At 43.7% G+C, this 271,964-nt stretch overlaps 12 protein-coding genes and 1 pseudogene across 25 annotated transcripts; 10 read left to right on the top strand and 3 right to left on the bottom strand.

Annotated features, from left to right (window-relative positions):
• Window positions 1-8,590: 8,590 nt before the first annotated feature.
• Window positions 8,591-16,697, top strand: LOC120059467 (eukaryotic translation initiation factor 2 subunit 2-like). The gene is made up of 9 exons (XM_039008538.1): window positions 8,591-8,698; window positions 9,173-9,353; window positions 9,601-9,701; window positions 14,065-14,197; window positions 14,413-14,513; window positions 14,681-14,829; window positions 15,005-15,061; window positions 15,178-15,263; window positions 15,427-16,697. The coding sequence occupies exons 1-9, from the start codon at window positions 8,684-8,686 to the stop codon at window positions 15,600-15,602; spliced, it is 999 nt and encodes a 332-aa protein (XP_038864466.1). The 5' UTR covers window positions 8,591-8,683; the 3' UTR covers window positions 15,603-16,697.
• Window positions 16,698-16,903: 206 nt separating this feature from the next.
• On the top strand, window positions 16,904-21,435 carry LOC120058976 (mRNA export factor-like). 2 transcript variants are annotated; one of them, XM_039007731.1, is made up of 13 exons: window positions 16,904-17,031; window positions 17,331-17,444; window positions 17,566-17,670; window positions 17,786-17,878; window positions 17,964-18,050; window positions 18,217-18,303; window positions 18,701-18,772; window positions 18,978-19,106; window positions 19,331-19,437; window positions 19,537-19,612; window positions 19,731-19,925; window positions 20,048-20,133; window positions 20,310-21,435. In XM_039007731.1, coding segments are annotated over exons 2-13 (1,119 nt in total). In that variant the 5' UTR covers window positions 16,904-17,031; window positions 17,331-17,363; the 3' UTR covers window positions 20,311-21,435. The 2 variants fall into 2 exon arrangements, with proteins under 2 accessions (XP_038863659.1, XP_038863660.1); XM_039007732.1 differs by lacking the exon at window positions 20,310-21,435 and having other exon boundaries at window positions 16,906-17,031; window positions 18,978-19,085; window positions 20,048-20,137.
• A 4,518-nt stretch (window positions 21,436-25,953) lies between these two features.
• LOC120059466 (serine/arginine-rich splicing factor 6-like) lies at window positions 25,954-29,932 on the top strand. Its single transcript, XM_039008536.1, has 6 exons — window positions 25,954-26,173; window positions 26,776-26,930; window positions 28,182-28,306; window positions 28,449-28,651; window positions 28,775-28,837; window positions 28,926-29,932. Exons 1-6 carry the CDS (start codon window positions 26,067-26,069, stop codon window positions 29,278-29,280), a joined length of 1,008 nt encoding a protein of 335 aa, XP_038864464.1. The 5' UTR covers window positions 25,954-26,066; the 3' UTR covers window positions 29,281-29,932.
• A 1,209-nt stretch (window positions 29,933-31,141) lies between these two features.
• Window positions 31,142-38,699, top strand: LOC120058733 (lethal(3)malignant brain tumor-like protein 1). The gene is made up of 21 exons (XM_039007475.1): window positions 31,142-31,280; window positions 31,501-31,688; window positions 31,799-31,922; window positions 32,092-32,257; window positions 32,522-32,654; window positions 32,851-32,887; window positions 32,997-33,088; window positions 33,513-33,617; window positions 33,846-33,981; window positions 34,187-34,278; window positions 34,387-34,538; window positions 34,663-34,739; window positions 34,857-34,942; window positions 35,161-35,271; window positions 35,646-35,760; window positions 35,894-35,993; window positions 36,127-36,327; window positions 36,452-36,501; window positions 36,680-36,837; window positions 36,934-36,996; window positions 38,156-38,699. The coding sequence occupies exons 1-21, from the start codon at window positions 31,142-31,144 to the stop codon at window positions 38,288-38,290; spliced, it is 2,460 nt and encodes an 819-aa protein (XP_038863403.1). The 3' UTR covers window positions 38,291-38,699.
• Window positions 38,700-50,502: 11,803 nt separating this feature from the next.
• On the top strand, window positions 50,503-64,159 carry LOC120059465 (serine/threonine-protein kinase Sgk2-like). Of its 2 annotated transcripts, none has more exons than XM_039008534.1 (13): window positions 50,503-50,691; window positions 55,772-55,842; window positions 55,965-56,020; window positions 56,538-56,595; window positions 56,978-57,061; window positions 57,691-57,822; window positions 59,481-59,593; window positions 59,700-59,736; window positions 59,911-59,997; window positions 60,126-60,221; window positions 61,580-61,735; window positions 61,929-62,018; window positions 62,552-64,159. In XM_039008534.1, the coding sequence occupies exons 2-13, from the start codon at window positions 55,825-55,827 to the stop codon at window positions 62,708-62,710; spliced, it is 1,086 nt and encodes a 361-aa protein (XP_038864462.1). In that variant the 5' UTR covers window positions 50,503-50,691; window positions 55,772-55,824; the 3' UTR covers window positions 62,711-64,159. The 2 variants fall into 2 exon arrangements, with proteins under 2 accessions (XP_038864462.1, XP_038864463.1); XM_039008535.1 differs by lacking the exon at window positions 50,503-50,691 and adding an exon at window positions 51,662-51,745.
• A 9,699-nt stretch (window positions 64,160-73,858) lies between these two features.
• On the top strand, window positions 73,859-82,330 carry mybl2a (v-myb avian myeloblastosis viral oncogene homolog-like 2a). 3 transcript variants are annotated; one of them, XM_039008531.1, is made up of 8 exons: window positions 73,859-74,147; window positions 75,649-75,754; window positions 75,963-76,034; window positions 76,191-76,283; window positions 76,401-76,621; window positions 79,307-79,427; window positions 79,669-79,722; window positions 79,937-82,330. In XM_039008531.1, the coding sequence occupies exons 1-8, from the start codon at window positions 74,128-74,130 to the stop codon at window positions 81,830-81,832; spliced, it is 2,583 nt and encodes an 860-aa protein (XP_038864459.1). In that variant the 5' UTR covers window positions 73,859-74,127; the 3' UTR covers window positions 81,833-82,330. The 3 variants fall into 3 exon arrangements, with proteins under 3 accessions (XP_038864459.1, XP_038864461.1, XP_038864460.1); XM_039008533.1 differs by having other exon boundaries at window positions 73,859-74,501; XM_039008532.1 differs by having other exon boundaries at window positions 73,859-75,173.
• A 7,806-nt stretch (window positions 82,331-90,136) lies between these two features.
• Window positions 90,137-99,679, top strand: LOC120058732. Its single transcript, XM_039007474.1, has 5 exons — window positions 90,137-90,209; window positions 90,414-90,698; window positions 90,947-91,069; window positions 91,560-91,612; window positions 99,521-99,679. Exons 1-5 carry the CDS (start codon window positions 90,137-90,139, stop codon window positions 99,677-99,679), a joined length of 693 nt encoding a protein of 230 aa, XP_038863402.1.
• Window positions 99,680-99,898: 219 nt separating this feature from the next.
• LOC120058731 lies at window positions 99,899-103,895 on the top strand (annotated as a pseudogene).
• Window positions 103,896-107,265: 3,370 nt separating this feature from the next.
• LOC120058975 (transketolase-like) lies at window positions 107,266-127,137 on the bottom strand. The gene is made up of 14 exons (XM_039007730.1): window positions 126,824-127,137; window positions 124,747-124,864; window positions 123,619-123,732; window positions 122,737-122,834; window positions 116,004-116,195; window positions 115,770-115,888; window positions 114,823-115,019; window positions 114,520-114,684; window positions 112,875-113,031; window positions 112,148-112,278; window positions 111,838-111,921; window positions 111,576-111,669; window positions 109,132-109,254; window positions 107,266-107,787 (listed from the first exon to the last, which is right to left on the bottom strand). The coding sequence occupies exons 1-14, from the start codon at window positions 126,928-126,930 to the stop codon at window positions 107,600-107,602; spliced, it is 1,887 nt and encodes a 628-aa protein (XP_038863658.1). The 5' UTR covers window positions 126,931-127,137; the 3' UTR covers window positions 107,266-107,599.
• A 9,516-nt stretch (window positions 127,138-136,653) lies between these two features.
• dcp1a (decapping mRNA 1A) lies at window positions 136,654-148,935 on the bottom strand. Its single transcript, XM_039007729.1, has 10 exons — window positions 148,823-148,935; window positions 144,442-144,482; window positions 144,005-144,132; window positions 141,421-141,487; window positions 141,097-141,238; window positions 139,910-140,026; window positions 139,170-139,745; window positions 139,018-139,077; window positions 138,657-138,893; window positions 136,654-138,357 (listed from the first exon to the last, which is right to left on the bottom strand). Exons 1-10 carry the CDS (start codon window positions 148,925-148,927, stop codon window positions 138,277-138,279), a joined length of 1,554 nt encoding a protein of 517 aa, XP_038863657.1. The 5' UTR covers window positions 148,928-148,935; the 3' UTR covers window positions 136,654-138,276.
• A 3,978-nt stretch (window positions 148,936-152,913) lies between these two features.
• On the top strand, window positions 152,914-241,034 carry LOC120059461 (voltage-dependent L-type calcium channel subunit alpha-1D-like). Of its 10 annotated transcripts, none has more exons than XM_039008520.1 (49): window positions 152,914-153,220; window positions 154,385-154,745; window positions 155,539-155,644; window positions 193,359-193,498; window positions 193,858-193,997; window positions 194,285-194,437; window positions 196,196-196,392; window positions 204,306-204,409; window positions 204,999-205,171; window positions 209,533-209,620; window positions 210,161-210,321; window positions 210,641-210,866; window positions 211,101-211,308; window positions 211,531-211,651; window positions 211,968-212,082; window positions 212,203-212,260; window positions 212,487-212,547; window positions 212,628-212,778; window positions 214,953-215,082; window positions 215,682-215,741; window positions 215,826-215,885; window positions 217,207-217,313; window positions 217,390-217,477; window positions 217,687-217,794; window positions 219,500-219,552; window positions 219,715-219,861; window positions 220,015-220,216; window positions 220,392-220,550; window positions 221,509-221,619; window positions 221,837-221,914; window positions 222,927-223,010; window positions 225,182-225,310; window positions 225,452-225,517; window positions 225,616-225,707; window positions 225,860-226,019; window positions 226,303-226,430; window positions 227,307-227,403; window positions 227,560-227,662; window positions 228,130-228,231; window positions 230,373-230,509; window positions 232,783-232,899; window positions 234,043-234,419; window positions 235,766-235,792; window positions 237,486-237,626; window positions 237,709-237,869; window positions 237,978-238,102; window positions 238,275-238,409; window positions 238,521-238,706; window positions 238,801-241,034. In XM_039008520.1, exons 1-49 carry the CDS (start codon window positions 153,193-153,195, stop codon window positions 239,086-239,088), a joined length of 6,549 nt encoding a protein of 2,182 aa, XP_038864448.1. In that variant the 5' UTR covers window positions 152,914-153,192; the 3' UTR covers window positions 239,089-241,034. The 10 variants fall into 10 exon arrangements, with proteins under 10 accessions (XP_038864448.1, XP_038864447.1, XP_038864450.1 ...); XM_039008519.1 differs by having other exon boundaries at window positions 221,837-221,920; XM_039008522.1 differs by lacking the exon at window positions 215,826-215,885 and having other exon boundaries at window positions 221,837-221,920.
• Window positions 241,035-242,568: 1,534 nt separating this feature from the next.
• On the bottom strand, window positions 242,569-250,503 carry chdh (choline dehydrogenase). The gene is made up of 8 exons (XM_039008530.1): window positions 250,390-250,503; window positions 248,987-249,747; window positions 248,145-248,296; window positions 247,944-248,073; window positions 244,875-245,009; window positions 244,555-244,697; window positions 243,726-243,828; window positions 242,569-243,504 (listed from the first exon to the last, which is right to left on the bottom strand). Exons 2-8 carry the CDS (start codon window positions 249,723-249,725, stop codon window positions 243,086-243,088), a joined length of 1,821 nt encoding a protein of 606 aa, XP_038864458.1. The 5' UTR covers window positions 249,726-249,747; window positions 250,390-250,503; the 3' UTR covers window positions 242,569-243,085.
• A 15,095-nt stretch (window positions 250,504-265,598) lies between these two features.
• On the top strand, window positions 265,599-269,870 carry LOC120058730 (gastrula zinc finger protein XlCGF57.1-like). The gene is made up of 2 exons (XM_039007472.1): window positions 265,599-265,632; window positions 268,098-269,870. The coding sequence occupies exons 1-2, from the start codon at window positions 265,599-265,601 to the stop codon at window positions 269,345-269,347; spliced, it is 1,284 nt and encodes a 427-aa protein (XP_038863400.1). The 3' UTR covers window positions 269,348-269,870.
• The last annotated feature ends 2,094 nt before the right edge of the window (window positions 269,871-271,964 follow it).

Raw genomic sequence — 271,964 nt, 5'->3', positions numbered from 1 at the left:
GACAGTGTATTACAATGTAAAATATGTATATATCCGATAGCACCACGTGTGTATATTTTCATTTAGAATTCATCCACATCAAATGACGTTATTATTGTACACTAGCCTACTCCCCTATCGACACAGTAAATATTATTGCCTATGTGCTGTCAACAATACGTTATCAACTCAACAAAAAGTAATTATTTTCAAATAAACCAAAATTTCCTTATCAACACAGTAGGCCTAAATATTTCCTAACGATAACCCAATTTAAATATAATTAATCCTCAATCAGATTAAAGACATCTTGGTCATTCTAGAAAATCGCTTCTAACGCTTGTAAAAAAATAAAAATAATAATTCATGTCTGTGTCGCCGCCAAGCTCTCAAATACCATGCCCCTCTCTCACTCTTATGAATGCTCACTGCTATCTGGATTCCTTTGGACGTCCCTACCCTAAACCCTAAACCATAACCTCACACTAAACTTAACCCTTTTACATTTTTACTTGATTGAGGTAGAGACAGCCCAAGGATTCTGCATAACATGGACCCCCTGGGAAATCCTATGAACTTGTCTATTCCACTGAAAGTCACAGAAACAACTACTATTAGTTGCTTGAAGTAGGCTACTGGGAACTGGTAACAACACAGTCTGTGATTGGCTAACAATGTTTAGATCTGTATACAGCGAGATAAGATACCATCCCATGAGGTGTTGAGGGAAAGCCAGATTGCCTATAGATTGGACATCATCTTTTTTTTTCCTTTAACCTTTATTTAACTAGGCAAGTCAGTTAAGAACAAATTCTTATTTACAATGACGGCATAAACCGGCCAAATCCGGATGACGCTGGGCCAATTGTGCGTCGCCCTATGGGACTCCCAATCACAGCCGGTTGTGATACAGCCTGGATTCAAACCAGGGTGTCTGTAGTGACGCCTCTAGCACTGAGATGCAGTGCTTTAGACCGCTGCGCCACTCAGGAGCCTTTTTTAGGTTGTGGTTGTGATAACAGGAAATACGCATAGCTCAATGTGACTACATCAGAACGTTGGCTTTCACGGGAAACACTGTATGTTTCCAACATTTATGGTTGAGGTTGAATTAATATAAATATAAACTATGCACCTTATGACCTGTTAGACATGTTAGTTTCACGTTCAATGGTAGGAGACAGCATCCTTTTATTAACACGCAGGCGTCCCTCTGACGTTAGCAAGGCATTGGTATCACGTCATGTCAGTCAGACGTTCAATGGTAGGCAACAGCCACATGGTGGTATTGTTACCTAGGCTGAATTTTGGCCTGGATCACTCCCCATAGGTGTGTGTGTTGCGATAACACTGCAGCAGGCGGCATAAGTCCACTATTGGCTGAGTCACTTGAGTGAGAGGAGCAGTGGAGATGTGTCATTCAGCTCTGCCCCACCTGTTTTGAGCCCCACATTTTTAGCTAAAAAGTTTGGCATTAATTAATATGTGTCATATATTCGTTTGCAAAACAGTGTAAAAATAAATAATTGATTTAATAAGGCCGCATACAAACATGGTCTATTTTTTGCTTTCTTGAGTAAGGCTGCTCCAAAATGCAAGGGTTTCAGCCTAGCTTAGTGCTTTCTGTGATGGTGAGGGAGCCAGCGGAAAATACAGAGCGTAGGGGTTGGTAATGTCTCTAGTTGCGCCGTGATTGGCTCAGTGTTCTGTCACTCATGGGGACACTACGTCACCACCAAATCTAATGGTAGAGCAAAAAAAATCAAGCCCCTTGCTTGCTGCCATATAGTTACATTAGAAATTCCCATCCAAGAAGGCTCAAGGTCACTGGCCATAGATACAATTATGTCAAATCACGTTATATGTACAGTAGCTTTGATTGGACTCATGTCAACATCATACTTTGAAAATCTTAGCTAGAAGTCATCATCATGAATCAAATCGACAATCTACTGGCAAATCCTTTTTAATCCTTGTCAAATGAAGAGAAATTATAGATAAAATGTATGGACATAAACATTACACAACAAGTTGGAAATCGCAAATTCAACAATGAGTGGTTGAATCAGTGGCTAACTGCAAGCATTGCAGAGCAATCACTAACCTGCTATTCAGTGGAGTGGCTGTGTGGTCCCAAGTCTGTGTTTAAGGGTCTCTTTTCCAAGCTTAAAATGATAAACATTCAACATTGGCCATGCTGTCAATCCAGCATGATTTCTGCCACGCTCAAAACAACTGTTAATTAGGAACTGGGAAATCTGACTTCAGTTAGTTTAATTAAGACAACTGGGAAGTTCAGGAAAAAACTAGCTCCGACTGGGAAAATACGTTTTGAACGGTCATCCAACTCGGAATAGTAAGTCGGGAACTCGGGCCTCTTTCTAGAGCTACAAAATGAAGATCACTGACGTCATCATGATTCGGCCTTGTTTTTTCAGAGTTCCCAGTTGTCTTGAAAGCACCTTAAATCCAGAGAATGCCAGACTTTGATGACAAAGTTTGATGACATCTTCCTGTTCAAGTGAGTACAACACAACAAGGTGAGTCCAAAAATGTATTGTATGCTGCTGCATAAATGATGTAATATGCCAGGGAGATGTCACGTTCTGACCATAGTTCTTGTGTGTTTTATTTGTTTAACTTGTTGTTTCTCCCCGCACTAGCCTTGAGGTGCGTAGCTACAGCCCGGTACCACCAGTTCCGGCACCATGCACCAGGCCTATAGTGCGCCTTGAGAGTCCAGTGTGCCCTGTTCCTGCTCCCCGCACTCGCCTAGTGGTGCGTGTCTCCAGTCCGGTACCACCAGTTCCGGCACCACGCACCAGGCCTACTGTGCGCCTCAGCAGGTCAGAGTCAGCCATCTGCCCAGCGCTGCCCATCTGCCCAGCGCCGCCTGCACTGCCCGTCTGCCCAGCGCCGCCTGCGCTGCCCGTCTGCCCAGCGCCGCCTGCGCTGCCCGCCTGCCCAGTGCCGTCTGAGCTGCCCGCCTGCCCAGCGCCATCTGAGCTGCCCGCCTGCCCAGCGCCGTCTGAGCTGCCGGCCTGCCCAGCGCCATCTGAGCTGCCCGTCTGCCCAGCGCCGTCTGAGCTGCCCGCCTGCCCAGCGCCATCTGAGCTGCCCTCCAGTCATGAGCTGCCCTCCAGTCATGAGCTGCCCCCCAGTCATGAGCTGCCCTCCAGTCATGAGCTACCTCTCTGTCATGAGCTGTCCCTCAGTCCGGAGGAGTTTCCTCAGTCTAGTGGGGACCTTGGTGAAGGTTCCTAGGCCAAGGTCGGCGGCGAGGGTCGCCACTCAAAGGACGCTAAGGAGGGGGACAAAGACAATGGTGGAGTGGGATCCTCGTCCAGCGCCGGAGCCGCCACCGCGGACAGATGCCCACCCAGACCCTCCCCTAGAGTTTTAGGTGGTGCGTTCGGAGTCCGCACCTCAGGAGGGGGGTACTGTCACGTTCTGACCATAGTTCTTGTGTGTTTTACTTGTTTTAGTGTTGGTCAGGATGTGAGCTGGGTGGGCATTCTATGTTGTGTGTCTAGTTTGTCTATTTCTATGTATGCCTGATATGGTTCTCAATCAGAGGCAGGTGTTTGTCATTGTCTCTGATTGGGAACCATATTTAGGTGGCTTGTTTTGTGTTTGGGTTTGTGGGTGGTTGTTTCCTGTCTTTGTGTTCATTTTCACCAGAGAGGACTGTTTCGGTTTGCCACGTTTGTTATTTTTGTATTGTTGTAAGTGTTCACAGTTTCGTTGATTAAACATGTTGAGCACTGGCTACGCTGCGTGTTGGTCCGATCCCTGCTACACCTTCTCTTCTTGTGAAGAGGAGGAAGGCTGCCGTTACAGGAGATATGTATACTGTAGCTGAGATACTATGTGTATGTTATGTAGTAAGCTTTTAGTAGCCCATGTGCCTCAGCCTAATAATTTTGTATTTTTCCCCTCTTAATTTTGCTTACTGTTCTGACTTGCTGGTGCACATGTAGCCTATAACCTGTTTTAGAGAAATGTAATCATTGAATATTGTAAGAGCTTTCATTGTCTGCTTATACAGTATGCCCCCTTTTTTCATCCCACAGTTCTGACTTGGTGACAGGGATAATACTGTTCTGAATTCTGTCCCTGTACATTTCAAAAGTGCTGAACAAATAGCTATATTGACTATGGCCGTCCTACCTCGCTCATTAATGTCCTAATCGATATTACGGATTGCCTCTTATCTGCTTGTCGTCCCCTTATGCCATAGTTAGTACATCTCAATTGTTGGTAGAAACCACATTTGTTTAAGCAAGTCAGCCATATCAGCTATGTTTTTTTTAAAGGCAGTAAATTAAGCTGAATTAACTGTTTCGCTGTCAGACAAGGCTCCGCTGATAGCCAGGTGTAGCAGTGGTAAGGTGTTGGGACCGCTGTTAGGTCCTAACAGTTTGTGGGCACCGTTTGTCACTGTTATAGTGAAATTAATGTATTGTTTAGTGTTGTGTTGTGTAGTGACTTTGCTGGCATGCATCCCAGATTTTGGGGGGGGTTTGTCCCACCAAGATTTACATGCTAAAATTGCCACCGGAGAGGAGACAGAGTAGCAAGTGCACATGTTGTGATAACTTTTTGTCAGTTGTAGGTAGGCTATTTGTCATTATGGAGACAACTATTTTATTCTCCAAGCCTTTTTCCATAAAGCATATTAGCATGCTAGAAGTAGCCTATTAATTTATATGCCATTTCAGGCTACTATAGTCATTGCAAATCAATTTGTGCCACTTGTGTAGCCTACCTGGAGATGGCAAACTGATTTAATAAATCGTGTATCATTTCAGTTTATTGTTGTTATAGCCTTGTGTTATTATGAAATTATTAATGGCCGTGTTTAGTTAATTAAATTGGAAGTTAATTAACAAAGCTCTATCGTAATTGCCGATCATTTGTTAGTGTCACGATTGTGTGGAGAGACGGACCAAGGCGCGCATGCTCTGAGTTCCACATATTTTATTAAGTGAAACTTTGAACAAAAACAAATAAAGAAACAACAAACCGTGACAACAGAGGTGCAACATGCACTAATTCAAAACAAGATCCCACAAAACACAGTGGGGAAATGGCTGCCTAAATATGATCCCCAATCAGAGACAACGATAAACAGCTGCCTCTGATTGGGAACCATACCAGGCCAACATAAAAATAAAACAACCTAGATTACCCACCCTAGTCACACCCCGACCTAACCAACATAGAGAATAAAAGGCTCTCTATGGTTAAGGCGTGACAGTACCCCCCCCCCCAAAGGTGCGGACTCCGGTCGCAAAACATGACTATAGGGGAGGGTCCGGGTGGGCATCTAGCATCGGTGGCGGCTCCGGTGTGGGGCGAAGTACCCACTCCGCTCGCGGATCCGCCAGCATCGGTGGCGGCTCTGGTGTGGGACTTTGCCCCCGCCCAGACCACGGGTCCGGCCATGGAGCCAGTTAGAACGTGTTGCCTGGACTGGGCCTCGGCGCAGAAGAGGGCCCCGGCCATGGAGCTGGGTTGTACGCCGCACCTGGACTGGGCACCGGCGCCGAGGAAGGCTCCGGCCATGGAGCTGAGTTGGCCGCCATGCCTGGACTGGGCACTGGCGCAGAGGAAGGCTCTGGCCATGGAGCTGAGTTGGTCGCCGTGCCTGGACTGGGCACTGGCACAGAGGAAGGCTCCGGCCTTGGAGTTGGACTGGGCTGGACATCGGTGCAGAGGAAGGCTCCTGCCATGGAGCGGGACTGGACGCCGTGCCTGGACTGGGCACCAGCACAGAGGAAGGCTCCGGCCTTGGAGCTGGACTGGACACTGTGCCTGGACTGGGCACCGGCGCAGAGGGAGGCTCCTGCCCTGGAGCGGGACTGGACGCCGTGCCTGGACGCCGTGCCTGGACTGGGCACCGGCGCAGAGGGAGGCTCCTGCCCTGGAGCAGGACTGGACGCCTTGCCTGGAAGCTCCGGACCGTTGACCCTCGCTGGAGGCTCCGGAACGTTGACCGTCGCAGGAGGTTCCGGACTGTGGACCGTCGCAGGAGGTTCCGGACTGTGGACCGTCGCAGGAGGTTCCGGACTGTGGACCGTCGCAGGAAGCTCCGGACTGTGAACCGTCGCCGGACGCTCCGGACTGTGAACCGTCGCCGGAAGCTACGGACTGGGGACCGTCGCCGGAAGCTCTGGACTGGGGACCGTCGTCGGAAGCTCTGGACTGGTGACACGCACCTCAGGGCAAGTGCGAGGAGCAGGCACAGGACGTACCGGACTGGGAAGGCGCACTGGAGGCCTAGTGCGTGGAGCCGGTACAGGTGGCACCGGACTGGTGACACGCACTTCACGGCGAGTGCGGGGAGCTGGCACAGGACGTACTGGGCTGTGGAGGCGTACTGGAGACCTGGTGCATGGAGCCGGCACACATGGTACCGGACAGATAACACGCTCCTCAAGACGAGTGTGGAGAGCTGGCACAGGACGTACAGGGCTGGGGAGGCGTACTGGAGACCTGGTGCGTGGAGCCGGCACAGATTTTACCAGACTGATAGCACGCTCCTCAGGACGAGTACGGAGAGCTGACTCAGGTGGCATCAGACTGATAACACGCTCCTTAGAGTGAATGTCGTGCATAATACACCAACACAACAACTCTCTCATTTCTCTCTCCTCCAATTTCTCCATCAACTCACTGACGGTCTCTGACTCTCTCCGTTCACTCTCCTCCAGTTTTTCCATCTTCTCCCAGACTGGCTCTGGTTCACCCCCCTGCTCCGCCGACCACCCCGTGTTCCCCACCCCAAAAAATTGGGCTGTTTTTTGGGCTTTCTATGTGGCCGTGAACCCCGGCGTCGTCGCTGTCCTCCCTTCTCTCCTTGCGTCTGCCGCCAAGGAAGGCGATCCTGTCCTGCCAGGATTTCCTCCCAAGTCCAGGATCTCCTCCCAAATCCAGGATACCTTCTCCTCCTGGGCACGCTACTTGGTCCTGTTGTGGTGGGATCTTCTGTCACGATTGTGTGGCGAGACGGACCAAGGTGCAGCATGCTCTGAGTTCCACATATTTTATTAAGTGAAACTTTGAACAAATAAAAAAACAACAAACCGTGACAACAGAGGTGCAACATGCACTAACTCAAAAAAATGGCTGCCTAAATATGATCCCCAATCAGAGACAACGATAAACAGCTGCCTCTGATTGGGAACCATACCAGGCCAACATAAAAATAAAACAACCTAGATTACCCACCCTAGTCACACCCCGACCTAACCAACATAGAGAATAAAAGGCTCTCTATGGTCAGGGCGTGACAGTTAGAACACATTAGATTGATGGTAACAATCAGTCAGATTAGGCTACAGGTTAAAAAAATACACTGGCTGTTGTTGACTATTGTTGTAGAATATTAAGTTCATATAGCCAACACATTATTAATATTTAATTCAGTGATGGAAATTACGACCCCATCCTCAGTAGCCTAGTTCAGCAGGCTATTGGAAACACAAGCACTTCATGAAATCTCCTTGCTATTCATGTTGAATAAATAAGTCTGTCAATTTGAACTAATCAAGTTGCTAAATCGTTCAGTTTACATCTTGCCTACATCTTGCCTAGGCTACTGTAAGCTATCTGAAATTAGACGTAGGCCTATCAGGGGCTTTAGGCTCCATCTAGCTAAGCAAACCATGGCAAAGTCGAATTGCAATCATAAACCCAGCTTTTAGTCTGTAGCCTATGCCTATTGAAATGACAAGTCAATCTCTCGCAAATGGGCCATTATAACTGTTTGTAGTCTTAACATCTGGCACATAAAAAGTCACAATTGCCAGAAAATAGCCCAACATTCGTTTTTTTAAGTTCATCCAAGTGTTTCTTGCTCAGAGATTTCGAAATCCTCTGTCCAACTTTTATCACTCAAACTCTCCTGTCGGGTGTATCTATCAAAAGGGATTTCTTTACAATTATAAACTAGGTTGTTCAAGCCGTGGTATATCAGACGTTTGTGGTATATCAGACTGCATACCATGGGTATGACAAAACATTTATTGTTACTGTTCTAATGATGTTGGTAACCAGTTTATAATAGCAATAAGGTACCCCAAGGGTTTTTGGTATTTGCCAAAATACCACGGCTAATGGCTGTATCCCTTTGCCTCATGCTTAAGAACAGCCATTAGCTGTGGTATATTGGCTATATACCATACCCCCTTGTGCCATATTGCTTAATCATTATTAATCATAGCAGTCACACGAGTTAAATCGACATCAATTGATGGAAAATGATCTGGCGAGTTTAATAAGGGTGAATTATCTTTTATCTTAAGACATATTCAAATTCCTTTATAATCATAGATCTAATTATTATTTTGATGAAAACCGAATTTTGATTCTAGCGTTGTTACAAGTTATGTTGATATTCCTTCTTAATTGGCTCGATAACGTTATGGGAAAAGGTTTATTGTATAAATGTGGCAAATCAGCACTTGCTGTGTAAAAAAAATTGTTGGGCTAGTATTCAGGCGTTTTGAGTGGGTTATTTGTATGATCATTCAGCTAGAAATCTAAACTGAACCTGGCAACCCTGAATATCGACCTCATTACGTTAGTCCACGATTGCGCATTGGTAATCTACCGCTGATGCAAGAAGTGTCGGCAGGTTGAATTGAGACTGATCGGGGGATAAAAAAACTTCCTAGATCGTTCTTGTTCTTTCGCAAACATGTCAGGAGACGAAGTAAGCTATCACTTTTTTATCATGGTGTATATACTATTATCAGTATTGGTCGGGTAGAAGAAGATAAGCCAGTAACGTTAACGTTAGTGGCGATCGTTGTTGAATGACTTTGGCCTCAGCCTACAGTACAAGCCTTTCCCACCAGTATATCAGACAGCAGACCACTCACACATGTTGAACGCTTGGCTAGTGGGATAACTAACTAATAAAAAAAATGAATCACATACTAAATTTAGTGACCAAATGTCAGCTATGCTAGGTAGCTAGCTGCAAGTATATTCCTGTAGTTATTAAAGCTAATCATTATTTAGAATTGGGAAACTTATGTTAGCTGTGTGTGTATGTCAATGTTTGTACACATTGTACCAGAACTAGTCTTAAACTGGAAATATAATGTAATGTATCAACATACAGCTATTTTTCTTCAATCACACTGGGTCTAAGCTAATCATCATGGTCTAATTCTCCCATCAGATGATATTCGACCCCAACATGACCAAGAAGAAGAAGAAGAAAAAGAAGCCTTTCATGCTGGAAGAAGAAAGTGGAGACGGAGTGGCAGAGGACACACAGCAGGTAGAGGCCAAGGAGGTGGAACCTGACGGTGGGGAGGACAGAGAGTTCGACCTGGACGAGGACGAGGGAAGGAAGAAAGGTAGGAAGGCTCACACCAGACAAAGATCTCCAAGGTCTTTCCTCAAATTCTTTGGTCCTCTCCTTCCATCCTTCACTCACTTCCTACTCAAAATGTCAGATGGAAGTGAGGAGAGGAAACAAGGAACAGAGGAAATGTAATGTCCCGGTAGTGAATTCCTGCTCTTCTAGACCACTAATCTGTCATGACTGGAACGGAAGAGTAACGCACTAAGACCAATATCAGAAGTGTTTGTTCAAATCTTTAGAGCAATCCGACGATCTTGATGACCTGAACTTTTTCAACCAGAAGAAAAAGAAGAAGAAGCCCAAGAAAGTGTTTGATAATGACATTGAGGAGGGGATAAAGGTATGATATATACTGTGCATTCGGAAAGTATTCAGACCCCATTCTTTTTTCCACATTTTGTTTACGTTACAGCCTTACTATAAAATTGATTAAATATTTTTTTCCCCTCATCAATCTACAAACAATACCCCATAATGACAAAGCGAAAACAGGTTTTAAGAAATGTTTGAATATGTATAAAATAAAATAGAAATACCTTATTTACATAAGTATTCAGACCCTTTGGTATGAGACTCGATATTGAGCTTAGGTGCATCCTGTTTCCATTGATCAACCTTGAGATGTTTCAATAACTTGGAGTCCACCTGGGGTAAATTCAATTGATTGGACATGATTTGGAAAGGCACACACCTGTCTATATAAGGTCCCACAGTTGACAGGGCATGTCAGAGCGAAAACCAAGCCATGAGGTCAAAGGAATTGTCTGGAAAGCTCCGAGACAGGATTGTGTCGAGGCACAGATCAGGGGTAGGGTACCAAAACATTTCTGCAGCATTGAAGGTCCCCAAGAACACAGTGGCCTCCATAATTCTTAAATGGAAGAAGTTTGGAACCATCAAGACTCTTCCTAGAGTTGGCCGCCCAACTAAACTTGGGCAATCGTGGGAGAATGGCCTTGGTCAGGGAGGTGACTAAGAACCCGATGGTCACTCTGACGGAGCTCCAGAGTTCCTCTGTGGAGATGGGAAAACATTCCAGAAGAACAACCATCTCTGCAGCACTCCACCAATCAGGCCTTTATGGTAGTGGCCAGACGGAAGCCACTCCTCACAGCCCGCTTGGGAGTTTGCCAAAAGGACCTAAAGGACTCAGACCATGAGAAACAAGATTTTCTGGTCTGATGAAACCAAGATGGAACTTTTTGGCCTGAATGCCAAGCGTCACGTCTGGAGGAAACCTGGCACCATCCCTACGGTGAAGAATGGAGGTGGCAGTATCATGCTGTGGGAATGTTTTTCTGCGGCAGGGACTGGGAGACTAGTCAGGATTGAGGGAAAGATGAACAGAGCAAAGTACTGAGAGATCCTTGATGAAAACCTGCTCCAGAGCGCACAGGACCTCAGACTGAGGCGAAGGTTCACCTTCCAACAAGAAAACGACCCTAAGCACACAGCCAAGACAACACAGTAGCGGCTTTAGGACAAGTCTCTAAATGTCCTTGAGTGGCACAGCCAGAGCCCGGACTTGAACCCAACGAACATCTCTGGAGAGACCTGAAAATAGCTGTGCAGCGACGCTCCCCATCCAACCTGACAAAGCTTGAGAGGATCTGCAGAGAAGAATGGGAGATACTCCCCAAATACAGGTGTGCCAAGCTTGTAGCGTCATATGAGCCTGTAATCGCTGCCAAAGGTGCTTCAACAAACTACTGAGTAAAGGGTCTGAATACTTATGTAAATGTGATATTATTTGTAATTTTTTTATACATTCCCCCCAAAAAATTAAAAAATATATATTTTTCATTATGGGGTATTGTGTGTAGATTGATGAGGGGAAAAAAACAATTTAATCAATTTTAGAATAAGACTGTAACGTAACAAAATGTGGAAAAAGTCAAGGGGTCTAAATACTTTCCGAATGCACTGTAATTTACGCTGTGTGTGTACCTGGAGTGGAGCCATGTCTATGGGAGCCATATTGACGTGATATTGAAGTTAACTGCCTTGTGTTTATTTCCAAGGCTTTGTTGCGCCACATTTATTTCTGAATCTCTACTTTGAGCTGAGTCTTGTCTAAGGTTGCACATTTTGGGGAATATTCAGAGGTGGAAACTTTCCGTGGGAATATATGTGAATTAACGGGAATATATAGGAATTAAGGGAAATATATGCAAATTAATATTAATACCATTTAAATGTAGATGTTTTTTGCATTGGATATATTTACCATATCATATGGAGACAGAAACCTAAACATTTTAACTTATTATAAGTATAAATAATTGCAAACGATTAAATCCTTCCAATAGAAATAAAAAAAACTATTTAGTTACTAATTTAACTTTAATTAAATGAGTTGACTCTTCACATGGGATGATTTCACTGAACAACAAAAGAAAGGGAATATTGAATAATCCCCAATGATCCATCGCATCGCCCAAAAACGTTTTAAACAAACATCTGTAAAATGATAGTCTAGAAACTAAAGATTTGGTTGTCTTCCTCTCAGGCTTCCATGTCTTCTTCCTGGACCTCCTCAATGTCCACCTCTTGAACATCAGACTCTGAGGCCTCATCTTCACTGTCACTTTCCAACCTTGTTGAGGATGGCTCGTTGTCAGGCTCAAAAAGCATCAAATTTGCCCGGGTGGCCACCAATTTTTCAACCCTTGTTTTGGTCAGCCTGTTAAGTGCTTTGGTGTGTGTGTTCCCAAACAAGGACCAGTTGCGCTCTGAGGCGGCTGATGTTGGTGGGATTTGAAGGATGATGAAGGCAACAGGGGAAAGAGCCTCAGATCCACAAAGTCCCTTCCACCAGGTGGCTGATGAGATACAGTGGCTTGCGAAAGTATTCATCCCCCCTTGGCATTTTTCCTATTTTGTTGCCTTACAACCTGGAATTAAAATATATTTTTTGGGGGGGTTTGTATCATTTGATTTACACAACATGCCTACCACTTTGAAGATGCTAAATATTTTTTATTGTGAAACAAACAAGAAATAAGACAAAAAAACGGAAAACTTGAGCATGCATAACTATTCACCCCCCCAAAGGCAATACTTTGTAGAGCCACCTTTTGCAGAAATTACAGCTGCAAGTCTCTTGGGGTATGTTTCTATAAACTTGGCACATCTAGCCACTGGGATTTTTGCCCATTCTTCAAGGCAAAACTGCTCCAGCTCCTTCAAGTTGGATGGGTTCCGCTGGTGTACAGCAATATTTAAGTCATACCACAGATTCTCAATTGGATTGAGGTCTGGGCTTTCACTAGGCCATTCCAAGACATTTAAATGTTTCCCCTTAAACCACTCAAGTGTTGCTTTAGCAGTCATTGTCCTACTGGAAGGTGAACCTCCATCCCAGTATCAAATCTCTGGAAGACTGAAACAGGTTTCCCTCAAGAATTTCCCTGTATTTAGCGCCATCCATCATTCCTTCAATTCTGACCAGTTTCCCAGTTCCTGCCAATGAAAAACATCCCCACAGCATGATGCTGCCACCACCATGCTTCACTGTGGGGATGTTGTTCTCGGGGTGATGTGAGGTGTTGGGTTTGCGCCAGACATAGCATTTTCCTTGATGGCAAAAAAGCAAAATTTTGGTCTCATCTGACTAGAGTACCTTCTTCCATATGTTTGGGGAGTCTCCCACATGCCTTTTGGCGAACACCAAGCGTGTTTGCTTATTTTTTTCTTTAAGCAATAGCTTTTTTTCTGGCCACTCTTCCGTAAAGCCCAGCTCTGTGGAGTTTATAGCTTAGAATGGTCCTATGGACATATACTCTAATCTCCGCAGTGGAGCTTTGCAACTCCTTCAGGGTTATCTTTGGTCTCTTTGTTGCCTCTCTGATTTATGCCCTCCTTGCCTGGTCCGTGAGTTTTGGTGGGCGGCCCTCTCTTGGCAGGTTTGTTGTGGTGCCATATTCATTCCATTTTTTAATAATGCATTTTTTTTATTTTATTACAATTCCATTTACAGATAAATAGTTAAGCAGTAAGATTTAAAAAAAACTCCTTTGTAAGATAAATGTTTTAAAATGAAACATGTATGGAAACAGGTGAATTAACACTCCTCAGTTAGCAGGCTCAAGCAAGCTAAAACCCACATGGTAGAAAAAACTAACTAGCAGAAATTGTTAACAAGTTAGAAATGATTTAAACACACTTTGCTGTAGGCTACTATTTACTAGTTAACAAAAAAGAATGTATGTCATATAAAATATATCCACCCCACCCAGTATTGTAATCAAAACTTACCAGAAAGCATGTAGTCCTTGGCTCAGATAGTGTAGTAGTGTGGGCTCAATAGCATCTCATTAGTGTGCAAGATCTTGAGAATCAGTTGTACATGTGAGGGCTCAATAGCATCTCATTAGTGTGCAAGATCTTGAGAATCAGCTATACATGTGATAGAAGAATGCACTGTGCATGCAGAGGGTTGCAATTTCATTGAATTGGGGATAGTTTAACCAAAATATGCCACAAGACCTAGAATTGCCTTATGTGTATCCCACAAAAAAGGTTCACTGTTATCAGCTAACTTTTTTGATGAATTTAAGCTAAATTCCCGGGCTTAACTTCCCATGGCAAATGTCCGGGAAAATTCTGGAAATTTACCTGAAAGTTTCCGACCCTTTGCAACCCTAGTCTTGTCACATCTAATTAAGTTTTGCTGACAGGTTCTCCCAATCTATTAAAAACAGGAGCTGAAAATTGAAGGAGAGCAGAGCGAGGCAGCGGAAGAGGACGACCTGGATCTTCAGTTGCCTGCAAAGAAAAAAAAGTCCAAGAAGGTTGACTTCCAGGAGGAAGGAGAGATACTTGAGAAGGACGATAGTATGGGATGGCATTTGACCTTGTAGTAATTATTCACTTAAGTGACTGACATTGTCTTGAGCGTTGTTGAGATTCTTGGGTAATGAAATGCGCTATACAAATTAAATCTATTATTAATATTATTATTATTGAATGCTGATATCTGTCTTATACTTTCCTTTCAATGAGTGTAATTGTATCCGTTAAAACATGATCATGTGGTGTTTTTGCTTGAGCTCCCGAGGACGATGAGGGGAAAAACAATGATGGCATCTCATTCAGCTCCCAGTCTGGTACGGCGTGGTTAGGGACAGACAGAGACTACACATATGACGAGGTAGGCCTACTTACTTCAATTCAGTTCAGATTATTTTAAATAATATTGCAAAGGGCATTTGGTTATATTGATTCAAGGCATGCGCCAGCCTCAGGCTCTTGGTGCCTTCAATTCTAGTTGCGCCAGTTTGAGAGAGTCTGATGATCATATTGTGATGTCCTCCTCAGCTGCTGAGCCGTGTCTTCAACATCATGCGGGAGAAGAACCCTGACATGGTGGCCGGAGAGAAGAGAAAGTTTGTTATGAAGCCTCCTCAGGTGGTCCGAGTGGGCACCAAGAAGACCTCGTTTGTCAACTTCACTGATATCTGTAAACTGTGAGTCAAACATGTCTACTTCATACATTCTACAGACTTTAGGGACTTGAGTTTCTACATCCTACAGGAGAGCTACAGTATATGATGATTGAAGTGTGGTAGTGTTTCTTAGTTACGGTAGTGTTGCTTAGTAGTACATTTGACTGTGCATTTAACTGTCATTTATTCTCTGTAGGTTGCATCGTCAGCCAAAACATCTTCTAGCATTTTTGTTGGCTGAGCTGGGGACAAGGTAAAGTGACCTAGTATTATTGTTATTGCAGATTTTGCAGTAGAATTCTTAATATCCAGACATCTGTTATTAAGTCCTGTTTTTATGAATGACTATTACATTTATTTTCTTTGCAGTGGCTCCATAGATGGAAATAATCAGCTTGTGATCAAAGGAAGATTTCAACAGAAACAGATTGAAAATGTCTTGAGAAGATATATTAGTAAGTAGGAATATACAGGAATCCATATTACATTGGTATTTTGGTGACCTAGAGCAAAATGTGTAAAGAATAGTTGTAGAGGCATATAATTTAGTTATCCTTCACTTGTAGCTACTATAGACATATTTGCGTGCCTCATCTTGGCTTTGTGTTTGACTTGCAGAAGAATATGTGACGTGTCACACGTGTCGCTCCCCTGACACCATCCTACAAAAGGACACCCGTCTCTACTTCCTCCAGTGTGAGACCTGCCACTCACGCTGCTCCGTGGCCAGCATCAAGACTGGCTTCCAGGCTGTCACGGGCAAGAGGGCACAGCTTCGTGCCAAAGCCAACTAAGGCCAACCCAACCCTGGCTTCTCCCTCTCTGACCCGCCGGAGCTTTGGATGCCCTTGATAACTGGACTTTTGTTTGGAGTCTGAGAGGGTTTGTTGTTGTCGCTGCATTATATGCCCAGGGTGTGAGAGAAAAAAGCTACAAGCTCTGAGGCGCGAAGGTCTTGCAGGTCATAAGGAGCAGTGCGCAGATGCATAGGTTTTGCAGGCAAACCCCCAGTTTTCTGTTTTCTCAGCTGTGGCAGATTCTTTCAGAGCTTCTCTATTCCCTCCAAATGAGTCTTCTTCCCACATTTCTTCAATCGTATTTAGCCCACATATCGGATCATAAAGACAAAGCTGTTATGACAAAGTAATTGATATTGGCTTTCCTTTGGTTGAAGCATAGTGGTGTGTAAACAAACATTTTAAAGATGCATTCCAAGAGCTAGGTTTCAGTATCATGTATGTACCCTTTTGCACTGCTGAGCCATACTGTACGGGCCTGGTTACGCATCCACCATAGCTGCATGAACTGTGCTTGCTTCAAGCCAGTAGAGTTTCAGCAGGATATTGTGAAAGGGTTATGGAGAGTCCGTTTTTCAGCTTGTATACCCTCCTCTACTACTTTTACAGGCTTATCTGAGATCTGAATGCTATCATAGCAGACTGTCAGTGGGTGGAAATAGCTGGGTGTCCTCTAGTAAGAGTACATGAATTACTTTCAAACTGAGACTACAGAATATGTGGGACAAACCACAATGACATCTATTTATTGTGTGTGTGTGTGTGTGTGTGTGTGTGTGTGTGTGTGTGTGTGTGTGTGTGTGTGTGTGTGTGTGTGTGTGTGTGTGTGTGTGCTTTTATGGCAATTACAAGATTTTAACTTTGACTTCCGTTCCTCTACACTTAGGAAACACATTCTTCTGCGTGGTCACCTGGTATTAAGAAGGTTGTTGATTTCAAATAGCAAACAAGAATCTTACAAGGTATTCACATGGTATCAAAGATACTCCGGATTTGTTCAGAAAGCATATACAAAGTCTCTTTCAAATTGTTTTAAACCTGATTTTTACGAAAATAAAATATTTAACATTCTCCCATCACTTTTATTTAAGACAGTTTGTTGTCGGTTGCCTTATTGATTTATTGACACCCAGAGAAATGTTTATACTGCAACTTATCATTGAAAGGGAGCAAAACTTGTTTTTATATGAAAACGGGTGGAATTAGAACAAATTCATTCTAGGTAATCATAGGATTTAGATCAAAATACGTTTTACATGTAAACATTTTTTCATAGTGAGATGTGATTATCTGAACAGCGCGACTGCAATGAAGACTACCTGGAACGCAACCTAAATTGCCGACGCATGTGCAGTGAATGCACTTCCTATTCTGCTCACCGCGCTGCGTTTTCTTTAACCAAGCTTCTTTTCAACGTAAAAAAAAGGTGAACAAACTCGATATGTACACATTTGAAACTACTGCATTTCCCTGCGATAAAAGTAAGCTGTTTAGTATCACAGTGGCGCTTGATATGAGGCTTGGGTGCAGATCTATTGCTAGCTAAGTGAACAACATGATGGTTTGTGAGCAACCTCCATTCATTTAGCTAGCCACTGAAGTCCAATAGCTAACTGTCCTCTTTCATTATTATAATTTATGCATACTATCACTAATGCATGTAAAGGTTAATCGAATAACTTCACATTATTGTAATGCTGTTTATTGTGTACCATTTCATATTAGTAACCGCGTGTTGGCTCAAGACAATCCGACGTCATGAGCTTGTTTGGGGCCAGCACTGGGTTTGGCGCAGGGGGATTCGGAGCGGCAACCACGGACACACACAACCCAATGAAGGTAACTAGCTAAAAAAAATAGCATTCCCTTTCAGTAACCTGCTTAACGATACATCTATTTGACTATTAGAAATTGTTCTGAGAGGTATAATTCAATTTGAATGATGTGTGATCTCATATAGGATGTGGAAGTAACATCACCCCCAGATGACAGCATCAGTTGCTTGGCGTTTAGTCCCCCTGCCATGCCAGGGAACTTCTTGATAGGGGGGTCCTGGGCCAATGACGTGAGTCAAGTCATTAAATTCCCCTTGAAGTGTTCACTTCAGACTTATGCCTTTTTGTTATGAGTCTAAAACCATTCACTTCGTAACACATGACTGTTTTCTTAAATGTTTCCAGGTGAGGTGTTGGGAGGTACAGGACAATGGGCAGACAGTCCCCAAAGCCCAGCAGATGCACACAGGTCCAGTCCTTGATGTCTGCTGGAGCGAAGTAGGCCCTATCACATCACATATCTTTACGAACCATATGAGGTCCTTGAATGAAACTTTACTTATTCGTTCCCATGCTCTCTCAGGATGGAAGCAAGGTTTTCACTGCATCTTGTGATAAGACTGCCAAAATGTGGGATCTCAACAGCAACCAGGCAATACAGATCGCACAGGTAAATATTTCAGGCTATGAACACTGTTTTAAGTGTTATTTTTGAATTGGTTGTTTCATCACCTCTTTGTGCAACTGAGGGGAATTGCTTCCCCTGACTACATTATGAGAAGTTATGTTGAACCTAGATCAGATTAGAAGTGGTATTGATTTGTGTTTCCTCTTAGCATGATGCTCCTATCAGAACAGTCCACTGGATCAAAGCCCCCAACTACAACTGCATCATGACAGGTAGCTGGGACAAAACTCTGAAGGTAAGAAAATGTATTGTGATTTGAAACAATTCTTGTTCCAAAATGACTATCTATTTTATATCATAGTTATTATGTAGTGATACAGGGCATAAAATGAACAGTCCTTTATCCCAGTGGCAGTAAGGCTCCTGAATGACGGTAAGGCCTACAGTTGACATTGATGTTGACGTTGTACTGATGTGTATATTGTGTACAGTTGAATCATTATGAAACATGAATTGCACTTTTTCTATTCTCATTGTACTTATTGTCTGTATTTATGTCCATTGTATGCTTGATGATATGTTTTAAAGTACACAGTGCCACAAACAAAATGTCCCTGTGGGGATAATAATGTAATTATCTTACTCACTATAATGGTTAATTTGCTCACCTGTGTTTTAATTTGCTCTTGTAGTTCTGGGACACCCGTTCGCCCAACCCAATGATGTCCCTGCAGCTGCCGGAGAGGTGCTACTGTGCAGATGTGGTGAGGACCTAGTGCTAAAGCTCCAGTGATTTAATATTCTTTAAGTGGTTTTCCGTAATAACTGAATAGCGAGGACCGACTAGTGATTTTGAATTGTGTTCAGCAGTTAAATGTTCAAAACATTTTAGATAAAAGTCTGCTGTGTCCTGGTTTTATACACCATGTGTTGTCTGCTGATTGGTGAGCTGGCTGCTGTTGTTTTCAGGTGTATCCCATGGCAGTGGTAGCATCGGCAGAGCGAGGCTTGATTGTATATCAGCTTGAGAACCAGCCGTCCGAGTTCAGGAGGATAGACTCACCACTCAAACACCAGGTGACTGGTTTCACATACCAGGTGACTTACAGGTCTCCCTAAAATAAGTCTTCCTGGATAAATCAAGGTTAAATAAAAAAAGACCAATACATTTACAGGACTGTCTACTACACACTTTTTCTGCCTCGCACATATTACACTCACCTTTTCACAGTGTGCAGTTTCCATTAATTATCAGTTATTATTGAGTAGTTAATGCCTGTGATGTACACCCTAACACCACCTCTTCTGTCTCCCTGTATCAGCACCGCTGCATAGCCATCTTTAAGGACAAACAGAACAAGCCTGCTGGATTTGCTCTTGGGAGCATTGAAGGGCGGGTCGCCATTCACTACATCAACCCTCCTAACCCGTGAGTGCCACAAAACGTGCTTTTCCTTACAAACTGTGAGAAAGACCTTAGCTATCACCCAGGGCACCGTACTCGCCACACTGTGTTTTTGTGTTGTAGAGCCAAGGATAACTTCACCTTCAAGTGCCACAGGTCGAATGGAACCAACACAACCACACCACAAGATATCTATGCTGTGAGTGCAGCTTGTGCTCTCCACCCCGCTTTCATATTAGTTTGGCTACAGTCAGTAGGAAGCGAAAGATGTTGGGGTGTTTTTTAATGCAAAAAGCTTGCTGTTTCTGATCAAACAGGTGAATGCCATCTCCTTCCACCCTGTCCACGGTACACTGTCAACTGTTGGGTCTGACGGTCGCTTCAGCTTCTGGGATAAAGACGCCCGTACCAAGCTGAAGACCTCGGAGCAGCTGGACCAGCCAATCACAGCTTGCTCGTTCAACAACAACGGCAACATCTTTGCCTACGCCTCTAGCTATGACTGGTCAAAGGTAACATTTCGTCTCGTACCTCATGTTATGATTGGTTGATTTTAAGACTCATTCTATTCCTTCAAAATGGCCAGGCATTATTTTGAATAAGTTCAATTGATACATTTTGTGTTAAACCTCAGGGGCACGAGTACTACAACCCTCAGAAAAAGAACTACATCTTTCTGCGTAATGCTACTGAGGAGCTGAAACCTCGGAATAAGAAATGGTGAGTCAGACTGCCTGTGATTTTCAACACATCAATCGCCTTTGGGCACCTCTATGGTGACCTTTACAAGACATTCTATGCTTAAGAAATCTAGAACCACATGTGTATTGGCGGACAAGGAAAGACTTGAAAGCAACAGACTTAATGACTTTTTGTACATTTCCTCATGTCTCTAGATCTGTCCTGTCTATCCTGTTGTTTGCAAAATGGAGGTTTGTCAAACGCACACGTCATGCCTGCATGACTCTGTTCCTATCCTGTGCCAACACCAGTGGTGGAGCTGCTGCTTGCAAAAAGACCAATCACTGGAGGTCTTTCATCTACTTGGCATTGGCCTGGCTCTCTGTCCCAGCCACATGCATCCAAATAGGGGTTGGAGAGTGAGGAGATGATATTGTTTTGTAATATCTGATATTTTATTTTCTATTGTCAGTAGCTAGGTTTCCATCGAATTGGTGACAGATTTTTCATGTGAATATTCTTAAATCTGCTCAAACAAAATCTGAAAACAATATGTGCATTTTTCCACCAGAGATGTTTCCATCCAATTGATTGGTTGTGGGTAGAAAGAAGACTGTGCTTGATGACATAGTGCACATACAAATAACTTTTGTCGTTAAATTCCCATGTACTAAATAAAAATTTCAAATGAAATGGGTTTCCATCAAATTTTCAACTCTTTATGGTTTTGTCACAAAAATGTTTGTTATATAGCGAATGTGGCCCTAGGCACGTGCGCTCCAGCTAACAGCTCACAGATACAGTGTTGGTTTAGCCTACTACATAATAAGATTATTATGGTCAAAAGAGCAAGATTATTTGTATTTATCAAACGGCAGCCAAGCATAGATCATGTCACCTCATAAGACCCTCAACATTTATTGGAAAGTAGCATCAAAGCTCATCACTGTGCACAGCCCCGCCCTGTGAAGTTTATCATAACTTATTTCATCGCATGACTCCAAGTTTACTTAGATATGATGGTTATTATATCAAAATTTGCGCATAAAGCATTTCCACCGCCATTACTCGCATAATTACGTTTACAAACAAAATATGCCACGTCTAGCATATTGTTTTGTCGACATTTTAAAAGTTTACCGACAAAGTTGCTGTTTCCATCAGGCCTGTCATTAAATGTTTTATCCAACGTACTTTACTCACATATCAAGGTTGGATGGAAACCTGGTAACTGATGCCATGATTGCATGGTAATGTTTTTTTCTGCTCTGTTACGTTGTTGTACAATTTAATGACATTGAAGAATTAAATAAATTAGTAAATAAAGACAAGTTAAACTGTTCTGTCCGACTGGTTTTTGCAACACATTTTTTCATGCTCATCTATTTTACACTTGCACATACCCAGTGCAATGGGGCACAATGTTTAGAACACTAAGCAGGAATGCATAGAACCGGGGTTGGGTAAGTTACTTTTTAAATGTAATCTGTTGCCGTTACTACTTACCTGTCCAAAATTGTAATCAGTAACGTAACTTGTGGATTACCCAAATTTAGTAACAATCTGGTTACTTTTAGATTACTTTCCCCTTAAGAGGTATTAGAAGAAGACAAAAATGTATGTTACCAATTGAACGACATCTATTGCAGGATAAATCATAGAACCGAGGTTGGGTAAGTTACTTTTTAAATGTAATCTGTTGCCGTTACTACTTACCTGTCCAAAATTGTAATCAGTAACGTAACTTGTGGATTACCCAAATTTAGTAACAATCTGGTTACTTTTAGATTACTTTCCCCTTAAGAGGTATTAGAAGAAGACAAAAATGTATGTTACCAATTGAATGACATCTATTGCAGGATAAATCAATGTTAAAGTTTACATAGCTATATGGATGTTACATTTTACTTTATGGGTTGGTTATGTAGGCTTCTAACCAATCACCTTCTACTACATACAATAATACGATTAAGTTATAAATTATATCTTTACATTAAAAACCAGTCTATCAGAATTCCAGTCATTCCAATAAATGTTACCCCCCTTGATCTTCAAGAATAGGACTTGGAAATATGGAAGTATAGATTAGACAAATTGTTTTACCTGAGCATAACCCAAAAACAAAGGACTTATTAGCCAGCCCTACTCTGTTGTCTAGGATTTTGTAGTCATGGAGGACTGATTGGGCTCATTGATTTGAGTTGAAAAATAAATGCTGCGCTCTTGGATTGGCATGCTTTGAGCAGTAATGAAAATTGCTATTTACTAGTAAAAAATGAATGCAATATGCTGCATTTGCTATAGGCCTATTGTTTAACTTTTTGTTGGTGACACTTTGATATCTTGATAATATGCAGCTGTTTAAAGGGCAAATCCACAGATGAAACAGTAACAAAACGGTCGCCCCGCCTCTGTTTTGGTAAAAAGCTGAGGGATGGGCCTGGAGAAATGCAACCACTTTCAGATTAATAGACAGAGCTGTGGATGCCAGGACTGACCATCCATGATATAAAAATTATTGATTTAAACATGTTATGAGGCTATACAGTGTCGTTTACATTTACAATGTTTACAAACATTGGACAAAAACAAGCTTATATTTTGAGTTCTTATGGAGTGTGACAGTTGTACTAAGCTCATAAGGCATTTATAAGTTATATTATTTAGGAAACAATGGATACAGTGGCAAGAAAAAGTATGGGAACTTTGGAATTACCTGAATTTCTGCATAAATTTTGATAATAAAATTTGATCTGATCTTGATCTAAGTCACAACAATGGACAAACGCAGTGTGCTTGAACTAATAACACACACATTATTGTATCTTTCTTGTCTATATTGAATACATCATTTAAACACAGTGTAAGTTGAAAAAGTATGTGAACCCCTAGGCTGACTTCTCCAAAAGCTAATTGGAGTCAGGAGTCAGCTAACCTGGAGTCCAATCAATGAGATTGGAGATGTTGGTTAGAGATGCCCTGCCCTATAGAAAACACTCACAAATTTTGAGTTTGCTATTCACAAGAAGCATTGCCTGATGTGAACCATGCCTCGAACAAAAGAGATCTCAGAAGACCTAAGATTAAGAATTGTTGACTTGCATAAAGTGTTATGCTGGTGAATGAGGACCCAAAAGCGACGTAATAGAAACAGAGTCTTTATTCCAGTATTAAACAAACAATGATTCTCCTGGATATTATCAAAGGTAAATCCAAAACAGGAAACTGAAATCCTCTCGTCAGTAGAGAGGAACGACTGGAGACGCGACCACAGACTGCAGGTCGCTTCAGGAAGGCACAGGCCGTAGCTGACATAGACACCTGCTCACACGCAGCATCTGAAGAAGGCAAAAACACGACAGGGCGGAACAAGGACACAGAACAGCAAACATCAAACAAGAATCCGACAAGGACAGAAGCGGAAAACAGAGGAAGAAATAGGGACTCTAATCAGAGGGCAAAATAGGGGACAGGTGTGAAAGAGTAAATGAGGTCGTTAGGAGAATGAGAAACAGCTGGGAGCAGGAACGGAACGATAGAGAGAGAGCGAGAGAGGGAGAGAGGGAGGGGGAGAGAGAGGGATAGAAAGAGGGAAAGAACCTAATAAGACCAGCAGAGGGAAGCACAGGGACAAGACATGATGATCAAAGACAAAACATGACATAAAGGTGGAAACTATCTCTAAAAGCCTTGATGTTCATCAGTCCACGGTAAGACAAATTGTCTATTAATGGAGAAAGTCCAGCAATGTTGCTACTCTCCCTATGAGTGGCCGTCCTGAAAAGATGACTGCAAGAGCACAGCGCAGAATGCTCAATTAGGTTAAGAAGAATCCTAGAAAGAATGCTAACATCTGTTAACAAGTCTACGATACGTAAAACACTAAACAAGAATGGTGTTCATGGGAGGACACCACGGAAGAACCCATTGCTGTCCAAAAAACCCATTGCTGCACGTCTGAAGTTCGCAAAAGAGTACCTGGATGTTCCACAGCGCTACTGGCAAAAATATGGACAGATGAAACTACAGTTGAGTTGTTTGGAAGGAACACACAACACTATGTGTGGAGAAAAAAAAAGGCACAGCACACCAATATTAAAACCTCATCCCAACTGTAAATTATGGTGGAGGGAGAGTCCTGGTTTGGGACTGATTTGCTGCCTCAGGGCCTGGACAGCTTGCTATCATAAACTTGGGAATTCATTTTTCTGTTGATCATGACATTTTGCAGGAGAATGTAAGGCTGTCTGTGTATTGAAGCTCAACAGAAGTTGAGTGATGCAACAGGACAACGACCCAAAACACCAATGTAAATCAACAACAGAATGGCTTCAACAGAAGAAAATACGCCTTCTGGAGTGGCCCAGTTAGAGTCCTGACCTCAAAGCCGAATGAGATGCTGTGGCATGACCTCAAGAGCGGTTCACACCAGACATCCCAAGAATATTGCTGAACTGAAACAGTTTTGTAAAGATGAATGGTCCAAAATACCTCCTGACCGTTGTGCAGGTCTGATCCACAACTACAGAAAACCTTGGTTGAGTTTATTGCTGTCAAAGGAGGGTCAATCAATTATTAAATCCAAGGGTTCACATACATTTTCCAACCTACACTGTGAATGTTTACACGTGTGTTCAATAAAGACAAACTATAATTGTTTGGGTGTTATTAGTATAAGCAGACTATGTTTGTCTATTGTTGTGACTTAGATGAAGATCAGATCAAGTTTTTATGACCAATTTATGCAGAAATCCAAGTAATTCTAAAGGGTTCACATTTTTCTTGCCACTGTCTATATGTAATTAATTTATAAGTCCAAAAATGCACATCAATGCGCTTTGTATATATCAATAATACGTGATATCCGTAGACTACACCACTGCTGTCGTCCTGACCTCCAAGCGTTTATTCAAGTTGGATAATCTTTGGATGCCGACAGCAGTCGCACCATCGGAAGACATAGCTTGGACTGTAGCCAAACCTATTCCTGCTCTTTCCACGTGATCCATCAAACACATTTGGGTGTCATCATAGCGGTCTGACTTGTGGTCAGACATGCTCAGATGGAACAAATTGAATCTTGTGTCTTTTTTCAATGTTGATTTGAATATCATTGAGAAAACAGTGTCACATCCTTTCTGAATTTAAAAGTAATCCTCGAAATAATCATCCAGTTTTTTTTTAAGTATCTAATCTGATTACAATATTTTTAGCTGGTAACGTATATGTACATGGTATACTGTGCTCCTGTAACTAATCTAAAGATATTCATTATTGTTGAACATGTTGCATTTTTACCCTGTTTTACCCATTCTATTAAAGGGATTTCTATTAAAGGGTCACGTATTTGGCATCAATGTGTGCAAGTCCCAATATCTCAATTCTCCTTGTCTTTAGTAGGCTACTAGAATACAGAACTAAACTGCTCTGTACGATAGATTGAAAAATACTGGTGGAAATTCAGTTTAGTTCTATGTTCTAGTAGCCTACTACTACAGACTACTAGGGATCCTGAGAGTTTGGCCGGGGTAGGCCGTCATTGTAAATAAGAATTTGTTCTTAATTAACTGACTTGCCTAGTTAAATAAAGTTTTTTTTTTAAACAAGGATAATTTAGAGATACTGGGACATGCAGACCTACTGACAGGTTTAGATGATACCATTTTCACAGTCTATTGCAGCGTTGAGATGTTGGTTGGTACTAGGAAACTCGGAAATTTGCGACGTGCTAAATGGTTATTGTTATACACATGCCACATTCAACGAATCGGCAACTCGGACATTTCCGAGTTTCCTAGTTCCGACTAGGATTTGAACGCGGCATATGACAGACTCTGGAGTGTGAATTCGTGTATTCTCGCGACGATGATTCTTGACGTCAAGGTCTACATAAAACAACCGAAGTCAGCGACTTCTCTTTTGTTAACGGTATTTTGTTATCAGTTGGAGAAGCCATCCGAGGATAAATAGTCATGCCCCGCGTCTATGTTGGAAAACTAAGTTATCATGCTCGAGAAAAAGACATTCATCGGTTTTTCAATGGCTACGGAAAGCTCATGGAAATTGATCTGAAAAATGGGTAAGTTCAAGTTGAGCATATGAGAGTCAGTTGAACAACACAGGGCTGAAAAAGCTAACGTTAGCTAGCGAACGTTAGCTTCATAAGTACTTGATTTCGGTCGCTAGCTCTCCCAAAAATATACGTGAAATAACTAGCTACATTCACATTTGACTTTCAATTATGTTGCTATTCGTGCATGTAATAGCAACTAGGTAACGTTAGTGGTTATTAGATTCACATTGGCTTTACTAAAGCGTTTAATGTTTTGTAAAAAACTTGCCTAGTTAGGTAGCTAACGTTAGTGTGTTCAAAATGGCTGCTTGTTTGGCTTCACTGCAGACCGTTCTTTTTTTTGTACGCCATGTAACCGTTAGCTACCCAAAAGTTAGATAGTTAGCCAATTAGCTTGTTGCCTGAAAGACCCTTTCATGCACAGGCAACGAGCCCACTAATTTATTTATTTTACCAGGTTTGTGGTATAACGCTATGTTTAAATGAGTAGGGGTTAACACATACCACGTCTTCTGTCTGAAATTAGTATCACCGTCTTCATACTCATTAGTTTTGCAGTCATTGCTACCCGAAGACAAGCTTATTAACTTTAAAAATATATATTTTAGATATGGCTTTGTAGAGTTTGAGGACAATCGCGATGCGGATGACGCTGTGTATGAACTGAATGGCAAGGAGTTGTGCGGGGAGCGTGTGACCGTGGAACATGCAAGAGGACCGCGGCGCGACCGAGATGGATATAGTGGTGGCGGGGGTGGTCGCAGTAAGTACAATCTATTTCAATGTTCCTTCTGCCCTTTCCCAGTGGATCAAGGAAATGTGAATGTGGACCCTATACACGCAGACCTGTGATCCTAAAGTGGAGTTTGACCTAGCTCGCCAATACTCAATGGTTTCACCATTGCCATATAGTATGTCATGTTAGTATAAGAGTGTCACCATTGAGTATGGTCCAAGTTTGACCCAACTTGGCGCAGACAACTACTGTTTTATTTAGCTGTAATGAAACCATGTTTCTAGTGTTTTCTTTCCTGGTGGAATTGTAAACACATATATAAAACTGTATTTAGCTAATATGAAGTCACGGCTTTGTCACCATGTAGCCTAGCTGTATCATTAAATACCATTACATGTGAATTGTATTTTACGTTTGATTTCAGTATTAACAAAGTCCTTGATGTTTCAATTTGAAAGAGTCCAGCTGCGGGCTGAGGCTGAGTCCGAGTCCATAGAGGCTAAGATGACTGGCTAAGATGAGACTGCCTGTCCCGTTTGGCCTTGGCTTTCACCTTACAATGTGTGTGTGACCTATGCCCCTTGACCCTTGGCTGACCTAACCGGAAGCCATGATGACAGCATCCTTTTGCCAATAGACCAGGGGTGATGGTGAGGATTCCCATTGGTTTCTATGTTGCAAGAATAAGTGGGGCGGCTAAGTCAAAAACATGTTACCGCTCGCTGCAAGTGGGCAAACCAACTGAATTGCCCCCAGTTTGACAACCGGTTAGGCAAAGTCACGGGGAAAACTTAGGTAGCGTTATGTCAGTTGGCACTCACTAAATGTGATACCATTTTTTGACAGTGACTTTGTGGGAGCCTCTATTTGTCTTTCAGGATTCAAGGGTTTGTAAGAAGAAGAACATCAATGTCGATTTGTTTGTACGGCTAAAGAATTGCACTTATTAAACATTTGTCAGACTGGCTGTATGTTGCTGGTAACAGATGCAGTGGTGGTCTTTGCAACAGCAGGGAACTACTTCAGAGGCGGTACAATGAGGAGAATATAAACTGACATCCACTAAGACAACAAATGCCACGGCTTTAAGACCTCAGTCACTTATTAAGAGGTTTGTCTTGAATGGGTCCAGATGGACATCTTACAGGACCTAGGTTAAACATTACCACACCATTTATCCTGGTAGCTGCATTCTCTGTTTATGGTCTGATCCACTGAGTGAAATGCCTATATGCCACTCTGTTTTGCTGACTATTTGTATAACCTGTCATTTTAAAGGTAGTAGTGGTTACAGCAGCAGCAGAAGCCGCACTGGCAGGGATAAGTACGGGCCACCTGTCCGTACGGAGTACCGGCTGATCGTTGAGAATCTGTCCAGCCGCTGCAGCTGGCAGGATCTGAAGGTGAGTTGTTGAAACAGTTTTATATTTGTAGGTGAGGGCCAGGCACTAAAGATAAACTGCCAGTTGCTATCCATGGCAGGCCATTTGTTTCTGAAAAATGTGGGAAATATTCTGCGGGGTGACACTGCATCGGCCTCTACAGGATTTCATGCGCCAGGCTGGAGAGGTCACGTACGCTGATGCCCACAAGGAGCGTACCAACGAGGGTGTCATCGAGTTCGGCTCGCGTTCGGACATGAGGAGGGCCCTGGACAAGCTGGACGGCACGGACATCAACGGGAGGAAGATCCGCCTGGTGGAGGAAAAGTCTCGCCGCCGCCGCTCCTACTCTGGCAGCTGCTCCAGGTGAGGCTCTACACACCGCCCTGCTCTTTATGAGTAGGTTAATTTCTCATCCAACCTTCTGCTTCCCATGTGTTGTCTCTTTCAAGGGATGAGTGACATTTGTATTCTTGTTCCCCTCTGCAGGTCTCGCAGCAGACGTCGCTCTCGTAGCAGGAGCAGCCGCTCCAGGAGTATCTCCAGGTCCCGGTAAGAATGCCCACCTGTCTACAGTGACGGTTTAGATTGGTCAATATGAGTACAACAACGATTGTAAACAATTTTCCACTCCCTGTAGATCCCATTCTCGCAGCAAGAGACGTCGCTCTAGATCTGGAAGGAAGTCACGTTCCCGCAAGTCTCGTTCCCGCTCTCGCACCAGCAAATCCAGATCCCGCTCTGACAAAAGCAAGTCCCGTTCCAAGAGCCGTTCCAAGGTGAAATCCGAGCGGGATTCCAGCAGCCCCTCCAAGGAGAAGTTGGCCAGCAAGAAGTCCCGTAGCCGCTCGGCGTCCCCCATAGGGAATGGGAAGAAGGAGCCGTCCTCTCGCTCCCCGTCCCCAGCAGCTGACCGTCGCTCCAAGTCTCCGGACAAGCGATCTGTCTCCCGCTCCCCATCTCGCTCCAGGTCTCGATCAGCTTCCCGAGATTAAAGGCATTGCCCAGTTTGTTTCATCCACATGTTCCCCATTAGAGCCATCTGGATGTATAGGAGCAGCTTCTATTTGATTTAGCAGATCTATCGCAGCACCAGGTTAATCAAGGCTTGCTCAGTTAATTGGTGCTATCTTTGGCACTTAGAAATCTAAACCATGATCTTGACGTTGTATTATACATGGCTTGAGAATGATTTAGTCATTATTGTGTGGGGGGGGGGTGGCACATCGTAGATTATAGCTATGTTTTGTACATGGAGGAGCTTGTCTGAATGGCTTTGTATTTAAAATAAGGCAGGACTTTTTTTCTTTTATTTCCTTAATTCTTATTTGTATTCCTCCCTCCGGTCTGCTTTTGTTTACCTCGGGGTTGTGTTTGACATTATTTTTCATGATTTGATTCATTTCACCTATTGAGCCCAAGGTTTGTTTTTGACACCCCACAATGTATGTGCTGTACATCTTGTGGACTTACACTTTTTTGGCATTGAGATTTAACCAAGGGATCGTGGTACAGATTCCAGCCTCCCACATGAGAAGCCGGTCTGATTACTTGTAACCATGTCAATTTTTTTATTGCCGGTCTGATTACTTGTAACCATGTCAATTTTTTTTATTGTACATTTAATAAAAGTTGTTATGAAAATTGCTGGGTTGTGATTTATATTGCTGCCATGACACAAAGCGCTGCTTTTATCGTATTGGGGCCTAAAACGACAGAAACTGAGTTCTATATGAAAATTGAGTCTTCCTTACGTTGAAATGGTGTACAGTGTTCATATAATAAATTGTATTAATGTGAAAAGCGGTGGGGGGAAAATTGTGACCAAGTAATTCCCGAAACATTTTGGTGCTGTCATTGAGTTGGCGCTATACATTCTTCTGATTAAATGAACATGTGTCTGCGCATGCGTACAATTCTGATCCGCAAGAGAAACCTCTGGTAAGCGAAATTGAGTCATTTCAATTTTCAAATTGATCAGATGATAAACATTTATAATGCTTTGACATGCATGCAATAGGGCGCTCCAGAATCTTGAAGTTATAACTTGCAGATGGTAAGATGCCAATTGTCATATTATTGTGGTTGGTATCCAGCATGCATATAATTAGCCATAAAGCTATTTCTTATCGCAAATTTTAATCAATATATTCTGTCATATTTGATAGTTCTCAGCAAACCTATAATGGGCTAACGGTCCGCAACATAAACGGGATTGTATTATTGTTGTCGCTGCATGTCATGAAGCGATGCCGTTCATTAGACATTTTGCCAGGATTGGTTGCTTTGTACATTTTCACAAATTGTGAGTTACTATTTTTTTCTCTCATAGCTTCAAGGATTTATGATCTTCCGCCATTTTACAGAGGAATTGCTGTGTTTTTGGTAAATTAATAATATAAATCGATTTTGCTTTCTCTACTTTCTCTTGCTATTCTAAGAACAGCGTTGTCAAAAAGCATCGACATAAATGTCCTAAAAACAAATTGTTTTTAAATAAACCTTAATCCGAATGTACTTTATCTCCAATGCTGTGAAGTGATACTAAAAGTGATTCATAAAATTGGGAAGGTTTCTTAAAAATCCCCCCAGCATTTTTTTGTCTTAAAATTAGAAAAATGGCAGCATATCTGTATAGGGAATTGTCCCCTATATTCTGATGTTTAATAGTAATAGAGAACATAATACTGTGGGTGCAGGGGATGGATAATATGGGGAATACATCTGAAGCCTGTAACCCTTCTGACATTCAGGCCCCTTACCACTGAATTCCAACGTTACCTCACCCTGTCACTATAATCCTAAGAAATATGTGAAATTCTGATCTTTTTTCAGAGGCAGTAAGTGAGGTCTGAAATGAATGCCAAAGTTGAGCTGGATTTTTCAGCCAAAAAAGCAGATCCCACTCCCCTCACTGACTCCAGTGATTCCCTCTCCAATGACAGCCTGTCGAAGAAGACACGCCCACAGACCACAACAGCACTCATCCTGCCAGGTGAGATTTGGCCACAATGACACTTATGGAATTATGACACTCAATGGCGTACTGTTATGAATTACACCCTGAACATGTTTAAACTCAGAGTTATGCTGCACAATGTCCTAAATGTTGACAAACCAGAAGGGGCACATACTACCCTCCAACTAGTCTCATGTAGCTACATCATATCTTCACATTCGCTCAGAACTCAGAAGCCTGCATTTTCTCTCCCAAGCCCCAGCCCCTGCTCCTAGTACCCAGAAGGTGGAGGTCTCTCTGGGTGTTGCTGAGACAGGTAATGGAGCCATAGCTGGACAGGTGGAGACCCCCACTCTAGCCCCCCAGGTTGGGGGGACCTGTAGTATCGTCCATGTGCTGGAGTGGAAAGAAGGGATGGCCATCTTACCCAGCAGCAACCTAAAGGTGAACGACCATTATATTTTATTATAAGCATAGGGTTCTCTAATAGTAAGCATTGTTGGAGTAAAGACGTACCATGTGGGCACGTTGTTGAAATATGTTTATTTTTTCAGTTCTGTGTGAGTGACTGTGGAACACTGGAGATGATCAGCCAAGGGAATATCACCAGCGCTGAACCAATAGTAGTGGTGTCTGGAAAAATACCTGACTCTGAAAACAGGCCAATGAACAAAACAGGTAGGCTACTGAAAGTTAGTCATACTGTGTGTTGTCTGCAGCTTAACAGTCTCTTAACTAAATTGTAATGGAAATGAACTAGCATGCTCAAACATATCATCAAAAACAATTTGCAACCCTGTATGCAGTCCTTTCCTAATCCTAACCTGACATAATGCCTCCATTGTAGATGTGGCGCGTCCTCTCAGCACTGTGGGTGGTGTAGCTGTGGATCAGGAGAGGCCCATCAAGACTGTGCCTAAGACCCAGGGAGGGCCAGGCCAACAGGAGAGCTGTTATCCAGTGGCACAGAGAACCTACCCAGAGCAACTACGCAGGGAACCCATGACTGACAAGTAAGTACTGAAGCGTGAAGCCTATCCACATCAAATTCATGTATGAAAACATCCTTTTACCATAAAAAGCATTTTATCATAGCCTTTTATGCTAAATTAAAATCAAGGATGTATCATAGGCATACAGTGGATGCTCAGACACAAAACAAACAAACTACAAGAAGATATTTACCACCATGCATAAGATGTAACGTAGGTCATAGGTAGCCTAAGGCGAAGCTTTGTGTAGTGGACTCAACTGTTCTCTTATCTGTTCCTTAGTAGGGTGGGAGGTGCCGAGAAGATTCCCGGTGGCAGGGTAGCGTCTCTGGACCCTGAGCTGCTGAAACCCATGAAGAAGAGGAAGAGGAAGGACTACCTGAGTCCATCGGAGGAAGAGTCTGAGCTGGATGGCATGGTGGGAAAGGCTTGAGTGTCACTCTATCCCACATAAAGCATTCACAATTTAGTAGTATTTTTTTTGTAATAAGTAAATGACCTCACATGCATGTGATGGCCATATGCATCAATCAATTATTTTGTTCAATACTATTCATGGTGTAGGTACTATTTCTTTGTTGCAGTAAATCCATGTGTTGTATTCGTGGTTCTAGGATTATTTGAAGACAGAAAGCGGACACAACAGAGCGGGTGAGAATCAGCAAAAATGTAAACCCATTTGAACCATATATTCAAGTCAAGTTTCTGTCGTATCAGATTTCCAATATGCTTTGTGTTGTTTTCTGTCTGTGTACAACAGGTACTGGTGAAGTTAAGATGGAGCTGTGGACATGGGAACAGTATCTGGAGGAGACCAAATCAGTGGCAGCTCCAGCCAAACTCTTTCAAAAGGTGGGTTTTATTAACTTTCGATACATACTAAATGATAGGGCCGGGACAATACCAGTATCGCTATACTCGTTAGTATGGTGGCAAGGAAACAAAACACGAAGCGGACTAAACTTCTTTAGGAAAATTAGCGCTAATGTTGGAAACAAACATCATTATGTTATCATCCAGAGTCACATTTATTTATTTTCCAGTCTATAGCACACAATACGTTACATACTACAGGTTTATAAAGGGCTAAAGAGTTTGGTCTGCTTTGTGTTTTCATTTTTGCCATAGAAAAACAATTGCGATACTGGTATTGTCACAGCCCTAGTAAATTAGAGAACAAAAGTTAATATTCTTTGCAAATTAAACTGTGAGTGTGCATGTGTGCGTGGATGAATGTGTCTATGGCTTTTCTCACTATAACCCCCTGTATTTTCAGTCTCAGAGGGTCCCACAGTGCAAAAGCAGCTTCCGCCAGGGCATGAAGTTAGAGGGCATCGACCCGCAGCACCCCTCCATGTACTTTGTTCTGACTGTGGCTGAGGTACTGTGTGCAGCGCTGCTCAACCTACAGTCGCATGCTCTTTGAGGTTTGCTTCTACCTCTCTCCCTGTCCTGACTGTTTTGTTTCGTACACACTATACACACCCTGACTGTACACACTGATTAATCCTCAGAGAGAGAGACGGATCCACATAACTGAGGGAAAGACACGGAGAGAGAGATTTGGGGAGACACAGTTTGACTTCTGTCTGTCTTGTCCTGTTTGTAGATTTGTGGCTACAGGCTGCGTCTCCATTTTGACGGCTACTCAGACTGTCATGACTTCTGGGTAAACGCCAATTGCCCCGACATCCACCCGGCGGGATGGTGTGAGGGCACTGGACACAAACTGTACACCCCCAAAGGTCAGAATATACTAGGCTTTGGTTTGTGGTTGGGCTGCAATTTGGATTCGGGATTTGTTTCCTGTTCACATTTGGATTATGGCGCAGATCATTTGCCCAAGCACCTAAGGATCTGAGTCATAAAGTCATTAATGAGATTTCCTTTATTAGAGTAGTGGTCCAGGGACATGTCCATATCACATGTTTGTGTCTGTGTGTGCCACAGGCTGCAAAGAGGAGGAGTTCTCCTGGGCCAGCTACCTGAGAATGAGTAAAGCCCAAGTTGCCCCCAAAGAGGTGTTTTCCAGCCCTGGAAGAGTAAGTCTAAGCACGACTCTTATCCTCAATCAGTGGCATGCATCTACCTGAAGTAATTAACTGTAAGCAGCTAATGTGGTGTGTTTGTGTTGGTGGCCCACTGGTCAGACTGATACGGAGGGTGATTTCGAGGTGGGCATGAAGCTGGAGGCTGTCGACCGCATGAACCCCTCTCTCATCTGCGTGGCGACCGTGACCGACGTGGTGGACGACCGCTTCCTGGTTCACTTTGATAATTGGGATGACACGTATGACTACTGGTGAGGCCGTTTTCCATGTTTTGTTTTTCACGACTTCTCTAAATCATAAACTGGGCTGTTTTAGTAGCCGTTAGGCCATGACTTAAATTCCAGTCTGATTAGTCGATGTTGAATCCCCATCCAGGTGTGACGCCAGCAGTCCATACATCCATCCTATTGGCTGGTGCCAAGAGAAGAGCCTCCCCCTCACGCCACCTCAAGGTGACTGACAAAGTTGTAAGAAATTAATATAGTTCTAAGAAGTAAACAATAGGGAATACGGTGGCATTTCACACACACCTTTGAACTGCATCCCATGTGCCCTGTCTGTCCTGCCAGGTTACCCAGACCCGGGCAGGTTCTCCTGGCCAAGATACCTGGACGAGAATGGCTCTACCGCGGTGTCTGCTGAGGCCTTTAAAGTAGTGAGTACATCACTGAAGATTTGTTGCAATGAAAACCACCATACACTGCTGTCATTTTAGACATTGATGAATATGATTGACTTGACTTGAATCCTTTTGTGGTGGTGTAAAGTGGACTTGTGAACATAATGACTGTTTTGAGATCAACTATAGGGACTGATTTGAGGTCAGGTGTTAAGTGCCGTTGTGTGATGACAATGTGACCCTCCCATCCGCAGCGTCCTGCTCATGGCTTCCAGGCTCAGATGAAGCTGGAGGCAGTGGACAAAAGGAGCCCCGGCCTGATTCGGGTGGCCACAGTGGAGGAGGTCGACACACACCGCATTAAGGTCAACCAGCAGTGTGCATGTCTCATGGTTGTATGTGCCAGTACCACTACTACACTCCCATAACTATGCCATATTATACACTGGGTGGTTTGAACCCTGAATGCTGATTGGCTGACTGCTGTGGTATATCAGACCGTATACCACGGGTATGACAAAACATTTGTTTTTCCTGCTCTAATTACGTTGGTAACCAGTTTATAATAGTAATAAGGCACCTTGGGGGTTTGTGGTATATGGCCAATATACCACGGCTAAGGGCTGTGTACAGGCACTCCGCTTTGCGTCTTGCCTAAGAACAGCCCTTAGCCATGGTATATTGGCCATATACCTCACCCCCTCGGGCCTTATTACCTAAATATACCATACTCCCGCAGGTCCATTTTGATGGCTGGAGTCATATGTATGATGATTGGATGGACTCGGACCACCCTGACATCCACCCGGTCGGCTGGTGTGAGAGTACCGGTCACCCGCTAAAAGTGCCCCCCGGTGAGTCAAACAAAACCCAACACCTTGGTAACAGCAACCATACTCCACTGACTCTACTTCACCTTGATATGAGTGCTTACATGTTCTGTTTGGCTTGTGTGTGCTTGGGTGCGTGTGTGTGTTTTCTTATAAGGCCCCAGGAAACCTGCAACCACAGGCCAGTCCAGTTTCTCCTCCATGCCTTGCAAAGGAATCAGCCACTCCAGATCCACCAAGTACAGCTTCCATCACAGGTCAGTAACCCCCAGAAATAGGTATTTGAATTGCCTATGAAGCAGTTAATGGAAGTGGATATGTGTTCCACACCAATGCTATGATTATGTTATAATGATGTTATAATGGAGTCAACCCTACTGTTTGAAACAGGAAGTGTCCGACACCCGGATGTGATGGCTCGGGTCATGTGACTGGGCGGTTCACCGCACATCACTGTCTATCAGGCTGCCCACTGGCTGAGCGAAACCAGGGCAGACTCAAGACCGACCTATCAGATACAGAGGGGAGCGGAGCAAAGCGGAGCATCTTAGTCTTTGGCCAAAGGACCAAAAAGTCCCGGTACCATGGCAGGTAAGCCTCATGTCAACAGTGGCTAAGGCTGTTGTATGACGTCAGACTCAGGAGTCATAGTGGTGTATTGATCGGCCGCTGTAGCTCCCCCGTCTCACCAGTGTCTCTCGTTCTCTATTGTCAGGATTGGCCGTCCCCCTAAGTACAGAAAAATCCAGCAGAGAACATACCAGAGTGAGTCTCACAGCTTTAAGCTTTGTACACAGTACAGATATCTATTTATGTCTATGACCGCACTCTGATTCTCTATGGCAGCTACGAGTTTACGGCATCCATACAGTATTCTGTGTGTATGTGTAGGTACCATATGTTTACATGCATTAATATGTGCGTGTGTTTTCCTGTGTTGCAGCGATGGCCACAGAGGGTATGTGCCCGTCTCTGTTCATGTCTGCTTTGTCAGCCCACCCGGACCGAACCCTGTCTCTGTGCTGGGAGCAACACTGCAAACTGCTGCCTGGCGTCCAGGGCATCAGCGCTACACAGGTGGCAGCGTGGACCGTGGAGGAGGTGAGAGCTGTACTACTCAACCCTATTTATCTTTGGCTGCGACAAACGGTGGAGCAGAGTACTATCAGTCACTCTTCTTCGTGTTCTGTGCAACAGGTCTTTGGATTTGTCCAGAATCTGACTGGTTGTGAAGAGCAAGCCTGTGTCTTCAAAGAGGAAGTGAGTACAATGTTAATTGATAAAATTGTTAAAAGTCCAATGCAGCTGTTTTTATCTCAATATCAAATCGTATCTGGATAAGAATGAAGTATCTTACTGTGCATGTTTTCAATTAAAATGGTCAAAAAGAAACAAAAATAGCTTCTTAGACAAATACAATTTCTCAAGCAAGAATTTTGCTTGGACTGTCAGATGGGCCTAATTGGAGGAGCCTAATGGGAGGGATGTGTAACCAGAAAACTAGCTGTTATTGGCAGAGAGGAGGGCAAACTCTCTTTGTTATTGGTCTATCAACTTATATCGCATGGTGATGTCACTAGGCGGTCCAAAAACCCAACTCTGCCAAACAAGTGCTTTATCATCATTTTCACAATTTCAAAGTATCATTCCAACCTCATAGTGTAGAAATTGATATAAAACACAGGAAATTACTTTTTTGACTACACTACCCTTTTAAGTTTGAAGTATTGAAACAAACTGAAGCACATTGAAAACAACTAAGTTAAGTAATTTAAGCAGGGCCAGTTCCAGGCATAAGCGGTAAGCGTTTTCTTTTTTTTAGGAACTCTGTCTGGGTCCCAATTTACTATTGAGAGTAAGAATAGTAGAATACACCAGGTGCATTGTTTGGTTGTGCAACAGCAGTTTTTCTCTTATGTCAATCACTCAATTAGCCATGTCAGCTAACAATTTTTAGATTGGTAGTTAGTCTAGCCAGCTATCTAAACTTGTAATAATCATGGCCGAATACCGACCGGCACATTCCCAGGAGCCCTGACCTCCAGGGGGCAGCCATTGATTTTGTTAGTCATTTTCACTCAGATATCATATTAATATGGCATAAGTCATTATAAAAGGTGTAGAATTGCAGAAAATTAGCTTTAAAACTGCAACATTTTCTCTACGCCCCATGGCAGAATGTGTAGAATTGCAGGAAATTAACTTTTAAACTTTTACATTTTCTCTCCACCATCAAGTGGGGGGCCACACAAAAAATGTACGAGGTGGGGGGGGGGGGGGGGGCAACCAAATATCGCTTAGGGCCCCCAAACGGCTAGAGCCGGTCTTGCATTTAAGTTGTATTCTGTTGTCCTCTATTGTTTTTTTGTTTGTATGATAAAAATGTTTATATACCTGCTTCTTGTATATTTCTTCTCAGATGATTGACGGGGAGGCCCTTCTATTACTGAAACAGACTGACATCGTCAAAATCATGAGCATCAAGCTCGGTCCCGCCCTCAAGATCTCCAACGCCATTTTAATGTTCAAGAGTACTGACGAAGGCCTCAAGTGATCCCGCCCCCACTCGGCCAGAGATTCAGTGACCAGTCATCATGTGCCAAATTCATCCAGAATCCTACCCGTTATGTGTTTGGTGTTCAGTACCCATCAGAGAGAGAGAGAACAGTAGTGGGGGAAAGAGATGAAGAAAACAGGGAAGAGGTATAATTGAAGTTTTCTGTACGGTTGCTTCACTGCTCATGCAATAACAGGAGTCAAATCAGATTCTTACCTGAAAGTGTAAGGAGCGTCGAAAGATATACTTATTTTGATTTATGCAAAATATATGGAATTATTTATGTGGGATTTAGTTAGATAAAAATGTGGATATTTTACTGCCATTATTTTTCCCAGATTTGAAATCCAGGGTGATTTTATGCTGCTGTTCTTATAGTTGGTCACTAGATAGAGCAAATGGTCCGTTTTGAATGCCAGAAACGGTTTCTCAAGCACTTACAAATCTTATGTGACATAGTCAAAATAATGTTTCAAAATATGAACTTTGTTTGGAACATTTCAAAAAGGAAATATCAAGATATCTGGGGATTTATTGTTTTATATCAGTTTTATTTTTTATGTCGGCTTATACACTGTATTTAAATAGAATGTTACAAGGGCTTCAGGATTCTTAGAACTATATTTCTCTCTGGTGGGCAAACTGTGTCAAGATATTCTTGGGTCAAAATCATTCATTCCATATGAACAAATAAATGTCCAGTTCAATCTCTTGTCTTAACTTCAGTTGACTGGTAATGAAGTAAATTGAATTCAAAATACTTGATCATTATAAAATCTATTGTGCTTGTGAAAAGAAAGGTATAAACCATTGGTATCAATGTGCTGGTATCATTTTACCTATGGATGGCCCCAGGAATCAAACCCACAACCCTGGCAGTGCAAGCGCCATGCTCTACCAACTGAGCCATACACCGACTTAATGTTGCATGGTATACCAGGTAATATCATGGTATCAAAATGTCATGATAGGCTACTTATGATACAAACATTTTTGAATAATGTACAGTTTCATATGATACAATGACATTTTTTCCGCCCTGCAGATCGAAAGAATCTGCTGGCGCCTGCTATAAAATGTTTATAAAGTCAGTTGTGTTCTTGACCCTCTAAAAGGCTAAGCCTTGGTGGCATAAAACACATTGTATAACACATTCATAAATGGCAAAAAAGACAGTCAAAAAATGTATCATGAGGACAAAGGTTTTGAAGTGTCTGTCCTATATCTACATAGGAGATATAAGAAAGTTCGTGAACTTTTTTTGGACACATATTTAAGGCCTTGTTTGTTGGCACAAAACGACCTCCATACTTCCATTCATTTGTATGTGTTACCGTCAGACGAGTCCCGTGACAAGGAGAACACCATCTTGTTCGTGAGAGTCCCCCCTTTCCATGGTGGGGTCATATTAGTTTGTAGCCCAAACGGTTCGGACTAGTGATGAGCGGTTTGAATCAGAACCACACAGTATCTGCGGTCATATCTACGGTACAGGCGGGTTTTGGGTCATTAAATATTGTGTGGAGGAAGGGCGGACGGGTTGAATAATATGGAAGAGTATTAGGGCCAAGTGAAGAGAGAAACGAGATAAACAGCGATGAGTGGTGTTACTTGGATTTATTTTAATTTTTTCATGATAGTACTTTAAGAAAGTGGCAATATTTCTAGAATAAAGTGGCAATATTTTGAAAATAAAGTAGAAATCCTTTTGAGAATGAAGTCAATGTGTAGAATGAAGTCTCAGTTATATTTCTAGATTAATGTAGGGGATTTGGTTAACTGCATATCTCCCTGGCTCTCTGTTGCTGTTCGCGCCACAGTTGAAATGCCTGCAGTTAGATGACCTGGTGAAAATATACTTTAGAATTAGCTTTAGTAACAAGTAAATCCTTTCTCTTTTAGCACATAATTACTATATTATTATAAGTAGGCCTATTGGGAAGAGGTTATGCCACATATTCTTTTTAGGATTTACCACACGGACTCGGATGAGATATTTCATCCAAGTCCGTATTGCTATACAGTCGTGGCCAAAAGTTTTGAGAATGACACAAATATACATTTTCACAAAGTCTGCTGCCTCAGTTTGTATGATTGCAATTTGCATATACTGCAGAATGTTATGAAGAGTGATCAAATTAATTGCAAAATCCCTCTGTGCCATGCAAATGAAATTAATCCCCAAAAAACATTTCCACTGCATTTCAGCCCTGCCACAAAAGGACCAGCTGACATCATGTCAGTGATTCTCTCGTTAACACAGGTGTGAGTGTTGACTAGGACAAGGCTGGAGATCACTCTGTCATGCTGATTGAGTTCGAATAACAGACTGGAAGCTTCAAAAGGAGGGTGGTGGTTGGAATAATTGTCCTTCCTCTGTCAAACGTGTTACCTGCAAGGAAACACGTGCCGTCATCATTGCTTTGCACAAAAAGGGCTTCACGGGCAAGGATATTGCTGCCAGTAAGATTGCACCTAAATCAACCATTTATCGGATCATCAAGAACTTCAAGGAGAGCGGTTAAATTGTTGTGAAGAAGGCTTCAGGGTGCCCAAGAAAGTACAGCAAGCGCCAGGACCGTCTCCTAAAGTTGATTCAGCTGCGGGATCGGGGCACCACCAGTACAGAGCTTGCTCAGGAATGGCAGCAGGCAGGTGTGAGTGCATCTGCACGCACAGTGAGGCAAAGACTTTTGGAGGATGGCCTGGTGTCAAGAAGGGCAGCAAAGAAGCCACTTCTCTCCAGGAAAAACACCAGGGACCGACTAATATTCTGCAAAAGGTACAGGGATTGGACTGCTGAGGACTGGGGTAAAGTAATTTTCTCTGATGAATCCCCTTTCCGAATGTTTGGGGCATCTGGAAAAAAGCTTGTCCGGAGAAGACAAGGTGAGCGCTACCATCAGTACTGTGTCATGCCAATAGTAAAGCATCCTGAGACCATTCATGTCTGGGGTTGCTTCTCAGCCAAGGGAGTGGGCTCACTCACAATTTTGCCTAAGAACACAGCCATGAATAAAGAATGGTACCAACACATCCTCCGAGAGCAACTTCTCCCAACCATCCAGGAACAGTTTGGTGACGAACAATGCCTTTTCCAGCATGATGGGGCACCTTGCCATAAGGCAAAAGTGATAACTAAGTGGCTTGGGGAAAAAAACATAGATATTTTGGGTCCATGGCCAGGAAACTCACCAGACCTTAATCCCATTGAGAATTTATGGTCAATCCTCAAGAGGTGGGTGGACAAACAAAAACCCATAAATTCTGACAAACTCCAAGCATTGATTATGCAAGAATGGGCTGCCATCAGTCAGGACGTGGCCCAGAAGTTAATTGACAGCATGCCAGGGCAGATTGCAGAGGTATTGAAAAAGAAGGGTCAACACTGCAAATATCGACTCTCTGCATCAACTTCATGTAATTGTCAATAAAAGACTTTGACACTTATGAAATGCTTGTAATTATACTTCAGTATTCCATAGTAACATCTGACAAAAATATCTAAAGACACTGAAGCAGCAAACTTTGTGGAAATTAATATTTGTGTCATTCTCAAAACTTTTGGACACGACTATACATAGTAGAGATAGGTGGGTTGTCTGTGTATGCAGGTGTGTGTGTTTGGGTGGGGGGGGGGGTATAACACACTCGTTCAAACAAGCGTCTCACACACACACGTTATCTCCAAAGCAATACCATTCTGCCATGGTGCGTTGTCAGACTGCTAAGAGACATGGAGTTGTGTGTATCAGTCCCCATCACGGTGGTCCTCGAATTCGCTACAATCCCCTGCTTATGCCAACACCATGCACAGTATATTTTAGAGAGTAACAGCTAGGCCAGCAGCCTATATGTAGAAACAAAAGGTTACATGACAAATTTGTGCGTAATGGCAGGGTGTTTTATCTAGTCCACACTTCCAATGAAGTGGCCTCATAGGCCTATGCTTATTATTTTGTGAATGTAAGTCACGGATCGCGTGGAGTAGTATTGCGAGTCCCTGTCGGGCCCCCAAACCCCTGTCACGGACCTTGTATAGCCACGGGGCAGGGGTTTGGCTAAAGCCCCGTCTGAGACAGTAATTTTACGTTCCATTATAACCTAACAGCCAACAGGTCTAGCCACTTGCCTCTAAGGTGAGCAAGTGGTAGTCTATGTTAGCGGTACAGCGGAGAGAAATAGCCTATAATGGAGACGATACCACTGTTTTGGGATAAGTTATGCATCCTTCATTCCTCCCATCCTTGAAGACATCACCGATAGATGGATAGTAAAGGAGATATTATGCCAGGCTACCAACCAAGTAATGTCAGATCAGTGATTATTTCTTTATTGCCTATCATCATTTATTTAATAGGCCTATATTTGGATCAATGATTATTTCAAGAAATCAAATCAAAGTTTATTTGTCACGTGCGCCGAATACAACAGGTGTAGACCTCACAGTGAAATGGCTTACTTACAGGCTCTAACCAACAGTGTAAAAAAGGTATTAGGTGAACAATAGGTAAGTAAAGAAATAAAAACAACAGTAGCGAGGCTACATACATCCACCAGTTAGTTGTGCTGATTGAGGTAGTATGTACATGTAGATATGGTTAAAGTGACTATGCATATATGATGAACAGAGAGTAGCAGTAGCGTAAAAGAGGGGTTGGCGGGTGGTGGGTGGCGGGACACAATGCAGATAGCCCGGTTAGCCAATGTGCAGGGGCACTGGTTGGTCGGGCCAATAGAGGTAGTATGTACATGAATGTATAGTTAAAGTGACTATGCATATATGATAAACAGAGAGTAGCAGCAGCGTAAAAATAAGGGTTGGGGGGGACACACAATGCAAATAGTCCGGGTAGCTATTTGATTGCCTGTTCAGGAGTCTTATGGCTTGGGGGTAAAAACTGTTGAGAAGCCTTTTTGTCCTAGACTTGGCACTCCGATACCGCTTGCCATGTGGTAGTAGAGAGAACAGAATATGACTGGGTTGGCTGGGGTCTTTGCCAATTTTTAGGGCCTTCCTCTGACACCGCCTGGTGTAGAGGTCCTGGATGGCAGGCAACTTAGCCTCAGTGATGTACTGGGCCGTACGCACTACCCTCTGTAATGCCTTGCGGTCGGAGGCTGAGCAATTGCCGTACCAGTCAGGATGCTCTCGATGTTGCAGCTGTAGAACCTTTTGAGGATCTCAGGACCCATGCCAAATCTTTTTAGTTTCCTGAGGGGGAATAGGCTTTGTCGTGCCATCTTCACGACTGTCTTGGTGTGTTTGGACCATTCTAGTTTGTTGATGATGTGGACACCAAGGAACTTAAAGCTCTCAACCTGCTCCACTACAGCCCTGTCGATGAGAATGGGGGCATGCTCAGTCCTCCTTTTCCTGTAGTCCACAATCATCTCCTTAGTCTTGGTTACGTTGAGGGATAGGTTGTTATTCTGGCACCACCCGGCCAGGTCTCTGACCTCCTCCCTATAGGCTGTCTCGTCGTTGTCGGTGATCAGGCCTACCACTGTTGTCATCTGCAAACTTAATGATGGTGTTGGAGTTGTTCCTGGCCATGCAGTCGTGGGTGAACAGGGAGTACAGGAGGGGACTGAGCACGCACCCCTGGGGGGTTCCAGTGTTGAGGATCAGCTTAGCAGATGTGTTGCTACCTACCCTCACCACCTGGGGGGCGGCCCGTCAGGAAGTCCAGGAAAGGGAGAATCCATCCATGACCATGAATATATTCAAACAGCGCCTCAGATTAGCTGGTTTGCGCATGCAGGCGTAGTCCTTGAGTTGCATCTACTCCCACAGTCACTTGCGTAAAACCCCATGCTTCATTGTTAATTCCTCCCCGCCATTGCATAGGCCTATAATTTACTTTCACTTGCCTGCTGTAATGTAGGATTAGCCTAGGTTAGGGTACTCAATCTAGTGGGACCCTATAGGTTTATATGGGCTGTAAAATAGTGGTGTTTTAGCGAACTTGGAAGCAGCTTGACATGGGACACATACACTGAGTGTACAAAACATTAAGGACACCTTCCTAATATTGAGTTCCACCTCCCACTCAGGACAGCCTCAATTCATCTGAGCATGGACTCTACAAGGTGTCGAAAAGTTCCAAAGGGATGCTGGCCCATGTTGACTCCAATGCTTCCTGCAGTTGTGTCAAGTTGGCTGGATGTCCTTTGGGTGGTGGGTAGGGATGCACCAATATGACATTTTTTTCCTTGCCAAAAAGAAACGACACCGGCTCTTCTTACTATCCAGTCTTGACTGTATGGAGAAACGTAAAAATGCATGGAAAGAAATATTGGTTTAAACTAAAATGCAGTTAATCATTTTAGCTTTAACTGCTTGAAAAAATGACTGTCTCTAGGCTGTCATGAACTGCTATAAATGGCACAACTTAAACTTTTCAAATGTGCTCAACTGACTTGACTAGTAAAATGCGAGCAAATTTACAACACATCATCTCATCTGTCATGTAAAAAAAATAAACAAAAGAACACAACTGCTTTGTTTTAAATTAAATGAAAATCTTGACCTATACCACCCATGAATAAACAACAGAAAAGCCATAGGGATTAGTAAAACAAAATCCAGTGACTCTAGATGTCTGGGTTACAATATGACTGCCCATTTACAATTTAAACATTTGGGGGAGGTTTTTCTTCACAAAGAGGACTTTGTCAAGAGAGAGCCTGTTTCTTTTTTCGTCTACAATGTGTGAAGCTGCACTGAAAATATGCTCACTGTTCAAACTAGTACAGGGAGCACCAAGATACTTGCTCAGAGCTTTAGCTAGGATGGGGAAACCGTGCTTGTTACTTCTCCAGTATCCAAGTGCATCTTCATTACTGGGAATGGTAGGTTCTGTCAGGTATCCAAGTATCTGCAAATAATGGGAAAGGAGGGGTTAGTACATTTAATACAACATATTGCATTATTCTTGCATTCCATAGGATCATTAGGCATAGATCAACATTGGCAAATGTTGGCCGATGTAGTAACAGAAAATGAAAATACAACGCATCTCTCTCTCTCACAGATACACACACACACACTGACCAAAAAGTTATTTTGTTGGCATTTACATATGTCCCCATTACCGGTAAAACATAATCGAAACCTATTTCTTTCACTTACTTGCTGTGCTGTTTCGTTGTTCATTTGTTCAGTCGTTTCATTCTCAAAGAGGATTTAATCGTACATGTCAAGCAGTGAAGTTTCAGCTCTGTCTGTCCTTGGCCTCTTCTGTCGTGGGTCCTCTTCTTCGGTGCGCACTGTCACTGTGTCAGTTTCCATCTTGTCCAGCTGTGTCTAACATTTTACGTAAACCCTGTTTCTTGTCTGCATCGAAGTAGCGGCCCTTGTACCTAGCATCGAGCATGGTGGCGACACAGTAAAGAGGCTCAGAGAGAATGCCACCGAATCACTTGTTCACAGCCTCTAGTAGAGTACTTCTGTAAGTTTTAACCCCACGGTCTGTTTTGGAAGTTTTGTTGAGCAGGTGTTTCAATGCCATGACAGAGGTATCACGTCTGCTGCAGACGCAGTTGAAGAGCTTATTTCTCGAGTCAGTTGTTTGAATGGAGCTAGGCGTGTGTTCATGTTTTCAATGAGAGTCCACTGGTTTGTACTGATTGTTGCAGGTAACTCATAGTCGGCTGCGTACACGCCAAGCGCTCGTTTCTGTTCCAGCAGGATCTCCATCATGTAAAAAGTGCTGTTCCATCTGGTGGAAACGTCTTGCTTAAGCCTTTTCGTTTTCACTCCAAGCTGCTTCTGTATTGCTTGCAGGCGGCTGTATGCTAGCTGTGAGTGTTTAAAATGATCCACTATGACTCACTTCCTACCTGTTGCCACTGTGTCAGATATACTGCGTTGGGCTAAAACACCTTAGTTCACAGCCAGTTGCAGTGTGTGTGCCATGCATGGCAAACTGGCGACTCTGCATTCTTCCAAAGCCTTTGTCATGTTACGTGCAATATGTTTATTAGTAACTTTTCATGTTCAAAATTATGCACTCTCCTCAAACAATAGCATGGTATTCTTTCACTGTAATAGCTACTGTAAATTGGACAGTACAGTTAGACTAACAAGAATTTAAGCTTTCTGATCATATCAGATATGTCTATGTCCTGGGAAATGTTCTTGTTACTGACAACCTCATGCTAATCGCATTAGCCTAAGTTAGCTCAACCGTCCCGTGGAAGGGACACCGATCCCGAAGAAGTTTTAAGAGGTTTTAATGGATTTTGCCGTTGAGTTGTCTCACTGAAATGTTCTTACTCTTTCAAATGATTGCTCAACTTGAACTTGTTTAGTTGATGGAAGTGTGCGCTTAGTTTTTTTCTGATTTTATTCTAAGTAGTCGCTGAACGTCTGGGGGTGATGCACGTTCAAATGAGTAATTAGGTTTGTGGTATTGAAAGATTTCACTTTCTCCTCTCCTCTGGAAATAATAGCAGCACAAACATTGCATATGGCCTATTTGTTATCTTCCTTTGAAACTTCTAAATATATCCAGGAGTGTGAAGGTGAATGGAAAGGCACTGGAGCAACGAACCGCCCTTGCTGTCTCTGCCTGGCCGGTTCCGCTCTCTTGTGGCGGATGAATCAGAATTAGTTGGGTAACATAGATAAATAAGATGTTTTATTTACATAATATGCTTATGTGAGATACTTGTCATTAGAATGTATCCTTTTGGACTATAGTGTTGGCAGTTGCACTTTTCCCTCTGCTAGGGCTCAGTCACTTGGGGCCCAGAGAGGGGAGAGGTCAGGCTTGTCTTTCACATGTCCCTGATGCTATGCAGAATATCAGAAAGGGAAGAGGACAGAATGGAACATTGTCTTCATATGTGAATGTGTCTTTACCTATTCTTAAACCATGTGAAGGGATGGTGTGATTAATGGGGAACCAATTACTTGTCTTCACAATGTCTGTGTGCCAGTCACTCCCTCCTTTTCCCATTGGAGGGAGGTGTATGGCAGTGTCTGGAAACATTGTAGGTCCTCTCTCATTTTACACTTTTAGAGTGTATGACCTAGAGGCTCACTCCCCTCAGTGAGCTTGTCCATGAGTGGGGTCAAGAGGGGGTTTACTTGAGATGGGAGTATCTAGAGTTGAAAATTGAGTTATGCCTTGGATGAGGTAATGTTTTTGTACTATGAAGTACCAGGAACGAGATTAGAACCTCGTTTTAGAGACCAAACTGAGCGATAATTTATAGCGAATGCTATCTGGCTAAGGGATACTCCTTTCTCAAAGTCCCTTTGTGAAGAGTTCCTAAGATCTGTGGTTCGTCATGTAAGTTGAGAGGGGTGTATCTTGGCTATCAGTCTTCCCAGCCTGGTGCAGGTCTACAATTTTGTTTCTGGTGTCCTTTGACAGCTCTTTGGTCTTGGCCATAGTGGAGTTTGGAGTGTGACTGTTTGAGGTTGTGGACAGGTGTCTTTTATACTGATAACAAGTTCAAACAGGTGCCATTAATACAGGTAACGAGTGGAGGACAGAGGAGCCTCTTAAAGAAGAAGTTACAGGTCTGTGAGAGCCAGAAATCTTGCTTGTTTGTAGGTGACCAAATACTTATTTTCCACCATAATTTGCAAATAAATTCATTAAAAATCCTACAATGTGATTTTCTGGATTTTTTTTCTCATTTTGTCTGTCATAGTTGAAGTGTACCTATGATGAAAATTACAGGCCTCTCTCATCTTTTTAAGTGGGAGAACTTGCACAATTGGTGGCTGACTAAATACTTTTTTGCCCCACTGTATATACAGTACCAGTCCAAAGTTTGGACACAGCGACTCTTTCAAGGGTTTTTCAATATTTTTACTATTTTCTACATTGGAGAATAATAGTGAAGACATCAAAACTATGAAATAACACATGGAATCATGTAGTAAATAAAAGTGTTAAACAAATGAAAATATGTTTTATATTTGAGATTCTTCAAAGTAGCCAACCTTTGCCTCGATGACAGCTTTGCACACTCTTGACATTCTCTCATCCAGTATCATGAGGTAGTCACCTGGGCCCGGATTCACAAAACTTTCTTAAGAATAAATGTCTTAACTGCCATTTTGTCCTTAACTATAGATTTAAGAAGAAAGTTAAGCAAAGTTGCTATTCCTCTTACATTTTTCCTAAGAAAAAAGTTAAGAAGAAATAATAATGTTTTAGGATTTCTTCTTGGAAATTTACTTAACCTTAGGACAGCTAAAATCTTGTCTTGTGAAGAATGGATACTTTTGTAACCATGAACGTTTTCTTGCCCCACTGCCACACAGACACATTTGGCTACTGGACATTTAAATACAGCAAGAAAACAAATTAAACGCGCATTATCTAGCTAACTAGTAATTAACAATATATAACAATATTCTAGAAGTGTTAAATAGCTAGCGTTAGCTCGTCAATTTGCTAAAAAGAACTTGGCTAACTTAGCTAACGTTAACGTCGTTACACGGAACCCAAACAGGCTGAGCGCGTGCGCCATCGTGCGCTATCGTGCGCTATCGTGCATAAATTTATTTTGTTCCCCCACACCAAACGCGATCACGACACGCAGGTTAAAATATCAAAACAAACTCTGAACCAATTACATTAATTTGGGGACAGGTCGAAAAGCATTAAACATGTATGGCAATTTAGCTAGTTAGCTTGCACTTGCTAGCTAATTTGTCCTATTTAGCTAGCTTGCTGTTGCTAGCTAATTTGTCCTGGGATATAAACATTGAGTTGTTATTTTACCTGAAATGCACAAGGTCCTCTACTCCCACAATTAATCCACACATAAAACGGTCAACCGAATCGTTTCTAGTCATCTCTCCTCCTTCCAGGCTTTTTAATCTTTGAATTTATATGGTGATTGGCATGAATGGTCGATACCCCCCGCCCTCCCCAGCTGGTCCACATGAATGGTCGATACCCCCCCCCCCCCTCCAGTCTTCTTCTACTCCCTGCTTCTCTCAGCTTCCTTCTTGGCAGCCGACTTTATTTTTCTTACGGCATCACTGTCCCTTGCCATACCCTGGACGGCAGAGTCAGACTCGGCAATCCTCTCTTTTTGGTCTCTGCAGTCACCCCGCAGTTATTGAGTCTCCCCAACAGCATCCTTTTCCTCCAACATCACTTCAAGCTCTTGTTTGCTGAAGTATTATTGCGCTTTCCTTGGTTATCCATTTTTGTTTTTGATATAGCTAGTCTGATGGCTATTATGTGAGAAAAATTACTTTTATTTTTGTGTACAAAGGGTTCGCGATGTAGAAAATAGTAAAAATAAAGAAAAACCCTCAATAAAAACCCTTGAATGAAAAAACTGCATCCCTGCCCAGCGAGGCAAGAGTGGTCAAAAGGGTGTTCAGCATCCCCAGTTGCTCTGCGAGCACAGGGAGGATATTTATTCTCCGCTGCTGGCCTGCTCCCCAGTCACCATCACTAGAGGCTGATGCCACAGACTTTTCTAAAAATTCATTCAAAGGCACTGTAGACTGAGCCTAATAAGCCATTTTTCATTTAATTTGGATTTAATTCTAAGTAAGTCACATCCAAAATGCACAATTTATAGACTATGATGATTTAATACAACTAAATGTTGCTTAAATTCTGAGTGCTTAATGTCCCTGACTCCATACAAGCCTAGTGTGTCACACTCACAAATGATTCACAATGTATTTATTTGTAGGCTATAGCCTTGAAATAATTGAAATAATACAGCCTAAATAATTATGCTATGTTCCTTCTTAGGCTCCCTGTCTGACTCCTGACCTATTTAGAGTGTTTATATGCTGTTTAATATGACATGTATCCTATTTGAAATGATGAGAACTTCTTACATTCACTTTTTCATGTTTATTAAAATATTTTTCACTCAAATCATATGGTTTGATTTCAATACCTCAAAACCAAATGGTAGGTCCAAGTAGTCACAAAAATAGATGGATGTTGTTTCAATTGGGGATTTTAATGAATGGACAGAATTTGTAAAGGCAGTTTTTTTTTCTTCTGTGAGTGCTGAGGGGTTTTTAGTGGAGCACTTGGAAAGGACGTGAGCGCCGGAGCAGTGAGCAAGCACCGCTCTATGAGCGATGAGCGGGATATGCGACCGCTCAACTCTGCTCAAACACTCTGCTCCCCATAGCTCCGAATTGACATGATTGGTTGACGTCAGGTGGGGGCGGTAGCCGACGTCCTGTATAAATACAAAATCACTTCCTTAACAAGTTCCTTCGCTATAGTTCTGGTCTTCTCCGTTTAGCGCAAGAAGTATGAAAGCTCTGAAGTCTGCGGAGGCTGTAAATGCTGTACGGCCACTTCAGACGGCGGATTGACCAAGCAGAGCCTATAACTAGGCTTTGCACGTTCGCTGTCACGCAGCAGTGTCAGAGAGGAAAAAAGGTTCGTGACAGGCATGCTTGCAGATTTGCAGAAAATAAAACGGCTTCTTTAGCTCAAACGGTTAAAATATTATCCATAGTAACAGAGCTAACTTTTTATCTTCCTGCGCAATTTCACATGCATTTGATAGAATTTCATGTCGCGGGCCGTTTTAAACTAATCCCGGGCGCTAAAATTCAGCCCTGGCGTTTCACCCCCCCCCCCCCCCCCCCCCCTTTCAGGGTAAAATTTCAGCTGAACTTTGAGAGGACTGTTGCCTAACTACTTTTAAAAAAGCGTGTTTCTATCGAAGACCTACAAAACTAAAGTAATTACCCGTTTTAGACTGAAAGATATAAATACATTTTGTCAAACCTGAGAGGCTCTCCATGCTCATTAGTTGCTTATTCAACATATTTTCTGCCACTTCACTCAATCCAGTTTTAAAAGTATCCCCTTCCTAGCTGTTTTACTAAAACCAACCTGAAATGTTCCCTTGGCGAAATATTCCCAGATTGTCATAAAACAGCCATACATGTGGTCTCGTTTCTGCATCTCCAAATGTTGCAAGAGGTAAAAGAGTATGCGCTTAAATTAGCTCATTCGGTGCAGCGGGAGTAGGGGTGTAGCGCTGCTGGAGCTCACCTAAGCGTTGCTCACAAGAGCTCCGCTACTTCTCACAAAGGTGGTAGGTGCTCGTTTAGTAAAGTTAGAGCAAAGCTGAATTAATGTCTTAGAAGATCCGATAACGATTCATTAGTATTCTACATAACACATTCCAATATAATAGCATAGTATAACGTTATTATTACACCAAAAACACCAATTTATTTATTTATTATGAGATTTTTGGATGGTTAGTTGAGCAATCAAGCCCCGACGATAGTGGATATCCATAAGGCTAGTTCATTATGTGACCCCCAACTAGCCCTAAAATGCAGGACAACAATAGCGCTGTGCTCTGAGCTGCGACAACAGCGCTGTGCTCTGAGCTTCGACACTTGACTCGAGCCAAGGGACTTCGGTCAGTCAGTCGATTAGACAGCACTCCACCGACCGCACGCACCTGCGACAGGTAGGCTTGAACTCAGTTTTAACATTTACTGCAGGTAGGTTGAGAATGTAGACAATGTACGGTAAAATGTAGCCTTTTATCTGTTTCTGGTTAGTGGTGACTGCAGGTCTGGTCCTTGCCATTCTGCCGCCATAGGGGAGACCAAAAAATGTCGCCCCCACAAAATTAGAATAGTCCCAGTCCAAATGAGGTTGAAAAGACATCTAAAATACTATTTTCCAGATAAGTTAGGTTCAATTTAAAATCTGAATGAAAGGTGAAAATGTATTTTCCATATGTTTAAACTGTTTCATATGTTCCATGTTTTCCATATATTTTCCATATGTTCCAGATGTACCTATTTTCCAGGACATTGAAAAATAAGTATTTTCCGGACGTTGAAATCAGGTTAATTTTTGGTTCTGAATGAAAGTTTAAAATACTTATTTTCCTGATGTTGAAAATATGTATTTTACAGATGTTGAAAATGTGTATTTTCCGAATATTGAAATCAGGATCAGTTTTGGTTCTGAATGAAAGTTGAAAATAAGTAATTTATAGATGTCTATGTTTGGGCCAAATCAAGGCTGGTCTAGAGCGGATAAAGTATGAACCAAACATATGATTGGTTCAGATTTGGTCCGGACCGAACCAAAAATCTATCTCCATGAATGTTGAAATCAAGGCCGGTCTGGACCGCACAAAATCTGAACCAAACATAGAAGTCTATGATTGGTTCAGATTTGGTCTGAACCCGATCAAAATCCAATGTCCGTGGATGTGGAAATCAAGGCCGGTTCGGAACTGCACCAAAAAAAGACACCCAAAAGGCTTTGATGTCGGTCTGTGCTTACTGAGAAGTAGCCTACAGTGCTGTCTGAAATTACATTTTATGAATGCCCATCTGTGGTAAGCCTACTGTTTGTAAAACACAAAAAGACGACGGATCGTGCTTACTGGGGTGTAGCCTACCATGTCAGCTACAATGCAATTTTATGAATGCCCATCCATGTGGTAGGTGCACCGTTTGTAAAACAGGCCATTACATTGGCTTTATGAGTCCTGATTCTTGTGACTAATCAACTTGGCTATTTAAGCTCTGAATATCAACTACCAAACTTTATCAGGAGTTATCGTGAGCCTATTTGCAATGTGTTTACACAGCGGGAAATGCAGAAGTATTTTCTTTTTCGCTATGATCAGCTTGTCAATAATTGATGGATACAAACTTGAAACCACTGATCATGACAATTGGGGTGAAACTCCTGGACAACAGTTGTGAATGCCGTTCCATATTGTCCATTTTACTTTGACCTGTCCTATTTTTAGGATATGTTGTTTGTTATCATGACATCTCATTTTTATTTGATTGAGTGCCATTTAGGCTAGGCCATTTGACCAGAGAAACCTGCACGATGTAAAAAGGTCATTACATTGTCATACATTTTATCTCCAGCCTGTAGGCTACAGAAAAGACCACATACTATTTCTACCATATCCTATATCTGCTACATTTATTGATGTTCGAGAAAAAAAAATGACAGCGCTGCAGGAATGCATTTCTTCAAACAGCACCCTGGAGAGGCGTGCTGGGAATGGACAAGCAAAATATTTAGCGCCTTTGACAATGTGGCCAATGCTTATCAAAGGGGCGTCATCAGCGCACACCTAAAAAAAGCGATATGCCACTGGTTGAGAGAAATTGTCATTGTTTCTTGGCGCAGAATTAAGTGAGGTTTTATGTGTTGTTGTTTGGAGGTGCGTCTTGGTGCGTTTATCTCAGAAAATGCCGCCCTCGTCAACCTTCCGCCATAGGTGGCCGCCTAATCCTGCCTAATGAGCGGGCCAGCCGTGGGTGAATGTTTGAAATATGGTTTTATCAAGTTGGAAAATGTTCTCCAAATACTCGAAATAGCCTTGTAATCACTCGAGGAATACAATGGTAAACCGTAATAGGCTAGTCTATTTAAGACCTTTGATACAGTGCATTCGGGAAGTATTCAGACCCCTTGACTTTTTCCACATTTTGTTACGTTACAGCCTTAATCTAAAATGGATTAAATAAAACAATTTCCTCATCAATCTACACCAAATATCCGATAATGACAAAGCGAAAACCGTTTTTTAGATTTTTTTTTGCAAAAAAAACGAATAAATATCAGAAATACCTTTTTTCTATAAGTATTCAGACCCTTTGCTGTGAGACTCAAAATTGAGCTCAGGTGCATCCTGTTTCCATTGATCATCCTTGATATTTCTACAACTTGATTGGAGTCCACCTGTGGTAAATTCAATTGATTGGACATGATTTGGAAAGGCACACACCTGTCTATATAAGGTCCCACAGTAGACAGCGCATGTCAGAGCAAAAACCAAGCCATGATGTCGAAGGAATTGTCCATAGAGCTATGAGACAGGATTGTGTCGAGGCACAGATCTGGGGAAGAGTACCAAAACATTTCTGCAGCTTTGAAGGTCCCCAAGAACGCAATGGCCTCCATCATTCTTAAATGGAAGAAGTTTGGAACCACCAAGACTCTTCCTAGAGCTGGCCGCCCTGCAATACGGAGCAATTGGGGGAGAAGGGCCTTGGTCGAGAAGGGCCTTGGTCAGGTAGGTGACCAATAACCCGATGGTCACTCTGACAGAGCTCCAAAGTTCCTCTGTGGAGATGGGAGAACATTCCAGAAGAACAACCATCTCTGCAGGACTCCACCAATCAGGCCTTTATGGTAGAGTGGCCAGACCGAAGCCACTCCTCAGTAAAAGGCACACGACAGCCCGCTTCGAGTTTGCCAAAAGGCACCTAAAGGACTCTCAGACCCTGAGAAACAAGATTCTCTGGTCTGATGAAACCAAGATTGAACACTTTGGCCTGAATGCCAAGCGTCACGTCTGTAGGAAACTTGGCACCATCCCTACGGTGAAGCATGGTGGTGGCAGCAGCATGCTGTGGGAATGTTTTTCAGTGGCAGGAACTGGGAGATTAGTCAGGATCAAGGGAAAGATGAATGGAGTAAAATACAGATCCTTGATGAAAACCTGCTCCAGAACGCTCAAGACCTCAGACTGGGGGCGAAGGTTCGCCTTCCAACAGGACAACGACCCTAAGCACACAGCCAAGACAACGCAGGAGTGGCTTTGGGACAAGTCTTTAAATGTCATTGAGTGGCCCAGCCAGAGCCCAGACTTGAACCCGATCTAACATCTCTGGAGAGACCTGAAAATAGCTGTGCAGCGACGCTCCCCATCCAACCTGACAGAGCTTGAGAGGATGCTAATTTCTAAGAACATGTTTTTGCTTTGTCATTATTGGGTATTGTGTGTAGATTGATGGGGGAAAAATAATGTAATCCATTTTAGAATAAGGCTGTAATGTAACAAAATGTCTAAAAAGTCAAGGGGTCTGAATACTTCCCAAATGCACTGTATGTGTGTATTTTTTATGCTGACAGAATAGGTCTGTTGAATGTTTTCATAGTTTGTGAACACCCTATTTGTAATTTGTGCTTGTATTTACACAATGGTATAATTTGAGAATATAAAGCCTATAATAATCCCAAAGCCCTAATTAGAGGGTAATACACATGACTGTAGACATAGATATCAACCTTCAAATGGGTTTCTAACTTTCCACACATCTACTGTAGCACATTACAATCTACTCTTGAGGACATATGGCTGTTTATTCAGTAGGCCTAAAGGTTAAACATTTCTTAAGACCATGGAAGGAACATTTCAAAACATTCAGACATTCTTGGCAAGTGACCGTGTGTGGGGGAGATTGAAATTGGTTTGAATAATGACCGAAGCAGTCCCGCACACATTTGTGGACATGGGAAAGTAATATTTGCCATGTAAAACTGTCCACTGATATGAACTCTCCAAAACAACTAATATCCTTTGTTGTGTCTGCCTGTGTTGGGTTTCAAACCAGAACTACCAGTTTGTCATTGTCAAGCTGGCATAGGGGGACCAGCAGCAGAGTCACACTGTGGGGTGCTATCATGTCATTATGTTCCTATTGTGTCCTCTTTGTAATGACAGGTCTGTGAAGCACTGATGTAGGCTCCCCGGTGGGCAAGGAATGGACCAAGGCCATGGCGAATTGTAATCCAGTGAGTGTTTCAGTCTGTAGTGTGCTGTGCTATAGTCAATCAAGGATGTCATCCTATTTTTGCTACTGGTTGTTTACACTGCTTTGCTCTATCATTCATCATTTTGTCTACTTGTCTTCTAGCTTAGATCACCGTCCACCCTCAGTGAGGTCAACCTGGGACCCTCGGCAAACCCACAGTATGTACAGTATTAAGAGTAATGGGTTTCAGTGATTTGTAATGCCCTGTAGAACTGACATCTGGTAACCCTTTACCAACAGAATTGTGATCCTGGTGCATTCATTAACAAAACTATTTTCTCCTCGATATGATGCCATACATCCGCTGCAACCACTAACGTACACTGCTGTACTTTGCTATTGAGACTTGGGTCTCTTTTCAATCCGCATGGTGGAAATTCAGCTTTAACGCGTGATTGAAATTTAAAGGCATTGTTCCCGCTTTAGCGGAGACTGTATTCGCGATAAACACTGCATGCATCGGCTCAATCTGAAATGACCTTTACATTTCTATTGCGGAATCTGTAACGCTTCAGCTTCACCTATTGAATAGAGCCCTTGATCGAACATGCTATTTCATGCATCATACCAGAGTCATGTTGCGAGACGGTTGTCTCTGCCATAACCTGTCATGATACGTGTAATGTCAATCCGTATGACACAGATATCTGTATCATTATTCCTGTCTTGTTTCAGTGCCAAGCCCACTGACTTTGACTTCTTGGCTGTTATTGGAAAAGGGACCTATGGGAAGGTAAGACAGACTACACTGCTGTCTGTCTGATAAAAGGCTGCATGCCTTCATCAATGATTAACTCTGTCTATGCAGGACTGTTAAGGTTACCTTGATGAAAAGGCAAAAACAAACCAATGAATGAGGATAAGGTTGTTGACAAATTGTACTCCGGATGAGTAGCCATTTTTAATTTGTCCAGTTAATTTGCAGTCCCTTTTCATTGTGTCTATGACTACTTTCTTTCTATGTTTTGTGTGACTGTTAATCAAATATGTTATTTGTGTGTATTTCATTGACCTTCTAGATTGATTTAAGATATGTTTATGATAAGAGTGTCATATTAGTAGGTGAAGTTTTGAGTAAACAACCAGAGATTTATTGGCAACCACCCTGCATCCAGGTCCTGCTCGCCAAGCTCAAAGCTGACAACAAATTCTATGCGGTCAAAGTTTTACAGAAGAAAGTCATCCTGAAGAAAAAGGAGGTTGGTCTATAAACATTTTATTTAGTTATTCATTCTCCCAAACAACTCACATATAGGTTATTTATTTTCTGTGGTAAAGGTCCATTAAATTACACCAATAAAACCCTTTTTGTCAGTATATATTCAACGTGTGTATGAATTTTACTGTGTAGCAGAACTGGTTGAGCCTAAGTCTGTTGTGTGTTTCTAAGAAAGATAATATCTAATCTAATCTGAAGTGTGTTCTGTCCTTTGTACTCTGACAGACTGATTATACAGCCCCCGGTCTCTGTGTTTCTTACAAACTGTACATTCCCATAATCAGAACTGTTTCTTCCCCTTGGTTTTGTATCACTTGATACTTATAAGCAAGTCTTGGACTTTATGAGCTACTTACAGACACACGTCATAGCTGTCTGACAGACCTAGTCAGATGTGTGTAGACGGCTGCACTTGTGACTTAAAGCAGCATAAATAACACTGTGGACCTTTTAGGAAAGAGGTGTCTCGCTCTCTCCCCACTCTTTCTGTGTATTGTCTCTTGTCTCGCGCTTGGGGCTGAAGCAGTGGTGCTGACAGGGGCCTGTATTCGGCTGTGTCCTGCTCTCTGCCTCGTGTCTGCTGGTTCAATGCTGCTTTGTGTCCTCTAGCAAAAGAACATCATGGCAGAGAGAAACGTGCTGCTGAAGAGCCTGAAGCACCCTTTCCTGGTGGGCCTCCACTACTCCTTCCAGACCCCAGAGAAGCTCTACTTTGTCCTGGACTATGTCAACGGGGGAGAGGTAGCTGGCTAATGGCCCTGGGTTTCCTGAAAGGTTGCATATGATATGCAAATGACAAAAGGAATGGACTGTAGCAATGTTCCTAATAAGCCATCCTTTATTTACAGTACCAGTCAACAGTTTTGACACACCTACTCATTCAAGGGTTCTTCATTATTTTTATTCTATTCTACATTGTAGAATAATAGTGAAGACATCAAAACTATGAAATAGCACATATGGAATCGTGTAGTAACCAAAAAAGTGTTAAACAAATCAAAATATAGTTTAGATTCTTCAAAGTAGCCACCCTTTGCCTTGATGACAGCTTTGCACATGCTTGGCATTCTCTCAATCAGCTTCACCTGGAATGCTTTTCCAACATTCTTGAAGGAGTTCGCATATATGCTGAGCACTTGTTGGCTGCTTTTCCCACACTCTGCGGTCCAACTCATCCCAAACCATCTCAATTGGGTTGAGGTTGGGTGATTGTGGAGGCCAGGTCATCTGATGCAGCATTCCATCACTCTCCTTCTTGGTCAAATATCCCTTACACAGCCTGGAAATGTGTGTTGGGTCATTGTCCTGTTGAAGAACAATTGATAGTCCCACTAAGCGCAATCCAAATGGGATGGCGTGTCGCTGCAGAAAGCTGTGGTAGCCAGGCTGGTTAAGTGTGCCTTGAATTCTAAATAAATCACAGAGTGTCACCAGCAAAGCACCCCCACACCATCACACCTCCTCTTCCATGCTTCACGGTGGGAACCACACATGCGGAGATCCTCCGTTCACCTACTCTGCGTCTCACAAAGACACGGCGGTTGGAACCAAAAATCTCAAATTTGGACTCATAAGACCAAAGGACAGATTTCCACCGGTCTAATGTCCATTGCTCATGTTTCTTGGTTACAGATTGACTGACCTTCACGTCTTAAAGTAATAATGGACTGTCATTTATCTTTGCTTATTTGAGCTGTTCTTGCCATAAGATGGACTTGGTCTTTCACCAAATAGGGCTATCTTCGGTATATCACCCCTACCTTGTCACAACACAACTGATTGGCTCAAACGTATTAAGAAGGAAATAAATTCCACAAATTAACTTTTAACAAGGCACACATGTTAATTGAAATGCATTCCAGGTGACTACCTCATGAAGCTGGTTGAGAGAATGCCAAGAGTGTGCAAAGCTGTAATCAAGGCAAAGGGAGGTTACTTTGAAGAATCTCAAATATAAAATATATTTCGATTTGTTTAACACTTTTTTGCTTACTACATGATTCCATATGTGTTATTTCATAGTTTTGATGTATTCTCTATTATTCTACAATGTAGAAAATAGTAAAAATAAAGAACAACCCTTGAATGAGTAGGTGTGTCAACTTTTGACTGGTACTGTATATTAAAGCTGCCAAGCTATTGACAGCACAGAAACAGCAGAGCAGTGTGTCATAGCCCTGGGCTTAGTCACACTTTACTCCCATTTAATCATCGGCTCAGTCCAAAGTCTCTGTGTCACAGTATTATGATGAGTTAATCATGTAGTGGTAGTAATATGACATGCTTTGTCAGAGCCCAGGAGACTGACAGTTAAAACAACAAGACAGAACTGTTTTCTTTCTCCCTCTTATCGCTAACCTCTTCTTCTCCCTCTCATTCTCTCTCTCTCTGTCTTGAAGATCTTCTTCCACCTGCAGAGGGAGCGGTGCTTCTTGGAGCCGAGGGCTCGGTTCTATGCTGCTGAGGTTGCCAGTGCCATCGGCTACCTTCACTCCCTCAACATCGTTTACAGGTCAGACAGTTTTGCAAAGGCACATTCACGTAGAAGCGACACGTTATTATGTACACTATTGAGGGTCAGTGAAATCAAATATCTTTGTTTGTTTGTTCTTTTGTAGAGATCTGAAGCCAGAGAATATTCTCTTAGACTCTCAGGTCAGTGCTGACTCATAAGTGGATGTAACGTTATTGGATTGTTTTCAATATCTCAACTCACTTCCTTCTCATCTTAGAGAAGATGGTTCAAGATTTCGCAAAACAGTATCATACGCAGTCCGTAAGTTCTTGTAAGATTGATTGGGAAAGTGCTTAAAACGATGTGTGTTCCAGGGCCACGTGGTGCTTACGGACTTTGGGCTGTGTAAAGAGGGAGTGGAGCCGGAGACCACCACGTCCACTTTCTGTGGAACCCCTGAGGTGAGGGATAGCCCTGAGATTGTGTCTGTGCTCAATGATATGTTAATGATAACATATGTCTAATAGTCACTTATAGCTCTATATATCCATCTGTGTATTTCTCTCTCTCTCTCTCTCTCTCTCTGTAGTATTTGGCCCCTGAGATTCTGCGTAAGGAGCCCTATGACCGCACTGTGGACTGGTGGTGTCTGGGAGCTGTGCTCTATGAGATGATCTATAGTCTTGTACGTTTTTGAATCTCAGCCACCCAATGCGTTTACTTGCGGCGTATAGTTAAATGTACTAAAGAGGAACAATGGAGATGCACATGTTAATCCACAGAATCTTTTCATGTGTTTATTTTCAAAGGATAAAGCTAAGAACGTTAACAACTTTAAAGTTAAGAACACTAATAACAACATGGAATAAAATGAAATGTGTTCTACAAGATCAAATATCACTCCCTAAAAACACAATCGTTGGATAGCTTTTTAAGAATTCACTGATACATTGGTGCACATGGAAAACTAAAGGCAAATAAATCATAAATGACTTGGTAATAGGAAATACATTTATTTCCATGACAGGATTAAAAAGCAATTTTGGATTGACCAATGTAGATATTTTCAAATACATGCAACTTAAAAGTTTTATATCACAAAATTTTGATTAGGAATCAAAGCAATCTTGAGGGAATCCTATTTGAGTCAGAAAACTATATTCATATGGTAGGTAAACTATACAAAACCTTGCAGAGAGCATATTAACTGACAATATCTTAGAAAAAATATAAACTATTGGAACCAAGACTTAACTGATATTGGCACAAGATGGAGGAAATGTTGGAACATAACTAATGAAATTACAGTTAAACGAAAAAATACGCTTAATCCAATATAAACTAATGTATAGAATTTATTATACAAAATTCACATTCTACAGCACAACGGCAGTCATGTCTTAAGTGTAAAACTAACAAAGACTCAATAATCCAGGCCTTCTGGGAATTTGATGAAGTCCAAAAGTTATGGGCAGAGTTAGAAAGTTGGCTGTCAGAAGTATTAGAATATAAATGTACTTTTAATCCGTCTGTCTACATATTATAAGACGTGGCATATGAGGGTGCAGTGAGGTACCCGACGGGTCGGACGATACTTTTCTCGTCAATCATCTTGAAAAAACGTATACTTCAAAACTGGAAATCAACACAATGGAAAGGTCAAATGCTTTATTATCTTAATTTTTAACGTGCGTGGGCGACGGAGAGAATCAAAATGGCGCAGTTTGAGACCATGTGGCAGAGAGTGATGCGGGTGCTAGAGATGGAGGTGTGAGCTTGAGGGTCAGGGCAGGTGTGATGTAGTTGTTTGTGTGATGTATAGTCGTTTGTATGTGTATGTTTTGTATTTTTAAAGAAAAGTAGTACTAAAATAAAATCGTTTTTGAATCTTATATAGCTACTGTACTTAGTGCAATCTAAGGCCAATCCAAATATTATTTCCTTGTGCAGCAAATGTCCAAGACAATTGTTACCAACTTCAGGAAAGGTTTCTGGAGTAGCTGGTGGCTACAGTGTCTCTTCTCCGTTCTACTTCGTTTCTAGCCTCCTTTTTACAGCCGGGACATGTCTGAGCTGTATGATGGTATCCTGCACAAGCCTCTGCCTCTGCCCCCAGGGAAGTCAGACGCTGTCTGTAGTCTGCTCCAGAGCCTCCTGCAGAAGGACCAGCACTGCAGGCTGGGAGCCATCGATGACTTTGTGAGTGGCTGACTAGACCCACACCATGGACCATGGGTTGCATCTGAAATGGCACCCTATACCCAATATAGTGCACTACTTTTGTGCCATTTCGGAAGCAACCCCATGCCTTTGCCGGTTACTGTGTTTCACTAATGTTCACTCAGTTATACATCGCTTATATCTTGTATATGATTCTTGTTTTACTTTGCAGTTAGAAATCAAGAACCATGTGTTCTTCTCCCCGATTAACTGGGATGACCTGTACCACAAGCGGATCACTCCTCCATACTACCCCAATGTGGTGAGTTGTTGGCACAGTCTATAACATTGGTGGGCAATTAGATCCAGCCGCGGGCCAATTTTTGTTGGAGTGGATGGTCGGGGGGGAGGGGCAGAACATAATCATTTGTACACTGCAAATTGACCACAACTAAGCCCCCCAAAAAAGATTGTATTTGAAAAGAACACTCATTTCATACCTTGATTACATTGAGACACGATCGCATATCTTTTTTATTTTTTTGGTGGGAATACTTGGGAACAGATTTCCAACATAATTCTTTTTTGGGGCTGATTTGCTGGAGATTTTACTGTCTTTTTTGACCAAAAACTACCCCCCCCCCCCCACACTTTTGGGGGCCAAAATAAATTGCCTGTTGCCGACCCCTGGCCTATAACATGCCGGTTGTTTCTTACCATATTCTCTAACCTTGACAGCTCTTTCTCTAAAACTTTCTCTCACTACCTTTCTTTCCTCGTTTTAGCCTTCACACTCTCGGTCTCTTTTCTCTATCACTTTGCTCAATTCCCTAACATGTCTCCTCTCTCCTCCAGAAAGGGCCAGCGGACACCCAGCACATAGACCCAGAGTTCACCAGAGAGATGGTGCCTAACTCGGTGGGCCGCACCCCTGAGTTGAACGCCAGCACCAGCAGCAACAACGCCTTCAATGGCTTCTCCTACGTCTGTGGTGAAGAAGACAGCTTCCTCTAAGACAGGGAAGAAGGGCCCTCACAGCACCACCACTGCCTGAGCTCGAGGTTGAAGTTACCCCTAACCACATATCTAGGATTCAATTCCTCAACCCCAAATCCTAACCTTAACCTCTAAGTCAGGAGGTGAAAAAGATATTTGGCCCTTGATCAGTTAGTGGCAACCTCTATCAACTTCATTGGCCACAGCCATAAAAATAGAGCACATTGAACAGAATGCACTTTTTGTGTAGGCTATGCACAGTGGCTGCCACGTCTGTTCATCTAGACGTCATTAGAACAGGCAGATGCAGCAGGCTCTAATGATATGTGTGAAAATCTAGTCCAAACCATTTCTGCTCTTTTATTGCTGTTTTTAATACAAACACGGTGGACCTTCCAAACATTTGTTATTTTAAATGAAATGTGATGATTGTCCAACAATATATTATTGATTTGAAAACATGCTGTTTCTGTTATCACTGATTTTTTTGTAGATTAGATTAGAGGCTCGACTCTATTTGTTGCATCTAGGCATGCTTAAAGGGATAGCTCACCCAAATTACAAATGTACTTATTGGTTTCCTTTCCCTGTCAGCAGTCTATAGAAAAGGTTTGACGGCAATTATAGAAGATTTGAACATGCGTGGAAAATGTGCGTATCAGTACCATGACTTAAATGGGATTTGTGCCACAAATGCCACAGTCATGGTACCGATATAAGCAATCTATGGACAAGGTATGACAGCAATCGATGCTTTGGCTTCCCTGGCACTGTTTCTAAATGTACAAAAGCTGAAGAACATTCGCACATACAGGTACTTTTTTTGCCGGTGCTGGAGTTATTGGGAAACTCATGAAAAATGTAAACACTGCACACTGCTGTTCATGCTCCCAGGTGATTTTATTGAAACAAAGTCTAGACCCTTAGGTCTTCATCAGGCATCCAACGTTTTAGCATTTGTGGAACAAATCCTGGTACCGATATTAGCACTTTTTCACACACAGGTTCAAGTCATGTATAAGTGACTTTGTTGAGCTTCACAATCAGTTTGAGATACTTTCTCGTGATTTGAACATGTCGGAAAATGCTAATATTGGTACAAGGACTTGGCTGGATTTGTTCCACAAATGCTAAAACCTTAGCATTTGGAAACATTTCAAGGGGAAATAAAACCAAAGCATAGATTGCTGTTATACCATAGACTTCTTACAGGGTAAGGAAACCAACGTGTTATTTTGTAATGTGGGTGAGCTATGCCTTTAACAGCAACATAAACCTACGCCATCTTCTTACAACTGTAAAGGTGCGTGCCATGGTGTTCTTAACCTTGTGAAACAAGCCATATGATTGTGTCAACACGACGGGTGACATTAAAGACTGACTTATGCCAGCACTGTGTTAAAGGCGACTGATGCTCAATGAAGTATGTGTACATAAAAACGTAAAAATAAATAACTATCCATATGTTTACCGTGTCTTGCATTGACAGAGCTTCCATCTGATTGAAGTGTGAAACGAAAACCACCATTATGAAGAAATAATTACTATATACTCTTTATTTCTCTAAGCATTTTATTTTCTTCAAGCAAAACATACAAAGGTAGCACTAAAAGGGCTTTATGCAAATGTTTTATTTCCAATATCAACAGATTTCAGATCAACTAAATGTGTTCCTAAAACTGAAAACAGTTTCTAAATCAATTAAAAACAAGACAAAAAGGCAAGACGGGGATCGGTTACTGACAGAGTACATGCTGAACAGCTCATCACATTTATTTCACGCTGCTCAGAGGACATGCGTGTTTTTTTCCTGTTTTGGGATGTATTGTGCGTGTGTTTGACAAAAAACATCTGAATGTGTTACGCTTTGTGTGTAAAATGTGTGTCCATCCTATTTTTTTGGTGAGCGCGCTGGCTGAGGAGAAAGCCGATGAGCAGCGGGACCACAAAGATGGCCGGGAAGATGCCCAGTGCCACACCAGATGGCAGAGGGCGAGGAAGGAATGCCCTGTGCACACTGAATGTAGTGGTCAGCATATAGTAGCTGCAGAAACACAGAGACAGTAAATATCATCATAAATATTACAATATCAATGACAATCCAGTTTTAATGTTTACTATAGAATATGGCATATAAATAGTATACTAACTATGAACATTTCTTATGTCTTACTCCACTTGATATGAAAATATTCCACTAGCGTTTTCAACCTTCAGTTGATGTATTACAGAGTACAGCCTGGTAACTAAGTGCGCTCGTAAAATAAAATAAAGGCCAGGTACAAAGCAAGCAGAGGGATGAATGTATGAGATATTAATGAGGACAAGGACGATGTATCTGCATTTTATAAGTTGAATACGTTGGATGAATATCCAATTCAAATGTGGGAAATTAGGAAAGATCCTGCCTCAGGATGCAGGCTATATGACTCTGCTTACAGTGCATGGGGGCCTCTAGTCTACAGTGCTGTGTCAACAAATTCCTATCGACCATTATTGATTGGTGATAAAGTATGAATTCAATTGAGTTGCTATAGAATGTGTACATATATTCCTGGTCCGGGCTGTGTTGGGGTTTGGTTTATTTTGCTGTTGGCTCAGCAGAGAGGTCCAGTTCTTGGGCTGGGAGACACACTTGGCCTCCTGGCCCGACTGATGGTACTGGTTGTTATGCATGCCGTTCGCCTGCTCCACAAGCTCATTACCGTTCCAGCTGCAATGGAACAGGGCGGGTTTGATGTTGGCTCAGGATCAAAACGGAGTGCCATGCTTGTTCTAATGGTCTTTGTGTGTGTGCCAAGTAGTTTTATCAAGGGTCTGTCTGAACTCCACTTCACACAGAGATGACAGGTTTTCTTACACTGAACGATGTACAGTGAGTGTATTTTGAGGTCAGAGAAAAGGGTTGCCAGGGTTACTCACAGCTCCATGGAGGGTATCCAGGGGATATCGTGGTAGACCAGCTGGGGGCAGAAGTAGTCTGTGATGCTGTAGTAGTAGATATGCAGGTCACTGGAGGCAGAGCTAGGCCGGAACAGGTGCAGAGGGTCATACATACTTCTTAGTGGAGGAGGGGAAGGTGGTGGAAGAGGAGGATAATGGATGAAATACTAGTGGTTATAACTGCACATGACATGACAAAAATATATATTTACGGCAATAACCTTCTTATAACTCTGTAATACCTTTCTTTGTGGAAGCCTTATGTTCCGCGAATGAAAAAGTTAAAAACCCCACTTTGGCATCACAAGCATTTGACGAGACAGTCTGCAGGGAGGAGGTGAGTGCCCTCGGAGTGTGGTGTCAGGAAAATAACCTCTCACTCAATGTCAGCAAAACAAAAGAGATGATAGTGGACTTCAGGAAACAGCAGAGAGCACCCCCCTATCCACATCGATGGGACAGCAGTGGAGAAGGTGGAACATTTTAAGCTCCTCTGTGTACATATCACCGACAAACTGAAATGGTCCACGCACACAGACAGTGTGGTGAAGAAGGCGCAACAGCGCCTCTTCAACCTCAGGAGGCTGAAAAAATGTGGCTCACTAATTTTTACAGGTGCACAATTGAGAGCATCCTGTCGGGCTGTATCACTGCCTGGTACGGCAACCGCACCGCCCACAACCACAGGGCTCTCCAGAGGGTGGTGCGGTCTGCACAACGCATCACCGGGGGAAAACTACCTGCCCTCCAGGATGCCTACAACACCCGATGTCACAGGAAGACAAAAAAGATCATCAAGGACAATAACCTCCCGAGCCACTGCCTGTTCACCCCGCTTCCATCCAGAAGGCGAGGTCAGTATAGGTGCATCAAAGCTGGGACAGAGAGATTGAAAAACAACTTCTATCTCAAAGCCATCAGATTGTTAAACAGCCATCTCAGAGAGGCAGCTGTCTACCTTCAGACTTGATATCACTGACCACTTTAATAAATGGAACACTAGTCACTTTAATAATGCCACTTCAAGAATGTTTACATATCTCGCATTACTTATCTCATATGTATATACTGTATACTGTATCCTACACTATCTTTTCTATACTATCTATCGCATCTCAGCCGCTCATCTGTCACACCCTGACCATAGATTGCTTTGCATGTTTCTATGTTTTGTTTGGTCAGGGTGTGATGTGGGTGGGCATTCTATGTTGTATGTCTAGGTTGTCTATTTCTGTGTTTGGCCTGGTGTGGTTCCCAATCAGAGGCAGCTGTCTATCGTTGTCTCTGATTGGGAGCTATACTTAGGTAGCCTATTTTCCATTGTGTGTTGTGGGTGGTTGTTTTCTGTTTAGTGTATGTTCACCTGGCAGAACTGTTCGTTTATCATTTTTGTTGTTTTGTTCGTATTCATTAAAAGTAATTATGAGTACTTACCACGCTGCACCTTGGTCTTCTCCTTCTCCTCGATACGACGATCGTTACATCATCCATATATCTTATATTTATATATTCTTATCCCATTCCTTTACTAGATGGTGTGTATTAGGTTTTGTTGTGGAATTTGTTAGATATTACCTGTTCGATACTGCTGCACTTTATGAATCTTCACAGGGGGAAGAATGTGCAGAGAGGTGGACGTTGCTGGCCATGCCGATGTAGGAAAACTCCCCTGCAAACATGCTGTGGAACTGCTCCACCTGGTGCGGGAAGAGAAGCATGGCTATATCTCAAATGACACCTTATTCTCTGTTTACTGTTGGGGAATGGGATGTCATTATAAGATTTTAGACTTAGAGAATGTGATGCGTCACCTTCACTTACTGGACAGGACTGGACAGGTGGTGTGGTACGTGTTAGCCTTATGGTCAAAGTCCACCCCTCTGAGCAACAGGTCCTCCCGGGCTTGGATAAGCATCAGTTTCTCCTTGGACATGTCAATGACAGACGCAAACTGAAACAGGCAGGCAGACACAAGACAGTACAAAACATTATAATACAGGACAGCTCTGTTACTGACAGTACATTTATTTACCCAGTCAGGTCCCTAGACATCATTCTGTATAATAATACATGTGTAACATACAGGTCTACAGTGTATATTTATGACAACACTGGCCAGGGCTGAGGACATCTCATTATCACTGAAGGGATTTCAGGACTGGCAGTTGAAGCAGTTGCAATTGAGCTGCACAATATGAAAACAGTTGCACAATATTTCTGGGGGCGGCAGCTTGCCTAACGGTTAGAAAAGCAGGCCAGCAACCAGAGGGTTACAAGTTCAAATCTCAGATGGGTAAATCCTCCTAGATAACATTACTTGCCATTGTGCCCTTGAGCAAGGCACTGAATCCCCTTCAATTGCTCCACCTGCACTGTGGCTGACCCATTGCTTCCAGCCCCTTGGTGTGTGTGTGTGTGTGTGTGTGTGTGTGTGTGTGTGTGTGTGTGTGTGTGTGTCTTGGGGGGTTGGGTTGAGAGCAGAAATACACATTTCCATACTCTGCAAGCTTGGAGAAACAGGAAAAAGTCTTCTCACACTTCCAGTCAGATGCAAATGTATTTTAATTATAGCTGAGCTTTCTGAGTCTTTTCCTGTTTCTCCAGTTTTGCCTTTTGCCTCAGGCACCTTCACAAATCAGCTTTGGGGGTGCAGTAGATTCTGCCTTTTACATACTCTGCAAGTAAAAAAAAAGTTAATCTTATTATAATATGAAAATGACATGTTAATGACATACTGTATGTTTAGTATGTAAACTCATCAAAAAAAGAAACGTCCTCTCACTGTCAACTGCGTTTATTTTCTGCAAACTTAACATGTGTACATATTTGTATGAACATAACAAGATTCAACAACTGAGACATAAACTGAACAAGTTCCAAAGACATATGACTAACATAAATTGTCTGGTGAGGACCTGCCTTACAACAGGCCAATAAGATGTCAGTCCAGCCTCTCTCAGCCTATTACGGACAGTCTGAGCACTGATGGAGGGATTGTGTGTTCCTGGTGTAACTCGGGCAGTTGTTGTTTCCATCCTGTACCTGTCCCGCAGGTGTGATGTTCGGATTTACCGATCCTGTGCAGGTGTTGTTACACGTGGTCTGCCACTGCGAGGACGATCAGCTGTCCATCCTATCTCCCTGTAGCGCTGTCTTAGGCCTCTCACATTGCAATTTATTGCCCTGGCCACATCTGCAGTCCTCACACTTCCTTGCAGCATGCCTAAGGCACGTTCACGCAGATGAGCAGGGACCCTGGGCATCTTTCTTTTGGTGTTTTTCCGAGCCAGTAAAAAGGCCTCTTTAGTGTCCTAAGTTTTCATAACTGTGGCCTTAATTGCCTACCGTCTGTAAGCTGTTAGTGTCTTCCGTTCCACGACCGTTTCACAGGTGCATGTTCATTAATTGTTTATGGTTCATTGAACAAGCATGGGAAACAGTTTTTAAATCCTTTACAATGAAGATATGTGAAGTTATTTGGATTTTTACGAATTATCTTTGAAAGACAGGGTCCTGAAAAAGGGCCGTTTCTTTTTTTACTGAGTTTATATATGCATATACATCCTGAATGCTTCCCCTTACTGTATTTGCCTCCAGGCCAGCCCTGCCATAATACAGCACCCCATCGCTGGCGAGAACAGCTATCACACCATTGTCGTCTAACCATACACAAGATATTAGTTTAGCATAATTTACAACACACAAACACACACATGTGATTCACACAGTGGGGACATTGTTTGAGTCTAATTTATGACACATGAACACTCACAGACACACGCATAGTTGTCAAGTAGAGATGACCTGTTGCTTGCCACCTGCACAATTGTGACATTAGGTGGGAGGGTGGCATTCTCTTCTCCCATCACGTACACTGGCACAATCACAACACCTGAAAACCAAAATCGGCATTAAGTTATGTCAGAACTGTGAGACGAAAGGATATTCTTTGGTCACCCGCTGTTATTCTTTAAATAGACTAATATCACGAAGAGAATCCAGCATCCGGCTGAGCCGCCTCATGCATGGGGACCCTTTAGTTGCTGATTGTGTAGTACCATGGTTGGGTGAGTAGAGCAGCATGTGTGGAGGACAGATTAGGTGGCCTCTCGTGCCTGCTAGCTAGATCACATGGATGCTGGACGGTGGGTCTCGCGTGGGTTGCTCGTCTTTCCGCAGCGAGTGACTTGCGGAAATGTTCCAGGAACAAAACTGCATGCCTGTGACTGTTTGGTGACTTCAGGCAGGACCATGGTCAATCTCTCACCTTCGGCTGTTCATTATGATAGCCATAATGCTTGATACAGTGGGCAGGTTGAATAACCCTCTGATAAATTCCTGTGAAATGAGAGTGAGAGTTGGCTATAGGGTGCTGATTACTTTTTTAAAGCTTAGACCTGAGGACCTATGACCTTGAATGCTTTTGCAAAAGTTTGATTGCTACTGTTAACTTCAAAGAAGAACTTTGAGGTGACATTGACTGACAGAATATCAAAGCTCATCGTTGCCTTGAGGGCCATGTGGAACTGCTGGTCCTCAAGAGCATGGTTCCCAAACTCGGTCCTGGGGTCCGCCCTGGGTGCACGTTTTGGTTTATGCAGGACCGAGTTTGGAAAACCCTGCTCATGAGGACTCCCCAGATTGTACAGCAGAACACAAGAGCTCACTTCCTGTTGACAAAAAAAAACTATGCACAACACATCACATCACATAGCCATTTCCAGCAGTCTGGAAACATCTAGGAGCAGCAACGGCTCAGCTGCGAAGTGGTAGGCCACACAAGCTCACAGAACGGGACCACCGAGTTCTGAAGAGCGTAAAAATCGCCTGTCCTCGGTTGCAACACTCACTACCGAGTTCCAAACTGCCTCTGGAAGCAACGTCAGCACAAGAACTGTTCGTCAGGAGCGTCATGAAATGGGTTTCCATGGCCGGGCAGCCGCACAGAAGCCTAAGATTACCATGCGCAAATCCAAGCGCCGGCTGGAGTGGTGTAAAGCTCGCCGCCATTGGACTCTGGAGCAGTGGAAATGCGTTCTCTGGAGTGATGAATCACGCTTCACCATCTGGCAGTCTGACGGACTAATCTGGGTTTGGCGGATGCCAGGAGAACACTACCTGTCCGAATGCATAGTGCCAGCTGTAATATTTGGTGGAGGAGGAATAATGGTCTGGGGCTATTTTTCAGGTTTCAGGCTAGGCCCCTTAGTTCCAGTGAAGGGAAATCTTAACACTACAGCATACAATGAAATTCTAGACGTTTCTGTGCTTCCAACTTTGTGGCAACAGTTTGGGGAAGGCCCATTCTTGTTTCAGCATGACAATGCCCCCATGCACAAAGCCAGGTCCACACAGAAATTGTTTGTCAAGATCAGTGTGGAAGAACTTGACTAGCCTGCACAGAGCCCTGACCTCAACCCCATCAAACACCTTTGGGATGAATTGGAACGCTGACTGCGAGCCAGGCCTAATCACCCAACATCAGTGCCCGACCTCACTAATGCTCTTGTGGCAGAAGGGAAGCAAGTTCCCGAAGCAATGTTCCAACGTCTAATGGAAAGCCTTCCCAGAAGAGTGGAGGCTGTTATAGCAGCAAAGGGTGGACCAACTTCATATTAATGCCCATGATTTTGGAATGATATGTTCAACGAGCAGGTGTCCACATACTTTTGGTCATCTAGTGTATGTGTTTGATGAGAGCAGAGATTTAGCTGTGTAGTTTAACATGTCTGTCTTTGCTAAAGCAGCACTGTGGATATAGTAGACACAGTGGATTTTACTCCTGAAACAAGAGATATGTGATGATCACTGCTGGACAATGGCTTTGGTGAGCAGAAAGTAAATGATAGGAAGGCATTAGGAAAACATAGCAATTTATTTGCTTCATAAAAAAAACGACACCTTGGTATTTGAGTTGCATGAACATGGTTATATGCTCCAAATCTTGAGCAGGAGTCCATGTCCCTTCACTTTTTATTTTATTTTATTTAACCTTTATTTAACTAGGCAAATCAGTTAAGAACAAATTCTTATTTACAATGACACTTAGAGAGTGTAAGTACAACTTCCGGTCAATCACAATTGCAAAGTTGTCCAACACAAAAGCTGCAGAACTTACTGAAGTTCCTACAAACATGAGAATTGGTTATGAATTTCAATACACATTAATACGGCATGACAATGTCATTAATAGGCATCTGGAGTACAGTCAAATACAAGTTATATATTTCATATCAATCCCACTTGTCATTATTCTCCAAAGGATGTGCTAGCCTACATTTCATTTGTTGGAGGTAAATGTTGGAGGTAGCTAAAGATGCTATTGGAAAGTGGGAGTGGAATCTTGCTGTATAATCCTGACTTGAACAAATTATAGAGAGGAATTACAGATTTTGGGTTGAGGGGAATTCTGCAGACTTTATGTAAATCTGTGTACAGCAGGCCTCACAACATCGGTTTTGTCTAGGTGGTATACAATTATGTGACTTTTTATCAGCAGGTTAGGAGAACTTATGCAGCAGGTTAAGATAATTAACGTGGCAGGTTAGGAGAATTAGGTTAAGGTTAGGAAAGGGGTTAGGGTTGGCTAATATGCTGCTACAAAAAGTCACTTCCGGTCATAGCTGTGCTTCATCTAGTAAAACCCACTCACATCAGCCCCTTCGTAGTGGAGTGGTTGATTCCTCAAAGAATGTCCTGGTAATGAGGATCCACTTCCTGTCATTAGAAATAATCAAATGAGGCGGAAACATTCTCAAGAGAGTGCCACTGCAAGATTGGTAGAAGTTGCTAAATGTTTCACCCCATGTACAAGTGACTCCTTTATTTAACTAGGCAAGTCAGTTGAGAACAAATTCTTATTTACAATGATAACCCAGCCAATGCTAGGCCAATTGTGCACTGCCCAATCACAGCCAGATGTGACGCAGCCTGGATTTGAACCAGGTACTGCAGTGATGCCTCGTGCACGGAAATGCAGTGCCTTAGACCGCTGCACCACTCAGAAGCCTCAGAAACCATCACCGCCTCTGGTTGTTTCTCCTCATTATACAAGAATGTCTGATGAGAAACATTGTTTTGTATTTATTTTATTTTTTTATGGATAGGGGCAAGCTCACCATGTTCAAAATTGTATGACCAAATTAACTCAAAGACTTGGTTTGAAAAACTTTGAGGTGATTGTGCCACAACTTTTGACCATGGTTAGCTTGCCCCATCAATCCCATTGTTGGTTATTGTTGCCTACAGTTAGCTCAAGTTGGCAGTGGCTTTCGAAAACAAATCTTAACCATGGATGACAGTCTCTCCTGGTCCCATAAATTACTTTCTGGGTAAATGACACTGCATCTGAAAAAGTGAAGATATCCTTTAACTATAGAAACTTGTAATATTGTCTGACTAATTAAGTTTGCTGTCATTTGATATAGAAGAAGTCTTCATATAGAAAATCAAAAGTTAAGCATTTGTATTTCGAGTTCTTTATTTGTTAGACTTTTTCGTTCAATGTGCAACACAATATTGATTATTGAATTACCTTTACTATTGTTAGGTCTTTTATCAATCACTGAAAGAGATAGTTTATTCAAATGACACATTGGTTTCCTTACCTGCAAGCAGTCTATGTACAAGATATGACAGTAATCCATGCTTTGGTTTAGTTGCCTTGGCAGTGGCTGTTTTAGCATTTGTTACACAAATCCCATTCAAGTCACACGAACAATATTAGCGTTTTTTGCACATCATGTTACATTTTTTACAAGTGACTTTGGACAGCTTCACAATCAATTTGAGATACTTTCGGGTGATTTGGACAGGATGCGCGAAAAATGCTAATATTGTTCCCATGACTTGAATGGAATGTTTGCCACAAATTCTAAAATGTTAGCATTTGGAAACAGTGCCAGGGAAACTAAACTAAAGCATGGATTGATGTCATACCTTGTCCATAGACTGCTTACTAAGGAAACCAATATGCCATTTTGTAATTTGGGTGAACTATCCCTTTAAGCATGTTTAATAATGATCTCTTACCTAGCTTGATGAGTGTCTGGTGACATTTTTGCCGTTCTAAAAAGACCTAGTTAAAAGGGCCTGTGTCATGTTAAAACTGCGTAGAAATTCAGGAAATTAGCTTTAGGTGGGGGGAAAAAAGTTGCGCCTCTGCTTTTCGGTATTATATAACGTTACGAGTCCAACAAATGCGTTGTTTCCGGAGAGCGTTGATGGTCTTGAACATACCCTTCCTCCTTACCCCTGTTCCCGGGAAAAAAATCTGTTACTAAAAAACCCTAGGCGCGAGATAGAAATTGAAACGCATGAGTCTGGTTGATTCGTTTTCTACAGTTTAGCTACTTTACTTGCAAAAGTATTGTAACTTAAAGTTGTTTGTTACGGTTAGAGTTCCGTGTCGGTTGAACAGACGGTACTGTGAGGCAAGGCCGCGACAGTTGGGTTTTGGGAGGTTTGCTGGACCCTCCTAGAAGCTGGGGGAAATGTCCGGTTGGTCGCGCGGGTAAGCCAATGCAATGGGTTATACGGTTTATCTTATTCAGTAGTGAAAAGGAGCCACGTGCATCAACTTATTCCACGAGAACCTGGAACTGTGACTGTAGCACAGAGAGCGAAAATGCCGTGTTAAATTGTGACGTTATACTTCCAGTGGTCTTCGTGTTCATTTTGGTTGTGATCCGGAAGCTAGCTCGCTAGCTAACTGTTCAGTAACAGTCCATTGCCCGTTTAGAAGCCGTTGTTGTTATCGTGGCCAGCAGTCGGCTAGTAGTTGTTTGCTAGCAGACTGGACACGGTAGCTAACGTTACCGGCATCTTCACCACCAGTTTCAGTCAAGAATACGTTTTTTTCTGTCATGTAAGAATGCAACAATTTGCTAATCACAGTTTTAGTTATCCACTTTTAAGTAGCACGGTGCATATTGTGGCATTGATTGGTGAAGATATTACTAAATGTATTTGCCTAAATTAAAGGTTGTATCGCTCGCAGCAGTAACATGTAGTTTGTTGATTAGCTAGCTAACTAACGTTACATTGTTTCCAAGACTGGTGGAGTGGGCCTCATGAATTTGTTACATTCATTGTATGTGAAAACCAACTTGTTACAATGTTGCGCAGTTTGAAGCACATGTATTGGAATTGTATATTTCACGTTGCCACTTTTTGTTGCAATCCACAGACATGAGGTACTAGAGCTGCAGTACTGTAGTTTGTTCGACTTTTTTTGTCGAAATAGCTTTGTTAAAGGGTGCACTTTTAACGATAGGGACCGGGTTACTTTTCACTTTTTGCCGAAGGACTTGGAGCATTGTAATAAGTAGGACAATTTATGTCATAATCAGCTGGCCTGCATTTGTTGTCGGAAAACCAGGCGTTACAACCATGTGTGGTGATAATTTTGTCCCGAGCGACTGAGAGATACCACAAGTGGAAGGCTCGTTTCGTTGACAGGCTCAGGCTGAATTTCGGCGCTGTACCAACCGTCATTGGGTACAGCACCGTATGGGACATCACCACGTGTAAGAGACAGGTAATATTAGCGTTCTAAATGGCCAAACTGGCTTATCAACCTTGTGGTAGAGAGGATACTGTCATAAGTCAAGACTTCTCTAACAGCTCAAGTGAACAGTGCTCACATGTAATAGGTTCAGGTCAATAAAGCAGCTGGTATGAGTAGACTAAGTGATGGCAGCTGTGTAGGAACTTTGTAATTGAGGGGGCACATCCATGCCTCACACAAACATCAAATTCCATAAAATCCAGGTGTGCCAGGATTTTATGCCTGCCTCTGTTCTCTTCTTGGCCGCGTTCCCCTGCTCAGCCGTTCTAATGCATCAACTAATGGTTGCTTGCCACGTTATCGACTGCTGTCAGGCACCAGATTGCTATAACATAGATAAGTAAAAAACCTACCTATCCAGGTGTTGTAAGATCTGGCATGCGTCAGCAACGCCTGGGCAGAGGAACGCGCCCCTTCTCATAGTTTTCTACCTGTTTATTTGCAGCATGCAGAGTGAAGATGGAGATGAAATGCTGTGTGTTGACACAGACTCTGATGTGGCGGAACAGCGGGAGAGTTATAAAGTTAAAGTGAAATGGACGCATGAGGAGGTGAGTGATTGATCTGGACTGAACTCTGAGCCTTGTGTCATAACTCTAAGATGGCCTTTTTTACTTGTATACTGTCCTCTGTAACCTTAACACTAACCGGAAGCTCTCAGCCCTGACCTAAAAGTGCTATGAAGGAAGAAGAGAATAATTGCTGCTCTAAGTAGTGTAGTGGTATGTTCTCTAAGTTGTTTCTCTCTTGTACTTGCAGGATGAGAATCTAAAGATCCTGGTGCACAACTTTGGAAATAGTGACTGGACAACTATCGCCAGCTTCCTACCAGTGAGTGTTGGGGACAGATTTGGGGATAGATATAGCACAGGCTATATGGCAGAATTGTAGAAGAGAATTCTAGTCCTATTTTTTTCTATTAGGATTGATACTATTAATAAGAGCCTGCTTATCTGTGAAAACCTTACAAAAGTAGATTTCTTATAGGGACGCACAGAGTATCAATGTATGCACCGCTATATGAAGGCTCTAGATCCAGATTTAATCAAGGGGACTTGGACCAAGGAGGAGGATGACAAGGTGAGCAATGAAAAACATATTCCATTATACAGACATATATAGATATATTATTTATCCTTCCCTTTCTAAGGACAATAATCTCTCATCCCCTTCTCTCATCATTGTTCCTCTCTGTAGGTCATTGAGCTGGTGAGTAAATATGGGACCAAGCAGTGGGCGATGGTGGCCAGGCACCTGAAGGGTCGCCAGGGGAAGCAGTGCAGGGAGCGATGGCACAACCACCTCAACCCGGATGTGAAGAAGTCCTCGTGGACCCCAGAGGAGGACCTGATCATCTACAAAGCCCACTGTGTCCTTGGGAACCGCTGGGCGGAGATCGCCAAGCTTCTACCTGGAAGGTAACTGACCACAGCAAAGGTTCCACATTAACTTTTTTTCCTCACTGGCCTGGCCTGACCAGTTGACCCAGAATCTCCTGTCCCAAACTAAATTTATACTGGCCTCGACCTGGGGTAGTTTAAATACATTAGAGTCATGCAGGGCCCAAAGGTTAGCGTGCTGTCTCTCTGTTATTCAACTACAAATAGGCAACATTTTAATATGATATGTATTAAAAGCTGCGTAATATAATTTGTTAATGCAAATCATTGCTTTATTCTTTGAAGCTGAGATCTACTGTGCCATCGGAAAGTATTCAGACCCTTTGACTTTTTCCACATTTTGTTACGTTACAGGCTTATTCTAAAATGGATTAAATAACTACAAATCCTCAGCAATCTACACAGAATTTCCCATAATGACAAAGCAAACTTTTTGGGGGGGGGGGACATTTTTGCCAATGTATTAAAATTTAAAAACAGAAAACTTGTTTAAATAAGTATTCAGACCCTTTGCTATGAGACTCGAAATTGAGCTCAGGTGGATCCTGTTTCCGGTGATCATCCTTGAGATGTTTCTACAACTTGATTGGAGTCCACCTGGGGTAAATTCAATTGATTGGACATGATTTGGAAAGGCACATACCTGTCTATATCAGGTCCCACAGTTGACAGTGCATGTCAGAGCAAAAACCAAGCCATGAGGTCGAAGGGATTATCCGTAGAACTCCGAGACAGGATTGTGTCGAGGCACAGATCTGGGGAAAGGTACCAAAAAATGTCTGCAGCATTGAAGGTCCCCAAGAACGCAGTGGCCTCCATCATTCTTAAATGGAAGAAGTTTGGAACCACCAACTCTTCCTAGAGCTGGCTGCCTGACCAAACTGAGCAATCGGGGGAGATGACCAAGAACCAGATGGTCTCTCTGACAGAGCTCCAGAGTTCCTTTGTGGAGATGAGAGAACCTTCCAGAAGGATAACCGTCTCTGCAGCACTCCACCAATCAGGCCTTTATGGTAGAGTGGCCAGGCAGAAGCCACTCCTCAGTAAAAGGCACATGACAGCTCGCTTGGAGTTTGCCAAAAGGCACCTAAAGGACTCTGACCATGAGAATCAAGATTCTCTGGTCTGATGAAACCAAGATTGAACTCTTTGGCCTGAATGCCAAGCCCCACGTCTGGAGGAAACCTGGCACCATCCCTACGGTGAAGCATGGTGATGGCAGCATAATGCTTTTGGGATGTTTTTCAGTGGCATGCACTGGAAGACTAGTCAGTATTGAGGCAAAGATGAACGGAGCAAAGTACAGAGAGATCCTTGATGAAAACCTGCTCCAGAGCGCTCAGGACCTCGGACTGGGACGAAGATTCACCTTCTAACAGGACAACGACCCTAAGCACACAGTCAAGACAACGCAGGAGTGGCTTCTGGGACAAGTCTCTGAATGTCCTTGAGTGGCCCAGCCAGAGTCCGGACTTGAACCCGATCGAACATCTCTGGAGAGACATGAAAATAGCTGTGCAGCAACGCTCCCCATCCAACCTGACAGAGCTTGAGAGGATCTGCAGAGAAGAATGGGAGAAACCCCCCAAATACAGATGTGCCAGGCTTGTAGCATCATACCCAAGAAGACTTGATGCTGTAATCGCTGCCAAAGGTGCTTCAAAAAAGTACTGAGTAAAGGGTCTGAATACTTATGTAAATATGATATTATTATTATTTTTTAAATAAATTAGCAAAACATTTTTTTTTTGCTTTGTCATTATGGGGTATTGTGTGTAGATTGAGGGGGGGAATCAATTTTAGACCTAATACTTTCCCGAAGGCACTGTACATTAGGGAAAAGGTGCCACTGTCTTCCTATGTTTGTAAACAATATAAGTATAAACAAACACTGTATAGCCTCAAAATATGTTTAAAACTATAATTTTGATATCATGAATGGTCAGTCCTTGCATCCATACCTCTGTCTTGAGTGGTTACATTTCTCCAGGCCCATCCCTCCGCTTTTTACCAACTTAGAGGCGGGGTGTCCGCTTTGTCATTGTTTCAATTAAGGATTCTCGCTTTAAGATGCCGTTGCCCCTTTAAGAACTGTTTTTTGCTCTGCACAGCTAGCGTTTGAACACATCAACTCACTTCGCTAGAAAATAACCCGCAAGTTGTTTCTGAATGTAAGTCACTCTTATTATTATTATTATTATTATTATTATTATTATTATAACCCAAATCTACCAACATGTAGTTCATAATTTTAGCTAAGTCTAGTAATATTTAACTAGTTATTCGTGCTCTGATTTCAAGAAGTTGGTGTGGCTCTTGGTGGTGCTCGGATGAACGGCTAATCATATTGCTCCAATCGTGCCGTGCTGAATGCGATGTGGCCATACTAGTTTTCAATGGAAGACCACAGCAGCGCACGGAAATCTCGAACTGAAACACGCTGAAAAGTTTTGGGCCTGATTGAGCCAGTGACTGTGAGAGATCTACTGGCCCAGACGTGTTTTTACTGGCCTGGGTGACATTGTTAATCATAATTTATGTGGAACCCTGCCAAATGCTATGAAACACAGGTCGCATTCAGATCCTAACAGGATTTGATTATTCAAACAGTGACATCTCCAATTTACTAGTCAATTTCAATAGAAAGTCATAGTGTAGTTTTGCTCTCCAGGAATGACACACCGCTTTTCTACCTCTTCATAGGACGGACAATGCTGTGAAAAACCACTGGAACTCAACCATCAAACGTAAAGCCGAGATGGGAGCATATGTTATGGATGATGACGGGAGTCCGCCACCACCCACTTCTCTGGAGCAGGGCGAGGTCGGCCCTTTGTATTCTTCACATACTAACAAGCACTATGTTTCACCTAACCCACCACCTACTAATCTGTTACAGGGCGAGGTCCGCCCTTTGTATTCCTCAAATACAAACAGTCACCCTGTCACTTCCAACACTTTTAGCTAATTTAATTTACTTGAACAACAACAAAAGAGGTAGTTGCTGTTAGTGTAAACAAGGTAAATTGCGGTTGTTTGCTAACTTAGGTTATCTTGGCTTACAGGTAGATTTTCGTTGTGACGTTGTTTTGGACACGGAGCCTGAACCTCCAGAGGTGGTAAGAATGCCATATCCTCTCTATTTGCGCATACTCACCTATGTCTGTGTGAGACCAAACAGCAGTGAGGTGTAATGTGTTCTGTTATCCTCCAATCAGGCATAATGTATTACTGTCACTAACCAAATGAAGCCTGTTGAGCGTTTTTTTTTCTCCCCACAGTATAATCTTGAAACGTTCAACCCTTTTCACCCATTCTCTTTGTTCTCTATAGATGAGGCAATATAGAGAGGCTATATCCCCCATGCAAAAAATTAGGCCAAAAAAGGACTCTCACCCAGTCAGGTCAAAGACGGTGGTGTTCCCGGCTGTCTTAGCCAAGAGGGACTCCAACAGCCCCTACTCTAGCTCCGGTCCTAGCAGCGTCCCCACTCTCCACCAGTCTCGCCAGAAGAGCATCACAGAGGCCGTGTTGCGGATGATAGCGGAGGACATGCTGCCCCTCAGCTTCGTGGAGGGCTCAGGCTTCAGGAGCTTCATGTCTGTGATCGGCCCCCAATATCAGAGGCTGTCCCAGCGTGCCGTGGGCCTCCGGTTGTACGACGACGTGGAGAAGGCAATCAAGCCCCATCTGATCCGCGACCTGAAGACCTGCTTGGCTGCCAGCGCGGGCGATGCCGTTGTCCACGCCACCCTGGACCTCTGGGCCAGCCCCTACGCCGACCCTGTTGTCGCCGTGCAGCTGCACTTCCTGGATGACGACTGGCACATCCACCGGCCCACCGTGGCCTTCCGCCACATCGGCCACAAGAACATGAACGTGGCCATGGCCCGGGAGCTGGAAGCCGTGCTGCTGAGCTACGGCCTGTTCCCCAACAACCTGGGTTACATCATCACCAACGAGGCCAAGCACACCATCGCTGCCTACGACCTCTTCTGCGACTATAGGATCATGTGCTCGTCTCAGAGGGGCGACCCGGACGAGGAGGAGATGCTAGCCTTCCTGGGCGACCAGATGCCCACGGAGGACTTCTCAGAGATCCAGTTTGGCACGCGCTTGGGCTGCGTCGCCAACATGCTGCAGCTGGTGATCAAAGAGGCTCTGAAGAACTCTCGCGTGGTGGAGAACCTGCTGTCCCAGGTGCACAACGTGGTGGCCTTCTTCCGCCGCAGTGCCTACTGGAATGAGGTGCTCCTGAAGGAGTGTGGCCTGTCACTGGCCCCCTCACCCGGCAGCTGCCGCTGGAATTCCACCTTTGTATCGATGCGGCGGATGGTACAGGAGGCGGTGTGGGGCTCAGTCATGATCCTGCTTGCCCAGGCCCGCATTGAGGCCAAGGACTCGTCCAGCTCCCCGCCCATGGTGAGGGCCAAGCGGGAGCAGGTGGTGGACATCATCGGCCTGCTGGAGCCGTTTGAGGAGGCCATCCAGGTGCTTCAGAGCGATGCCGTCACCTTCTCCCTCATCATCCCCTCCCTGATCGGCCTGGACAAGACCCTGGAGACCCGCTCCACCAATTACAGCCACTTCTCCAAGGGGCTCCGCTCCGGCCTGCACACACACTTCCAGCCCCTCATCCTGCAGAGGGACCTGATCCTGGTCACGGTGCTGGACCCCCGCATTAAGCTCCAGCCCTTCGATGACACGAAGCAGGAGGGGGACACCGCCTCCCTGGCCGCCCCCTCCAAGTTCCAGGTCCAAATGCTGGTCAAGTCGTTGGTCAGTGACATGGATTCCTGGAACCCGGTGAAGCAGGAGGAGAGTGAAGAGATCCAGGAGAACTCTGAGGCCTCCAGCTCTAACAGTGGCAGCGGCAACCTCAAGCGCAAGTCCATCTTCAGTTTCCTCCAGTCTGCGGCCAAGAGCATGAAGCTGTCTGAGCTGGACCAGTACTTGTCAGAGCCTGTGCTGGATGGGGACGGCTCCACCCAGGTTTTCTGGAGAGACGCCTCACGGTTTCCCCAGCTGCAGAGGGCGGCCAGGAAGCTGCTGGCTGTGCCTGCCACCTCAGGCGGGTTTGACCGACTCTTCCCCATGGCGTCCTGCATCGTCAGGGCCAAGAGGAGCCGGCTGCCCCCTCACACCACCGAGAGGCTGCTGATCTACAGGGAGTTCCTGAGGGGGAAAGACGGGAGGTCCAATTCGAATGGCGCAACTAAACCGTCATAGACATGCTGAACACAGTGCCTGCTACTGCCCTACATATCTCATTATCAGTCCTGTGTGTGCAGGGTTCTCTTACCCTAATCTGTTACTCGATTGTCATCCAAGTTTACATGATTGAACAATGAGCCGGGACAAAAACCTGCACACCAAGGATTGAGCTTTGAGGGCTGAGTGATGTCATGTCAACAAATGTAACACAACAGAAATAATACCTCTAAATAATATTTTTGTAATTATGAAGTTAATACATTTTAGTTATGTAAAAAAATTGGAAAGAACATGCTTCTATGAGTGTATCCTGGAAACTTTTCTTTACTTTTTGTGTTTGGAGTTTGAATCTGCAAACAGATATCGGAAATGTAATTTTCTACATAAGCATTTTTTTTCATTACCTGCTGTAGTTTTTTCTTTAAAGGGGCAATCAGCAGTTGCTACAGCCATTTTTGGACTTATCATTAATTTATATGTACCCATTGATTCATGAAGAATATAACTTATAAATGCCTCATGAGCTTAACTCAACTGCCATACCCTATCAGAACCCAAAATATAAGTTTGTTTTACTCTAAAACTATAATTTTGATATCATGGATGGTCAGTCCTTGCATCCAATGGCTCTGTCTATGAATTTGAGAGTGGTTACTTTTCTCTAGCCCCATCCCTCAGTTTTTTACTGGATGGGGAGGAAGCTTTGTTATTGTTTCTACTGCCGATTGCTGCTTTAAGGATCAAGTAGCATACAGGGAACCTGTGTTATACAGTGACAATTGAGGTCATTGAATGGTGAGTGTTTTTTCTGATTTGTTTGGTCATACACAACTTTCAATCAATGGACATTGTTTGCATATAATTACTGTAAACAGGTCTTCATCTTGTTGACATATTTCACCAATAGAAAGTGCACTTTTCTCTCTACCTCTTCATATCTCTACAACTTTGAGGCTTCAGTTGCATTTCACTGTGGACTCTTGTTTGGGGACTAATCGCATAGCAAGTAGTGTTGGAATAGTAGATTGATATACTGCTTTTCTTTTGAAGCTGCACAAATGTTCATTTGAATCGGCTTGGAATGAGTGATCATTTCTAAGTGTACTTATTTAAATAAAACAATTCCTTAAGAAATTCATTTGAATGTGCAGTACAGAATTTGAATGTACAGATAGCTTGTAGGGGCAGTTTTTGTTAACTAATGATGAATAATGACAGAGTAAGATGCCTTTATACTGTATGCAACTGGGTCGAGCAGTTAAGTGTTTTCCTTGCCCAAGCCTATAGTATTGGCAGTATTTTTCCTCCCTGAGATTGTCTGGAAATGTCACTTTTACATTCTTTATTCTTATTAATTTTGTGAATAAATAATTTTCTCATTTTCTAAGACTAAAATGTATCAGGATATCCAAACAACTGTAATTTCTCCATGTATTTATTCTATTCGCTTGAAACTAACAATGCCTTGAATGTATGCAATTTTCTCCGATCATGTAATTTGATGGATTTCGATTTTTTTTTTTTTAATTGGTCTTATTTTGGGGGAGATTTGTGTTAAACAAATGCAACCCCCTCAATATTTCATGAACTACTGGTAATGCTTTCTGAACCTTCATATAGTACTGTGTCCAATTGCCCTTTCTCTCACGAAACAACTATCTTTAGTTGGGCTGAAATGTATGGAAAATAAAGACATTCAATTTTATAGTATTTTTTTTCAGTTTCAGGTTCTCATTTTTGTTTTGTCTGCATAATAATTATGTACAAATGCCTACTGAAGAATACACATCTAAAGGTTGTATCCACATAGTAGAGTACGCTATTATTGACAGCAGGTTACTATAAACCTCTAGAGGGCAGTCAATCGCGCGCGCTCTGAACGTTCCTGGGGGTAGTAGCCAGAGAGGAAGAGGCGAAGCGAGAGGTTTCACTCGGCAAAATCTGTCCAAAATAAGCCATTGCGTTTATATGGCCTTATTTTGGACCTAAACTCAAGTATGATGTTTTTGAGTTGAAACATTAACATCATATACCGTTTACAATAAGCCGAAAAAGCTTGAATCCAGGTAATGAGAAACTCTGGTAAAATGCCTGCCCGTTTGTTGTTTTTCCAGTTACACAGGCTCGGTTTCGCATATCATGGGTATTGTGTGATGACGTTTCCATCTGATTGTCAAACAAATCACTTAAGGGCAGGCTATACCTGGGCTGTTCAATCCACCATAATAATTCCATAATTTATTTTGCTGATAGCCTACTGGTTAGGCTGCTTTGACTCATAATTTATATAGATACATTTCTGCTTATTTCCGACATTTGGTAGGCCATTTGTTTGTCATTAGCTAAATTACATGTAGTTTCTCTCTGTCATAACGTGTTGCCCCAGAAGACTAAGTAAAGTAGTGCTCACCAGAATAATGTTTTACATCGATAGAATGAATGCATTAGTAATCTAGTTAACACCGGTAAAGTTGTCTGTCTTGTTTAGAGACCCGGTAGAAAACGCAATAACTCCAAAACAGTGGAAAGATTGTTCGCATGCAAAATGGCATCAGTTTGACCGGTTTCAAGGAACTTAAAAGCTGAGAAAACGATTAAACACGTTTCTGATAAGACTTCAGTTTGTCTTTGGTCCATATTTTATGTGGTTGAAATACTGTCTACTTGCACAACAGTGTCAAAGATAAGTTACATTTGCATTTTTTCAAGAGATTCTGAAAAATATATATATATATATATTTCTCCACTTCAGTTCCCTAGACAAAATAAAACATTTGTTGTATAATTCTAGGCCAACTGCAAGAAATGTAAAATTCTGCAGGAGGTAATATTATATTACGCTACATGTGAAAGGTTATAGGCCTACAGTCAGTGTCCATATTTCAGTTAATATTCCATTTAACCCATATTAACCTAAATGAGGAATATTCTGTTTATTCGTGGATACAGGGATACTCGTCAGCGGGATATCAAATGTGCATGTAAACAGTTTATCCCGAATTAGAGTTTACTATCCGGACTGTGCGCATGTAAACGTGGTACTTGTCGCCTGCCTTCGCGCAATTGGGACAACGACTCCCATTGTTAGGGCGGAGACATTGGCATCTCGTCATTATATTCAGATCTCTGTTGAAGACAACCATCAGTCTTGCGTAAACTGCGAAAAATGTTTTGTAAAGTTTTATTTATTACAGTTAGTGGTAGCAAAGATTTAGCATACGGACTACACATGAATGAGTTCGAAAAGAAACGTACATGACACGTAGAGTCCAAAATGTTGCATATACCTGTTATAAAAAAACAGAAATACCTTATTTATGTAAGTATTCAGACCCTTTGCTATGAGACTCGAAAATGAGGTCAGGTGCATCCTGTTTTCATTGATCATCCCTGAGATGTTTTTACAACTTGATTGGAGTCCACCTGGGGTAAATTCAATTGATTGGACATGATTTTTTAAAGACACATACCTGTCTATATATAAGGTCCCACAGTTGACAGTGCAAGTCAGAGCAAAAACCAAGCCATGATGTCGAAGGAATTGTCTGTAGAGCTCCAAGACAGCATTGTGTCGAGGCACAGATCTGGGGGAGCGTACCAAAACATGTCTGCAGCATTGAAGGTTCCCAAGAACACAGTGGCCTCCATCATTCTTAAATGGAAGAAGTTTGGAACCACCAAGACTCTTCCTAGAGCTGGCCCGCCCAGCCAAACTGAAGAAATCGGGGGAGAAGGGCCTTGGTCAGAGAGGTGACCAAGAAGCTGATGGTCATTCTAACAGAGCTCCAGAGTTCCTCTGTGGAGATGGGAGAACCTTCCAGAAGGACAACCATCTCTGCAGCACTCCACCAATCAGGCCTTTATAGTAGAGTGGCCAGACAGAAGCCAATCCTCAGTAAAAGGCACATGACAGCCCGCTTGGAGTTTGCTGAAATGCACCTAAAGAACTCTCAGACCATGAGAAACGAGATTCTCTGGCCTGAATGCCAAGCGTCACGTCTGAAGGAAACCTTGCACCATCCCTACGGTGAAGCATGGTGGTGGCAGCATCAAATAAAGGTTAAATTTTAAAAACAAAATGCTGTGGGAATGTTTTCCAGGGACTGGGAGACTAGTCAGGATCGAGGGAAAGATGAACGGAGCTAAGCACAGAGAGATCCTTGATGAAAACCTGATCCAGAGTGCTCAGGACCTCAGACTGGGGTGAAAGTTCACTTTCCAACAGGACAACAACCTTAAGCACACAACCAAGACAACGCAGGAGTGGCTTCTGGACATGTCTCTGAATGTCCTTGAGTGGCCCAGCCAGAGCTCGGACTTGAACCCGATTGAACATCTCTGGAAACACCTGAAATAGCTGTGCAGCGACGCTCCCCATCCAACCTGACAGAGCTTGAAAGGATCTGCAGAGAAGAAATGGGAGAAACTCCCCATATACAGGTGTGCCGAGCTTGTAGCGTCATACCCAAGAAGACTCGAGGCTGTAATTGCTGCCAAAGGTGCTTCAACAAAGTACTGAGTAAAGGGTCTGAATACTTATGTAAATGTGATATTTATGTAAACTTCTGACGTCAACTGTAACTGTATATATATATATATATATATATACACTGCTCAAAAAAATAAAGGGAACACTTAAACAACACAATGTAACTCCAAGTCAATCACACTTCTGTGAAATCAAACTGTCCACTTAGGAAGCAACACTGATTGACAATAAATTTCACATGCTGTTGTGCAAATGGAATAGACAAAAGGTGGAAATTATAGGCAATTAGCAAGACACCCCCAATAAAGGAGTGGTTCTGCAGGTGGTGACCACAGACCACTTCTCAGTTCCTATGCTTCCTGGCTGATGTTTTGGTCACTTTTGAATGCTGGCGGTGCTTTCACTCTAGTGGTAGCATGAGACGGAGTCTACAACCCACACAAGTGGCTCAGGTAGTGCAGCTCATCCAGGATGGCACATCAATGCGAGCTGTGGCAAGAAGGTTTGCTGTGTCTGTCAGCGTAGTGTCCAGAGCATGGAGGCGCTACCAGGAGACAGGCCAGTACATCAGGAGACGTGGAGGAGGCCGTAGGAGGGCAACAACCCAGCAGCAGGACCGCTACCTCCGCCTTTGAGCAGGAGGAGCACTGCCAGAGCCTTGCAAAATGACCTCCAGCAGGCCACAAATGTGCATGTGTCTGCTCAAACGGTCAGAAACAGACTCCATGAGGGTGGTATGAGGGCCCGACGTCCACAGGTGGGGGTTGTGCTTACAGCCCAACACCGTGCAGGACGTTTGGCATTTGCCAGAGAACACCAAGATTGGCAAATTCGCCACTGGCGCCCTGTGCTCTTCACAGATGAAAGCAGGTTCACACTGAGCACATGAGCACATGTGACAGACGTGACAGAGTCTGGAGACGCCGTGGAGAACGTTCTGCTGCCTGCAACATCCTCCAGCATGACTGGTTTGGCGGTGGGTCAGTCATGGTGTGGGGTGGCATTTCTTTGTGGGGCCGCACAGCCCTCCATGTGCTCGCCAGAGGTAGCCTGACTGCCATTAGGTACCGAGATGAGACCCTCAGAGCCCTTGTGAGACCATATGCTGACACATGCACATTTGTTGCATGGACTGTGTGCAATAATAATGTGTTCAGCATTTTTTTTTAATGATTACCTCATCTCTGTACCCCACACACAATTATCTGTAAGCTCCCTCAGTCGCAGTGAATTTCAAACACAGATTAAATTCCAAAGACCCGGGAGTTTTCCAATGCCTCGCAAAGAAGGGCATTTATTGGTAGATTTAAAATATATATATTTTTTTAAAGCAGACATTTAATATTTCTTTGAGCATGGTGAAGTTATTAATTACACTTTGGGTGGTGTATCAATACACACAGTCATTACAAATATACAGGCTTCCTTCTTAACTTAGTTGCCGGAGAGGAAAGAAACCACTCAGGGATTTCACCATGAGGCCAATAGTGTTCAATGGCTGTGTTGGGAGAGAACTGAGGATGGATCAACAACATTGTAGTTACTCCACAATACTAACCTAATTGACAGAGTGAAAAGAAGGAAGCCTGTACAGAATACGGCCATTTCTGAGATATTGGATGTGGTGCTGCCCGGCACCGACGATCATACCACACTCAAAGTTGCTAAGTCACTCGTTTTGTCCATTCTAACGTTCAATCAAACAGTAACTGAATGCCTTGATGCCACGTGTTTAACCTATGTCACTTTTCCAGAACCAATGCAATCGCTTTTCACCCGGTGCAAACTCCGCCCACGCGACGCCCTGTCCAGATGAATCTAATCCCATCAATAGCACTGCGGCTAACTAATGCTTGGAGCTAACCACAAGGCTGTTTTACTCTAGGGTAGGCTAGGAGCTAGCACCGTGGCTAACTGCTTGTCACAGACTGGTGCTTGTATTTAGGGTATGTTTATTTAAAAAAAAAATGTGTACAATCAGTTCTTTCATCAAATATTTGTACTTTTATGTACTTTTTTTACTCCTGTGCTTACTTTATTGGCTGTCTTACTTTATTGGCTGTCTTACTTTATTGGCTGTCTTAGTTCAGATAGACAGCCAATAAAGTGTCTGACATCTCTCTCTCTCTCTTTCCTAGCTGTCTTCGTGTGCTCTGTCTGTCTATATCTCTGTCTGTCTTGTGTGGTGAGACTCTGGTTCATACACTGGCTCTTCCTCAAACACAAGTAAGACTATACTATAATACTACTATCTTTCTATGTACACTATAGTGTATGTCTGTCATCTGTCTTCATGGGCTGTCTGACAGCTTTCTCTGTCTCGCTCTCTTTCTCTTTAATGGGGATTTCATGGGAAACGTACGTTTACATTGTCAAAGTAAAATAAATATAGACTTCAAATGTTATATTATTGGCTATGTGCAGTAACAATGTGTGAATGGCAAGCCAAAGTGGGTATGGTCAAACATTGGTCAGGAGGATAGAAAGTGCAGCCCAGTTTCCACCTCATTTTGTGGGCAGTGGACGCATAGCAGGTCTGCACAACCGCTCTCAATAGCAAGGCTACGCTCACCGAGTCTATGCATAGTCAAAGCTTTTCTTAATTTGGGGTATTCTGCCACTGTGTATTCTCCGTGTAGGGCCAGATAGCGTTCCAGTTTGCATAGTTTTTTGGTTCATTCTTTCCCATGTGTAAAAAATAATTGTATTTCACATTATTTGGTTGGGTCTAATTAGTTGTCTCTCTCCCCTCTTCTCTGCTGTCTTCAGTCTTTGTGCTGTAGCAATTTGTCTGAAATAAATGACAATATTTGAACAATAATGTAATGTTTATACACATTACACAAGTAAAAAAACACAACATGGAATTGATAACTAGTTAAAGATGTATTCCAGATGGTTTGTTTACCTTTTAGCCAGTAACGGTAGTTCTGAAAGGAGAACTCACGAGCCAAAAAGGGTCCCCGAAAATTGTTCACAATTGTGAATTTCAATTGTACAATATGTTACGAATTTGAATTTGTGCTATCTCTTTAATTCGCCCAATATTATTATTCCTCTGGTGGACACCTCTCTATATGCTCTCTCCTGTCTGTCTGACTGTCTGCTTGTCTGTCTAGCTGTGCTCTCTCCTGTCTGTCTGACTGTCTGCTTGTCTGTCTAGCTGTGCTCTCTTCTGTCTGTCTGGATGCATGCATCCATGTTCCTGAAATAACTAATAAAACAGTTGTTTTCCTATATAGACCTACCTCCTTTTTTCTGTTACAGTTCTTGTTGTTGGTTCAACGGACCCTGTTCGTGGCATAGTTGGCGGGGATGTCATCTTGCCTTGTTTCTTGAGACCTACCAGGAGTGCTGTTGAAGAGTCAGTAGAGTGGCAGAGACCAGTCCTGGAGCCAAAAGAGGTGCATTTGTACCGAGACCGTGGTGATGACAATGTGCTCCAGAATCCATCCTACAGTGGAAGGACGTCACTGTTCAGTGAAGAACTGAAGAACGGCAACATCTCACTAAAGCTGACCAATGTGAAACTGATGCTGGAAATTACACTTGTTACATACCGACGTTAGGCCACCAGAAAACCACCATTGAACTCTATGTCGGCGGTGAGTCATTTGATTACCAAACGCATCGTTCAGATTTCTTTGTCAGTCTATCAAATGCCAACTTGAATGATCAGCATGTTTATCCTACCTCTCATTTATTGATTAATGGTGTTATGTTTTTATATGATACATTGGATGTCAAGAAAGGTGCCTGGCCCCAAAAAGTGTTATGACATCAAAGCACATTGAGTACAGAGGTCTGAAATCTGTTCTTCTATCTCTACAATGTATAGAGGACGGGACTCCTTCATCCTCCCTCCCACCCACCCAACCGCCCCTAAAAGACCAATCAGGGGAAGTCAGGAGTGAGTTTCCAAAACCTAATCGATTCATATTAGAAATATCAACCTCTGTACAAACAAAGTGATATTTGATGTCATAATTACAATTATTTAATCAAATATACTTCGACATGATGTTATCCATCACAAGTTCCATCTTACTCTTAAAGGTCCATCGATATCAGGATGATAAATCCTATAAACCTTTTGTGTCTGTGTAGGTGCAGCCCCTCGGCCATGGCTCTCCATTGTGGAAACCAAAGACAAGGAAGTGGTCCTGAAGTGTGAGGCTGAAGGGTTAGTCTATAAGCCTGAGTTGGTGTTGCTGAACAGTAAGGGAACCATCCTCCCTGCTGATGAAGCTACAGAGAGACCCATGGACTCAGAGGGCTTGTACACAGTGACACGCTATTTCACTGTCCAGAAGACTGCCACCAACGTGTTCACCTGTCGAGTTCAACAGCTGGAGATCAAACACATGAGGGAGACACAGATTCGTGTTCCAGGTGAGGTGGTTTTTAATACAGGACTGAATTGACTAGGAATTTAAAAACCTCATGGTTGAGGGTTGGAATGATGGCCTGAATCTCTGTGTGGGGTTATTTACTGTTGCTGTTTTCAATTGAATTGATGAACTATTACATTTTTTATTCAATTCCAACATACAGGTAATTCACAGTTATGGGCTATTTTGAGGTAATCTTTCACACTTTAGGTACTAATGTCTTATGGTTTCACGTTACTTGTTTTTCAGACAAAATGTTTCAGGAGGAATACCCCTTGGAACGGAAAGTTGGAATTGGATTTCTAGGAGCTGTTGTAGGCAGTGTTGTAGGAGCTGTTGTAGTTTTTCTGTTCATGCGGAGAAACGCGGAAGGTAAGTCATAGATTTGTGACCTGAACTTCTTGGTTTTAGCCCTGTTCCAATACTTAAGTCGTTTTCACCTCATTTATCACCGGATGACATCATAGGGCACCATCAGACCAACACCTTGAATGGCATACTCCTTGTTACCAAAAAAAACGATTTTGGTGAACATTACTGTATTTATACATGGGATATTTTCTTTCAACAGGAAAAGTTTGTTTTTTTAAATAAAAAAATGGAATGCGTCTTTAAAATGCATCCTTCCTTCTCTCCTCCCTTATTTGCAGTATTCACTGATCTAATAACACATGAAGGGCTCCACTACATAGTAGCTTTCACCAGTCCAGTGATGATACCAATGAATGTTTCAAATGATAGTCATAGTTATTTTACCCAAAGTAATAAGTGTTTAAATGTGTCACTTAGTTGACTGTGTTCATGTGGTGTGTTATTAGTCCGTTCTGTAAGAGTAAATCCTGTCTCTCATCCATTTACACAGAAACCAATGGCGGGTGTGCAGATAATGGGATTGCCCTCCTCGAGAACAGCAATGTAAATGGCCATCCTAATGGTGTGCATGTGTCACAACCTGGAGAACGGGGACAGCCAACATTACATTTACATTTACATTTAAGTCATTTAGCAGACGCTCTTATCCAGAGCGACTTACAAGTAAATACATTCATACTTTTTTTTGTACTGGCCCCCCGTGGGAACCCACAACCCTGGCGTTGCAAGCGCCATGCTCTACCAACTGAGCCACACGGGGCCCGTGTAGCCTTGATTGTTTCCACCAGCCACCCTCGGTGATGTAATGAGATAGACATTCATCACCTGCAGTGAAGCCGCTCAACATTTACCTTACAAGACAGTCGTGAAGAGGTATGGTGTGGCAACTGCTTGGCATCCGACCGCAAGGCGCTACAGAGGGTAGTGCGTACGGCCCGGTACACCACTGGGGCCAAGCTTCCTGCCATCCAGGACCTCTATACCAGGCGGTGTCGGAGGAAGGCCCTAAAAATTGCCATAGACTCCAAACACCCTAGTCATGGATTGTTCTCTCTGCTACTGCACGGCAAGCGGTACCGGAGCACCAAGTCTAGGTCCAAGAGGCTTCTAAACAGCTTCTACCCCCAAGCCATAAGACTAATCACAGTAGGAATGGTGCCAGGTTTCCTCCAGACATGATGCTTGGCATTCAGGCCAAAGAGTTCAATCTTGGTTTCATCAGACCAGAGAATCTTGTTTCTCATGGTCTAAGAGTCTTTAGGTGCCTTTTGGCAAACTCCAAGCGGGCTGTCGTTCCTTTTTACTGAGGAGTGGCTTTCGTCTGGCCACTCTACCACAAAGGCCTGATTGGTGGAGTGCTGCAGAGATGAGTTGTCCTTCTGGAAGGTTCTCCCATCTCCACAGAGGAACTCTGGAGCTCTGTCAGAGTGACCATCGGGTTCTTGGTCTGCTCCCTGACCAAGGCCCTTCTCCCCCATTTGCTCAGTTTGGCCAGGCAGCCAGCTCTAGGAAGAGTCTTGGTGGTTCCAAACTTCTTCCATTTAAGAACGATGGAGGCCACTGTGTTCTTGGGGACCTTTTTGGTACACTTCCCCAGATCTGTGCCTCAACACTTTTCTGCTTTTCTGCTCTTTTGCACACCAGTATCACTACTTGCACATCATCATCTGCTCATCTATCACTTCAGTATTAACCTGTCTAGGACTGGGGTTCCCCCCCCCACATTCCACTGAAAAGGCAGCGCGCGAAATTCAAAAAATATTTTTTAGAAATATTTAACTTTCACACATTAACAAGTCCAATACAGAAAATGAAAGATAAACATCTTGTGAATCCAGCCAACATGTCCGATGTTTTAAAATGTTTTACAGCGAAAACACCACGTATATTTATGTTAGCTCACCACCAAATACAAAAAAATCTCAAGACATCAGTCAGGAAGTTAAAGCTTGGTTGCAAATGGGACTTCCAAATGGACAATGACCCGAAGCATACTTCCAAAGTTGTGACAAAATGGCTTAAGGACAACAAAGTCAAGGTATTGGAGAGGCCATCACAAAGCCCTGACCTCAATCCTATAGAAGATTTGTGGGCAGAACTGAAAAAGCGTGTGCGAGCAAGGAGGACTACAAACCCAACTCAGTTACACCAGCTCTGTCAGGAGGAATGGGACAAAATTCACCCAACTTAGTGTGGGAAGCTTGTGGAAGGCTACCCGAAACGTTTGACCCAAGTTAAACAATTTAAAGGCAATGCTACCAAATACTAATTGAGTGTTTGTAAACTTCTGACCCACTGGGAATGTGATGAAAGAAATTAAAGCTGAAATAAATCACTCTCTACTATTATTCTGACATTTCACATTCTTAAAATAAAGTGGTGATCCTAACTGACCTAAGACAGGGAATTTTTACTAGGATTAAATGTAAGGAATTGTGAAAAACTGAGTTTAAATGTATTTGGCTAAGGTGTATTGAAACTTCCAACTTCAACTGGTAACACATACAGTACCAGTCAAAAGTTTGGACAAACCCACTCATTCAAGGGTTTTTCTTTATTTTTGCTATTTTCTACGTTGTTGATTAATAGTGAAGACATCAAAACTATGAAATAACACATATGGAATCATTTAGTAACCAAAAAAGTGTTTAAACAAATCAAAATATATTTTATATTTAGATTCTTTAAAGATTCTTTAAAGTAGCCACCCTTTGCCTTGATGACAGCTTTGCACACTCTTGGCACACTCTTGGCATTCTCTCAACCAGCTTCATGAGGAATGCTTTTCCAACAGTCTTGAAGGAGTTCCCACATATGCTGAGCACTTGTTGGCTGCTTTTCAATCACTCTGCGGTCCAAACCATCTCAATTGGGTTGAGGTCGGGTGATTGTGAAGGCCAGGTCATCTGATGTAGCACTCCATCACTCTCCATCTTTGTCAAATAGCCCTTACACAGCCTGGAGGTGTGTTTTGGGTCATTGTCCTGTTGAAAAACAAACGATTGTCCCACTAAGCGCAAACCAGATGGGATGGCGTATCGCTGCAGAATGCTGTGGTAGCCATGCTGGTTAAGTGTGCATTGAGTTCTAAATAAATCACAGACAGTGTCACCAGCGAAGCACCCCCACACCATCACACCTCCTCCTCCATGCTTCATGGTGGGAACCACACATGTGGTGATCATCCGTTCACCTACTCTGCATCTCACAAAGACATGGCGGTTGGAACCAAAAATCTCAAATTTGGACTCATCAGACAAATGGACAGATTTCCACCAGTCTAATATCCATTGCTCGTGTTTCTTGGCCCAAGCACGTCTTTTCTTCTTATTGGTGTCCTTTAGTAGTGTTTTCTTTGCAGCAATTCGACCATGAAGGCCTGATTCACGCAGTCTCCTCTGAACAGTAGATGTTGAGATGTGTCTGTAACTTGAACTCTGTGAAGCATTTATTTGGGTTGCAATTTCTGAGGCTGGTAACTCTAATGAACTTATCCCCTGCATTAGAGGAAACTCTGGGTCTTCCTTTCCTGTGGCGGTCCTCATGAGAGCCAGTTTCATCATAGCGCTTGATGGTTTTTGCGACTGCACTTGAAGAAACTTTCAAAGTTTTAGAAATGTTCCGTTTTGACTGACATTCATGTCTTGAAGTAATGATGGTCTGTCGTTTCTCTTTGCTTATTTGAGCTGTTCTTGACATAATATGGACGTGGTCTTTTACCAAATAGGTCTGTATACCACCCCTACCTTGTCACAACACAACTGATTGGCTCAAACGCACTAAGAAGGAAAGAAATTCCAAAAATGAACTTTTAACAAGGCACACCTGTTAATTGAAATGCATTCCAGGTGACTACCTCATGAAGCTGGTTGTGAGAATGCCAAGAGTGAGCAAAGCTGTCATCATGGCAGAGGGTGACTACATTGAAAAATCTCAAATATAAAATATACTTTGATTTTCTAAACACTTTTTTTGGTTACTACATGGTTCGATATGTGTTATTTCATAGTTCTGATATCTTAACTATTATTCTACAATGTAGAAAATAGTAAAAATAAAGAAAAACCCTTGAATGAGTAGGTGTGTACAAACTTTTGACTGGTACTGTATTCATCACCCCAAATTTTTTTTGTTTGTTGATGCTGCCTAATTATTTGCCTTATTTTACTCTACTTGTTTTTCTGGAGTAGTTCTTATCAAAAACCCTTTTCCTATTTCAGTGCAGGCGACGCAAGCCTATGTTTATGCCGGCCTGACAACATTTGACATGGCAGATATCTATGGACCAGCAGAGGAGATTTTTGTTTGGACACTTCAACAGCCAGGTATGAGTTAGAATCATTGTTATTGTAAGCCGACACCACATAAACTCCAGGTTGTGAACCTATTGGATTGAAAGTGAATGTGAAGTTAAAAAAAAAACAAGATCTTATGAACATTGATCATAGATCTGTGTGCAAGGGGAGCAGCACCCCTGAATGGGCACAGGAGGGAGCTAATGTAGCACAGTTGGTATTGAGTGGTGGGGCCGCTCAGTCTCGCTCTCAAATCAGTGGAGAGATGGCGTATGGAAAATCAGTAAATTCTCTCTCACTCATAGACACACATGAATAAGCCCACACACATGAATAAGCCCTTACACACGGAGCCTTAGTCATACACACATGGACCGATACACAACTACCATTGGTTTCAATACTATATTTTATTTTGCATTGCCCAGGCAGGCTGCATCTTGCACAGTTTTGACAGCCTAATGGCATAGACAGACCCCTGAGTCAATCATCTAGAATAATGTCCTCTGAGGACGCTTCCCAACAAAACCTCTCTCTGAGGAATCACCTTCATTATCACGCTGTATAACTGGACAGATGGTTCCTAACGTCTGACTGAAAAGTGTCTGAGATCTTTGAGGGGATTATGTGGATTGAAGATGTTATTCTACATAGTGTTGTACACCCAGACAACAAGTAAATGTAGTGAATACCGGAGGGTATGAATTTAGTGAATACATTTCAAAGTGTCTAGTCACAGATGGCACAGATTCTAATTGTAGCATTCTGTTTTCTAGGTGAAATCGAAACCCAGTGGTGTAACCCTTCATGGTTTGACTAAATGGGTGCCTCGACCTGGACCAATGGACCGCAAGGTGAGTCTTAAATAGACACTAGTGTGGGCAAAATCATGCTACAAGTTCCCCACCATCCAGTAAAATCTGAAAGCTACATGCTCATAGGTGCCTGAGTAATGGAGCAAATGGAGCAGCTGCATCACCACTTTCAAAATAGGGGTGCAAACTAATGTTTTTGCACCCCCACTTTTTTACCAGTAAAGTATCATGATCCATTGGGTAATTTGTCATTTTCAAGGATTAGTAATAATTTGAGCTAGTCCGTATTAAAATCGATATGGCCATTTTATATATTATATACTGAGCAAAAATATAAACGCAACATGTAAAGTGTTGGTCCCATTTTTCATGTGCTGAAATTAAAGATCTCAGAAATGTTCCATATGGACAAAAACCTTATTTCTCTCAAATTTTGTGCATCCCTGTTAGTGAGCATTTCTCCTTTGCCTAGATAATCTATCCTCTTGACAGGTGTGGCATATCAAGAAGCTGATTAAACAGCATGATCATTACACAGGTGCACATTGTGCTGGGGACAATAAAAGGCCACTCTAAAATGTGCAGTTTTGTCACACAACACAATGCCACAGATGTCTCAAGTTTTGAGAGAGCATGCAATTGGCATGTTGACTGCAGGAATGTCCAACAGAGCTGTTGCCAGAGAATCTAATGTTAATTTCTCTACCATAAGCTGCCTCAAGCGTCTTTTTAGAGAATTTGGCAGTACGTCCAACCAACCTCACACCCGCAGACCCCGTGTAACCACGTCAGCTCAGGACCTCCACATCCAGCTTGTTCACCTGCAGGATCGTTTGAGGAGGGTGCTGAAGAGTATACCTGTCTGTAATAAAGCCCTTTTGTGGAAAAAAAACCTCATTCTGATTGGCTGAGCCTGGCTCCCCAGTGGGTGGACCTGGCTCCCAAGTGGTTGGGCTATGCCCTCCCAGGGCCACCCATGTTGCGCCCCTGCCCAGTCATGTGAAATCCATAGATTAGGGCCTAATGAATTTATTTCAGTTGACTGATTTTCTTCTATGAACTGTAACTCAGTAAAATCTTTGAAATTGTTGCATTTTATATTTTTGTTCAGTATATATAATAACTAACAGATTGCATTTTGCAGCCTCTCCCCCTTCGCCAAAATGAATGGTTTTGCCCACTCGAAAGTGTTGCTTCGCTCCCGCGCGCCACTGTTTTGGTTCAGTGCCGTTAGAAAGCAGTTTTACCACTTGTTTTTAAAATGAAAAGGCACCTGCAAAATCTTTTTTTGTATCTATTTTGTTGTGCTCTTCTTACATTAGTATTTTGTTTTATGGTGTTACATATAATTTGAGCTACGGGCACCACAAGCATATTTTGTCATTTCACTTTGCCTGTAAGAACCATGATGAACACGGGCATGTCGGATTAAGCCCAATTGCTCGCATCCTCTCCTCCTCAGAACCCATTGGCGAAGAAGATCAGAGGGGCGGGACCTCTGGCTTTCTCATCCAATGTGTTTTGAGAAGGAGGCGAGGAGAGAGGACGCGAGGAGTAATGCAATTGAGATTCTCCCACTGGTTACACCTTTGCAGAAAACTGCATGTCCAGTAGCACGCGGGCTGTCAATTGACTAGCTTGTAAGTAGATACGGAGAAATAATCAGTAGGCCTAATATTGCATGATTAAATCTGTGAAAATGTTTTCTCTCCAAGCTGTTTAGAGGCATTTATTGCTCATACTTTTCATGATTATTCTCTTTCTTCACAATTTGTTGTAAAATATGTAGCCTACTCACTGTGGTGTGTTGTTTAAGGCCATGCACCACAGGCTGAAATTACATTTTTGCATCTACCTATCATTTTTGAGATTTGTTGGTATTTTGGTCGATGTAATATTATTATTTTCAAAAAGTAAACAAAAAATGTCAAACTTGATGAAAATGTATGTTTTCTTTAGTTTATCATACTACCGTCATCAACATTTTTATGAATTTGTACTTTAAAATGGACACATCAATCATTTCAATGCTCTCTACATTGAATTACACATTTCAAAGCTCATTTCATAGAGAATGTTACAAACTGGACTACATTTAGTAACTTACTTTGAAGAGATGGTGATTGGGTCTAAATAGGCTTTTGTCATTTGGTAGTCTTAATTCAGTGTACTTTAACTGGTATTTCCCAAAAGTCAGACTCTTCCCACATGCCAACTCCTTTTTCTCAGCTTCAGAAGCATCTGCATTCACCAAACGTCACGGCACGCACCTCCCCTCTATCACCAACCCTCGGGGTAGACCTCCTGGGATACCACAAGGTGAACATAATCTATGACCAAATTTAAATGCAAAACTCCAGTTTGCATTTTCAAGTTGACAGTTCTTGTTCAATGCCCCAGGGGCGTAGGCATGGGTGTGCCTGGGTTGACACAAGATGGCCCCCACCCCTGTGTCAGACACATCTGTCTGGACCAGGAGGGGTTTTGAGAAGTGCGGGGTGACGAGTACCAGGTGCGAACATAGCGCGTCATTCAGGGCCTGGAACGCCGCCTCTGTGTCCTCCATCCATCGCACCATCTGGGGTAGGCGTGCCTTCGTTAGGTCTGTGAGGGGAGAAGCTATTGCGGCAAAGTTGGGTACAAATCGACTGTAGAAGACTGCTAACCCCAGGAACTACTTTACCTGCCTCTTGGTTCGGAGGACCGGCCATTCCCTAATGGCTGCAATTTTTCTTGGGGCTTCACATTTCCCCACCTGATTCGATAGCCCAGGTACTCCACCTCAGCGTAGCCCAGCTTGCAATTGTAGGGGTTCGCGGTCAGCCCTGCTTCCCTTAGCGCATCCATCACTGCCTGTAACCCACAGAGATGGGACTCCCAACTGTCACTGTGCACGATTATGTCATCCAAATAAGCAGCAGTGTACTCACAGTGCGGGCGCAGGACGCGGTCCATGAGTCGCTGAAAGGTCGCTGGGGCCCCTTGGAGCCCGAAAGGAAGAACCCGGTAGTGGTATAGCCCCCCCGGGGTGGAGAAGGCCGTCTTCTCCCGGGAGGCCGCTGCCAGGTCCAGGATAACCCTTCGTCAGATCCAGGGTCCTGTCGTATCTTGCCTTCCCCAAGCGGTCGATCAGTTCATCCACCCGGGGCATGGGGTAAGCGTTGAATTTACTGACCTCAGGTCCCAGAAGTCATTGCAGAAGCAGAAGCAGAAGCGGACTCCTCCAGTGCCTCCATCTCTAGCATTGTCGTCACTTCCCGCTGGACCGCAGCCCTCCGGGCTTCTGGTATTTGGTAGGGCCGTTTATACACTTTTTCTCCTGGACGTGTGTTGATATGAAGTTCCACGAGATCCGTATTCTGCTGGACCAACTCTCTGAGCTCTTGTCATTGGGTCCGGCTGAGGTCTTCCCCCATGGCAACTTCGACAGAGGGCGGGGTCTGCTGTCGCCGGGTCCACGTTATGCACAGCGCCTCTTGTCCATGCCACCTCTTCAGTAAGTTCACATGGTAAAGTTGGAGGGGTTTCTCCGCCCCAACTGGCGGACCTTATGATTGACGTCGCCTACCAGCTCAACGATATCGTAGGGCCCATGCCATGTAGCCAGGAATCTGCTCTCCATTGTGGGGATCAGCACCAAGACCTTCTCACCCGGGTGGAACTCTCGTGGTTGGGCCCCCCAGTTGTATACACGCTCCTGGGTGCGTTGCGCCTGGGCCATGTGCTTCCTCACCACTGGCCATATCGCCATCATCCTCTCCCTCATCTCTTCCACGTGTTCCACCACGCTGCGCAGGCGGGTCGGTTGCTTCTCCCAGACCTCCTTGGCTACATTTGAAGTCGGAACTTTACATACACTTTAGCCAAATACATTTAAACTCAGTTTTTCACAATTCCTGACATTTAATCCTAGTAAAAATTCCCTGTCTTAGGTCAGTTAGGATCACCACTTTATTTTAATAATATGAAATGTCAGAATAATAGTAGAGAGAATGATTTATTTCAGCTTTTATTTCTTTCATCACATTCCCAGTGGGTCAGAAGTTTACATACACTCAATTAGTATTTGGTAGCATTGCCTTTAAATTGTTTAACTTGGGTCAAACGTTTCGGGTAGCCTTCCACACGCTTCCCACAATAAGTTGGGTGAATTTTGGCCCATTCCTCCTGACAGAGCTGGTGTAACTGAGTCAGGTTTGTAGTTCTCCTTGCTCGCACACGCTTTTTCAGTTCTGCCCACAAATCTTCTATAGGATTGAGGTCAAGGCTTTGTGATGGCCACTCCAATACCTTGACTTTGTTGTCTTTAAGCCATTTTGCCACAACTTTGGAAGTATGCTTGGGGTTATTGTCCATTTGGAAGACCCATTTGCGACCAAACTTTAACTTCCTGACTGATGTCTTGAAATGTTGCTTCAATATATCCACAACATTTTCCTGCCTCATGATTCCATCTATTTAGTGAAGTGCACCAGTCCCTCCTGCAGCAAAGCACCCCCACAACATGATGCTGCCACCTCCGTGCTTCACGGTTGGGAGGGTGTTCTTCGGCTTGCAAGCGTCCCTTTTTCCTCCAAACATAACGATGTCTTTATCTGCCTCATGATTTCATCTATTTAGTGAAGTGCACCAGTCCCTCCTGCAGCAAAGCACCCCCACAACATGATGCTGCCACCTCCGTGCTTCACGGTTGGGAGGGTGTTCTTCGGCTTGCAAGCGTCCCTTTTTCCTCCAAACATAACGATGGTCTTTATGGCCAAACAGTTCTATTTTTGTTTCATCAGACCAGAGGACTTTTCTCCAAAATGTACGATCTTTGTCCCCATGTGCAGTTGCAAACCGCAGTCTGTCTTTTTTATGGCGGTTTTGGAGCAGTGGTATCTTCCTTGCTGAGCGACCTTTCAGGTTATGTCGATATAGGACTTGTTTTACTGTGGATATAGATACTTTTGTACCTGTTTCCTCCAGCATCTTCACAAGGTCCTTTGCTGTTGTTCTGGGATTGATTTGCACTTTTCGAATCAAAGTACGTTCATCTCTAGGAGATAGAATGCGTCTCCTTCCTGAGCGGTATGACGGCTGCGTGGTCCCATGGTGTTTATACTTGCGTACTATTGTTTGTACAGATGAATGTGGTACTTCCAGTCGTTTGGAAATTGCTCCCAAGGATGAACCAGACCTGTGGAGTTCTACAATTTTTTTTCTGAGGTCTTGGCTGATTTCTTTTGATTTTCCCATGATGTCAAGCAAAGAGGCACTGAGTTTGAAGGTAGGCCTTGAAATACATCCACAGGTACACCTCCAATTGACTCAAATGATGTCAATTAGCCTATCAGAACCTTCTAGAGCCATGACATAATTTTCTGGAATTTTCCAAGCTGTTTAAAGGCACAGTCAACTTAATGTATGTACATTTCTGACCGACTGGAATTGTGATACAGTGAATTATAAGTGAAATAATTTGTCTGTAAACAATTGTTGGAAAAATTACTTGTGTCATGCACAAAGTAGATGTCCTAACCGACTTGCCAAAACTATAGTTTGTTAACAAGAAATTTGTGGAGTGGTTGAAAAATGAATTTTATTGACTCCAACTTAAGTGTATGTAAACTTACTTCAACTGCATATATTTTGATTTGTTTTTACACTTTTTTGGTTACTACATGATTCCATATGTGTTATTTCATAGTTTTGATGTCTTCACTATTCTTCTACAATGTTGAAAATAGTAAAAAATAAAGAAAAACCCTTGAATTTGTAGGTGTGTCCAAACTTTTTACTGGTACTGTATATTTTTCTATTCTAAATTATTTTATGTACATACTGTATTAACACACCCACCAATTAAAAAAATGTGTCTCAGGACAACTCTCAGCTCTGTGAGAAACACCCAATACAACTGGGAACTACATTTTTTAAAATGTATTGGTGACATGCACATATTTAGCAGATGTTATAGCGAAATGCTTGTGTTCCTACTGTAGCTCCAACAGTGCAGTAGTATCTAACAATTCACAACAATATACACATCTAAAAGTTAAAGAATGGAATTTAGAAATATGTAAATATTTGGACGAGCAATACAGTAGAATACAGTATTTACATATGAAATGAGTAAAGCAGTATTTGAACATTATTAAAGTAACTAGTGTTCCATTATTAAAGTGACCATTGATTCGACCAGTGAACGAGATCCGACTGGGAAAAACTCTGGCATCTTTCTAGAGCTCCGACTTTCCGACCTAAAGTTCACTGACGTCATGATTTGACCTCGTTTTTTCAGTTCACAGTTGTCATGAAAGCACCATGACCATCAGATGCAGGTACCATCAGTCCAGTAAAATAAAAAAGCTAATTATTTACAAATTATTTCAATTTATGCTCAGCTGTGCCTCGCAAGTGCTACACCAACTGATCTATTTTGTTATCAAAGCTCGAGTCTGAGAAGAACAATATTGGCAGGCCTTGCATATAGCCAATATGCTGTGATAATGTATTAGGCCTACTAACTGCACAAACCTCATTCCTACATAACTGTTTTAATTAGGTTAATGTTTTTTTTAAGTCAAGTTGCAAAAAAAAATCTGAGCGGTAGACGTCTGCTTGCTTTTTGAAAGCGAAAGTGATATTGACTCCGAAAAAGTTGGTGACCACTGGTCTACATCAACGTCCAGTAATGTTTCCTTCCAGGTGCAGTACTCTCTGATCGACCAGCGGCCCACTGCTAAGATGGAGGCTGTCAGCCTGTCTCACGGCATCCAGCTACTGACCTACGGAACTCTGGGTGAGGACAGGTCAGAGGTCATGGGGGATTAGGTCATCACAGCCACTCCTACTGGAGCTACTTGGTTGCTCTAGATCATCAGGGTTGAGCCACTGCACTGAGAGTCAGTGGTGAAGGGTTGGGTTAGGTCCCAGTTAGCCTGGTCCAGGTCTGTATGGGGTTTAGCCAACCCTTCTGATCTATAGACCAGGCTAGGTCACAGTTACTGTTGCAACCTCATTGACCGGTTACTGTCAGTTTCTTAGTGTCAGCGATTTGAGAAATACTTTCCATATTGACTCTCTTGCCATGTGGGGTGTAGTGATATAAAATGGTGGAGTTCTAAGATGGAGACCAGACTGACAAAGCAGTTTCTCTGCCCCCCCGTTCACCCTATTCTATGTATTTCCCGCTGTTCCTCTTTCCTGATCTTTACAATTTTTCTCTTTCTGTATCCAGCCCCTCCCCCTCCATATTTTTAAACCTCCATCTCTCTGTCCCCCCTCTATCTCTCAGCCGGGGGTCTACTCTCAGAGCGCTATCTAGGGAAGGCAGAGCCTACAAGCAGGTCAGAGCTCAACACCGCCTCCCTCAGTAAGTACAAGAACGTGATTGACAGCTGTGGAGGATGGGGGCTGTTCCAGGAGCTGCTGGTTGCCTTGGAGACGGTCGCCAGGGGCCACGGCTGCTCCATCGCCAACGTGGCTACCCACTACGTCCTGGACCGACCTGCTGTGGGTGGAGTCATCGTGGGCTGTCATCTCGGTGTTGCTGGGGCAGAACACATCGAGGACAGCCTCCGCGGCTGCAGCACATAATTGGAACTCACGGCGCAAGACCTGCGCACCATCGATGATGTGGTGCAGCACTCGCGTGACCTCATGAGCCTCATCGGAGACGAGTACAGGAATCAGAGGAGAATGGAGAGGATGGACCAGATCTCACCCATCTACACACAATACGCCATAATGACAAATTGAAAACATGTTTTTAGAAATGTTAGCAAATTTATTGAAAATGAAATACAAATATCCAATTTACATAAGTATTCACACCCCTGAGTCAATAAATGGTAGAATTTTTTTACCTTCATTTAACTAGGCAAGTCGGTTAAGAACAAATTCTTATTTACAATGATGCCTACCCTGGCCAAATCTTTGGCAGTGATTACAGCTGTGATTCTTCTGGGTAAGTCTCTAAGACATTTGCACACCTGGATTGTACAATATTTGCACAATATTCTTTGTAAAATTCGTCAAGCTCTGTCAAGTTGGTTGTTGACCATTCCAAGACAGCCATTTAAGTCTTGCCATAGATTTCCACGGCCATTTTAAGTCAAAACTGTACCTAGGCCTCTCAGGAAAATTCTATGTAATCTTGTTAAGTGTATATTTGGCATTGTGTTTTAGGCTATTGTCCAGATGAAAGTAAATTTTTTTGTTTTTTAGGATATAAATAAATGGAATAAAACTCCCTAGTCCTTGTCGATGACAGGCATACCCATAACATGATGCAGCCAGCATGCGTGAAAATATGAAGAGTGGTACTCAGTGATTTGCCCCAAACATATAACTTTAGTGCCTTATTGCAAACAGGATGCATGTTTTGGAATATTTGTATTCTGTACGGGCTTCCTTCTTTTCACTGTCATTTAGGTTAGTATTGTGGAGTAACTACAATGTTGTTGATCCATCCTCAGTTTCTCATATCACAGCCATTAAAATCTGAAACTGTATTAAAGTCACCATTGGCCTCCAGGTGAAATCCCTGAGCAGTTTCCTTCCTCTCCGGCAACTGAGTAAGGAAGGACACCTGTATCTTTGTAGTGACTGGGTGTATTGATACACCATCCAAAGTGTAATTAATAACTTCACCATGCTCAAAGGGATATTCAATGTCTGCTTATTTAATTACATTCTTTAGCAATAGGTACCTCTCTTTGCGAGGCATTGGAAAACCTCCCTGGTCTTTGTGGTTGAATCTGTGTTTGAAATTCACTGCTCGACTGATTACCTTAAATACAGTATAATTGTATGTGTGGGATACAGAGATGAGGTAGTCATTCAAAAATCATGTTAAACACTATTATTGCAACTTATTATGTGACTTGTTAAGCTTGCCATAAAATGGTTGACTACTTATTGACTCAAGACATTTCAGCTTTTCATTTTTTATTAATTTCTAAAAACATCATTCCACTTTGACATAATGGGGCATTGTGTGTAGGCCAGTGACACAAAATCTCAATTGAATCCATTTTAAATTCAGGCTGTAACACAACAAAATGTGGAAAAAGTCAAGGGGTGTGAATACTTTCTGAAGCTCTATTTGTGATATTTTACCTTTCCTCGCTGGCTTGCTAGGTTAACAATACTCTTCTGCGATGTTGTAATGTAGACGATAACCATCCGATTATGTGTTTAACTTACACAAGCTGCATTTTAAGTTGCATGTGATTTTATCCGCTGCTATGTAAGTAAGCAGAGGTTTCTGATGACAAATTGCGCATGCAACTTTCCGTGATGCAGAAGGAAAGTTGGTCTATAGATGATGGTGGGAAGAGGATGGCAGGAGTAGAGGGAAATGTGGCGGAAACAGAAGGCGTGAAGGGCAGGAGCTGGAACTGGAAATGGCAGATATGAGAGGGAGTGACAGCATGAACTATAACAGGCCACATCAGATATACAGTCTTTTACGTTTATTTTGTTAAAATTTAAATGTTATCTAGTACTCGTACAATAAAGAGTAATGTATATTAGGGCTTTTAATTAAATATAAGATAACGGGGGTGGTGGATGGTCCAATTAAAAAAAGATACTGACCTAAAGCAGCTTGTTTAATTTACAATACGCATAAAGTTATAGATTTATTTTTTTTGTAAAATTGTTCCTCTTCGTGTATTCTATTCATGACATCCCTTCAAAAAAAATAGGTATTCATTTTACACTACTCAAAAGATGGAAATGTCTCTGTTTGAGGTGGTCTGTGGTGGACATTTGAGTGCAGTAGGCTGGTTTTGTGTGTGTGTTTGAGGGTTACTAAGGGTGGAAGATGTGGGCAGATCTGTCTGGGGAACAGTTACAGTAGGGAAGGAGGCCATGGTAGAGTGCTCTGATGTTCCTTGACAGAGCTAGCGGACTAGCTGTTCACTCAAGGGTGTGGATATACATGAACAGGGAGGGTCAGAGACATATTTGGGGTAGGGGTAGCACTGAGGGGCAATTAGATGGCAGACTGGAAGATTGGGGGTGGGTGTCAGCTGGTGGGTAGGAGTGGGGGTATTTCAGAGCGGGTCTGTCTCCATCTCTAGCAGCCGTGTTTTGGACTGGGAGGCGTTGATAATGTACGGCAGACAGACGGTCTGACTACCAGGAACCCCCCCCAGACTGCCACTATCACAGCTGCTCCGACTCACAGAGGTCAAAGGTCAGTTACAGCAGGGGTTCACAAACTTTTTCACAGACCCCTCTTCCAGCATTTGGGAACATCTTGCGCCCCCCTGCGCGCCACCTCTATTTCTATGGGCTAAAAAAACTAGTTAAAAAACGTTAGCTGACGTGGGCTAGTTGATCTGGACATTTCTGACCATGCAATGACTGACACGAGAGGATTCTACTAGTGCATTCTATTATTACAACTTTCAAGAGTAAATTGAAAGCCGGACTGAGTAAAAAAAAAAATCTTTGGGAACCACTGAGTTACGGTATCACATGCACTAACCTATGGGGGAAACCCACCCTAGGCTTGAATACAGTGAGTACCATGGAATATGATCTCCTGTAAAACTACACTGTCTCTCACCAAGGGACAGAGATTAGCCTGCTTCAGCATCTCAAAATGCTTTAGCCTATATTCTCCCGCTCAGATGTCTTCAGGCTAGAGGGAAAGCAGTTGTATATGCAGTTTGTATCATATTTCTGTGGTGGGTTTCTGTGCATCATTAGTCTACCGTCTCTCATCTTGATGGATGACCCCGATGTTTAAAGAGTATCTCTGTCAGCACACAATGCAGTGGTCTTGAATCTTTCAATAGGCTTTTTAATTATTAAACACACATGAAATATGCACAGCACATGGTGGTTATGTGCTTGTATGTTCAGCTCTCAATGCAGCATGCAGACAGGGCCCCATGGTCCAAACTCTTAGCAGTCACACTGCACCAGAATTAATCAGGTGTGGCTCAAGTCAACGTGTGTGTTGCTCTGTAGGTGTGTGTGTGAATGTGCATGACGGTATTTGATTATGGACATGACATCCTGCAAGAACAAGACATGTTAAAAACAGACAAGGGATGTGAAGAAATCATTCCTTTATTGGTGTGAAGTCCCAGTCAGGAGGGGCTAAAAACAGTGCTCTACACCAGACCCATGTCCACACACACACGTGGGGTGTGTCGAATGTGGAATTTTTGGGGGGGACAAAAATTACTCAAAAAAACATTCACTGCTTACTTAGACTACAGCAGTACTCATTACTTTCTCTGGGATGGGGTGGAGTGGGGGTACTGAACTTAAAAGGGGTCAAGGTTCAAAACCACATTGACAGTTATAATTATTTGATTCATACTTCTTATTCTCAGAGAGGGAGAGTGGGTGTGGCCAGAAGTGCTTCCCTGTTGATGTTTCCATGACAATGGTGCCGTGGCACCGGTAGTGGTCTACTTGGCGTTGGCGGAGCTGCTAAGCATCTTGCGGACGGCCTGCACGATGGCGTCGCGGTCGATGCCGAAGATCTTGAGGAGCTCGGTGGGTTTGCCGCTGCGGGGAACGTGGGCCACGGCCATACGGTGCACATTGAAGCCCGTCTCATTTACCACAGCTGAACACACGGCCTCTCCCAGGCCCCCTAAATAATTACAACCACATGTCAGTCAATCACATTTATATGGTAGCCCTTTTTATAACATTTGTCACAAAGTGAAGACTAGGGAGCACTATTTTCTGGGTCTTCATAGGACAAACGTGTTAAGTGCTAAGACTACATCTCCCATCCTTCTCTAACTCCTTCGTGTCCATCTTGCTGAGTGGTCTGTCTTTGTGCAGTGAAACCCTGCTTTGCTGTACAGCATGTACAGTAGCTGGCCAGTCAGTCCAAACTATGCATCGATTTTGTCTTCTAATCAACTGACCCTGTATCACTGACACCTCAACGGCCCACTGAGCACCACTGGGACCTGAGCCTCCCTGACAGGCCTGCCACCACCCACTCATTGACTGACAATCAGGCCGGGGTGGTGAAGGGGGGCCGGGGCCAAGAGAGGGTGTTCCACCACTTTACTGTAGTAGCCATCTGCACTATGGGGGTTCTTGAGGCCTGGGTCTCTCCATACAGCCCCTCTAACACCCCAACCACAGCCTCCCCTTCCTCTCCCTCACACATGGTCCTCCCACCCCCTGTGGCTCTGAGTGGACGCCCACCCCTGTCCCCCCACCTCGCCCTTGCACGCTCACCTGTCATAATACACTATTCATGCTCATGTATAGATGGGGGTGGGGATTGGGGGTTGTCACAGCATGGATTCTCTCATAAAAAATAAAAAAAAGCGAATTTAACTAGGCAAGTCAGTTAAGAACTGACTTGCCTAGTTAGGGTTTGTAAGGTTTGGCCTACATCGGCCAAACCCGGAGGACGCTGGGCCTTCCAATCACGGCCAGTTGTGATACAGCCTGGAATCGAACCAGGGTGTCTGTAGTGGCTGTGATGCAGTGCTTTAGACCGCTGCACCACTCGGGAGGTTAGGAGGTTAGTTAATGTTAAGATGCTGACTGTGGCATGGCTGTGCTCATTCCTTTCTTTGTTTAGTTCCATCAACGGACTGTATACATCCCAAGGGACAAATAAGGCAACTGTGCCAAAATAAAACCACACACACTTTTGGACTTGTGTTTTTCCCCCCCTTCCTGTTTTCTAGGTCAGTCGAAGCCCAAAGGCCAGATCAGAGCTGAAGTGGAAAAACACTGAGGGACGCTAGTCTCTTCTCCTCCTCCTCCTCCTCCTGCACATTCACAAATACTGCAGCCATGCCACTTCTCAATATGAAAGAGTGTTAACCACAAATCATAGGAATGCCTGGCAACTCCATAATGTTATATCTATTACTACATACCTCAGAGGCACTCCACCACATACGCCACTGGAATAAGATAACCTGAGTTCAGAAGGCAGCCTGTGTGCGCGCAGAGTACCCACCCTCGTAGTAGTGGTCCTCCACTGTGATGATGCGTCCCCTGGTGGCCTTGGCGTGCTCGACGATGGTCTTGGAGTCCAGAGGCTTGATGGTGAAAGGGTCAATCACTCGAATGTTGATCCTCTCTGATAAACACAAGATCATACAATGAGCCACAGGAAAGGACTAATTCCTCTTAACCAATACAAGAGAGAGAGAGTAGAGAGATATCCAGACATTTGTCAATTCCGGAGCACTCCGACTCTGATGTTGGGGTGTAAATGCTTATTAAAAGAGTGCCACTATCAGTCACTACAGTTGGCATATACACCAGATCAGGGATGGACAACTTTCATGGGGGTGGCAGACATAAAACATCTGAACTCATCATGAGGGGCAACAGTTGCTTGCAGGTCTGCGTACCCACATCCATATACCCCCCCCCCCCCCCCCCCCATTGAAAGCAAAACATTTTATGGACCCCGCTCTTGACAGTGGAGAGAACTTTTAAAAAAGTTTTAGAGTTAATTTTGTGCAATTCTACACATTTTGCCATGGGGTGGAGAAGAAAATGTTGCAGTTTTACAGCTAATTTCCTGCAATTCTACACATTTTGCCATAGGGTGGAGAGAAATATTAGCAATTTTTAATATTATATCTGAGTGAGTCTAACAAAATCAAATGGGGGGCTCCCAGCAGGTAAATTGACCATGATAACAAATTTAGATGGCTTAAAAAGTATTCAGACCACTTGACTTATTCCACATTTTGTTACGTTACAGCCGTATTCTAAAATGGATTAAATAAATAAAAAATCCTCATCAATCTACCACGCAATACCCCATAATGACAAAGCGAAAACAGGTTTAGAAATGTTTACAAATGTATAAAAAACCCAAAAAAGCCTTATTTTCACAAATATTCAGACCCCTTGCTATGATACTCGAAATTGAGCTCAGGTGCACCCTGTTTCCATTGATCATCGTGCATGTCAGAGCAAAAACCAAGCCATGAGGTCGAAGGAATTGTCCGTAGAGCTCTGAAACAGCATTGTGTCGAGGCACAGATCTGGGGAAGGGTACCAAAAAATGCCTGCAGCATTGAAGGTCCCCAAGAACACAGTGGCCTCCATTGTTTTTAAATGGAAGGAGTTTGGAACCACCAAGACTTCTTAGAGCTTGCCGCCCAGCCAAACTGAGCAATCGGGGGAGAAGGGCCTTGGTCAGACCAAGAACCCAGTGGTCACTAAGAGAGATCCAGGGTTCCTCTGTGGAGATGGAGAACCTTCCAGAAGGACAACCATCTCTGTAGCACTCCACCAATCAGGCCTTTATGGTAGAGTGGCCAGACGGAAGCCACTCCTCAGTAAAAGGCACATGACAGCCTGCTTGGAGTTTGCCAAAAGGTACCTAAAGACTCTCAGACCATGAGAAACCAAGATTGAAATCTTTTGGCCTGAATGCCAAGCGTTACATCTGGAGGAAACCTGGCACCATCTCTACTGTGAAGCATGGTGGTGGCAGCATCATGCTGTGGGGCTGTTTTTCAGCGGCAGGGACTGGGAGACTAGTCAGGATCAAAGGAAAGATGAACGGAGCAAAGTACAGAGAGATCCTTGACGAAAACCTGCTCTAGAGAGCTCAGGACCTCAGACTGGGGCGAAGGTTCACCTTCCAACAGGACAAAGACCCTAAGCACACAGCCAAGACAACGCAGGAGTGGCTTCGGGACAAGTCTCTGAATGTCCTTGAGTGGCCCAGCCAGAGCCCGGACTTGAACCTGATCAAACAAGCATTTTCGCTACACCCGCAATAACATCTGCTAAACACGCGTATGTGACGATAACATTTGATTTGAATTTGACATCTCTGGAGAGACCTGCAAATAGTTATGCAGCAACGCTCCCCCTCCAACCTGACAGAGCTTGAGAGGATCTGCAGAAAAGAATGGGAGAATCTCCCCAAATACAGGTGTGCCAAGCTTGTAGCGTCCTACCCAAGAAGACTCGAGGCTGTAATCGCTGCCAAAGGTGCTTCCACAAAGTACTGAGTAAAGGGTCTGAATACTTACGTAAATGTGATATTTCAGTTTTAAAATGCGCAAAAAATTCTAAAAACCTGTTTTTGCTTTGTCATTATGGGGTATTGTGTGTAGAATAAGGCTCTAACGTAACACAATGTGGAAAAAGTCAAGGGGTCTGAATACTTTCTGAATGCACTGTATTTATACAGTATATATCTCCATCCGAGGGCCTGCTCCAGATCATGATGAACGGTCCAATGCCTTAATGGGACAAATCTCACAACAAAGGGTCAGTATGTTTGTGTGTGTGCGTGCATATGTCACTCAGAAGACGTTGATGCCATCAGTGCCTGGGTAAAGAGCACATTTACTGACAGCAAATGTAGAATATAGACCGAGTTACTGTGACGGATCTATGTAACTTTCCAAAATAACGGTTCTGTACCCTTCTTTAGCATTTCAGCAGCTGCCAGTGCCTCGTGAAGGGTCACGCCCGCTCCGATCACCGTCACATGATCATCGTTGGTCTTGTACACAACCTGGTGGACAAGAGATGGAGGTTTCTATTATCTAGGCATATTTCAATTAAAATATAAAAATATGTATTTCAATTAAAATATATATGTAGCAAGCATGTAAGTACTTTAAGACAGTTGTAAGTCTTTAAAGGGGCAGTGCAGTAAAAAAAACATCATTGGTCTCCATACCTTCGCCTGTCCCACATGAAAGTCCTCGTTGCTGTTGTAGAGAACAGTGTTCTCTGGGCGACTGGTTCTGATGAAACACACACCCTGAAGCATAGATGGAACATGTCAAATCAGCCTTTGGACTTTCATTATCTTGTCATTTATCAGACCGGTTTATTAAAACAGAGTCATACTCAGCAGCTGTGTGAACACAATATATTTAGTTTTTTTAACCTTTATTTAACTAGGCAGTTTACAATGACGGCCTACCACCATATTGCAGAGTGAGCGCAAAGCAAGAGGCAGATGTGATAGAGAGGGTTCTGAGTACCTTTGTGTTGGCGGCCAGCTCCACAGCTTTCTCAGTGGACACGCCGTCGCTAGGGTAGAAAACGGTTGCCGTGGGAATGGCTCTGAACATGGCAATGTCTTCGAGGCCCATCTGAGAAGGACCATCCTCTCCTAGAACACACACACACGCACGTACACACACACGCACAAGTCAGACAGAACAACACTTGGAGTGTTTGGGGCTGCTGAAAGTGAAAGCTACAGGGCAGGCATGCGTTCAGTGGGGCAAGTCGGCGTGGGCATGCAATGTACCTGAGGAACCAAAAGGAAGCCTGGCCGCCACCACCACTTCCGTGACACAGAGAGAGAGAGGGGGAGGGAGGGAACGAGTGCTGGCCGGTGCCACACTGATACATTAATAGATGGAAGGAAGATATGAAGAAACAAAAGCAAAGTTCAGGAGTCAGGAAATAATACAGGAGTATACGACGCGAGGTTAACGAGGGAACGATTCAACCCACTGCAGGAGTGTTACCAAAATGTTAGATCAAAACCAACTGAAGCCAAAGGCCCTCTCCACCTAAACAGTTTTAGGGGAAGCACTGTGTTAGCACTGTGTGACAGTAAGCCAAGTCTTCTGCAGTGGGCTGAATCATTCCCAGAGGAACAAGTGCTGAGAGCTACGTCAGGGTCACAGTGAGGAAGTCACAGGGGTCACCACACAGACAGTTCACTAGGCTGGGTCAAAGGTCAGTGGGCGGACTGACCGATGGACACACCGCAGTGGGAGCCACACAGGTTGATGTTGCTCTCGGAGATGGCGGCCATGCGAAGCTGGTCGTAGGCACGCGTGAAGAAGGTGGCGAAGGTGCTGGCGAACACCACGTTGCGGTCCCGCGTGGCACAGCCCACCGCAATGCTCACCTGACAGAGGAGGAGAGGGAGGAAAGCGGTGTTCGTGATTACAAAGACCAGATAGAAGCCTGAGCAACTTGTGTTCTCACAGTCTGCCCAACGTGCGTCACGTCAATCCTTAGACACATACGGAGGGAGCCAGCATCTTTCAATTCATACGGGGGAAATGTTCTGTTTGTCCCATTTCCTTTCCCGTTAGCCCTGAGAAATGCCATTCCCCTGTTCCCCATGAGGCCTTGCTAAGGGAATGGGGCCTGTGTGAGACATTGTCAGTGAGAGCTTTTACTCACGAAAACACAGTGCATTGGTGGTTTAAACAAATGCCATGTACATTAGGTACAGCAAAGCAAAGTGTCATTAGCTAGCATAGAGTATTATCGTTGTCAGGGACAAACAACAAGATACATAGAAATCCAACAAAGCATTCAAATGTTCCAATCCCTTAATAATATTTAATGTGACAGCACGGCGAGGGTAAATCATTCATCGAAATAACATCTGATCTATATTTTACTTCTCTTTTTTTTTTATTTTTTTTTTAAATTTTATCCCCTTTTCTCCCCAATTTTCGTGGTATCCAATCGCTAGTAATTACTATCTTGTCTCATCGCTACAACTCCCGTACGGGCTCGGGAGAGACGAAGGTCGAAAGCCATGCGTCCTCCGAAGCACAACCCAACCTAGCCGCACTGCTTCTTTAACACAGCGCGCCTCCAACCCGGAAGCCAGCCGCACCAATGTGTCGGAGGAAACACCGTGCACCTGGCCCCCTTGGTTAGCGCGCACTGCGCCCGGCCCGCCACAGGAGTCGCTGGAGCGCGATGAGACAAGGATATCCCTACCGGCCAAACCCACCCTAACCCGGACGACGCTAGCCCAATTGTGCGTCGCCCCACGGACCTCCTGGTCGCGGCCGGCTGCGACAGAGCCTGGGCGCGAACCCAGAGACTCTGGTGGCGCAGTTAGCACTGCGATGCAGTGCCCTAGACCACTGCGCCACCCGGGAGGCCCTATATTTTACTTCTCTATTGTGTGTGGGAGTCACAACGAGTCACAGGCCACAACACAGATCCACTAAACCTGCTAATGACGCCTCTGAAGGAACTGCCACTGAAATCATGCCGAGACATTGCCGAGACATTACGACATTATGGATCCTTCAACCAGGTAGAAGGATCCAGGCCCTGGAAGTGGGGGTGTGGCACTGTATGTCAGAGGTGAATAATTCACATATGAGGGGGGAAAGAAGCAGAAGAGGCCGGGTTTCTACAGCCGTTCAAATACAAAGACATGCAGGCCTACAGTACGAATGGTCTGGATGGAACTTTGATGGTCATTTTGAGTTGACGTCACATAGTGCTTACAGCTTATCATTGTCTTTTTTGGGAGAGACGTTAACTATCTCTTATGAAGATTTTGTGAGCAGTACACTTCAGTTCAGCCTACTAGACCTCGACTCAGGTCAGATATGTGGCATTGGGTGTCAGCTAAGCTTACCATGTTCTGCTCGGCAATGTAGCACTCGACGTAGCGTTCGGGGTGCTCGTTCTTAAAGAGCTCAGAGAAGGTGGAGTTCTTGGTGTCTCCATCCAGAGCCACCACATGCTCGTTGTAGCGGCCTAGCTTAGCCAGAGCCATGCCATAGGCCTTCCGCGTGGCAATCTGGAGCCAAACACAACCAATGGGTTAATTCATTAAACCATTCGTGTAAGTCAAGATAGTGCCTGTGCCTTGTTCCAGGACTTAAAGCGTCTCTCTCTCAAACGCTCTTGCTCCCTCTCTCTACTCAAGTACACGCACCTTCTCTCCGAGTTTGTAGCTGGGTGCGCTGGGCATGCGAACGTTGCGCAGGCTGACGGGCGGGGCGTCCTCAGTGGGCGTAGCGGGGTACAGGCGCTTATTACTGTTCATGATGCGCGCCTGGATGTCCTTCAGCACCCCCTCAGCCATCTCCTTGGGCAGGGGCTTCCCATGCCAGCCCATCTTGTCCTCCACAGCTATAACACACACAGAGAACATGAAATACACACACACACACACGCACAGCAAATACGGCTTTAGTATGTATATAAGCAGTGCATCGATTGGTGGGCAATCTGCTTATTTTATATATCTGTTTGATAATATCAGCATCGAATGGTCGTAAAAGAGATATTCCTCAACGCCCCCCCCCTCTCATCACAAAGTCTTACACGAGTGGACATCAAAATACAATTCCATAGGTCAGGGCTCCACATCAAAAGTCCTATTCTCATGACAACAGCCAGACAAAGGCCAGTGATCTGAGTATGTCCTACACATGCGGAGGGATTAACAGGCTGCTGCAGTTAAATCTCTAAAGCACTGCCCAGATTACCACAGGTTTAGGTGCCCCTCAGAGAAGACAGGGAGGGCTGATTCAGGTCCTTCGGACATAACTTTGTCTTTTACGGGACAGGCACAGATTATACCTTTTTGATTTTAGGATTAGTGGGGTTTGATAGTAGGTATTGATTACAAAGCAGCAGCTGAGCACTACGGATATTTTGGAATGTGAATGGGTAGAGGGGAGTCGGTCAGTATCCCAATCAAGCAGTGTTAGTATATTTCAGGAAACGGTAGTGCTGCTAGCAGGATTTCCATCTCATCCCCCCTGGTATAGCATTAGGGTTTGGTTAGTCTCTGGGTGAACCCGTCTGTACTAGTACCTATACGGGCGCATGTGATACGGTTTCTGGTGAACTGTATTACTGTTGGGGAGTGTGTACCTGGGATTCCCTTGCCCTTGATGGTTTTGGCTACGATGGCGGTGGGCTGGTGACGGGGTTGGCTCAGAACCTTAGTCAGCTCGTCCACACTGTGCCCGTCCACAATGATGGCATTCCACCTACAAACACAAACGCACACCAGGGAAAAATTGGTGGGAGTCATTTACATTCTCAGGCCCACTTTCACGGTCTCTAGGCCACACATTCGAGGACAGACTTCCTCCCAGCACTCACCCGAAGGCTTCGCAGCGCTTCTGGTACTTCTCCACGTGGTGCTGCAGTGGAGCCGGGTCACTCTGGCCCAGACGGTTGATGTCCAGGATGGCGACCAGGTTGTCCAGCTGGTAGTAAGAGGCGAAGGCCATGGCCTCCCACACCGAGCCCTCAGACATCTCCCCATCACCCAGCAGGCAGTACACACTGTAGCTACGGAGAGACAGACACAGACAGACAGAATTAGACGCAAGATCACAGCAGTAAAGCTTTTGTAATAAACAAGATCACAGCAGTAAAGCTTTTGTAATAAACAAGATCACAGCAGTAAAGCTTTTGTAATAAACAAACACGTAGAGTTATATGACTAATCCACAATTTTCAATTGATTACCACTTGATTGACTAAGGGATGACATGCATCACAAAAGGTGCAGAACTATAACACTCTCCCTCAACATCTCCTCCCCTTCCGGCATACATTTTTCCACGCAACCCCCACCCTTCATCTTCGAAATGAGGCCCCCCCTCAACCGCCCTCCCCGATACAGAGCGAACAGGAACAGTTGAAACCCTCTCAGATCTCCCATCACCCTGCATGGTTAACAGGGCCTGACAGCTTTCCAGTCAAATAGACACATTCTCATTAAAGCGAGAAGATAGGCTGAGACACAACGCATTAGGCACGCATTCCGAACCGGACAACATTCCGGAGCCCAGAGAGGGAGCCACAGACACCTGGACCAGTTACCGTTTAACATCCTCCCTCCCGGTTACTCTCAGTTAGTCTCGCCTCAGGGGAGCAGCACCTCTCACTGACAGACAGAAAGCCCTTCCCTGCACCAACACACTGGTTAAACTTAAGAGCTGCAATGCAATTTAAATCAAATCAACACAATCTAATAGGCTTACATCATGGTACACTACATGACCAAAAGTATGTGGACACTTGCTCGTCGAACATCTATTTCCAAAATCATGGGCATTAATACGGAGTTGGTCTCCTCATTTGCTACTATAAACAACCTCCACTCTTCAGGGAAGGAACTGATGTTGGGCAACTAGGCCTGGCTCGTAGTCGGCATTCCAATTCATCCCAAAGGTGTTCGATGGGGTTGAGGTCAGGACTCAGTGCAGGCCAGTCAAGTTCTTCCACAGCAATCTCGACAAACCATTTCTGTATGGACCTCGCTTTGTGCATGGGTGCATCGTCAGGCTGAAACAGGAAAGGGACTTCCCCAAACAGTTGCCACAAATTTGGAAGCACAGAATGGTCTAGTGTATGCTGTAGCTTTAAGATTTCCCTTCACTGGAACGAAGGGGCCTAGCCTGAACCATGAAAAACAGTCCCAGACCATTATTCCACCTCCACCAAACTTTACAGTTGACACTACGCATTCGGGCAGGTAGTGTTCTCCTGATATCTGCCAAACCCAGATTTATCAGTTGGACTGCCAGGTGGTGAAGCATGATTCATCACTCCAGAGAACACGTTTCCACTGCTCCAGAGTCCAATGGCGGCGAGCTTTACACCACTCAAGCCAACGCTTGGATTTGCGCATGGTGATCTTAGACTTGTGTGCAGCTGCTCAGCCATGGAAACCCATTTCATGAAGCTCCTGTCGGTTCTTGTGTCGACATTGCTTCCAGAGGCAGTTGGGAACTCGGTATTGAGTGTTGCAACTGAGGACAGACGATTCTTACGAGCTACGCGCTTCAACACTCGAGGTTCCCGTTCTGTGAGCTTGTGTGACCTACCACTTTGCGGCTGAGCATTTGATGCTCCTAGACGTTTCCACTTCACAATAACATCACTTACAGTTGACTGGGGCAGCTCTAGCACTGCAGAAATTTGAGGAACGGGTGTGGCTGAAATAGCCGAATCACACATTTGAAGGGGTGTCCACATACTTTTGTAAATATAGTGTATATGATACATTAGCAGTGTGTTGACTGATTGGTTGTTATAACATATGAGTTGATGATAATGGTGATTATGTAGCTCGTTAATTCCATGGACAAAAGTAAATATCCGAATATGAATGGATAAATGACTATTCTATTGTTTTGGAGGAATGACACTGTATGAAGAGAGCTATTTACACAAAGTCAAAAGCTTTTCACAGATTAACGTTTTGCCATCCCTAATAAATCGCTGGCTGTCAAAGGCTATGCCAACAGGGCATTAGGTCGGGGCAAAAGCCATACTCTTAAGACAACCGTCACACACACACACAATGGTAACCCAACTGAGGTAACCCTTCAAATGTGCATAACGGCGTGTGTGTGTGTGTAAGTATGTGCTTAAGACAACACACACACATACACACAGGAGAGTTTATCCTACACATTCTGAGGGATTACTGGGCTTCTGCAGCTCTAAACTCTAAAGCACTGCCTGGATTAGGTAGGAGTTTGGGTGCCCCTCGTAGCACAGAGATCGAGACCTTGTTCAAACACACAAAGCCTTTGAAAGACAATATGTAATAATCACATTTAAAATACACCTCCATGCGTGTAACAGGATAACTACGCAGTCTAACCTTTAATTTAACCTTCTATTTAGACAGGTAATGGATCAACCAATATTGTATTTTACCATAATGCATTGGTTGAGGCGAGTAGTCTAAGCTTTAGACTAGACTACATCTCTTCAGACAGAGATGCTCTCTCTCTCATATAATGCCACAGCATTGCCCCAGGGAGAGTACAAGGTGAGAGTATTAGAGGGGTGAGAACAGAACACATCAAACTGACAGCTCACAGTCCAAACCTGTACTGAGAGCCCTCAGGGTGTTCTGTCAAACATAGACCCAACGACAGGGAAACGTCGTCTCCACGCACACCCTTGTGAACCTGCGCCAAATTGTTTTACGGTGCACTTTGATCAGCTAAGCATGGATAATCATATTCAAACTCCATTTGCCGAATCAATTAAACAGGGTACTGTCAGTGAGGTTTTAAAGCTGTAATGTGACATTTTGACTCACTAATCCTCACCCTCCTGCTAAGTGTATTTGACACATTCAGTCATTTGATTCATAGATCACTCCCTTTATCCGTGACACTGGCCTAGGCATGTAGGGCTGTATGTTTTCGGGGTCACAGACTATAAGAGGAAGATTTTGTAACAAAAGCAGTCATACATTACAGACAAGTCAGAGTTGAGGCTGGATGCTGCAGTAGCTCCCGAGAAAGAGAGAGCGAGCGAGAGGCGAGGGAAAAAGCACGCTCTTTTGTTGTTGTTGATTTCATTAGGATCCCCATGAGCCGAGGTCACATGGGGGAGAGGCGTTGTGCCGTGAGGTGTTGCTTTATTGTTTTTTTTAAACCTCGTTCGCTGTTCACTTGCGCTGTATGAGATGGAAGGGAGTTCCATAAACTCATGGCTCTGTATAATACTGTATGTTTTCTTGAATTTGTTTGGGACCTGGCGGCTGTGAAAAGACCCCTGGAGGCATGTCTTTTAAGTGTGTGTGTCAGTGCTGTGTGTAAGTTAACTATGCAAACAATTCTCTTAGCCAAGAGACTGGCATGCATAGTATTGATATTAGCCCTTTGATTACAATGAAGAGCAAAACGTGCAGCTCTGTTTTGGGCCAGATGCAGCTTAACTAGGTCATTATTTGCAGCACATGACCAGATGACTGGACAGTAATCAAGACTTGCCTTGTGGGGTGTGGTGCAGAGCATCACGGACAGATCTCTCCCAATCTTTACAACCATTGAGTCAATATGTTTTGAACATGACCGTTTACAACCTAAGATAAACGCCAAGTAATTTAGTCACCTCAATTTGCTCAACAGCCACAGGTCTAGAACTTAGGGAATGATTTGTATCAGATACAATGCAATTCGTTTTAGAGATGTTCTGGACCGGTTTATTACTGGCCACCTATTCTAAAACTGACTGCAATTCTTTGTTTAGGGTTGCAGGGACTTCACTAGCTGTAGTTGCTGACGCATGCGTATAGGGTTGAATCATCAGCATACATGGACAAACAGGCTTTGTTAATTGCCAGTGGCAGGTCATTGATAAAAATAGAAAAGAGTAGAGGGCCAAGAGAGCTGCCCTGCGATACACCACACTTTATATGTTTAACATCAGAGATGCTTCCAATAAAGAAAAGTCTGTGTTCTATTAGATAGATAGCTCTGATTCCACAATATGGGAGAGGTTTTTCAGCAGGTTATGGTCAATAATATCAAAGATGTTACTGAAATCTAACAGCACAGCTCCCACAACATTTATTTCAACCAATCAGTCATTTGTGTCAGTGCAGTACATGTTGCGTGCCCTTCTCTATAAGCATGCTGAAAGTCTTATTCATTTGTTTACAGAAAAATAGCATTGTATTTGGTCAAACACTATTTTTTCCAACAATTTGCTCAGAGCTGGCAGCAAGCTGATAGGTTGGCTGTTAGAAACAATAAAGGCCGCTTTACCATTCTTGACTTTGGCTTCCCTCCAGGCCTGAGGACAACCCTTTCCTCTAGGCTCAGAGGAAAGATATGACATATAGGAGTGGCTATAGAGTCAGCTACCTTTCTCAGTAGTTTTCCATCTAATTTGTCAATGCCAGGAGGTTTGGCATTATTGATCGATAACAATAAATATTTCCACCTCTCCCACACTAACTTTACAAGATTCAAACGTTTTTTTCATTATTTGTTTAATGCATGAGAACGATGGCTCACTGCTTGTCGTTGGCATTTCCTGCCTAAGTTTGCCCACTTTGGCAATGAAATAATCATTAAAATAATTGACAATATCAAATGGATTTGTGATGAATAAGTCATCTGATTTGATGAAAAATGTAGTTGAATTTGTCTTTCCATAATTCTTTAAATCATTGATCTTGGCTTCATAATACAGTTTCTTCTTTTTGTTAAGTTTAGTCACAAAATATCTCAATTTGCAGTAAGACAGACTTATTAGCCACTCCTTTTGACCCATCTCTTTCAACCATACAGTTTTTCAATTCCTCATCAATCCATGGAGCCTTAACAGTTCTAACAGTCAGTTTCTTAACAGGTGCATGTTTATCAATGATTGGAAGAAGCAATGTCATAAATTCGTCAAGTGCAGCGTCTGGATGCTCCTCATTGTTTACATCAAATATTGTTTACATCATCCACATAAGAGTCACAGCAAAATCTTTTGTATGATTTCTTATACACTATTTTAGGCCCAGCTTTAGGAACTTTGGCTTTCCTGGATATAGTCACTATATTGTGATCGCTGCATCCAATGGGTACGGATACAGCTTCAGAACAAAGTTCTACAGTATTAGTAAACATGTGATCAATACATGATATAGTTGATAGTTCCTGTCGTGTTTGTAAACACCCTGGTAGGTTGATTAATAACCTAAACCAGATTATAGGCACTGGTTACAGTGAGAAGCTTCCTCTTGAGCGGACAGCTTGATGAAAACCAGACAATATGCAGGTCCCCAAGAAAATAGACCTCTCTGTTTACATCAAATACACCATCTAGCATTTCACACACATTATCTAGATACAATAAGAGGTTTTAGAGGAGGCAGGTGAACCTGCAACCACAACACATCAATAACACTTGACATGAGATCTTCTATAAGCATTACAGTGATATGGCCCTGAGTATATACAGCAACACCTCGCCATAGGCATTCCCGTCTCTTCAGTAGATGTTATATGCTTGTATTGCAACTGCTGTATCAAAGGAATCATCTAAGTGAGTCTCGGAAATGCCTAATATATGAATGTTATCTGATGTTAGCAAGTTATTGAATTCATGACCCTTATTTTTAAGGCTATTATATTAATATGGGCTATTTTCAGGTCTTTCTTGGGTAGCTGATCAGAGATAGACATAATAAGGAGAACAACTAACAAAGGGAGGGTTAGTAGTGAGAGAGCTAAGGGAGTGAGAAGAGCAAAAGAAGGAGAAGAGGGAGGCTCTCTCGTAGCCCTGATTATTAGAGCAGAAGAATTGACTGAACAAAATGCAGAGAAAGCGCATCTAACCCATCCCGCGTATACATTCTACAGCAGACTGCTCTGTTATACGGTTCCCAAAATGAAACCAGAAAATAGCAACAAAAAAATCCTATTTCAAAGTCTATCCCTAACCCCAAAGTACAGCTCAGCTGTCCTCTACTGTTCTAGTTTTTTCTATGGATTCAGATATAAAAGGGGAATCTGCTTTTGTCATATACAGACAGTGGAGCCTGGAACGCTGTCTATGGCTGTCTGCCAGTGTTCACATGGCCGTTCTAGAACTCGTCTCGCACAATAAAGAAGCTGGCTTCCAAACCATGTTCAGCAGTGAAACGGCCAGCCTCTCTCCACGCCCCTACATACAAGACCAGCTATGGCTGTCAGCTTGCATCTACTCTCCGTAGCGGTGGTGAAATGTCAGAGAGTGCGCACCATGACTGTAGGTGTGTTTGTTGTGTCCATGCATGCCTTTGTCTATGAACGGGCCGGCTTTATGCCTATGTGTGGGGGAGTATCACCGTATACGTTCATCGTGGGTGCTTCTGATTGATTTAATTGCACATATTTCCTTGCGCTCACTTCCCTTTCTCTATGCTATGTATCTGATTATTTGTGTGTTGGTCTGTCTGTCTCTGTGGGTTCTTGTATAGCCAGACAACGTATGACCGCGCATCTAAAGAATGACCTTAGAGGGGTGTCGAGCATGTCACTGAGTCCTATGCAGAAGTCCATATGTGCAGAGGTGTGTATGTGGGAGAATGGTCTCTCACCTGGCCTTGTCAAAGTATTTCCCAGTGTAGGCCATCCCGCAGGCAGCCCCCAGACCCTGTCCAAGAGAGCCAGTGGCCACATCCACAAACTGCTGCTTCTGTCAACACACACACACACACACACACGCACAAATGTTAGACAATACACAAACACATCACAGCACATAATAAACATGCATTACACCAACAAACACACATTACACATTAAACAAAGTCTTCAAACATTATATCAACTACGCCGTTAAATTGCACCGACACAAACTAATCCCACACAAAGACTACCTACTCAGTCATAACACACCCACATTCAGGTCACATTACCATCAAAATCACATACTGTCCACAAAACACACACTTCCTCTCAAACACACTTCCTAAATATACACATTCATTCAGTGGTCATAGTAACAGCTCAACAGGGTAAATCAATGTGTAAGCATTAGATGAAGAGACACCCAATCTTAATTGAGGGAATCAGTGGCTTACTCACGCATGTGTGAACAGGGCATGGCATTACTAGGAAGTTACTGTGCGTGCACACAAAAGGGGCCTTGGACAGCCTGTCTGTCACACAAGCACATACAGTCTACACGGCAGTATATAGTGTATGTTGTGGGCTCAGACTTCCTCTCTTTAACAAGGGAACACCAGTGCTCTGAAAAAAGGGACACGTAGGGCTTCGGAGGATAAATTTGACTGTTTAACAAACAGGTAAAAAACAGTCATGGGTGAACGGGTCTGTGAGCGAGAAAGGGCTAAAAGGTAAGCCAGGCTTTTAAAAAGGCTAACTCTCACTGTGTTAGTGGAGCGCAGAGGTTATTTGTGGGCCAAACAAGGTCGTGTCGTGTGGATCGACAGGTCACTTCCTGCTCCTATTCTCACCGGCACAGGGTGTCCCTCCAGGATGGAGTCGACCTTACGGAGGTTGAGCAGTTCGCTCTCCTTCAGGTAGCCTGTCTCGGCCCACACCGCGTAAAGCACCGGGGCTGCATGGCCCTGGAGGAGACAGAGAAAGAGAGGGAGGGACAGAGTTAGAGAGAGAGAGAGAGAGAGAGAACAGTCTCGCAGATACAAGTTACGACTTTGTTACCATCGCACACAGACATGACCTCATGCAGACAGAACACGCACAACGGACCCTAGTTAATGTATAAACAAACTTCAACTATTCACTACAGCCATCTTTTACAGCCGAGCTGTTATTCCCCTATGTTAGACTCACACATACAGTATCACACTCGGTGCCTGGACCACTTGCATTTCTTGGATTGAGAAACTCATCCCAAACGTTCTTCCTTCCACACCTTCTAAATTAATGATATTCCAGTAGTCCCAACAGGATTACATTCCCGCCTCCCGGTCGGTCTCCTAAAGGGCCCAGGTCCCTGCACCAGATTACATGCTTACTCTACAAATTGGGCCTTTAAAAACTCTCAAATCATATGGCTGGCTCTTCCCAGCACAGACTGGCCAATGCAATCTGACTGGTTAAAAATCCTATGAACATACAGCTTTCCATCAATTCATCAGGTCGATTTTTGGAAATGGAATGAGTTTGATACAGAGCCCTTGAGCTGGCTAAGGGTTCTAACCACTCCGCCAATCTACTCTGACAAACTTGATTAAACGGAGTCTGATGCCCAGGCGGGTGACTGAAAGACAGATCGGGTGTCCCACATCTGTCCAATGAGGCTAATGGGGTCATTACAGAAGGGGAGGAGCTTAGCTACTACAGTAGGCCTTACCTTAGAGGTGAACATGGAGGCACTGCTTTAGAATGGACTTGGCAGACGTCATACTTTATCACAGACTCAATAACATCGAATTTAGACAGGTTGAGCACAGAGGCATTAAGGTTAAATCACTTCAAATGAATAAGGGAAAGTGTACCTTTGAAAGCCTTCACACTGTGCATGTAAACGTTTCACCACCATCTGGGCCTGGGATGCCTGTATTTCCCCGGAGGGAGGTTAAGGGGTTAGGGATGTCTAGACGGGGTGAGAGTGGTACCTTGGAGAGGACGAAGCGGTCGCTGTTGATGTTCCGGGGTTCCTCAGGGCGGTACTTCATGGTATGGAAGAAGAGCACAGACATGATCTCTGCCACACTGCAGCATGATGTGGGGTGACTGGAGGCCAGAGAGGACAGGACAACGGGTCAGACCAGGGCTCCGACTGACACATGCACACACAAATAAAACACACACACCTCCACGTGCTCAGCTCACACTGAAGTGTATAGCTGGAAAGTGTCTCACACACACACACTAAATGACCTACAATCAGTATAGACTACTACATCGCCCTCCAATGTTTCCACTAGACACACACATGCAGACACATTGACAGTCAGAGCCAAGACTTCACAACACGCACACACTGTTGGAGGATCAAACGAAACAAAGGCCTCTTCAGCTGCATTTGGTCACCTAGACTTAAACTCTGGTATTCATTCTTCATTGAGTGCTGGGGTAAGCCTATATTAGTCTGTGTACCAACTGCAACTGTCATCTTGTAATAAAGCGTTAACACTCATTCAACACAATCAATCCACTATTTGCCTGTAACATAAGGCTGACCCTCTTCAATACATTCAGTCAGGGTTAGACAGTTACCCAACACTTCAAACAGTTTTATTACAGCTGACCACAAAAACACTTATTTTGTTTGTTGACAAAACTCCATGCTTGAAGCAAAATGCAAAAGCCATCAATATAAAAACGTTATTTGAAAGCATCTATAACATACGAGATTCCAAACAGAGCATGGCCATTTATAATACTTCACCATAGCACAGGTGCCAGGTAGCCACCAGAATTTTTATTTTTATCAACCTGAAACGGAAAGGTGGTCAAAACAGACAAACAATGAATAAAATAAATATGTATTGAAGTAAATCATCAATGAAAAGACAAATAAATGAACCCCCAAAAAAGAAGTATAATTCTGCCTTGGCGTTATTTGTCGAAGTGGAATTAGAAACATTTACTAAAAGGTTGTGTCCCTGGTTATAATGCCTCTAATAGTATATTTTATGTGAGCTGTTTACTATACTGTAATAAGTAGGCCTAGGGAAATAAGAACATCGAATGAATGAATGTCTCAAAATATAAATAACACGTGTTCTAACAACATTCACCGCTATCTGGCTTAACCCCAATATCGTGTGCCCCCCAAAATATACAAAAGGACAAGCCTGAAAAATAATTATAGAAAGCGAGGGCATTGGTTGGAGATTGCCCAGGTCGCGGTTGTCCGACGAGCATCAAAATCAGCCCGTCACCAATCGTTTCGCTTCGCGAAGAGGATGGGAGGTGAAGGGCTGAATTTACGCAGGCGCGTTGGAGCGCCAGGCACGAACGCGGTCCCTTTAGTTGCGGCGGACGAACCCAACGTCGCCACCACGTGTAACGACCCATTCATTATTGAATCACATTGAATGGGTTTTCGCTCACATTTTACATTAACAGAAAAAATAAGAATTCAAAGTTAAACATTATTTTCGAATGTGCAGTAGCGTGTCAATGCACCTGCAAAGAGTAGTCTATTATTTATATATATATATATATATATTTTTTTAAATTTAACCTTTATTTAACTAGGAAAGTCAGTTAAGAACAAATTCTTATTTACAACGACTGCGGCCAAACACGGACGACGCTGGGCCAATTGTGCGCAGCCCTATGAGATACAGACTGGATTCGAACCAGATACAGACTGGATTCGAATCCCTCTTGCAGGGAGGCGCCAGGGACGCCTCTTGCACTGAGATGCAGTGACTTACACCGCTGCGCCACCTGGGATCGCTATTACAACATAATAAGACATAACACAATTGCTACATATTTTATCTACATCTATATGTATTAGCACGGTTTAAAAACCCAATTTCATCCATGTCAAATGTTAATGCCAAATGGACAACTAAAATTAAGAACGGTAGCCTTTTCTGGAGCGATGCGTAATATACGCACACAATGTCCGAGCCATGGCCATTACGCATGTAAACCTATCACATAGGCTGCATGGACACCTCATATTGCACATTTATTTTTCTGTTGAAGCATTAATTAAAACATGGTGCTTACCCACTGCCTGCAGCAGTTGTAGCCTTGATAGAATTGATCCTGAGCCGGTTGGCGATGTTCCTAAGCGTCTGCAGGGTCTGCTGGTCGGGTTTGTGATAGTCCTCCATCTGTGCGCACTTCTGTCAAAAATACACTTTAACTGTGTAAAATACTGTCCGGGATAAAAAACACTAACGACGTCAGGGTAAAGACTAGGAAAATCGCCTTGAATTTGTGCGGGGGATAGAGTCAGAGAGAATTACAGAGAGAGGGGTGTTGGTAAACCTATGAAAATGGCTAATCTAGAGCTAAAAGGAGAGATAGACCGCACACTGGCTCAACGACCACAGAGTGCGTGTGGTGGTGGCGGAGTTGCCAAGGCCAAGTGCAATGGACTTACTGTCACGCCCCCCGTCCCCACACCGCGTCAACACTGTCGCTCGTACTGCAGGGCCAAACAACAGGGGTGGCGTCGGCATAATGAGCTGTCGTAGGCTACTCTCTGCTACTTCTGTCAAAGATCAGGGAAAAGTGCAAGATTGCAATTGCATAAACTGTAGGTAGTTAGCTATATGAGCCATTTCGTCTCCATTGGTACATTAGTACAGGGGTTCCCAAACTTTTTCACTCGTGCCCCCCTTCCAGCATTGGGGAACATCCCGCGCATGCGCTGTGGGTTGTTGAGGATAGATGTTCAGTTAGTTCAGAAATGACACTGAACTAACTAACCTAGGCTAATGATAATCTATGCTCCCAATGTTGACCTGACTCACTCAAACATACTACACTGCACAATTGCACCCACCATAACAAAATCTGCCAACTCTCATCACATATGTCCATGCTGCTCACTACAGTCGTGTCGCTATGTAAAAATGGGGCAGAATATGTGAACAAAAGCGGCACCATGATTTGATTGAAAAGATGGCCACTGGTGCGCAGCATCCAAGGCACTGCATCACAGTGCTTGAGGCGTCACTGCAGACCCGGGTTCGATCCCAGGCTGTGTCACAACCGTCCGTGACCGGGAGTCCCATAGCGCGGCGCACAATTGGCCTAGCATCGTCCGGGTTAGGTGAGGGTTTGGCCAGGGTTGAATTATTATTATTTTTTTAAGGGGTGGATCAGCTTAATATTGCGGAAAGAATGTTGCTTCCATCAATGTAATTGTCTGCATAATTTCCAATCCCCCATATTTTTTGGGTAAATATATATATCCATACACGCATGCATACATATACACATATATACATACACATACCTATATAGACATACATACTTTTTAAAAGAATATACCTTTATTATTATTCCCCGCAAATCCTACCACCGATCCCCCAATTGGAGTAAACTAATAAACACGCTTTTACCTTCAATTTATACATCTTATACACATTTTACAGACACAGTCTACTTTACAATAGTTCTCTCTTGTTTGTTCTTAGTCCTTCCTCTATTTCTGATGTCCATCCAGTTTGATTTCTATTTGTAACTGTGCTATTTCACAAAAGTTCCGAACCTATATACATTTTACAGATCCGGTATGTTTTACATTGTTTATCTTGTTATTAGTCCCACCCTTCAGGTCCATTCAACCAATCCCATCTATCGCTCAACATCCTCCATTTCGGATTTCTATTTGCCATATATTTTTCAACTGTGCTGTGATGCTTCACAAAATAATTGAACCTTCCTTTTCTCATAGCTTCTACAGATTGTAAATTAAAAATAAACATTTTTGCTAAAATAATAATTATATTATTGATTGATTGACTATGGCTTTTCAAATCACCCAGTATAGCGTTAGTTCTAGGCAAATGTTGCAATTCTTCAGCCATTCCTGGACCTGTGACCAAAAACGAGCTACATATGGACAATACCAAAATAAATGATCTAATGACTCTGCCTCCTCACAGCAGAATCTGCAGAGCTGGGAAGATTGTATCCCCCATATATATAACATTCTATTAGTTGCAAGAATTTTGTATAGTAATTTAAATTGAAAATTCGAAGTTTTGAATCCGGCGTTGTTTTGCGTATCAATTCATAAACCATGTGCCATGGAATGGGTACATCGAAAATCTCTTCCCAACTATTTTGGAATTTATATGGCACAGCTGTCAGTTTTTTGGTCCTTAAATGAAATTGGTATATGTTTTTATTTATCACACTTTTCTTTAACCATTTATGTTCTTTAATACAGGGCCGACATACAAGTTCCTTACTTTTTTCCCCTTCTACTTGCCTCTTCCATTTTTGTGGTAATGCTGCAATTAATTGGTTGTAATTTTGGGTAGAGCAGACATTTCCATATGTCTGTGTTAGCTGCATGTGGGACATAACTCCACCAGTCCTATTTATGATATCATTTACTAAAATGATACCTTTTTTTTATTTTTTTTATTCTTCGATAAATACATTTTTTTTTAATCAATTAGTATATTTGAATTTAACCACAATATTTGTTGTACTATTTGTTCCGTCCTTTCAGGTGGATTAAACTAAAATTGCAACCAACTTTCTAAGGCTTGTTTAAAAAAGAAATATATTTTGGAGATGATTTCCTTTTCAAACAACCGAAAGTGAGCAGGTGTAATCTGAATAAAGGCCCTTCTTGAACATAGGATGAGACATTCGTACCAATTTACTAGAGAACCAGTTTGGATTTAAGTATAACTTTTGTATGACTGTTGCCTTTAGTGAGAGGTCTAATGCTTTAACATTTAATAATTTCTGCCCTCCAAATTCATATTCGTTATATAAATAGGCCCTTTTAATTTTATCTGGCTTGCCGTTCCAAATAAAATTGAATATTTTTTGTTCATATAATTTAAAAAGCAGGTCACTAGGTGTAGGCAAAAGCATAAGCAAATAGGTAAACTGTGATATGACTAAAGAGTTAATCAGGGTGATTTTTCCACAAATAGACAGGTATTTTCCTTTCCATGGTAGCAAGATCTTATCTATGTTTGCTAACTTTCTATAAAAACTTATTGGAGTTAGATAATTTCTTTCTTTTGGGATTTGTATATATCAGACCATTTAATTGTGTAACGGCAGCCTTCCCTCTCTTCACTATAAGAGAGGGTGAAACAGGGATCGGACCAACACGCAGCGTAGCCAGTGCTCAACATGTTTAATTAAACAAAAACAGTGAACACTTACAACGAACAAAATAACAAAATGTGGCAAACCGAAACAGTCCTATCTGGTGCAGAATACAAACACAGAGACAGGAAACAACCACCCACAATCCCCAACACAAAACAAGCCACCTATATATGATTCTCAATCAGGGACAACGATTGACAGCTGTCTCTGATTGAGAACCATATTAGGCTGGACACAGAAACAGACGAACTAGACACACAACATAGAATTCCCACCCAGCTCACGTCCTGACCAACACTAAACAAGCAAAACACATAAGAACTATGGTCAGGACGTGACAGTACCCCCCCCCCCCCCCCTGAGGTGCGGACTCCGAACGCACCCCTAAAACTCAAGGGGAGGGTCTGGAGGGCAGCTCACGACTGGAGGGCAGCTCACGACTGTCTGGCGGCTCTGGCAGCTCCTGACTGGCTGGCGGCTCTGGCAGCTCCTGACTGGCTGGCGGCTCTGGCAGCTCCTGACTGGTTGGCGGCTCTGGCAGCTCCTGACTGGCTGGCGGCTCTGGCAGCTCCTGACTGGCTGGCGGCTCTGGCAGCTCCTGACTGGCTGGCGGCTCTGGCAGCTCCTGACTGGCTGGCGGCTCTGGCAGCTCCTGACTGGCTGGCGGCTCTGGCAGCTCATGACTGTAGGGCAGCTCATGACTGTAGGGCAGCTCACGACTGTAGGGCAGCTCACGACTGTAGGGCAGCTCACGACTGTAGGGCAGCTCACGACTGTAGGGCAGCTCACGACTGTAGGGCAGCTCACGACTGGAAGGCAGCTCACGACTGGAGGGCAGCTCACGACTGGAGGGCAGCTCACGACTGGAGGGCAGCTCACGACTGTCTGGCGGCTCACGACTGGAGGGCAGCTCACGACTGTCTGGCGGCTCTGGCAGCTCCTGACTGGCTGGCGGCTCTGGCAGCTCCTGACTGGCTGGCGGCTCTGGCAGCTCCTGACTGGCTGGCGGCTCTGGCAGCTCCTGACTGGCTGGCGGCTCTGGCAGCTCCTGACTGGCTGGCGGCTCTGGCAGCTCCTGACTGGCTGGCGGCTCTGGCAGCTCCTGACTGGCTGGCGGCTCTGGCAGCTCCTGACTGGCTGGCGGCTCTGGCAGCTCCTGACTGACGGGCGGCTCTAATGGCTCGGGACAGATGGGCGGCTCTGAAGGCTCGTGGCAGACGGATGGCTCAGATGGCGCTGGGCAGACGGATGGCTCAGATGGCGCTGGGCAGACGGATGGCTCAGATGGCGCTGGGCAGACGGATGGCTCAGATGGCGCTGGGCAGACGGATGGCTCAGATGGCGCTGGGCAGACGGATGGCTCAGACGGCGCTGGGCAGACGAGCAGTGCAGGCGGCGTTGGGCAGACGGCCGACTCTGACCTGCTGAGGCGCACAGTAGGCCTGGTGCGTGGTGCCGGAACTGGTGGTACCGGACTGGAGACACGCACCTCAAGGCTAGTGCGGGGAGCAGGAACAGGGCACACTGAATTCTCAAAGCACACTATAGGCCTGGTGCGTGGTACCGGCACTGGTGGTACCGGGCTGAGGGCACGCACCTCAGGGCGAGTGCGGGGAGAAGGAACAGTGCGTACAGGGCTCTGGAGACGCACAGGAGGCTTGGTGCGTGGTGCCGGAACTGTTGGTACCGGGCTGGAGACACGCACCATAGGGCTAGTGCGTGGAGGAGGAACAGGGCTCTGGAGACGCACAGGAAGCCTAGTGCGTGGTGTAGGCACTGATGGTACTGGGCTGGGGCGGGAAGGTGGCGCCGGATATACCGGACCGTGCAGGCGTACTGGCTCCCTTGAGCACTGAGCCTGCCCAACCTTACCTGGTTGAATGCTCCCCGTAGCCCGACCAATGCGGGGAGGTGGAATAACCCGCACTGGGCTGTGTAGGCGAACCGGGGACACCATGCGTAAGGCTGGTGCCATGTATGCCGGCCCGAGGAGACGCACTGGAGACCAGACGCGTTGAGCCGGCTTCATGGCACCTGGCTAAATGCTCACTCTAGCCCGGCCGATACGTGGAGCTGGAATGTACCGCACCGGGCTAAGCACACGTACAGAAGACACCGTGCGCTCTTCCGCACAACACGGTGTCTGCCCGTACTCCCGCTCTCCACGGTAAGCATGGGAAGTGGGCGCAGGTCTCCTACCTGACTTCGCCACACTACCCTTTAGCCCCCCCCCCCCAAGAAATTTTTGGGATTTCTTCTCGGGCTTCCTGGCCAGCCGTGTTCCCTCATAACACCGGTTCCCCTTCTCAGCTGCTTTCGCTCTCCTAGCTGCCTCCACCTGTTCCCATGGAAGGCGATCCTTACCAGCCAGGATCTCCTCCCATGTGTAGCAACCCTTTCCGTCCAATACGTCCTCCCAAGTCCATTTCTCCTGGTCCCGCTGCTGCTGCTGCTGCCGTTGCTGCCCGTTGCTACGCTGCTTGGTCCGGGTTTGGTGGGTGGTTCTGTAACGGCAGCCTTCCCTCTCTTCACTATAAGAGAGGGTGAAACAGGGATCGGACCAACACGCAGCGTAGCCAGTGCTCAACATGTTTAATTAAACAAAAACAGTGAACACTTACAACGAACAAAATAACAAAATGTGGCAAACCGAAACAGTCCTATCTGGTGCAGAATACAAACACAGAGACAGGAAACAACCACCCACAATCCCCAACACAAAACAAGCCACCTATATATGATTCTCAATCAGGGACAACGATTGACAGCTGTCTCTGATTGAGAACCATATTAGGCTGGACACAGAAACAGACGAACTAGACACACAACATAGAATTCCCACCCAGCTCACGTCCTGACCAACACTAAACAAGCAAAACACATAAGAACTATGGTCAGGACGTGACAAATTGGTAAACTACATGGTAATGTAAAATGTGAATTTTTTTGTGATCCAATACGTAATATGGTACATTTATCAGAATTTGGTTTTAATCCAGAGAGGATAGCAAAAGTATCTAGATCCTCTATGAGGCCGTGGAGAGACTCTAATTGTGTTTTTAAAAGAAAACATGAATCATCAGCGTACAATGACACCTTAGTTTTTAAGCCACGGATTTCTAATCCCTTAATATTATTGTTTGATCTAATCTTAACAGCTAACATTTCAATGGCAATAATAAATAGATATGCCGATAGTGGACAACCTTGTTTTACTCCTCTAGATAGTTTAAAACTTTCTGAGATGTAGCCATTATTTACTATTTTACACCTAGGCTTACTATACATAACTTTAACCCATTTTATAAGAGATTCCCCAAAATTGAAATATTCTAGGCATTTATATATAAACTCCAGTCGTACTTTATCAAAAGCCTTTTCAAAATCAGCTATGAAAACCAGGCCTGGTGTCCCCGATATTTCATAGTATTCTATTGTTTCCAGTACTTGTCTTATATTATCTCCAATGTATCGTCCATGTAAAAAACCTGTCTGATTAGGATGAATAATATCTGACAATACTTTTTTAATTCTACGCGCCAAGCATTTTGCTAGGATTTTTGCATCACAACACTGAAGTGTAAGAGGTCTCCAATTTTTTAAATGGACTGGATCTTTATATATACCACTTGGGTCCTGTTTCAGTAATAATGATATCAGACCTTCTTGTTGCGTGTCTGATAATCTACCATTTATATAGGAGTGGTTAAAACAAGGTAATAATGGTCCTGAGTATATCAAAAAAAGTGTTGTATACTTCCACTGGTATGCCATCCAGCCCTGGAGTTTTCCCATCCTTAAAAGCCCCAATTGCATCAAGCAGTTCCTCCTCTCCTCATCAAGCAGTTCCTAATCAAGCAGTTCCTCCTCTGTAAAATGTTAATTTTACATTATTATTAGGGGAAAAATCCATACAATTAGTTTCAGTTAGTGGAGATGGAGGAGCCTGAAACGAAAACATATTCTTAAAGTACTTTACTTCCTCTTTCAAAATATCATTTGGTGAATCATGCATGACTCCATCATTTGTAACAAGTTTTAATACATTTCTTTGGTAGCATTTCTATATTGAAGATTGAAAAAGAATTTGGTGCATTTTCCCCCTTATTCCATCCAGTTCGCTTTGTTTTTATAATATACAGTATTACACTGGATCTTTCTTGAATAAGTTCCTCCATTTCTTTTTGTTTTTCCTCTAACTTATTCTGTGCCTCTATGGTACCGTTTTTATTGCTATCTAACTGTACTGTTAGTCCTTCAATTTCCTTTGTTATTATGGACTCTTTTGATCTAAATTGCTTTTGTTTTATAGATGAGTACTGAATTGCATGGCCTCTAAAGGCACACTTAAAAGTGTCCCATACAATAAGGGGATCTGCTGTACCTATGTTATGTCTGAAAAAGTCAGTTATAAATTCTTCAGTCCTGGTTCTAAACAATTTATCATCTAGTAGGCTTTGATTAAATTTCCAATATCCTCGCCCACGTGGAAATTCTGTAAGAGTAATATATATGCCAATTATGTGATGATCCGACTGTATTCTGTCCCCTATCAACACTAACTTTTGGTGCCAGAGAGAATGGTATAAGAAAGTAGTCAAGACGACTAGCTTGATTAAGCCTCCGCCATGTATATCTCACTAGGTCAGGGTATTTAAGTCTCCATATATCCACTAATTCCAATATATCCATGACATTCATGATTTCCTTAAGTGCCTGAGGGTGATAGTTTGTAGTGTGATTTCCTTTCCGGTCCATAGAGGTATTTAAGACCGTATTAAAATCTCCCACCATAATAATAGAGACTTGTGTTGCTTGTAGAGTTGATAAATTCTTATATATATTTTCAAAGAAGCTTGGATCATCATTATTCGGACCGTATAGGTTAATAAGCCATATCTGTTTATTGTCCAATAACATATTTAAAATAATCCATCTACCTTGAGGATCTGTTTGGACAATTTGCACATTTGGATAAAAATTATGAATTAAAACCATTACCCCTTTCGAATTTCTTTGCCCATGGGAGAAATATATTTCGCCCCCAGTTCTTTTTCCACAAAACTTCATCTAAAACTGTTGAATGGGTTTCCTGTAAACAATAGATATTATATTTCTTCTCTTTTAGCCAGGTAAATACTGATTGTCTTTTCTTATTATCTGCTAGGCCATTACAATTGTAACTGGCTATACTTATTTCACCACTTACCATAATGAGACAGAACTTTCAATTATTTTTATCAAAATATATGTTTGTAAACGTACCATTAAAAAGTAACATGATGATTGAGTGTCTATATAGCTGTACCATGATATTTGCATTTCTACTAAGTAAACCTCCAATTGGTCCATACTATTCCACCCGCTAAAAGCCATCCTCATCCCGAGTTGGGTTGTCACCCCAATGCCCGGCAGACCACCCTCGACCCCCTGTATCCCATAGCCCTGAACCGACTGGGATCCATCCTTTGAAAAGAGCACAGTGCCATTTACCGAATTAAAGTAGATCAACTGCTAAATGCATTTCCAACGCCCTCACCTCGATTTGTATTATATATAGCTGTGGATCATCCTCTATTGTCCCTAACATCTTTTACTTCTTCCTTCGCAACAGTTGTGGGATACACACATACACCCACACACACTCAACCCTTACCCCCACACAACCATAAGCTCACTTTCTCAACAATTTCACCACCCCAGAGCCCAACTCAAGATCGGTCTTGATTTACAAATGCACTTAGTTGCAGCTGCATGAGGCCTGCAAGACCTCGCAAAAAATGGGCAAAAATTGAGAGATTTTATTTACCATTGTCACATCCTAGATGATGGAGGTCAAATGTACACCTTTTCCCTGAAACACCCACAATACGGTCACCCGTATTGACCATATTCCCAAGCATCTCCATGCAGTCCGACTTTGATTTTGTGCCACCAGGGTCACAATAATATATCCCCTCTCTGTTGCCAGCACTGCCACTGCCTGGGTGGGGGCACCCCACCGGAATCCCCCCCGGCTAGGTACAAGGTCGTCAAGGTTCTCATTAGCAGCTTTGAGAATTTCCTTGTGTAGTATGCTCTCCCTTTAGGGAGCCATGGGGGGCTTTACTTGGCTCATTGAGCTCTAGCGACTCCTTGTGGGGGGCCGGGCACCTGCAGGCTGACTTTGGAAGTCAGTTGAGGGGTGTTTCCTCCAACACCTTGGTGCGGCTGGCTTCTGGGTTAAGCGGGCGGGCGGGTGTTAAGAAGCGTGGTTTGGAGGGTTATGTTTCAGAGGACGCATTACTTGATCTTCACCTCCCGAGCCCGTTGGGGAGTTGCAGTGATGAGACAAGATCAAAAAGGGGGTAATATATATATATTTTTTTAAAGATAGCCACTACTATACAGTATAAAACAAAGGCTATGGATGAATGGGGCATACTGTGTGTAGTGCAGTAAAGAACACTGGCATTTGGCGACTGGTCATTGCATTGGAAATGTAATATTTGGTCAAACACTGAACCCTGTTGCCCTCTAGTGGCTTTATCCAGATATGAATCATCTATGCCATTACTTGAGCTGCATCGCAATCATCCATCCAACTACATTGGACTACTGAGATGCACCACTGGTGTCAGCTTTTGCCTCCCTGTTTGACATTGCTGGATGTAATGCGCGCAATGGTGAAGACAGGGAAATATTTATGTTTTACCGACCAAGAAAAGTAATTTCTTTGAGCAAGAAATGTAAATAGCTTGAGAGAAAACTTCACTTTAATATCACAAAATGGTCATAAACAGAAGTACACAGTGACAGATTAAAACAAATTTAAAAACGGATGCTGTTCTTAAGACACCAAATAACAAGTTAACTCATCATTACACTGGCACTGACCAATCTTAAAAATCATACTTGTTTAAAAAAAAATGTTTTTTATAATCTCTGGGCCTCACCTCTTTTCTCCACCACTATTGAGCCTGTGACTAAATAATACGTACACAGGGAAGTACACTTTGATATCCTGTCTGAAAACACACCAATCAACATGTATTAAGTACTATTTTATATATATATAAAAAAAAAAAAAAACGTATTGAGGAACCAAAGGAGTCACAAACTGCTCATGAAATGCTTTTTACTGACATTTTGTTTGACGTGAAAACAAAGTGCATCAAGTAAGAGGTTCTCTTCTTACCTCCCGGAGAAACTTACATATACTTAGTGGCAGAAATAAATCCAGAGACAAGGTCAAAAACAAATATTCCTTAGACAACGTAATGTGTTGATCAGTTATTTGTTTAGAGGATGTTCTCAATTGTTTCCCATGTCTATAGCGTACCGCCACCATTCATTCATTCCGTCAATCGGAATCAAATGTGTGATCGATTGCAGCCAAACAGAAATACATGCTGCGTGTGATCAAATAAGGTGAACATAGATTGGCAGTATGGCGCAAGGTCAGATATGTGTACAGGGGTGACATTATCAAACACACTCAAAACTGCCTGACCTACAAAATCAAATACATATACACTGACACAACCGGTTATGTCACGCTAGTCCCTTTGAGCTGTTGGTTGCAGAGTGACAACATATCTGTGTTAAACAAGACGATCCTGTTGAATGCAGTTAAGCTCAGATTCAGTGCTGCAGTAGACTTTACTGCAAAACCCACAGAATAGGGCCTAAATTAATACAACAATTCTCTGTTTAAACCCTTGGGGAAAAAAAAAAAAAAACACTTAAGAATCAGTAAACCGCATTCTCCCAGAAGGCATTGCATTCTATTGCACACGTCCCGTTAACAGGCGTAGTGACAGAGGCTGGTGGTGAATGGGGTGAGCAAAGGACAGAAAGAAAAGAGGGAAAAAGAAAGAACAGAGATTTTTAAAAAAGGAGAGAGGGGGAGAACAAAGCGCATGTGTGAGGAGAATCACAGCTATACCGAGGGCAGAACAAGGAAGTGGAGTTGAATAAAGCTTGGCTTGACCAGCAAGTCCTAACCCCTGACCCAAACAGAGATGAGGGTTTACCCTCCCTAGGGGTTTGGTCTAGTTCTCATCCACAGAAGAGAGGAACAATATTTCCTTCTAGAGTGCGTACATGATTTGACAATACTGTCAAGCGTAACATCTCCCTTTAACCTTCTCTACATAGGGTAGCAGAGCCATACGAGTGAGCCTCCTGGGTTCGAGTCCTCCTCCTGCAGTCCCATTGCTGCTCCACAGAGGAACAGAGCCATTGCCTGTGTTTCTATACATAGCCGGTGGCATCAGAAGAGGTCCCAAGTCCTACCCAGTGGTTCAGTACCTGTAGCTTAGGTTGGCTGGTGGCTGTGCCTCTGTCCTGACATGTCCAGGCCCAGCCCCATGTCTGGACTGAAGCTATAGCTTGACGTTGCTGAGGTCCTTGGAGAGAATCTGGAGGTAGGTCTCATGGATGGTACTGAGAAACGCTGGGTCATTCTGCACAGGGCACAAACACAGGAGAGAGAGAGGACTTATCTTCCAGTCATTTAATATAACAGTAGCAAACAAGTTCCCAGACTTCAACTGCTTCAGTTCACTCTCTCAAGTATTAGATTTAGGTAAACACACAGAAGGAATTCATAACATAATTCATAACCCACGCATAACACATTCATAAGCCGTTCATGAGCATTTCATAAAATGTCAACAACAGCGAGATGAAATCTACAGTAGAAAACCCCTGAACCTGACGAAAGGCTTCAAACACAAGAAAAAGGCTTCAGCTCTCTCTGTACCTTGATGAGGTGGATGAGTGTGTCCTGCAGCTGGGTCCTGTTGCAGGGGGATTGGGGGGGCTCCACGGCCCCGGTGGCTGCGGCTGGAGGGGAGGGAGGAGCAGCTTGCCTCTGCAGTTCCGTTGTCTTGGCAACAGAATGCTGAAAGGCGCTCGGGGAGAGCAGCACCGACCGCTCCGCCCCCGTCAGTGAAGCACCCGCCCCCGGTATCACAAGCCCTGCCTTCATAGGAACAGCCTTGGATGGGCGAGAGAAAGAGAGAGGGCAGGACGAGGACGTGGTAAGATTTCATTTCAACTATTGTAAAGAACTACCTGTACAATCAAAGCCATCTACATCATGATAGCAAAATCATACTAACTGGCATGGTTTTCGACAGCTTCTGAGACTGAGCGAACACATCCATTTCTTTACTCTGTGTCTGAGGAAGACAAGAAAGGGAGCCCATCAGAAATGACAGATTACACAAAGTCCGCATCACAAAAAAAAAATAACAGGGGCAAAGTTACCTACCTGCACAGGGCCGGTGGGAATGCTGCAGATGGCAGCAGGATTGGGGATTTGCTCTCTGAAGCTCTGGGGCGTGGCCAATGGGCTGGGCAGGAAGTTGGGTGCGAGGACGGGCTTGTGGAGATCAGAGGGGCTGGGTTTCAGCGAGCCCAGGAGATCCTGCCCCAGGTAAGTCAACGGAGGGCCAGGGGGGGGACCGCGAGCCTCAGCCCCAGGTGGAGCCACTAACAGCGGGGACATAGAGTGCTGGAGTTCCCCTGGAGGTCCACCGGGAAACACGGGGCTGGGGTGGAGGGTGTAGCCTGGGCTGGGGCCACCTCTGGCCTCCATCAGGGGGATCAGACCAGAGGCCAGGTGCCGGTTGTTGCCCACTGGGGCTGCTGTGAGGCGGGGTGCCAGTAAGGGCTGGAAGGGTACGGATGGGGTGTAGTGCTGGGCCTGGAGGAAGTTGGCGGGGCTCGGGGCAGCAGGGTCTGTGGAACTCTGGGTAGGCATGGCTGGCAGCAGGCCGGTCTCCTTGGGTAGAGAACTGCCAAACAGCTCCTCCACGGTGATCTGCCTCTGGCCAGAGTGGGAGTTCTGCAAATACAGTAATAACAGTCAATATGAAACAAACGTATACAGGAACCATCCAATTATGACTGACAAGTAAAAGTCATTTCAGTCATAAGAGAGAACACTTGTTACAGGTAGCGTGTTGTCAGACATAGTGCAGTCATTTCAGGCAGAATGTGGTACTGTACCTTTTCTGGCGGCGGGGCGCTGGGAGCGCGCTCTGTAGGACCGCCGGCTGTTTTCAGCGTCTCCGTGTTCACCCCCTGCTCAGCAGTAACGGACATCTCCGTTTCACCCGTCTGAATCTAGTTAACGCACCAAACAAATCACACATGTATCATTTTAACATTCCAACTAGTGTTTTCAGTCTAATGCAGAATTAGACCCCCCCCCCCCCAAGGGGTGCACGTTTTGGTTTTTGCCCTAGTACTTCACAGCGGATTCAAATAATCAACTGATCATCAAACCAAAACGTGCACCTCTCGGGGTCCAGAGGACAGCGTTTGGGAACCGCTGGACTAATGTAAATTGGGAGGGCTGTGAGCAATCGCAGCATTTAAAACAATGAAAAACACTTGGGGCAGAAGGACTAAGATCTACGGAAAGAGAGCGATACCAATAAAGAGTAAGTAAACAGACAGGCAGTGAGTGAGTTCTTAACTGACTACGAGCGAGAGAGAGAGAGAAACAGAAGGGGGGGACATTACTACCCCATCCACAGCTGACTGCACACAATAATCAGGATTTTAAATCGCACTCTAATTTGTGATGTACGTGTAGGGTTAAAGTCCGTCAAACAATACTATTTTCTGGACTGTGTTTGCGTGTGTTTGTGGAAGTGTTGGGATTAGTAACTTGAAAAAGTGATATTAACTTGTCACGTTTAACAAAAGTAATGCGTTACTTTACAATATTACTTTGTGTGGAAAGTAATAAGTTATATTACTTTGTGTTACTTTCATGGGGAAAAATCTCAATCTCCCTGTTTGACTGTCGGAGGGAGCAAGGCGAACCGTGCGCGCTCTACCAAAGATAGGCTACTTACTAACTCGGGGTTGATCGCTGGTTTCTCCTTTCATCGGTGGCGCTGCTTTCCTGTACTAGCCTACAAGTACTGCACTATCATATAGGCTGCTTAATTAGCCATATACACTGTAAGACAAACATCTGTACAGATTTCATATCTTCTCAAGCCGCCAGTTCTGGTCACGCGTTGCTTGACAAATTAACTTTAAGAATACTACCCAATTCGAAAAAGTAACAAGTTACTTTACTTTGTTACTCCTAAACGGAATCCGATTACTTTTGTGACGCATTACCCCACAATAGAGTCCTGGGCGATGACTTGACGATAAAGACAGTGCCTGTCTCTCACCCTGTGGTACTCATCCTTGGCCTTGCTGAGGAGCTCCAGGATGTCGATGGGGCGTGGTTCTGCGCAGCCATTGGTCCTCCCAGGGATGTTGGCCCTCTCTGGGGAGCCCCGGTGGGCCTGCATGGCTTCCTGCTTCACGATGCTGGGGGACGGACACAATAAAGATAAACACCTTCGCAAATCAGTGGGAAAAAAAACACAAAAACACACAATCCAATCTCATATCTGTAATGTGCTAAATAACTTCCCCGCAGCGGTGTGGGTGACGGTAGTTTTCATATCAGTGGGTTAGGGGGGTGGCGTGTTTCACCGGGCCATACTCACTTCACCATGAGCTGAGCGATGCGCTGGCAGTCCTTCTTATCGTAGAACCAGATGCTGTATATACCCACTGTAGGAAGAACACAGCGAAAAGAGGGAAATATAAAAAAATGGTAGGCGGAAGGTTCACTGGCGCTAGGATGTATCCCTTAGGCGGAGGGAGGTTGTATGAAATGGATGTTTCAGCAACTTTGAGGCAACAGCATGTGACAGGAGTGTCACGTTGCATACGTGTGTGTGAGATCAGAGATTCTTGCCAGGTTTCCCCTCCGAGGCTGGTAACCTAGCAACGGTAGTGTTTTTACAGCTACCTGGGGAACCCTGGGACGTGTAAACAGGTGTGTCTAAACAGGCCACATTTTCTAACATGAAGCACTGACACAACCCCTCCACTAACAGATGTGTGCAACAAGAGCAACGGCAGGACACAAACAGTCGAAATCAGGCAGAACAAAATGGCAAGTCACGATCCCTTCACAAGTCACAAGGACAGCCAAGAACCCCCTCCCTCCCAAACACACTTGTTCATGATATTCTTGCATCCCCTCCCCAGTGGCCTGCAGGCACTAGACTACTGGGGAGGAGTCACAGGGTTCCAGTCAGATAAAACTGCTGCCCCTCTGGATGACTGGATCAGACGCCTACAGAACTACCACAGAGATCAGACATACTGTATCCATCCCATCCATGAGGTGGTTTCCAGGCAGCTCCGGAACATAGAGGCCCTGGGGCCAGAGGGACACATTTTCCCCCTCAGACTGAGCTCCTGGGTTGGGTGGACCCGTGTTAGCGCAAGGCCATGGGTGGAGGAGACCCGTCAGAGGAGATGCTCCTGCTCGACGCGCCCAATCAGCCTCAGCGTGACCTCCGGCACAAGGGGAAGGTCATCTTCCAGAGGACCCTGCGAGGTGGTCTGCTGAGTGCTTTTAGAGGCAAGTCTAACTGGAAGGCTAGTGTGTTTAGCATGTGGTCAACGTCCATCTGATTAATTTGTGTGCATGTATACAGGGGTCAGCATTGAAGAATATTAAAGAGGTGGCATTATGTCAGAGGGGGCACGTGTAAATTAGACATATTTCCCTGTATGTCTGTACGTGTGTGTCTGCTGCACAGACAGGGTCATTTCATTTTCCATAGGACTAAACAGGAAGATGAAAAAGTTGATTTTATGATGGGATAGCAGTGGAAGACGTCATACCTTCGTCATCAAAGAGTCTGGAAGGGTTCAAGTTCTCCTTGAATGCAACACAGTTTGACAGATCTTTAATGACTGTGTGCAAGCAGTGCTCTGCAACTTCACCCCCCCCCCCCCAAAAATGTGTTTATAAAACATTGATGGTCTTCATTATTTATCTGGGGGTGAATTACATAAACAGCACATTCAATGCTAAATTTAGCCTAGTAATACAAAAGATGTACACCAGCAGCTCTTTTAATAGATATATAGGGTGATTCTGTGCCAGCGGGACAGGAACATATTTTTGGTATCTCCGATTTTTCTGGCATTTCTCACATTTGGAGAAAGAATGTTTGAAATGCTTTATACATTTGTTTCCCTTTTTTGTTGTTGAAAATCATGATGAAAGTGGCCATTTTTAGACCTCCTGAAAAGACCCTATGATCTGTGAACCGTACATGATACAGACAACATCTTGGTGTCATTAGAATTCTTATAGTGTTCTCTAAAATATGGAGCACGTCTTGATTCTGATATGGGGCAGTTATAAAAAAAATAATAAAAAAAAGTAGATATATATATTTTTTTACATTGAATAAATTAATATGAAAATGGTGTACTTCAGAATCTACACATACTCCATATTTTTTAGAACACACTATAAGGAGTATAATGACACCAATATGTTGTCTGTATCATGTACGGTTCACAGATCATAGGGTCTTACAGGAGGCATGTATAGGTCTATAAAGGGCCTAAAATTGCCAATTTCATCACGCTTAAAGAAAATGGTTATGATACAAACGTAAAAAGAACACTAAACATCCCTCCTCCCAATGAAGTTCCCATGTGAGAAGTTCCCAGAACAATCTGTTCACGCTGGTGTGGAATCGCCCTATAGTTAGGTTTACCTAAACAACATGTTAACATGACCCTTCTCATCCCCACACTCTCTCAGAATCTTTCGTGTAGACCACGTGTCAAACAAGGCCCGTGGGCCGAATCCGGCCCGTGAAACATTTCTATCCGGCCCGCGCAATGGTTTGGGTTGTCAATTCCTTTTGGCCCGCTTCCATAACGACCGCGATGGGCTGCACTCCAAGTCATAGCAAGCACTGCCGACGTGTAGCATGCCAAACGGCATCGCATTGCCACACACACACACAACCCTTTTTCCCACCCTCACAGTTGGATTAACACTCCAAACAGCCTACCCAACCGCTCGGAGGCGTCTGCATGCTCCTAAAGCACACCGTTGCCTCGTTTTGTATCACATTCCAATGATAAAACTGGGGGGGACAAAAATGACATTTCTGAATGTGGGAAGGGACATGCAAAAACATCTACCGGACGTCAGTCTGGGTGAAATCCCAGACTGACAAGTGGACTATTATGGAATATCCTACTCACAGTTAGCATTTCTGTACAGCAGGAAGGGGTCTTGGAGCTGAAACTCAAGGTCTTTGTTGATGGGCTCCACTAGATTCTCTGTGCTCAGCCGATTCATGATTGTGAAGCCATGATGAGGGGAAGCAGACCTGTGGACAGGTTATTGAGAGCAATGGAGACAGACTATTAGGCTACATGTTTTCATGACTCAAAAAAAGAAAGGGAAAAGCAAAGAGAATTATTAAGTTGAAGAGAGTAAGACGGAGGGGTGGGGGTTAGGGGAGAGAGGAAGAGATCAATTAGGGAGGCATAGACATATGGACAATATAAAGGCAACTATATCAAGGAGAGAGGACAGGTGGTGAGACAACCACATATAAAAAGGGGTTAGTTTAACATCTTTGCAACAGTGGCCCCTTTAAAAAAAGGTCACCACATTATTGATACAAATAAATTACCTTGCATAAACAAATAAGGTGCCCTCGATTTCGGTCTTTTCCTGAAATGGAAATTGCGCAGAAAAATGACAAGTTTAACTTGATGAACATGAATCAATCATCAAGTACAAGAAGAATAACCAAAACATGCAAAAAGTCTGATATTTGGTCTGGGTTGCTTTCAATTCATTACACCTTTTATTACGTTGCACTGAATGACAAGTTTCCCCCAAACGGTTCTTCAATCGTCTTTAAGGTATGGTTAATCTCTCGTGGACACACTACTTAAACGGTAACGTAGATATGTCATGATACAACGGGATGCATGAGACGACAAGCAGCATTAGTTCCTGTGCTTTCGACAAATCACGATTTTCCAGGTTTTAGCATCTTTCGAATTTCGGAAGGGGGTGGAAAATTTGGCCTATAGACATGCAAAGAGAGAGGGTGGAGGTATTAGTTCTGGTTCCGATCCTCGTTCTCAATCTTCTCTTATGGACCCAGATCTTTATCGAGCATCTGACCAATTACGCAAGACTTTAGTTCTAGGTTAACTGAGATTAATTCTGCGTTCACATCTTGTCAGAAACAGTTAAAATGAATGCAAATGATTTGCATCGAACTTCCCATTGGTTGATTCTGATACTTCCCAATTGGGAAACTCAGGTATCATCTTCCTACAACGAGTAGGCAAGTCGAAAATCTCGGAGTTTCTGACATGACGTGAACGCAGCATAAGGTATGGTTTGACCCCGTTAGGTAGGTCAATATGGCTGTGAAATGTTGTGTGTGAAACCACATAAAAAACTGCAGCTGCGTGAAGTGATCATTCAGAACAGCACCGTTACCATTAAATCAAACATTGCACACCGCTGTGTCCTGCTGGAACGGGGCCCTGATTGCTAGCTAGCAGCTAGTTTACAGCGTTGGTACTTAGCTAATGTTTGCAAACTAGATCATATTTATCTACAAACTAGCTAGCTAACTGGTTTTAAGTTAGCTAACTTAGAACAGCCGCTAACATGGCAGCCGTTCTAAAACCTGGCCAAACTCTCTTAACCATATGGGGAACTTTGAGCAGTTCTGAACTGGCTCTGACTGACATTTGTGTACAAGGCGCTCTGTGAATACCAAAAAGCCCCATGTGTCTGCTCTCAGTTGCCACTCCCCAAGCAGAGCTGACTTGAAGTGTCAGCTTTCAGACCCCACATTTGCATAGGGAGTGACTTGTCATTTTCTGGCCTAACCACACAAAGAATCGATTATCAAATTGACAGTGACAGTCTAGCAAGTCCAGCCATTGTGGTTTCATCTCACTGTGATATTCTCAGTCAGATTTAGAGCTCTCAACATGAACAAATACAAAATATTTAAATAGAATTTAAAGAACAGCACTTTCTCTTGGTCACAGTCAGGACAAAATCACTTAGTGCTTAAAGTTGAAGTTGTGACAAGTCTGCGCACATTTGAATGGTTTATCTCTGCCGCTCAGTGGACGTTTAGGAGAAAATTCTGTCGAAGGTTATAAGAAATAGTGAAGATATTGTACTGTCATTAAGCGTGATATTTATTTGAAAGTTATGAGAGATTGTATAGTAAGTTATTTACAATTTGATTGTTACTATATCTAGAGAGCATTTCAGTCATTTCAAGCCCTCTAGCCACACTTTTGAACAGGGAAAGAAATCATAGATAAGATTTTTCATATTTGTACTATGTACTTGAGATTGTGTTCTCAAAAGTGAGTACACCTCAGCAATAAAAAGAATAATAATATATATATATTTTTGAATCTTCCAAAAGGCTGAGTTCGACATAAAAAAAAAAAAAAAATGCAACATTACCTGTTAATGTTTATGGCAATCTCATGAAAAATAATTCCGTTTGGGTATGTCTATTTATGCGGAAATCTAAATGTTGCCCCATCATTAATAGATGGCTCTGCCAACAACCAAAGACTCTTAAAATCTATTTTCTACACAACCCAGCAGGAACACGCTAAAGGTGTGTACAATATCAGTCAAAAGTTTGTACACACCTACGCATTCAAGGGTTTCTTTATTTTTTACTATTTTCTACATTGTAGAATAATAGTGAAGACATCAAAACTATGAAATAACACATATGGAATCATGTAGTAACCAAAAAAGTGTTAAACAAATCAAAATATATTTTATATTTGAGATTCTTCAAAGTAGCCACCCTTTGCCTTGACAGCATTGCACACTCTTGGCATTCTCTCAACCAGCTTCATGAGCTAGTCACCTGGAATGCATTTCAATTAACAGGTGTGCCTCACCAGCAAAGCACCCCACACCTCCTCCTCCATGCTTCACGGTGGGAACCACACATGCGGAGATCATCTGTTCACCTACTCTGCGTCTCACAAAAACACGGCGGTTGGAACCAAAAATCGCAAATTATGACTAATCAGACCAAAGGACAGATTTCCACCGGTCTAATGTCCATTGCTCGTTTTTTTTGGCCCAAGCAAGTCTCTTCTTCTCATTGGTGTCCTTTAGTAGTGGTTTCTTTGCAGCAATTCGAGCATGAAGGCCTGATTCACGCAGTCTCCTCTGAACAGTTGCTGTTGAGATGTGTCTGTTACTTGAACTCTGTGAAGCATTTATTTGGGCTGCAATCTGAGGTGCAGTTAACTCTAATGAATTTTTCCTCTGCAGCAGAGGTAACTCTGGGTCTTCCTTTCCTGTGGCGGACCTCATGAGAGCCAGTTTCATCATAGTGTTTGATGGTATTTGCGACTGCACTTGAAGAAACTTTCAAAGTTCTTGACATTTTCCGAATTGACTGACTTTCAGGTCTTAAAGTAATGATGGACTGTCGTTTCTCTTTGCTTATTTGAGCTGTTCTTGCCATAATATGAACTTGGTCTTTTACCAAATAGGTCTATCTTCTGTATACCACCCCTACCTTGTCACAACACAACTGATTGGCTCAAACACATTAAGGAAATAAATTCCACAAATGAACTTTTAAGGAGGCACACCTGTTAATTTAAATGCATTCCAGGTGACTACATCATGAAGTTGGTTGAGAGAATGCCAAGAATGTGCAAAGCTGTAATCAAGGCAAAGGGTGGTTACTTTGAAGAATCTCAAATATATTTGGATTTGTTTAACACTTTTTTGGTTAATACATTATTCCATGTGTTATTTCATATTTGACGTCTTCACTATTATTATACAATGTAGAAAATAGTAAAAATAAAGAAAAACCCTGGAATGAGTAGATGGGTCCCCAAACTTTTGACTGGTACTGTATTTTGTTAGCTAGATTGCTAATGATAAGCCTATTTTTAAGGTCTCTGTGATAAATTAAGTAGAGTAGATAGTTAGCCCTTGAGCATAACGCTCAGTTCCATTACACATAAGAGTCATTGGACTAAGGCATCTTGTTCTGTATGGGGGAGTTTTGTTAATTAAGAGCCCTGACAGTCAGTCTGAAGATTAACACGCATCGCTAGCGGTATGGTTTTGGAAGCATAAGGACCTTATCTTTCATATCAGCGAGAAATAAATTGGCAAAAAACAAAAGGTTAAATTGATACACAAATTTATAGGGTTAGGGTTCCCACACGGCCATAACACAGCGCGTGTTTACAGACAGAAGACAGTGCTAATTAGCTATCATACTCCGAATACCTGTGTGTAATTATGTATCCTCTTGCACCCCAGTATCTCTACTTACGCATCATCATCTGCGCATTATCACTCCAGTGTCAATGCTAAATTGTAATTATTTCGCCTCTATGGCCTATTTATTGCCTTACCTCCCCACTCTTCTACATTTGCACACACTGTACATCGATTTTTCTATTGTGTTATTGACTGTACGTTTGTTTATGTGTAGCTCTGTGTTATTGTCGCACTGCTTTGCTTTATCTTGGCCAGGTCGCAGTTGTAAATGAGAACTTGATCTCAACTGGCCTACCTGGTTAAATAAAGGTGGGAAAAAAGGCCGCCAGAAAGGTGGTCACTGAAAAATACTGTCAGCTAGCTGCAACTGTGATAAAACCGGAAAAAAAACTGTGTACAGTAAGTGTATATTAAACATTTGTGAAATTATTTTGATATGATATGAAAGTAACATTAAATGGCTTTTATGTTTCTAGAACCGTATCGCAATTGAGAATCGATCCACGTTTAGATAGAGTATTTTGCTGTTTTGGCTGCCAGAGCCAGTCAACTTCTGAAAAAAACTTACGGTCCTTGAACCTTAGAGTAACGGTAGGCTCCTTAATTAAGAGTACATATTGGACTAGGTCGATAGCTCGCTTGCTAGCTACTGTACGTAGCTGCTAGTTATTTATCTAGCTATGTAACGCTAGCTAGCTACCTTTTAGTTAACAGAAAGAAACATGCGACTCATTTGGCGAGCTTACCCATTCATTTGCTTTGGAATTAAATGTGTACAGTGCTACCTGTCCGGTAACATCGAGAAGTTTGTTGATATACGGATCTTGTTGTTGTAGAGCTGCAAGGCTCATTTTACTGGCGGTCTCCATCTTGAATACAATGCTTACCACACGGAATAATTTCTATGAACACTCAATTTCCACTGTCCTCGGAAGACATGGTCACAATGCCTTATAGTTCTGCCCCACTTTTAGTTCCGCAATGAGTTGGAGTGATTGGTCGTGTTCGAAAGCATCAAAAGTAAAAACCGTATTGTATCATGTGTAAATTGTGAGTGATTGACTGATCTACAAATGCTATTGATCATTTATTAATGACGCAAGGTGATTTGTAGATCAGTCCAGTCAGTGTTGAATTGCATTTCGCAAGTGCCTAAAAATGATTGCTCGCTCACGTGTAGGCTATCATGAATTTGAGAGGTGGCTATTTTGTATGGGCCTGTCTATCCAAGTGGACTATATAACTTGATGATGACAAAACGTCAAACCCATAGCCCTGGATTATCATAACCCAGATCTCTAAAAACCCAAACAATATTTTTTTAAATCAACATAGCCAGCTGTCAGTAGAAAATAATGACCACACCCACCAATTCATACATTTCTTTTAGTCTCAGGAAAAGTGTTAGGGTCTAAGAATTTATTTCGGACTGGGCAAAATATTATATTTTTTCCTTAGGGCCAAATACTATGTAGACTGCACGATTTACCACAAGGTGGCACTGATGCAATATATTTCGATGACACCGATAATCTGTGTGGCAACACCTTTATAATAGACAATTTGGAGCTACAGGTGACCCTCAAATTTAAAGCATCTTTTAGCATAGGGGGGAAGACATATGTTTTTGAAATAAGCACCTCAAAATAAATACCTGTTTGTAAATAAACCTACTGTTATTAGTTTTAAGTGAGTAACTGGCCTCCAACTCAGTTTTAAACCCGTAGGCCTATGCTATAGGCCAAAAGATAAAAAAGGATATTGAAAGTCATTAGTTATTTTCTGAAGTAGCCTTAGGCTAGTTAGGCCAACAACATCCTTTGCTTCACTGAGGAACAAAGGATTATAATTAAGGGATTATCGCTGTGAAACAGTAGTCCAGCTGCAGACAAGTAGACCTAGGCTAATCCAATAACTAGTAACCGTCCAACACACAGAGGGTTCATTTCCTTTCGATTCATTACAGAATGTGGGCCCTAAACTGTGTCATGTGGCCCCAAAAAAGAGGGAGATGATATTGCGGTCACGGTCAGAGTTCGAACACCCCGGGGTAAATCATGGGGATAGTGTTACACGATTTATGTTGCCTAACGACCTCATGCTAATAGCCTAATCAATGGCAAAATTTGAAAAAATAACTGACGGACAATATATGATTAATGTGTAGGTATAATAACACACGAGCTACATTATTTTATAGGATATACTTTTTATACCGTAGACCAGTAGCGGTGCGTGGGTAAAATCACTGGGGAAGCCAGAAAAAAAAGCCATATTACAACCTGTGTTGTGATAATTGCCTTGTTTGCTCTATAAATCCTGTTAGTTCATATGCCTTGCGACCATGATAAAAAATAGGCCTAAGGCCGAGACAGTAAGACACATTGGCAGAATAAATTCCTTTGTTTCATCACAAAAGTGGAGAGCAACCTCTGTAAGGTGAAGTCCACAAAGCATATTTCATATAACAAACAGTTACATGACCTACAGAATGGCCAAGCAAATTAATTTTCCCGATATTTTCCCACCCCTAAAGAACTATTGATTTAGAACCACAGAGAGTTTACCGCAGGTCGCAAAGAAAACAGGAGCTGCCTCCACTATTCCAGCTCCATTTCAACTTCAACATTTCAACATCATCAAATCACCTCTGTTTAGTCTAATACAGTGCCAACTAAAATATACCAAAAACAATTTAGTCCAATCAACATAAGCTAAATATGATGTGGCGTTGTTTGTGCAAGTAGAAAAAACATGTTGACTCACTCTACTTGTAGAGATATGCCAATCACGCTGTCATATATTACACTCTTTTATTTTTTGTTGTCCTAGGCTACCTGGCTAAAACGCTTGCTTGATAGCCTTACTTCCTTTCATGGGCAACATTAGCTAGTTAACATTGGCCTTCTACATCTAGCTACATATTGAACTTCCAACCTCCCAGGCCTGGCGCACAATGTATGAATTAATGGTTGGATCAGAATCACAGTTATAATCATTGGCCAGTATGGAAAATTAAGTGTAACCACAACTCCAAATCCCTATCTCCATCCATGGGTAATTTAGGAAAAGGCCAATTTTAGTTAGCTAGCTAGCCACTGGAGGACAACAACACAACGAGATGCAACAAGTTGTTTCTGTCAATGATGTATGCTCTGGATGCAATTTGATAGGAGTGAAGCCAAATCCAAACGGGCTTCCCTTGACACTTTTTTTTGGTGCGCCAGGACCATTTACAGTTGAGCTCGCTCAGTTTAGCTCAATGCTGATTTTTTTTTTTTTTAACTAGGCAAGTGAGGTAAGAACAAATTCTTATTTACGATGATGGCCTACCCCGGCCAAACCCGGACGACGCTGGACCAATTGTGCGCCGCCATAAGGGACTTCAATGATATGGGCGGCCACAATGTCATACTCTTTTGGACCAGATAGCATCAGATAGATGGCCTACACATACGGAGACAGAGGGGCGCTGTTTCGCTCGCTTGGATGCTTTCTCCGGTGAGATACATTCAGCCTCTTGCGAATTCAAGGACAATTAGGAAACACAGAGACGAAAGATAAATAATTGTATGTTTTTTGCTTGGTACATTTTGTTGGGGAAGACTGGCTTCCCCTGGGCCCATGAATCATGAATACACGCCACTGCTGTAGACCTATTTTATAGGGCTACAATTTCTATGCGTAATGTCCTCCCCATGAGAGTGCATTACATGATAGCCTATATACCAGATGTAGCCCTATGTTTGACTAATAATTGGCTAATAATTGTTTGGCTTTTTAGACCAAAAAATTAAGCCTTTTAAAAACCAAGTGATATAATGAGACAGAATGATGATTAATAACGTGTTAATGTGAAATCTGAAAGGTGTGCATACAGTACTTCATTTGTGAAATATACATGCAGGGAATTAAATTATGTGATATTAAAAACGAATAATTTATAACTTAAAAGTTGCCAATTATAGCCAAAACAGGAGCAATAGGTCATTCGTTTTTGGGTTCTAATAAGACAAGTATAGCCTACCAAGCCCATAAACACATTTATTGTCCAAACCTCAGTGACCCTTATTAATCCAAAAGCATGCATATTTTATTGTGGTGTCAGCGTGTGTGTGGGCGTGTCGTGTGTATTTGGTTTGCCCATGCGTCCACCAGCGCGGGTACGTAATTTACGATACCACAGGCACATTTGTCTCTGTGAATGCCCTGGGACGTTATTGAGCAACAATTGATTAACCTTAAGCCTACACATGTTTATAATAGTTATTACATCGATATCATAGTAATATTAGGCCCATGATTTATTAGTTTACCTTATTAGTCTGATTTATTACGGTTAATTGTTGATGGTTATTAGGCGATATGGCCATCCATATAGCCTAATAATAATATGGGCTCCCGAGTGGCGCAGTGGTCTAAAGCACTACAGACCCTGGTTCGATTCCAGCCTGTATCACAACCGGCCGTGATTGGGAGTCACATAGGGCGGCGCACAATTGGCCCAGCGTCGTTAGGGTTTGTCCGGGGTAGGCCGTCATTGCAAATAAGAATTTGTTCTTAACTGACTTGCCGAGTTAAATAAAGGTTAAATCAAAATAAAAACATTAATTTTAATTGATTGACATTGGCCCAACTCAGAAGCTGTTTTTTTGTTTTTTTGTTTACAACAACCATACCTGGTAGACTACTACAGTAGATTGCTATCTCTAAACGGATTAGCATGGGATGCCCATGAGAGAGTAAATAGTGACACGTTGCGCACCTTGGACACAGGGTCCAAAATCACATCTTCGCGTCATTTTGAGAGGATGGTCACAGCTGTTTTCCTGTTGCTTCAGTAGTCTAACCAAAAAACTTCGAAGAGACTAGTAGCCTATGGACCACTGATCCAGGATATAATGTAGGCGTCTTTATTTTATCCATCTACGATCCATCATGCGCAACACCCGGATGTTGCAATGCAAAGATGTTTGTGGTGTAGCTACTCTCTGGGGTTCTGTAGGATTTATTAAATGTTGTTGTTGAATACTTTGGTTTATCGTTTATTGTTACATTTTTTGATATTTTTTTTACTGTGTTGGAATTAAAACGGCGTTTCAATGTGGATAAGAGGATGCAAGAAGCAGAGGAACAGCCCGAAGGTAAATCCGATGTAAATCAGTTGTCACTGGAGCGCTGCGCTTTCGGGAGGACGCCCGTGCGCTCTTGTGTGTGTGTGTGTGTGTGTGTGTGTGTGTGTGTATATATATATATATATATATATGTCTTATGTCAGTCTTGTCGTACGTGTCTCTCGTGTGACCCGGAGCCCAAAGCTTTATATTTGTTTTGTGCTGCAAGCATCTTTATTTGTTATTATAGTTTTATAAGCAGTGGACATCACTGATGTCTCCGTAATATATTTGAATAATCATCTGAAACGTAGTCCTGAGAAAAGGTAGGTTTATTTGTGGATTGATTTGATGGAAGTTTGGAATATGATCATATGAAGTCTAGTCTAGGTGAGAGGAAGCAGTGACATTATTTAGCTTTCAATAATTAAATTGTATTTGTCTGACTCAGTTTTGCATCAATTTAATTTGTTGTAACAGTGGATTATGTAATCCATTTCACAGTATTCAATTAGGTCATCACCAGAAATAAATCATTATTTCCACATTCTTTTCATTTTTTTGTTGCATCCATATGGTCTACTAGGCTCTTACAATGAGCAGCCTTCCCTTGTATCCTCTGTGTTTTCATTAGTTGTCAAGGGAATGCTCCCTGGTCAGCTTAGCCCCATCTCATCGAACAATAACAACATCACTATCCTGTCCAAGGAAGTCATTGCTTTGATTACAGCTTGCCATTCTAATCAGCTCACCGCAAAATTCATTGTTTGCCAATATAAATGAAATCTAGTGGTTTTCTGAGAGCAACAAAAATCATATTTTATTAAGAAAAGATACACCAATAACTAGGCGTATATACTAAATAAAGCCAATTGGCTTCCTTTGTGGACGTTGTAGCATCTCCCTGTGATCTGAATGAAATACATGCAGCGTTAAAAGGTTTATTTCGATATTGAAGTGTCACTGCATAGTCACAGAGACTGGTGAGGGAACCTTCTGAGTTTCACATACAGTTTGTATTTCATGCCTTTCTCTCTCCCTTCCACTCTCTATCCCCTGGTTGTCTCACCATTCACTCCCCTCCCCTTCCCCTTCCCCACTCTCCCTCTGGCTTACACCTTTCTCTGATCAATCCCTCTCTATACCCTGGTCCCCTCTCTCTCTCTCTCTCTCTCTCTCTCTCGCTCCCCTCAGGGGCACAGTATGCTAGCAGCAACAGAGCCCATCCCTCTGGTGACACGTCGGCCCTCGGGTCAGAAAACCCCTCCCACTCGCAGCCCGAACCCTACCCCCAGACTGGCACTATCTCCTGGCAGGCCGCGATCCATGCTGCTCGTAACGCCCAGGGCGACGCTCCCCAGAGCATGAGCGCCCGCCCCTCTGTCCCTGGGGCCACACCTGCCCCGGTGGGCTCACTGTCACAGAGGAAGAGGCAGCTGTACGCCAAGAGCAAGAAGCAGGCCGGCTCCACCAACAGCAGACCGCCCAGGGCACTGTTCTGCCTCACCCTCAACAACCCCATCCGCAGAGCCTGCATCAGCCTGGTGGAGTGGAAGTATCCTTTCCGGGGCTCTCTCGATGGAGATATACAGGGACTCTCTGTGTCCCCACATGGGACCATGGAAAACACCTGTGGCTTTTGGTCTATTCGTTTACAAGAGAAAGCAGCCCATGATAGCCATGATGGCAAGTGTCATCCTCTGATAGTTAGCATCCCTTCCCAAGCACTAAACAAATAATCGGCAACAAAATCATTTATTCTGCAGTCTCTATAGTGATCATGTAGCCTTGCCGTTGTCTCGGTCTTTCCTCTTCTAAGCTAAAAACACTCCCAGACCAGACCTCGGTTGGAGACAGTCTAGAGCAGCGTTTCCCAAAACTCGGTCCTCGAGTAAACGTCTAGTTTTTTTTGCCCTACTACACATCTGATTCAAATGATCAACGCTTGATAATTAGTTAATTATTTGAATCAGCTGTGTAGTTCTAGGGCAGTAAACCAAAACGTGCACCCCTTGGGGCCCCGAGGAGTTCGGGAAACCCTGGTCTAGAGAAATTCATTTGAGTGTATTGCTGAATGCAGACATCACAGACCGTATCCAGTGTGGTTTTATAGATGGCACATTAAGACAATCCCATGATAAGGAGTAAGCTCCCCATCATCTATCGAACTGATGATGTCGCTGCATTTGAAAATGCTTGCTTTGAGCATTGTACTTTTTACCTCATAAGAGCCAAGAGAGTTTCAGGATCCCCCCCTTACCTTTACATGACTGCAATGTGCTCTCTCTGTTTTATGCTCACGTATTGACTGTGTGCTTTGAACATTGTTCCTTAACCGTGTGCCTCAGACCCTTTGATATCTTTATACTTCTCTCTATTTTTGCCAACTGTGTGGCCTTAGCTGTTTACATCCCCTTCCCAGAGGACGACTCCAACTCCACCAACCACGACCTGGTGAGCATTCCATTCTATTCTATTCTATTCTATTCTACAGTATAGCAGGGCTTCAGGAAGTGACACTTGTCCATAGTTTTTCTAGGAGGATTTTTTCTGCTACTGAATGCTGAGTTGGCCATGGCATAGATGGACCATGTTACACCTTCATCAGGCTACTTCTGAGGAATCGGGGTACATAAGGAATGACACTACACTGTTGCAGTTATACACTGCAATTTACTCTGCTTTGTGTGTTGCCGCAGGTGGATGTGGCTCACCATAGGTAGTCTGAAGAACACACACACACACACACACACACACACACACACACACACACACACACACACACACACACACACACACACACACACAGGGGAACACACACTGTACATGTTGACATCACTATGGCTACACATATTGGTCTTTAACCTGTCTGCTGGGCCTGGCTTGGGATTGGTTGTTCCCTGCATGGCCTCAGGGGTTTCCTGTCATTATTTGGTGATGTATCATGTTTCGTTTGTTGACGCAAACGGTATGCTACGCTAGTCTGTTCTGGAGGTCATCTGCCCTGTGTGTCACGCCCAGTCTGTTCCACATTCAGCAGTGAGGGCTTGGAGAGGAGAATGCCCTGATCATTTGTTATACCATGTTAGTTTGTTTACAGTATTGTGCTGACATAATCACACACACAGACTTGTATGTGCAGTGCAGCTGCAGCATAGAAGCAATAAGGAAATGAAAATGATCAAATATAATTTACACAGAGCAGTTATAGTTAGCGTTATAGTTCTATGACCAGTTATACAGTGGGGCAAAAAAGTATTTAGTCAGCCACCAATTGTGCAAGTTCTCCCACTTAAAAAGATGAGAGAGGACTGTAATTTTTATCATAGGTACACTTCAACTATGACAGACAAAATGAGAAAGAAAAATCCAGAAAATCACATTGTAGGATTTTTAATGAATTTATTTGCAAATTATGGTGGAAAATAAGTATTTGGTCAATAACAAAAGTTTATCTCAATACTTTGTTATATACCCTTTGTTGGCAATGACAGAGGTCAAACGTTTTCTGTAAGTTTTCACAAGGTTTTCACACACTGTTGCTGGTATTTTGGCCCATTCCTCCATGCAGATCTCCTCTAGAGCAGTGATGTTCTGGGGCTGTTGCTGGGCAACACGGACTTTCAACTCCCTCCAAAGATTTTCTATGGGGTTGAGATCTGGAGACTGGCTAGGCCACTCCAGGACGTTGAAATGCTTCTTACGAAGCCACTCCTTCGTTGCCCGGGCGGTGTGTTTGGGATCATTGTCATGCTGAAAGACCCAGCCACGTTTCATCTTCAATGCCCTTGCTGATGGAAGGAGGTTTTCACTCAAAATCTCACGATACATGGCCCCATTCATTCTTTCCTTTACACGGATCAGTCGTCCTGGTCCCTTTGCAGAAAAACAGCCCCAAAGCATGATGTTTCCACCCCCATGCTTCACAGTAGGTATGGTGTTCTTTGGATGCAACTCAGCATTCTTTGTCCTCCAAACACGACGAGTTGAGTTTTTACCAAAATGTTCTATTTTGGTTTCATCTGACCATATGACATTCTCCCAATCTTCTTCTGGATCATCCAAATGCTCTCTAGCAAACTTCAGACGGGCCTGGACATGTACTGGCTTAAGCAGGGGGACACGTCTGGCACTGCAGGATTTGAGTCCCTGGCGGCGTAGTGTGTTACTGATGGTAGGCTTTGTTACTTTGGTCCCAGCTCTCTGCAGGTCATTCACTAGGTCCCCCCGTGTGGTTCTGGGATTTTTGCTCACCGTTCTTGTGATCATTTTGACCCCACGGGGTGAGATCTTGCGTGGAGCCCCAGATCGAGGGAGATTATCAGTGGTCTTGTATGTCTTCTATTTCCTAATAATTGCTCCCACAGTTGATTTCTTCAAACTAAGCTGCTTACACTGGCGTGCCGTGGGCCTGGGGCCTGGGCCTTCAGTGAGGTACTACACAGTCCCACCCGAATTAATCCACCTCTTAATGCCATCATTATGATGCCATGGCTCTAGACACTATACATTTAGACAGAAACGCAGTATAACCAGGCGTTGCGTCACCTTGAAATTGACAAATTGACGTTTTTGGGTAAACAGTGTTTACCCAAAAACATGACACAATCAATGAGTCTTTTCAATATTTCCCTTCACCTTTTCATTGTGCAGCTCCGTTGCCCTGCGCGCTTGTTCTTTGAGCTGTAGATCCACTCCGGTGTCCCCAAAAGTTTTCAAAAGCACCATTGCTTGTAAGTGCCCAGCCGTACTTTGGTGTCTCGTTGCTGCCTTGGTTAGACAACTCAAGTTTGCAAAGCCAGTGTGGCTCCAAACACCAAATCGATCACTTGCAAATAATAGGCATTCCCAGCAGTACAGTTTGCAGTGCTTCTCAGAGCCTGTGAGCCATTGACAGCGCTCGTAGTTGAAACTTTGAAAGTGGCGAGCGAACGAACCCATTCCCCCTTGTGACAGGCTTTGTAGCGTCGGGCGACCTCTCCTTACAATGTCTAACTTTTCTTGAAAAGTTCGTCTTGAGAATGGCGTTATAATTATATCCTCGACCAAATCGATATCTTCTCCTCCTTCCGCCATTGTGGGTTGAAAAAACAGCTTAGTAGTACGCGAATTAATTCGTTTATCAAATTCAGTTTCCTAGATCTGCATAGACTTGCCCATAGGACCTGCCTCTCTATATTGGTAATCCAATCAAAAGACGTGCACGCACTACGCCTGCTAGCTGGCTCCTGTGTAACACTGGAGCCAGCCAGCAGGCGTACAATAGCCAACTCTAAAGCTGATTGGTTGACACAAAATTTTCATTTCCATTCACTATAAGCTACAAGCGGCCGCACTGTTGATTCTGAAGGCCTGAGGGCAGATTTTAGACCCCTGGCAACACATGATGGCTGAATATGATTGGATAAAAGATCTAACATAAAGACCAGCCCTCCAAATCTCAACCTGGGGCTGGAAGCAGTGCAACCAAGAGGAAAGCTATGAAATGAAGAGTATAACTCTTACTCTGGGGAATAATTTCATACATATTTGTGGGAAAATATATTTAAAAATATATATATATTCTGATGATGTTTAGGCCAGCAGAGTAGGCCTTGCAGGCCCTGACGGCCCACCACTGGCTGCTTACCTATTGCAGATTCAGTCTTCCCAGCCTGGTGCAGGTCTACAATTTTGTTTCTGGTGTCCTTTGACAGCTCTTTGGTCTTGGCCATAGTGGAGTTTGGAGTGTGACTGTTTGAGGTTGTGGACAGGTGTCTTTTATACTGATAACAAGTTCAAACAGGTGCCATTAATACAGGTAACGAGTGGAGGACAGAGGAGCCTCTTAAAGAAGAAATTACAGGTCTGTGAGAGCCAGAAATCTTGCATGTTTGTAGGTGACCAAATACTTATTTTCCACCATAATTTGCAAATAAATTAATAAAAAATCCTACAATGTGATTTTCTGGATTCTTTTTTCTCATTTTGTCTGTCATAGTTGAAGTGTACCTATGATGAAAATTACAGGCCTCTCTCATCTTTTTAAGTGGGAGAGAACTTGCACAATTGGTGGCTGACTAAATACTTTTTTGCCCCACTGTATGTCAATCAGCAACCTTTAACAGTGACCAGCAAATAGAGGATTTTAGATTTATATCGGAGCTGCCTCAGGTTCTGACCTCTTGGCGTAACGGTTAAAGTGTTGGCTTGATAGTCGCTGGACCCGGGTTCGAGTATATTGGTGGTAAAAGTGAAATGGAGGCCGTGGGACTTGGTCTATACCCCACGCTCCCCCAAAGAAAGGGGGTACTGTAGCGACCATAACCCAACACCTACCGACCTCGTGAAGAGGTTTGGACTTCTTGGCGTAATGGCTAGAGTCCCGGTCGAGGCTACAATATGTCACAAGTGCTTGTCAAAGATATTTAATTCCATTTTGACATACGGAGCTGTATACCTTGTATCTCACGATTCACAGAGAGTGGCAGAGTGAAGGATGACATGAGATGGCTGTAGGTATTCAGAGTTTCTGATGAGTTTCGCTCCGTCTTTGCGTGTTAGATTGACCATCTATCTCGGTTCTATTCCATCTCTGTGCACGCAGATCCAATCGCATGCCAGGCCCCTAACTGTTAAAAATGTGAAAAGATGTTCGTCCTCTTTAGATTGCACTGGAAGACGCATGCCTATGAACTTGTCGTGCTGTGACTGATATTGTCCTGAGATCTGATATTGCCCTGAGATCTGATATTGCCCTGAGATCTGATATTGCCCTGAGATCTGATATTGCCCTGAGATCTGATATTGCCCTGAGATCTGATATTGCCCTGAGATCTGATATTGCCCTGAGATCTGATATTGCCCTGAGATCTGATATTGTCCTGAGATCTGATATTGCCCTGAGATCTGATATTGCCCTGAGATCTGATATTGCCCTGAGATCTGATATTGTCCTGAGATCTGATATTGCCCTGAGATCTGAATTTGCCCTGAGATCTGATATTGTCCTGAGATCTGATATTGCCCTGAGATCTGATATTGCCCTGAGATCTGATATTGCCCTGAGATCTGATATTGCCCTGAGATCTGATATTGCCCTGAGATCTGATATTGCCCTGAGATCATCTTAGAGAAGTAAGTATTAAAAAACAGATCTCTAAACAGATGGAGGAAACAGAGTATTAACTCTCGCCAAACCTCTGGTCAGCATCATCTCATGTCCAATCTTTATTTGATGGAGGTTTTCTCTATTCTCAAAGCTCTCGTCAGAATAAACACATTTAAAATTAGCAGGAATGAGATCAAATAATTGATTTGTTTATGTTGTAAATTGCTGGAGGTATAAGGTTGTTGTGAACACAGTTTGAGAGAGTCATTTCTAGCATATTTTAGCCCCTCCCACCCATCTTATTGTATGTGTATTACTTGTATAGAAGCAGTAGGTAGTATTGTGGCGACAGTGGGATACATTATAGGAACGCAGCTGTTTCCTATACAGGCCAAAGATGCAGATTCCTCCATCATGGTTATTGTTGAAGTGAAAGCTTGAGTGAACTGAGTCACTAATTCATTTTCCTTTAGGGCAGTAGTTTGTATTATTTGAGGGATTTGACTTATCAACATCTGAGAATTTCTACTGTGAAACCGTAGAGATTCAGGTGATGTGGTTTTAGATTTCAACACCTGATGTGTCAGTTGGCATGAGTTAAATCATTTCCAGTGCCTGTGCCCTAACAACGCACGCACGCACGCACGCACGCACGCACGCACGCACGCACGCACGCACGCACGCACGCACGCACGCACGCACACACACACACACACACACACACACACACACACACACACACTTGAGCATGTGTCACCTGGCCTCTACATGTCTGCTCTCACAATAGCATTACCGAAGGGGGAGGGGTGAGTCTGTGTATGCCAGGGTTGGGCTCAATTCCAGGCAATTCAGAAAATAAACCATATTGCAATTCTACATTCTCCTCATTGAAAATGATTGAGGAGAATTGCATTTGTAATTTCAGTGTACTTCCTGAATTGTCTAGAATTTAAATGGAATTGTCCCCAAGCCTGGTGTGTGCTTAATAGCCTAGCTAGCATGAATGAAACCAGCAATTCCTAATCTATCAAAACCTTGAATGCACTCTCTCTCAGGGTGTAATCCTCGTTTGAACACTGTAAGGGTGGATCAGTAGAAGTGCATATGTGGAGCATGAATGAGTGCGGGTGCTTTAAGGATGGTTGCATGTGTGTCTTAAGAGTACATGGCCATGTACTGTTATAATCTCCACCCGGCACAGCCAGAAGAGGACTGGCCACCCGTCAGAGCCTGGTTCCTTTCTAGGTTTCTTCCTAGATTCCAGACTTTCTAGGGAGTTTTTCCTAGCCGTTGTGCTTCTACATCTGCATTGAGTGCTCTCTGGGGTTTTAGGCTGGGTTTCTGTATAAGCACTTTGTGACAACTGCTGATGTAAAAAGGGGCTTTATAAATGCATTTGATTGATTGATGGATTGTGTGTCGTGCTGTGTGACGGTCACTTAGGGGCTTGAGACCTTCTCCCTTATGTGTCATTGAGCCTGGCCACTCACACCAGTGTGGCTCTTTATCTGGGGTCCATGTCAGTATCTGTGGGAATATCCTAGTTTGAGCAGGTGGGGAACTAGGAACATCCTATATTGAGAAAGAGTGTGTGTGTGTGCGTGTGTGCACATGTCTCTGTGACCCTATGAGTGTATGTGTGTGGCCAGGTTTGGAGGATTAAGCTGTGCTGTAGATTAGTGCCCAGTAGATGAGAGGAGGTTGTGCAGGCAGAGACGGGGAGGGGGAGTTGTCAGGGTCTAGCACACGAGTGGGAGGTGGGACTGTGAAAGGGATGAGGGTTTAACAGTGGATGATGTGACTCTGTCTGTTTGGGTCAGACTGACCCCTGCTATGGCTGGGATGACGATAAGGATCCCATTCAGCTTGGCTATGATCTGATGGGTACTTATACTTATGGCATCTCCTTTGACCACTAGCATACTGCTTGTCCAATGAGCGAGCCGTCGCATTGGTCTCCATTGGCAACAGGAGCCAACAGTCACAGCATAAGCACACAGTTGAATAACACTGGATAGACAATCCTAATGAAAACCATTAAGGGATGATGCTTACTGTCCTGTGTGTTCCTCTGTGTTTGATTATTTTATTCCCCCGGAGATATTTCCATGTATCTGTTGAAGAGAGCCATTGTGTGTGGGTTGTTTAATTGATTCTGTATCATCAAGGTCTCACTTTTGATGGAATTGGATAGCTGAATGGTTTTAATCTGTCCAACTATTTCAGACAGTATGCTAGTATCTAAGATAGGGCTTTTGGATTTAATGGTGTTATTAGATGAGTTGTAAGTGGTTTTGGGCTGCATTCTCATTCTGAGCCTAGCAGACATTGTGTTCATGTCTTTGCATTCTCATTCTGAGCCTAGCAGACATTGTGTTCATGTCTTTGACTGTATGTAGCACATCATTCAGCGGCTCAAGGCTCAAGACCATGTTTTGTGTGTGTGTATATACAGCAGGGTCTGAAATGATTGACACCCTTGATAAAGATGAGCAACAAATACTATTTTTCCCCAAAATGGTAGGGGTATAAATTATTGACAGCCCTAAAGAGTCTTATAAATATGATAGTCAGATATTTGTTAGATTTGGTGGGTACTTATGACATCTCCTTTAACTACGTGTGTGAGAGAGTCACAGAGGGTCAAAGATCATACCCCTAAGACGTGCTAACCTCCCCTGTTATTGGTAATGGTGAGAGGTGAACATCTCTTGGAGGTACAAGCTTGATGTAGTAATTGCTAGGTATATGGGACCAAATACCAAATTTTTGACCAACTTATTTTGTTAAACACACAATGAGCAATTGTATTAGTATAAAATAGTATAATTTCCCCATTCTCTTGAGCATACAATATGCTCAATATTTGAGTTATGTATTTTATACGGTCATTTTTGTTAATCTTTATCAAGGGGGTCAATAATTTCGGAACCCCACTGTATGTGTGTATGTGTGTGTTTATGCTGCCTATGTGTGTTTGTGTGTCTGTGTATGTGTGTGTTTATGTTGCCTATTTGTGTTTGTGTGTCTGTGTATGTGTGTGTTTATGTTGCCTATTTGTGTTTGTGTGTCTGTGTATGTGTGTTTATGTTGCCTATTTGTGTTTGTGTGTCTGTGTATGTGTGTGTTTATGCTGCCTATGTGTGTTTGTGTGTCTGTGTATGTGTGTGTTTATGTTGCCTATGTGTGTTTGTGTGTCTGTGTATGTGTGTGTTTATGCTGCCTATGTGTGTTTGCGGATAATATGTGTGTGTTATACATTACATTTTCACCGAACAGCATTCTGTGCAGTCTGCCAAAAAGGTGTAATGTGTGTGTGTGTGTGTCTTTCTGTCAGGGATGGAATGTTTAGTCAAAGAGGAGGGGAAATGAGTCACCTAAGCAGGTCACGTTTGTGTGTGTGTGTGTGTGTGTGTGTGTGTGTGTGTGTGTGTGTGCACGTGCGTGCGTGCGCAAATGTGTTTATGAGAAAGAGGAGGGGAAATGAGTCAGGCTAAGCAGGTCACGTTTGTGTGTGTGTGTGTGTGTGTGTGTGTGTGTGTGTGTGTGTGTGTGTGTGTGTGTGTGTGTGTGTGTGTGTGTGTGTGTATGTGTGTGTGTGTGCACATGCGTGTGCATATGTGTTTGTGAGAGTGAGTGAGATAGAGATAGAGATAGAAAGAAATAGATAGATGCAGACCTATTTCAGCAGCTGTAAGATTCTCTACCTCTCCCCCAGTCTCACTCTTTATTTATTTCTCTGATAGATTGACTACCTACTAAAAAATGTAGTACTGTGTTGTAAAACGTATCTAACTTGCATGTTTTATTTTTATTTTGGCTAAGATACAGTAGCCAGTTTGTGTACAAACAGTACTTTTATTAATCTATTAAAATATATCCATCTATAGATTTGAATCTATAAAATCTATTATTTTGACGGGGTTTCCACTGTTGGGGTTGTGCTATTCAAATGAAATAAAATTGTATTGGTCATATGGATAAGGTACAGCGTAGTTTACACAGCACAATGAAATGCTTCCTTGTCAGCTCTCCTCTCAACAGTGCACAAGTTACAAAACAAAGTACAGTACAGTTGAGTGCAGCGTTATAATGCACCTCTGTAGGTGTTAAGCACACAGGGTGTTAGTATGGAAGGCCTTATCCCCATTTGAGACCACATATACCTGATGTAACTTGATGTTCACGGTTGTTCACTATAACAGCACAGTATGTCTCAACTGGGGCTGGACGGCAATGCTGAGAGCAGATGTTCATTGATCGAATCGGGCTACCAGAGCTGTGTAACAGGGTATGACCCCGGACGGGCTACCAGAGCTGTGTAACAGGGTATGACCCCGGACGGGCTACCAGAGCTGTGTAACAGGGTATGACCCCGGACGGGCTACCAGAGCTGTGTAACAGGGTATGACCCCGGACGGGCTACCAGAGCTGTGTAACAGGGTATGACCCCGGACGGGCTACCAGAGCTGTGTAACAGGGTATGACCCCGGACGGGCTAGCCGAGGCCAGGCTCTGCTCCCCAGGCAGCATTATTACAGCCTCATTTCAGTTCTCGCCTCATTACAACCAGGAAGTGCTCTGTTGGCGTCGGGGGAGGGGGGTGACACACGCACGTAGTACACGTGCACCATGCAGACACACACACGTACGCAGACACGGACTGCAGTTTTGCTGCTGTCAGTATGGCTTCCTCCACTGTCCATGTCCCCATACAGGGCTCGAACCAGTCATCCTCTGTTCGCAAACACAAGTGACCACCCTCCTTGACAACGTGCCAACCGTTTACACTATCGAGAAATATCTCATTCGATAGCTTCATCGGCGACATTTCAAGCAAGCTGTGGAGTGAGCTTACGGTACATTCTTAACTCCGTTACACATGCACACACTCACACACAATTTGTCTTGACATTTTTGGACACTGTATTAATCATTTAAGGAATGCTTTGAATTTACCCTGACTCCAAAGGAAACCACTGTTCTTAGTCCACTCCACAAGATAACCCAAGCGTCTACCACAGAGCGGAGTGTGTGGGCATGGCGAGTGGGTAGATGTCTTACAGCAGCTAGGTCAGGGCTCATTGTCAGTCAGAACCAGCAGCCAGAGACATGGCTGGCAACAACAAAACGAATAAAGCACGCTGTACATCACAGCACAGCACAACAACAGTAGGACAGTACAGCACAACTGAACACAACACAACACAGCACTGCACAATACAACACAAAGACAGCCTCTCTCTCCCCCAGGGCTATGGAGGACAGAAGCAAATGTTTGTATACACATCCTTCATTTAAACTTAATGGTGTGAAAATGTTCACCTTTTTCCAGTGTGGCTTTTGACGCTCTAAGTATTTACACAGCCAACAAATATCATTGTGTATATAAGAGATAGAGAGGAAGAACATACGTGTTAAAAACAAACTTAATGCCTACACCTTACTGCTCCATTCTCCTGTTTTCCACAGGATTACCCTCATACTGTAATCATTACCCTCATACTGTAATCATTACCCTCATAATGTGATCATTACCCTCATAATGTGATCATTACCCTCATAATGTGATCATTACCCTCATAATGTAATCATTACCCTCACACTGTAATCATCACCCTCACACTGTAATCATCACCCTCACACTGTAATCATCACCCTCACACTGTAATCATTACCCTCATAATGTAATCATTACCCTCATACTGTAATCATTACACTCACACTGTAATCATTACCCTCATGCTGTAATCATTACCCTCACACTGTAATCATTACCCTCATAATGTAATCATTACCCTCATAATGCAATCATTACCCTCACAGTGTGATCATTACCCTCACACTGTAATCATTACCCTCACACTGTAACCATCACCCTCGTAATGTGATCATTACCCTCGTAATGAGATCATTACCCTTGTAATGTGATCATTACCCTCATACGGTAATCATTACCCTCGTAATGTGATCATTACCCTCATAATGTGATCATTACCCTCATAATGTAATCATTACCCTCACACTGTAATCATTACACTCACACTGTAATCATTACCCTCATGCTGTAATCATTACCCTCATAATGTGATCATTACCCTCATAATGTGATCATTACCCTCATAATGTGATCATTACCCTCATAATGTGATCATTACCCTCATAATGTAATCATTACCCTCACACTGTAATCGTCACCCTCATAATGTAATCATTACCCTCACACTGTAATCATTACCCTCATAATGTAATCATTACCCTCATAATGTGATCATTACCCTCATAGTGTGATCATTACCCTCACACTGTAATCATTACCCTCACACTGTAACCATCACCCTCGTAATGTGATCATTACCCTCGTAATGTGATCATTACCCTCATACGGTAATCATTACCCTCATAATGTGATCATTACCCTCATAATGTAATCATTACCTGCATAATGTGATCATTACCCTCATAATGTGATCATTACCCCCATAATGTACTCATTACCCCATAATGTAATCATTGCCCTCATACTGTAATCATTACCGCCATACTGTAATCATTACCCTCATACTGTATTCATTACTCTCACACTGTAATCATTACTTTCACACTGTAATCTTTACCTTCATACTGTAATCATTACCCTCATACTGTAATCATCACCCTCATACTGTAATCATTACCCTCATAATGTGATCGTTGCCTTCCCAGTGTAATCATTGCCTTCCTACTGTTATCATTACTCTCATACTGTAATTATTACCCTCACAATATAATCATTACCATCATACTGTAATCATTACCCTCATACTGTAATCATTCATCTCACACCGTAATCATTACCCTCACACTGTAATCATTACCCTCACAATGTAATCATTACCCTCACACTGTAATCATTACCCTCATACTGTAATCATTACTCTCATACTGTAATCATTACCCTCATACTGTAATCATCACCCTCATACTGTAATCATTACCCTCATAATGTGATCGTTACCTTCACAGTGTAATCATTGCCTTCCTACTGTTATCATTACTCTCATACTGTAATTATTACCCTCACAATATAATCATTACCATCATACTGTAATCATTACCCTCATACTGTAATCATTCATCTCACACCGTAATCATTACCCTCACACTGTAATCATTACCCTCACACTGTAATCATTACCCTCACACTGTAATCATTACCCTCATACTGTAATCATTACTCTCATACTGTAATCATTACCCTCATACTGTAATCATTACTCTCATACTGTAATCATTACCCTCATACTGTAATCATTCAACTCATAGTGTAGTCATGCATGCAGCGTGTGTGTGTGTGTGTGTGTGTGCGTGTGCGTGTGCGTGTGCGGAGGTTTCATGAAATGTCAACAGTATTTTGCATTGGGTACAGAGTGTGTCTTTGGTCTGGGTGAGGTGTCAAAAGCTTTTTGCCATGAGTGCTTTTAGGTCTTGTGAAATGTCAACTGCGGTTGGCTTCACGCGTGTTAGCCTCATGTAACTTATTTGGTCTTTTGAAATGTCAACAAAAGATCTGCTGCAGTCACTGTATGTCCAGGCCCTGAAGTGGTGTGTGTGTGTATGTGCATTTGTGTCAGTGTGTGAACCTGAGGGACTTTTAGATATACTTGTCAGATCCATCAGATGTGGTCAAGCTGCCCTCATGGCATTGTCCGTCTGAGATTAGTCATGCTCTGGTGGATGTGAATGTAGTTGCCCTGCTTCGGTCATCTCTCTGTGAGAGGGAGATGGGGACACTGCTAGGAATGATGATGATCAGAGCCATGTATTTAGCGAGTTGGGCCAATACGGTTTCAGCATTATGATACATTTACACGGAAGCCCTTCTATACATTTACACGGCAGCCAAGTTAGCTCCCCATTAACATTACATGAGGATTAAAAAAAAAAAATACTATAAAACTGAATGCCTAGTGTGAGCATTATGATGCATTTACATGACACTACAACTATGGCAGCCATGTTAGCTCTGCATTAACATTACACGGGGAAATACTGAAACAATGATATGTAATTGAATGTCGAGAATTAGAACAATATTCAACATTCTAAAAGTTGGCATAACTCTCCAAATACAGTATATGATGATGATGATGATGATGACGACAGAGATGTTGGGTGGAGAATGGGGATGATGATGATGATGAACATGATGTGGATGAGGATGGAGAGGAAGGATTGTAAACAGTGCGCCTGGCTGTGAGGAAGCTTGTCTGTTTTAATCCTGCTTTATATGGTCCAGTGAGGGCAGATTACTGCAGCCAGGCCTGTGCAGCTGGAAAGTGCCTGCAGCCTGATTGATGCCTGTTTCACCATTGTGCCATCAATGGTCCATCCACCCTTCTATCTCATTCATCTGTCTCTGTTGTCAATCCCTCACAGTTGTCCGAGAGTCTCGTTTCCTCTCTCAGCTGTTCCCTCACTCAATCACTAAGTCATTGTTCTCGACCCATGATGACAGGTTAGGGGGATGGATAGAGAGATGGAGGGAATGTGGGAGCATTGATTAGGTTGTAAATGGTTTGACATGGGGATTGGGAGGGTGAAGATGCCTCCCCCCTCATTATGCTAGACCAGTTGTTCAACAAAAGACTGTGGTGGTAGTTGTTACACACGGCTATGAATCCAAAGAAACTCATTCTTGATGAAGTTTTGAACGTCAAAAGTCGTGGGAGCATTTTGTTTTTCTTTGGTGTTTTTACAAATCCCACAGTGGTGGTGAGCGAGGCAGTATAATGGAGCTGTGTTCAGGGTTAGGTAGGTTACTTTCTAAATGTAATCCGTTATTTATTAGTTACCTGTCCAAAATTGTAATCAGTAACATAACTTTTGGATTACCCAAACTCAGCAATGTAATCTGATTACATACTCTGGTTCTTTGGTGACTAGTAAGCATTTTTTAAAGCTCCCACTCTGGGCTGGATGTGTCAATGTGTAATTCATACATGCATAATGTATGTGCAGAATTACTGTCTTATTTCAATTTGCCAAATTTGAAAGTGACTGTTTTCTGGAAGCTATTCTGCGCAATTTTACCTCCATTTCCCCCCATGTGGGCCAGCCCCCTAGCAATTCGAGTTCCAGCCAATGAGAGTCAGCCCCTCATCATTTGAGTGACAGCTAGCAAGAAGCACACACAGCAGAACGCGAGAAAGAGCAGTGGTGGTGCATATATCTGCACATTCAGTGCATTCAGAAAGTATTCAGACTCCTTCCCTTTTTCCACATTTTGTTACGTTACAGCCTAATTCTAAAATGGATTAAAAAAAAAAATCCTCATCAATCTACACACAATACCTGTCAAAGAGAAAACAGGTTGTATGTATAAAAAAACAGAAATACCTTATTTACATAAGTATTCAGACCCTTTGCTATGAGACCCGAAATTTAGCTCAGGTACATCCTGTTTCCATTGATTATCCTTGAGATGTTTCTACAACTTGATTGGAGTCCACCTGTGGTAAATCCAATTTATTGGACATGAATTGGTCAGGTTCACACCTGTCTATATAATGTCCCACAGTTGACAGTGCATGTCAGAGAAAAAAACCAAGCGATGACGTTGAAGGAATTGTCCGTAGAGCTCCATGACAGGATTGTGTCGAGGCACAGATCTGGGGAAGGTTACCAAAAAACTTCTGCAGCATTGAAGGTCCCTAAGAACACAGTGACCTCCATCATTCTTAAATGGAAGAAGTTTGGAACCACCTCTTCCTAGAGCTGGCCACCCGGCCAAACTGAGCAATTGGGGGAGAAGGGCGTTGGTCAGGGAGGTGACCAAGTGATAATGGCGCTGGAGGGGAGGGCTTCCGTTTTACGGGCTCTGAACCAATTGTGATATTTTGTTAGTTTTTTTTCGCATTGTTTGTAACTCATTTTGTACATAATGTTGCTGCTACCGTCTCTTATGACACATCAGACCAGCGATTACTCACCTCAAACTGGACGAAGATTTTTTCTTTAATGGGTCCGACGCAAAGGATATGCTGCTTTGTTGAGACAAGGCCCAAATCCCGTCAGCCGCATGAAGAAAATACGGAGAAAAAGGGAGGAGGAAAGCGGGGTGCCTTGTAAGAATTCGCAGACGAGTAGGTAAACCATCACTACCCTCCGTATTATTGGCCAACATGCAATCATTGGAAAAAGAACTGGACAATCTACGATCAAGACTATAATACCAACTGGACATTAAAAACTGTAATATCTTATGTTTCACTGAGACGTGGCTAAGCGACGTCACAGATAATGTAGATGCTGCTGGCTTCTCCGTGCATCGGCAGGACCGAGCAGCTACGTCTTGTAAGACGAGGGGCGGGGGTGTGTGTCTATTTGTCAGTAACTGCTGATGAGCAATGTCTAATATTAAAGAAGTCTCCAGGTATTGCTCGCCTGAGGTAGAATACCTCATGATAAGCTGTTGACCACACTATCTACCAAGAGAGTTCTCATCTATATTATTCGTAGCCGTGTATTTACCACCACAAACCGATGCTGGCACTAAGATCATAAGCAAACAAGAAAATGCTCATCCAGAGGCGGCGCTCCTGGTGGCCGGGGACTTTAATGCAGGCAAACTTAAATCCGTTTTACCTCATTTCTACCAGCATGTCGTGTGCAACCATAGGATAAAAAAACTCTAGGCCACCTCCTGATTCCTGCTTACAAGCAAAAACTAAAGCAGGAAGTACCAGTGACTCGCTCAATACGGAAGTGGTCAGATGATGTGGAAGCTACGCTACAGGACTGTTTTGGTAGCACAGACTGGAATATGTTCCGGGATTCATCCAATGGCATTGAGGAGTATACCACCTCAGTCACCGGCTTCATCAATAAATGACCGTGCGTACATATCCCAACCAGAAGCCATGGATTACAGGCAACATCCGCACCGAGCTAAAGGCTAGAGCTGCCGGTTTCAAGGAGCGGGACACTAATCCGGACGCTTATAAGAAATCCCGCTATGCCCTCAGACTAACCATCAAACAGGCAAAGCGTCAATACAGGACTAAGATTGAATCCTACTACACCAGCGCCGATGCTCTTCGGATGTGGCGGTGCTTGAAAACTATTACAGACTACAAAGGGAAACTGTGTGATCACGCTCTCAGTAGCTGATGTGAGCAAGACCTTAAAACAGGTCAACATTCACAAAGCCGGGGGCCAGACGGATTACCAGGACGTGTGCTCAAAGCATGCGCGGACCAACTGGCAAGTGTCTTCACTGACATTTTCAACCTCTCCCTGGCCGAGTCTGTAATACCTACACGTTTCAAACAGACTACCATTGTCCCTGTTCCCAAGAAAGCGAAGGTAACCTGCCTAAATGATTACCACCCTGTAGCGCTTACATCGGTAACCATGAAGTGCTTTGAAAGGCTGGTCATGGCTCAAATCAACACCATCATCCCGGAAACCCTAGACCCACTCCAATTTGCATACCGCGCTAACAGATCCACAGATGACGCAATCTCATTCGCACTCCACACTGCCCTTTCCCACCTGGACAAAAGTAACACCGATGTGAGAATGCTGTTTATTGACTACAGCTCAGCGTTCAACACCATAGTTCCTACAAAGCTCATCACTAGGCTAAGGACCCTGAGACTAAACACCTCCCTCTGCAACTGGATCCTGGACTTCCTGACGGGCCGCCCTCAGGTAGGCAACAACACATCTGCCACACTGATCCTCAACACTGGGGCCCCTCAGGGGTGTGTGCAACAAACTATCTATCAAGTTTCAGGGAAGAACCAGATGCAGACAGTGTGGGGAAAATGACGGTAGGCTTGACGAACAAAACGAACTGGCAACAGACAAACAGAGAACACAGGTATAAATATAATGGGGAAGATGGGTGACACCTGGAGGGGGTGGAGACAAGCACAAAGACAGGTGAAACAGATCAGGGTGTGACACTACCATGGTCCAAACACACCAAGACAGTTGTGAAGAGGGCACGACAACACCTTTTCCCCCACAGGAGACTGAAAATATTTGGCATAGGTCCCCAGATCCTCATAAAGTTCTACAGCTGCACCATCGAGAGCATCCTGCCCGGTTGCATCACCGCCTGGTATGGCAACTGCTCGGCATCTGACAGGAAGGCGCTACAGAGGGTAGTGCGTACGGCCCAGAACATCACTGGGCCCAAGCTTCCTGACAACCAAGACCTATACACTAGGCGGTGTCAGAGGAAGGCCCAAAAAATTGTCAAAGACTCCAGTCACCCAAGTCATAGACTGTTCTCTCTGCTACCGCACGGCAAGCGGTACCGGAGCGCAAAGACAAGGACCAAAAGGCTCCTTAACAGCTTCTACCCTCAAGTCATAAGACTGCTAATCAATTAATCAAATGGCCACCCGTACTATTTACATTGACCCCCCCCCCCCCCCTTTGTTTTTACACTGCGGCTACTCACGGTTTATTTTCTATGCATAGTCACCTCGGCTAACCTATACCCCCGCACATTGACTCGGTATCGGTACCCCCTGTATATAGCCTTGTTAATGTTATGTAATTTTCTTGTGTTACTTTTTGATTTGATTTGTTTACTTTCGTTTATTTAGTAAATATTTTCTTAATTCTATTTCTTGAACTGCGTTGTTGGTTAAGGGCTTGTAAGTAAGCATTTCATGGTACACCTGTTGTATTCGGCGCATGTGACAAATACAATTTGATTTGATTTGACCAAGAACCCGATGGTCACTCTGACAGAGCTCCAGAGTTCCTCTCTGGAGATCGGAGAACCTCCCAGAAGGACAACCATCTCTCCAGCACTCAACCAATCAGGCCTTTATGGTAGAGTGGCCAGACGGAAGCCACTCCTCAGTAAAAGGCACATGACAGCCCGCTTGGAGTTTGCCAATAGGCACCTAAAGGACTCTCAGATCATAATAAACAAGATTCTCTGGTCTGATGAGACCAAGATTGAACTCTTTGGCCCGAATGCCAAGCATCACGTCTGGAGGAAACCTGGCACAATCCCTACAGTGAAGCATGGTGGTGGCAGCAACATGCTGTGGGGATGTTTTTCAGTGGCATGGACTGGGAGTCTAGTCAGGATAGAGGGAAAGATGAACAGAACAAAGTACAGAGAGATCCTTGATGAAAACCTGCTCCAGAGCACTCAGGATCTCAGACTGGGGTGAAGGTTTACCTTCCAACAGGACAACAACCCTAAGCACACAGCCAAGATTAGGCAAAAGTGGCTTTGGGACAAGTCTCTGAATGTCCTTGAGAGGCCCGGCCAGAGCCCGGACTTGAACCCGATTGAACATCTCTGGAGAGACCTGAAAATTGCTGTGCAGCGACGCTCCCCATCCAACCTGACAGAGCTTAAGAGGATCTGCAGAAAAGAATGGGAGAAACTCCCCAAATACAGGTGTGCCAAGCTTGTAGCATCATACCCAAGAAGATTCGAGGCTGTAATCGTTGCCAAAGGTGCTTCGACAAAGTACTGAGTAAAGAGTCTGAATACCTATGTAAATGTGATATTTCATTTTTTTGCAAAAATGTCTTAAAACCAGTTTTTGCTTTGTCATTATGGGGTATTGTGTGTAGATTGATGAGGGTTATTATTATTTTTTTATCCATTTATATCATGACACAAGGTGAGACCCAGAGGCAGACACAGGAGGTAGATGGTTGGAGTCTTACAATATGTATTATTTACAATAGGGTAAGGCAATAGAATGGTCGTGGACAGGCAAAAGGGTCACAACCAGTTCAGAGTCCAAAAGGTACCGAAGGGCAGGCAGAAACAAGGTCAAGGCAGGCAGGATGATCAGGCAGGTGGGAAAGTAGTCCAGAGTCAGGCAGGGGTCAAAACCGGGAGGACTATCAAAAGGAGAACAGCAAAAGGAGTACGGGAAAAACACACTGGTTGACTTGACTAACATACAAGACGAACTGGCACAGAGAGACAGGAAACACAGGGATAAATACACTGGGGAAAATAAGCGACACCTGAAGAGGGTGGAGACAATCACAGGAACGGGTAAAACAGATCAGGGCGTGACAATTTAGAATAAGGGGTCTGAATACTTTCCGAACACACTGTATGGGATGTAGAACACAATTTTTTAGGACCACTTTTTGGCTTGTGGCTACTTTCAGAACTACTGGCTAAAAAGTATATGAAAGTACCAGAGAATCCCTTTAAGAGGTGTTAGAAGAAGACAGAAAGAATACATCAAATGCATTTGGTGTGTCTTCATAGTGGTCTCTGACTTGTGGTCAGACTCGTTCATCTGGAACAAACTTAAATTTGAGAAAACAGAAAGCGGTCATAATGTATTTTTTCCCACAAACTTCCTTTCTGAATTTAAAAGTAATCCAAGAAGTAATCAACTAGTTTTTGATTACAGTGGCATTTTTTTTTGTAATCAGATTACATGTAACTGATTACATGTTAAAATAAATCTACTTTATTAAACCAGAGAAGTCACAATGAGATTTACATCCCTTTTTTCATTTTTTTACGAGGGGGAAGTCCCTCAGAGGGCCACATAAGGCCACACACAGAGGGTCAGTCACAGTCACATGCTCCTCTCCATCAGTCCAAAACCAGCCCCTCAATCCCGTGTTACTGATCCCATCGCCTGCCGCACCCAGTGACCAGCCAAACTGATGTAATGTTGTGACATTAGGTTCACTTAAGTCTGGGAGTAGAACAACAGAATGTGACCTTAAATAGAGTGGGGCTTTACCACCCCGTCCTGGTAGGCCCACTAGGAGGTAGATACCATGACCCGGTTGCCCAGCCTGTCCTGTTGGCACACCCTGTTGTTACACAGACGCCCAACCAACAGAGGGTTAGTGTTAGAGGGGCCATAAACTGCAACTGCAAGTCAGACGGCATTCTTGGGGACCTGGCTGGCACCTCTCTCACATGTGTTTTGTCACCTGTCTTCCCCGTAACTTGAGTATTTACGCCAGTGTGAAGTTAATATGGTGTTTTGATACTGTGGTTAAAGGAGCAAAATCAATGGCGTTGTGTAGAGGGTTTGATATCTGCTGCCCCTTTAATGAAATGCTCAATATCATAGGCGTATATACTGGAGTTGGAGGTCAGGCAAATGTTTAGTCTAGTCTTGTGTCCTCTGTGCTTATTCCTCTTATACATCTGAGTGGTTATGTGTCTTGTGTGTGTGAGTGTGTTATTGTAAGCGAGTGTGCACTGTGTGTATATTCATCTGTGGCTCCTTCCTTCACCACATTTTACATAAGTGCTCCGCTACCGTGACAACTGTGTCCATGGAGACTTGAGGGTGTCTGGGAGGAAGTGTTTGCCTCGGAGACTCTCTTCAACCAGGAATAGAGATGAGCTACAGCTGCTCTATTTGCTGCCTGCCCGCCCACTCACTCCACTCTGTCCACTCCGCGACATAATCTGGCTGTGTTGATGCATAAATATGTGTTGTGTGTGAATGCATGTTTGTATACCAATGTATGTTCATCTGTTTCTCAATGCATACTGGATGTGTGTACATGTTAGTGTTAGTGAACATGTTAGAGAGACATTGTGGCTATTCAAAGGCTGCTGGTGCTAGGCCAACATCAAATATTTTTTAAGTTAATTTGATCCATTAATCCAGCACTTAAAATAGAAACAAGAGGGAATCATATGGGCTTAATTGTAAAACCTGTGAGGATATGATGATGATGGTTGGGAAGAGTTTGTGGAGCAAAGCTTGTGCACTATCAAACATAAGTGTTTTTATATTGATAAAGGACCAGCAAATTCTTATGGATCTCTCTCTCTGTCTCTCTCTCACACACACACGCCTTGGTTAACCCTCAGTGACTGTACTTCACATCACCATAACTCTGACCCACTCCTGTCTCTTCCTGTTCTCCAACCTCCCTGACTGACCAATCAGCATGTCTTTCTCATTATGCTGAGCCAATTAGATATGACATAACCGATCCATGTATTATTAGACGTGTGATATCACCACCATCTCTTTCATTATATAATATAATCAATTATTAGTAATCATTTAAGTGATAATGCCTGAGAAGTCGGTGTTTGGACGATATATTGGCACGGTTGTTGTTAGGCCTGAGATTTTGGTAACTCGTTATACAACGGATTACCAAGATATTCAAATAATAATTGACATATTTTCATTAAAAACATTATTTAAATTAATTTATTCATACTATTTCATCCTTCCACAAGATATAGTCCTGACACAAATCTAGGGTTGCTAGAGACATGACCTAGTCGTTCAGTCTTTTTGTTCTGTGTCTATGGACCCAGTTGTTCAGTCTTTTTGTTCTGTGTCTATGGACCCAGTCGTTCAGTCTTTTTGTTCTGTGTCTATGGACCCAGTCGTTCAGTCTTTTTGTTCTGTGTCTATGGACCTAGTCGTTCAGTCTTTTTGTTCTGTGTCTATGGACCCAGTCGTTCAGTCTTTTTGTTCTGTGTCTATGGACCCAGTCGTTCAGTCTTTTTGTTCTGTGTCTATGGACCTAGTCGTTCAGTCTTTTTGTTCTGTGTCTATGGACCTAGTCGTTCAGTCTTTTTGTTCTGTGTCTATGGACCTAGTCGTTCAGTCTTTTTGTTCTGTGTCTATGGACCTAGTCGTTCAGTCTTTTTGTTCTGTGTCTATGGACCTAGTCGTTCAGTCTTTTTGTTCTGTGTCTATGGACCCAGTCGTTCGTTGTAAATGTTCCATTGCCATACTGGCTGGAAATGTTATCCCTTGCTTGCTAGCTAGCCAACTACAGCTAACTTACAGTCACGTCAAAAAGTGCAGCCAGAATAACAGCAGAGTAGCTGCATTTCCATTTGTTTAAGCTGTTTTCTAGTGACATTTATTTGGACACATCCATAACAATGAGCTAATGAGGCACGATTTCGCCTGGCATAGAAAATGTGCGCACTCGTCAGGACACTGTTGTTCAGAGGAGCTAGCCAACAACAAAGCTAACACAATCACTTCAAACTGAAGCTGGAAAGACTGCAAACTAACTGCGTTTCGTTTGACCTTTTTGTATATATTTTGTATATATCCATAAAAATGGTGCCAGCTGATTCATGATTTTGACTGGCTGAGAAACGCTGCCTGCCTGCCTGTCTGTCTCGTCCCGACTCCCGACACGTTCATTACTATGGGACAGCAGGAGATCGAATTTGAATATTGAAACAATGTTGCAAATGTCGGAGAGACAGACAGCAAGGTTTATACAAATCTTCACTGTTGAAAACGAAATGTTAGTCTAAAAGAAATGTGAGATAATGTCTAGATGCTTTTTATAGTGGAGATCAAGTTTATAAGTTGCCTGGCTGGGCTGATGAGACAGTGGATTGCGCAATCAGATGGAACAGAGTAAATATGTAAGGGTCGACGGTGGAGACGAGAAGCAGGTACAGGGAGAGCATTTAATAAACAACGGACATGAAACAGAACAGGAACAGCGTCTGGACAGGGGAAAAATAACGACATCAACGCTGACACAGGGAACAAACTGAGGAGCAGACAGATATAGAGGGTGTAATCAACAACGTAATGGAGTCCAGGTGAGTCCAATATTGCGCAGCTGCGTGTAATGATGGTGACAGGTGTGCGTAATGAAAGTCAGCCCTCGAGCGCCAGAGAGGGAGAGCAGGAGCAGGCGTGACAGTACCCCCCCCCCCTCTAGGGGTGCCACCCGGCATCCCACCTGGGCGAGCCTGATGGGCCGGCTGAAGCATGTCGTGGGGTGTAAGGCATGAAATGAAAGGCAGGCAGCCTGGCGCCCTCGAGCGCCGGAGAGGGAGAGCGGGAGCAAGCGTGACAAAATAGGCCTTTTAACGTCATAAATTTAGCCTGTGGTAACTTGTGGAATAGAGACCAGCTGGAATGCGGTTTTAACCAATCAGCATTCAGGATTAGACCCACCCGTTGTTTAAGATGGTATAACCAAGCGTGTTATTCACTATGAAGGATCACAGTGTTCACAATAACTAAGTTTCATATTTTATGTTTAGTTTATTAAATGTTTAGTATATATCTGGTTTCTCCTTTCACGATGCACTTTAGTAAATGAAATGAATCAGAGTGAACAAATGATTGCATTAGTCTTGACCCATTTGGATGACTGGATGGAATAGCCTTGTTAATTAATACAGCCCCAATCACCCAGATCTGAGGTGGACAGTGTTCAGTCATAATACTGGTTCTCATCTCAGGGCTCTGCTAGAACCCTTAGCTTTATGATGTTATTATTATTATTATTATTATTATTATAGTAATATATACAGTACCAGTCAAAAGTTTGGACACATCTACTCATTCAAGGGTTTTTCTTTATTTTTACTATTTTCTACATTGTAGAATAATAGTGAAGACATCAAAACTATGAAATAACACATGGAATCATGTAGTAACCAAAAAAGTGTTAAACAAATCAAAATATATTTTAGATTTTAGATTCTTCAAAGTAGCCACCCAGTGTTAACTGGCTGAACAGACAATTCAGTACTTTCAGCACGTCGATACTTCTTTCAAAACAGTGATGCTGTCAATCTCTAGGCGAGACTGACATGTATGGTATTGACATTGGCCAGACGTGCTACTCTGTTCCGGGCCAGCTGCAGCTTTTCTAGGTCATTTTTTGCAAGACCTGACCATACATCTGGACAATAGTCAAGATGCGACAAAACCAGAGCTTGCAGGACTAGTTTGGTTGCATGTGATGTTAAAAAGCAGAGCATCTCTTTATCACAGGCAAACCTCTCCCCATGGTTACAATAATATAATCAATGTGCTTTGACCATGACAGTTTACAATCTAATAAAACACCAAGAAGTTTACCCGTACAATTAAAAAAATAAAACACGAGTCAGACACTTGGTTTTTGGACACAGGTGTGAAGTTTCACATGTTCATTTTTCACGTGTTTTTCCAGCATGAAAACATAGTCATTTTTTTTCACATGATGATTTTCGCCACTTCCAGCTACATCTGGTCTCCCATCCAGGTATTCTATTAAAGGTGTTTAAAGCAGCAATCCTTAATAGAAGCATGAACAAAGTTTTCTCCCCGCCAAAGTTTCGGTTAAAGTTGAGGGATGGGGCTATGGATGCGAGGACTGACCATCCTTGATATCTAAATTAGAGTTTTAACCATGTTTTTAGGCTATACATTTACTTTGTTTACAAACATTGGAGTAAATGTGGAGTTTTCTTACATGTGGACCTGCAAATTAGATTTTTTTTTCACATTTGATTGATTTTCACATGTGATCTTGCAATTCCACATGTGAAAGTGATCCACATGTGAAACGGCAAATATGATTTTCACGTGAACGTTTTTTTAACATGTGAAACTACACATTTCTCATGTGAAACGGCAATTCACATGAGGTGAAAACGTTCTCCTCACATGTGAAAAGGTGGTGTTAGCTTGTGAGAACAGTTATTGGACATGTGTGTTTTCTTGTAGGGGTAGTAGTTGCTCAACAGCACATTATTCATTACCAGATTCAGCTGAGGTCCTGTACCTAGGGGGTGATTTGTACCAAATACAATGCTTTTGATTTTAGATCCTTATTTTTGAGGACCAGTTTATTCTACAATTGACTGCAACTCTTTGTTTAGGGTTGCGGTGAATTCACTAGCTCTGGGTGCTGACATGTATAGTGTTGGAAGAGTCAGCGTAAATAGACACACAGTCTTTGTTTAACGCTAGCACCCTCACAAGTGACAGTTGTGGAGATGTCCGTCTGCCTTAAGGATGAACCATGAGGATGTCTGATTTCCATGCTGTTGCTGCATTTGGAGATGTGCCCGTAGATCAGCAGTACTGACCTCAGGGTCGCTCACCTCCAGGCCAGGCCAGCTCTACTGTACCCTACTCTACTCCCAAAGGTGGGACACACAAAACCGATCAACCCTGCCTCTTTTAGGATATCACTTGTAGATAGTCCCACAGCACTCTCCCCCTCTCTCCCACCCTCCATAGGACAGTACAGTTTTGTAGCTGGTAGAGAATAGGTTCAGATATTTACCGTGCAGAGTACTTAGCCAATGAGGGGGGAGGGGAGCAGAGTCAGATTTGTATCTAACGCCTGTTGTCGTTGTTGACAAATAACAATAGGTCTGCGTGGGAGGTGAGGTGACAGAAAACCTGAAACTTCTTTTCAGAGGAGGTCCTTTGCTTATTGTCTGCGCTTCCATAGAACATTCCACGAGGGAGTGTTGTAACTGTGGTTCACTGTCATATCTGCCTGTATTGAGGTTTTGGATTGCTGTTTTTATAGCAAGTAGGAGGTAAATGGCTATTGGAGTGGTGCTAATGGTGGAGTTGTGGGGCTCCTCTGTTCAGCAGTCGCTCTCTCTTCCTACTGTGTTCTGCTGTAGTCTGCAGCACACTGTCCACCATTCTGGCTCTTATTCATCTCATCAGTTCAATCAGTGCAGAGCTAATAAGGCCTGATTACCCCCACAGCCTGCTACTGGACTACATCAGGGCCTCAGGGTTACTTACAGTAGCATGCATGCACGCACGCACACACACACACACACACACACACACACACACGCACACGCACACGCACACGCACACACACACACACACAGTGGAGGATTTAGGTATAGGCGACATGGGCAGCCGCCCAGGACGGCATCTTGCTGGGGGCGGCATGGGGCGCCCGCACAAAAATATTCTGAATGGTGACATTTGCGCGATCGGTTTTCTATCGCTCATTTGGACGTCACGTCAATGATATCATGTCACCGTGTGGGACTGTTGGTCAATTAACCTTGTCGGAGTGGGCGCCCTGATTCTAGTTTGTGAGCTAGGCAGGCTACTGCCTGGGAAGTGCTCCCACTCAGAAGTACCTGGGAGTGGGGCGGGGGTTGGTTGACCTCAAGTCTCCCCACTGGAAGCCCGAGGTAGGGGGAGCGGGGAATCTATCAAATAGCGCACCTCTAACTTTGTACAGTACTAATGCAATTAGTCAAATCAGTCACACTACGAAATGCTACCAAATAAACCACAATTCATTCATAATACTGTGAATATATAGTTTCACAGACATATTATTGCTTTTTTTTCTGGTTTGTGCGAAATCGTTAAGAATAATATAAAACCAGTCTACACAACACCAAGGTGAATTGGTTTAGTCTTGAGTCTTGGTTGACAGTGTTGGGGGATGGGTAATGTATTGATGCTCGAGTGCCAAATCAACACAAATTGATAAGAAAGGTCTAAGCCACCAGTTTAGGAAAAATAGGAAAGAAGAAGAGGAGAAACGTGCAAAAGATAAAGGTAAGCAGCTATGTAATCTCTTTATGAGTATAATATTATGCATGTAATGAAATAGGCTAACAAACATAATTATTATACTAGCCTATATTGCTTTTGTTGCTTGCTATGCTATTGTCACGACTTCCGCCGAAGTCGGTCCCTCTCCTTGTTCGGGCGGCGTTCGGCGGTCGACGTCACCGGCCTTCTAGCCATCGCCAATCCACTTTTAATTTTCCATTTGTTTTGTCTTTGTCTTACACACCTGGTTGTAATCCCCCAATTACCTGTTCAGTATTTAACCCTCTGTTCCCCCATGTTTGTTTGTGAGTGATTGTTTCTATGTAGGTAGGTCCGTTATTGTGGGCTCTGTTTTTGTATTACATTTATTATATGTTGAGTAAAATACGTTTATTTACTCTTATCTGCTGTCCTGCGCCTGACTCCTATACACCAGCTACACATAGACTTCCTGACAGCTATTACACATAGGGCGACAATGTTCCGTTTTCTGTCCAAATAGCTTACATAACATTGGATATAATTTCACACAGAATCATCATGATAATGTGTGTAGCCTGCAGCAAAACTAGCACATTATTGATTTGGTTAACTTTCATTGAGGTGACATCATAAAGGTTTTCTGTGATTGCATTGACTAGGTCCTGAGCTCAGTAAGGGGAATTTCCAATGCTGTAGGCTAACTTAAATGACCTCTATATTATGCTGATATTTTGTATCTTTTGTGATATATTGAGTCTTTTGGGGTGTCTTATGCCTAGAATTAGCCAAAGAGGTTGTGTGATTTATTTGTTTCCTATTCTGAAAGTTTGATAAACTGTGCATAATGACATGTACAGTTGAAGTCGGAAGTTTACATTTTTCACAATCCCTGACATTTAATCCTAGTAAAAATTCCCTGTCTTGGCCTTTCTAGGGAGTTTTTCCTAGCCACCGTGCTTCTACACCTGCATTGCTTGCTGTTTGGGGTTTTAGGGTGGGTTTCTGTACAGCACTTTGAGATATCAGCTGATGTAAGAAGTGCTATATAAATACATTTGATTTGATTTGATTCTTAGGTCAGTTAGGATCACCACTTTATTTTAAGAATGTGAAATGTCAGAATAATAGTAGAGAGAATTATTTATTTCATGTTTTATTTCTTTCATCACATTCCCAGTGGGTCAGAAGTTTACATACACTCAATTAATATTTGGTAGCATTGCCCTTAAATTGTTTAACTTGGGTCAAACGTTTTGGGTAGCCTTCCGCAAGCTTCCCACAATAAGTTGGGTGAATTTTGGCCCATTCCTCCTGACAGAGCTGGTGTAACCGAGTCAGGTTTGTAGGCCTCCTTGCTCACACATGCTTTTTCAGTTCTGCCCACAACTTTTCTATGGGATTGAGGTCAGGGCTTTGTGATGGCCACTCCAATACCTTGACTTTGTTGTCCTTAAGCTATTTTGCCACAACTTTGGAAGTATGCTTGGGGTCATTGTCCATTTGGAAGACCCATTTGCGACCAAGCTTTAACTTCCTGACTGATGACTTAAGATGTTGCTTCAATACATTCACATAATTTTCCTGCCTCATGATGCCATCTATTTTGTGAAGTGCACCAGTCCCTCCTGCAGCAAAGCACCCCCACAACATCATGCTGCCACCCCCGTGCTTCATGGTTGGGATGGTGTTCTTCGACTTCTTCCCCCTTTTTCCTCCAAACACAACGATGGTCATTATGGCCAAACAGTTCTATTTTTGTTTCATCAGACCAGAGGACATTTCTCCAAAAAGTACGATCTTTGTCCCCATGTGCTGTTGCGAACTGTAGTCTGGCTTTTTTATGGAGGTTTTGGAGCAGTGGCTTCTTCCTTGCTGAGCGACCTTTCAGGTTATGTCGATATAAGCCTTGTTTTACTTTGGATATAGATACTTTTGTACCTGTTACCTCCAGCATCTTCACAAGGTCCTTTGCTGTTGTTCTGGGATTGATTTGCACTTTTCGCACCAAAGTACGTTCATCTCTAGGAGACAGAACGCGTCTCCTTCCTGAGCGGTATGACGGCTGCGTGGTCCCACGGTGTTTATACAAAAAAAAATTCTGAGGTCTTGGCTGATTTCTTTTGATTTTCCCATGATGTCAAGCAAAGAGGCACTGAGTTTGAAGGTAGGCCTTGAAATTCATCCACAGGTACACCTCCAATTGACTCAAATGATGTCAATTAGCCTATCAGAAGCTTCTAAAGGCATGACATCATTTTCTGGAATTTTCCAAGCTGTTTAAAGGGATAGTCAACTTAGTGTATGTAAACCTCTGACCCACTGGAATTGTGATACAGTGAATTATAAGTTAAATAATCTGTCTGCAAACAATTGTTGGAAAAATTACTAGTGTCATGCAGAAATGTCCCAACCGACTTGCCAAAACTATAGTTTGTTAACAAGAAATTTGTGGAATGATTGAAAAACGAGTTTTAATGACTCCAACCTAAGTGTACATAAACTTCCGACTACAACTGTATATTTAATTGTCCAACAAATTTATTTAGGGTGTCAGATTCATATACTGTATTTCAATGCAAATTCAGGGGCACTTCTGAAATATTTTGGAGCTCCCTCTGGCACTGGACAGGATGAGGAGCCATCCATCTCCTCAGCCACACAGGCCTCTTCAGAAATGATCTCGGAGCCTCAGGATGAGGAGCCATCCCCCTCCTCAGCCACACAGGTGTCTTGTCACGACTTCCGCCGAAGTCGGCTCCCCTCCTTGTTTGGGCGGCGTTCGGCGGTCGACGTCACCGGCCTTCTAGCCATCGCCGCTCCATTTTTCATTGTTCCATTTGTTTTGTCTTGTTCCCCGCACACCTAGTTTACATTCCCTAATCACACTGCATATATATATTCCTCTGTTCCCCCCATGTCTTTGTGTGGAATTGTTTTGGTTTTGTGTTTGTTGTATCGTGCCAGTCTGGTTTTTCACCCTGGGCATTGCCTGTACCCTATTTGGGGAATTATTGGTGAACCTTATTGTTATTGTAACGGGCTTCCTCCTTCTCTTCATCCGAAGAGGAGTAGCAAGGATTGGACCAAAGTGCAGCGGGGTGTGAATTCATAATGATTTATTTGACAAGACGAACACTGACACGAAATACACCATATAATTACAAAATAACAAACGCACGTAGACAGACCTGGACTACGAACTTACACGTAACGAAGAACGAACGAACCAGTACAGACTACAAACAAAACGAACGAACAAACAAACCGAAACAGTCCCGTGTGGCGTAACATTCACAGACACTGACACAGGAGACAACCACCCACAACAAACAATGTGAAAACACCTACCTTAATATGGCTCTCAATCAGAGGAAATGAAAACCACCTGCCTCTAATTGAGAACCATATCAGGTCACCCTTTAACCAACATAGAAACACATAACATAGACTACCCACCCAAACTCACGCCCTGACCGTCAAACACATACAAAGTAACAGAAAACCGGTCAGGAACGTGACATAACCCCCCCATCAAGGTGCGTACTCCGAACGCACCACCAAAAGTCTAGGGGAGGGTCTGGGTGGGCGTCTGACCACGGTGGTGGCTCAGGCTCTGGGCGAGGTCCCCACCCCACCATAGTCAATCCAAGCTTCCATATTCCCCTCTGAATGACCACCCTCCTATTCCACCCACTTAATTTAAAGGGTACCGTCGAGATAAGGGGCAGCACCAGGATAAGGTAGCTCAGGACAGAGAGGTAGGTCAGGATAGAGAGGTAGGTTAGGATAGAGAGGTAGCTCAGGATAGAGGGGCAACTCCGGACTGAAGGGCAGCTCCGGACAGAGAGACAGCTCTGGACTGAGGGGCAGTTCTGGATGGCTGGCTCTGGCGGATCCTGGCTGGACGGCTCTGGCGGATCCTGGCTGGACGGCTCTGGCGGATCCTGGCTGGACGGCTCATGGCTGGCTGACGGATCTGGCTGCTCATGGCTGGCTGACGGATCTGGCTGCTCATGGCTGGCTGACGGATCTGGCTGCTCATGGCTGACTGGCGGCTCTGGCTGCTCATGGCTGGCTGACGGATCTGGCTGCTCATGGCTGGCTGACGGATCTGGCTGCTCATGGCTGGCTGACGGCTCTGGCAGATCCTGTCTGGTTGGCGGCTCTGGCAGATCCTGACTGGCTGGCGGCTCTGGCGGATCCTGACTGGCTGGCGGCTCTGGCGGATCCTGACTGGCTGGCGGCTCTGGCGGATCCTGACTGGCTGGCGGCTCTGGCGGCTCCTGACTGGCTGGCGGCTCTGGCGGCTCCTGACTGACGGACGGCTCTTGCGGCTCCTGACTGGCTGGCGGCTCTAGCGGCTCCTGACTGACGGACGGCTCTAGCGGCTCCTGACTGACGGACGGCTCTAGCGGCTCCTGACTGACGGACGGCTCTAGCGGCTCCTGACTGACGGGCGGCTCTGACGGCTCGGGACAGACGGGCGGCTCTGACGGCTCGGGACAGACGGGCGGCTCTGACGGCTCGGGACAGACGGACGGCTCAGACGGCGCTGGGCAAACGGACGGCTCAGACGGCGCTGGGCAGACGGACGGCTCAGACGGCGCTGGGCAGACGGATGGCTCAGACGGCGCTGGGCAGCTCAGACGGTGCTGGGCAGACGGCCGACTCTGACCTGCTGAGGCGCACAGTAGGCCTGGTGCGTGGTGCCGGAACTGGAGGTACTGGGCTGGAGACACGCACCACAGAGAGAGTGCGTGGAGGAGGAACAGGGCTCTGGAGACGCACAGGAAGCCTGGTGCGTGGTGTAGGCACTGGTGGTACTGGACTGGGGCGGGAAGGTGGCGCCGGATATACCGGACCGTGCAGGCGTACTGGCTCCCTTGAGCACCGAGCCTGCCCAACCTTACCTGGTTGAATGCTCCCCGTAGCCCGACCAGTGCGGGGAGGTGGACCCGCACTGGGCTGTGTTGGCGAACCGGGGACACCATGCGTAAGGCTGGTGCCATGTATGCCGGCCCGAGGAGACGCACTGGAGACCAGACGCGTTGAGCCGGCTTCATGGCACCTGGCTAAATGCTCACTCTAGCCCGGCCGATACGTGGAGCTGGAATGTACCGCACCGGGCTAAGCACACGTACAGAAGACACCGTGCGCTCTTCCGCACAACACGGTGTCTGCCCGTACTCCCGCTCTCCACGGTAAGCATGGGAAGTGGGCGCAGGTCTCCTACCTGACTTCGCCACACTACCCTTTAGCCCCCCCCCCCCCAAGAGATTTGGGATTTCTTCTCGGGCTTCCAGCCACGCTTCCGTGCTGCCTCCTCATACCACCGCTCCTGGGCTTTAGCTGCCTCCATCTCTTCACGAGAGCGGCGATATTCTCCAATGTGAGCCCAGTGTCCTTTTCCCTCCAGAATTTCCTCCCATGTCCAGGAGTCCTGTGTAGTAGGCCGCTGCTGCTGCTGCTGCCCGTAGCCACGCTGCTTGGTCCGAGTTTGGTGGGTGGTTCTGTAACGGCAACCTTCCCTCTCTTCACGAGAAGAGAGAGTGTAGCAGGGATCGGACCAACATGCAGCGTAGCCAGTGCTCAACATGTTTAATTTCGACAAATAAACGTGAACACTTACAAAACAAAATAACAAATGTGGTAAACCAATACAGTCCTTTCTGGTGCAGACAAAACACAAAGACAGGAAACAACCACCCACAAAATCCCAACACAAAACAAGCCACCTATATATGGTTCTCAATCAGGGACAACGATTGACAGCTGCCTCTGATTGAGAACCATATTAGGCCGAACACAGAAACAGACAAACTAGACACACAACATAGAATGCCCACCCAGCTCACGTCCTGACCAACACTAAAACAAGCAAAACACATAAGCACTATGGTCAGGACGTGACAAATTGTGCAATTTTAGTTTTATTTGTGTGTTTTTGTTAGCAATAGGGTAATAATTCAATTATCTTTTTTATTTGTATTTATATACTACAGTTTGTTTCTATTTGTCTTTGTTACTTCTTTTTGATATTTACAAGTCTTATTTTTGTATATATTTTTATATTCATATAGTTCTAAATGTTATGATTATTTATTTGTGTTGTTCCGAATATCTGAATAAAAATTACAGTTAGTGCAGAATGGTGTTTTTTTTGTTTTGTTTGTGGGGCGCTGAAGGGGGGATTCGCCCAGGGAGCCATACAAGCTAGAACCACCACTGCACACACACACACACTTTATCTTTATCTCATCATTCATCATCCTCAAAGCAAATGTCCACAATGACCCATAAATGAGATGCTATCATCACCAGAAGCCTATTGGCTACTTGATCTAATAGTTACTGTCTCTGCTACTAACGTCACGTTGTCATCATGTGACACCGACAATTTGGGAGGTACCATGTGATCCAAGGTGGAGGTTGGGAGGTACCATGTGATCCAAGGTGGAGGTTGTTGTGGTTTGTGCTCATCCAAATGGCATTGGGTCTGTCCACTCTGATCAGCGTCAGACGCTCAGATGGCATGGCACAAACCCTCTCTGGTATGCCAACCACTCTACCACTGCTCCCAGCTGATCCATCTAGCAGGTAATGCGTGACGCTGTCCACCCGACCCTGCAAAATGATCGATCCCAAACACACAGAAACACAGAGAAAGGGAGAGAGAGAGAGAGAAATAGAGAGTCAGACTGAGCAGGAAACACAGTAACCTGCCCCCCCCCCCCCCCCCCCCCCAGTACACACAGCTGATTACACTAAACACACTATCTCCCTATGTTCAGTTAAGCTGAATCAATTTGATTGGCCCACCCATGTAGTGGTGTCCCATATTCATATACAGTGTCAGTGTTATCTCTCTCTCTCCCTGCCTGCCTGCCTCCAGCCCATACACCCAAAGTTCAAAAGAGGATACCTCAGATACTTTGACTACCTGTCCGGATTGGGGTCAATTCAGCTTTAATTTCAAACAATTCACTTAATGGATTGATTGAATTGAAAACTCAACTGACCCCAACCCCAATACCTTTCCAGGATTAACCAGTAGTGGGCTCCACCTCTTTCCATCTGCAGACAGACAGGCATCAGTCTGGGTGTTTAAATCTGTCAACACCATTTTGCCATGTTGAGTGATTGATATATTTGATGGATGGTAGATTATTCTGAGTACATGGCTGGACCATGGTGAGTGATCTGAGCAGCTCAGGCCTGGGGGTGGGTGGGTGACAGACAGGATTACAGTGGAAAGAGGAGCACACTGTCTCACACTGCTGCTCTTCTTCCTCCAGTCTCTCTCTCTCCTCCGTCTCGCATTCACTCTTTTTTTCTCTCACTATCGGTCTGTCTTCACTCTTCCTATGTCTCTTTCTCACACTTACGCATATACTTTCTCACTCTCCCTCAGTCTCTCACTTGTCCTTGAGAAATGACACTTAATGGAAGCCATTTATTGATGGAAAGCGGCATTCTGCTGTTCTGGTCACTGGGCTATGGACTGTATGCTAGGAGAGCTCCCTCTCCTTCCATATCAAAAGACAAACATCCTGCACTGATAGCCAACAAGACTACAGAGATAAAGGACACTGGTGGAATTGTGTAGAGAGACACACACACTTATCCAATGGCTCTGTTCTCCTCCATTGAAAGTATATTAACAGTCCCTTTTCATTAGTTTGTTGTGCAGGATTCTTTTAGAAAATAAATCGTTTCCAGCATCAATCATTCAGATGTTGTATGACAAGGACTGGATGTTTTATTTGAGTCCTCAGTTTAATTTAGATTGGTTTATTTGGATGCAGCAGAGCAGTTTGGGTTCAGAGAGAGTTCACTGAGAGAGTCGGCTCTGTGTTCCTTCTTCATGTCCCATGGGTACAACACTCAGGACTCCACCTGTCAGATAAAGACTACAGGCACTATTTAACCTAACTAACAAAAAATATATATATATATTTGTGTGCTGCATGTTTACATGTTCACTCACATCTACTGTACAGTAGGTACTAAATAAAATGATGTTCACATTGAGACAAAATGAAACATTCTTAAATGCATATACACTGAGTGTACAAAACACTTTTTTTGCCCTCAGAACAGCCTCAATTCGTCGGGGCATGGACTATGCAAGGTCTTGCTGTCCCATGTTGACTCCAATGCTTCCCACAGTTGTGTCAAGTTGGCTGGATGTCCTTTGGGTGGTGGAACAGTCTTGATAGACACAGGAAACTGTTGAGTGTGAAAAACCCAGAAGTGTTGCAGTTCTTGTTACAAAACCAATGTTCCTGGCACCTACTACGATACCCTGTTCAAAGGCACTTAAATATGTTGTCTTGCCCATTCAGCCTCTGAATGGCACACATACACAATCCATGTCTTAATTGTCTCAAGGCTTAGAAATCCTTCTTTAACCCGTCTCCTCCCCATCATCTACACTGATTGAAGTGGATTTAACAGGTGACCTCAATAAGAGATCATAGCTTTCACCTGGATTCACCTGGTCAGTCTATGTCATGGGAAGAGCAGGTGTTCTTAATGTTTTGTACACTTAGTGTAGATTGTTCCCTATGAGAACCCATAATACCTATTCTTTGCTGAGTAGGACGTAGCCTACTGAGTATTAAGACTGATGAGGGCCAGTCTCAGACTATTCAAAAGCATTACAGAGACTTTGATTAGTGGACTGGATCAACGACTTCAGTTTGGGGTTGGACCCAAACGTGGGGATTTAATGCTTATGATCTACCAGTCCTTAAGTCAGAAGTCATTGAAGTATTCCTTTGGCAGTGGTTTGGTTCATGTCTCTCTCATCCCGTGATTTGGTCAGTCACAGTGGCTGCTAGGGTCCTGTTTCTGACATATTTTAGGATATTGTTCCACTCTACCCATTGATGATGGGTGGGATTTACAGTATATACACACACACATAGCTAGCACTTTTCCAAGTGTTCAAAGTGCTTTACATTGTATAGGGGAAACAGCTCATCCACTACCAATGGATGAAGAGTTCAACCTCTTGTTACCCCCTCATCATCACTTGGCTCTGGCTCTCTCACACTGGATCTGTTCTCACACTGGATCTGGTCTCACACTGGATCTGTTCTCACACTGGAACTGTTCTCACACTGGAACTGTTCTCACACTGGATCTGTTCTGTTTGATGCAGCTCTATCAGCTACAAGTCCAGTTCTGGCTGTTGTGTTTGTGTTCCCATCTTCAGCTGTTCCATTAGTCACTAATAGCGGATGTTCCATATTCTTAGCTGTTCCACTCCCTCCCTGACGTTCTATTAGCTGATGTTCCATCTGTCGGCTGGCTGTTCACAATGGCTGTCTAATAGAGAGCTGCTGCTCCTCTCCTCCCTCCACTGAATACACGCATTCTGTCTCTATTGTCACTTGGCTGCAATCGCTCTTCAGGCCTAGCTTCTGCGCACTCGCGCACACACGCGCAAACACACACACAGTGACTTAAGGTCACAAAGGCAGCAGCGGGGTGGACATGGCCTCCGTGGCTGCCACAGCGTCAGAGCTTGGCTAAGTGCTTCCATTCAGACGTGATTATTACTGTAAAGAGGGAGTGGGAAGGTCTGCTTTGTCAGCTGTAGACAGAACAGAAAAAGGGGCCATTTTAGACCAAAGCAAACAAAGGGGAGATGAGTGAGGAAGGGGACACACATTCAAGCAGTTCAAATGTGTGCGTTCACGGCTCTTATCAGTGTGAGGCAGCTAGCGTCGTCACTTGGAGATGCTGGGCCATCATCAGACTACTGGAGACTGTGTCTGTTGTATTCTTATGTACTGGATGTGTGGCGGCTGATGTTTATTTATAAGCACTACTTAGGCTTCTCATTTCAGGTACTCTTTGAAGAGGTAGGGTTGAAGACGTTTTCGGGAAGACGGGCAGGGACTCTGTTGTCCTAGCTTCAGGGGGAAGCTGAGTCCACCATTGGGGTGCTAGGACAGAGAAGAGCTTGGACTAGGATGAGTGGGAACTGCCCTCGCGTAGGGGTGGGAGGGCCACGAGACCAGAGGTGGCAGAACAGAGTGCTCGTGTTGGGGGTGTAAGGTTTGAGCATAGCCTGAAGGTAGGGAGGGGCAGTTCCCCTTGCTGCTCCATAGGCAAGCACCAGGGTCTTGAAGATGATGCGAGCTTTAACTGGAAGCCAATGGAGTGTGCAGGGTGACATGGGAGAACTTGAACACCAGGCGGGCTGCGACGTTCTGGGTAAATTGGAGGGGTTTGATGGCACAGGCAGGGAGGCCAGCCAACAGAGAGTTGCAGTAGTCTAGATGGGAGATGACAAGAGTCTGGATTAGGACTGTCTGAGTAAGGGTCTTACTTTACAGATGTTGTAGAGCATGAACCTGCAGGAGTGAGTCACTGCGTTGATGTTTGCAGAGAACGACAGGGTGTTGTCCAGGGTCACGCCAAGGTTCTTTGCAGTCTGGGAGGGGGACACCACTGACTTGTCAGCCGTGACCAAAAAACAAACATTCACAAATCAAAAGCTTGTTTGTTTCGTTATAAAGCAGCTTTTCCTATCCATTCGTTAGACAGTCCCTACGTTGTTGTCCCGTTAGCATCCTAACAGGTCAAGCTGTTCTATCTCTGTATTACTCTACATTAGCTAATCCGTGTGAAAATGTCTGCTGTCTGTCTGGCTGCATTACGACGTCCTGTACTGTACTGATTCAAAACACGGAGGCCAGAATCAGAGGCTGAGTTTGACTGGCTGGCTTAATGGCTCTTTAAAGCCTGCTGCTGAATCACAAAGCCGAGGCCTTGAATGATGTGGGAATCTCTGCCAGATACAGGGATAGGCTCTCTGATCGGTGTTAAAAGTCAAACTCATGCTGTTACCCTGGTAACATTTGCAATACGCAACGAACGGGAGATGACAGTTTTCGAATGTTGACTTTGTGCTCCTTCGATTAATTCACTGAGATGTGGGTTGTTGGTGGGGAAAAGTGTTGCTTCGCTTGCAGGCTGTGCTGACAGTGTTGACACGTCACAGCATCGTACGGATCTGGGTGCATTGTGCTGTCTTTTGGATCTGAAATACGTGTGTTTTGTGCCCACAGTTCTTTGTATACAGAGGTGTATTCTGACCACAGGCTTGTTTAGAAGTGAGATCGAATGCTTTCGCAGACCACAGCAGGTTGGTTTTTAAAAAGAGAATGCCAATGTGTCGACCCAAAAACAACTTTTCTCAGGTGTGAACAACATGAAGACCAAGTAGAGGAATTGAGTAATTCAGAGGCTCTCCTCAGGATTACACAAGTCAGGCTACTTTGTTCAGGCTATTCCTTCCCGCCGCACTAATCCAGAGCTCACGTCCTGTCACCTTCTAATCGTCTGTCTGTGTGGCTCTGCACCACCAGGCATGATGGGAAAAAAATAGAGATTATGATCATCAATCATCCAATGAATTCATTGAATGTTGTTTTCACAGACCTTTTATCTGTCGAACTGGATTAGCAACCTGTTTTGTCACTTTCTTTCTTTTCCCCACATCTCTGTCTGTTGTTTCTGGCATATTCTATCCTCCACCACTGTCACTGAATCCTCATCATTGATCAAGTCCCTGCTCTGGGCCAGGTGTTGGTGAATGATGATCTCCCCGGCACAGTTTAACCCTGTTGGCTCAACCATTACTGCCTGCTTACTGCACAATGAACCAATCAGACTTCTTCTTCTTGAAGAGTGTTTGTTGTTGTATTTATTATTCACATCCTTGATGTTTAATGGCCCTCTCTCTCTCTCTCTCTCCTCCCCCCTCTCTTTCCCTCCCTCCCCACAGGAAACAGTAGAATATGCCTTCCTAATCATTTTTACTATAGAGACCTTTCTGAAGATCATAGCGTATGGTTTAGTCATGCACCAGAACTCCTACGTAAGAAACGGATGGAACATGCTGGATTTTGTCATTGTCATAGTAGGGTGAGTACCACCACTGTTTAAATCAATGGCTCTCCCAAGACAGAGTCATAGAGTAATTCTCTCACAAACACACACACACACACACACACACACACACACACACACACACACACACACACACACACACACACACACACACACACACACACACACACACACACACACACACACACACACACACACACACACAAACAGTATGGCCCAGAAAAGACCACTAAGATAAATCAGAGCTCTGTCACCAGAGAGCTCAGAAAGCCTTTTGACTCAGGGCTGTATTTTACGATGATGTCATCTGTATCTCTGTGTGTGATCTCTGTGATCTCTCTCTCCCCCTCCCCCTTTCCTCCCTCTCTCCGCAGGTTGTTCAGTGTAGTTCTGGAGGTGATAACCAAAGAGGGTGATGCCGGGGGCCAGGGGGGTAAACCGGGAGGCTTCGACGTCAAGGCCCTCCGAGCGTTCCGGGTGCTCCGCCCCCTCCGCCTTGTCTCAGGAGTACCCAGTGAGTCGCCATGGCACCAGAACATTTAGACTCTAGAGATGCATCATTATGTAGTAATTGATCTGGGTTTCTGATTCTAGTTCAAGCTCAATCTTAAGTTTTATTGATACCCATATAGCGGCCAATACAGGCTGAAATCTATCTGGACATAACGTATACAAATACTGAATGAGTTCCTCATAATATACTCAATGGATATATTAAATGGATGTCCTCATAGCTTTACACTGTCCCAGCTTCCATCTTGTGTGTGTGTGTGTCTGACCCTTCTCTCTCCATGTCTCTAGGTTTACAGGTAGTGTTGAACTCCATCATTAAAGCCATGGTTCCTCTGCTCCACATCGCTCTGCTCGTCCTCTTCGTCATCATCATCTACGCCATCATCGGCCTCGAACTCTTCATCGGCAAGATGCACGCCACCTGCTACCTGGTGGGCACCGGTAAGGGCCTGCATCCCATAACCGGCCTGTCTCGGTCCGTTACTTAAACTTTTCCCAGCTTTAGATGCATGTCAGTACTGCATAAAAAAGACAGGCTTAGGTTACCGACCGCCCCCCTGCTGTGCGTCTCTGTAGTACGTGCATGTATGACCCCCATTAAAAAACAGTCTCAATCCATTTTTGAAGAATGTGAATTATCTGTCTGTACAGACCCTAAGATTCCAGTCGCTCACAGGTTGGAATCAGCTCTGTTTCCATATTTCAACGATCTCTGCTGACAATCATGACCCTTATTCTAGTACTTACCCCTGAATATCAATGAATATACAATAAATGTCGCTTACAGTCAATCAGAGGGATCTGTATGAAACATGGAAGCTAGATGACGTTGTTCCATTTCTCCTGTGTTACTCATCTACAATAAGGTGGTCTTATAGCGGGGAGCTTATGGGCGGCATGACGTAAGTGTGTACGTATTGCGCTCTCTCTCTCTTTGTTGGCTTGTTTGGTTACATCCTTGTGGTGGTTGAGAAGCAGCAGTGCAATGCAGGGCAGAGTAGACCCAGATCTCTGCTTGCTGTAATCCGAGTTTCCCAGTCCCTGCTGATGAAAAACATCCCCACAGCATGATGCTGCCACCACCATGCTTCACTGTGGGAATGGTGTTCTCGGGGTGATGAGGTGTTGGGTTTGCGTGTTTTCCCTTGATGGCCAAAACGCTAAATTTTAGTCTCATCTGACCAGAGTACCTTCTTCCACATGTTTGGGGAGTCTCCCACATGCCTTTTGGTGAACACCAAACATGTTTGCTTATATTTTTAATAATGGATTTAATGGTGCTCCGTGGGATGTTCAAAGTTTCAGATATTTTTTTATAACCCAACCCTGATCTGTACTTCTCCACAACTTTGTCCCTGACCTGTTTGGAGAGCTCCTTGGTCTTCATGGTGCCCCTTGCTTTGTGGTGTTACAGACTCTGGGGCCTTTCAGAACAGGTGTATATATACTGAGATCATGTCACAGATCATGTGGCACTTAGATTGCAAACAGGTGGACTTTATTTAACTAATTATGTGACTTCTGAAGGTAATTGGGTGCATAATGATCTTATTTAGGGCTTCATAGCAAAGGGGGTGAATACATATGCACGCACCACTTGTCTGTTTTTTTAATTCAAATTTTTTGAAACAGGTAATTTTTTTCATTTCACTTCACCAATTTGGACTATTTTGTGTATGTCCATTACATGAAATCCAAATAAAATTCCATTTAAATTACAGATTGTAATGCAACAAAATAGGAAAAACGCCAAGGGGGGTGAATACTTTTGCAAGGCACTGTATATGCAACATCAGCAGAGAGTTAGGGACTGTGGCGTGTGATGGCGGGGGTGTGTGTGTGTGTGTGTGTGTGTGTGTGTGTGTGTGTGTGTGTGTGTGTGTGTGTGTGTGTGTGTGTGTGTGTGTGTGAGAGAGAGAGAGCCTGTGATGAGCTAGTGTGCTATGAGAATTATGTGTTAACACTGTATACATGTACACTATACCTATAGAATGTGTATCCGTAAACGAGAGTATGTAAGCAAAACTGCATAAAGCCACACTTTTCTGTGCTTCCCAGTGCCTTTTTACACCACAGGACGTATTTGATATTCTCATATGACAAACACACTCTGATGCCATGCATCATTGTTTACTAAGGTATTTTCCGGCCTTACATCCTGCTTTTATCTTTCTCTCCCTTTCTCTATATGCACTGAAGGTATTCTGGCAGAGGAGGAGCCTGTTCCGTGTGCGGTGTCAGGCCATGGGCGCCAGTGCAGGATGAATGGGACTGTGTGTAGGGAAGGATGGCACGGCCCCAATGGTGGCATCACCAACTTTGACAACTTCCTGTTTGCCATGCTCACTGTTTTCCAGTGTATCACCATGGAGGGCTGGACTGATGTTCTGTACTGGGTGAGGCTGCTTTATGAACAACACCCAGCTAGCAACTAGCAAGCTATCTCTACACAGTGACACAGAGGTTTCAACAGTGTTAGCTTAATCGCTAACACTGGATGAGCTCCACTCAAATCCAACTTGCAGAAATAATGTACACAAACATACTCCCCCTCCCCTCTCTGACCTCCCACCTATCTCTCCCTCTCTCCTTAACCTGTGTCTGTACCCTACCTCTCTGCCCAATCTCTACCTCCCTTTCTCTTTCCTCCGCTTATCTCTCCCTCTCCCTCTCCCTCTCCCTCTCTTCTTATCTTATCCCTCCCCCTGCGTCTCTACTCCATCTCTCCCTCCTTTTCTCTCTCCGCCAAATGACTCTCCCTCCCTCGCTATCGGTACTGTCCTCTCTTCTTGTTCATGTACCAGTTACTATGGTGATGCCGTGCTAATGAAGCCATGAATGGGGTGAAGGTGACATTGGAAGCGGAAGAGAGATGCAGCCACTCGACAGACATGAAAGGGATTGAGAGGGAACAGAACACGGAGGAGGAATGGGGAGATGAGATTGGCAGTTATCCACCTCATGTTCGAAGGTTTTTAAAACACGGAAGAGAAAGGCGGAAACTATGGATACAACTTCCCCCGCGGTCGTGCATTATCATAATTCATATGCGCGCCACTAGAAACCCTGTCAATAGCATATTTCGGCATTAATTTTGTTAACGGAATCAACAACTGCAATAATACTACTAATACAAGTTAAGACTGGGATGGATCCCCAAAGTATAAAGTGGAAATATTCCCAAAGTCAATTTATGAGAGGAGACGGACAAACAGTACCCCACCCAGAAGGACTCATCACTGGCTGGGATACTGATATGAAACCGTCTGTGGCCGTCCATAAAGTGATCCAAAATATACGCATATATCATTGACTCTCTTGGTGTGATGGTCAGGCTATGGAAAATCTTAAAAAGCTCAGAAGCCTACCAGTATCTAAACAGCGATAAAGTTGGGACTGTTCTGGCAAAGTCCTTCAGAGACGAAGATAAGTGGATCTTCCGCGAAGCCGATGTCGAGCTGAGCCAGTCTGAGGAGCCAATCCCACCAAGCATGGGTGCTAGCTAGCATGGAGGGAGAAGTACTGACTGCTGGTTTCACCCGCATTGCGGTTTAGGGGAAATCCTGTTGCCATGCCACCGCAATATGTGGAAGGTGAGATGAATACCACACTAGCAAGTTAGCTGTAGCTATCTATTTCCCCCTTGTTCCTGTATGTTCGGATGCAGGACACACATTTACTTCCCAAACTCATCCGAACTACACCTACGGGAAGTCTCGTGGGACCTTCCGCAAATAAACACTGCAGATGATGGCACTTTAACATGCCGGGAATGCATAGCTTTCTATGAAATGTTTGTGAAGGTCAACACACACCAACAGGAAAGACTAGAGGAGGAGACGAGAATGCAGGCTTTGTCCGAGGTCTGGTGTGACGCAAGGAAGGTTCAGCATAGAAAGTGCCTGTGCTGGATACATTTGTACTCGGCCTCGGACAGTGAGGACTTGTAATTTCTTCCCGAGACCAGCTGAGTAAAAAATGATTATTATTTATTTTGTTTATGCTATGCAGGGATGCACACAGACACATGTGCGTGTACCCACACACACACACACGTGCGCACAAATACACCTGAAGAATCCTGCTGGGGAGAAGCAAATGGTTCTTCATCCTTATCCTCAGGCTCAGACAACATTTGTGAAGACACCTGTGTGACTGAGGAGGTGGATGGCTCCTCATCCTGAGGCTCCGAGATAATTTCTGAAGAGGCCTGTATGACTGAGGAGGTGGATGGCTCCTCATCCTGAGGCTGCAAGATAATTTCTGAAGAGGCCTGTATGACTGAGGAGGTAGATGGCTCATCATTCTGTCCGGTGCCAGAGGGTGCTCCAAAATATTTCATAAGTGCCCCTGAATTTGCATTGAAATACAGTATATGAGTCTGACACCCTAAATACATTTGTTGCGCAATTAAATATACAGTTGAAGTCGGAGGTTTACATACACTTAGGTTGGAGTCATTAAACCTTGTTTTTAAACCACTCCACAAATTTCTTGTTAACAAACTATAGTTTTGGCAAGTTGGTTAAGATATCTACTTTGTGCATGACACAAGTCATTTTTCCAACAATTGTTTACAGACAGATTATTTCACTTATAATTCACTGTATCACAATTCCAGTGGCTCAGAAGTTTACATACACTAAATTGACTGTGCCTTTAAACAGCGTGGAAAATTCCAGAAAATTATGTCATGGCTTTAGAAGCTTCTGATAGGCTAATTGACATAATGAGTCAATTGGAGGTGTACCTGTGGATGAATTTCAAGGCCTACCTTCAAACTCAGTGCCTCCTTGCTTGACATCATGGGAAAATCAAAAGAAATCAGCCAAGACCTCAGAAAATAATTGTTGACCTCCACAAGTCTGGTTCATCCTTGGGAGCAATTTCCAAACGCCTGAAGGTACCACGTTCATCTGTACAAACAATAGTACGCAAGTATAAACACCAGGGGACCACGTAGCCGTCATACCGCTCAGGAAGGAGACGCGTTCTGTCTCCTAGAGATGAACATACTTTGGTGCGAAAAGTGCAAATCAATCCCAGAACAACAGCAAAGGACCTTGTGAAGATGCTGGAGGAAACAGGTACAAAATTACCTATATCCACAGTATAACAAGTCCTATATCGACATAACCTGAAAAGGCTGCTCAGCAAGGAAGAAGCCACTGCTCCAAAACCGCCAGACTACGGTTTGCAACTGCACATTGGGACAAAGATAGTACTTTTTGGAGAAATGTCCTCTTGTCTGATGAAACAAAAATAGAATTGTTTGGCCATAATGACTATTGTTATGTTTGGAGGAAAAAGGGGGAGGCTTGCAAGCCGAAGAACACCATCCCAACCGTGAAGCACGGGGGGTGACAGCATCCTGTTGTGGGGGTGCTTTGCTGCAGGAGGCACTGGTGCACTTCACAAAATAGATGGCATCATGAGGGAGGAAAATGATGTGGATATATTGAAGCAACATCTCAAGACATCAGTCAGGAAGTTAAAGCTTGGTCTCAAATGGGTCTTCCAAATGGACAATGACCCCAAGCAGCGGGCATTGCTTATACACACTTCGTAATCCCTACTGATACGTATCAAAGTAGTGTTGTGGAGGTACACAACTTATCAATTACAGTACAATAGAGAAATTATGCACAAAGTAGCCTACACAATTGCAAAGCACAGTGAAATATATTCACATGGGCACTGCACACAGCCTAGTTTCAGCGGAATATCATCTGCAGGCAGCAAGAGTCTGCAGCTCACACCTGGTTTTGGCATGGAGCAGCTCACAGAAGAATGGCATCGGTAGCTGTTAGGGTTGAAATGACGTTTCAACTTATGATATCTACCAGTAAATTCTAACTAAGGCAACAATGGGTATGCAAACCAGGTATTGAAAAAGTTTAGTCCGAAGTGTTGGTTAGTAGACTACTTGTGATGTGCAATTGTCATCGTGCACTGTTTGCTTCAGGGGCGTAGAGATGGACGGACCCACCCAATCAGATTGATGTGGTTTAAGGGATTTTGAGAGTGATAATTGTTGAAGAGCATGCATTTAGTTTCACTTGCATTTAAGAGCAGTTGGAGGCCACGGAAGGAGAGTTGTATGGCATTGAAGCTCGTCTGGTGGTTTGTTAACACAGTGTCCAAAGAAGGGCCAGAAGTATACAGAATGGTGTCGTCTGCGTAGAGGTGGATCAGAGAATCACCAGCAGCAAGAGCGACATCATTGATGTATACAGAGAAGTGAGTCGGTCCGAGAATTGAACCCTGTGGCACCACCATAGAGACTGCCAGAGGTCCGGACAACAGGCCCTCCGATTTGACAGACTGAACTCTATCTGAGAAGTAGTTGGTGAACCAGCCGAGGCAGTCATTTGAGAAACCTTGGCTGTTGAGTCTGCCGATAAGAATGTGGTGATTGACAGAGTCGAAAGCCTTGGCCAGGTCGATTAATACAGCTGTACAGTATTGTCTCTTATCGATGGAGGTTATGATATCGTTTAGGACCTTGAGCGTGGCTGAGGTGCACCCATGACCAGCTCGGAAACCAGATTGCATAGCGGAGAAGGTACGGTGGGATTCGAAATGTTCGGTGATCTGTTTGTTAACTTGGCTTTCAAAGACCTTAGAAAGGCAGGATAGGATAGATATAGGTCTGTAGCAGTTTGATGGCCTAGCCAATGGCTGACTAAGCTAGCTAGATTTACCTCCCCGGAGACCAGCAATGAAAAATTCTGATTGGATCTTTTTTATCTTCAGCGTTAACTCTTTTAAATCAAAACATAATTGAAAATAATAATAATTATATTATAATCTTTACTGAAGATGTAGATTGTTCCCCACTGTGTTAGGGTTAGTAATCATTTGTAGAGTGGCTCTATTTTACCCCAGCATGCATTTCTTCACTGTTCTGAATGCCTAAAGAATCGATATGTTCTGAAGTAAGAACACAGAAATACTGGACATTTTGAACTCTTATTATGGTTGGTGTTTTGACAAAATTACAATCATGGTATTGAATTGGACTCGTATGATTCTGGTTTCGGTCTTGACTCTGTCTCGGACCCCTTGTCCCCCTCCCGGTCTTGACTCGATCTCGCCCCCCGACCGGGCTTGGTCTTGACTCAGACTCGATTTTCTCCGGTCTTGGTCTTGAATCGGTCTCGCTTTAGGTGGTCTCGAGCACAACACTGCCGTGCGCATCACCACCAATTCATCCAAAATTCATCCACGAACACTTGTATCCTTCCTTCCGGGGAAACATGGCCACCAAACATGGAAAGGAGAATGAGATCAATGGCACCGGGTTCGTGCTCAGGGGTTTGAGGTGGCTCACAAAGGTCTGGTGGTCTGCCCAGAGGAGCCATGGCTGGCAGCAAGTCCAGACGGCATTGTAGACGACAGAGCTGCTGGAAATTAAGTGTCCAGTGACCAACTCACTTGTCCAATCCCTACAGTCCAATCCCTACATGAGAGAAGAGGAGATGTCACTGAGATAGGAGGGGGAATTTGTGATGCAGACCAATGGGCCAAGGTGGTACTACTTAAAAGTTCAGTTGTGGATGTACTGAACAAAAACCACCTCGTCAGTGGGCCCCATAAGAACAGATAATACTGGACATACCGTTTGACAACAAATTCACAAGGCAGCAAGTAGAATGACCCTGAATGTTCTGCTTTGGACATATGTTGCCTTTTTTGGTGGATGAGTTCTCTCAGGGCAGACTGCAGCTATGCCAGAAATATCTGGACATTCTCAAGAGCTAGATGCCTCAGATGTGTGATGGGGTAAAATGACACAATCTGTTTTAAAAATGGTTCATTCATGGAAATCTCCTTCCAGAGTATTTTATAATGTTTATGCCGTAATATGATATGCGTGTCCTGATGTCATACTAAACTTATTACAGAGCAAACAAGAACCTATGTTTAATCGTTTTGCACATGTTTATTACTATGTCACATTGTCTGAGTAGATGTAGAAAGTAACATGATCACATTTCTCACATTCAATAAATAAATGTTAGGATCAGAAAAGTGTGTATTTTTTCAATTGAGGAAACAAACAACATGTACTTTAGTAGTCTTCCAGACTCTCACCATTTAGTAGTAGTCAGTAGTAGTCTTCCAGACTCTCACCATTTAGTAGTAGTCAGTAGTAGTCTTCCAGACTCTCACCATTTAGTAGTAGTCAGTAGTAGTCTTCCAGACTCTCACCATTTAGTAGTAGTCAGTAGTAGTCTTCCAGACTCTCACCATTTAGTAGTAGTCAGTAGTAGTCTTCCAGACTCTCACCATTTAGTAGTAGTCAGTAGTAGTCTTCCAGACTCTCACCATTTAGTAGTAGTCAGTAGTAGTCTTCCAGACTCTCACCATTTAGTAGTAGTCAGTAGTAGTCTTCCAGACTCTCACCATTTAGTAGTAGTCAGTAGTAGTCTTCCAGACTCTCACCATTTAGTAGTAGTCAGTAGTAGTCTTCCAGACTCTCACCATTTTTTTGTATCACCATCTCTTTGTACCATCAGAGCACAGCCAGTAGAGTATACGGCCGACCACTGGGATTAGTTGTTTACCAGTTTCCCCTCTCAGGTTCACCATCCCAGCACAGATTTTCTGGATTTTGTTGGACTTTGGTGTCAGACTGATGGGGATAGTTTGTGAAAGGATCTTGAACACCTTCAAGCGCCTGATTGCGCATTCGACATGTATCCTGACATTTGCCATTTTTCATCTGTGAGTTGACCTCCCTTGTGTGTGAAACAGGAACGTTCAGATAAAACACCTTACGACAGAAAGGTGACAGACATTGTATTATTATATTATTGTAAATGTGTAAATATGGAGAAATGTACATTTGTATGATGTATTATTTTATTAATGGTGTATTGTTTTAGTCCTGTTTGGACCTCAGGCAGCAGCTAATTGAGGATCCTAATAAATACTAATACGTACTAAGGGGCAGGAAGACACACGCGTTCAGGAATCTGTATCAACACATCTTGTTTATGCATGAACTAACGTTAGCTATAACATAACTACAATTACCTGTTGATCCCGATTCCGCTGCACAGACTATCAAGTTTCCACCTCTTCTTCACAACGGGTCGGTTGTACCAAAGGTACAATTCCGGATAGGGGTGTTCCATGGTGGGTTGCTTGTTGAGGAAGTGGAATGAGCACACAAACAAGTTGTTTGGTGGCTTCTTCAGATTAAAGCCCTCATCGATTGCGTCTTGTCAACTTCAGTCACGAGCATCTTGTGAAAAGAAAACCAAGGTGGGCATGAACACTTTGCCTTGGCCTGTGGCTTGTGGTTGAAACATTCCTGTCTTGACCACTCCTGTAGTGTCACGATCATCTAATCAATTAACGGACCGAGGCGCAGCGTACGTAGAGTTCCACATGTTTAATCAGATGAAACTCACAAAAACAGCAACCAAACGTGCCGCTCATGGAGTCCTCACAGGCAACTACACACAAAACAAGATCCCACAAAAAACAGTGGGGAAATGGCTTCCTAAATACGATCCCCAATCAGAGACAACGATAAACAGCTGCCTCTGATTGGGAACCATACCAGGCCAACATAGAAAACAAAACACCTAGATAGGAACACCCCGACCTAACCAAAATAGAGAATAGAAAAGGCTCTCTATGATCAGGGCGTGACATGTAGTTTCCACGAACTGCACAGGTAGTTCCAGAAAACCCTGTGGTTATAGCTAGTAGCAGCTAACTCTGACGCTAGTAGCTTAATAGCTTACGTTAGCGAACTTGAATGAAATAAATCTACAATCACACTTGTTCACTAACACTTATACTTGACTTTTATACGGTATAAATCGACTTCTTCTAACAATTTACAAAATGTTTTGCAAACGCTGGGAAAGTAGCTGAAGTAAAGTTAAGTTTGCCGCTGGCGCGCTGCAGTAAAGTAAAGCAGAAGTCGGATCCATTACTTCCTTATAGCAGTGGTGGGCAATCTTTTCTGTGTGGGTGCAGGCTTTTGCTCCAGCCATAACAATAACACAACTAGATGTATAGTGTTCATCAAGAAATGAGCTGTGTTACTGTTTTGGCTACATCAAAAGCCTGCACCCACACTAGTCTTACAGAGAGAGAGTCACTGCAAAGAGAGATGCCAGGGATCATCTGTAGTTACTGGTAGAATAGTTTTCATCGACAAACTTAATAGGTGTGAGTTTTTATGGCGGCCTGTGATCTGTACTTCTATTAGGTGCTAAATGATCATTGGTATACAGGGACTCATGGATTGTCCTCTAAACTGTGACGGTCAATGTTGTTGTTTCAGATGAACGATGCCATGGGTTCTGAGCTACCCTGGGTCTACTTCGTCAGTCTGGTCATCTTCGGTTCCTTCTTTGTTCTCAACCTGGTTCTGGGAGTGTTAAGCGGGTAAGATATCTGAACATTGCTAACACATGCACGTACGCACCCACACACACGGAGGGAAAAGGTGTCTAAAAGGTGTCTGGAACCCTGACCTGTTCACCGGACGTGCTACCTGTCCCAGACCTGCTGTTTTCAACTCTCTAGAGACCGCAGGAGCGGTAGAGATACTCTTAATGATCGGCTATGAAAAGCCAACTGACATTTACTCCTGAGGTGCTGACCTGTTGCACCCTCGACAACTACTGTGATTATTATTATTTGACCATGCTGGTCATTTATGAACATTTGAACATCTTGGCCATGTTCTGTTATAATCTCCACCCGGCACAGCCAGAAGAGGATTGTCCACCCCTCATAGCCTGGTTCCTCTCTAGGTTTCTTCCTAGGTTTTGGCCTTTCTAGGGAGTTTTTCCTAGCCACCGTGCTTCTACACCTGCATTGCTTGCTGTTTGGGGTTTTAGGCTGGGTTTCTGTACAGCACTTTGAGATATCAGCTGATGTAACAAGGGCTATATAAATACATTTGATTTGATTTGAAATTTGATTTGATAAGTGTGTGTGTGTGTGTGTGTGTGTGTGTGTCCGTCCACAGAGAGTTCTCCAAGGAGAGAGAGAAGGCCAAGGCTCGTGGAGACTTCCAGAAGCTGAGAGAGAAGCAGCAGCTGGAGGAGGATCTGAAGGGCTACCTGGACTGGATCACTCAGGCCGAGGACATCGACCCTGAGAATGATGAGGAGGAGGACGAGGAGGGGGGCAAACGCAATCGTGAGTCGCCTACCTCGCCATTCCCTTCACATCACATTCCCACCTCTTCCCCTCTACCCTGTAAGGGGCACCTGTGGTTCAGAGGCAGGGACAAAGGTCTAGTTTTGAAACCCACATGGCTCTGACAATTGGATTTCCTTTGACATAAAAGTGAGGTAACAGTGCTAATCTTCCCTATTCAAGGTGGAGCCCAGAAAGAGAAGAGTTTAGCTTTAAATGGTGGGAATGTGTTTCTATACGGCAAAATGAATGCATGTCCAGCATTGTCATTCTGCTGCTGAGGTCTTGTTCCATGCTCTTGCTTTTATTTTTTGTCCCTGTGGTTATCACCTAAGACTATTGTGTTAGCCTGTAGGTTTTTGAGTCTTTGCCGTAATGAATGAATGAATTGATTCTACCACCTGTTCCTAAGAAAATTATGAATGTGAATGTTGTGTCTGCTGCTTCAGCCATCCCGCACCCCCCCCCCCCCCCCCCCCCCCCCCATACACACACACACCAGTGGCGGTCAGTGCCATTTATGATGAGGGAGGACGATTCTTTTTTTCATGAGCATGGCCTTATTTCTATTACAGCATATTGGATGACTGTCGTTCATATTCCATTCACCCAGCTCAATGTAACATCGATAGGTTTAGGCTACTACATGATACTCTAATGTTCCCCAATACCCATCACGAGGTTGTTACAACCTAGCCTATGAATGAAAGTTTACAACGTAGCTGCACACATTCAGTACCGCCTTGCTCACTCTTGCCTGCATCTAGCTGATCTAGGGTGTAATCATTCGTCCAACAGTTGCAAACAAGAGTTTCTATTGGACAAATTCAGGTATGTTTCTCCCCGTTTCGTTCCGTTTGCTTCCGTTTAAGAAACGTTTTTCAACAGAGTCGGCGGAATGAATCACGCGTAAACACAGTTCACTTACCTTTTCCCTTCGTTTGTGGACTTCAGTGTACAACACATCAGAAGTATGTGACCAGGCGACAAAACCTTTCCAAGCCAAATCATATCCTAACTGCTACACACAGCCTACATCGTTGTTGCCATATTATCTAAAGTAGCATCCTTGTCAACATAGCTAGTAGAACTAATGCGTTAGTAAACCCCCTACAATCATGCAGTAACTTTCAGTCACTAAGCAGTATAGCGGTTACACCAGCGGGCCATGGTGGAAATAAATTAATAAAACCAAAAGCTTACCTTGACTTGAAAGAGTTCCAGTGTTGGATAGTCATAGCCAGCTAGCTAACATAGCATCCCTCTGTTTGAACCAGGTATTTTGAGTAGGCTAAACTAGCTATGTGCATTCGCTAGCTAAGTGAAACTGAAAGTGAAAAGAAATTACAATCTCTCTCGCTCTCTTGCTTCTTCTTAATTTTTGAAGAAATTAATTTGTTCAAAACTGTTCAACTATTGACTCTCTTTGAGTCAACTACTCACCACATTTTATGCACTGCAGTTCTAGCTAGCTGTAGCTTATGCTTTCAGTACTAGATTAATTCTCTGATCCTTTGATTGGGTGGACAACAGTTCATGCTGCAAGAGCTCTGATAGGTTGGAGCACGTCCTCCGGAAGTTGTCATAATTCTTGTGGAAGTCTGTGGAAGGGGGTGAGAACCAAGAGCCTCCTAGGTTTTGTATTGAAGTCAATGTACCAAGAGGAGGACGGAAGCTAGCTGTCCTCCGGCTTCACAATGGTGCTACCCTACAGAGTGTTGTTGAGGCTACTGTAGACCTTCATTTAAAAAAAGTGTGTTTGAATCAAATATTTGGTGATGTGAATATATTTAGTATAGTTTTATCTAAAAATGATAACTTTTTTAATGTTTTTCAATTCTTACGAAATTCACTGAGGAGGATGGTCCTCCCCTTCCTCCTCTGAGGAGCCTCCACTGACACACACTTATTGTCAGCCCCTGCCTGTATGCTCAATCTGTGCAGTGCAGGGTGGTGAATGGTGGGAATGATGATGATATGACTTTATTGTGAAAGAAAGAGCGAGTAATCCAAATCCTCTTTATGTAAGTATGATGCGTGGTGGGAGGAGACAACACAACACTTCCTGTTTGAATGAGACACTCACTGGGCATAGATATTGTTACAGATAGACAGACGGACAGACAGTGTGTGTGTGTGTGTGTGTGTGTGTGTGCGCGCATGCGTGTTTCAATGTTGAGAGAGAGGGGCTCTAATTGAGATATCAGTCTCATCTGGCCAGGGCCATTATTAACAGACATAATAGGCACGTCAGACATGTTGTCATTGTTCTGTTTTTGTCATTGTTCTGTTCCCCCCCCACACACACAATACATGACTCATCTATTCCCAGATGTCCATCTTTAGTGCTGATTTAATTCAGTGAGTATGCTGCTGAGGCTCAGAGAGAGAGATATGTTTGATCTGTCATTAGCTATAATGCCTGGTGGAGATATGTTTGATCTGTGATCAATTCAAAAGCCTGTGAGATCTAGAGAGTTAGACTAATGCATGCCAGTAGGTTTGAGTGCCTCATTGGCCATCTACTGTATTAGCAGCACACTCACTCTCTCACTATTGGCCTGTACATGGTCGCTACATGATGCACTGTTTCTTATCGAGTGTGCGTGGGACATCAGTTGACCTGGTGGCAATTCTAAACAAAAAAAACAGGAAATAACACCACAGTGTCTAATCATGATCAGGGTAACCCAAACAAACGCTGTCCTCAATGATTGTTGGTTCGTGCTAGAACACTTCATTTCAGAGGGTGTATGTATACGTGGTCAGTAGCATTGTAGCACATGCTTTAGTTTTAGTTTAACATACTAAGGTATGTTAGTCTGTGATTTCTGAATGGGGTTTTCTTGGCAAAGATCACTCAGTTGTAGAATCAGTTGAGGCCTCGAGGTGTCGGTGTGAGGTCTGGGAAAAGAGAGATGAGTGTGTGGAATAACCCCCATCACTCTGTTAGACTGTTACCTCTCTCTATGTCACTTGTCTATGTCGGGTGTCTAGCTACCGTACTGCATACATGGCATGTTCGGCATAGAGTTAAACTGTGTGGCCCAGCCGATACTAATCAATGTCCTTCTTCCTCTTCTTTTACTTTAACTCTTCAATGGCTTATTACTCATTCTTCTTCTTTCCTGTCTTCTAGTTCTTGTCTCGTCTTCTCTTTCATCTCTCCTGTCTTCTTTGGTGCTTCTCTAGTCTCTTCTTAAATGTGCTGATATTCTGTGGTGGATGTCTATTGTCTATTGTTCCCTCTTCTTCCCTGGTGACTCGCTGTTCCCTCTGCTGTCTGAATGCATGTACTGCATGCGTTTTAAAGACCAAGGGGTGACACTGGCTGAGCTAATGGAGAAGAAGAGAGGGAAGTTTGGCTGGTTCAGCCAGTCCACAGAGTCACATGGTAAATTGTGATGTGTGTGTGTGTGTGTGTGTGTGTGTGTGTGTGTGTGTGTGTGTGTGTGTGTGTGTGTGTGTGTGTGTGTGTGTGTGTGTGTGTGTGTGTGTGTGTGTGTGTGTGTGTGTGTGTTTTGCCCTCCCTCATTTTCTTGCTTGTGCTTTGCTACTGCCTTGATGTATGCTCCTCCATTTCTTGCGTTCAATCATCTTTACTCACGCTTCGTTTCACTCAGTCGGCTTCTTCGTTAGATCTTGTTCTCATTTTGTCCTGAGTCTTTGATAAAGTAGTGAGTGTGTGGATTTGTGGATTGAACATCAGAAGTACATGAGACACAACCAGCAGGTTTTAGGCTTCTAGAGGTTACGAGAGGTCATGTGCATGTTGTAGCCTAGAATTCTCTAGAAATGGATCAAAGGGGAATAATGTATGTATTGTCTGCAGAATATATTGATATGTTGACTATGGAAAGGGTATGCATATGTGTAATCGGTCAACAGAGATAGATTGCAATGTAAACATCCATTGTGTGGTAATTTCGAGTCATTCATTGTCATTATTGTTTTCTTCCATTTCTGTGCGTTGTGGTTTGGATTTTTCCTTTCGATGTGTTGTGGAGTATTTTTTAACCCTGTACTTGAGCATATGGTTTGTACAGCATCTGCACAGATCCACTAGTATAACGCTTTGAGCCCCTTTAGAAACCACACTATTGTCATTCCGTTCACATAGTAAACAACATGGAGGATCTGTGCAGGTGCTGCATTGTCTGCGTCTGAATCAGCCCTGACTGTCAATGATAGTCCTCAAAGAGCCCCGTACTAAATCATGAGGATATGAAATCATGACACGGTTACTAGATTTAAGCCATATAACCGAAAACACTCACCCATAAGGGTTCTTTAGGTCTGAAACTCAGCGCCATCATTCGATTGGATCTCACCTTACTTCCTGTGTTTGTGTGATGTCACAGCAAGCGTGCCTGCCAGCGAGACAGAGTCTGTGAACACTGACAACCACAATGGAGAGGACGATAAGGCTAACTGCTGTGGACCACACTGGTGAGTCTGTCCGTCTGTCAAGGTTCAAGATTCCTTTATACCTGGATAGACTATTAGCTTGAAAAGCTACTGTAATACGTCATTCATGCAAATGGATATTAACAATATGATTCTTAATTTTCCCAGTCAAAAAATTACTAAATCAAAGTACAGGTCAGTTCTCTGTCAGTACTATGTGTCATGAATTTTATTTGCATGGTCCTGGCATTGTGGAGACTCATCGTTACGTGCTTGTGTTTTTTCCCCCCACACACACACTCTGTTCCTCCTGATCAGTCACTGCACTCCTGCCCATGTCCTCTTCATCATCACCACATTCTCATCATCATCATCAATATATCTCTGCCTTTTGTTTAGTCTGTGACACTTAGATTTGAGATCTTCTGTCTAATAAGCATGTTCACAATTACAGTTACAGTTCATTACAGTTCATTACAGTTCACAATTAACCTGTGCAAGAAATCCTGTGTTGATCAACCAGTACATAACACCACTTCCTAGTTCGAGTCAGATTGTGACATCATTTCCTCTCTCTTGCAGTCGGCGATGGCGTCACTGGAACCGGTTCTGCCGCAGGAAGTGTCGTGCTGCCGTGAAGTCGGTGTCTTTCTATTGGCTGGTGATCATCCTGGTGTTTCTGAACACGCTCACCATCTCGTCAGAGCACTACAACCAGCCTGACTGGCTCACTGAAGTACAGGGTGGGTAGAGGGTCAAATTGCTATTTTCCAATTACATACCCTCAGCATAATATGCACTTTACAGTGTCCTTTGCAGGAACCCAGTATACATCCTATGCTCTGTATGAATCTTACAATCTGCAATGTTATTGTACTACAGTGTCCTTGATAATCCGACGATACCTGTGACATAGCCAATAAAATGTTTGTTTTTTACAACCAGAAACTCTATGTCTGCAGCATATTGTAACCCTTCCTACCAGATCCCCATAGCAATGATCTTTGTAACTGGAACGTGTTGTACTGCAGTGTCTACATGCTGATGTCCTCTGCTCTCCAGATGTGGCCAACAAGGTTCTGCTGGCTTTGTTCACGTGTGAGATGCTGGTGAAAATGTACAGTCTGGGCCTGCAGGCCTACTTCGTGTCCCTGTTCAACCGCTTCGACTGCTTCGTGGTGTGCGGCGGCATCGTGGAGACCATCCTGGTGGAGCTGGCCATCATGTCTCCTCTGGGCATCTCTGTGTTCCGTTGTGTCCGCCTGCTACGCATCTTCAAGGTCACACGGTGAGACTGGGAGACGCCAGGAGAGGCTGAACATAGATTGATGTTGTGGAGGTGTATTTTGGCCAAAATGTTTGCCTCTGTGATACTTTCACGTCGTATCGTGTTCTTTACCCGCGGGTTTGATTTGGCATATACTGTTGGAAGAATGTATATCGGTGTCTAGGTATGTGTGTGCATGTGTGTGTGTTTGTGTGTTTTGCATTCATCTTAACTCTCTCTCTCTATGCCCTTTAGCCATTGGGCATCTCTCAGTAACCTGGTGGCGTCGCTGCTCAACTCCATGAAGTCCATCGCCTCCCTCCTGCTCCTGCTCTTCCTCTTCATCATCATCTTCTCCCTGTTGGGCATGCAGCTCTTCGGAGGCAAGTTCAACTTCGACGAGACGATAACCAAGAGGAGCACCTTCGACAACTTCCCCCAGGCGCTACTCACAGTGTTTCAGGTAGGCCGCCTCTACCCGCCTCTCTCACAGTGATTATTGACCTATTGACGTTGTGATGATGTCTTAAATGACGTTGCGATTCTGTTGTGAGGACGTTGCAACAACGTTGTGACGACGTTGCGATAACGTTGTGATATGACGTTGTGATAAAATTGTGATGACTTGTAATCATAACATTAATAATGTTGTGATGACGTTGTGTTACTGTGTTGTGTGACTCAGATCCTGACAGGCGAGGATTGGAACGCTGTGATGTATGATGGCATCATGGCGTACGGTGGACCCTTCTCATCAGGCATGGTCGTCAGCATCTACTTCATCATCCTCTTCGTCTGCGGAAACTGTATCCTGTTTCTAACACATGGATTCCACTGCCTGTAGCTGTTTAGAGTTTCGAACAATGTTATCCGCTGGTTCTAGAGAGCCACAATATGTGCAGGCGTTTGTTTCGCCCCAGCACTAACTCACCTGACTCAGCTAGTCGTGAGTTACTCTTCATGAGTACTTGGTTTGTTGAATCAATTACGCTAGTCCTGAGCTGGAACAAAACCCTGCACACATTGCAGGCCCACAGGACCAGGAGTGAAGAACAGTGCATTACATTGAAACGTTAGGTGAACGTTGTAGCTCTGTTGCCCTTAAGTCCTGTGTGTAATCAGACATCCTGCTGAACGTCTTCTTGGCCATCGCCGTTGACAACCTGGCAGACGCAGAGAGCCTGAACACAGCCCAGAAGGAGGAAGAGGAGGAGAAGGAGAGGAAGAAGAGTTCCAGGTAATGCCAATACTGTCTGACTGATAGGAGATAGGGTTGTGGTTTTGTTTTTCCTCTGTACCTGACATTTGATTTGATTTGACATGGAGGTTGTCTTGTGTTTGGGGTCATTTTCTCCAGAAGTGACACAGACAAGACAGAGGATCTGAAACCTGAAAGCCAGGATGGGGAGATCAAGGTAATCACAGACTGACTTTTAGTTTCAGAGTTTAGAAAGTCAGAGGAGAGCAATCCATAACCACACAGAGGCACCATTAGGTAACAAATGGTGCTGGTAATCCCTGGGTATTTATTCACGTCTACATTTTTAGCAACTCAGGATGGTACAGTGAGGTTAAACCATGTGGCATTCATAACAGTACTGATACAATGCTGACATGTCATTTGTGTCTGTGTGGGTGTAGCTTCCATTGGAGGAGGAAGTGGAAGAGGAGAAGGAGCCGTATCCCACTCCAGATACTCCAGGTAAACTCTTCTGGCCTAGCTTTGGTGCTGTAGCTTCCGTGCCCTGACACTGCTTTGTCTCCGATCCTGGGTCTCCCCAGTTGGTGATGATGACGACGATGATGACGATGATGAGCTCCCGGAGGTTCCGATTGGGCCACGCCCTCAGAGGCTGTCGGACCTCAGCGTCAAGGAGAAGACTCCGCCCATCCCTGAGGGCAGCGCTTTCTTCATCTTCAGCAACACTAACCTGTGAGTAGGCCTCAGTACAAAACATAGGATATTATGCAAACACACGCACACTGACTTTTTTGCACACCGTCCCAACAGATCCATAGATGACGCAGTCTCAATTGCTCTCCGCACTGCCCTCACCCACCTAGATGAGAGGAATATCTATGTGAGAATGCTGTTCATTGACTACAGCTCAGCATTCAACACCCTTCGTCCCCTCCAAGCGCATCACCTAGCTTAGTACTGTGGGTCTGAACAGCTCCCTCTGCAACTGGATCCTGGACTTCCTTACGGGCCGACCCCAGGTGGTGAGGATAGGCAACATCACCTCCTCCACGCTGACTTTCAACACAGGGGCCCCACAAGGGTGTGTGCTTAGTCCTCTCCTGTACGCCTTGTTCACCCACGACTGCATGGCCAGGCATGACTCCAACACAATCATCAAGTTTGCTGACGACACGACGGTGGTAGGCCAGATGACCGTCAACGATGAGTCAGCCTACAGGGAGGAGGTCAGTGACCTGGCAGTGTGGTGCCAGAGCAACAACCTCTCCCTCAGTGTCAGTAAGACCAAGGAGCTGTTCGTGGACCACAGGAAACAGGGGCGTGAGCACGCCCCCATCCACATCGAGAGGGCTGCGGTAGAGCAGGTCGAGAGCTTCAAGTTCTTCTGTGTTCAAATCAATAAAGACTTAAAATGGTCCAAACACATGTGCACAGTTGTGAAGAAGGCGCAACAACGCCTCTTCTTCCTCAGGAGGTTAGAAAAAGTTTGGCATTGGTCCTCAAATCGTCAAAATGTTCTACAGCTGTACCATTGAGAGAATTCTGACTGGCTGCATCACTGCCTGGTATGGCAATAGCACTGCCCTCGACCACATAGCTCTACAGAGGGTGGAGTGGAAAGCCCATTGCATCATTTGGGCCGAGCTCCCTGCCTTCCAGGACATTTATATCGGGCGGTGTGGTAGAAAGGCCCGGAAAATCTTTAAAGACTCCAACCACCCAAGCCATAGACTGTTCTCTCTGCTTCCGCACGGCAAGCCGCACCGCTCTTGAACGGCTTCTATCCACAATCAATACGATTGATAAATAGCTGACAAAATAGCTACACGGACTATCTGAGTTAACCTTGTATATTTGTTGACCTAGTTTTGTCTTTACGCAGACTCACAGGGCCCTACACACTCACACACACTCACTCACTCCATCTGCTCAATCACACATAATATGCACATACATTTATATTCATACCTTGTATATTTATTGACCCAGTTTTGTCTTTACGCATACTCTACACACCCACACACCCACTCACATACAAGCTGCTGCTACTCTGTTTATCTTCTATCCTGTTGCCTAGTCCCCCTACCCCTATACATATCTACCTCCATCACTCCAGTATCCCTGCACATTGTAAATATGGTATTGGAACTGACCCTGTATTTAGTATGCTTACCCCTATACATATCTACCTCCATCACTCCAGTATCCCTGCACATTGTAAATATAGTATTGGAACTGACCCTGTATATAGTATGGTATTGAACTGACCCTGTATATAGTATGGTATTGAACTGACCCTGTATATAGTATGGTATTGAACTGACCCTGTATATAGTATGGTATTGAACTGACCCTGTATATAGTATGGTATTGAACTGACCCTGTATATAGTATGGTATTGAACTGACCCTGTATATAGTATGGTATTGAACTGACCCTGTATATACTATGGTATTGAACTGACCCTGTATATAGTATGGTATTGAACTGACCCTGTAAATAGTCTGGTATTGAACTGACCCTGTATATAGTATGGTATGGAACTGACCCTGTATATATTATGGTATTGGAACTGACCCTGTATATAGTATGGTATTGGAACTGACCCTGTATATAGTATGTTATTGAACTGACCCTGTATATAGTATGGTATTGGAACTGACCCTGTATATAGTATGGTATTGAACTGACTCTGTATATAGTATGTTACTTACTTATTGTGTTCTTCATATTTCTTCTTATTTCTCATCTGTTTTTTCTAGTATTACATTGTTATTGATTATTGCATTGTTGGGTTTTGAGTTTGCAAGAAAGGCATTTCACTGTGCTTGTACATGTGACATTAAAACTTGAAACACACACACACACTCACAAATAATGTGTAATTAAATGGCTTTCTTTCTCAGGGTCCGGGTGGCCTGCCACAAGCTGACCAACCACCACATCTTCACCAACCTCATCCTGGTCTTCATCATGCTGAGCTCTGTGTCTCTGGCTGCTGAGGACCCCATACGCAACTTCTCGGCACGCAACATCGTATGTATGCTGCAGCAGCCTTTTCTCTGACATTCAAAATAACCATTAAAGCTGCAATATGTAACTTTTTGGGCGACCCGACCAAATGTATATATAAATGTGAGTTATAGATCTGTCATTCTCATTGAAAGCAAGCCTAAGAAGAGGTAGATCTGTTCTATGTGCGCTATTTCTATGCTTCCCGTTCATAAGTTACGCTTTTGCATCGTTTACTTCCGGGTTTTGTACACCAGCTTCAAACGGCTGAAAAAACAATATTTTTGGTTATTGATAATATATTTCTCAGCGGTTTAGATAGTAATTAGGCAAACTATTAGAACCAACCAGGAAATGGCGGAGCCAATTCTGCATATTGCACCTTTAATAGCATCAAGATGATGTCTACTTCCATGAAAGTCATTTTACAGTAATTTTACAGTAATGACATTAAGATCATGTTTAACAGTGATATGGAATATCCATGTTAAAAACTACATTTGAACTAAAAACTCAAACCTATACTATCAATTTAGGACGGTTGATGCATTCTGAAGTTGTTGATATCATGTCATGTGGTGATGCCTTGACCTCCTGTTAAACTTTCACATTGCCTTTTGCAGATACTTGGTTATTTTGACTATGCTTTCACGGCAATCTTTACTGTTGAGATCCTGTTGAAGGTAAATGCTTCCCCCCCCTCTGTGTGTGTGTGCTGTGCTCTACTGCTTGTGTGGTAACACTCCAACCTTCTCGTTGCTTTCCAGATCCTAGGCTATGCAGATTATGTCTTCACTAGTATGTTTACCTTTGAGATCCTGTTGAAGGTAACCTGGTTTCTATGACAACCATAGCCTTGCTGCACTCCCCTGTCTACTGTATGTCGCCTGTTTGTAAATGGCACACGTTTTTTCCCCATTTGTCTGTCAGCAACCGTCACGGCACCTCTTTTAATCACAAACGGACCCGAAGCTCAATAGATAACATCAGTTGTTATCCCATGAGTTGTTATTATTTTCATTTGGAGCCAAAAGAGGGGGCAATATGTATCCGTGTAGATTTTTTGAGAGTAGCATGATGAATCTGCATTCTTATTGTGTACAGTTTAAACTGCACCCTGTAAAGATGAGGGCTCATGGTAGGTCAACTCTTTGTGAATCTCCACCATAGAGATTCCTAGCCCGGTTGGCAGATCTGTTTCTCCTTTAGCCAACAAGTTCTGAGTTTGGCCTGAACTAAAGCATAAACAGATCTGGCATCCGCATCCTATTGGTATGATGTTGTCATTCTTCCCCCTCGAGTACTTCCACAGAATGTGCATGAAACCACGACCCACATGAATGACTCTGAAGCAATTTGACTACTCTTTTGAATGCAACCTTAACCCCCCCCCCCCCCCCCCCACCCACCCCTCCCCAGTTTGAGCGATCTTTGCAGTTTGAGCGAACTTTGTTATAATCTCTATAGGAAATTAATAGGAATATCTCTGAAATGATGTGTCCAACGTCAGAACAGTTCTCATTTGTCTATGTTTTAAATGTCATTGCCTGTGTGCTGTCGTGTGTGTGTGTGTGTGTGTGTGTGTGTGTGTGTGTGTGTGTGTGTGTGTGTGTGTGTGTGTGTGTGTGTGTGTGTGTGAGAGAGAGAAGATGTGCAGGTGATGGCGATTGTCTGATATGCAACTAAATGTGTACTTTGTTGTATCTGAGTTTCTATAGAAACCCATTTTTCTGGCATTGATTATCACATTGAGAAGCATGCGTAGGAGTTTGAGTAAGAGTGGAACTAGATCTGTGTGTAGGTGGACGTGTTTCACTATACTTGTGTGGACCAGAAGTCACCACAAGAGTGTCCCCACAATTTAGGGTTAAGGTTAAAATTAGTGTGAGGGTTAGGGTTAGGATTAGGGGTTAAACGGTAGGTTTAGGGTTAGGGTTAGGTTTTTGGGGTTATGGTCAGGGTTGGGTTCAGGGTTAATGGGAATCAATTGTTTGTCCCCACAAGGTTAGATAAACAAGACGGTGTGTGTTTGTCTGCCTGCCCACGTCTATGTCACCGACAGTTATGGCTAAAGCTATTGTGTCTAGTAAGGGACAGCCCAGTGTATATGTTCAGGATATCTGACGCCGGTATCTCTGTGCTCTCCAGATGACAGCGTTTGGGGCTTTCCTCCATAAAGGAGCCTTCTGCAGGAACTACTTCAACCTGCTGGACCTACTGGTGGTGGGAGTCTCTCTGGTGTCCTTCGGCATTCAGTACGTAACCAATCCATCCATCCACCAATCAAGCAACCAACCAATGTGGTCATAACTGTCTCTGTTTGGTGTTCAGGTCGTCCGCCATCTCGGTGGTGAAGATCCTGCGTGTGCTGAGGGTGCTGCGGCCCCTGAGGGCCATCAACAGAGCCAAGGGCCTCAAGGTGAGACAGGGGTCCAGTGGGTCACAGTGGAACAACTGTTTAACAACGCACCCAGAGAAAACCAGTTCTAACTAGCACACTTCCACAAGGGAACCGGCCGCTGAAATCCCCTGCAGTTCATCATGCTAAGGGTAGAGGGTTCAATGAGGTTGATTCGTCCCTGACCTTTTCTCTCTCGTCTCCTCTGTTTTTGACCCCTGACCCTGCAGCATGTGGTCCAGTGTGTATTTGTGGCCATCAGGACCATTGGTAATATCATGATCGTCACCACGCTGCTACAGTTCATGTTCGCCTGCATAGGAGTGCAGCTCTTCAAGGTACCTACCTCCATTGTAGTATGACGGAATGAGTGTTGTGTGTGCAATTCATTATACAGTTGAAGTCAGAAGTTTACATACACCTTAGCCAAATACATTTAAACTCAGTTTTTCACAATTCCTGACATTTAATCCCAGTAAGAATTCCCTGTATTAGGTCAGTTAGGATAACCACTTTATTTTAAGAATGTGAAATGTCAGACAGAAGGATTTATTTCAGTTTTTATTTCTTTCATCACATTCCCAGTGGGTCAGAAGTTTACATACACTCAAGTATGTATTTGGTAGCATTTTTATTATTAGTATTTGGTAGCATTTTTTAAAAATTGTTTAACTTGGGTCAAACGTTTGGGTAGCCTTCCACAAGCTTCCCACAATAAGTTGGGTGAATTTTGGCCCATTCCTCCTGACAGAGCTGGTGCCCACAAATGTTCTATAGGATTGAGGTCAGGGCTTTGCGATGGCCACTCCAATACCTTGACTTTGTTGTCCTTAAGCCATTGTGCCACAACTTTGGAAGTATGCTTGGGGTCATTGTCCATTTGGAAGACCCATTTGCGACCAAGCTTTAACTTCCTGACTGATGACTTAAGATGTTGCTTCAATATATCCACATAATTATCCTACCTCATGATGCCATCTATTTTGTGTAGTGCACCAGTCCCTCCTGCAGCAAAGCACCCCCACAACATGATGTTGCCACCCCCGTGCTTCACGGTTGGGATGGTGTTCTTCGGCTTGCAAGCCTCCCCCTTTTTCCTCCAAACATAACAATGGTCATTATGGCCAAACAGTTCTATTTTTGTTTCATTAGACCAGAGGACATTTCTCCAAAAAGTACGATCTTTGTCCCCATGTGCAGTTGCAAACTGTAGTCTGGCTTTTTTTTATGGCGGTTTTGGAGCAGTGGCTTTTTCCTTGCTGAGTGGCCTTTCAAGTTATGTTGATATAGGACTTGTTTTACTGTGGATATAGATACTTTTGTACCTGTTTCCTCCATCATCTTCACAAGGTCCTTTGCTGTTGTTCTGCGATTGATTTGCACTTTTCGCACCAAAGTATGTTCATCTCTAGGAGACAGAAAGCGTCTTCTTCCTGAGCGGTGTGACGGCTGCGTCGTCCCATGGTGTTTATACTTGCGTACTATTGTTTGTACAGATGAACGTGGTACCTTCAGGTGTTTTGAAATTGCTCCCAAGGATGAACCAGACTTGTGGAGGTCTACAATTTTTTTTTGAGGTCTTGGCTGATTTCTTTTGATTTTCCCATGTAGTCAAGCAAAGAGGCACTGAGTTTGAAGGTAGGCCTTGAAATACATCCACAGGTACATCTCCAATTGACTCAAATGATGTCAATTAGCCTATCAGAAGCTTCTAAAGCCATGACATAATTTTCTGGAATTTTCCAAGCTGTTTAAAGGCTGAGTGTATGTAAACTTCTGACCCACTGGAATTGTGATACAGTGAATGATAAGTGAAATAATCTGTCTGTAAACAATTGTTGGAAAAATTACTTGTCATGCACAAAGTAGATGTCCTACCCGACTTGCCAAAACTATAGTTCGTTAACAAGAAATTTGTGGAGTGGTTGAAAAACAAGTTTTAATGACTCCAACCTAAGTGTATGTAAACTTCCGACTTCAACTGTATGTGTGTGATAGTGTGTGATAGAATAGCAGCTGTTAATCTTCTGTTCTCTCGCTCAGGGCAAGTTCTGTCGCTGCACAGACGAGGCCAAGTCCAGCCCGGAGGAATGCAAGTGAGTTGGATTGCACTCCATTTTTTTCCTCCCTGCACTATGCCGGATACAATTGTAAGCTTACCATTGTGTGTGTGTGTGCATATGTCTGTATGTTAATGTGTCACACAGATATGTCAATCTGTGTGTAAAAGTGTAACTTCTTCTTCTCTCCTCGCGTAGAGGCACATACATTCTGTATAAGGATGGCGACACAGTGTTGCCTGCGGTCAGGGAGAGGATCTGGTACAACAGTGACTTCAACTTTGACAACGTCCTCATGGCCATGATGGCTCTGTTCACCGTCTCTACGTTTGAAGGCTGGCCTGCGTAAGAGCCTCTCACAGATGCACACACGCACGCGCACACACACACACACAGCGAAAGCGTCCGCGAACATACACACTCCTACGTATGCGTATCCAGACGTTCACTTTGACGAAGCGTCTCACTGATTAGTGCGCGTTTGTTTCTGTGGCTCAGTCTGCTGTACAAGGCCATCGACTCCAACAGAGAGAATATGGGTCCCATCTACAACTACCGCGTGGAGATCTCCATCTTCTTCATCATCTACATCATCATCATCGCCTTCTTCATGATGAACATCTTTGTCGGTTTCGTCATCGTCACCTTCCAGGAGCAGGGAGAGAAAGAGTACAAGAACTGTGAGCTGGACAAAAACCAGGTAAGAGCCGTGTGTGTGTGTGTGTGTGTGTGTGTGTGTGTGTGTGTGTGTGTGTGTGTGTGTGTGTGTGTGTGTGTGTGTGTGTGTGTGTGTGTGTGTGTGTGTGTGTGTGTGTGTGTGTGTGTGTGTGTGTGTGTGTGTTTGATTAACTCTGTGTTCTCTCTACCCTCTCTAGCGTCAGTGTGTAGAGTATGCTCTGATCGCTCGTCCACTGCGGAGGTACATCCCTAAGAACCCCTACCAGTATAAGTTCTGGTATGTGGTTAACTCCACTGGCTTTGAGTACGTCATGTTCGTTCTCATCATCCTCAACACACTGTGTTTGGCGATCCAGGTGAGTCCCTACTGCCAGCCCTCTATAGCCCTATATATGCCTCTATAGCCATATATAGACCTGTATATGACTGTATAGCCCTCTATAGCCCTGTATATGCCTATATAGCCCTCTGTAGCTCTAAATAGCCCTCTATATCCCTCTATATGCCTATATAGCCCTCTATAGCTCTAAATAGCCCTATATTGCCCTCTATATGCCTATATAGCCCTTTATATATATAAATAGCCCTCTATATGCCTATATAGCCCTATATAGCTCTAAATATCCCTATATAGTCCTCTATATGCCTATATAGCCCTCTATAGCTCTAAATGACCCTATATAGCCCTCTATATGCCTATATAGCCCTCTATAGCTCTAAATAGCCCTCTATATGCCTATATAGCCCTCTATATGCCTATATAGCCCTCTATAGCTCTAAATATCCCTCTATATGCCTAAATAGCCCTCTATATGCCTATATAGCCCTCTATATGCCTATATAGCCCTCTATAGTTCTAAATAGCCCTCTATATGCCTATATAGCCCTCTATATGCCTATATAGCCCTCTATAGCTCTAAATAACCCCATATAGCCCTCTATATGCCTATATAGCCCTCTATATGCCCATATGGCCCTATATAGCCCTCTATATGCCTATATAGCCCTCTATAGCTCTAAATAGCCCTCTATAGTCCTCTCTCTGTTCTCTCTCTATGTCTGGGTCTATTTCTCTGTCCCTCTGTGTCTCCCTGTGTCTCTGTGTCGGGGTCTATTTCTCTGTCCCTCTATGTCCTTCTGTGTCTCTCTGTGTTCTGTGACATTTTGTCAGACTCGTTAACTCATATATATATATATATATATATATGTCTGTACCTCAGTCCCATCTCATCATCCTTCTTTCTGTTCTCCAATGCCCCTTTCTCTCTCTTCCTCCGACCCCCTCTCTCTCTCCCTCTCTCTCCATTTCCTCAGCACTATGGCCAGTCCTACCAGTTCAACTACGCCATGGATGTCCTCAACATGGTCTTCACTGGCGTCTTCACCGTGGAGATGATCCTCAAACTGATTGCCTTCAGACCCAGGGTGAGTCAGGCCTGCCTCTCAGCTTGTATCATAGACCAGTTAACTCACCCCTCTCACTCCTCTCATCCCCTTGTCCTTCTGTCAAGCATTTCCCTCTGTAGTATTGACCTTAACACCCCCCCGCTCACCCTTTCCCTCTCTACTTCTTACCCTCCACTGACCATCCTACCCCTCTCCCTACCTCCCCCTGTGGTGCGCACTGTACCCTGGCCTGTAGGGGTATTTTGGAGACGCCTGGAACGTCTTCGATGCCCTGGTGGTGATCGGCAGCGTAGTCGACATCATTCTCAGTCAGGTAGATGTGAGTATTGTAATAGACCTGCCCTCCTCTCTGCCTCCTCTCTTCCTTCCTTCCTTCCTTGCCTCCCTCACCTTTTTCTAGACTCACTCCTAAAGCCAGTCTGTTGGCTCCTTGGCCTGGTGTGGAAACTCTGTCAGGGCTGGTCACCCATAGGTCTTGATCAGGGTTCCCCAACTGGCGTCACGGCCCGCGGATGGTTTTATTTGTCCCCATGTTCTCTGAGCAAAAAAACTAAATGTATTTGTATTTTTGTTTTTGGCATCTTCATTTTTGGACATAAAAATAAAATAAAAACACCAGGAAATCAACTCCAAGTGATTTGTATTTGGGAAATCTGTTTCTAAGTACTTCCACTCATAATAGAGGCACACGTGATCATATACAAATGTAAGCAAGGTTTGAAATGATTATGTTTTAGTCAAATATTATATCTGTTTGGGCTTCTTGCGGTCAATTTGCAGTCTACAAATTATTTGTAAATATGTTCCGGCCCCCTGACCGACCGCTCAAGAAAAAAACGGCCCGCGACTGAATTTAGGAGATGATCCCTGGTCAGGACTGGTGTTGGGTCTAGGTCTATGGTGGTCAGTTACTCAGCACTGTGTAGGCACTGTATCAGTGAGAAACGTATAATATCTTATAGAGGGTTGTAGAGGGCTCATAACAGATCATAGTCAGAAGAACTTCTTTCACTGTTTCATATGTATAAGTTGGGCTACTTAGAGGCATGCATTACAGAAGCCTGCTGAGGGGAAAACGGGCTCATGACAATGGCTGGAATGGAGTTTATGGAATGGTATCAAACACTATGAGCCCGTCCTCCCCAATTCAGGTACCACCGGCCGCTTTGTATTCTCACAGACAGTGCCACTCAGCCGCTTATTCTACGTCTTGCTGTATTCTTTCATGTCTTAACTCATGTGTATTTTCACATATCTCTATCCTTCTCTTTCTCTCTTTCTGCTTCTGTTCTCTTCTCTTTGTGTCCATGGGCTGGCGCTTACAGCACTATTTCGCTGATGCATGGAACACGTTTGATGCCTTAATTGTTGTCGGTAGCGTCGTTGACATTGCAATCACAGAGATCAATGTAAGTAGCCGTCTTCACGTCACTTGTCCTGTAGCACTATTGGAGGGAATGCCTTGCAATGACATCAGGGCTACATTCAAGATCTCAAAATTGTTTCACGTCCCAGACATGTTCGTTAACTATGGTAGGTAGCTCTTCAGAAAGTTGTTGCTCTATCTAGCTAGCATTGATAATCGTGAATGCAACCCTATGATCCCTGGAGATCAAAATGTGGTATGTGATGTCTATAAATGTGATGACAACAGATTTATACGATTCTATAATGATAGGATAGTTTTGAAACACTCTAAGGCAGCGGTATTCAAAGTCGGGGTCACTGGGGTATTGCAGCGGGGCCAAAAAAGATACAAATAAACTTTTATTTGAACAAAAATGACTAAATATTAATAGTACAGATTATTGTATGGGACAATATATAAAAGTTGAAAAATGTAATTGAGTAAATGTATTGATTGGTTTCTTTTCATTTTGATAAGAGGGATGAAAGTTTTTTTTTAACGTAAAAATCTAAATGTACCGATTCTTAAGGTTGTGTCATTAGATTTGGGGTGTGGTGGGTTCGCCAGAAGTTCAAGTGGAAAAAAATTGGGTCCCCCGCTGAAGAAGTTTGAATACCGCTGCTCTAAGGGTTATTGCAATGCCTCCCTCCAATATGTTATCTAGATTAGTGATCCATGCTTGGTGCTGTTCTGTAACTGTGTGTCATCGTGAAGTTTGTGTGGCCCTGTCTTTTCTTCTGTTCGGAACACAAATCTAAACACACACACGGCCTTACACACATACACAAAAAACACAGTGTCTTACCTACATGGTAAGTAAGCTAAGTGAAACTATATTATTCTATTAGTCAGGTTAGTCATCTTGTAACATACTCTCATAAATGTGTTTGACCAGTGAGTGACAATCACACTGGATATTTACTTCAATGATTGAAATATTCAACCAAGTTCGTATTTGTGGGACCCACTCGTTATCTGGTACAGGTCAAAGTTTTCTTTCTTCACCTGTGTAGAATTGAATGGCACGTTTTATGTACCCAACGTGCTACTGTGGTCATACTGTGCTAAGTTATTGTGATTCTGCTTTGCATGAGAGGCAAAGATGATGGTGTCCGGTCGACACTGTTGCTTACTGTAACATGTCTGTTCTGGATGTTTTCTGATTCCCGAGCTGTATTAAAGAAGTTCCGATCATATTTTGCTGGGTTGATTGAATCGACGATGAAGCAATGTTATGACATTGTGAAGCAGTTAAGTCATTAGGCCAATAACAATGACTAATTGATGACATCAGTGATATGAGTGATGAAGCAGTCAAGTTGTTAGTGGTTAACCCAGGCTTTTTGGTCTCAAGGCCCTGCCAGTGGTGAAGGTGATTGTGGAGCCAGTGGTAAGAAGCCCCTCCCACTACCCCACTCTTCCTCATCGTCGTCGTCGTCGTCATCGTCTCAGCACAGAGCTGTTTCTGTTGTCAGTCATGTCGTCACGTTCGTTTGGAATGAAATATGTTCTGAATGATATTCTTTAGTGAGGATTTCATGTCTTGCCTGTTTTGTGGCCCGGTACCATGAACAAGATCAGTTCTGATTTGGGATCTTGTTTGTGTTGATAGTCGTCTCATTATCAGTCTTTTGTTGTGTCCCTTTGTTCATGTTTGACCTGGGATCGCGTAGATGCTGTGGTTTTGCTTGTGTCTTAAGCAGTCATCCAACGAAGCGTGTGTCTGGACATTCCCGCCGAGTCTGGAGACACGTCCCTGTATGACTCCTAGGAGTGGGGACACTTGTATGTATGTGTATGTATGTGGTTGTGTATGCATTGCATTGACACAAGTCAAGGACTGTTGCATGTTCCTCTACCTGAATGCGTACACACATGCACTGATGTGCACCCACACACACACACACAAACTGCGTGTTGATCTCTGGCCTGCTCCTAGCTGTGTGTTAAAGCAGCACCATCAGTCCTATGGAGGTTCCACCTCCTGTCTCCTGTCTCCTCTCTCTCTCTGTCTCTCTGTCTCCTCTCTCTCTCTCTCTGTCTCTCTGTCTCTCTCTCTGTCTCTCTGTCTCTCTGTCTCTCTCTCTGTCTCTCTCTCTCTCTCTCTCTCTCTCTCTCTCTCTCTCTCTCTCTGTCTCTCTGTCTCTCTGTCTCTCTGTCTCTGTGTCTCAGAACACAGAGGACAGCGCTCGCATCTCCATCACATTCTTCCGCTTGTTCCGAGTCATGCGATTGGTCAAGCTGCTCAGCAGAGGGGAGGGCATCCGAACGCTCCTGTGGACCTTCATCAAGTCCTTCCAGGTGAGAGAATAAACTACCCGGGACGACAGCGGAGTCATACGGGTCAGACTGTAACCGTACAGGTGAAGGTGCACCTTCTCTTCCTGAGTCTGAACACACTCCTGAAATGGTCGTTTCTCTCTCTTTTGCATTCATTCCTAGGCTCTTCCCTATGTTGCCCTCCTGATAGCCATGTTGTTCTTCATCTACGCTGTTATCGGAATGCAGGTAACTGACAACCATTTCTCTTTGAATTGACACTACGATTAGCTTTATCTCCAGGACTTCCAGGTTTCTTCCTAACACACTGTGTTTGTTTGTTCCAGGTGTTCGGAAAGATCGCCATGGTAGACGGCACACGGATAAACCACAACAACAACTTCCAGACCTTTCCTCAAGCTGTCCTGATGCTCTTCAGGTGCGTGTGCGACTAGTTTGTGTATTATGTGTCATCATATTGTGGTGTGCTAGGGACACGTTTGGCGTCAGATCAAACGTACGCGCGTGCGGTTATGGATGGTGAGTAGTTGTGGTTGTTTTGGGGTTATAATGTGACTTGAATGTTCTCAGGTGTGCTACAGGCGAGGCGTGGCAGGAGATCATGCTGGCATGTCTGCCAGGGAAGCTGTGTGACTCCGAGTCAGACTACAACCCCGGAGAGGAGAGAACCTGTGGCAGCGGATTCGCCGTCATCTACTTCATCAGCTTCTACATGCTCTGCGCCTTCCTGGTACACACACATACACACAGCATGTAGACACACACACACACAAAGTCTTGTACAGCTAACCTCGTGGGGACACACAATTCAGTCCCATTCAAAATCCTATTTACACTAACCTTAACCCTAACCCAAAAACCTAACCTTAACCCTAAATGTAATTCTAACCCTAACACTAATTCTAACCTTAATCCTAAACCCCCTAGAAATAGCATTTGACCTCGTGGGGACTTCTGGTCCCCACAAGAATAGTTAAACATGTCCACTGAGTGTTTTACTGCCTCTGTTTCAGATCATCAACCTGTTTGTGGCTGTCATCATGGACAACTTTGACTATCTGACGCGTGATTGGTCCATTCTGGGCCCTCACCACCTGGATGAGTTTAAAAGGATCTGGTCTGAGTACGACCCTGAGGCTAAGTGAGTCTGTATTAACATCTGGACATACAGGACACACACACACACGGTGGTGGGAAAAGTACTCAATTGTCATACTTGAGTAAAAATAAAAATACCTTCATAGAAAATGACTCATGTAAAAAGTGAAAGTCACCGAGTAAAATATTACTTGGGTAAAAGTATCTGGTTTTAAATGTACTTAAGGAATAAAAAAAAGGTGCTATCTAGAACCTAAAAGGGTTCTTCAGCTGTCCCCATAGGAGAACCCTTTGAAGAACCCTTGTTGGTTCCAGGTAGAACCCTTATGGTTCCAAGTAGATATATTAAAACCAGACAGAATTTTTTTGTAAATGTATTGACAGTTAAGGGGACATTCAAACACTCAGACATCATTTACAAACGCAGTATTTGTGTTTAGTGAGTCCGCCAGATCAGAGGCAGTAGGGATGACAATATGCTAAATTGATAAGTTTGTGAATTGGACTATATTGCTGTCCTGCCTGAGCATTCGAAATGTAACAAGTATTTTGGGGTATCAGGGAAAATATATGGGAGTAAAAAGTACATATTTTCTTTATGAATGTAGTGAGGTAAAAGTTGTCAAATATATAAATAGTAAAGTACAGAAAAATGACTTAAGTAGTATTTCAAAGTATTTTTACTAAGTGACTTTACACCACTGTGCACACACACACACACACACACACACACACACACACACACACACACACACACACACACACACACACACACACACACACACACACACACACACACCTGCAGTCATTCATCTACATTAGTTCTCACTGTGTTGTTTCTGTATTTGGTGTTGCTGTCGGGAGTGTGTTGCTGTCGGGAGTGTGTTACCTTCAGCGTTGGTGTTTCTGTCTCTTTCAGGGGCAGGATAAAGCATCTGGATGTGGTTACCTTGCTGAGACGCATCCAGCCTCCTCTCGGCTTCGGCAAGCTGTGTCCACACAGAGTGGCCTGCAAGGTGTGCTTACGCACCCACGCAAACACACACAGTGTATTCAACACACAGCACAAACACTACACACGTTACACACACATTTTACACGAGGTGTTCATTTTTGTGGGCTCAACCTTGCCCTGGTTAACTCACACATTGCATAACCGTAACTCCTTACAGAGATTGGTTGCCATGAACATGCCCCTGAACAGTGATGGCACGGTCATGTTTAACGCCACCCTGTTTGCCTTGGTGAGGACCGCTCTGAAGATCAAGACCGAAGGTGAGCAGTGCGGTCATCGCAGCACCAGCTGCTGTGGACATTCACCTTTGAGGATAGGCGAGCGTGGCATAGCCTAGCGGTTAGAGCGTTGGGTCAGTAACCGAAAGGTTGCTAGATCGAATCCCAGAGCTGACGAGGTAAAAATCTGTCGTTCTGCCCCTGAACAAGGCAGTTAACCCGCTGTTCCTAGGCCGTCATTGAAAAGAAGAATTTGTTCGTAACTGACTTGCCCAGTTAAATAAAGGTAAAAAAATGACACTTCCTTTTTATAGTAGGGGATTTAGTACTGCCTGTAGCCACAAGAGGGTGCTGCTGGGAGCTGACACAGTGACAATGTCTGAATGAGGACGCACAGTCGTCATACAGTTTCTCAGAATGTTCTGTACTCAAAATACTCTTATACAGTGGCCCGCTAAATGGCTGGTTTGATTGGTCCAAAAACATTTACCGAGTGTTTGATTTCCTAGGCAACCTGGAGCAGGCCAATGAGGAGTTGCGAGCGGTCATCAAGAAGATCTGGAAGAGGACCAGCATGAAGCTGCTGGACCAAGTGGTGCCCCCTGCTGGCGGTCAGTAGAATGGCTCCAGCCTCTGTGACGTCTGTCTCCACTAACTGGACGGTAGATGTAGCGTTACCTCATGGCTAGCCTGGCTACAGAGATGTGGCAGACTGCCCTGCGCACCCACACTCATTTGGTATGTACACGTTAAACATACAAATGCGCTGTGCAGACGCACATGCATAAGCAGTGGTATTGCTTATGCACTGTGTGTGTGAGGTCAGGGTGGCAACCCTATACTCCAGGCTGACCCGCGACAAAGCTTTCCCTCAGCAGTGGTATTACACACAATACATTCATGGGACTTGTTGCATAGAGGTACATGGATCGCTAACAGCATAGGTTATTAGCAGTCCCACATTAAGGATCAACTCATTCATTGACATTAGTGATCCATTGTAATGCTGACCTTCTAGTGAAACAGTTTGCGTAGACTAATTATTGACAGGCAGTCGAGTCCTCTCTTCCTGTTTTCATGTGTCAATAGCCGTTAAAGCCTAGTCGTTTGACCACAGATAAGAGCAGGATCAGATAGAGGAGCAGACAGTCACTTCAGTTCAGAGGAACTCACCTTATCTGACTCTTATCTTTCCATCCATACCGAGTGTGCTCATATCAAAGGTCAAATAGGGGGTGCTTCTATAAGTCTGTAACCTGTACAAGTGTGTGGTGTGAAATGGAAATGTTTTTTGTTTTGTTGCATACCCCGCTCCCCCTGCGACACCCTCAGAGAGTGGGGTCACAGCCAGGGATCGGCCATTATTGACAGCGACCCTGAAAATGCTCACTGACTCCCTATTGATAGTCAGGCCAGGTTCAATCTGATATGGCACCCTATTCACTTTCTTGTGCACTTAGTAGTGTTCTTTATAGGAAGGGAGGGAATATGATTCCGGTTAGGACGCGGACTCACAGCACCCATGTGTTTCTGTGCAATGCCATGCTCAACTGTTTTGCTGTGTGTTCTTTTGTTGTCTCCCACTTGGTTGTCCTGAGCCGTACTGTCCTAAACAGTCTATCGTGCCATGCTGTGCTGGTGTTGACCAACCTGTGATGTTTTCACTGTTCTCTAGTTTGCTGCAACCCACCCCTATTCGTCGTATTCATTTTATTTTCCTAGTTGTCATTTGCTACACTATGCTTTGTGCTTTGGCTCTGATGCTTTGGCTCTGATGCTTGGCTCGTTCTAGCACTGCATGCTCTGCTATAACTACTAACTCGTCTTGATCTCTCTCTCTTTCTGGCTAAGCTTCTCTTCTCCACAGCTTTCCCTCCTCCTCTCCCTCCTCTTCCCTAGTCTCTTTCTCTCTCTCTGCCGTCCGGAATTTCCTGCAGCAGTTCCGTTTTTGGCCGGTGGCATGAAACTATTGTTGCCGCTCTCTCCTGTGCCTTGTGTCCCCAGTCTGCTTACTAGCTAGCTGAGTGACACAGACCGCTGCTTCCTCTGTTCTCTACTGCTTCCCTGGCCTGCGCGTCGCTTTTCACAGCTTAGATATACTAGTCTCTCTGCTGTATTGTCTTCTTGTTAGATGCTTCTTAACTGTGGCGGTATCCCTGTACTGTAGCTAGCTAAGCCTTAGGTAATAACAGCAGTGCTGTAGTTGGATGTGTAGCTAGCTGTGTGGTAGACTTTAGTGAGATGTGATTGTGAATATAAGGTTGTGGCTGTATTGAGTTGAGGCTAGTGTCTCTTTGTTGTTTACAATTCTACGTTTCAGATCTGTTCATATTTTGATAATGCCACAGATGCTCTCTAGTGGGTAGAGCTGCTGGTGTTGTTTTGAGAGGACTGGTGTGCTGATGTTTTGCTGGCTGTTTCTGTTGGCTGTCTGTCAGAAGGTCAGGCCTGTGCTCGGCTATGTTCTCTGTCACCACAGATCCAGATCCAGGAAGAGAGCTGAGAAGCCGCTGACGCTGTCACACTGGTCTGGTAGAAACTGAACTGCAGTGTAGTGCTTGGTTAAAGTCCCATTTTGTTTTCAGCATTTTTGATTTAATATTTGATACGTTATATGCCACAGACTGCTTTGCACAAAGCTCAGGGGTCCCTAGAAAGTCAGCTACGGTGCCTAAGAATGATGGATAATACGGTGAGTGATGGCGTGGTGCGGTGGTGACAGTGGAGGCGTTTGTGTGGTCTGTTCACTCAGATGATGAGGTAACCGTGGGGAAGTTCTATGCCACCTTCCTGATACAGGACTACTTCAGGAAATTCAAGAAACGCAAAGAGCAAGGCCTGGTGGAAATAAACTCATTCACCAGCCTGAACTCCACCATCGCCCTCCAGGTGAGTCTCAACTTCTGTACTGGACTGTACCAATTTACCTCCTCTAGGGTTGTAAACACTAACAAAACTCCACTATTATGGCCAATATGTATGTAACGCAAGTCAATATTTTTCAACTGCAGCTCAAGTTGAAGTCGGAAGTTTACATATACCTTAGCCAAATACATTTAAACTCAGTTTTTCACAATTCCTGACATTTAATCCTAGTAAAAATCCCCTTTTTTAGGTCAGTTGGGATCACCCCTTTATTTTAAGAATATGAAATGTCAGAATAATAGTAGAGAGAATTATTTATTTCAGCTTTTGTTTCTTTCATCACATTCCCAGTGGGTCAGAAGTTTACATACACTCAATTAGTATTTGGTAGCATTGCCTTTAAAATTGTTTAACTTGGGTCAAACGTTTCAGGTAGCCTTCCACAAGCTTCCCACAATAAGTTGGGTGAATTTTGGCCCATTCCTGCTGACAGAGCTGGTGTAACTGAGTCAGGTTTGTAGGCCTCCTTGTTCGCACACACTTTGTCAGTTCTACCCACAAATTTTCTATAGGATTGAGGGCTTTCTGATGGCCACTCCAATACCTTGACTTTGTTGTCCTTAAGCCATTTTGCCACAAATTTGGAAGTATGCTTGGGGTCATTGTCCATTTGGAAGACCCATTTGCTACCAAGCTTTAACTTCCTGACTGATGTTGCTTCAATATATTCACATAATTATCCATCCTCATGATGCCATCTATTTTGTGAAGTGCACCAGTCCCTCCTGCAGCAAAGCACCCCCACAACATGATGCTGCCACCCCCGTGCTTCACGGTTGGGATGGTGTTCTTCGGCTTGCAAGCATCCCATTTTTTCCTCCAAACATAACGATGGTCATTATGGCCAAACGGTGCTATTTTTGTTTCATTAGACCAGAGGACATTTCTCCAAAGAGTACGATCTTTGTCCCCATGTGCAGTTGCAAATCGTAGTCTGGCTTTTGTATGGAGGTTTTGGAGCAGTGGCTTCTTCCTTGCTGAGCGACCTTTCAGGTAATGTCGATATAGGACTCATTTTACTGTGGATACAGATATTTTTGTACCTGTTTCCTCCAGCATCTTCACAAGGTCCTTTGCTGTTGTTCTGGGATTGATTTGCACTTTTCGCACCAAAGTACGTTCATCTCTAGGAGACAGAACGCGTCTCCTTCCTGAGCGGTAAGACGGCTGCGTGGTCCCATGGTGTTTATACTCGCGTACTATTGTTTGTACAGATGAACGTGGTACCTTCAGGCGTTTGGAAATTGCTCCCAAGGATGAACCAGACTTGTGGAGGTCTACAATTTTTTTTCTGAAGTCTTGGCTGATTTCTTTTGATTTTCCCATGATGTCAAGCAAAGAGGCACTGAGTTTGAAGGTATGCCTTGAAATACATCCACAGGTACACCTTCATTTGACTCAAATGATGTCAATTAGCCTATCAGAAGCTTCTAAAGTCATGACATAATTTTCTGGAATTTTCCAAGCTGTTTAAAGGCACAGTCAACTTAGTGTATGTAAACTTCTGACCCACTGAAATTGTGATACAGTGAATTATAAGTGAAATAATCTGTCTGTAAACAATTGTTGGAAAAATTACTTCTGTCATGCACAAAGTAGATGTCGTAACCAACTTGCCAAAACAATAGTTTTTTAACAAGAAATTTGTGGAGTGGTTGAAAAACGAGTTTTAATGACTCTGACCTAAGTGTATATAAACTTGCGATTTCAACTGTACCTGTACAACTCAAAAGATAATGACCTTGGAAACAACAACTGATGACATGACTTACAAACCCAAATATGGGTGCTATTTTAGTAAGATAATAACACATTGATAAGGGTGAACAATATGTAACTGCTAGTTAGCGATAAATCACACTGAGTAGTGCTTTGCCCAATCACCACAGGACATCGACAAAGCAGCAGGCCACTGCACCTGAACAAACAATGCCGCTTCTCTGGCCTGCACTTTGCTATTTCACCTCTGGCCATGCTTATAGCTGCAGACTATCCCTTTTCTTATGAGAGATAAAGAGAACAGTGCTGTGCACACACCCCGCATTATCTATAGCTTTACAAAGCGCCTCAGTATGTCTGGTCTGAGGGTCTTTGTGTGTACAGTTCACGTGTGTATCTCTGTGTTTGTGTTCCTCAGTATGTCTGGTCTGAGGGTCTTTGTGTGTACAGTTCACATGTGTGTATCTCTGTGTTTGTGTTCCTGCCGGCGCTCAACTGCTCTCTTGTTGTTATTGCAGGCCGGTCTCCGCACACTGCATGATATTGGGCCTGAAATCCGCCGAGTCATATCATGTGACCTGCAAGACGAGGGCCTTGTAGACATTAACGCAGAAGACAGCGACGAGATTTATCGGGTAAATCACTGCACTAGCGGTTCTTGGGGGGGGGGGGGGGGGGGGCAGTGCCCCTGTGACAACAATTTTGGACCCTCTAAATGTGGAGTATGAAATAATTTTGACATAACAAATTTTTGCTATCGTTCTTTTTTTTACATCCGTTATTAGACAGTGGCAACGATGGTGATTATGAACATGGTATTTTGCCTGCTAATGCCTGCAATGCAGTGAAGAAAACGATGTGACAACAATAACGTCTAATGTAACTGGCCCCTCTAACAGTACAACTGGCCCCAGCTTGGCCCCCCCCAGTTGAAATGGTCTAGAACCGCCACTGAATCACTGTCCCAGTTCATTCAATAAGCGCGCTTGATTTAGCTCGCCCGACACGTTCAGTGGGCAGGGTTAGCATTTTACAGCCAATGGAATGGTCTCGAACTCTGTGGTTGCTGGGTGCGCTAAATCAAGTGCCTATTAAAACAGGTCCTTTGTTGGCCCACCGTTTGGGAAGAGCTTGCTTGCCTGTTAGGGACTGCATGTTCATAGTGTGCTTGTTAGCAGTAGGGGAAGTTTGCTGAGAGAGCTAGGTTACGTAAGCTTAAACCCACCCATGGCAGCTGTCATCAGGTTAATTGACTCATAACTAAATGTCAAGGATAGTTACGTTATCTTTAAACTTCTAGCAACCCAAAGGTTGCGTGTTCGAATCTCATCATGGACAACTTTAGCATTTTAGCTAATTAGCCACCCTGCCACTACAGTACTTACTACTTTTTAGCTACTTAGCATGTTAGCTAACCCATTCCCTAACCCTAACCTTAACCAAACATGACTCGTGACCCGGGTTCGCTTCCGGCTCCCTCCATTTGATACAATAACACTCATATTGCCTGTGAACCCAGAGCATGCAGATGACAGAGTTGTTCAACACAGTGGTTTTTAAAGGCAGTCCTCTTTCATAGCATGTTTAGCACAAACACGAAATGCACGGTTAGTTTTATACCTTCATTATCTGTTGAACATCATTTAGTGAAGATTGGAATTAAGACCTCAATGACAAAGTGCCCTGCCACCAGGACAGATCCAAAACCATTGGTTAAGTTTAGTCACTGTTTATTATGGTCATTTGTACTGTCGGTTCTGACAGTGTTGTCTCTACAGAGGAACGGCGTGATCTTCTCCAACCACACCAATCACGTTAACGGGGACCACCGGGGTTCCGCCCACCAGACAAACGTCACTCAGCGGCCCCTCCAGGTCCCTCCGCCTTCCTGCCACGCCTCCGGGGAGCCCTCCCAGGTCGGCTCTGAGGAGAGGGCAGGCGAACCCCACTGGTACAACTACTACTACCCCAAATCCCCCATATCCTCAAACGCCAACCTTAACAATGCCAACATGCACCCTGTGCCCTCCCTGACCAACGGGGGGCAGCGCCGCTGTCTTCACCGTGACCACCCGTCCGCTAATGGGGCACCCTCTTCCAGCTCGCACCGCAAGATTGTTGACTTCGACACCCACACCACGGTCCAATCTGCAAGGTAACTTAAGATTCTTCTTTCTTGGCTAGGTCTCTCTGGTAAAAGAGGTCTTTTGAGGTCTCTTATTTATCTAGGCAAGTCAGTTAAGAACAAATTCTTAACTGACATCATTATATAAATGATGGCCTACCCCGGCCAAACCCTAACCCGGACGACACTGGGCCTATTGTGCGCCGCCCTTTGGGACTCCCAATCACGGCCCAGTTGGGGTACAGCCTGGGATTGAACCAGGGTCTGTAGTGACGCCTCTAGCACTGAGATGCAGTGCCTTAGACCGCTGCACCACTTGGGATGAGCCCCCCCCAAAATATTATGGTTCTCTCCATCTTTAATGCAGTAGTCATTGAATGCTGGTAATGAACTAGTTGATTATTTTAGTTGTGATTTCATGTGTGATGAGCACACTGGTTACCTGCTTGCGTAATGCCTAGGAGCTGTGGAGCGCCAGTGTTGTAAAGTACTTAAGTAAAAATACTTTAAAGGACTACTTAAGTAGTTTTGGGGGGTATCTGTACTTTACTTTAATATTTATGACAACTTTTACTTTTACTTCACTACATTCCTAAAGAAAATAATGTACTTTTTACTCCATTACCCTGACACCCATAGAATGGATCTTTTCAGTACCGTTAATTCTTGCACCACTAGGGTCTCTATTCAATCTATCTAGCTGAAGCGTTACCGATTGCGCAATAGAAATGTAAAATAAATATCAGATTAAGCCGACATATGCAGCGTTCACCGTGAACGCTAACGCGGGAACATTGCCTTTCAATTTCAATCACGCTGCAACGAGGAACTTCAGCGATACGGATTGAATAGAGCCTAAGAGGTCTTCATGTCAAAATCCGGGAATTGTGTGTATTTATCAGCAACACACACACACACACACACACACACACACACACACACACACACACACACACACACACACACACACACACACACACACACACACACACACACACACACACACACACACACACACACACACACACACACCCATTCATTCATTCATGACCACCTGACCTCACCGCTCCCAGTTTCCTCTGTATCCATCCACCTACCTTTCTTATTCATCACAATACTTTATATCATCTGACCATCTCTTACTGCAGGTTGAATCATCACCAAATCTACTCTACACACGTATGATACATAGATAGTATGTTACCTGTGGTGTTATTTCTATGATGTTTCGCCCTTTTTTGGTGGTCATGTTTATTGTTTCATATGTCTCGGATTATTATTTCTGTTTGTCTCACATTACGGATTGTGTCTTGTCTTTGTCATTCACCTCCCTTGTCCCAAATGCAAATTCCCTTCACCACCACTTGCTTGGACAGGAGGCGCTACTATGAGACCTACATTAGGTATGTGTATGAAACTACTGTATCACCCCTTAAAACTTCTTACGGCTGAGATCCCGTTAATGGGATCGACTTGACAACAGCCAGTGAAAGTGCAGCGCGCCAAATTCAAACAGAAATCTCATAATTAAAATTCCTCAAACATACAAGTATTTTACACCATTTTAAAGATAAACTTGTTGTTAATCCCACCACAGTGTCCGATTTCAAAAAGGCTTTACGACGAAAGCACACCATCTGATTATGTTAGGTCAGTACCTAGTCACAGAAAAACACAGCCATGTTTCCAACCAAAGAGAGGAGTCACAAAAAGCAGAAATAGAGATAAAATGAATCACTAACCTTTGATGATCTTCATCAGATGACACTCATAGGACTTCATGTTACACAATACATGTATGTTTTGTTCGATAAAGTTCATATTTATATCCAAAAATCTTAGTTTACATTGGCGCGTTATGTAAAGTAATGTTTTGCCTCCAAAACATCCGGTGATTTTGCAGAGAGCCTCATCAATTTACAGAAATACTCATAATAAACATTGATAAAAGATACAAGTGTTAGACATGGAACTTTAGATAAACTTCTCCTTAATGCAACCGCTGTGTCAGATTTCAAAAAAACTTTACGGAAAAAGCACACCATGCAATAATCTGAGTACGGCGCTCAGACACAAAACCAAGCCATACAGGTACCTGCCATGTTGTGGAATCAACAGAAGTCAGAAATAGCATTATAAATATTCACTTACCTTTGATGATCTTCATCAGAATGCACTCCCAGGAATCCCAGTTCCACAATAAATGTTTGTTTTGTTCGATAAAGTCCATAATTTATGTCCAAATACCTCCTTTTTGTTCGCGCGTTTAGTTCAAAAATCCAAATTCATGACGCGCAGGCCAGATGAAAAGTCAAAAAATTCCATTACAGTTCGTAGAAACATGTCAAACGATGTATAGAATCAATCTTTAGGATGTTTTTAACATAAATCTTCAATAATGTTTCAACCGGAGAATTCCTTTGTCTTTAGAAACGAAAAGGAACGCAACTACCTCTCACGGGGGCGCGCCTGAGTGAGCTCATGGCACTCTGCCAGACACCTGGTTGAAACAGCTCTCATTTCCTCATCCTTCACAGTAGAAGCCTGAAACAAGGTTCTAAAGACTGTTGACATCTAGTGGAAGCCTTAGGAAGTACAATATGACCCTATAGACACTGTATATTGGATAGGCAAACCTAGAAACCTCAGATTTACCACTTCCTGGTTGGATTTTTTTCTCAGGTTTTTGCCTGCCATATGAGTTCTGTTATACTCACAGACATCATTCAAACAGTTTTAGAAACTTCAGAGTGTTTTCTATCCAAATCTACTAATAATATGCATATCTTAGCTCCTGGGCCTGAGTAGCAGGCAGTTTACTCTGGGCACCTTATTCATCCAAGCTACTCAATACTGCCCCCAGCCATAAGAAGTTAACGACCCCAATATTTCATTGGTTTATAATGAGCTGTGAGCAACACCCCTCCCAAAACATGAATGATATACTATTGATTACGGTTGTAAACCATTTGACGAATTCATCTGTATCTTCGTTCAAATGCAGGGCTTTAGTCTGTGATCTGTATGTACAGTTACGTCACTTTTTCCTCAATCGCACCTCAACTTCTGGTTGAACCTTTGACCTTTTGACCTCAGGTCAGAATCAGGGGGTGTTCGTTACCCTACCGTTCGTAGAGAGGAGCCAGGGAGGGCAGACAGTGATGATGACAGGGGCTCTGGAGAATACTTCAGCGGGGAGGAGTACCAGGAGGATGATATCATGTTGCACAAAGACAGGTATCACCATGGAAACCACTATGTACTCTACTATTACTGCTGTTGACAAAGGTGGTTGTTTATTGATGATGTTGTTGTTCAGGATGTCCCGTAAGGAGTATCGAGACCATCAAACTAACTTTGACACAGAGGCGTCCAGGGATTACCATCAACCGGACAGTGTCTATGATGACCACCAGCAATCCGTTTACCAGGATGGTGGGTGGTCGCCGAAGCAAAGGTTGCTCCCCTCTACACCCCAGGGTGAGGTTCCTTGGTCACTGATTGGCTGATAAAGAGGATGATGTAACACTTGTAATTACGACCCATAGCTGTAACAAAAAAGGGTCTCTCTTGTGTTTGAACCTCTAGCCCTCCACCGACCCTCATTCAACTTTCATTGTCTGCGGAAACAAAGCAGCCAAGACGATGACATCCCCTTGACCCCTTCCATTCCCCTTCGAACAGCTCTACCCCTGCATCTGCTGCAGCAGCAGGTAGGTACCACTGAACCAGACACACACAACCAAACTGATGCTTACCGGTATATGCACCGAAATATGCAAGGCAGGACTCACTACACATACAATATGTACCAGTCTTCATTTAGGCAATAGAATAAAGGTATGGTTTGACCCCCTTTAACCCCTTCATTAATCTGTTGTCAAGGTGATGGCGGTGGCTGGCCTGGACTCCAGCAGAGTCCAGCGTCTCTCTCCATCACGCTCTCTACGCTCCTGGGCCACGCCCCCCGTCTCCCCCAGCAGCAGGGACCACTCCCATTACTACACACCCCTCATCCAGGTGTGTGTGTGTGTGTGTGTGTGTGCGCGTGTGTTGGTGTGTGGTAAGCAATGGCTGAGTGTATTGAGAGATACTGTACATGTGTGGATTCATGTGTCTGTATTTATCCAGGTGGACTGGCGTGGGCTGAGCAGTGTGAGTAGCACCCCTGGCTCTGTGAGAAGGAGCACCTGGTATACTGACGCCCCAGAAGCCCCCCTAAGCCGTACCTACTCCCCCTCACAGCTCCAGATCCCACCAGAATACCGCAGGCAGTACCACCAGAACAGAGGCAGTGCTAACAGCCTAGTGGAGGCTGTGAGTAGCCTTGACACACACACACACACACACACACACACACACACACACACACTTTTATTGATTGAATGATACATTTTTCCCTCTGTTTCAGGTGTTGATTTCAGAAGGACTGGGGAAATACGCCAAGGACCCCAAGTTTGTGTCGGCGACCAAGCACGAGATCGCGGACGCCTGCGAGATGACCATCGACGAGATGGAGAGTGCTGCCAGCAACCTGCTGAACGGCAGTATGGGTAATGGGGCGGGGGCAACGGACACAGTGACTTCCACGAGCCTCAGGGAGCGCAATCTCGAGGACTACAGCGATGAGGAGCCGGACACACGCGGGAAATACGAGGAGGATCTGACTGATGAGATGATATGCATCAGCACCCTATAGCAGTCACTCACACTAGACACAGGCTGCGTCTGACATGGCACCCTATTCCCTACAGTGTGCTTCTAGTGCACTATATAGGGAGTGATGTGCCTCTTGGATGCAGCCAACAACCATACAAACAAACAAGAGAACAAAGTGCCTTTCTTTCTGGATGAAAACACTGCCAGCTGGAGAGGAGTGGAGGGATGGAGTGGCACGCCAAAGATCCAACTTCAGAGGAGTCCCGCCCCTTCCTCTGTCTGTTTTGCAGCACCCAATGAAACAGAGTGAAAGAGGGGGTTGTCCCAAAGGGGATGCAGTAATGTTGGGTTTCCTCCTCAACGACTTCATACAGAAATCACATATCAGTGAAATTAAGTTCCAGTCCTCAGCCATATCCCCCCTGCCTCCCGTTTGCCTTACCGTCTGCACAAAGATACTAAGAGTAGTCAATCATAGACGGCGAGTGGCGGCCATTTTACAGACCGCATTTTGAAACTGTGACCAACCAACATGAGAAAACGGTGTACTCCAATATCACACTCACTCCTGCCCAACCAATCAATCTTCAGGGATGACTTAGCAGCCATAATATTTTAATGAAAGGAAAATCTATTAAGTTGTAGATGTATTTTAAACCCTCTAAGAAAAATCGATTATTTGAAAGAGATACTTTATATGTAGTTATTTATGGATCGTTACAGGTATAACATATTCCCCATGCCTATGAAATAGATAAGTATCGTTTTATTTGGAATGAATATGAAATGATATTTTATGTTTAGCCTTTTTTTCACTACTTTAAGAGGAATCATGTTGAATACTTTACCTGAAGTGCACGTACAGTATGTTTCTACAGAAATAGGGTTTGCCATTTACCAGCTTAGCTCACTGCCAACAGAAAAAAAAATAGTAACGCCAGGTTAGTGGGTTTGATTCCCAGGATCACCCATACGTAAAATGTATGCACGCAATGACTAAGACGCTTTGGATAAAAGCAGCTTCTGAAGGGCATACATAAGGACAACTTGGTACTATCATGGAAATGTGTTTCTGTCCTCCCAACGAAAGTGCTCTTTCAAAAAACACCAAAAGAGAAAATATATGCTTTAAAAGACACAGCTATTGCCAATAAAGCTGTACAATTAAAATGCGCTTTCCCAAACTTGTGACCCGGGTTCATGTTGACCTAGACGTCAGGGATCTTTGTGAAATGGCGGCACGAAATGTAAATTCCTTGCCAATGGAGTATTGTTTACAACTACTAGGGTTTCCTCAGCATAACTAGCAGCTTTCTCTCAACACAGAACAACGCTCTCAGTTCAACACATGAATGGTGGAGGGCATTTTAAGATGGCCGCCAATAGTGACGGCCACTCTCTGGGTGTTTTGACGAATGGGGTTAAAATCCTGACATAGTGGTAACAATACCCACTGCGTTAGAAGTTTTCACTGGTTCAAGTATATTTCAAATGTAATTAAGATGGTGAGACTGTACTTTTCCTTGTATGTCGTTACTGAGACCTTTGAATCGGTGACCTGCCAAGTGATACGTGACGGTATATTCCATTAAAATCATCTTTATTTATACTGTATGCCAATGATTGAAAAAAAGACAACCTTGAAACAGCAAAGGTTTGTTATACAACTTGTGCAATTCACAGCTTTATTTTTTTGGACTACTTCTGTTTTAAAGATGCATTGAAATGTTGATGGTAATGTTAAAACCTGTACAGAATGTGTAAATGACAGTTAAAATGATTCACTGTACTTGAAGATTTCTACCTGCTCAACGTTACAGCTAATTCCACTTTGTAGCAAATTAGTTTTACCTTAAAATGTAATGTTTTTTTTTAACACATTTGCTTTAGTGTCTTGAATATGCCTGGAAATACAATGGACTGCTGGTGATTTTCTAATGTTCACAACTGAATAAACTCCAAGGCACTGAATGCCTCCAGAGGACAGCATCTGTGCTCTAGTACTCAGCCGGCAGGAATTAGAAAAAGAATCAAATCTTACAAGGATTTCTAAAGAATATTATTTTCATAATCACAGCTGTTGAGTCTGCGCTAAAATCGGTGTGCAAAGCGTTTATGTAAGGTCCTAGATTCAATCAGCTCAAGGGCTCCACTCAATCAGATCCACTTTACCCGACATCCGCCTAGTGGTTGTTTTGACGATGTTAAGGTGGAACTGCGTTAGAAATGTCGAATCCACCAGCGTCCTTTATACCTAAAGCAGACATTGCCATTGGTTGCACGAAGTAGCATTAACAGAAATCCCATGCAGCCTTGTTTACAAGTTTGAACACTGGAATGTGAGATGTAATCTACACCTGGATTAGGCTGATAGAAATCCTCATTTCGTTTAATGATTTTCATTTTGAGCGTCATTATTTCTTTATAGCCTACATTTTCTGGTTCTGAACTTCTAACGCAACTGGGACGGGTGCCGCTTCGTGACAATGATCACAAGAGCAGCTGCTCATCAATCTGACAGCTCCAACGCAGTTACACCTCACACTGCCAAAACATCCGCTGTGTGGGTGTTGGCTATCGCCGGTTCACGCTTGATCTGATTTAATCTAGGCCCGAGATTACATCTCGCATTCCAGTGTTCGAACTTGTAAACAAGGCTGCATTGGATTTCTCTTAAATGTGACTCTGTGCGGCCAATGGCAATGTCTGTTTTAGGTATAAAGCCGGGAGCCACTTGTGGATTCGACAGCTCTAACGCTGTCCCACCTCGGACACCGCCAAAACAACTACTATGTGGATGTCGGTTAAAGCTGATCTGATTGAGTAGAGCCCTAAGACTGAGAAGTCACATTGTTAAGGTTAGCATGAACATAAGGGTTAATACTATGCAAGCGTATGAGAATACTGCTGTAACATTGTTGCAGCTCTGCTCAAATTAAGCAATAAAGCACAAGGGGGTGTGGTATGTGGCCAATATACCACGGCTAAGGGATGTTCTTTAAGCATGACGCAACGTTGAGTGCCTGGACACAGCCTTTAGCCGTGGTATATTGGCCATAAACCACAAACCCCCGAGGTGCCTTATTGCTATTATGAACTGGTTATGAACGTAATTAGAGCAGTACAAATACATGTTGTCATACCTGTGGTATATGGTCTGATATACCACGGCTGTCAGCCAATCCGCTTTCAGGGCTCGAACCACCCAGTTTAGAATAATCAATAGATTACCATAAGATGTATCATACTTCATTTAAGGCACTTCAATCAAGACAACATACTTCAAAGACACTTTCATGATTGGCATGGCAACTCAGGCGACTATCAAAAGCTTAAATCCTTCATATAAATCTATAAATAATTGTAAACATAAATGTAAGAATAATACCCAGAGAACTTGATCAAATCACATCAGAAACTCACTGGGAAATGATTTAGTCTTTCAAAGGTTGATTAATGTTTCTGAATTCAGGTAACTACCTTTATCTAATACCTTTATCTAATGTTTACCACAAAGAAATTGAATTATTTACTTTATTTATTATTCATATTAAATGTCAATAGTGCAGTTAAACGGACTTCCCAGCTCTCTCTCATTGTAAATGAAGAGAGGGGTTGGACAGAAAACCAGCATTATCAGGAAAGTAGGGAACACTGCAATCAACAGTGATTCTTAGGGTTGTAGTTTCTGCTGGTTAGCATGCCTTGGCACTTTATTGACTTCCAACGGAGTCTACTACATCTTCATGATGCTGAGTATTAAATAACGGAAAAAATCAGCTGCCACTGAGAACCTTGAAGGTACAAGCTCTGCCAGAATTTTACACCAATGGACGGGTTAGACAATGGAAGGCTTATCTGTACTTTTTACGCTGCGTTTTTTTATTATAATATTTTTTTTACATATCAATCATAAAAAATAGAAACTTTGACGGTAAAGACAGACGGATGTGTACATGAATACCTAGCATCCACCTCTGGCTGTTCAGGCCCTTAGGAGATGGTAACGCTGCAGGTTCCACACGTCTGTGTGAAGCTCATCGCTGGGTCTCTAGAGATCCAGGCTGGTACACAGGCACCCCGGGGTCGCTGAGCGCCGGTCGCCCTCTGATGATGTCAGCAGCCTTCTCCGCGATCATAATGGTGGGGGCGTTGAGGTTGCCGCTGACGACGCTGGGCATGATGGAGGCGTCGACCACACGGAGGCCCTCGAGGCCCAGCACGCGCGTCTCTGGGTCCACCACCGCCATTGGGTCAGATGGAGAACCCATCTTACACGTGCAGGACGGATGGTAGGCGCTGTCTGCCTTGTGACGCACAAACGCATCAATCTCGGCGTCTGACTGACACTCAGGGCCTGGCTGTACCTCGGTCCCCCGGAATGGGTCGAAGGCCTTCTGGGCGAAGATCTCCCGAGAAAGCTTGACACACTCCCTGAACTCCCATACATCTGTGTCTGAGGCAGAGAGGGGAGACACACAAGTCATCAACCACACAGGGCCTGTTTCCCAGAACCAGATTAAGACTACACCTGGACTAAAAAGGCATTTTCAATGGAGATTCTTCATTGAGCATGATTTTCAGTTTGGGAATAGGCTTCATCTGGGTCTGGGAAATAATCCATTCAGAGAATTTTGTTAGGCATGGTCTGGTGACAATATGCAAGGCAGAACTTACCTGTTGAGAGGTAGTTGGGCTGGATGATTGGGTGATCTAGAGGGCTGGCGCTCTTCAGCTTTAACCATCCAATACTAGTACTTCTCATTGGTCCCACGTGAACCTGTCACATCAAAACGGGCCAATCGGTTTCCAGTATCAACATTAGTTCATATTTCAGAGACGTGACAGGTTTAGCATGACGACAAACATAATGAGTTTGCTTAAAGCACAAGCTGATCTGCTAACAGGTTAAGGTTCATTGCTACTTCATGGGGAAATCCTAAGTACATGCGAGTGTGAACTTGTACAAACTATAGTAGATGGTCAATTATTGTAGTATCATTATGTCTCATCTAGGCGCAGTGGTACAGCTTCAGAAAATGTCTCTAGAAACATCAATGTGACAATAACATTGTCCGTTCTGACCGAAGGCAGCGGTTGATAAAGTACTTCCAACATTTCCATATAAATTGCAATAGGAATGGCTACAGATTCTGAGGAATTGGGTTATTCAAACTACATGTGTGCCGTTGTTGCCCCCATTCAAAACAATGGATTGAATTAGGTAAAAAGGCACATAGAAAAGGTTCAATAAAATGCAAGTCCTGGTGATAAAGTTCTAAAAATCTCGCACACTTCAACTGATACCACAAGTGTGAATGCATCTCTGGGAATGCACTACGTGTGTGCGGGTATGAGTGGGAAACGCATTTCACAACATGCGGAGCCTTGGATGAATCAGAGCATGGACATAAGAGGGTGTTCAGCATGGAGAGATTTATTGGGTGTAAGGACACACACATGTCCACAGACATGCCCAAAACACACATCCACACACACAGCTTACCTGGTAAGCTTCTATCTTGGAGGCGACACGGCCGTGGTCGATGACCTGCGAGGGCAGGAAGTGGAACTGGATGTCGGGGTGGGCCACGCCTCCTCTGCTCCGGATGAAGCCCCCGCTCTCCAGGTGGGCTGTGGCCCCGTATCCTGGGAGGCATGTGCCATGGTTAAACAATTTGGATGCTAGACGCAATTCCAGTGAAATTACATTCTCACAAAATAAAAACGAGCCATCAGAACCGTCGGTGGTGTGTTTACCATGTGTACTTGTTTGACCTTGTACCTGCTTGACTTGTGTAGCTTTGCTGTACTTGTTTGTTATACCTGTATATTGGAGGAGCCACTCCAGGCCAATCTTGACCATGTGGAAAGGCTTCTGGGCCTTGTACAGGGTGATGGGCTGAGTGCACTGCTGCTGAACATACAGCTCCAGGTGGTCCTGAAGATTACTGCCCACTCCTACAGATAGGAACACACACACGTCAAAATTATGTAAGGATAAAAAAATAAAACAGTACTACTCTCCACAACTTGAACACACACACACCCTGTATATGTAATCATTAGTGAATGTCCTTGAGCTTTGCTACAGCTGCTTTAATGTATTTCACTGGCTCATTATTTGTATATAACTAACTGACTTCTTTGGAAACTTGCCTCAATGAGAATGTCTTACTATGAAACCTAACAGACTTTAGTCATCAAATCAAATCTCATTTGTCCCGTACACACAGTTAGCAATGTCAATGCGAGTGTAGCGAAATGCTTGTGCTTCTGGTTCCGACAGCGCAGTAACATCTAACAAGTAATCTAACAATTCCCCAACAACTACCTAATACACACATATCTAAAAGGGGTGAATGAGAATATGTACATATATGAATGAGCGATGGCCGAGCGGTATAGGCAAGGTGCAATAGATGGTATAAAATACAGTATATACATATGATATGAGTAATGTAAGATATGGAAACATTAAAGTGGTATTTAAAGTGACTAGTGATTCATTTGTTCAAGTGATTGGGTCTCCACGTAGGCAGCAGCCTCTGAGTTAGTGATGGCTGTTTAGCAGTCTGATGGCCTTGAGATTGAAGAACAGCTTCTGTCTCTCGGTCCCAGCTATGATGCACCTGTACTGACCTCGCCTTCTGGATGATAACGGTGTGAAACGGCAGTGGCTCGGGGGGTTGATGTCCTTGATGATCTTTTTGACCTTCCTGTGACATCGGGTGCTGTAGGTGTCATGGAAGGCATGTGGTTTGCCCCCGGTGATGCGCTATGCAGACCGCACCACCCTCTGGAGAGCCTTGCAGTTGAGGGCGGAGCAGTTGCCGTATCAGGCGGTGATACAGCCCGACAGGATGCTCTCGATTGTGCATCTGTAAAAGTTTGTCAGGGTTTTCGGTGACAAACCAAATTTCTTCAGCCTCCTGTGGTTGAAGAGGCCCTGTTGCACCTTCTTCACCACAGTGTCTGTATGCGTGGACCATTTCAGTTTGTCGTTGATGTGTACGCCGAAGAACTTAACTTTCCATTTTCTCCACTGCTGTCCCTTCGATGTGGATAGGGGGTTGCTCCCTCCACTGTTTCCTGAAGTCCACAATCATCTCCTTTGTTTTGTTGACGTTGAGTGAGAGGTTGTTTTCCCGACACCACACTCCGAGTGCCCTCACCTCCTCCCTGCAGACTGTCTCGTCGTTGTTGTTAATCAAGCCCACTACTGATGTGTCGTCTGCAAACTTGATGACTGAGTTGGAGGCGTGCATGGCCATGCAGTCGTGGGTGAACAGGGAGTACAGGAAGGGGCTGAGCACGCACCCTTGTGGGGCCCCAGTGTTGAGGGTCAGCGAGGTGGAATGTTGTTGTTTCTTACCTTCACCACCTGGGGGCGGCACGTCAGAAAGTCCAGGACCCAATTGCACAGGACGGGGTTGAGGCCCAGGGCCTCCAGCTTGATGATGAGATTGGAAGGTACTATGGTGTTGAATGCTGAGCTGTAATCAATGAACAGCATTCTTACATAGGTATTCCTCTTGTCCAGATGGGATATGGCAGTGTGCAGTGTGATCACATCGTATTGTTCTTTAGTCGTAGTGTACTAAGTTTAAATTTGTTTCTGTTCTTGTCCATTAGTGTTCTGTATTTTCTCATGTTCTATGTTTTGTGTGGACCCCAGAAAGAATAGCTGCTGCTTTTTCAACAGCTACTGGAAACACACACACACATACCACTGCTTGCTACTGTGTTTATTATCTATCCTGATTGCCTAGTCCCTTTTACCCCTACCTACAGTGCATTTGGAAAGTATTCCAGACCACTTCCCCTTTTCCACATTTTGTTACGTTACAACCTTATTCTAAAATGGATTAAATATTCATTTTTCCTCAATCTACACACAATACCCCATAATGACAAAGTGAAAACAGGTTATCATTTTTTTTGCAAATGTATTAAAAATAAATAACAGAAATACCTTATTTACATAAGTATTCAGACCCTTTGCTATGAGAGTCGAATTGAGCTCAGGTGCATCCTGTTTCCATTGATCATCCCTGAGATGTTTCGACAATTTGGAGTCCACCTGTGGTAAATTGAATGCCAAGCGTCAACGTCTGGAGGAAACCTGGAATCATCCCTACGGTGAAGCATGGTGGTGGCAGCATCATGCTATGGGGATGTTTTTCAGCAGTAGAGACTGGGAGACTAGTCAGGATCGAGGGCAAGATGAATGGAGCAAAGTACAGAGAGATCCATGATGAAAACCTGCTCCAGAGCACTCAGGACCTCAGACTGGTGCAAAGATTCACCTTCCGACAGGACAATGACCCTAAGCACTCAGCAAAGACAAAGCAGGAGAGGCTTTGGGACAAGCCTCTGAATGTCCTTGAGTGGTCCAGCCAGATCCTGGACTTGAACCCGATCGAACATCTCTGGAGAGACCTGAAAATAGCTGTGAAGCGACGCTCCCCATCCAACCTGACAGAGCTTGAAAGGATCTGCAGAGAATGGGAGAAACTCCCCAAATAAAGGTGTGCCAAGCTTGCAGTGTCATACCCAAGAAGACTTGATGCTGTCATTTTTTTAAAATCATCAATTTTAGAATAAGGCTATAACGTAACAAAATGTGGAAAAAGTCAAGGGGTCTGAATACTTTCCGAATGCACTGTACAAATTACCTCAACTTGTACACTGACTCAGTATCGTTACTCCTTGTATAGCTTTGTTATTGTGTTACTATTATTATTTGCACAACTTCTTACATTTTAACTCTTCATTGTTGGTTAAGGGCTCGTAAGTAAGCATTTCACGGTCAAGTCTACACCTGTTGTACTTGGCGCATGTGACAAAATGTTATTTGATGACAATGGGGGTCAGGTGGGGTCATTAGGTCACCTGGTAGATGCTGGACCACAGGGATGTCTAGCTGTTTCAGGTCATCAGCGTTGCCCACCCCGGACAGCATGAGAAGCTGTGGGGAGTTGATGGCCCCACCACTGAGAATGACCTCCTTTTCAGCAAAAACCTGAGAGAGAGAAGAAATGAATAGAGAGATATGTGAGGGGATATAGGCTGTTGAATTTCCCAAAGACCTACCTGCTTCTTCTCCCCGTTCTGAGTGTACTCCACACCCACAGCTCTCCTCCCATCAAACAGGATCCTGGTGGTCAGACATTGCACCTCTGTCCTCAGGTTGGCTCGGTTAAGGACCGGCCGCAGGTACGCACTGGCTGTGCTCCACCTCTTACCTTGGACAGGGGGGGGGGTAGGAGAAAGAGGGGGATGAGAAGAAGATTATGAAGAGATAAGTCTGTTTATAATGCAATTCCCTACTTCTTTTACTTGTACAGATAGAGGCGTGTGCATACACTGAGTGTACAAACATTAGGAACAACTTCCTAATATTGAGTTGTACGCCCTTATTCCCTCAGAACGGCCTCAATTCGTCGGGGCATGGACTCTACAAGGTGTCGAAAGCATTCCACAGGGATGCTGGCCCATGTTTACTACAATGCTTCCCACAGCTGTGTCAAGTTGGCTGGATGTCCTTTAGGTGGTGGACTATTCTTGATACACACAGGAAACTGTTGCGCGTGAAACCGAGCAGCGGTGCAGTTCTTGACACAAACTGGTGCGTCTGGCACATACTACCATACCCCGTTCAAAGGCACTTCAGTCTTTTGTCTTGCCCATTCACCCTCTGAATGGCACACGCACACAATCCATGTCTCAATTGTCTCAAGGCTTAATAATCATTCTTTAACCGGTCTCCCCCCCCAATTCACCTACACTGATTGAAGTGGCTTTAACAAGTGACGTCAATACGGGATCATAGCGTTCCCCTCAATTCACCGGGTCAGTCTGTCATGGAAAGAGCAGGTGTTCCTCATGTTTTGTACACTCAGTTTATGTGCGCATATCTTTAATTCATCCCCTACCTTCATAGATGGTCATGTCCATCCAGCCCAAGCCCTCCTGCTGAAAGCCGTTCATGTCGTTAGTGAAGGGGTACCCAGCCTGCTGGCCAGCCTCTATGAAGGCCCGGTGTAGAGGGTGGTTCGTCTTCCCCCGGGACACATGCAGGGGCCCGCTGCCTCCCCGGTACCGGTCGCCTCCCAGCTCGTGGCACTGGGCCTTGCGGAAGTATGGCAGGCAGTGGTCGTAGTCCCAGCCCTCCGCCCCCTCCCTCTGCCAGCGGTTGTAGTCCTCACCGTGGCCCCGGATGTACACCATGGCGTTGAGAGAGGAGGAGCCACCCCACACCCTGCCGCGGGGCCAGTACATCACCCGGTTGTTCACGTGCTCCTGGGGCAGGGTGTGGTAGAACCAGTTGACCTTCTCGTCACACAGGTTGTAGGTGAGGGCGGCCGGCATGTGGATCTTCCAGGAGAGACGGACGTTGCCCAGGGTCCTGTCTTTAGGGCCGGCCTCCAGCAGGAGCACCGACTCCTGGGGATCCTCCGTGAGACGGTTGGCCAGGACGCAGCCCGCCGAGCCAGCGCCCACGATGACATAGTTGAAGGACGTGGTGCTGGGTTTGGCTGCTGTGGTGCTGTACCTGGGAGAGGGGTCCCAGTCCCTCCTTCTGTTCAGGGCATTGGGGGACCCTCTTAACCAGGCTGACACACCCATCCCCATATTGAACCCAACTTTGCCTGAAGCAGCTGCAGAGAGCATCCTGATGTCTCTGATGGCACACCTGCACAATAAAATACATCAAAAATAAATATTACATGTTTTTGTGTTTAGAAAAAATAACAGATGATTTCAAGCAAATCACTTCCGAGGTCAAGGATATTATGTAAATGCTTGGAAAACAGAAGATTAGTGGAACAAATATTGTAAAAACAGCACAACTCAAAGTCCATGCACTGCCTGTCACATGATGCGCACAAGTTTGAGATTCTAGGAACAGGATGACCAAATTAAAACTTGATACAGTACCCTACTTGTATCATATTGCTAGTCTCGTTGAATAATGTATGGGCTTTACGCACTATACTGGGAGGGGCTATAGATAGGTGGAATTAACGCCTTCCTTCTCGAGTTTCAGTTTCAACATAGCAAATAACTTTAATCTCTCAAAAAAAGAGAGATGTTTGCATCAACTATATTTTTTTGCAATGACGTTTTTTTGTACGTGTCAATAAAAACACACTTATGATTTTTAAAAGATGCAGGCAATAAGACGATAAAACTGTGGAGTGGGGTCACAGCAATTCACAAAACGGCGAAGAAGTTTGCGAACTGTGGTTGTGGTTAACACAAAGTGTCATTAAACTTCGCCCACTTTATGTGGTTAAACATGGAAATAACGGGTGAAAAAAACGTGTTTACTTACCGTTATGCTTGATCGCATCGACCTATATCTTTCAACACTGTCAGACTCTGCAGAGACAAGAGGGCGGAGTTTACGGTCTGCTTGCCATGGGATGCTTGATTTGGCTTGCAATGCGCGCCGGGAACAGCAAAGTGGTAACGGTCCCACAATGGTCTGTCCTACCCAACAACATATATAACACCTCAAATCAAATTAAAGTTTATTTGACACGTGCGACGAATACAACAGGTGTTTCACCTTACAGTGAAATGCTTACTTACAGGCGCTAACCAGCAGTGCAATTTTTTAAATAAAATAAAAGGTATTAGGTGAACAATAGATAAGTAAAGAAATAAAAACAACAGTAAAAAAGACAGTGAAAAATAACAGTAGCGAGGCTATATACAGTAGCAAGGCTATAACAGTTGCAAGGCTATATACAGGCACCGGTTAGTCGGGCTGATTGAGGTAGTATGTACATGTAGGTATGGTTAAAGTGACTATGCTAATATGATAAACAGAGAGTAGCAGTAGCTAAAAAGAGGGGTTGGGGGTAGCCATTTTAATACCTGTTCAGGAGTCTTATGGCTTGGGGGTAAAAACTGTTGAGAAGCGTTTTTGTCCTAGACTTGGTGCTCCGGTGCCGCTTGCCATGCGGTAGTAGAGAGAACAGTCTATGACTGGGGTGGCTGGGGTTTTTGACAATGTTTAGGGCCTTCCTCTGACACCGCCTCGTGTAGAGGTCCTGGATGGCAGGCAGCTTAGCCCCAGGGATGTACTGGGCCGTACGCACAACCCTCTGTAGTGCCTTGCGGTCGGAGGCCGAGCAGTTGCCGTACCAGGCAGTGATGCAACCGGGTCAGGATTCTCTCGATGTTGCAGCTGTAGAACCTTTTGAGGATCCGAGGACCCATGCCAAATCTTTTTAGTTTCCTGAGGGGGAATAGGCTTTGTCGTGCCCTCTTTACGACTGTCTTGGTGTGTTTGGACCATTCTAGTTTGTTGGTGATGGACACCAAGGAACTTAAAGCTCTCAACCTGCTCCACTACAGCTCTGTCGATGAGAATGGGGGCGTTCTCGGTCCTCCTTTTCCTGTAGACCACAATCATCTGGATTGCTAATGCTGTGTATCGGAGTATAGACAGAGTGAGGACAGTAACATTTGTACTCTCAACAACAACAAAAATTGTTTAAGGAAAATGTTTTTATATATATATATATATATATATATATATATATATATATATATATATATATATATGTTTAGCTAACATAATATAATTTAAATGTATGCATTAAGGTGTATGTAATATAATAAACTAGTCAAAAAAGAATGTAGATTTTAAAAAATGCATTTCTATAGCTTCCAAAATATTTTTTTACAACGGAGGACTACCAAGATGGCTGTGGTGTGGCTTAAAAACAGCGCCCCCTGGTAGTCATGCAGGGTTCATACACATCATTGGTCCTGCCATGGGACCCTGCAATCCAGAGCTCCGGGTGCCAAGCGCACCTAACGGTACATACTGTAGCTTGTCCTCATATTTAACCAAGACTCATCTTCAGTAGGCGGATGGATTTGAGGCTCTCAAGAGTTTATTATAGGGCAGACTCTTTCACGTGATATTTATTTTGCAACTACAGATGACTAAAGTTATATCATTTTCAATCATGAGGACCTTGATTTTGATTGTATTGCTTACTGCACAGCCATCACCCTCAATTGTAATTTTATTTATCCTATAAAAAACAGGCACATTTTATGTGAAAAAGCTTTGATGCAATATTCATCTTTTGAATTGTTGTTTATTTAAAATCTACAGTGTTACCTGTGAGAAATTAGAAGATGGTGAGTTAGTAGTCCAGGGATGGTTCACTCAGATTACAAAATATTTGTGTTCTCACCTTGAAGGTATGGACAAGGAGAAACTATAATCCACATATGCCAAATTAGTCTCTCTAGTACATAAACTGTTTCTGGACCTGCAAGGGGCACTATTGATGTTCGCTACATTGGTGTCAGAAGTGGGACGCTGTCAATAAATAATGGGTTATTTTTTTCCACAAGGGATACCACCGGAATGGACAGAGATTCCTGAGGCCAGTCCTTCTCATCTGTGTGCACTCAAAGTTGCTCTCCTGCCTGAAGACTGGGGGGCTATTCGGCTGAACATAAGTTAGGTCATCAACATATACAATAGGGAAAGCTTATATGAATTAAATGCATGATATAAATCGATTTGGTGAATTTACAGTGATGCATGTAATAGCAACACATCATAATGTTTGCAGAAAGCATTCACAATCTCACATGAACTTGGACCCATATAAATGGCAATACATACCGCTGTCGTTATGAACCACCTTTGGGAGAAGTTGACCTCAGTGGTCTCGAACAGGTGGGACTACTATAGCCTATTCCTTTACAGCAAACTTAAAATCACAATCATTAGCTGTATTGCTGAATAATTGGAATAGTGAAAGGTCTATTTGCAAATGTCTAACTCTCTGTATTATGTTCAGGTAAAACTCATTGAGATCATTTCTCTTTTGCATACAGCTGTGGTTCTATCACCTTGCACCTGCAGAGCCAGGTATCCAGCCAATCATCACTGCTTACAATCTCCCGCCACCGGCGATAGGTGAATATTCAAAGTATACGACATGCAATGAATGTACCATATGTTACGTTTTTTTAAAGTATTATTATTATATATTTTTATTCCTCTGTCAATTTAATGGTGATATTCGTTTTTTTATTTATTATAATAACATAAATAATTAGCATATACTGATGGAATTTACACTACACTGAACAAAAATATAAATGCAACATGCAACAATTTCAAAGATTTTACTGAGTTACAGTTCATGTAAGGAAATCTGTCAATTGAAATAAATTCATTAGGCCCTAATCTATGGATTTCACATGATTGGGAATACAGATATGCATCTGTTGGTCACAGATACCTTTAAAAAAAAAGGGAGAGACATGGATCAGAAAACCAGTCAGTATCTGGTGTGACCACCATTTGCCTCATGCAGAGCGACATATCTCCTTTGCATAGAGTTGATCAGGCGGTTGATTGTGGCCTGTGGAATGTTGTCCCACTCCTCTTGAATGGCTGTGCGAAGTTGCTGGATATTGGTGGGAACTGGAACACGCTGTCGTACATGTCGATCCAGATCATCCTAAACATGCTCAATGGGTGACATGTCTGGTGAGTATTGAGGCCATGGAAGAAGTGGGACATTTTAAGCTTCCAGGAATTGTGCACAGATCCTTCCGTCATGGGACCGTGCATTATCATGCTGAAACATGAGGTGATGGCGGCGGATGAATGGCACGACAATGGGCCTCAGGATCTCATCACGGTATCTCTGTGCATTCAAGTTGCCATCGATAAAATGCAATTGTGTTTGTTGTCCGTAGCTTATGCCTGCCCATACCATAACCCCACCGCCACCATGGGACACTCTATTCACAATGTTGACATTAGCAAACCGGTCACCCACATGACAACATACACAAGGTCTGCCATCTGCCTGGTACAGTTGAAACCGGGATTCACTCCTCCAGTGTGCCAGTGGCCATCGAAGGTGAGCATTTGCCCACTGAAGTCGATTATGACGCCGAACTGCAGTCAGGTCAAGACCCTAGTGAGGACGACGAGCATGTAGATGAGCTTCCCTGAGACAATTTCTGGTTGTGCAAACCCAAAGGTTTCTTCAGCTGTCTCGGTGGCAAAATTGATTTGACATAAACTGTGTTCCCTTTTATTGTGCCTTTCCAAGTGGATCAAGAGGAAGAGTCTTTCCACAAGATTGATGACGAGGGAAAACCAGCAAGCCTTCTAATAGTCAGTCTTGGATACTTAGCTGGTGGCACTGGTGGCCTGCTCTCTCTGTGTATGTTTGTTCCAAAGTTACCTACCACCTCTCTTATGTTCTTTGTTTTATAGTAAAATTCCCACTTCACTAAGCTGCCCAAGGCCTTCGAGGTACTTGTTTTCAGTGCTCGTGGTGTACCCTGCAGAAAACCATGTCTTCCAAAGAGCTTTGCTAGCTTTCGCTGAGTGGCATGGTGTCTTAAATTGGACACGGTTGCCCCCCTGTGGCTAAATATGGAAGTCAAGTCTGTAACACATCCCTCTCTTCCAGCCTTGCTTTCCTCCAAAGCAGTGCCCAAACAAACTGACAGGCAACAACTTTGTTTTGAGAAATTCTTCAAGAATTCTCAACCAGATTAAGCATGTTTATAAGGTACCTCTGTATACACCCTGATATGCTTAATCCGTCTTTTGTTCCTTCTAGGTCTGATAAGGTGTTTGTTGAGTGGAAGGAGAAGGGACTGGCCACAATTGAAGACGTATATATAGATAAGCAATTAGCATCATTCATCCAATTAAAGAATACATTCAAACTCTCAATTATATTTTATGTTATTTACCATTCAGACACTATATCAAAGGGACATTTCAAAATGTTGATACCCTCCCTGTACAACATTCGTTTTGGTCCGCTACAGCACCCTCCCAACTCAAAACACCTCATCTCACAGTTTGTCTCCAACTATACTAGTCATCTCAAGGAGACCTGGGGTAAAGAGTTCAGTATTGAGATCTCAGATGATCTATGGGGAGAAGCCCTGTCTAGAATTCACTCCTGTTCAATCAATGAAAATATCAATTAATACAATACAAAGTCATGCATAGACTTCATTACTCCAAAACCAAATTACATAGAATTTACCCCCAGGTCTCCCCACTGTGTGACAAATGTGAAGCTTCAGAGGATTCATTTACTCATCTTTTTTGTCTCTGCCCCCTAAATAGTATTTTTTGGTGGAACATCTTTGATTGGTATTCAAAGGTATATGAGAAGGCCATTGAACCTGACCCAGAACTCGCTCTCTTTTGCTGCTCAGAGTCTGTTCTAAGATCGTCCTGTGAGGAACAACAGGCTCTGATGTTTGGAATGGTGGCTGCAAAACAAATTATCCTCACAGAATGGAAGTTAGCTATCCCCCTTGCTTCCGTAGATGGCAAGCAGAAAAGATGAACATCGAACATTAAAAAAAAAAAAAAAATCAGGACTAACTCCTCCAGAAGATTTCAAGATTTGGGGGTCCGTTTCCTGACTTTCTGGACTGATTGTGATCACTGATTAGGAACGCTTATTTTTTGTTGTAACTGTCATAGTGTTCTTCTATTCTTGTCCCATGTCTTGCTTAGGCAATACTTCACTTCATATGTCTGGTAGCTGTTTTTGTTTGTTATTTTTGTTTTGTACTAAATTGTAAAAGAAAATCATTTGGGAAAAAATGCATTCGGATATATAGCCTTTTTCTGTCTATTTAAGGTCTCACAGTTGACAGTGCATGTCAGAGCAAAAACCAGGCCATGAGGTCGAAGGAATACTTTCTGAAGGCACTGTAATTATCGTCTCCCTTTACTACTGGTCTGTAGGATGCCTTGCACGGTAGTAAACCCCCACGGAAGTAGCATTGGAGGCGACTTTGTCAAATATATCTATAACTAACCCAAGATAGTTCATCTGTGTCTTTTAGTGGGTGCAAATGAAGCATAGTGGAAAGAACAAGCAAGTAGGTGGATAAAGCCAAGCACAAGCTAGCGAGATCCTATTGGCGTGTTGTAGAACGTTTTAGGGAACGCCTCCTCTGTGAAGTGCGCCTGTGCACAAACCCATTCGGTCTGTATTGATGTTGCATGTAATTGTGTGGACTAAAGAAGGACATAGCCTACTGTCTGAACTAAATTACCTACCTAACTCACATTCGACTGAAAATGTATCAACTACAGTTATTGCGTGTGTTTTTAAATGAGCGTTTAACCGCGGCTGCCGTGGAGATTTTCGGGGCAGTTGAGAAAACGGTAGTGGAGTACCAGGAGGAGAATGATCGGCTACGGAGATTGCTGTGGACCACGCCAGAGATAAAACAATGTAGAATAGGTTCGTATGCTAATCTACTGATAGATAGTTCTACTCAATCAATTAACTGTTTAAGCTACCAGCGATCACCATTTCAACCATGTTAAGGAGTTGTTTTTAAACTTTTACCGTACATGTATAAAAACAATGTCTGTGTCGCAAAAACGTTTGTTTACGGATGTAACCGTGGTTCTCTGATTAGAGAGCGACCCATGGGAAGAATGTAGAATGCTTGAATTCCTTATAGAAAACACGGACGAGTGTTTTTTTATTAGTGAATTTACATGTATGAATATAACATTTTTCCATTAGCACAATTAGATTTTTGAAGTAAAATTGTTTTTCTTTATCATTATTATAGTTAAGGAAAACGAGCAGCACATTCTCCCATAAAAAACAAAAGTCATCAAGAATGTTAAAAATTATAAAACTATGAATATCTTTCCATTATTTTTTTTACATGTAGACAATGCCAAAATAAATGCAAAACTGTTTCTGGATGCTCAACACAAAAAGTTCAGTTAATATACATTTAGTCAGGTAATGATTCGCAGGGTAATACTTATGGATCATTCTGAAAGAGACCTCTTTGACCTTGTTAACAAGCAGGTATTTGTGTGGTAATAACCAGACTTTTTTTTTAACCAAACAGATATTATTGACAAATGTATTCCAGTAAGTTGTGACATAAGAAATGTATGCAATATCCCTTTCAAGTAAAGCACAAATAGTTCCGAGGGAGCAAGGAGAAACACATTTTTCCTATTGGAGAGTCAACTGGAATAGCATCAAAGACTATGGCGAACTTTCTAGGTGTAACAGGGATATTGTAACGAGATAAAAATTACTCATAATTGAGTAACAATCCTTCTGCATTAAAAAGTTGACTCATCAGCAGGATATGATTATTGAACCAGTTCTTAAAAAATAAAGACTTCTTTCTATACAAAATATCCTTATTGCTCCAAATGAAATACCTATGCTGGGAAAAATTATGTTTATATATTAACGACTATGCTAAGAATACTTGTCTATGAAAAGCAGATCATTTTGTAGGAAACTTATCAATGTTATAGTTACAAAGTAACATAACATTTAAGCCACCAAAATGGGAGAAGATATAATGAGGGATGAAATTCCAAATTGAAGTTGGAATGTTTAAGAAATGTTGAGCCCAATTTATCTTAAAAGTATTATTCAAAGTAGGAAAATCTAAAAAATTGAGACCACCATATTCATATGTGTTCATAACGACAGATTTCCAAATATAATATGTACAATTTTTCCAGATGAAGTTGAAAAGCATCTGGTCAACCACTTTACCTATTATGTTGTCAAGATGTAGGGGCTGGGCTGCATAAGTAAGTCTGGAGATACCTTCAGCTTTAGAAAGCAATACTCGACCTTTCAAGGATAAATCCCTCTGCAACCAATGGTTCAGCTTCTTTTCGTTTTTTTCAATAATAGGTATGAAATTTAATGAGCATCTTTCCTGTTGATCCTTAGATATGGTAATCCCAAGGTATGTTACTTTTTCCTTTACTGGAATATTGCATAAAGAGGGTATCACGCAGTCTTTAACAGCAAACAATTCACACAAAGACCAGATGCTTTGGAAAATGTTTATATTTATCACATTGACTGCTCTAGGAATCTGGTCAGCATCTTTCAAAAAGAGGGTGGTGTCATCTGCAAGCTGACTTATGGTAATATCTCTGTCAGCAATAGAGATCCCTTTTATATCGCTGGATTTAACAAAACTTGTAAGAAGTTGGGTTGCAAGCAGGAAGCGGTAAGGTGAAATTGGGCAACCTTTTTTGATACAGTGGAACAAATTATGTTCCACTGTATCAAAGGCTTTAGAAAAGTCTAAGAAGACAATAAAACTATCTTGGAAGATTAGATCAGAATAGTCTAACACCAGTCAGATATTATTAGATATATGTATATTCCTCATGAAGCCAGATTGGGTCTCTTCTATAATTGAGTCTAATACTGCCTTCATTCTTTTTGCAAATATAGAGGCTAATATTTTGTAGTCGTTATTGAGCAGACAGATTGGACGCCAATTATCAAGGAGAAGCAAGTCTTTCTATGGCTTAGGTATTAATGTAATCAGACCTTGAGTCAAACTGGGAGGGAGAGCATTATTTACAATGCTTTCAGAAAAGTCCTCCAACAGAAATGGGGCTAACTGTTGACAAAAAGTTTTGTAAAACTCAGCAGATATACCATCAGTCCCAGGAGACTTATTTTTTAAAAGTTGTTCAATAGAATAAATTATCTCTTCAACTGTAATAGGGTCATCACACTGTTCCCTCTCAGCCTCCCCAATATATTTCACATCCCCCAGAGAGTCCAAAAAAAGAGTTGAGGAAACCTCACAATACTTAGAACTATATAAATTCATGTAGAAGTTGCAGCTAAAGTTAGAGATTAATTTGGGATCATCTGTGATGAGACCATTCATATTTAATTGTTGAATTGTATTATTTTTAGAGTGGTATTTTTCTAACCTGAAAAAATTTGATGAATTTTGTTCACCCTCTAGCAGCTTCTTCCTAGATCTGACAAAGGCTCCCTCTGCTTTCAGTTTATACATATCATCCAAGTTGTAGCTCAAACAGAACAGACTTGTCCTCCTCTGAGAGACTTTCAACAGGCTTTTGAACAAGAGAGGTGACCTTAGTAATTACATTTTCTTCCTCAGCTCTCCTCGTCTTGGCAAGAATACTCCCATATTTTCTTAAATATTTTCTAACCTCATATTTAAAAAGCTCCCAGTTATTACTGTATGAATTGTCATTTATAGCTTTGTTCCAGAAGTTTGTAATTAAATTGGTTATCTCCATCTTGACCAACTCATGGTTTAATATAGAGATATTAAGCTTCCAGTAGGATTCTCTGCCAAGGCCATAATCAGAGATTAAAAGTTTAATGTCAATATAAATAGCTCTATGATCAGTAAGGGGAGTGGCAAGGATGTTAACAGAAATACCCTGATCATTAAAACATTTAGACACCGGACAAAAATCTATGCGTGATTGTCTGGAGCGGGCCTCATTACTCCAAGTGAAAGACTTGTCATTAGGAAACTCTACTCAGAGAGAACGTTTTCTTTCATTTTCGTAACGGGTCACCAAAGAGGCTGGGAGAGGCTGTACCAAAGAGGTATTTCAGAAAACAGAGTGTGATAATTAACCATATAACCAGGGCACGCTCCAGGCAGAAGCAACATAAGCAGTCGCTTAGGACCCCAGACCACTCATAATTATAATAATGCATAAAAAAATATATACACATACACTACTGTTCAAAAGTAACACCTTTATTTAACTAGGCAAGTCAGTTAAGAACACATTCTTATTTTCAATGACTGCCTAGGAACGGTGGGTTAACTGCCTTGTTCAGGCAGAACGACAGATTTTTACCTTGTCAGCTCGGGGGATCCAATCTTGCAACCTTACAGTTAACTAGTCCAACGTTCTAACCACCTGATTACATTGCACTCCACGAGGAGCCTGCCTGTTACGCGAATGCAGTAAGAAGCCAAGGTAAGTTTCTAGCTAGCATTAAACTTACCTTACAAAAAACAATCAATCATAATCACTAGTTAACTACACATGGTTGATGATATTACTAGTTTATCTAGCGTGTCCTGCGTTGCATATAATGATGCGGTGCGCATTCGCAAAAAAGGACTGTCGTTGCTCCAACGTGTACCTAACCATAAACATCAATGCCTTTCTTAAAATCAATACACAAGTATATATTTTTAAACCTGCATATTTAGTTAATATTGCCTGCTAACATGAATTTCTTTTAACTAGGAAAATTGTGTCACTTCTCTTGCAACAGAGTCAGGGTATATGCAGCAATTTTGGCCGCCTGGCTCGTTGCGAACTGTGTGAAGACTATTTCTTCCTAACAAAGACAGCCAACTTCGCCAATTTAACAAAAGCGCATTTGCAAAAAAAGCACAATCGTTGCACGACTGTACCTAACCATAAACATCAATGCCTTTCTTAAAATCAATACACAGAAGTATATATTTTTAAACCTGCAAAAGAAATCCAGGTTAGCAGGCAATATTAACCAGGTGAAATTGTGCCACTTTTCTTGCGTTCATTGCACGCAGAGTCAGGGTATATGCAACAGTTTGGGCCGCCTGGCTCGTTGCGAACTAATTTGCCAGACTTTTACGTAATTATGACATAACATTGAAGGTTGTGCAATGTAACAGGAATATTTAGACTTATGGATGCCACCCGTTAGATAAAATACGGAACGGTTCCGTATTTCACTGAAAGAATAAACGTTTTGTTTTCGAGATGATAGTTTCCGGATTCGACCATATTAATGACCTAAGGCTCGTATTTCTGTGTGTTATTATGTTATAATTAAGTCTATGATGTGATAGAGCAGTCTGACTGAGCGATGGTAGGCACCAGCAGGCTCGTAAGCACTCATTCAAACAGCACTTTCGTGCGTTTTGCCAGCAGCTCGTCGCAATGCTTCAAGCATTGCGCTGTTTATGACTTCAAGCCTATCAACTCCCGAGATTAGGCTGGTGTAACCGATGTGAAATGGCTAGCTAGTTAGCGGGGTGCGCGCTAATAGCGTTTCAAACGTCACTCGCTCTGAGACTTGGAGTAGTTGTTCCCCTTGCTCTGCATGGGTAACGCTGCTTCGAGGGTGGCTGTTGTCGATGTGTTCCTGGTTCGAGCCCAGGTAGCGGCGAGGAGAGGGATGGAAGCTATACTGTTACACTGGCAATACTAAAGTTCCTATAAGAACATCCAATAGTCAAAGGTATATGAAATACAAATCGTATAGAGAGAAATAGTCCTATAATAACTACAACCTAAAACTTCTTACCTGGGAATATTGAAGACTCATGTTAAAAGGAACCACCAGCTTTCATATGCTCTCATGTTCTGAGCAAGGAACTTAAACGTTAGCTTTCTTACATGGCACATATTGCACTTTTACTTTCTTCTCCAACACTTTGTTTTTGCATTATTTAAACCAAATTGAACATGTTTCATTATTTATTTGAGGCTAAATTGATTTTATTGATGTATTATATTAAGTTAAAATAAGTGTTCATTCAGTATTGTTGTAATTGTCATTATTACAAATATATTTAAAAAATCGTCCGATTAATCGGTATCGGCTTTTTTTGGTCCTCCAATAATCGGTATCGGTATCGGCGTTGAAAAATCACAATCGGTCGATCTCTAAAGGGGATGAATGAGAATATGTACATATAAATATATGGATGAGCAATGGCGTGCGGCATATGCAAGATGCAGTAGATGGTGAAGAATACAGTATATACATATGAGATGAGTAATGTAGGATATGTAAACATTATTAAAGTGGCGTTATTTAAAGTGCCTAGTGATACCTTTATTGAGTCTGTTTATTTAAGTAGTCAGAGATTTGAGTCTGTATGTTGGCAGCAGCCTCTCTATGTTAGTGATGGCTGTTTAACAGTCTGATGGCCTTGAGATAGAAGCTGTTTTTCAGTCTCTCGGCCCCAGCTATGATGCACCTGTACTGACCTCGCCTTCTGGATGATAGCAGGGTGAACAGGCAGTGGCTCGGGTGGTTGTTGTCCTTGATGATTCTTTTGGCCTTCCTGTGACATCGGGTGCTGTAGGTGTCCTGGAGGGCAGGTAGTTTGCCCCCGGTGATGCGTTGTGCAGACTGTACTACCCTCTGGAGAGCCTTGAGGTTGAAGGCGGTGCAATTGCCGTACCAGGCGGTGATACAGCCCGACAGGATGCTCTCGATTGTGCGTCTGTAAAAGTTTGTGAGTGTTTTAGAAGACAAGCCAAATTTCTTCAGCCCCCTGAGGTTGAAGAGGCGCTGTTGCGCCTTCTTCACCACTCTGTCTGTGTGGGTGGACCATTTCAGTTTGTCCGTGATGCCGAGGAACTTAAAACTTTCCACCTTCTCCACTACTGTGCCATCGATGTGGATAGGGTGTGCTCCCTCTGCTGTTTCCTGAAGTTCACGATTATCTCCTTTGTTTTGTTGACGTTGAGTGAGAGGTTATTTTCCTGACACCACACTCCGAGGGCCCTCATCTCCTCCCTGTAGGCTGTCTCGTCGTTGTTGGTAATCAGGCCTACCACTGTAGTGTCGTTTGCAAACTTGATGATTGAGTTGGAAGCGTGCATGGCCACGCTCTCATGGGTGAACAGGGAGTACAGAAGAGGGCTGAGAACGCACCCTTGTGGGGCCCCAGTGTTGAGGATCACCGGGGTGGAGATGTTGGTTCCTACCTTCACCACCTGGGGGCACCCCGTCAGAAAGTCCAGGACCCAGATGCACAGGGCGGGGTCGAGACCCAGGGTCTCGAGCTTAATGATGAATTTGGAGGGTACTATGGTGTTAAATGCTGAACTGTAGTCAATGAACAGCATTCTTACATAGGTATTCCTCTTGTCCAGATTGGATAGGGCAGTGTGATGGCGATTGCATCATCAGTGGACCTATTTGGGCGGTAAGAAAATTGGAATGGGTATAGGGTGTCAGGTAGGTTGGAGGTGATATGGTCCTTGACTAGTCTCTCAAAGCACTTCATGATGACGGAAGTGAGTGCAATGGGGCGATAGTAATTTAGTTCAGTTACCTTAGCTTTCTTGGGAACAGGAACAATGGTGGCCATCTTAAAGCATGTGGGGACAACAGACTGGGATAGGGATTAGTTGAATATGTCCGTAAACACACCAGCCAGCTGGTCTGCGCATGCTCTGAGGACGCGGCTAGGGATGCCGTCTGGGCCGGCAGCCTTGGGAGGGTTAACACGTTTAAATGTTTTACTCACATTGGCCACGGAGAAGGAGAGCTCACAGGCTTTGATAGAGGTCCGTGTCAGTGGCACTGTATTGTCTTCAAAGAGAGCAAAGAAGTTGTTTAATTTGTCTGGGAGCAAGACGTTGATGTCCGCGACAGGGCTGGTTTTCTTTTTGTAATCCGTGATTGATTGTAGACCCTGCCACATACGTCTCGTGTTTGAGCCGTTGAATTGCGACTCTACTTTGTCTCTATACTGACGCTTTGCTTGTTTGATTGTCTTGCGGAGGAAATAGCTGCACTGTTTGTATTCAGTCGTGTTTCCGGTCGCCTTGCCATGATTAAAAGCGGTGGTTCGCACTTTCAGTTTGCGCGAATTCTGCCATCAATCCACGGTTTCTGGTTAGGGAAGGTTTTAATGGTCACAGAGGGTACGACATCTCCGATGCACTTGCTAATAAAGTTGCTTACCGAGTCAGCGTATACATCAACGTTATTGTCAGAGGTTATCCGGAACATATCCCTGTCCACGTGATCGAAGCAACCATCACTCCTGTGTTCCAATGGCACGTTATGTTAGCTAATCCAAGTTTATAATTTTGAAAGGCTAATTGATCATTAGAAAACCCTTTTGCAATTATGTTAGCACAGCTGAAAACTGTTGTTCTGATTAAAGAATCAATAAAACTGGCCTTCTTTAGACTAGTTGAGTATCTGGAGCATCAGCATTTGTGGGTTCGATTACAGGCTCAAAATGGCTAGAAACAAAGAACTTTCTTCTGAAACTCGTCAGTCTATTCTTGTTCTGAGAAATTAAGGATATTCCCTGCGAGAAATTGCCAAGAAACTGAAGATCTCGTACAACGCTGTGTACTACTCCCTTCACAGAACAGCGCAAACTGGCTCTAACCAGAATAGAAAGAGGAGTGGGAGGCCCCAGTGCACAACTGAGCAAGAGGACAAGTACATTAGAGTGTCTGGTTTGAGAAACAGAAACGTAGGAGTCAGAGAAACGTAGGAGTCAGGGTCCTGAAGTACTTAGACGATTGGCTAATATGTGCAGGATCATCAATCCTTGGCATACACATCCATGGTCTCACATCACCTCTCAGAGTTGGGATGAACAATGAACTTGGGAAAGAGTTCTCTGAACAGGAGCTAGCACTGAGCTTATCCACTTTGAAAGTGCGAGGGGCGAGCGAAAGGCCCGAATGGTAGAACGCAAAACTAAAAAACATGTTTTTCGAAGGCAAATCTCAGTTATTTTCTGTGTGCTGGTAGAATTGGGATATGAATGTATGCGTCGTTCCGGTCCACTGTGGTGAACCAATCCCTGGTTGTACTGACTGAACGGGGGAAATGGCCAAAACCATTCTCATCTGCTCCATGAACTGTATCTAAGCGAGAGCATATGCTTGGCATGGCAGGGGTTTTGTCATTTGGCGTGCTCCAAGTGCATTGGAGCTCACGCACAGAGTCTTTGAACAACAGGAGAACTGAATTCATCAAACTTGGATGTGGATACCATGGCAGTAGGTGCATGTTCCACATTGAGCTTCCTGCTTGCCCTCTCAAAGATTTCAGACAAGGATATTTTCTGGTCGACCGTCACTGCCAAGCTGGTGGCTGAAACTGGACGATGCTAGGGCTGTGGTACATAGCATCAGAGTGCTCATAGTCTGTGTCATAAGAGTGGGAGGCTCTTGTGGACAGGACATCAGTGTCTTCCGATTCAACAACCACGCTCTGTTCAGAGGTAAGGGTTGGGTTTGGTACCGGCAGGGGAATCCTGGCCAGAATGTGCTCGAAGGCAGACCCTATGGTTGCCGTACAACTGTCCAGTGACTTAATCTCCTTGCACATCTCTGTGCATTGAGATTTGTGCCTACGCGAGGATCATTGATGGGATTTATTGGGCGGAGACTAAGTGGTTTGGAATGATCATTGATCTGTGTAGCAGACTCATCTGATAAATATCCGGAGGCTCCGCCCCCAAAGCGTGCAAGTCGAGATTTCAATGCTATTGTTTTTTTGACAGTGAGTGCAAGAGCTGCTACCCTGTGCAGCCGCTTGAGCATGTTCAGCTCCCAAGCAAAACATGCGAAAGTGTATGCTCATCTAAGGCTGGGAGTTGGATTTTCACATAAGAGAGGTGTATTCCAAGACAAAGGTAACAAAAAATAGCTTTTTGTTTTGGTGTGTCTCGTGTATTCTTTCGATTGCCTCAGTATCGGCTTCGGATGCTTTGAGAGAAAGTTATACTTACTGTTGGCGCCAACCTGTCATGCTTTGGGGTCGAGACTCCCGCCTAAATATTTATCAAGGTCCGGGCTCGAAACTCCCGCCTATATGAAGCTATCTTACTGGCACAGTCAAGCGTGTACTGTCAGTCTTGGCGTTGGTCGACCTGGTAGCCTATAGCACTGTTGAGCTCTGTGATCACGGCAAAACTCCAAGCGAAGGAGTGGTAATGGTGGTGTGGCAGTCAAGCGGGGACTTCCTCAGTACGAAATCCTCGTCGACCCACTGTGCTGTCAGACTCAGCATGCTCATGGGGCTGACATCGCTGGTCCAAATGTCAGTCTTGAAGCTAATAGCAGTAGCAAGTAGCTCAGGGATGTGCGTTTCAACAATACTGTGTAACTCCGGTAGGGCAACAACTGAAAAATAGCGCCTACTTGGTAGTGTGTACCGGGGCTCGAGGTGCTCGACCAGTCGGCGAAAGCCAACATCATCCACGACAGAGAACGGTTGATTGCCAAGGGCCAATGCCACCCTCCTCTTTCATGTTGACAAAACGGCCTATGACTCTGTCATACAGTACACGCTTTTATTTTTTTGTTGTCCGAGGCTACTTGGCTAAAATACTTGCTCGCTAGCCTAACTTCCTTTCATGGGCAATGTTAGATAGTTAACATTAGCCTTCTACATCTAGCTACATATTGAACTTCCATCCTCTCAGGCCAGTGGCACAATGTATTTTATGGTCGGATCAGAATCGCAGTTAAAATCATTGGCCAGCACGGAGAATTAAGTAAAACCACAAGTCCAAATCCCTATCTCCATCCATGGCTAATTTAGGAAAGGGACAAGTTTAGCTAGTAGCTAGCTAGCCACCAGAGTACAACAACACATTGAGATGCAACAATTCAAGTTGTTTCTCTCGATTATGTATTTCTCTGTGATAGGAGTGAAGCCAAATCCAAACTGGCTTCCCTTGACACTTTTTATTTGGGTGCGCCAGGACCATTCACAGTTGAGCTCACTCAGTTTAGCTCAATGCTGATGGGCTATTATTTTATACTTTGTTTTTAATCAAGGGAGGCCAAATGCTCGCTGGCTTCAAGATACAAGATACTTTATTGCCACGCAACCAAGGTTGGTGATATGTGTTTACAGTACAGCATGTTAGCTCTGACGTGACGATTATACATATATACCCCAGCCTCACCTCATACAAACATTCACCCACGTTCATTTAACGTATACAGGGTTTACATTCACAATTAGTACAAAGCAGCTAGAATAGCATCACCACAATTCATACATGTAATATCAACAACCCGTGTTCCCATACCAAACTGTAATGGATGACGTGCGAATGCTCTGTATGATGGTTGTGTAAAACTGAACCAGCAGCTGTTGTTTAACCCTGTACCTTTTCAGTTGTCTTAGAAAATACAGTCTCTACTGGGCCTTGATGATGTGGTTGGAGTTGATGTCCCATTTCAGTAAGTCGCTGATGTAAGTGCCGACTAATTTGAAATAATCTGTCAGTGTTATTGGTTGGTCAGTGAATATGACGGGAGCCTTGAGGTTCTTTCTTCTCCTGTAGTCTATTGCTATCTCTGTAGTTTTTGAAGCGTTGAGCATGAGGTCGTTGTCCTTACACCACGTCACCGCCCGAGCCACTTCACAGCGATACTGTGTTTCGTCGTTGTCTGTGATGAGGCCGACTATGGTAGTGTCGTCAGCATATTTAAAGACCTTAACTGAGGTCTCCTGAGATGTAAACTGGTTCGGGAAGAGGGAGTAGAGCAGAGGGGACAGCACGCAGCCTTGTGGAGCTCCAGTTCTGAGGGTCAGAGAGCGAGATGTCAGATTGTGTACCTTGACAGTCTGGCTTCCCTTGTGTTCAATGCTACTGGCATCAACAATGTCATACTCTTTATGACCAGACCACATCAGATAGATGGCCTACACATACAGAGACATAGGAGCGCTGTTTCGCTCGCTCGGATGCTTTCTCCAGTGAGCTACATTCAGCCTTTTGCAAATTGAAGAAAAATTGTCCCCACGTGCAAAGCTGTCATCTAGGCAAAGGGTGGCTACTTTGAAGAATCTCCAACATAAAATATATTTTGATTTGTTTAACACTTCTTTGGTGACTACATGATTCCATATGTGTTATTTCATATTTTTGATGTCTTCACTATTATTCTACAATATAGAAAAAAAGTACAAAAAAATAAAGAAAAATCCTTGAATGAGTAGGTGTCCAAACTTTTGACTGGTACTGTATATATATATTTTGACATGGCCTATTGATCCAAGAGACACCAGATTCTTCTTCTTCTGTGCTATTATTTGCTATTTATCTTGAATCGTGTTATTTTTTATATTGTCTTGTCTCAGTAGGTCACCAGGCTATTAATAGGAGCTAAGCACAATGGTCAGGTCACTCTGGGGAAGACATCAGCTTGACATCGAAATGTCAGTCCCTTGAATTCATCCTGAACAATGGATTGAAGTGGGAAATAAGAAACTCATCTCTGCCTTTTTTGTTTAGTGCTCCAACTCCTTTCTGCCTCGAATTAGTCCTTTTGGACGTTTTACTTGGTAAGCCCTTTTGTTGGATATTTGTCATTGTTGTCGGGCACCCATCCTACTTTCTTTTGTATGCTGTAGCGCGGAGGCCTACCTTAACTCCTGTATAGCTAACCTCTGCTCCTCCTCCCCTTCCCTACAGACTCCCTGCAGCTCTCTCTCGCTGTCTCTGAAGAGGAGGTTCTCCCTGAGCAGCAGCACTGTGAGCAGGAGTGGAGCCCCAGTCTGGGGCAGGAGGACCCCGAGCCCACACAGATTAAAGAGGAACAGGAGGAAGTCAGGACCAGTCAGGAGGAAGAGCAGCTTCAAGGGCTGGAGGCTGATATCATAGAGTTCCAATTCACTCCTTCCTGTGTGAAAAGTGAATGTGATCAGGAGGACCCACTTTGGTCCTTGACTCTTCCCCAAACCCAGACTGTGGAGAACAGAGAGTGTGACTCTATACCAGTGGATCTCAAACCTTTTGGCACTGTGACTCACCTAAAGAGTCTCGCCATTCCCCGTAACCCTCCAGATAATGATAACAATGCCTCCAGCCACAGCTCAGCCATAAGCAGAGACCCAGTAGGACTTGACAGCAGCCCACCATTGGATCCCCACCCACCACTGGAGAAACTTTCTTCCAAACCCAACACGACGTCTAGAAAAACTCACCGCTGCTGTGACTGTGGTGAAATGTTTGCTCCAAAGGCTGACCTGCTGAGGCATGTAACTCTAAACAAGAAGAGACCCAGCGAATGCTGCTTCTGCAAAACCTGTACACTGAAGGCCCATGTCCGACTCTGTCACATGGAGAAACCCTGCACCTGCCCTGATTGTGGCAAGTCATTCAAATACAAAGGAGATCTGTCCAGGCACATGAGGATTCACACAGGAGAGAAATATTTTAGCTGTGGTGACTGTGGGAAAAGTTTCAGTCTCAAGGGGAACCTAATGAAGCATAAACTGACTCACACAGGAGCAAAACCATTTAGCTGTGGTGACTGTGGGAAGAGCTTCAATCGAAAGGAGAACCTAACCATGCATATACGTACTCACACAGGAGAGAAGCCATTTAGCTGTGTTGACTGTGGGAAAAACTTCAGTCTCAAGGGGAACCTAATGAAGCATAAACTGACTCACACGGGAGCAAAACCATTTAGCTGTGGTGACTGTGGGAAAAGCTTCACTGTCAAGGGGAACCTAACCACGCACAAGCTGACTCACACAGGGGAAAAACCATTTAGCTGTGGTGACTGTGGGAAGAGCTTCAATCGCAAGAAAACCCTAACCATGCATATACGTACTCACACAGGGGAGAAATCGTTTAGCTTTAGTGACTGGGAAAAGCTTCAGCGTCAAGAGGAACCTAATTGTGCACAAACGGACTCACACAGGGGAGAAACCATTTAGCTGTGGTGACTGTGAGTAAAGCTTCGGTCAGAAAGGGGACCTAGAGGCTCATACTGACTCAAAGAAGTAATAAACACTTTTAATGTGATGACTGCAGGAAAGATTGAGTGTCAAGGGGAATCTAACCACTCATAAACTGACAAAGGAGTGAAACAACATGGCTGCTCAGTCTGTGGTAAAATGTTCACTCATAAGGCTTCTCTGCTGAAGCACGTCCACAAAGAAAGAAAATAGGATGAAAACTGAAAGACAAATGTAATTAGGACATAGAGATCTGTCAGTAGATGGGAATAAAAAGGCAGGATGTGGACAACACTTTTAGGAAAAGCAAAGCAACTCTGGATCATTAATGCTGTGGGTTTCAGATAAATAAACCTATAATGGATACTTTTGTAATACGTATGTAAATAAAGTTTTGATTTAACTTGATTGATGACTGGAAGTGTGTGGAGATATTTTCCTTCCAGCACCTTCACTAATTTATTTTGAGTGTGCGGTAGATTCTGCCTATTATCTACATGGAATTTTCATCACATGTAAAATATATAGAATAATAAAATAAGATTTTAAAATAAAAAAAATTGAATGACTTATCTGTAAAACATGATCCTAAATATAACACATCAATTTAGTGAATACCATTGGTGTTTAATATGAAGCTTTCAGCATGAAATATCTTTTTACTTTTATTTATTTTACTATGTCTTTGTTTTAAATGTTTTAGCGCAGTTGTGAAAAAAGTAAATAGTTGGAAGAGTTGCAGAGGGAATTGAAAATAAGGCCATTGTTAATGAATGCTTTTTGTTGGTATTAATTAGGCTATTTTCTCTTGAAACATATGGTCTCTACTAGAAACTCATGGACAATATGGATGAAAAAAAAAAAAGTAATACTTTATATGATTAGAATTTTTAAGTTATTCAAAGTCAAATTTATTCAAGTATAAATTACCATAGATTGCCATAGATTACCTGTTAATGACCAAAAATGATGGTAACACTGGTAATTTACCGGTAGTTTTACAACCCAAGGCCAGACTGCTGTTATTGATACATTAAATATATACTTTCCAGAAAAGAGCTCCTTTAATTTTTCCAAGACTATTTCTCATCCATTTTGACCTAATGCTGCTCATTCATGATATTGTTTAATCTTGTACAGAGTAATGATATAGTGTCGACTCATGATTAATAATTGATTCTCCCAGATCATCCTATACTTATGATAACCGGGTCGTTCCACGAATAGAGTACAACATGAAGAAGGTACAACAAAACCTATTCCCCCTCAGGAGACTGAAAAGATTTGGCATGGGTCCTCAGATCCTCAAAAGGTTCTACAGCTGCACCATCGAGAGCATCCTGATGGGTTGCATCACTGCCTGGTATGGCAACTGCTCGGCCTCTTTTCAGCAAGGCACTACAGAGGGTTGTGCATATGGCCCAGGACCTCTATACCAGGTGGTGTCAGAGGAAGGCCCTAAACATTGTCAAAGACTCCAGCCACCCTAGTCATAGACTGTTCTCTCTGCTACCGCATGGCAAGCGCTACCGGAGCACCAAGTCTAGGTCCAAGAGGCTTCTAAACAGCTTCTACCCCAAGCCATAAGACTCCTGAACACCTAATCAACTGGCTACCTAGACTATTTGCATTACCCACCCCACTTTTACGCTGCTGCTACTCTCTGTTATTATCTATGCATAGTCACTTTAATAACTCCACCTACATGTACATATTACCTCAATTACCTCAACTAACCCCCGCACATTGCCCCCGCACATTGACTCTGTACCCCGTGTATATAGCCTCGCTATTGTTATCTTACTGCTGCTCTTTAATTATTTGTTACTTTTTAAAAATTGTTATCCCATTTTCTCCCCAATTTTTCGTGGTATCCAATCGCTAGTAATTACTATCTTGTCTCATCGCTACAACTCCCGTACGGGCTCGGGAGAGACAAAGGTCGAAAGCTATGCGTCCTCCGAAGCACAACCCAACCAAGCCGCACTGCTTCTTAACACAGCGCGCCTCCAACCCGGAAGCCAGCCGCACCAATGTGTCGGAGGAAACACCGTGTACCTGGCCCCCTTGGTTAGCACGCACTGCGCCCGGCCCGCCACAGGAGTCGCTGGAGCGCGATGAGACAAGGATATCCCTACCGGCCAAACCCTCGCTAACCCGGACGACGCTATGCCAATTGTGCGTCGCCCCACGGACCTCCCGGTGGCGCAGCTAGCACTTCGATGCAGTGCTCTAGACCACTGCGCCACCCGGGAGGCCCTCACTATTTGTTACTTTTATTTCTTATTTTTTAGGTATTTTTCTTAACTGCATTGTTGGTTAAGGGCTTGTAAGTAAACATTTGACCTGTTGTATTCGGCGCATGTGACAAATAACATTTGATATGATTTGAATTTGCATTCCACGAATAGAGTACATTTAGCGTCCCTTTGATATTTTAAGTAGAAATTGTGCACCAACATTGCATTTTAAAAGCCCTTTATATTAAAATAAGTGCCTTTAAATATATACCACATGGAAATGTGTATAAATTAGTTGCTAAAGTGCCAATAATTAGCATTTTTACTTAGTCACGCTTTTCCAACTTCTAGGAAGA

The sequence above is a fragment of the Salvelinus namaycush genome, chromosome 14, assembly GCF_016432855.1.
Source record: "Salvelinus namaycush isolate Seneca chromosome 14, SaNama_1.0, whole genome shotgun sequence".
Taxonomy (NCBI): Eukaryota; Metazoa; Chordata; class Actinopteri; order Salmoniformes; family Salmonidae; genus Salvelinus; species Salvelinus namaycush.
The sequence above is the reverse complement of the archived record's forward strand: the minus strand, read 5'-3'. Positions and strand labels throughout refer to the sequence as shown.

Excerpts from the sequence above, each read along its gene's own strand:
- dcp1a (XM_039007729.1), bottom strand. The coding sequence starts at position 148,927 with ATGAGCCTTGCAGCTCTACAACAACAAGATCCGTATATCAACAAACTT. Across the intron at positions 144,483-148,822 it reads ATTCCAAAGCAAATGAATGG|GAAAAGACCGAAATCGAGGG; the intron begins GTAAGCTCGCCA and ends TTTCCATTTCAG. Across the intron at positions 144,133-144,441 it reads ACCTTATTTGTTTATGCAAG|GTCTGCTTCCCCTCATCATG; the intron begins GTAATTTATTTG and ends ACCTGTCCACAG.
- LOC120058975 (XM_039007730.1), bottom strand. The coding sequence starts at position 126,930 with ATGGAGGACTATCACAAACCCGACCAGCAGACCCTGCAGACGCTTAGG. Across the intron at positions 113,032-114,519 it reads ACATTGCCGAGCAGAACATG|GTGAGCATTGCGGTGGGCTG; the intron begins GTAAGCTTAGCT and ends CTCCTCTGTCAG. Across the intron at positions 112,279-112,874 it reads CCACTGCGGTGTGTCCATCG|GAGAGGATGGTCCTTCTCAG; the intron begins GTCAGTCCGCCC and ends TGTGTGTTCTAG.
- LOC120059465 (XM_039008534.1), top strand. Across the intron at positions 56,596-56,977 it reads GAAAAGGGACCTATGGGAAG|GTCCTGCTCGCCAAGCTCAA; the intron begins GTAAGACAGACT and ends CCCTGCATCCAG. Across the intron at positions 59,737-59,910 it reads ATATTCTCTTAGACTCTCAG|GGCCACGTGGTGCTTACGGA; the intron begins GTCAGTGCTGAC and ends TGTGTGTTCCAG.
- LOC120059466 (XM_039008536.1), top strand. The coding sequence starts at position 26,067 with ATGCCCCGCGTCTATGTTGGAAAACTAAGTTATCATGCTCGAGAAAAA. Across the intron at positions 26,174-26,775 it reads GAAATTGATCTGAAAAATGG|ATATGGCTTTGTAGAGTTTG; the intron begins GTAAGTTCAAGT and ends TATATATTTTAG. Across the intron at positions 26,931-28,181 it reads TGGTGGCGGGGGTGGTCGCA|GTAGTAGTGGTTACAGCAGC; the intron begins GTAAGTACAATC and ends GTCATTTTAAAG.
- LOC120058730 (XM_039007472.1), top strand. The coding sequence starts at position 265,599 with ATGGTGGTGTGGCAGTCAAGCGGGGACTTCCTCA. Across the intron at positions 265,633-268,097 it reads GTCAAGCGGGGACTTCCTCA|ACTCCCTGCAGCTCTCTCTC; the intron begins GTACGAAATCCT and ends CCTTCCCTACAG.
- chdh (XM_039008530.1), bottom strand. The coding sequence starts at position 249,725 with ATGCTCTCTGCAGCTGCTTCAGGCAAAGTTGGGTTCAATATGGGGATG. Across the intron at positions 243,829-244,554 it reads CCAAGATAGAAGCTTACCAG|GTTCACGTGGGACCAATGAG; the intron begins GTAAGCTGTGTG and ends TTGATGTGACAG. Across the intron at positions 243,505-243,725 it reads GCCCAACTACCTCTCAACAG|ACACAGATGTATGGGAGTTC; the intron begins GTAAGTTCTGCC and ends TCTCTGCCTCAG.
- LOC120059467 (XM_039008538.1), top strand. Across the intron at positions 9,702-14,064 it reads ACATTGAGGAGGGGATAAAG|GAGCTGAAAATTGAAGGAGA; the intron begins GTATGATATATA and ends TATTAAAAACAG. Across the intron at positions 15,264-15,426 it reads TGTCTTGAGAAGATATATTA|AAGAATATGTGACGTGTCAC; the intron begins GTAAGTAGGAAT and ends TTTGACTTGCAG.
- LOC120058732 (XM_039007474.1), top strand. The coding sequence starts at position 90,137 with ATGTATAGAGGACGGGACTCCTTCATCCTCCCTCCCACCCACCCAACC. Across the intron at positions 90,699-90,946 it reads GACACAGATTCGTGTTCCAG|ACAAAATGTTTCAGGAGGAA; the intron begins GTGAGGTGGTTT and ends CTTGTTTTTCAG. Across the intron at positions 91,613-99,520 it reads CCCTCCTCGAGAACAGCAAT|TTCCACGAGATCCGTATTCT; the intron begins GTAAATGGCCAT and ends GTTGATATGAAG.
- LOC120058733 (XM_039007475.1), top strand. The coding sequence starts at position 31,142 with ATGAATGCCAAAGTTGAGCTGGATTTTTCAGCCAAAAAAGCAGATCCC. Across the intron at positions 33,618-33,845 it reads TTGTTCTGACTGTGGCTGAG|ATTTGTGGCTACAGGCTGCG; the intron begins GTACTGTGTGCA and ends TCCTGTTTGTAG. Across the intron at positions 35,994-36,126 it reads AAGTACAGCTTCCATCACAG|GAAGTGTCCGACACCCGGAT; the intron begins GTCAGTAACCCC and ends TGTTTGAAACAG.
- mybl2a (XM_039008531.1), top strand. The coding sequence starts at position 74,128 with ATGTCCGGTTGGTCGCGCGG. Across the intron at positions 74,148-75,648 it reads ATGTCCGGTTGGTCGCGCGG|CATGCAGAGTGAAGATGGAG; the intron begins GTAAGCCAATGC and ends GTTTATTTGCAG. Across the intron at positions 76,035-76,190 it reads CTATCGCCAGCTTCCTACCA|GGACGCACAGAGTATCAATG; the intron begins GTGAGTGTTGGG and ends GATTTCTTATAG.
- LOC120058976 (XM_039007731.1), top strand. The coding sequence starts at position 17,364 with ATGAGCTTGTTTGGGGCCAGCACTGGGTTTGGCGCAGGGGGATTCGGA. Across the intron at positions 17,879-17,963 it reads TTGATGTCTGCTGGAGCGAA|GATGGAAGCAAGGTTTTCAC; the intron begins GTAGGCCCTATC and ends ATGCTCTCTCAG. Across the intron at positions 18,051-18,216 it reads AGGCAATACAGATCGCACAG|CATGATGCTCCTATCAGAAC; the intron begins GTAAATATTTCA and ends GTTTCCTCTTAG.
- LOC120059461 (XM_039008519.1), top strand. The coding sequence starts at position 153,193 with ATGCAAGAAGCAGAGGAACAGCCCGAAG. Across the intron at positions 221,921-222,926 it reads TCATTCTCAGTCAGGTAGAT|CACTATTTCGCTGATGCATG; the intron begins GTGAGTATTGTA and ends TGGCGCTTACAG. Across the intron at positions 227,404-227,559 it reads CACACAGAGTGGCCTGCAAG|AGATTGGTTGCCATGAACAT; the intron begins GTGTGCTTACGC and ends AACTCCTTACAG.